This window comes from Myotis yumanensis, unplaced genomic scaffold, assembly GCF_028538775.1.
Source record: "Myotis yumanensis isolate MYYU_CA2020_CCGP unplaced genomic scaffold, mMyoYum1.0.hap1 SCAF_10, whole genome shotgun sequence".
Taxonomy (NCBI): Eukaryota; Metazoa; Chordata; class Mammalia; order Chiroptera; family Vespertilionidae; genus Myotis; species Myotis yumanensis.
In genome coordinates, this window is record NW_027223761.1 from 15378878 (window position 1) to 15663549 (window position 284672).

Genomic DNA, 284672 nt, shown 5'->3' on the forward strand with positions numbered 1-284672 from the left:
AAAATACTCAAACACTTGGAAGCTGAATAGCATGTTATTAAATATTGATTGGGTTACCGATGACATCAAAGAAGAAATTAAAAACATCCTGGACACTAATGACAATGAAAACACAACAATCCAAAACCTCTGGGACACAATGAAAGCAGTCCTGAGAGGAAAGTTTATAGCTCTACAGGCCTATCTCAAAAAACAAGAAAAAATGGTAGTCAATCATCTAACTCTACAACTCAAAGAATTAGAAAGAGAGCAACAAGAAAACCCCAGAGTGAGCAGAAGGAAGGAGATAATAAAGATTAGAGCAGAAATCAATGAAATAGAGACCAAAAAAACAATACAGAAAATCAATGAAACCAAGAGCTGGTTCTTTGAAAGGATAAACAAGATTGACAAACCCCTAGCCAGGCTCACCAAGAAGCAAAGAGAGAGGTCCCAAATAAACCAAATCAGAAATGATAGAGGCGAAATAACAACAGACCCCACAGAAATACAAATGATTTTACTACGAGCAACTCTACTCCAACAAACTGGACAACCTGGAGGAAATGGACAAATTCCTAGAAAAATACAACATTCCAAAACTCAATCAGGAAGAATCTAAAAACCTCAATAGGCCAATAACTATGGAAGAAATTGAAGCAGTCATCAGAAAGCTTCCAGCAAACAAAAGCCCAGGGCCAGACGGCTTCACAGGGGAGTTCTACCAAACATTCAAGGAAGAACTAAAACCTACCCTCCTCAGACTACTACAAAAAATTCAAGAGGAAGGAACGCTTCCAAGCTCATTCTATGAAGCCAGCATCACCCTAATACCAAAACCAGGTAAAGACATCACAATGAAAGAGAATTACAGGCCAATATCCCTCATGAACATAGATGCCAAAATCCTCAACAAAATCTTAGCAAATCGGATCCAGCAGTACATCAGAAGGATCATACACCATGACCAAGTAGGATTCATCCCAGAGATGCAAGGATGGTACAACATCCGTAAATCAATAAATGTGATACATCACATAAACAAATTGAAAGAAAAAAACCACATGGTCATATCAATTGATGCAGAAAAAGCATTCGACAAAATCCAACACCCATTTTTGATAAAAACTCTCAGAAAGGTGGGAACAGAAGGATCATACCTCAACATAATAAAAGCCATATATGACAGGCCCACAGCCAACATCATACTCAATGGACAAAAACTAACACCATTTCCCCTAAGAACAGGAACAAGACAGGGATGCCCACTCTCACCACTCCTGTTCAACATAGTACTGGAAGTATTAGCCATTGCAATTCGGCAAGAAGAAGGAATAAAAGGCATCCAAATTGGAAAAGAGGAAGTAAAACTGTCCTTATTTGCAGATGACATGATATTATACATACAAAACCCTAGAGACTCCATCAAAAAGCTACTAGACTTAATACATGAATTTGGCAATGTAGCAGGATACAAAATTAACCCCAAGAAATCTGAGGCATTTCTATACACCAATAGTGAACTTTCAGAAAGGGAGATCAGAAAAACAATCCCATTTACCATCGCACCAAAAAAATTAAGATACCTAGGAATAAACTTAACTAAAGAGGTTAAAAACCTCTACTCAGAAAACTACAGGACGTTGAAAAAAGAGATAGAGGAAGACATAAACAGATGGAAGAACATACCATGTTCTTGGATTGGTAGAATCAACATCATTAAAATGTCCATACTACCCAAAGCAATCTATACATTCAACGCACTTCCCATTAAAATACCAATGGCCTTCTTCACAGATCTAGAACGAACTCTCCAAAAATTCATCTGGTATAAAAAAAGACCCAGAATAGCTGCAACGATCCTGAGAAAGAACAAAGTAGGTGGGATCTCAATGCCAGATATCAAGCTGTATTACAAAGCCACTGTTCTCAAAACTGCCTGGTACTGGCACAAGAACAGGCATATAGATCAGTGGAATAGAATAGAGAGTCCAGAAATTAGCCCGAACCAATATGCTCAATTAATTTTTGACAAAGGAGGCATGAACATACAATGGAGCCAAGATAGTCTCTTCAATAAATGGTGTTGGGAAAATTGGACAGACATATGCAAGAAAATGAAACTAGACCACCAACTTACACCATACACAAGAATAAACTCAAAATGGATAAAGGACAGGAAACCATAAAAATTCTAGAAGAATACAAAGGCAGCAAAATCTCAGACATATGCCAAAACAATTTCTTCACTGATACAGCTCCTAGGGCAGTTGAAACTAAAGAGAAACTGAACAAATGGGACTACATCAAAATAAAAAGCTTCTGCACAGCAAAAGAAACCATCAACAAAACAACAAGAAAACCCACCTCGTGGGAAAACATATTTGCCAACGTCATATCTGATAAGGGCTTAATCTCCAAAATTTATAGGGAACTCATACAACTTAACAAAAAGAAGATAAACAATCCAATCAAAAAATGGGCAAAGGATCTAAATAGACACCTTTCAAAAGAGGACATTCAGAAAGCCAAGAGACATATGAAAACATGCTCAAAGTCACTAATCATCCGAGAGATGCAAATCAAAACAACAATGAGGTACCATCTCACACCTGTCAGAATGGCCATCATCAACAAATCAACAAACGACAAGTGCTGGAGAGGATGTGGAGAAAAAGGAACACTTGTGCACTGCTGGTGGGAATGCAGACTGGTGCAGCCACTATGGAAGGCAGTATGGAGGTTCCTCAAAAAATTGGAAATGGAACTCCCATTTGACCCTGTGATCCCACTCCTAGGAATATATCCCAAGAAACCAGAAACACCAATCAGAAAGGATATATGCACCCAGATGTTCATAGCAGCACAATTCACCATAGCTAAGATCTGGAAACAGCCTAAGTGCCCATCAGTAGATGAATGGATTAGAAAGCTGTGGTACATCTACACGATGGAATACTATGCTGCTGTTAAAAAGAAGGAACTCCTACCATTTGCAACATCATGGATGGAACTGGAGAGCATTATGCTAAGTGAAACAAGCCAGTCAATGAAGGAAAAATACCACATGATCTCACTCATTCATGGATAATAAAGACCATTACAAACTTTTGAACAATAATAGATACAGAGGCAGAGCTGCCTCAAACTGATTGTCAAACTGCAGTGGGAAGGCCAGAGAGAGTTGGGGGACAGGAGGGAGGGGAGTAAGAGATCAACCGAAGGACTTGTATGCATGCATATAAGCATAACTAATGGACATAAGACACTGGGGGGTAAGGGAGGGTAGGGGTTTGTCAAGGGGGGGGGGGGAAAGGATACTTATGTAATACCCTTTGTAATACTTTAAGAGAAAAATTAAAAAAAAAAAAAAAATTCTAAAACTGAAAAAAAAAAAAAAGAAAGGGAGGCCACTGTGGACAATGGCTAGAGGTAGGAATGTGTGTGGGGGGAGAGAGAGGGGCTGGTATTGGCTGCAGCCAACACCTGTGGTCCCTCTCCTCCTCCCATGCTCTTTCTTGTGCTTGCCTCTGAGCTCAGCAGGGTCCTCCATTCGATCCCCTGCTCCAGGCAGCCCCAGTGGCTCCCGCAGAGCTGGTGGCCCTCTGGCCCCTGAGGTTTAGAGAGGAAATCTCTGCGTGGTGTTTACTGCAGGGCCCCAGGGTGGCCGAGAGCCAGGCCTGAGTGCTGAGCAGGGACTTTGGAAGGAAAAGGGAAGGGGGCCTGGATGTTTGAACAGCTGGGCTGGATCAGCAGCTGCCATCCCTGCTCACCTCTTCCCTCCCCTGCTTCCGGGCTCAGCTTCACGCCCCTTTCTACCTGGGGGTCTGCCTGTGGAACCCTCGTTGCTGGACTTCTGTGGCTGGAGGGCGTTTTCTGCCCTCAGATTGTTGAGGGAAGTGTTTTGTGTGTTCCCCCGAGTGGGTCTGTGGGTAGAAGGTACAGGCACACAGGTAGAATTGTGCCATGGGGGTCCATGGAGGACTCAGCTGGAGACCCAGCCCTCACCAAACACAATGATACGGAGTCATCAGATGTTACAGCTAACTTGGGTTTGCACGAAGGACAGCTTCTGAGCAGACACAGGACATGCTGTGTTTCCTCGAGGAGACAGGCCAGCGAGGGAGGTGCTTGAGCCTGGAGCTTGTGGGGAGCCCCCAGCCCCAAACTCCAATCAGATCTCCCAGAACCGCCAGCCTCAATCCCTTGCACAGCTGAACAGCCTTTGACCGGCCGGGTCTCCTCAATCCAGCCTCCGCGTCCTGGCACATTTCTCCCAGCAGTGCCAGCACCCTCTCGCTTGTCCTTCACAGAGTGTGTCCTGAGGACCAGACAGCCCATGGGTGGCCCCTCTGCAGCCACCTGCCAGTGAGCATGCGCCCCGAGTTCCCTCCCGTGTGACCAGGCCCAGGAGGCACTGACCCCAGGGCATTTTGTCCAGGCCGTCAGCATTGCCCACACAAACCTCACTGGGAGGCTCTCCTGCAGGGGCCAGAGTGGCTTTCAGTGACCAACCTCACATGACATGATGGGTGACTCTCCAGGAGCTTTTGGAGATGGTCCAGCAGATGATTCACCCAGACCCTTCTGGGCCGGGAACAAGCAGCAGGGTCCCTTAAGGGGTTCATGATAGAGAGTAATTTACACCCTCCCATCTAGGTGGGCAGGTTCTGAAGGAACACACTCAGACCCCAAGCATCCCACTCCCTAGCTGTGTATTCTGAGCCTCAGTTTTCCCATCTGTAAAAGGGAGGCAGTGCTTCCTGCCCACAGGGTTATCCTGAAGATCCACGAGACAGAAAGGGCTGATCACATAAGAGGTTTGCTGAATGTAACTTCCCTTCTGCGCCCCCATCCTGGCTTCCAGCTCGGTGGCGGGTGAGGGGCGGTTTTGGAAATCCCCATGGTGGGCTCTGGCCTGAGGGCTGGGCTTCCCTGCCCTGCAGCGGATGGCAACCCTCACACTATTTTTCCAGGGCTTTCCAGCTCCTTAGCTGTGTGCAGCCCCTGGGATGTGTGTGTGTGTGTAGGGGGGGGGGGGGGGGCGGGGGGGGCGGGGAGGAGTGGGGGGGGGGCACGGGCTGCTGCAGGGCTGGGGGGGGCGGGCTGGGGGAGGGAGGATTCTGCTGACCTCGCCTTTCTCCTCCCCTGGACCAAAGTGAGAAGAGCCCCATAGGAAGGAAGCCAGCCTCCTCTCCAGCTGGCCCTGCTTTGTCTTTGCACCAGAGACTGAAGATCCATGGGGTGGAAAACTGCTTGGAGTCTGTGAAATAAGAGAAGCAGGATGGCATTTCCTGTTCAGGTCAAGTTCCTGGGTCCCCAGAAGAGACATAAAGCCGGGTGTCTTCATCCTTCTCCTCCTCCCACCCTCACTCATGCAGACAGCCTGGGGTGGCAATACTCCCCGGTGCCCACACTGGGCAGGTCCTGGGCACAGGAAGTTGGTTAAGCTTGGGGTTCCTGACTCCACACTGCCCTCTCTGGGAAGGAGGCCACAAAAGCCTGTCACTCTCCTCAAGGAACTCGGAGCTAAAGCCTGTGAGAGGATGCCTCCTGCTGGGCACTGGGGGGGGGGGGGGGGGGAGTGCCTCGCTGCACCTTGCCTGGGGGCCTGTGAGGCGGGGAGCCGCTGTCCTCTCCCTCCTCTGGACTCTCATTTCTCCTGCTTCCTTGGAGCTTCCTTGGAGTGCCCTCCTGGCCAGTGCCCTGGTGCTCAGACCTCGCCCTGTGACTGCCAACCTGTGCTTGTGTGGTGCTGGGCACAGCCATCCACACATCAACACCAGACAGCAAGGGGCCAGGGCGAGGCCACACCATGGGAGCTGGGCCTCAGCTGGGCCACGGTCCAGCTCTACAACTTGGGACAAGTTAGTTAGCGTCTCTGAACCTCAGTTGTCTCATTGGCCAAATAGCCATGAAAATCCTCAGCTTGTGAACTGGGAGCTACGGGATGGAGTGAGCCTGACCCAGCACAGCACTGAGGAAGCAGGCCCCACGGTCCTTGTCCCAGCGCTCATCCTGGGTGCCCAGGGCCCTCAAGTGCCTGAGAAGTGACGCATTGCTATTGCAAGTGTCCTGAGTGTGCTGTGGTCCAGGAGACACCAAGCAGACGGCTGTTCACGTGGCCCATCTTCCAGCCAGAGAGGGACCTGGCAGGTTCCCTCTCACTTGGCCCAGGTGCCTGCCCTGTTGGGTCAGCCCGGTGGAAGAGGAGACCTCAGAAGCCCACCCACTCTCCCACCCTATCCATGCCCAGCCTGGTTGCCCAGGTGCAGTGCAGGGGACAGAGGGACAAGGGGACTGTTGTTACTGCATGCCTCCTAAGGACCAGACCAGCACCTTACCACATGCCCTCCCATTAAGCCTGTGATGCAAATATTATCAGATATTTTACAGATAAAAACTGGGGCTCAGGGAGTTAAGTAATGCCTCCTGGTTTCACAGATTGTCTTGCCATGTTGGTGCAAAGCTGGGCTCTCAGCAGAGCTGGCACAGAAGGCCCTGCAGGCACACGGGGGCCTCTTTTCCAAATGGTGCATGCAGGTTCAGCTCCCACCAGTAGGAACAAGCTGGTGCATGAGCATGTAGCCTCAGCTCCAACCTTTCTCCTGTCCTGAAAGGGCCCCACCTATTGCCTATGTGCAGGTTCCCTCTTGGCCCCTCCAAAGGCAGGGCACAAGCGTGGGCTGTCTTGACAGCTCTAGGTCCTGGGGGTCTCGCTGCTTGAATTCCAACCCTGGCCATAAGCCTATTCTACTCGCTGGGAAGTTTTGGGAAATTGTCTTATCCTCCTGAGCCTCATTTTTCTGCCTGAAAAATAGAGATAACAGTGGTGCTCACCCCTGAGGGTGGCTTGGATTAAATGAAATGGTGCATGTCAATCTCAGCCCCTAGAGCAGGTGTAGCACTTGTTACTCATTTGCTCTTATTAATTAACTAGAGGCCTAGTGCACGGATTCATGCACTGGTGGGTCCCTCGGCCTGGCCTGCGGGGATCAGGCTGAAACTGGCAGTCCGACATCCCCCAAGGGGTCCCGGATTGCGAGAGAGCACAGGCCAGGCCAAGGGACCCCACCAGTACACAAATCTGTGCACCAGGCCTCTACTATGCATATGAGATCTTTGGTTAATCTCTTCCTGTCCTCTCCTCTCCTCCCTTCCCTCTGAGATTCATCAGTCTGTTCCATGTTTCCATGCCTGTGCTTTCCGCTCCTGCGTGGAGCGTCTGCTCCCTGATGGTCAGTGCGCATCATAGCTACCTGCTGGTCGGTCAGCTGGTCGGCTGCTTAGGCTTTTATATATATAGATTGAGTCCCAGGTTCTCCTCCTCCTTCCCAGACTCCTCTGAGGCCTGGTTGGAGCTAGTCTAGGACAGGGAAGGCAAGGGAAGGAGGTGTTGGGTGTGGTCTAATCAAACCTGGGCTCCTCAAGTTCAGTCAGTACCTACCTCACACCAACCTCCCCAGAGACTAGACACCTTTTAGTTTCTTTCCCAGGTGGAGGGAGAGAGGGGGTCAGGAGGGGCTGGGCAAATAGTTGAAGCTCTTTGGAAATTATAGAAATTATATCCTATTGGTCCTCAACTTTCCAACAGTAGATGTCCATGCTCTGCTGATTGACAAATATTTTTTATTTCACCTGACTTATAAAGCTGGTTGAACTACATTTATTGCTTGTCCACTGTGCATGTGCTGGTGTTTGTGTGTGTGTGTGTGTTGTGGTGGGGAGGGGTGGGGGGGCAAGATGGCTCAGATAGCAGGTCCCTAACCTACTTAAGGAGCTCAGAGGGGGGAGGCAGACACACAACTCTTTCACTCAGCATATCTTCAGACAAGGCAGAGAATGTGATATGTGTAAAGAGGGTGTAATAATAGGTTTATGGAAACAAGGGAAATGATTAACTTGTGGAAGTTCGTAGAGGCTGGCAGACTCCTGAGGGAGGCATATTGGAGATGAGTATTGGCGAGTGGGTAGGATTTCTTCTGGTGGAGAAGGTTGGGGGATTCTTGGCTGGGGGCAGAAGTGGGAGCAAACAAATCAGCCTTGAAGTGTGGCCTGAGATTGGTGGCGTATAGGACTGGCTGGAGGAAGGATATACAGTGAAGCCAGAAAAGGCATGACACATTTGATCCCCCAAGTGGAGCTGATGGTCGGCTGCGGTGCACTCAGATTTCCCTCCTGGGCCAGGGCCTCTGGGCCCAGCTCCTCAGTCATGAGATGGGGATAAATCCCATCTTCTCAGAGGAAAGAAGAGAGAGGCTCCTGGCTCCCTGTCAGTGCTCATGAAAGTGGGGTCCTGCTAATGCTTCTTTTCTGTTCACCTGCTTCCCAAGTACAGACTCAGTTTCAACTGCAGACTCAGCAGAATTGGAGTTTGTGGGGGGCGTAGCACTCACAGTAGTGTAAGCTCTGGAATTTGGGTGCCATTAGGTCCATTCAACCAACATTTATTGAGCCCTAACCGGTTTGGCTCAGTGGATAGAGCGTCAGCCTGTGGACTGAAGGGTCCCAGGTTCGATTCTGGTCAAGGGCATGTGCCTTGATTGCGGGCACATCCCGAGTAGCGGGTGTGCAGGAGGCAGCTGATCGATGTTTCTCTCTCATTGATGTTTCTAACTCTCTACCCCTCTCCCTTCCTTTCTGTAAAAAATCAATAAAATATATTTTAAAAATCAATGGAAAGATATCCTCGGGTGAGGATTTACAACAACAACAAAAAAACCCCAAAACAACAACAAAAAAACGAAAACATTTATTGAGATATCACAGTGTGCAGCATACTGCCCCCTTGAGGAGACACACTGGTAGTGCCTGGTTCATTGAGAGCTCTCAATAAGTGGATGGAGGGATGGAGAGATGGATGGATGGATGGAAGGAGGGATGGAGGGGGATGGAGAGAGATGGAGGGAGCGATGTAGAGAGGACTGGTTGACTAGATGAAGGGTGAAGCGGTGGAGGGATGGGAGGAAGGATAAAGAAAGGATGGAAGGATGGAGGAAGAGATAAAGAGATGGGCAGAGAAATGGAGAGATAAATGGATGGATGAAGTGGATGGAAAAATGAAAAGATTGAAGGAAGAATAGAGACAGGTATGGATGAATGGATGCATAATGAGGTGGATGGATGATGGGATGGAGGGAGAGAGGAAAAGGTGAGTGAGTGGCTGGATGAAGGGGTAAAGGAGTGGAGGTTTGGGTGAAGAGAAGAAGGGAAGGATGAGGGAACGAAGAAATGGATGGATGAACATATGGAAGGGTAGAGAGGGGATGGAGGAATGAGGAGATGGAGAGTGAGGGAGGGATAGAGAGGTAGAACGATGAATGGAGGGAAGGGTAGAGGGAGGGAGGGAAGGGAGAGGGAGAAATGGAAAGGTGGATGTATGGGTGAATAATGGGCGGAGACATGGATGAAAAGAGGTAGGTCTGGTGATCCTCTGAGGAGCTCACCATTACCTGTCCCTGCAGATTCGGGCATGGCATATGCGTCTGATTTCTGTTCGATTTCAGGGTATGTGTATTTGTTTAATTGAAACCAATGCATGTGGACATTCTTTGGAAAGTTCAGGGGCCCAGCAAATGCTAAAACATCCCATTTTAATTCCTCCTTGGTCAGGAGTGGGAGGTCCTTTGAGGAAGACAAAGAGAAGAGAGGCAGGGGGACCTGCTGGGGGAAGAGGAGGAGGAGCGGCCGGTTCAGCTGTTGGGTATAAACTCCTCATCCTGGTGGCATATGGGGAACATGTGGCCCCCTCGCTCCTGGCACCAGAGAATCCTAATGCCAGGAATGCTGGCAGCCAAGGGCACGGAGCGTTCCCAGAGGGAGCTGCTGGTGATTGGGCAGGAGGCCTGGAGCCTGGCTCTGGGGCGGGCCCCCAGGGACTGTGGAACGCTGAGAGCAGGTGGGTGCTGTGCTCCTGTCCCCCAGGGCTCAGGGAACAGTCACTCCCCCAAGTCCCCAGCAGGAACCCAAAGGACCAGGCTCCCAACTGTCCAGGCCCTCAGAGCACATCTAGCTCCGAGGAGTCAGCGTTGTGGAAGGAGCCCTGGACTCAGAGATCCTTCTGTCACTTATTTACCAAGGGACCTCAAACACATGACTCCATTCTGGGCCTCAGTTTCCACATTGTTCCAAAAACCATCCTGCCCACTAGAGCTAGTTAGGTGAGGAGATGATATCACCAAGTAAGAAAAACAAGCATTACCCCCTATCCCCTACCCCCTATACCCCCCCCCCCCCCCCCACACACACACACACATCCGGTGCTAATTGTCCTGGTCTTGAAACTTTCAAAAGAAACATCACGGTCAGCCCCAGCCCCAGGGAGACCCGCCAGCCAGCTCAGCAGTTCCTCCCAGCCCCATTCCCCAGCTCCGAGGTCTCTCCCTCCCAGCAGACAGACTGCAGGCAGCTTGGGAGACAGGGGGAACTGCAGACAGGCAGGGCCCAGCCGGCCTCTCTGGTTTCCTGGATCTGAGAGTTTGCGCTCATTTATTATTTAGCAAATATGTCTTAATCACTGACTAAGGAATGTGTAAAGCACCCCAGAGGGTGGGGTGCGAGCATGTGTGTCTGTCCGTCTGTGTGAGTGGGGAGGGGGTTCTGAGATGAATCCAGCAGGGCCTCTGTGCTCCAAGGCCCTGGCTCCAGCAGGTGTGTCTGTGGGGGAGGCAGGTGCATTCGCGTCGCTGGAGGGAACGTGGAGGGTGCTGGTAGAAGCTCCTGCTAAGCGTCAGGCTGAGATGTGGCCCTGGCCTTGTTTTTCTCCATAGCACTTGTCAGTATCCGGCGCTCTGTAATTTTTCTTATTTCTATGATCTTCATCCATTAGATGTTCCAGGAGGACAGGGATTTTTAATTGTTTGGGTTCATGGCAAGTCCCCAGCACCCAGGATGGTGCCTGGCACAGGGGCGATGCTCCATGAAGGTTCGTTGAATGAATGGATAAAGAATGAATGAAAAAATGAATGAGCAAATAAATGAAAATTTCAGCTTTGAACTTGACTACCCCATAGAATCTCTGCCAAGAGCTATGTCCTGAATGGGGGTGTGAGTGGGAGGGATGGAAGCCAGCCTTGCCCTGGAGAAGGTCAGGGTATGTCTGGTCATGAGGAAGGCCTTCGGCTCCATCAGGGATGGCAGGGACCCACCTGGGCAGAGAAGCTGGGGGAGAGGCTCCCAGACACTCAGGATGTGGCTGCTCTCCAGGCCACTGCCTGGGGGTGGGGATGCCCCGGGGTACCTCCTGCCCAGAAGGCTGGGAAGGTTCTGCCCTGTGTCCATGGGCCTCCTCGTGCTCCCACAGCCCCTGTGAACCTGGCTGCTCAGTGCTTGCCCCAATGCATTACCACAGACTGCCTAGCTGTGGGTCTTCCCATGTTTTGAGGGCAGGGGCCGGGGCTGATTGGTCTTCACTTGCCCAGCCCCTAGCATGCAGTCCTGTCACAGGGAGCGGTGGTGGAGGTGTGAGTGAAGGAGACTGCAACCTCCAGCATCTTGGCTACTTACTCACTCAATGGGCAGCCCCCAGGAAGCTCACAAAGTGCGAGCACAGACCCTGCATCTTCTCCCCCTCCCCTTTGCCTCCCCTCCCCAGAATAGCTTCCCTCCCCTCTCCCTTTACCTCCCATTAAAATTAACATGCATTTACAGGGATTTCCTCAGGTTGCCTCCCGCTCCCAGGGCAGCCTCAACCCTGGCTTCCTGCCTCTGGGTTTCCTTTTAATTGTCCTTTTCCTTTTCCTTACTGGGGCGGGTGGGGGGTGGGGTGGGGGTGGGGTGGAATACAGCTGGGCTAGTCCAGCTGTTTCCCCAGCAGCCTGGAGCTGCTTCAGAAAGGAGGTGACAGCCAGCTCCCCCCAGCTCCCCCCAGCTGGGTGAGGATTAAGTTAACAGGCTGCCAAATGTGCCAGGGCAGCCACCCCTGGCCCTGGGCCAGCTTGCTCCCTGCAGCCCGTGGAGCGGGGAGGATGGAAGAAGAGGGCAGCCTGCCCCTGTCAGTGAGGGGCTGACACATTGCAGAGCTGAGATCTTTGGGTTTCCTTTCAGCTGCCCCTCCCCTGTGCCCCCCCCCCCCCCCCACTCTTCCCAGCCCTTGATCTTGTTTCTGCTGCAGCTTCGGTCATTAGCACTGTTCTGCTGTGTGACCTGGGCAGAACTTCTAACCTCTCTGGTCTCCCGTTTTACCTTCTGGAAGTGGTGAGAAATAAGGAGGCTGAGAGGTGTTGGACTTCCACCACTGGCAAGGTCCCTTTGGACTCTGGGACCCATCCATCAGTCCCTGCTTCCAAATTGGTTCATTTAGCAAATATTTTCTGGGCCACAGAATGTGCCAGGCCAGGTGCTGAGAACACAGGGATGAGCAAAGCACAGGAAGGCACACAGGGAAGATACAAAGCGAATTCAGTGTGATGGGGCTCCTGACAGAGGGAGGCACAGAGAAGGGAATCTGCTCCTGGTGCTGGGAGGTCAGGGAAGACTGGAATTTGAAAGACAGCCTGCAGTAGCCAGTAGGAGAAAGTCCTTATCAGACCTAAAACTGCCCTACCCCGTGGGCAGAGCTGCTCAGGTGGCTTCTCCCCGGAGGCCGGGCTTTCTCATCCTCATCTTGCCTGATGCTCACCCGTGATAGCCACCCACCAGCTTCTCTGGTCCCTTGTAGTAGTCAGGGTTCTCCAGAGAAATAGAACCAATAGGAGATATCTCTGTAAACATAATATCTATGCTTATTATAAAAATTAATTACAGAATATGGACCTGTATAATGTTAAAAACATCACCTCAAGTCCCATTACCCAGAAGCAACTGTTATTACCATTTGAGTAATGCAATTACAGGTGTCAGTTTATGTATACATAGAGATAGAAAGATGGATAGACAGTTAGAAAAAAATAGAGACGTACTGTAATAATATGGATAATAGGATAACAAGTACCCTATTTTAAAATAAAAAGTACTGCATTTAATTTTACCTGACTTTAACAGTAAAAAAAAAAAAAAATTCAGTGGGGAAAAAGGAGCTGACCGAAGTGACTTTAAGAAACAGTTTTTGACTGGATACCTGAAACTAATGAGGAAACACCGCACACAGACACTGTGGTCTCGTTCGTTTGTTTCTCAGGGGCTCCAGGTTAGTCACCCTGAAAGCACTTCGTGTACCCAAAGCAGAACAAATAAAGATATATATTCTAGACTATGAGAGCCAGGTTTTTCACTATTTGAGAAAGAAGTTACAAAGATATAAGGGAGGAGACTAGAATGAATGCTGTGATGCTGAATTAGAGTCACGAGGCCAGTATGAACTCATATTTATTAGAATACTAGAGGCCCGGTGCACAAAATTTGTGCACGGGGTCGGGGGTGGGGCTCAGCTCGGCCTGCACCCTCTCGCAATCTGGGACCCTTCGGGGGATGTCCAACTGTCGGTTTAGGCCCGATCCCTGAGGAATCAGCTCTAAACTGACAGTCGGACATCCCTCTCACAATTCAGGACTGCTGGCTCCTAACTGCTTGCCTGCCTAATCACCCCTAACCACTCACCTGCCTGCCTGATCGCCCCTAACTGCTAGCCTGCCTGCCTGATTGCCCCTAACCGCCTCTGCCTCGGCCACTGCCACCGTGGCTTCATCCGGAAGGACATCTGGAAGGTTGTTTGGCTGTCCAGTCTAATTAGCATATTATGCTTTTATTATTATAGATGTACACAGGCAGATACAGAGATATATAGAGTTCTGTGTGTATGCATGTATTTTTTAGTTCTGTCCGCTGAGAAGACCTGGAAACAGTGACACCCCAGTAATAACAAGCATACCCAGCACCCAGGTTTTGATCTCTAAATACCATTCTCCAATAAAAAAGAAACAGGACTCCTGGAGAAATGGCTGATTCAAGGGCTGAAACAGAGAAAATGTGAGTCTGGAGCATCTTGTCCCAGAAAGTAAGAAAGTGCTGACAGAAAAAAAGGATGTGGAAGGAAACAGAGGATATACCACAGCATAAGCCATTAGGGAACTGGAATTAAAACAATGAGCTATCACTACACACCTATTAAAATGGCTAAAATCCGCCCTGACCAGTTTGGCTCAGTGGCTAGAGCGTTGGCCCGTGGACTGAAGGGTCCCAGGTTTGATTCCAGTCAAGGGCATGTACCTTGGTTGCGAGCACATCCCCAGTAGGGGGTGTGCAGGAGGCAGCTGATGGATGTTTCTCTCTCATGGATGTTTCTAACTCTCTATCCCTCTCCCTTCCTCTCTGTAAAAAAATCAATAAAATATATTTTTAAAAAATGGCTAAAATCTAAAGCACTTACAACACCAAAAGGGGAGGATGTGGAGCAGCAGGAGCTCCCATTCATTGCTGGTGGGAATGTGAAGCATCATAACCACTTTGGAAGACAATTTGGCAGTTTCTTAACAAGTTAAACAGTTTTACAAAACGATCCAGCAGTTATGCTCTTAGGCATTTACCCAATTTATTTGAAAACTACGTCCACACAGAAAACTGCACACAAGTGTTTAGAGCAGCTTTATCTGTAATTGCCAAAATGTGGAAACAACCAAGGTGTTCCAATAGGCGAAGAGGTCAGAGAGTGGATAAACAAACAGTGGCACATCCTTGCGAAGGAATACTATTCAGCAATAAGAAGAAAAGAACTATCAAGCCTGAAGGGGACATTCAGAAGCTCTAAATGCATATGGCTTGGTCAAAGAAGCCGATCTGAAAAGGCTACATGCGATATGATTCCAATGATATGAGCTCCTGGGAAGGGGAGACAATGTGGACAGGAAAAGCTTCAGTGGTTGCCAGGGCTTAGGGGGAGAAAGGGATGCATAAGTGGAACAAAGGGGACTTTTAGGGCAGTGAAACTATTCTGTATGAAACGTATATGGACACATGTCATTATACATTTGTCAAAGCCCATGAAATATACAACACAAAGAATGAACCCTAATGTAAGCCGTTGCCTTTAGTTCATAATACTGCGTCAATATTGACTCATCAGTTGAGACAAATGTACCACACTAATGCAAGATATTAATAATAGAAGACACTGTGTGAGGGGGTGGGAGGGGTGACAGAGTATATGGGAACCCTCTGGACTCAATTTTTCTGTAAACCTGAAACTGCTTTAAAACATGAAGTTTATTAAGTTAAAAAGAGAGAGAGAGATAGAGATGATAAAGCTGCTCCCAATGGCCAAGGCTAGAATAATTTGAGCGATAAAGTAGATAATGATAGTGTTGATTGTGACCCAAAAAATAAAATACATATTCATGAGTCCACACTGAAATAAACAAATAATTGACTAAACAAATAAATGGAGGAGGAGGGCCAGATCTTCCTTCTAGAGAATTCCAAATAAGAGATGTAGAAGGAATGAGGCCGATACAAAATCACCATGAGAACGCAAGAGTAATAATTGCTGCGGCAAGATCCACTGACGAATGTCCCCAGAGTATCTCTCCTAAAATATTTATTAATTAATTACTGCGGTAGGTTTAATATATGTGCACAAATTCTTTCATACTCCTCCTTCTAGGAGGGGGGATGCGTTCCTCTCCCCTTGAGTAGGGGCTGGACTTAGAGACTTGGTTCTGTCAAATAGATAGAAGATGGAAGGGGGAAATGGTTTCTTTTCACAGAGAAACCTGGCCGACCTCACCTCCACCAAGTGATCAAGGTTAATATCTCCAGTAATCAGTCATGTTGCTCTCATATACGTCCTGATATATGAGAATGGCGTTTTTACTCTTTTGGTATTTTTCTCCCAAATCTATATGTAGTCTCAGTCTAGTCACAAGAATACATCAGACAAACCCAGATGGAGGGGCATTCTACAAAACACCTGACCAGGACTCTTTGAAAGTGTCAAGGTCACAAAAGATGAGGAAAGACTGAGAAAGTGTCACCCATCGGAGTGGACTGAGGGCACACGACAACTACATGCCATGTGCTGTCCAGGATCGTTCCTGGAACAGAAAGAGGAGATCCGTGGGAAAATGTGAAATCCTAATCAAGTTAACAGTATTGTGCCAATGTCAGTGTCCTAGTTTAGATCAACGTGGCATGGTTATGTAAGACGTTAACCTTAAGAGACATGAGGGAAAGGGTTTATGGGGAACATTTTGCAACTTTTTTGTAAATCTAAAATTATTTCAACATAAAAAGCCTAAAAAAATAAACTGGTAACTTGAAACAGAAGAAATCGCTAAATTTTAGATGAAACGTTTTATTTTTACCACATACTTGTCCCTTAAAGCTAAGAAACATAATTTTGTAAAGTATTAATTGTGAGATTGGAATAATTATTTTTAAAGAGACTTTTTTTCCAAATGTACCCAAATATCTATTAATATTTTCTGTGAAAAAAATGAGAAAATTAATACATTTACACTTCTTGCCACCTTCTTGACTCCATCTCCCAATTCTTATTAGTCTTATTAATATCATTACCTTATTGTTGATGTTTACAACATTTACACTGTGGCCTATGCTTCAAATTTGCAGAGATGTCTAGAGAGGTGTCTGCCGCCAGCCTGGTTTCCCCATTCATGTGACTGGAGACTTTTGTCTCGATGCACATGTGGTTCTGTCTTTTTCTTTTTTTAAAACTTAAATTCTTTATTGTTCAAAGTATTACATATGTTTCCTTTTTCCCCCATTGACCTCTACCAGGCTGCTCCAGTGCATGCCCTCAGACCCCTACTGTCTGTGATTCTGTCTTTATCCTTAAAGTTTCGCCACTTTATTAGAAGGCCACACTTGATGCTGATGGTCCTGAATCTATTTTGTATCTCCACATTCAAGTTTTCATTTTGGGAAAGCCTTGTCCCATTATGTCTAAATGCTTTTCATCATTGTTCCATTTGTTTTATTTGTCTTTTCAGGAACACTAAATGTGAAGCTGTTGTATCTCTTTGGTCTGTCCGCCATGTCATTTAGTCTTCCCTATAATTATTTGTTATGGGCTGAGTTGTGACTCCCAGAAAGATATAAAGGTCCATACCTCAGAATGTGACCTTATTGGGAAATAGAGTTGTTGCAGATGTAATCAGTTAAGATGAGGTCATATGGGTTAGAATGGGCCCTTTATCCTTATAAGAAGAGGAGAGACACCAAACACAGAGAGAAGAATGGCATGTGAGGCTGAAGACAAAGATTGGAGTGTCACAGCTGCAGGCAAGGGCTGCCCATTATCATCAGAAGCCAGGAGTGAGCCTGGGGCAAATTCTCCCGGGGAGCCCTCAGAAGGAGCCTGTACTGCTAACACCTGGATTTCAGACTTCTAGTCTCCAGAACTGAAAGAGAATAAAATTCTGCTGTGTTATACCACCTGTTCATGGTACTTGTTACAGCAGCAACAAATACACCATTGTTTATATGTTTGTTTTACGAAAAGAAGGGAAATTTCAACTAAAATTGGAGTTGGTAAGGCCTGTAGAAGGCGCTCTCATGCTCTACCACTGCATGTCAATTACACACACAGGTAGACATTAACACTGACCGCAAAAGGAAGAGGCTCAATAAAAGACCCCAAAAGGAAGAAATGTACATGGCCTTGTACTCCCAAACGGGAAGTGTAGCTATTTACTACTCTAGTCAAGCGAAGAAAGATTTTTCTCTCGCCCAGCAATAAGCCCAGCCAATGGAAACTCCGTAGCTCAGCCAATGAGAAGCCATGATCATCTGAACACTTACTTTCCTCCAATGAACGAACGCATTTTTCTCTTGCCGATTACTTCCTTGTCCCGCGTTTCTTTCTATAAAAGCTTTCCATCTTGTATAACTCCTGAGTAGCTCTCTGCTTGCTGGATGGGGTGCTGCCCAATCTGTGAGTGGTCTAACAAAGCCAATCAGATCTTCAAATTCACTCAGTTAAATTTTATTAAGTTTGTTTCTTTCCATTTATTTTTGTGTGCTTTTCTCCGGGTGTTTGCTATGTACCTTTCTCTGTTTTGTGCCGCGTTTATCCTGAGTTTTTCTTCTTTTCCGTGTGTCTTTCTAATTTCTAAATGTATTTGTTGCTTTCACTTCTTTCCTGAGTGCCGCCAATTCTCTTTCTGTCTGTCCCTTCACAGTCTCTTTAAGGAACCCTTGACATCTCTTAGCTTATTCAGAGAGGTCAGATCCCTGCAGTCTCTGAGTCCATGGAGAGCCATGTGCTTGAACTCTCCCTCCGTTTTTGTTTTTTAGTAATTCCTCTTGTGATGTAAGCTCTTTTGGCTTTTGCTTATGTTTCTTAGCTTCATTTCCTCCCCCCTCCAGCCCCCCCCCACCCCCCCGCCCAGTTCCATGATGTTCCTTTGTGATTCATTCATCTTGGAAAAGGCCAGCCATTTCTTGAAAGCTGATGTTGAAAGGAGCAGGTAATGGGGGTGTGGGGGTGTGTGTGAATAGGTTTGTGCTCACTAAAACAATCTTACTAAATCCTTCATTTTCTTTCCCTGGAGCTCATTGCCTCTGACTCCACACCCCCACCCCACCCCCACCTCCCAACCCTCACAGTTTCAGCCCTAAGGCTTTTGAAACTCTCAGCAAAGACCTCTAGGCTGCCAGTCTCCAGAGTTGCATTTTGCAACTTCTTCATCTAGCAGTCTCCCCGCCCTGGGAGGTGCTGGGTGCCCGGCAGGGAGACACAGCAAGTCAGCAAGCTCCCTCCCTCCCCCACACCGCCTTGTGACATTAAACTGGGTCTGGATAGGGAAGTGCCCGATGCCTCCGTGGCCTAAACTCAGCCCAGACTCCGTCATCCACCAGGCAGGCCTCTCAGCTGTGCCTTCTGCAGGGATACCCTCTTCCTCCTCAGGTCTCGTGTCTCATTTGAGGTCAGATTTTAGAGCATTTAGTAGGTATACTTTCTAGTTTAATAAAAGATGGAGGTCTTGCTCTTTTTTTTTTTTTCTCTCTTCCAAATTCATTGTTCTTTTTGGTGGGCTTTGAGTAAATAGGACTTTAATTTGCCATTTTAAACTTCTGCTTTCTTGGCCCCAGCCGGTTTGGCTCAGTGGATAGTGTCGGCCTGCGGACCAAAGGGTCCCGGGTTTGATTCAGGTCACAGGCACATACATTGGTTGCAGGCTTCTCCCCAGCCCAGGCCCTAGTCAGGGCTCGTGCAGGAGGCAACCAATCAATGTGGTTCTCTCACATCTGTTTCTGTCTGTCCCTCTCTCTTCCCCTCTCCCTAAAAATCAGTGGAAAAATACCCTTGGGTGAGGATTAACAACAATAAAAAATAATAAACAATAAATAAATAAATTCCTGCTTTCTTGGAAAACCTGAAATAATGCCTTCTTTTCCTCTTTTCTTACAGGCGACCCTCTATCAGGCCATACCATGCAGACAGAATGGAGGTGACTGCCGAAGGCCACACAGACAGTAAGGAGAGGAGCCAGGGTTCCAACCCCAGGCACTGTGGCTCCACCCCTAAGAATGGGAGCTTTGGGGGCGCAAGTTAATTTCCACTGGGCACTGCCTCCCCTACAGCTCCCAAGGAACCACTAGGCCAGTGGTCGGCAAACTCAGTCAACAGAGCCAAATATCAACAGTACAACGATTGAAATTTCTTTTGAGAGCCAAATTTTTTAAACTTAAACTATACAGGTAGGTACATTGTTATTAACTTAATTAGGGTACTCCTAAGGCTTAGGAAGAGCCACACTCAAGGGGCCAAAGAGCCGCATGTGGCTTGCGAGCCGCAGTTTGCCGACCACGGCACTAGGCCATCCTTGCTCACTTCTCAGGTCAGAGTCCCAGGAATAATCACCAAGGGCTGCGTGTGGAGAGGGGCTTGTCCCACTTCCTTCCATCAGCTTCCAGGCTTCGGGGAGGAGGGGTCCGTCAGCTCCCAGGAATCCTGGATTATTACAGGAGTTGCTGTGAAAGAAATACTGTTTCCCAATGTAAACAAGCCCTTGGCACACTGTCCCAGCCAGGACCCCACGTAGGGGCATCAGGGGGTCCTGACCTTCCTACCTGGTGTCAGTAGGAAGCCAAGGAATAGGAAACGGGCCTGCGGCTATGAGGGTGGGGACAAACCCCAGAGCCTCGGGCATTTCAGCCCAACTCTGCCAGTGATGGCCCGTGGGGCGCCTTGGGAACCACTGCCCTTTCTCACCTCTCAGCCTGCATTTGTCCAGGGGGTGGGGTGGCCTGAATCAGACCCCTAAGCCTGTGGGGTCATTAGAATGACATGGTGTCGGAAACAGGTGCCCCAGTGCTGCCTGGCTGGCATGCTATATTTAGGTGGGGAAATACCAGGTTGTGAAGGCTTATTCATTATTATCCTATTTTATGCTATTAAGTGCATATATGTTTGTAGAAAAAATACTGGAGATCTATTCTAGAATCTTAGCAATGGAGATTTCTGGGTGTGGAATTTGGGGTGGTTTTTATTTTCCTTTCTGTACTTTCTTTATGATGAGCATGGTGAGGGGACCTGGGCTGGGAGTCAGCACACCTGGGTTCTGGTCTCCTTTTGGCCCCTGGCTTGCTAGGAGACCTTGGGCCAGTCCCTTCCACCTGTGGCTCTCTGTTCCTCATACGTAGAATGAGAATTGGCCCCCTGCACTCCAGGATCCCATCTGGACTGGCTGCTCGCAGACTGGGGACGAGAAGTGTGTTCTTGGGGCTCTTTGCATCCTATGAAAATTTTCAAAAAATATCTGCATGCTTTCGTTTTGATGATAAGCTCTCAGAAATGAGCTTATACACGTAAAACACTAAGAATTACGTCTGGTACACGGTAAACCCCTCCTTCTATGTGAGCTGTTTTTATTAAGAAAAAAATGCTGTTGCCTTTTTTCAAGACAATGCCTCTCTCGCTGTGATCATTTATAATGAAAAGACATTTTCCTAGACCAACACTGTGGTTCTTGGGCCAGTGTTTCTCAAATCAGGGCCCGATTGCAGACCTCAGAGTTCCCCAGGACACACTTTCTCTCGTAAAAGGGGGTTACATACAAATCAAGTTAGAATAAGAAACGTGGGTTTGGGGCCCCTGAAGAGCAGGAAATGTGGGCTCTGGATACCCCTAGTCTGCTTTTATGGCTTCCCTTCGGCCGGGGTGACTTGCTTTTTCCCGAGGTTGGCAGAGCCTTTGGAAACACACGTACCTTTCCCAGGAAAATGAGTCCCCGGGGAGGCCTCCGGCCCCAGGCTCACTCCAGCACCTGTGTTCTGTAACGTAGCCCTAATTGAAATCACATTAACATTATGATTCCATTACGGGGAACAAGAGGCTGGCTGCAGGAACGCGCCCCGGGAGGCCTAATCAGCTGGACTGGATCATTTATAAAGGGCTGTGCATCTGCTTGGAGCTCAGTGTTAAGTAAGGCAGACAGGGGCCTATTCATTATTAACAAGGCTTTATGCGTTCGGCCAGGCAGGAGTACAACGCTGGCCGAAAGGGGAGTCTGACAGAGGAGACCCATGAAGGCAAAACTGCAAACCCCCACCTGCCTCATCCTCTGGTGGACCTTGCGATTCCTTCACCAAAGTCTTGCCTGTGGCAGCCCCTCCTACTGATGGGAGAGTAACTTGCCTGAGGTCCCATAACTAATATGTGGTAGAGTCAGAATTTGAACCCAGGCAAGTTGGGTCCAGAGCCTCCATGTTTTAGCCAAACTGCTATCCACAGTCCACCCCTTGGCACTTCCCACCTCTGCTGGGTTGGGCCCTTGACCACTCACGGTTCCAGCAACTTCAGATCCTTAAGGTTGTGATGTAAAGGAAACGGCTCTGGAAATCAGAAAACGAACAGAAAATGTGGTTGGAGGTTCAGGTTTTTCCATTCATTTATTTTATTCACTGCTCTAAGTACCAGTCCTGTGCCAGGCACTGTGCTAGGTGCCACATCTGCAAAGGTAAATGAGACCCGGTCCTCGCTCCAGAGGAGCTCAGAACTACTTGGGCATTTCCTGTTCTCTGTAGGGACCTTGTGCACTCAGCAGGGTGCAGACGTGATCTTATCGACTCCTCACCTACAACAAATGAATCCTTAATTATAATGGAACTAGAGGCCTGGTGCATGAGATTCGTGCACTGCATGGGGGAGGTCCCTCAGCCTGGCCTGTGCCCTCTCGCAGTCGGAGAGCCCTTGGGGGATGTCCAGCTGATGGCTTAGGCCCGCTCCTGCCACTGCCACTGCACTCGCCAACCATGAGCCCAGCTTCTGGCTGAGCAGCGCACTGACCACTAGGGGGTAGTTCCTCCATTGAGCATCCGCCCCCTAGTGGTCAGTGAGTGTCATAGCAATCAGTCATTCTGCTGTTAGGTCATTTTGCATATTAGCCTTTTATTATATTGGACTAGAGGCCCGGTGCACAAAAATTTGTGCACTCGGGGGGGTGGGGCGGGGGGTCCCCCAGCCCGGCCTGTGCCCTCTCGCAGTCTGGGACCCCTCGGGAGATAATGACCTGCTGGCTTAGGCCTGCTCCCAGGTGGCAGAGGGCACGCCCAATCCCTAGGTGCAGCCCCTGGTCAGGCTCAGAGCAGGGCTGATCAGGGGGTTGGGGCGCTGCCCCCTGTCACTCACATAGCAGGGCCGATCAGGGGGTTGGGGCGCTGCCCCCTGTCACTCACAGAGCAGGGCCCATCAGGGGGGTTGGGGCTCCGTACCTTGTCACACACAGAGCAGGGCCGATCAGGGGGTTGAGGAGCTCCCTCCTGTCACTCACAGAGTAGGGCCGATAGGGGAGTTGGGGCACCGCCCCCTGTCACACACAGAGCAGGGAGGATCAGGGGGTTGGGGTGCTGCACCCTGTCACACTCAGGGCAGGGCCAATGGGGAGGTTATGGCTCTACCCTGTCACACACAGAGCAAGGCCGTGGAGGGGGGTTGGGGTGCCACCCTCTATCACCCACAGAGCAGGGCCGATCAGGGGGTTGGGGCACCGCCACTGTCACACTCAGGGCAGGGCCGATGGAGAGGTTATGGCTCTACCCTGTCACACACAGAGCAGGACCCATGGGTGGGGGGGGGGGGGTTGGGGTGCCGCACCCTGTCACACACAGAGCAGGGCCGATCAGGGGGTTGGGGTGCCGCCACTGTCACACACAGAGCAGGGCCGATCAGGGGGTTGGGGAGCTCCCCTCTATCAGGCACAGAGCAGGGCGGATAGGGAGGTTGTGGCCCCGCCCCCTGTCACTCACAGAGCCACAGGGCAATCAGGGGGTTTGGGCGCTGCCCCCTGTCACGCTGATCCCGGTGCCGGGAGCCTCGCTGCTCCGCTGATCCCAGTGCCGGGAGGCATATTACCCTTTTACTATATAGAATAGAGGCCTGGTGCATGGGTGGGGGCCAGCTGGTTTGCCCTGAAGGGTGTCCTGGATCAGGGTGGGGGTCCCCACTGGGGTGCCTGGCCAGTCTGGGTGAGGGGCTGAGGGCCGTTTTCAGGCTGGCAGGTGACTGAAGCTCCCAACTGCTCCTTTTTTTCTTTTTTTCTTTTTCTATTCTGGGCCAGCTTTAGCTCTGAGGCCTCGGCTGCTGAAAGCTGGTTTCTGGCCTTTGTTTACGTTCTGTATTTGATACAATGTTGCGGTCAGGCTGGCTGAAGCCCGGCTGACTGAAAGCCGGTTTCTGGGGTTTTGTTTAGCTTCTATATTTGCAACATAGTTGCTTAGAGTTGCAGCTGAGAGGCCGGCAAGTTAGGCGGGGAACGTTGGAGTCCGCAGTCACTGGAGCAAGCAAGCCTCCCTGTTCGCTTCAGTGCATGGCTGCCGGCCGCCATCTTGGCTGACAGTTAATTTGCATAAGGATATGCTGATTAGCCAATGGGAAGGGTAGCGGTCGTACGCTAATTACCATGTTTCTCTTTTATTAGTGTAGATGTGTAAGAACCATAAATGGGAGATTAATAAACTATAAGTATTCCACTATATGGTATAAATATAAAGACTACTAAATTAATGAAATATGATTGGAGGCAATATTATATACTATTTAAGAATGCAGGCTCTGGAATCTGACAAACCTCATTCTAATCCCGGATTTGCTGCTTAACTGTTATGTTGACCCCTATCGTGTAATTTCCTCTCTCTGCGTCCACCCCTGCCTATTCCTTCTGCTTTGCCCTGTCCTGGGAATGGGGGGTGAGGTGAAAGGACAAGCAATATGGACATCTTGTATGAGTGGGTGTTGTGGAGTTGGCAAACATGGCTTGGAGTTGGAAAGAAAGTGCTGGTCAGTAGAGGGTAGTGGTTGAGAGAATGAGCTCTGAAGGTTTAGAAAGGATCTGAAGAATAGCTCTGGTTCCAAGTCACGGTTCTGTTCCAATGACTGTGTAACCCTGGGCCAGTAACTCTATATCAGGACCCTCAGTTTCTACAGCTGTAAAATGGGGACACTGGTAGCACTTCCCTTACAACGCTGTTATGAGGATTAAATGAGATGATGGATGTAAAGCACACAGCACATGATCTGAGACACGATAAGGGTTAAAAGCAAAATAAAACACTTCAGCAGCCATTTTAGAGACTATCCAAGGGTGATGGGAGCATACTTAGATCTCTGGCAGCTGTGTGACCTTAGGCCGGTCTTCCGGTCCATCTAAGCTGATAAAATGGAGGTAGTAAAGCCAATCTTATAGAATTGAGAGGTCATAACACATGTGGCTATGTTTTGTAAATGGTGCCACCACACACAATTGTGCAATTCTCCTTACTGAGCACTGATTGTATACCAGTCCAGAACTCAGATATGGGATGGGGGAGGGAGGCGTGGTCTCCGTTCTCCAGGGGTACCCAGTTAGCTGGGGGAGGCATTGTAGCTACTCAGACTGCCCCGCTTGTGTGTGGTATCAACTAGGAAATGCAGGCCTTGGAGGGGAGACAGGGAGCCGACTCCTCCTGCCCACGGCATTTTGGGACAATGTATTCACTGGGCATGAGCACGACCTCTCATGTGTCTTTTTTTCATCCCACATTTTACTGTGTGTGTGTGAACATTTAAGTTCTACTCTCAGCAAATTTCAATTATACAATACAGTTTTATCAATTATAGTCATCATGTTTTACATGAGATCCTCTCGCCTTATTCATCTTATAACTGAAAGTTAATAGCCTTTTACCAATCTCTCTATCCTTCTCTCCAACTCCTGGCAACCACCTTTCTACTCTGTTTCTATGAGTTTTCGATTCTAAATGTAAGTGACACCATGCAGCATTTATTTTTGTCTGGCCCATTTCACTTAGCATAATACCCTCCAGATTTATCCATATTGTCACAAATGACAGGATTTCCTTCCCTTTTAAGGCCGAATAATATACCATTGTGTATGTAACGTTTTCTTGCTCCATTCATCCATCAGTGGGCCACTTGGATTGTTTCTGTATCTTGGCTGTTGTGAATAACGCTGCAATGAACACGAGAGTCAGGTATCTCTTTGAGATAATGGTTTCATTTCCTTTGCTTGTATACCCTGAAGGGGAATTGCTAGATCTAGTCTTAGCTGTTTGAGAGACCTCCGTACTGTTTTCCATAGTGGCTGCACCAATTTACAGCCCCACCAACAGTGCACAAGTGTTCCCTTTTCTTCACATTCTCGCCAGTATCTGTTATGTCTTGTCTTTTGCAGAAAGGGCATCCTAACAGCTGTGAGGTGATAGCTCGTTATGGGTTTGATTTGCATTTCCCTGATGATTAGTGATGTTGAACACGTTTCTTCTCTCCACGTTCAAGTAGGGCAATTTGTTCCCCTTTCCTCTAAGATACTGCGGACTCTGATCTTGTCCAAGGAATATTTTTCTAAAAACCACCCTTTATTATGAGCCTGTTCTAATGTAGGGCCTGGAATCCTAACATGCAACCATAACTGCTATGCTGGGAGGAACCTTAGAGGTGGAAAAACTGAGGCTCAGAGAGGTGAAAGGACTCATTCCATGGTCCGTAGGTGGAGGCTTGGTCCATAGGTGGAGGCTTGGTCCGTAGGTGGAGGCTGCCTAATGTTGAGGCTCCAGCTCTCATTCACCAGGTTGAACTGACCAGCACCCCCTCCCTATCCCGAGGAAACATTTCATGACCATAAGAGGCATCTCCCCCCCGGCATTTCTTACTCCGATAATCAGAGATGAAGGACTGGGATGGGTAGGGATACAACCTACCACCTCCGTCCCTGGCTCAGACCTCACCCTGTAGTAGTGACTTTGGGTTATTTAATCTTTCTTCCCAATCTTTTCATGAAACAACAACAACACAACTACCCTCTATCTAGTGCAGTGGTTCTCAACCTTGGCTGCACATTAGAATCGCCTGGGAATCTTTTTAAAATCCTGATTTCTGGGCCTCATCCTCCGGAAATTCTGTTTCTTTGTGACTAATGTTGTGGCCCAACCCCATAACAAAGAAACAGAATTTCCGGAGGATGAGGCCCAGAAATCAGGATTTTAAAAAGATTCCCAGGTGATTCTAATGTGCAGCCAAGGTTGAGAACCACTGATCTAGTGCTTACTGTCAGTCTGACACCAGGCGTGTGACATCTCTCCTTATCTTCATGTTAACCGCCTCGGTGGTGGACACAGTCAGTGCGCACATCTTACAGGTCAGGAGACGAGCTTGGAGAGGCTGAGGAGAGCTAGGCTGTGAATCCAGGCAGCCTTCCCCTAGAACAGCGGTTCTCAACCTGTGGGTCGCGCCCCCTTTGGGTGTCGAACGACCCTTTCACAGGGGTCGCCTAAGACCATCGGAAAACACATATATAATTACATATAGTATTTGTGATTAATCACTATGCTTTAATTATGTTCAATTTGTAACAATGGAATTGGGGGTCACCACAACATGAGGGACTGTATTAAAGGGTCGCGGCGTTAGGAAGGTTGAGAACCACTGCCCTAGAATGTCAGCTCAGCTTCCCTTAACGTTCGCCGAGCACTTCCTCAGCAGGGACTGTGTGTGCTAAGCACTGCACATACACGGGCCCAGCGAATCCTCCAAATGTCCCTGCAAGGGAGGTACTACCGATGAGATTCTGTGAGAGTAAGTGATCTGCCCAGAAATGCATCCTTGAAGCGGCAGAGCCGGAGCTTGCACAGACCCTTTCTGAGGTCCAAGCCATGCTGTCCACCTCTCCTGCGTGCCTAGGCGGGGCTCCCAGCGACCTTTCTCATGCTGGGGCTGGAGAGGATGAGCAAAAGCCGCTCCATGGGGAAGACAGAGGCAGAACCTCCTTTCAAAGCAACCCAAAGAGCCAGCGGTCCCCCACCGAACTGCCCCTGATTAAAAATAGAGCCGGTGAGCCTGCCTGGCTGCCCAGCAGCTGATCTGAGATCAGAAACCATTTCCAGCAAGCCTGGGTCTTTTGAGTTATTTATCCATCTGCATTTTTCATCATTTGCCATTGATTTGCAAAGGCCCTTCCTGAGAGCCCCCCCTGGTGCCCGCCTGGCAGGGTAGCTGGCTCTCTGCCTCCCTCACCCCTGGGGTTCTCCCCTTTTCCTGTAAGGCAGCTCTGCACCAGCTGCCCGCTCAGCGGCTTCCAAACCTGCAGCCTCCGTTACCAGAACTGCCTGGGCCCAGGGGCCTTTGTCCCCTTGCTTTCTGAGGTAGTGAATCAAGGTGGGGCTAGGGATCTGCATGTACCAGCACCTCAGAATCACTGAAGTTGGAGACCTTCGTAGCCATTGAGATTAAGGGGTGGGTTATGGATCCCTTCAGACCTGGTTTAGATGCTGTGTGACCTTGGGCAGATGGTTTGACCTCTCTGATGCCATCTGAGACACAATGGGGACAACAGAGTGTCTCCCTCAGAGGGTCACTGTGAAGCATGAGACCAAGCAGGGAGAGCTGGTGGCCTGGTGAGCGTTGGCACATTTCCTTATTTATTCTCTTTGTTGTTATTAGTAGTATCACAGCTAAACCCCGCCTGCACTAGGACACTGGGTCGCTTAAGTGAGGTGGGCAGGAGTACCCAGGGCACCTGTACCAACTTCTAGTCCCACATTTTGTCCCCTCCCAGGGCCCCAGATGAGAACTCAGCCCTGTCAGCCTTAGGGCCTGTTAATGTCATTAGCTCTCCGGCCACAACCCCCTCCTGCCACACTCAACACCTCCCCTCCCCAGAGCCCCATTAGGCAGCCTGTCTGCTTCTCCCATCAGTGCTGCCCCACACGCTGCCCCCTTTGGGGTGGGGAGTGGTCAGGTCCACTTGGGGTGATGAGTGGAGAGCTGCCCCAGGCCCCAGGCTCCAGGCTGGGGAGGGAGCCAGGGGAGGGGGCAGGGAGTACATGAGTGAGTGGGGGCTCCTGCTTTTGGTGTTGGACCAGCCACTGAGTCCTAGACCTTCATGTGGGTTGGAGGTTGGGAGGAGCTTGCCTGAGTGGCGAACAAGGTGGGGGGCTATGACAAGTCCCCCATAAGCCTCCTTCCTCCTTCCCTGAGGGTGTGGGGTCCCCAATCTAGAAAGCACATGTCTTGGAGGCTCCACAGCGCATGCTGAGCCTGCAGAGAGTCACCGCTGTTCTCCCACCTCTGATAGGATTTCCATGGGGAGAAGGATGGCTGAGTTAGTGGTGGCCCGCGGGCCTGCTGCTGGGGCCTGTTCAGCCCCCTTGGCCTCGGCTTCCTCATCTGTAAAATGGGGCCACTCAGCCCCCTTGGCAAATTCCTGTGAAGATGAGTTACAACCCTGGACACTGGCACACAATAGGCGCTCCATCGTGTGGCACCTCCTCTTCATACCTGCACCGTGCAAGCCATGTTAGCGGAAAACAAACCCAAATGCGCTCGCAGCCCCACTAATGCCCTCCTCTTCCCTGACCCTCCAGTCCTTGTCCCCACTCCGATGTGATGCTTACAGACTTGCCATTCAGTTGAGAGCTAGTGTTGCAGTCTGGCTGTTTTTCCCTACTTAACCCCATAACATAAAATGCGTTCTATCCAACCACCGTATTTAATGTATTTCATTCAATTCCGTGAAAACTGAATGCCCCTCGTGCATGAGGCCCTGGCTTAGCATCTTCAAGGATTGTCACTTGTTAAACTTGATAACTTCTTAGGAGGTGAGCACCTTTATTATTCCCATTGTAAGATGAGAAAACCGAGGAGCAAAGGGATTAAAGGGATTGCCCAAGACTCCCATGGTGGACAGTGGAGGCGGGACTCGAACCCAGATCCCGGGACTGGCTGAAGCCAAAGCCTTGCTCTCAGCTTCCCATTCTGCCTTCCTCAGAGCAGGCGTGGTCCCCTCCCTTACCCTTTAAAGCTTCCTGAGAGCTTTAAAGAGCTCTAAGACTTGGATTTTTAAAAGCAACGTGAATGTTTTCCAGATAGTTTTGACTTCACTGTGGCTCTAAGGTAGGTCATAGCTGGTTGATTTTTTTTGCTACCATTATGATTTTAATGATTCTGAACTGCCCCCATGGTCTGGATCTCTTCTCTATTTGGGACAGGCCCTTGGGTTCAGAGTTTCCCCGGCAGGTGAAAGATCAGAGTGAGATGTCATCTTTGCTCTCACCCTGCCTCAGTCCTATCCCACAAGCCCTCTCCTGGTACAGCAGCAAGGAGGGGAGTCAGAACTCTCATGAGTCCACAAGCCACTGTTCCTGCCATGTTGTGAGGAGGAAGACGAGGCAGAGGGCAGGGATGCTGCTTGGCCCATCTGAGTCTCAGACTCCCAGCCTCCTACGGCGCAGGGGCAAAAACCTGGGCAGAGCCAGACAGTCTGCCTTCAAATCCCAGCTTGGCCACGTGTTAGCTGTGCGATCTTAGGCAAGTCATTTAGCCTGGCCGTGCCTTAGTCTCCCCATCTGTAGAATAAAGATAATAGCAGGACTTCCCTCATAAAATTATGGTGAGGGTTGAGGTCATGGCCAGGGAGCCATAGTGCCGTGTGTTTGCCATGATTCATGGCCTGGTCCAGGGACACGGCCAGCTTCTCTCTTCCTCGGACAGAGGCTCGGCCGGTGCAACCGAGAAGAGCAGGTGCGTGTCCCTGTGCTTCGCCTTCTGGAGACCCCGAGCCATCTGGAGGCTGCTCCGGCTTCAGCGACATCTCACCACCAACACGGTTTCTGATTCTGAATCAGACCTTGACCAAAGCCCATGGAGTCCGGCCTCCCACTCTCCCTCCTCAGGGCTCCGGTTTAGTTTCCTGTCATCACCAGCACAGTGTAAAAAGACGCCTGATTTGGACGCAAGTTGTGGCCTCAGAGCAGACTTCCTGTTGGTTCCTTTTCCTCTCCATGGGCTGAGTCTATGCATCCACGACAAAGCTTCTCCCAGTCCTGACCCCGTCGGCCTCACTCTCACCCAGTCACAGCCCTCCTCCCACTGCCCTCTCTAGAAAGACCAGACTTCCGTATCTTGCTGTTTCCTGCCTCCATACCTCTCCTCATTCTTGAACTTCCTTCCATTTTTGTGCATTTGAGCAGTGCCTACTTATCCTACCAGACTTGCTTAGCTTAGGCATCACCTCTTCCTGCAAACCTTTCCTCAACCGCACTGAGAAGAGATATGCTCAGGATTCTGTTGGTGGCCAGTAACAGAAAAATGCAAACCAAACTGGATGAAGCAATAAAGAGAATCTTTGCTCATGAAAACGTCAGCATGTAGGAAGTGTCAACATGTAGGGCTTCAGGCACGGTTGGATCCAGGGGTCATAATAATGTTCTTTGCACTCAGATCTGGCCGTCTCTCAGTTCTGTTTTCCTCTGGGTTGGGGATTCTCACCCCGAAGCCAGAACACAAATCAGTGTAACTGGTTCAGAACACAGACCTGACACCATTGGGGTTCCAGTCCCCTCTCTGCCAGGTACTAGCTGAGTCATCCTGGGAAAACTCCTCAGCTTTCTCTGCCTCAGTTTCCTCACCTGTAAAATGGGCGTAATGTCAGTTGCTACTTCCTAGGGTTGTTGTGAGGATTAAACAAGTTAACTTCCCTGGGAAGTGCTTTGAACAATACCAGGATATGGTTAAGGGTTTCATAAGTGTTAGCTGTGACCAAAACTGCTGGATATTAACTTTCGCTTTTTACAATCAATTCTAGTTACACTTCTAGTACTGAAATAGAATATAAGTGCCAATGAACCTTGGCAACATAAAAATAAAATCACCCAGACTGCAAACCTTAGGGAAGGGTCCCTCATTGCCTCACTTTCCATGGAGGGTCACCGGCAGATGTTGCCTAAAACAGACACATAAAGAAACTGGAGTGTATTTTTTAAAAGTTTAGTCCAGTGCCCTAACCGGTTTGGCTCAGTGGATAGAGTGTCGGCTGAGGGGTCCCGGGTTCGATTCCAGTCAAGGGCATGTACCTTGGTTGCGGGTACATTTCCAGTAGGGTGTGTGCAGGAGGCAGCTGATAGATGTTTCTCATCGATGTTTCTAACTCTCTATCCCTCTCCCTTCCTCTCTGTAAAAAAAATCGATAAAATATATATATATATTTTTAAAAAGTTTAGTCCAGAAAAACAAAAAGCAAACTTGGAAACTTTGGGGAAATAGAGGATTATTTTTCTTTTAAAATCATTGTCAACCATATGAATGTATTTCTTTCATGAGAAAAAAAAAAGTTTAACAACAAAATCTAAGGCCAAATAAATAAACATAGAGCTACAAAAATGACTTGCAGTTGCTCTGTAGGCGCTGCCCTGGAAAGGGGCTCTCGACACATGACTTAGTATAAAACAAATTGCAGAATAATAGGTCCAGTGTGATCTGGGTTTGTAAAGAACAAAGAGTGTGTTAGGTATGCACATGTGGAGAAGGGCACATGCTAAGTTATTGACGGTGCCAGCCCACCTCTGGTTAGTGAGAAAGAATAGACAAAGCAGAGAATCCACACTCCTGTACCAGTTGGAGCTCTTTTGACAGCGAGCATATATTTCCTGTAAAGAGAAAATGTGTAAGTAAATAAAGGAACAAATGTGAGGCTAACGCGATGATATTTATTCCCAGCAGGAAGGAGCGTGACACCCAGAACCACGGTCCCCACCTTTTCCCTCCCTTCTGCCCAGGTCTGGGTGGGAATTCCCTCTCTCACCCTGGGACTGGGGCAAAGGCCCCAGAGGGTGGGACAGTGGCCCCGATCCAGCTCCAGCTGGGCCTTCAAATCCAGGTGGCCTCTGCCCAGGGGCTCCAAAAGCCAGGTTACTAGTAAAGTTATCCTGAGCAATTTCCTGGAGCAGCAATGAGCTGGCTGCCGGGATCAAGGAAGCCTTGTGCTTAGCTGGCCCCACAGAAGGTTCTGGAACCGGAAGCAGACAGGGCCAGGCTGGCCCAAACAAGGGGTCTCCTGTGTGTGGTAATGTGAAGGGCATACGAGGGTGGTAGTATGAGGGTAACATGAGAGCCTCCTTCCGCAATGGGCCTCCAGTCATTCATTCGTTCACCCGTCAAATGTGTACTGCGCCCCTAAAAATAATGCCTGAATTCCTACAACTCCATCAGTGCTCTGCAGCCGCGGTCCCCCGCCCTCTCACACCTTTTATATTAAACACATGTAATACCCTCTTTAGTGCTCTGGAATGAACCCCATGAATGCTGTAACTTGCCCACACACATAACTTTAAAAAATATCCATATAGAATGCTCCAACTGTAATATAAAGGAGGAATAAAAAGAACCTCGTGTAAAATAAAATCTGTTTGAACCTGTAAGTGCTCAGGCCCAGCTGCTCCCAAAGACACAGTGGAGTCGTCAGGAGCCGTGGCCCCCACAGAGCCACCGTGAAGGTGGCAGCCACAGACGTGCAGAGACGTGGGGCGGAGATCAACAGGGTCACTGTCCCAAACTGTGAGCAGCTCTTGGCATGTTCTGAATAAACTAAATATGGGCTTCTCTCCCTTTTGTCTTCAGCGCCACCCCTGGAAAATTCAGTGTATATTCAAACTGTGCAAAAACGCTTTATATTTATGTGCAAAGCAGAGCGAAGGTGTTGACCCCTGTAATGATAAACATCTGGGGTTTTTTTCAAATATATTTTATTGATTTTCTACAGAGAGGAGGGGAGAGGGATAGAGAGTTAGAAACATTGATGAGAGAGAAACATCGATCAGCTGCCTCTTGCACGCCCCCCACTGGGGATGTGCCCGCAACCAAGGTACATGCCCTTGACCAGAATCGAACCTGGGACCCTTGAGTCCGCAGGCCGATGCTCTATTCGCTGAGCCAAACTGGTTAGGGCTGATAAACATCTCTTCTTCCCTATGTGATGTCCAGCAGGACACAGGAGAGTCACATGGGTCATGGGACAGTTCTCACTGGTCAGGACTGTCCCACCCTCTGCTCATCACCTGCCTTCCCCATCCCACTGTCTCCTACATATAGTGGCACTCCCCACCTGCCTCCAGCTTTGTGACAATCCAAAAGGCCCCCATCCATTTCCAGGACATCCCTGGGGGCAGAGCCACCCAATTAGATGCATCATCTAATCATCAACAAGTTGTTGTAACAGGTACTCATATTATCCCCATTTTACAGATGAAACTGAAGCGCCCAGGTAGGAGTGGCTGAGCCAGGACCCTCACCTGAGGTTAAGTCCATCCAGTTGGCTGCATTGCCTTCCTCCTGTCCGTCAGTCTTGAGCTGGTACTGAGGACCCAAATATGAAAAAGGCATCCCTCCTGGGGACAGCAACACCTGGACCCCTCCCTACCCAGCATGGTGAGGAAGTGGACAGAGGAATGTGTGGAGTGCAGTGGACATGCAGCAGAGGACTGCTCACAGACGAAGAGCTCCACGGGTAAGGAGGTGGAGGAACCATGAGGAACGGCATTCTGGGCAGGGGGTGGGGCTGGGGAACGGCATGGGTAAAGGCTCAGAGGACAGGGGAGCGTAAATGCTCCTTGCGAGAGGCTTAGGGTGGTGACGGGGACATAGGCCTGGGCCAGTGGCCTGTGATGTCTTTGGGAAGCATCTGGGAGGCTCAGGGAAACAGTGTGGTTGTAATTGAGTAGGCAATGGGGAGCCACGGGAGGCTTTAGAGCAGCGCAGCTACATGACAGGGCTGGTTTCAGAACACTCCCAGGGAGCAGGGAAGAGGTTGATCTAGAGAGTGGGACCAGTGAGGAGGTGTCTCAACAGCCCAGACCAGGGTTGGAGGTGGGAACGTGATGACAGAACCATTTCAGAGGCGGGATTCTCAGCTCCATGACCGATGGTCTGTGGGGCCTAGTGAGGAGGAGCCTCAAGTGCCCTGGGGAAGCAGGTGATGAATGGCTGGAGGAGAAACAAGTTCGAGCCCAACTGCGGTCTGAATGGGGACAGTTTGATTTTGAACTCGTTCTCCCGCGTGCCTCTCCACCTGCTGCTCCCTCACCTGGCATGGTCTCTGGGATTTCACCGTGGCCTCGGCTGTTAAATGTCTCCTCCTGAGAGGGGCCGCCCGGCCACCGTGTCAGGAGCAGCCTCCCTCTGCTTCCTGTCCTCGCGCTCTGCTGGTTCCCCTGTAACACGCGTCCCCGCTGGTGATTGGTACTGCTATTGACCTGCTTGTCCTCCGTTCCCCATAGATCAGGGGTTCTCAACCTGTGGGTCGCGACCCCTTTGGTGGTCGAACAACCCTTTCACAGGGGTCGCCTAAGACCATCGGAAAACACATATATAATTACATATTGTTTTTGTGATTAATCACTATGCTTTAACTATGTTCAATTTGTAACAATGAAATTGGGGGTCACCACAACATGAGGAACTGTATTAAAGGGCCGCGGCATTGGGAAGGTTGAGAACCACTGCCATAGAGAGCCAGGATCCTCCCTATCTGGGGTCACTTCTGTGTCTCCGGGGCCTAGCAATGCGCCTGGCACATAACAGGGCCTTGAAAATGTTTGTTGAATGAATACATGAGAGACCAGACCAGAGGGGCATCATGGGAGAAATGCCCAGGAACACTCATGCAGGAAAGCCACCATTTGGGCTCTTTGCTTTGATCTCAGCCCTGCCCCCTCCTCACCTCAAGATCCTCTTTAAACTCACAGAGGGGGAGGGGATATTGGCCCTTAGCTCTGAGCCACCAGCTAGGAAGGACTGTGTCAGGCTCTTACGGAAGCCTGGGTAGGGGTCTCTGTGGACCTTTCCCCATTTGCTGCAAGAGGGCAGTGGGAGGAGCTCCCTCCATCCCTGCTCTGTGTTTGTATGTGTGTGAGAGGGGGAAGCTGGAGTCAGGAGCCGGGTCTTTCCTGGAAGCCAGAGGCAGGATGCCAGAGGCAGGCTTTGTTTCCCAAGCAATTCCCAGGCCCAGGGGAGTGAGCCTCAGACCTGAGCTCAGTAGGTCTGAGATGCACCTGCTGTCCAGCCCTGTGCTGCTCACGGTCCTGCTGGCCCAACCCGAATCCCCCTTTCCCTCCCCACAGAGCTCATGAAGGGGTTGTCTGCCTCGATAATAAAATTCATGCCGTGCCTTCCTTTGTGCCCCTTAATTCTCACGCTGATGGGCACCGCCACCAGCTCTATTCCACAGATGGGGAAACTGTGACGTGCATGGGAGGCTGTGACTCCCCCAAGGATGAGAGTAGGCAGAGGTAACTCACGTGCTCTTAGTCATTAGCAGCATGCCTCGCCATCACCATCCCAGCCCCACGTTTGGGCATCCCCTGCCTAGGCGCGCCATCACTCTGCCAGAGGGAGCTGGCCCGGTGGGGGCCCTTTGTCCCTGAACGGTGCACCCTACCCTGGAGCCCCTGAGAGCCTTGCTCCCATATTACAAGCACTCACAGGAGGGTCTGCCTCTTTCTCCCTATCTCCTTGGGCAGGAAACTCAGCCAGGAGAAAGATAAGGAGAAAAGAAAGGAGGGGGAGGCCTTTGTGGAGCCAGGCCTACTACCTCCCACACATAAGGCAGAAGAATAGAAGGAAATGGCCAGAGAGAGGCAAGTGTAGGTGGTGGAGGGGGCAGGGGGTTATCGGCTATAAATAACCCATCTCCAGTATCCCAGGAGAGGGACAGAAGGGCTTGAGGCCAGAGGTCTGGTCTCTGTGGCTGGGGGTGGGGGCAGTTGTCATTAGGGTTGGCCTGGGTTTCAGATCAAAGGGCCAACAGAGGGTAATGGCATGACCCAGGACCCTCCCCCTGGCCTCCTGCTCAAGGTAGCTGCTCGGGCCTTATAGTTGACCAAGCAGGTTGTGCGTTCTTGCATCTTCCATGCATTCTTGAAGCCATCCATGTACCCACCCATTCAGTCAGACATCCCTCTAACCGTTCGTTCACTCCCTCCCATTTATCCAGCCTGCCTTCCCCTGCCTCTGAGCCTTTCCATTTGCTGTTCCTTCTCTCCACAATGCTCTTCCTTTCCAATTCTCCTTGCTAACTAGTCCTTTAGGAGCTGATAGCCTCTCTGATTCTCTGGATATTTTCCTTATGGTGGCAAGATAGCCGTCATACTTCCAACCTTACATTGTTGAAAGCAGAAAGGAAGGTGGGGGTTGGGCTTGATTTGGGGAGCCAATCAACAGTGTCTGCCACAGGAGATTAGAAAACTCTGGAATGTCTTCTATTTTTACCCGCCCCCCCCCCCCCCCCTCTTTTAAATCATCTACAAGCCACCAAGTCCTGTTCATTTTAATTCCATAAAATCCTTTCAGTTGTTCCTTGCTTGTCATCCCTTTTGTGTGGCCTTTGTCAGGACTAAGCCACGAAATAGCCTCCTAAATGGTCTGTCAGGTGCCTGTCAACCCCCCTTCATCCAGCGAAATCCGCCGAATCCCTGTGCTGTGGCAGGCACTGATCTAGGCACTTGGGATATTTGATGAACAAAACAACAAGTCTTGCTCTCATGGAGCTTATATTCTCACAGGAGGAGAGCAGTGGTAAACAATAACCATAACAAATAAGGACGTTTCTAGATGTGGGTGGTGATTATACTATAGATCAGGATCGGGGAGATCAGAGGGGATGGTATGATTTTAAATTTGGTGGCTGTTATGGGTTGAATGGTGTCACCCCCAAAATTTCATTCATTGGAGTCAATATGCCCACCCCCATACCTGAGGATGTAGCCTCATTGTAGTTCCTTTAGTTAAAATGAGGTCATACTGAGTAGGGTGGGCCCATACTGGGTCATTATGAATAAAAGGACAATTTGGACATATGTATAGGGAGAATGTCATGTGAAGAAGATGGCAGGAATCTATCAAAGATGCCAGCAAAGCACCAAAAGCTAGCAGGGAGCATAGAACAGATCTTCCTCCCCACAGCCCTCAGAAGGAACCAGCCCTGGCCTCTGGCCTCTAGAACTGAGACCATCATGTTTTGTTGGGTAAGCCATCCAGTTTGCATCACTTTCTTATGGCAGCCTAGGAAACTGGTACAAGAATCAGGTCGGCCTTATCGAGAAGATGGCTCTGAAAGAAGGTGTGAAGTGAGGGTATCTGGGGGAAGAGCACACCAGGCAGAGGGAACGCCAGTGCAAAGGCCTTGAGGCAAGCTCTTGCCTGAAGTGTTTGAATTAGAGCCAGGAGGCCAGAGTGTAGTAAGTGTAGGGCACAGAGTTCTAGGAGAGGAAATGAGAGAGGTGATTGGCTGACGGGTAGATCAGGTAGGGACTCAGGCCATTGAAAATAGACTTTGTGGTGGGGTTTTTTTTTTTTTGTAAATCAGATATGTTCATTTATTTTTATTTTCATTTTGAGAGAGAGAGAGAGACATCAACGTGATAGAGAAACATCGATCTGTTGCCTCCCATATGTGCCTTGACCAGGGATCCAACCCAAAACCTAGGTATGTGCCCTAACCAGGAATTGAACCCACAGTCTTTTGGTGCATGGGACTCTACTCCCACCAACTGAGCCACCCGGCCAAGACAAATAGACTTGGGCTTTTACTCAGCATGAGGTGGAGCCATCAGAGAGTTTTGAGCTGGAAAGTGGAATGATCTGGCTTATGGTTGCTGCACAAGAGACTTGGGGTGGGGGAGGTAATGGGAGAGGAAGCAGAAAGTTAGGGGCTATTACAACAGCCCAGGCAAAAGATGACAATGTCTTGGATGAGGGTGGTGGTGATGGCGGTGGGGAGAAGCAGTTGGATTCCAGGCACATTTTGAAAGTTCAGCTAACAGGATTTCCTGACAGATCAGAGTTAGGGGGTGAAAGAGATGAGTCAAGCATGACGTCAGGGTTTTTGGCCTGAGCAACTGGAAGGATGGAGTTGCCATCAACTGGAGAGAGGAGGCCATGGCTCTTCCTGCTTCTTGCTGGTTTTGGGGAAGGTGGGGAAGATCAGGAGTTCAGTTCTGGATCTTTACAATAGGGGTGGAGAACGTAAGCCCCCAGGCCATGTAAGTCCCACAAAATCATTTGGTTTGGCCCTGCCAAGGCATTAGGGGTAAGTTAATTAAATGTTGGTTCAAATATAGCAGGCTAATTTTTAAGTTGATAATTTTGTATGGCCCTTGAATAATGTTATGAATATCCAAATGGCCCTTGGCAGAAAAAAGGTTCCCCACCCCTGCTTTACAAGTTCCAACTCCTGTTCATCTTCAAAACAGCTGCCAGAGTGATGATTCTTTAAAAAGCAAACAAACAAATGAATGAAAAAAATAAACAAACAAAAGCCCTAGTTGGCTAAGGCATGAAGCCCCAACTCTTCAGCAGGGGTGGAGGCGTCTTTAATAAAACTGGCCCAAACACATCTCCCCAACACTTTCCCCTCAACCCCCTCCATTCTTCTTATGCCTCCAGCCTCCAGTGAGCCCCTTGCAATTCATTTGCTCACTCATTCAATCAATCAGCATTTGTTTAGCATTTACTCTGCCAGACACTGAGTTAGACATCAAGGCTACAGCTCTCATGGAGCTCACTATTACCTACACTCTCACATTCTCCCATACCCCAGTACCTTTGCACAAGCTGTCATTTGCCTCAAATCACAGTCACTCTCTTTCTCCTGCCCCTATTCACCTTCTAAGTCCCAGGCCTCTCCTCTGGGGTACCTTTCTGATGCCCCAGACTCAGGGAGGTTGGCGTTTCAAGCTCCATTACAAATGGACTTTGGCTTTTACTCAGCATGAAATGGAGCCATCATCTGTGGGAGCTTCTCAAAGGCAGGAATCTGTCTTTATTCAGCCCTCTTTCTCCAAATGTTTGAATGAATGAATACTTGAATGAGTGGATGGATGTGTAAGGATTCAGCAGCTTTGGTCTAAGTCTGACTCATACTTGGCTAATGGTGTCCTTGTCACGAACCCAGCTGAGATGAGCTGGCCATGGTTCCACTTCTCTTTTCAAAGGAACTACCAGCAATGCCATTTTGATAACTATATGGCCTCTTAGAGAATTGTGGTGGGTTCTCCAGGCTGAAGTCCCCTGGAGAGGAGCACAGAGAACTGTTGAGGAGGAGCACAGGAGCCACAGAGGTGTTCTGGTCCCAGTTAGTCCAAGCCACCAGCGCCAGCCATCCCCTGTGGCCGCTGAGGAGAGTAAGGAAACCATGGCAACCAGGCACTAGAGCCAGGAGTGGAATGGAGGCAGGCCCACCGAGAGGCCTGCAGGCCAGGCTGGGCTCCAGGGCCACTCTGAGTGTGTGTCAGGGTAGGGGAAAGGGGGAGGTGAGGGGTAGCCCAGAGACCAGAGGGTGACCTGGCTGTGGGAAACGGCATCTGTAAGGTCCCGAGCTGGTGAGCTGTCCTTGTGCTTCATACAGCAGAGGGTTCTCTGGGCGGGAGCCCCTTCTCGGAGAATCAGGAAAGAAAGACAGAGTAAGAGTAAGGAGAAACACACTGATAAAAGAGAGGAGGGATGGGGATCGGGGGGAGTCAGATATCTCTATAAAGTACTGACAGAAAGAAAAACAGTGGTGGATGGAGAGACAAAGGGAAAGAGCTAATAAGAGATGTAGAATGAAAGAAAAAAGAGACAGTAAAAGTGATAGAGGGGGAAATAGATACAAGAAGCAGGGAGTGGAGATAAACAGGGGCAGAGATCAGAATCAATGAGAGGGGAGGGAACACAGAGAATATAGGTGAGAGACAAGAGAAGAGAAGAGAAGAGAAGAGAAGAGAAGAGAAGAGAAGAGAAGAGAAGAGAAACAAGAATGGCCAAAAAAAAAAAAAAAAAGATAAAGATAAAGGAGAAAATGTCAGAAATAGAGATTGGCAAGGAAGTGGGAAGGAGGAAATGATCAGATTGGCGGAGAGGCAGGCTAAGACACAGTGGCGAACCCCAGTCCTGCCTCACGAAGGGCTTTAGACCCCTGCCATGTGATGGACCCGGAGACAGCCCTGGTCTGCTCCAGGGAAGGTCACCAGGACTCAGTCCCTTTCCTTCCCAGGAGAGCAGCCAGGCAGGGTGTCCCAGGCCCAGCTGTCTCAGCGGCTGCAGCGGCTGCAGTAGCAGCAGCAGGTTGGCTGCTGGAAGGTTTCCTGGTGGCGGCTGCACCCCCAGGGTCCTCCATATGTTAGCAACCTGCCTCCAAACTCAGCTCTGTGTTTATACCCAGAGCGGATGGCATCTATTGTTGGGGAAAGGAAGCTGGCAATGTTTTACATTTCAAGGTGGTGTGGCCATATTTGCAGGTTGGAATTCCCAGGCACCCTGCAGTTCCGGCTCAGTGGAAAAATAAAAGCTACTGTTTTGCCTCCCAGAGATAAATTCTTCACAGGCAGAAATAATGTACTTTATTTCTCCTGAAGACAAATGAGGACCATAGAACCCAATATCTCTTTTTGCTTTGACTGCTGGGAAACTCAGAGCTGAATTGCAATGATTATTGCATTTATAACCAGCTTCTAAATGGGGTTACTTAACTTGAAGTCCACGGATTTCATAGGCTTTCTAAAGCCCCTGAAATGGTATGCAAAACTATTGTCTTAGTCAGCTCAAGCTGCTATAACACGATACCACAGGCATTATTCCTCACAGTTCCAAGGGCTGGAAAGTCCCAGGTCAAGGTGCCAGCAGATTCAGTGTCTGGTGAGGGTCCTCTTTCTGGTTTGTAAAAGGCTGCTTTCTTGCTATAGCCTCACATGATGAAGAGAAGATCTGGTGTCTCTTTCTCTTCTTATAAGGGCACTAATCCCATCATGGGGGCTCCACCCTCATGACCTCATCTAAACCTAATTACTCCCCAAAGGCCCCATCTCCTAATCCCATCACCCTGGAAGTTAGGGCTTTACATATGAATTTTGGGGGAATAAAAACATTCAATCCACAACAATTACGTGTATATTTTTCTGGGGAGGTGTGTCTTCAGCTTCCTGAAGGTTCTCAAAGATGTTTGTTACATTTATTTATTTATTTGTTTGTTTGTTTATTTATTTGTTTATTTTAAATATATGTTTATTGATTTCAGAGAGGAAGGGAGAGGGAGAGAGAGATAGAAACATTAATGATGAGAATCATTGATTAGCTGCCTCCTGCACACCCCATACTGGGGATCCAGCCCACAACCCCTTGACTGGAATTGAACCCAGGACCCTTTGGTCTGCAGGCCGATGCTCAAACTATTGATAAAAACTGGCTAGGGCAGTTACCTTTGAAAGGTTAAAAAAACGGGGGGCAGTCTGGATTAAGCTACAATATTCTGTCTGTTGGGTCAGGCCACATTCAGTAACCCCCTTTTGCAGAGGCCGTTTGTAGTCCCTCCTCCTCTATAGTAACACAGCTGTAGGCTCGCACACGGCTGCCCAGGTGGACAGTATTTCCCATCCTTCTCTGCACCTAGACATGGCCACTGAGCAAGTGCTGACCAAAAGGCAATGAGTGCAAGGTATGAGGCTAATCCCAGGCCTTGCCTTAAGACCCTGGGTGGACCTGGAGTTGGCACCATCTGCTGCACATGACTCAGCCAGTGGCTCCCTAGGAACCTTTCTCTTAAGAGTGAGAGCACATTACTAAGAATTACACAGGACAATCCAGGCATAAGCAGGTTCCTAAGTGGGGGTGGGGGTGGAATACAGGCCGAGGGGCAGAGAAGACAGAGAAGAGAGAGAAGTACTAGAAGGGCTGAGCTAAGGGGGGACACATGGCTCATGTCATCCAACCCAGAGCACTCAGAAAGGGCAGAGCCAGGCCATCAGCACGTCACCAGCAAAGTTGAAACAAACATTTTGATCTACTGCTGTCCAGTGTCTCTGAGCTCCGTGGAGTCCTCTTAAGAATTGTTGTTAGTTTGTTTTGGGGGGCAGTGGTTCCAGGGACCAGGCTATGGAAAGTGGGGTACAGATTGTTCAGTGGATTTTTATCTCAATAAACTTGCCCTCCTTGGCTGGGCCCCTTAGGAGTGGTGAGGCGGATCCCACTATTCCTGTAGGTGGGCCCTGAGGCTCTTGCCCTATTTTGGAACGTTGAAGAGGGACAGGGTCACCTTTGCATCCACAGGGCTGCCTTCCCCATGACCTGTAAGTGCCACGAAAGCAGGGGCCGAATCTGCTGGAGTCACTATTCTTTGCCCAGCGCTCACCTAGCAGAGCCGCTGGCGCACAGGCGCTGCTCTAAAACACTGGCTAGATGAGCGGAACCTCTGGTTTGAGGGATTATGTCCCAGAATGCACACTGTTTCGCTGATAACAGGTGCTCCATGGTGTGGATAATCAGAATAAGATCTTTTTGGCCGGAGAAGATATGCTATTCGATATTTTTCCCTTTAGAGGATTTACTCTCCTAATTCTGTTTTTGCTAAAAGTAATATTTTATTGATCATTCAGTTCATTTCTTCATTCACTAGATATTTATTGAGCCCCTACCAGTTGCTAGGTGCTGTGAATTCAACACTGGACAAGGCCATCCCGCAGTGCCTGGCTCATGTGCACTCAGTCGTGGGCTTCGGTGACCTTTTATGTTGCAATCCTCTGGCGGACCCAAGGTCTTGTAGCAAAGGTCAGCTTCTTAAAAAATGGAGCCACTAAGCACACATTCCGGGGAGCTTTGTGGAGCTAAGCTGTTTATGCTGGGGAAGCATTTCTAGAAAGTGCACATGGGGCCTTCCGTCCACCTCAGAATCAGCTCTGGCTCCTGTGAAACAGGGGAATAAATCAGGCAGAAGCCTGCCTCTAGGTTTATTAGAGGTTTTCGTATTTGGAATACAAAGCCCGGAATCAGGCAGGCAGTCGTAGCGAAGAAAAGCCCGGGAAAAAGAATCACTGGAAGGAGGGAAGCAGACAGCTGGACGAATGGGCCTTGGCCCGGGTTCCGCTGCGGATCAGCGGGTGAACTTGGCCGCCTCTTCCCCACTGTGATCTGTAGGTTCTGCACCTGCGAGGAAAGTCGGCTGGGAAAAGCGCTTTTGATAAGTGAACTGCGGCTCTCTCCCTCTCTCCTGGGAGGCCTTATTCCCCGTCGTCCTTCGCACATCCTCTTTTGTCAGCATGCCAGACACGGAGGTCAGCAGGCATCTCCGTGAAAAACAAGAACCAGTCGCGGGAAAGCTGATCGCTGCCCAAGGCTTGTTAACGCAGGACGAGACACAGTCCATAGTTTTTTGGTGGAAGGGTCTTGAGGGTCAGTTCACATATTGGCACACGAACTGGCTGTTCCCATTAAATGAGTCAGTCGAAATGTGAACATTAATTTGATTAAATTGAATCAGCCTCACTCTGAAAAATAAAAAGATGCCATTAGTCAGTATGGATGTGTTACCCTCCCTCCCCAAAACACACAGAGATACACACACACACACACACACACACACACATAGGCATGTATGCACACAAGTATAGACACACATATATACACATAAGCACAAACACATACATACAAGCACTGACATGTACCCTTACACACACACACACACACACACACAGGCATGTATGCACACAAGTATAGACACACATATATACACATAAGCACAAACACATACATACAAGCACTGACATGTACCCTTACACACACACACACACACACACACACACAAGCATGGACGTGTACACACACAAGCACAGACACATACACACTCAAGAAGAGGGTTAGCCAATCACCACAGCTCCTTCCGTCTCCAAGGCTTGTGAGCTCCACGATGGGAGCTAGGATCCCAGTGCACGTAACAGGGTGTGCGATTGTTAGCTGTTCCCATTTAACAGGTGAGGAAGCGGACACAATGGGATCGAGCTATGAGAGGCAGCAAGATAAAGTGGTTAAGAGCTCAGGTCCAGGAGTCGATTGCTCGAGTTTGAATCCCAGCTCTGCCACTTAGCTGTGCATTTGTCAAATTACCCAGCCATTCTGTGCCTCAATTTTCCCATCTGTGAAATGGGGATAATGATAGTAGTAAATATTCAGAAAGTTCTTAGCAAAGCACCTGGGACATAGTGAATGCTCTGTAATGTTAATGAAGCAGGAACCCCTTTTCTAAGGAGCAGGAGAGCCTCTGGAGTCTACTGTCTTGTGCACCTGTCCCAGGGACAGCAGGCACAGAGCACACTTGTTGGTGGGAACTTGAGGCAAGTCCTTTCTTTTGAGCCTGGTCACCTTGATGTGCATGTTTGGATGTGGAGGCCAAGTCAGGGAGCAAAGAGAAGGGGTCCTAGGGTACTAGAGCTGCCATAATAAAGTACCACAGACCAGACGGCTTAAAAGAACAGAACGCGCAGGTCTCATTTCTGATGCTGGCCGTCTGAAGTTAAGGAAATGGCAGGGCCACGCTCCTTCTGGGATTCTGGATAGCACCTCCCCTTGCCTCTTGCTAGCTTCTGATGGTGGCCAGCAACCCTCGGCATTCTTGGCTTTGCAGCCGCCCGAGTCCAACCTCTGCCTCCATCATCACATGACTTTCTCTTTGTGTGTCTCCACACTGTCTTCCCTCGGTCTGTCTGCGTACAGGCTTCCTTTTTTTTTTTTTTAGTAAGGACACCAGTTGTATTGGATTAGAGCCCACCCTAATGATCTCATCTTAACTATATCATCTACAGAGACACTATTTCCAAATAAGGTCCCATTCACATTTACTGGGGGTTAGGACTTCAGCAGCCTTTGAGGGAACACAATTCAATCCATAACAGAGGGAGAGGGAAGGACGGTGGCAGGAGGGAGGAAGAAGAGGTTGAAGAGAGCCAGGGAGTAGAAGCCAGCCTGTGCTGCCTGGGTGACAGGAGCAGGGCCTGTTGACTCCTGGCCCTGTCATGTCACAGCAGGTGCAGGTCTGCCCTGGAGCCCGGAGACGGCCCAGTGTGGATCCAGGTTCTTTAGTCCCACTCTCTGCAGCTGACTGGCACCATAAGACAGACATCAAACTTAATGATCAGGAGGAGGACAAGTCTCCTTGTAACCACGCCCCTAGAATCCCGGTGGCCTGAGAGCCCTGCTTCCCCCCTGAGGGTCACTTAGTAGGCAGACCTTCCTGGCTGGAGGGAACCCCAAAGGCCAGTCACCTTTCCTTTGTCTCAAAAGTCATGGCACTGAAGTCAAAACATCTGGAGTTCTTTCTAGCTCCGACCCTGAGTCACTCCACCTCTCTGAACCTCGCTTTACTCACCCGTAAAATGAGGACAATGGTAAAAACCGGGGGGCTATTGGGAAGAATTCACCAAGCAGCATGAGTCAAAATAGAGAACCTGGGCTGGAACACAACTGCCTGGGTTTCAATTTCAGCTCTGCCACTCACCAGCCAAGTGATCAAGGACAGGTAACAGTCTGACCCTCAGTTTTCCTTTCTGTAAAATGGGTACAATAATAGAATCTTCCTACTAGCATTCTTGGGAGGAATAGATAGAGGTACAGTATTTAGTGAAATGCTGGAATTTAGTAAGAGCTCAATAAAGTTCTTGGCTATGGCCTATTTGGCTTCGCCTCCCTCTAAGCACATAGTAGGCTGTCAATGTTTCGTCTATCAATGAGACTTGGTCTGCAAGGGAAGTAGATACCACTGTCTTGAAGGCTTACTGTGTGCCCTCTGTTAGGCGCTTTGCATGTGTTGTTTCAATTCACCATCTCAAACCCCAAGAGGTAGTTACTACCTCCATTTTGCAGAGGAGGAAACTGGGCTCCAGGGAGGTCAAGTGACTTGCTCAGGGTCCCAATGGGCTGAGGTTTCAGCCCACGTCTAATCTGCCTCAGACAAAAGCAACATCCTGCTGTTGCCTGGAAATGGATCTTCATCACCCTTACTCCCATAGCAACTCAGATGAGAGGTGTCCTCTGCTCCTGGGCAGAAGAGCCCTTGGCCATGACCCCACCCCTGGGGCTTTCTGGAGCAACTCCTGGATGTTGCCCGAGGCCCCTGCTTGACCAATAATGTGTATTTGCCTTCCCATTTCTTTCTCTTTGGGAGGTGTTTGCAGCAGAGCACAGAGGACATAAGAGGCTCTGGGAGCAGAGGTGTGGGGACTAATAGTTAGCAGAGGAGAGACGTTATCCGGGAGCAACTGAGGGTCACAGAGCAGAAAATAAGGCAGAAGGATTGATCAAAAGAACACTGATGTGGGACGCAGGACCCAATCTCCCCTAAACTCTGAAGGCAACTTGCTGGCGGATCTTCATTAAGTTACCCCTGCCCACTTCCAGCTTAACCTCACTGTTTTCATCTGTAAAATGGGAGAGCTGTGGTACAAGATGAGTCTTAAATTTAAAATCAACTGATGATGTTGATGTTCCCCATCAGTCATTCAAATAAAGGCCAGGACCCATGTACATTTTTTTTGTTCTTACTCAGGTGTGGGTGTCCAGGTAAGAAGCCGGTTCCTGGCCCACAATGGTGGCTTCATAAATATTTGTGGCATGACTGAGTTGCACGGGGAACCCCTGGGTTCCAAACTTGTAGCTCTACATGGGTGATAAAGGCTATTTAAACAAAGACTTACATCTGTTACACCCTTTCTGGTTTTCAAAGCCCCTTTGCAGACTTCATCTCTCTCAAAGTTTACAACGGCCCGTGGGGTAGGTGTTAGCATCTCCTTTTACAACAGAGGAGGGAGGCTCAGAGAAGTTAGGCCACTCCGCCAAGGTCACACAGCCAGAATGTTCAATGCCAGGATGGCCCCAGGACTCCTGACCTCTTCCCTGCTCACCCTTCTCTCCCTTTCTCATGAACATATTGTCCTGGTAGAAGTGACAATAGAAATGTTTGAATCTCAGTTCTTTATCTGCTGGGTGACGTTAGGCAGGTCTCTCTGAGTTTCTCTCTCTGTGAATAATAGAGTTGTTTGGAGGTTTAAGTGAGCTGTTGCTCTAAAGACAGTATGACAGTGCCTGGCATACATTATCCCTTTCTCACCTTAAGATTAGGAGTCAAAAGCCCAGAGAGGCAAAGTAACTTGCCCAAAGCTACGCAGCTGGTGAACAAAGATGCTAGGCATCTCCTCCCTGGGTTCTGCTTTCTGGAAAGTTAGGCTACAAATACCAGCAGAAGCTGGACACTGGGCCCCTCCCAGCACAGCCACCCAGAACCTATCTCTGTTCCTGCAGAGGGTTGGGAGGAAGCGAGCACCATCCTTTTTTTTCCAGCAGCCAGCCAGCAGCATTCCTGGGGGTGGAGGAGGACCTTGGCAGGCGCGCCCTTGGACCTTGTACTGAAAACACTCAGAGAGGCTGGCCATGGCCTGTGGGTATCTTGTTGGAGGGAGAAAAAGAGTGAAGGGGAGAGGGGATGCCTGAAACTAGTCCAGGCCTTGGAGGGTCAAGACCGCATGCTTCAACCCCCCAAGGACGGTCTTAGGATTTGCAAATTTATTTCTATGAAAATCACTGTGAAGATAAATAAATTCAATCACTCTCAGTTGTACTTTTAATGAACTGTCATGTTGGGGAAATGATTGCAAATTGCATATAAAAAGAGATTATTCAGAAAAAAAAAAAACAGGGAGGCAATGATTAAACATTGAAAATGCAGACTGCTTTGGAAAAGCTGGGTTATAAGGTCAAGATGCCTCCTGGAGAAAAGGTTGGCCCATTTAGTATCATCCAGCCATCCATTCGTGCATCAGGTTCACCTTGATGGAGCATCTGCTAGGTGCCAGGACTGTGCTGAAAGCTCTCTGTGAGACTCTCCCAGCCACCCAGTGCCAGAGGTGTGGTTACCATCCCCACTTTAGAAATGCATCAGCTGAGGCTAGAGTGTTTAAGTGGCTGGATTGAGGTAGCACATTTAGGAAGTGGCCTCCAACTTCCCCTTAAGCCCTGATTTTGTGCCAAGCTCTGGAGACTCAGAGATGAATAAGGCAGGGCCCCACCCTTGAGAAGTTCGAAGTCTAATCAGCCATGTATACAAATAAAAGGGTAATGTGCTAATTAGACCAGATAGACCTGATGTCTTCCGGACGTCCTTCCAGACGTCGTTCCGGACAAAGGCACGGTGGTGGGGGCCGAGGCAGAGGCGGTTAGGGGTAATCAGGCAGGCAGGCAGAGGCAGTTAGGGGTGATCAGGCAGGCAGGCAGAGGGGTTAGGGGTGATCAGGCCGGCAGGCAGAGTGGTTAAAGGCTATCAGGCAGGCAGGCAGGTGAGGGGTTAGGAGCCAACAGTCCCGGATTGTGAGAGGGATGTCCCCTATTAGAGAGGGTGTAGGCCAGGCTGAGGGACCCCCCCCCCCCCTTGTGCACAAATTTTGTGCACTGGGCCTCTAGTCTATAATAATAAAAGGGTAATATGGTAATTAGACCAGACGTCCTTCCGGACGTCATTCCGGATGTCCTTCCTAACAAAGCCGGGTCCAGAGGGAAGCCAGCCCAGGTCCTGGGTGCCTGCCAGTGGCTGGAGGAGGGAAGCAGCCTGGGTCCTGGGTGCTGGAGGGAAGCCAGTGCTGGCAGCTGGGGGAAGGAAGGCCTACTCTTGCATGAATTTTTGTGCATCAGGCCTCTAGTGAATTCATAAATTAGGAGCAAGAGATCATCCCTTCTAGTGATTTTACATTCTTTTTTAAGCCAAGGACACTTTCTCCTTAAAATCACAAGTGAGGCACCATCATACAAAACAGATAAAAAGGTAACCTGCGTCTGGCTAAAGTTGGAAGAGGGATTTCCCTCCTCTCCTGTGGCTGCCAGTGGATACCCTGGAGTAGGAACTGCCAGCCCAACTTGAAACCAACTGTCTCATTTACAGATGGGACCACAGAGGTCTAGAGAGGAAAGGGAATTGTCAAGATCACCAGGACTGGAATTCTGGCCTGTGGACTCCTGGTTTGGGGTTCTTTGCTCTGCATTAGTGCCCCTAGGATGTCAGTGTGTGGGTGCTCACTCCAATGACTGGACATAGCTCCTTGGCTGCCCAGCCCTGGCCACACCCTGGTGAATTTGGGGCTTTCAGGCCAATTCTTCCAGGTGCCAGAGAAAACAAAGTCTAAGAGCCCCTTGGAGGAAAGGTGAGAATTTTCCAAAGAACCATTTCTATTAGACCCCCAAACACCAGGGGTGCGAGCAGAAAGGGCCATGGCCTGGGAGTCACCAGACCTCAGTCGGATGCCCAGCTCTCTGACCAGGACTAGGATCTAGTCTGTGTTCCTTCCTCAGTTTCCCCATCTCTAAAATGAGGTGGTTGGATTACAATGAACTGTCCAGAATGGGCAAATGGGGAGTCTAGAACATTCTGAGCCATGCCACTTCTGGGTCTGTGACAACCTAGACTCCAATCAGTCAACAGTGGCTGTAACACCACCCCTGTCCCTCCTGAGACTTGCTGACCCTGTTCGTGCCCCCCTCCTGTCTTCTCCCGTTCCCAGTCCCTCCCCTCCTCATCCCCTCTTCTCTCAGTTTCCTTTCTTGCTTTTATGAATGAATAGCAAAAGGGATCATAGAGGCCATTTGTCCAAGCTCCTCGTTGTACAGGTGGAGACACAGGCCAGAGAAGGAAGTGACTTCCCCAAGGTCACCTGTGAAAGAGAGGCCTGCTCTCTGCAGCAGGGATCACTTCTCCCGCCCAGGACTGAACTCTTGTGGCTGGTAACTTCTGACAAATAGGACTTTTGCCTAATACACTTAGAATCGTGTTTCCCAATTGTGGGATAGAAGAGTTCTTCAAGGAGATTTAGGGCCATGCAGCCAGAGAGCTTCAGAACCCCACTGACCTCCCCAGGAGTCGGAGGTGGGGAGCCCCTTGCCAGTTCTCTTTCCATCCTTTTGATCACAATGTGGGAGTCCTGGTTTGTTGCTAATATATCTCTAACACCCTTCTAGCCCTCGCTAATCTCCCTTTTCAATAGAGTGGGCTCCAGCTCAGCACCTTCCTTAAGCAGTATTATCTTGCGGGAATATATATTTTTTTAAATTGTGGTTAAATATACATTGTTAGAATTTAATAACACTTTTATTTTCATTGTATTTATTTTATGGTTGCCTTCTATTTATAGTAATGCGATTCTGGTTTTCCATTTATGGTAATGATATAGCATTTCTTTGCAAAAACAAGCACATTGAAGTAAAACAATAACAAAGCAAGAGGTGATTTAAAGAAAGCTATTAAGCAAACAGTTCTAGCTGGTGAGCAGATATGGCCAGAATCTCCATGGTGGCAGGGGAATGGCTGGGGTCTGGGGGATTTGGACTTGAAACTGGAGCTAAATCTTCCCAGCTGGATGTCTGAGTGGTCTGGTTGGCCCGCTGGGTCCTCATCTCCTGCACCCTCTCCCCCCACCTTCCTCCTGCCTGCTTTTGACCAATCCCCCAGACCCTCAGAAACTCACTTCCTCCCTCCTTCCCTCCCTCCCTCCGACTTTATCTGGGCTCCACCTCCCAGGTCCCAGCACCCTCACTGTAGGCTCACGCTTTTTTCCTCTTTAAATTTATGTGCGCCTTGAGTCCAGAGAGGCCCACACAGATAGCCTCTTCCAACAGCATTCCATAAACGCAGGGCCTGTGGGGTTTCTCAGCTCAACGGGTCAGCCTCTCTCTCAACCCTGTTTTGGCAGCTGAAAGCATGAGTGTGGAGCCTGAGGCCCTTTAGTGTTTTCCCTGTCCTTGTGTTACAGGACTTGAACTATTAGAGATTCCCGCCCCCGCTTGGGGAAGCGTAGCTCATTCTGGGTCCCTTTAAAAATTGCGGATCCCATGTGTTCCCCCCCCCCCCCTTTTTCTCCCAGCCACATCTCTACTCTATTAGCCCCTCCTCAGTTTACCCAGTGACTCCGTGAAATGACTGAAAGGACCAGACATCCTCGAAGTCCTTAGAGCAGTGGTTTTCAACCTTCTGGCCCTTTAAATACAGTTCCTCAAGTTGTGGCCCAACCATAAAATTATTTTCGTTGCTACTTCTAACTGTAATGTTGCTACTGTTATGAATCGTAATGTAAATATCTGATATGCAGGATGGTCTTAGGCGACCCCTGTAAAAGGGTCGTTTGACCGCCAAAGGGGTCTCGACCCACAGGTTGAGAACTGCTGCCTTATGAGGGATGTATCCTTTTCCTGGAACGTGGGCAAGCAAAGGCAGCAACTTCCTGCCCCTTGAAACTCTGCCCTGTGGCCTGATAGCACCAACATTCATATCCAAGACTGGAGTAGGTTCGACTCCTATCAGTCACTCACTCCTTAGTGCGAATCAGTTGACCACGGGGCCTCCTACAGAGCTTGTGTGCTTGAATGTGCAGGGCCAGCAAATATGGGCATGGGTGCTTCAGGGAGGGGATTAAAAAAAACAAAAAAAGCTGCCCAGGGAAGAGGAGTAGAGGAGTGGACAACCTGAGCCCTTCTCCTCTGGGGTTCAGCACACACTTTCACTTGTGCTGTCAGCTTTGATCTGCTTGCTTACCCATTTTGTCTGGGGCAAGTGGATGAGTAGCTGCTTTACAGAGGAGGTTCAGAGGTTCCATGTCTCCGTGAAGTCATGTGTCAGGGCCTGAGGAGGGGGCGTGAGGCTGTGGCAGCAGTACGGAGATGAAAAGACAAGTCCTGAGATTGGAGACACAGATCTGGCCTCTTACAGTCAAGTCTTTGCATCTAGTCTAGGGTCAGCCCCTCCCTGCTGCAACCCCTCTAGGGGCCTCTATTATCTGCCACAGCCTAATAGCAGCCCAGGATGGGGACCCCCTGGCTTTCAGCAGGTACTCCCAGGGCATCAGAAGCCTAGGAGCAGGTCCAGATGGAGGGGTCACTCCCCCCAACCCTGCAGTTGGATCAAGGTGGGGCAACGTCAAGTTCTCTGGAATAAATACTCCAGGTCTAGCGTGCCACTCTGCCCACTTCCACAACGGAAGTGGGTCCATAAGCAGAGAGGAGAGGCGCTCAGGGGGCGAAGGAAGAGGAGAAGGGCAGAAGTTGGCCCCAGGGCCCCCAGAGCAAGGCCTGGATGCTGGACTGAAGGCGGAGACCAAGGGAGGGAGGTGGCGAGGGGCAGCCTGCTGGAGGAGATGTGTGTTCGCTGCGGCCGCGCAAGCAGCAGTGGTGGCGACTGGAGACTGAAAGGGAGGAGGTTTGGGGAGGGGAGGGAGCGCGGGAGAGAGGGAGGGACGGAGCGGTGGTTGGGAGGTGGGGCCGGCGGGCGGGCGCGCGCGAGTGCCTGCAGCTGCCGCCGGCATCTCGGGGGCTCCAGGCTGCGGGGCGGACGCAGCGTGGGGCGATCCGCAGCGGAGCCGCGGGAGGCCGCCCGAGTCCGGCCTCAAGCCCCGCTCCCCCAGCGCCGAGCCCCGAGTCCTGAGCCCCGAGTGAGCGAGCGCAGCCGCCGCGGTCATCGCCGCCTCGCGCCAGCGGGTCCCGGGACTCGCCGCCGCCTGGAAGGCAGCCCGCGCGCCCAGCAAGTTGAGAGCGCGCCTATCTGCCCCGGGAAAGTTTCCCCCGCGGCCGCCGGCGGGAGTTGGCGCGGGGTCCGGCCGCTGCAGCTGGAAGGTAGGCGGCTCCACACCTTCTTATACTCAGTGCGCCCTGCCGCTGCGCCCTAGGACTTGGAGACTCCCCGCGCGCTTCCCGCGGGAGACTGTTGGGCATGGTGGGTGGGGTAGGGGTGCCATCAGGGGTATCCCAGGACCGTCCGGAGCTCTGGAACCAAGTTTTACTTAAACCAGCATGCGGAGGAGGAAGGGGAGACGTGTTCGCCTCTAATTCCTGCTCGGAATCCGCCGAGGGCTGGGGCTTCCCCGCGGACAGGTGCAGCGCCAGTCGGCTCCGGGTGCTCTGGGTGGGTGAATGGGGTCGCCGGGAGAATGGCGGAGGGTGGCAGGTGTGGTTACAAGGTTGGGGTCTCGGAGAGGGCTGCACCCCGAGGGAGGGCGCGCGCGCCACCCGACTCTGTAGCAGGGCAGGATTAGGTCTAGGGATGAGAAGCGAAGATCCGGGCTAGGAGATCACTGGGCCCAGCAGGGGCACTGAGAGCCTGCCGCCTTGGGGTCCCTGGCGGCGGGGCGAGGCCGGGGCGCCATCCTTTCCTTTGGGGGGCCCTGGATCCCCTACGCGGTGTGTGCGGTTTGGGGAAGCAGAGATTCTGTGTGGCTCTCGGTGGGTCCGAAGCCCAGGTGTGTGCAGATTTAGGGGGTGTAGGGAGTCCGCTTGGAGGGTTGGCGGGCTCTGGTGGGTTCACGCCGGCTTTGGGACCCGGCTGGATGGAGGTGAGTTGGCTCCCGCCAGGGGGCGCACTTCCCCGGCCCTTTCACCCATAGAAAGGCCAGTGCTGGTTCCTTCCAGACAAATGTACTGAAATCCAGGACAGACAACCACAGACCCTCCAACACACCCGGGGCCCCGCCTGGAGGAGCACCCCTCCACACAGCCAGACTGGGGGACAGGGTCGAGTGTGAGGCTGGGGCGCTTCATTTGTAAGTGCAACGTGTGCTGGGAAGCTGGGCTGTCAGGGTGTATTGGTGAATAAAAAAGTCACCGCCAGGAAAACAAAAACACGAGAGAAACTGTACAGTAACAGCAAATCCGTGTGGAGAAAATGACTGGGAGAATTAACTTTTTGAGGTTTCTCTGGAGTCTGACCCCCCCAATCGCCGAATGCACCCCCCTTTCTGTGAAAATTGTACCTTTGTTCCCTGGATCTGGCCAGGTCCCTACCTGCTGTGCCTGGGTGAGGTCTCCTGCCATGTCACATCCCCTCCTATCCACACTCTCTCTGGGCACAAATAAGCTGGGAGGCAAGGGTGGGGGTGATGGGGGACCCTTGTCATTTTCTCAGCAGTCAACAAGAGCCCCGCCCCTCCCATCTGTGGTCCACGGGCCACAGTCATCTGGTCATTTCACACTTATTGGTGGAGACCTGCTCTGTGTGCCCTGTCTGACCTCCGAGACCGTGTGTGTTGAGTCCCTGTGTCCCTGCGGACGCCTTGGGAAGCAAGGCGGCTGCTGGCATCGGTGAAGAGTGTCTACTCTGTCATGTGTGGGGCTGTTCCACATTGAAGGGACACTGAAGGGACTGTCGCCTCATCGTTCTCTCTAATTCCCTCTCTCCCCCCTCCTCCCTGCACCCCAAGTGAGTACAAACGAGCACATCAAAGACCGTGCGGTGGCCTCACAGCGGCCAGTGGAAGTTTTCATCTTTCTCTTGGCTAGAAACTGTGCACACTGGGCGGCCCCCCTCCTGGGTGTCCCCCGGGTCTCCTGCAGAGATGATGGAAGCGGGGAGGGTCCAGAAAGAGAGTTGAGGCTCTTGCTTGCCACGCAGCCCACCCATTGTTTATTGCTGGATGCTACCAACCTGCTCTAGGACAGAGCTGCCACAAGGAAAGATCAGCATGATTTTTATTGTGATTAGAGGAGGAGGAGCAGAGACAGAGGAAAGGGTGGAGGAGCCGCTGTCCCTGGATGCGGCTTCAAGACATTCCGTGGGGCCAGAAAACAAAAGCGTTGTTTGGTTTTGTTTTTAGTGACTTGTTTTTCTGAAGAGGGAAGCCTGCCCCATACAGCCAGCCCTGTCCTGTTCCACCCATTCTCCCCGCACTGCCCCCCAACCCCCACGTGCCCTGAAGAGAAGAGGGAACTGAGACCCCGGGCTGCTGACTCGGAGATCTCTGATTCCGCCACTTTTCACGTCTTGGTCAGTCTGTGTCCTTGTCACCCCGTCCCCAAATACATTCAAATGCCTGACCCTTGGCGGTATCTTTATGCAACCCGTGGCTGAAATGTCAGCGCACCCGTGAAAGTTCCAGGGCACCTTCTAGAGCAGTGGTTCTCAACCTTCTGGCCCTTTAAATACAGTTCCTCATGTTGTGACCCAACCATAAAATTATTTTCGTTGCTACTTCATAACTGTAATGTTGCTACTGTTATGAATCGTAATGTAAATATCTGATATGCAGGATGGTCTTAGGCGACCCCTGTGAAAGGGCCGTTTGACCGCCAAAGGGGTCGCGACCCACAGGTTGAGAACCGCTGTTCTAGAAGCAGAAGTTCATCTGGAGTTGGAGTTAGGGCACCTTGGATTGGTCCAAAAAGTGCCCCCTCCCCAATAAAATAATTTCACGTGAGCTTGGAAATAGCTCCTTCAGTTGCCCAATAAGGTTTTGATGGTGTTGAGGGGTGGGCTGGAGGACAGGGTGCTGGGCAGGGACAGGTGTGCCCGGCAGTATCAAAGCAAGAGTTTGTGGCAGGGATTTGTGGGAGGGGGTCAGGAACGGAGCCCAGTCTTCTGGGCCATCAGTGTGGCTTTGGGTGAGTCACTTCCCCTCTTGGACATGCTTTCTCAGCCTGTCTTATCTTGCCGTGCTCCCCGCACCCCCCCCCCCCCCCGGCCCCCCACACACACAGCAAAGTGAGCCAGGCTCCTGGCCTCCACCAGTTTTCAGTACGGGGGTAATGTCAGTACCTGCTGGGAGCCCATATCTGTCCGCAGGCTGCTTTTCTCCTGAGGCCTGTCCAGCATTCACTCTCTCCCCTTCCCTGGGAGGAGCAAATGGTGGTGGCTGGGCCGCCCCTTGTAGGGACCCCTCTTTCCAGAGAGCTGCTCACTGGCCTATTTCATCAGCCGTTGAAAAGAAAATCAGGAACATTTGTTCAGACTCAGCTGGGACACTGCAAAGGGAGGGGCCTTGGAAACCAGCACTTTGCCAATCCCCTCCCCACCCCCTGCTCCCCGGGAGCAGATGATGGGTTGAGCGGGTAGTTCTGCAACCTGATGCCATTGAGCAAACCTGCCAGCTTGGGCTCCTCCTGCCACACAGGCTGGCACCTTGGACCCGCATCAGCGCTCCGATCGAGGGAGGGGGAGCAGATAATGAAACGCTTATTAAAATAGAGAGAGTGAGATGATGAGTCCCGGTGTTCGCAACGGGCCAAGCAGGCCTTTCATCTGGGCACTTCTCATAAGGTGCAACCCTTAGCCCTTGTCTGCACCCCTGACTGCTGCTGTAATTAGTGACTTAAACAACTTGGAGATGAGCAGAAGCGCGTTCACTGCTGTGTGCCTGTGTGTACCAGTAAGGACTAAGAGGCACCAGGAGGGAGTGGAATGGTCACTGGACCAGGAGTTCAGGAGATTTGTGTCCTTACCCTGATTCTGTTACAGATGGAGCTGTGTGACCTGGAGTGAGTCACCGCCCCTCTCTGTGCTCGTTTCTCTGCTTCTTTACAGGTAGCATTGCGTGGTGGTTAGGCTGCCTGGGTTGTTTGAATGCTGGCTCTCTCCTAGTTATTAGCTCTGCAACCCTAGGCTGTTCAATCTCTGATGCCTCAGCTTTATTATGTGTAAAATGGGACTAATAATACCTTATCAGATTGTTGTGAACAGCCAATGAGATGAAACATATAAAACACTTAGCACAGTGGCCGGAAGTGGCACATGCTCAGTAGATATTATCATTTTGTCATTGTTATCTTTATACAGTTACTGTGAAGTAGGAAGATCAACTTTGGTCCTTTCCAGCTCTGATCTTCTGGGGCACAGTGTGTGTGTGTGTGTGTGTGTGTGTGTGAGAGAGAGAGAGAGAGAGAGCGAGCGCGAGCGTGTTTTGGGGATAGAAGACAAAGGTACATAAAATAAGCTGCCTTTTTTGTTTTCTTTCTTTCCCTGCTTCATTGAGGACTCCTAAGTTAAAGTCTTGTGAGTATTCTCACGATAGCCCTATCCCCATGGCAGGAAGCCCAATGTGACGTCACTGAAAATATCCCGGTTTCTGGCACTTGAGGGATGATATTTCATCAGCTCCTATTGGCCCATCCTTTCTCTTCCACCCTTTGTTTCCCACTCTGAACCGGAGTACGAAGACCATGTGTGCAGATAATGAGTTTAAGCTGAGACACAGCCCCCAGATTCACCCAAATAAAAGGCCGTCCTCTGGAAGACACTTTCCACTTTAAAGTAAATAATCTGGCTCCTCTGCTGTGCTGCATTATGTCTGGCTGGCCCTGCTTCTCTCTGTGTCCTGCCCCTGGGTCTGTTGCAGGGATGGGGGCCGGGCCAGGTTTACAGGCTGAGATTCTGGGCTCTATCAGCCCTGCTGGCTGGGCCGGTCTCCCCGGGCTGTCCCTCTGCTTGGTCCCCTCCAGTAAGGCTGGTGCTCTGAGCCTCCCAGGGATGATCTTATGGTGGCCGACACTTGGAGAGTGCTCACCATCAGCCAGGAGCGAGAGCATGCTTTCTCTCACCTCAACGTTGGTTCAGATGTTGTTCCCATTTTACAGAGTAGAAAGTAAGGCTCAGAAAGATCAAGAGAGTAAGCAGTGGGACTGGGATGTGCTCCTAGGTTGATCTGATGCCCCATTCTGTGCTCTAAGCCACTATGTGATCTTTCCTCTTATACTAAAACCTCCTGTGAGCCCTTAAGCCCCAGGAAAGATATCCCTGAGATTCATCTAGGGCTCTAGGCTCTCTCTTCCTGCTTTTGATCATCTTTCGGGCTCAGAATGCCTTACAAGAGTCCCTCTTTTCATCCTGCATCCATTGCTCAGCCATTCTGGGGACAATAAGGGGTTGGAGGCGTTTTTTGTTTTTTTTTTGTTTCTTTTTGCAAGTCTGTTTCAGAGGGGAATGATCTTATTAAGCAACAAAAGGTTGTCATTTAAAGAGGATGTGTATTGGAGTCACAGATCTGCATTTGAATCTGGTTTCTGCCACTTAGTGGCTATATGGCTCTGGTTTCCTTATCTGTGAAAATCAGAATAATAGCAGCAATGATACTGTTAAGCCAAGAAACACTAGCTGCCACAGCACATGACCCAAAACTATCAGTGGCTTACACTGCAGGCTTGATTCTCCCTCCCATTGTCTGTCTAACATGGATCTCTGCTCCACATGGTTACTCAGGGACCCAGGCTGACGGCCATCTTTGTAATTGCACCTTCTAGATTCCGTGGCACCCACAGTTACTGCAGAAGGGGATGAGAGACATGGAAAAGGCATATTTAACACTCAACTGCTTAGCCAGGAGGCGACACACATCACTTCAGCCCCAGTACATTGGTTAGAACTGTCACCTGGCCCCCAACCAGCTGCAAGGGAGGCTGAGGATGGAAGGATAGTGGCTATTTGCTGAGCACGAACTCCCTGCATTTACATTTCCTGAATAGAGGATTAATTGAGATGACATGACACACTGAAAGCTCCTAGCATACACAGTCCTTAAAACATGGAAGGTTTGCCTGAGGCCAATGTGGCTCAGTTAAACACCAACCTGTGAACCAGGAGGTCATGATCAGGGCACATGCCTGGATTGTGGGCTCAGTCCTCATTGGGGGGCATGCAGGATGCAGCATTGATGATTCTCATCGTTGATGTTTCTATCTTTCTCCCCCTCTCCCTTCCTCTTTTAATATAGATACATTAAAAACAAAAAAAAATGGAAGCTTCCTTTCCCTAATAATCTCTGATGTATATTGCTCTTTATAGATTACAGACTGTGGCATGTAAATGATCTTTATGTAAATGGGCAGATTATATAGTATTATGATACACTAGAGGGAGGGGCTGCTCAGAGAGAGCAAGAGATGGCAAGTGAATGAATACACAGCAAGGGTCCTTGACCTTCAGCCCATTGTTACCATGGCTTCCTTTGGCTTCCTGAAACTTACTGCTCAGAGGACTTCTTCCAGAATCCTCCAGAACCTTCTTTTGCTCCCATCTTCACCGCCCCTACCCTGATGGTGTGGAGAAAGGGCCGGGGAGGGAAGGCTGCAGGAACTGTCTGGAAGATGGGATAGAAGTGTATGTCATGAGGTGAGAGAATCATAGGTTTAATATGCATAGTGAGAGCCACAGGAATTCGGGCCTCCATATACTGCTTTGGGAACTGTTGTGCTTTCAAGCTTTGGGGGGTCCCCTCAAATGACACACAAGGTCACCTGTGTTACCCGTCCATCCATGCAGCCCCATGGGACTGGGCAGGGAAGAGAGGGGTCCGGATAAGGCTCTCCAGCCCTGTTTTTCTGTGGACAGTAAGATGGCCAGACCTAGGTTTGAATCTTGACTCTTCTACTTAGCACTTGTTCATCCCTCTGAGCCTCAGTGTTCTCCTCTGCAAAATGGGAAGAATATGGGAAAGCTGTAAAGCTAAAGTGCCTGGCACATAGTAGGTGACAACATGTTTGCTTATTTCTCCTCTCCCTCCTGAGTAAGAAGGAAGACACACTTTGGCAAGGGACCAGTGCTGAGGGGAGGCCAGAAGTGGCCCAGCACACCCACCCCATGTCGTTGGACGAAGAGGCTCTGGGCTCCCACCCCCGTGGCCTCGGGCTGAGCTCTCATGTTGAACTAATAAGGCTCCTATTTGAAATGGGAGAAGAATTTGGAGCTCTGGCCCTTGGATTTAGGCCCATCTTTTCATGTCTAATTACCACTGTGGGCAAGGGGCTTGGGGGGGCTGCTGGGAGGCCCCCTCCCGTACTGCAGCTTCGCTGGCTGGGACCGATTGCAGTGTGCTCGCTGGCCAAGTGCGCCTCAGCCTCCTGGGGGTGCAGCTCCTGCCACCTGGTGCCTGACAGCTAGGGCTCCCTCCAGCAGGGTAGGCCCCGGGCGCTTATCTGCTGTGGGGTCTTAGCCCCCACGAGCACGAGGTGCATGGAGAGGTCTTTGGGAAGTGATGGTTCGAAGGTGACCCATTGCCCCCTGGGTATGGTGGACACTTGTCCCTGGAGGCACTGCAGAGGGTGACCTTCCACTGCAGCTGCCAAGACGCTGGGGAGGCACTGCTGACCCCGGCTGCTCTAAGAATCCCTGGCAGGCACGCAGGCCAGCAGGCTTGTGAGTCGGCCACCACGGGGCCCCTGAAACCTCAGCGTCTGCAGTCCTCCCACCTGGAACTCCTGGGGCAGAGCTTAGAACAGTGATGGCGAACCTTTTGAGCTCGGCGTGTCAGCATTTTGAAAAACCCTAACTTAACTCTGGTGCCGTGTCACATATAGAAATTTTTTGATATTTGCAACCATAGTAAAACAAAGATTTATATTTTTGATATTTTTTAATGTATTTAAATGCCATTTAACAAAGAAAAATCAACCAAAAAAATGAGTTCGCGTGTCACCTCTGACACGCGTGTCATAGGTTCGCCATCACTGACTTAGAACAAGCCAGTAGCCCTTTGGACGAGGCGGTGTATTGGTTTCGTAGAGCTGCTGTAACGAAGTGCCACACGCGGGGGGCTTCGCACAGCAGGCATTTATTCTCTCACAGTCTGGATGCTGGAAGTCCAAAACGAGGTATTGGCAGGGCTCCAGGGGAGGGTCCTTCCTACTCCTTCCCAGCTCCGGTGGCTGCTGGCAGTCCTTGGTGTTCCTTGGCTTGTGGGCACACCAGTCTGTTCCTCTGGCATCACATGGCGTTCCCATGTCTGTCTTCCCTCTTACGGGGACACCGGTTGTATTGGATTAGGGCCTAATGACCTCATCTTAACTTGAGTCCATCTGCAAAGACCCTGTTTCAAATAAGGTCACGCTCACAGGTACCGGGGGTTAGGACTTCAACATATCTTTTTGGGGTTCACAATCCAACTCATTACAGGTGGGTGCTATTATTGCCCCATCTTACCACCACGAAAGCCACCTCAAAGAGGTGAAGTAATTTGCCCAAGTTAACCTGATGATGGGTATATTAATCTCTGTTCATTTCCGCTTTCTTATCCATAACGTAGGGATTTGTACCCACCTCGTGGCTTAGTTATCAGCATCAAAGGCGGTAAGTGTCTGCATCCACGTGCCTTGCCCACAGCTGAGCATTTATCAGATGCTGCTGTCTGTCCCCTGCCCCCCTCTCGGCCTGGAAAGGTGCTGGGTGTTCAATGTGGGCTCAGGAAACAGCAACGGATCTGAATTGCAACCAGTTGCAGGCAGAATGTTTTCTAGAAATAATGATTTGTAACGACTGCATGACAGGCACCATTTACATTCTTCCCACGTGTCTTTCTGAGTCGCCTGCCTTCGCCATCTCCTCTCAAGTTGAGAATTTCTGATTGAGACGAATCGCTCTCGCTTGCTATTTATCCTGGTTCACCTTTAGCACTGAAATCACCGGGACATTTGCAAGTTGGGCTTCTCTCTCCAGGGGCGGCATTTGGGCAACTCTGCCTAAGGCGGGGCTGAGGAGGGAAACAGACAGCTCCCAGCTCCAGAGCCCAGCCCCAGGGGGCCCAGGAGGGCTGGGGGGCTCAGAGGTGAGGCTGAGGGTTTAGACATGCAGCCTCGGCCCCACACGGTGACAGTAGAGGAGACACCGTGCCATTGAGGAGGAGGAGGAGTGTGGCTTCTGAACATAACAGCCTGGGTTCAAATCTCGGGTCAGCGCCGTATCTTGAACTCTGACAGGGTACTTCTCTGTGCCACCATTTGACCTCATAGGGTTTTATGAAGGTAAAATAAGCATAAAATGCATAAATGTTTCTCTTAGGATTGAACGTGGCACTTCAAAACTCGTCAATGGATGTTAGAATTATTCTAATTGTTTTATTTATTCTCTGTCTCCCTTCATGGGAGGAGGGCAGAGGCCTGTCTGTTTTGTTTCCATGGAACCTGCAGGATGTAGCTCCGTGCTGGGGTGGAACAGATGCTCAGTTCGTGCGTGCTGAATGAATGAGTGAATGAATGATTGAATTTTTAGTAATAGCTTCTCTGGGATCACATCCTTCCTTGCAGTTCGACTCACACACTGTGTCAGGGAAAACATCTGTTGTGTAACGTCTCTTCCTCTTGTCTGGCGATACCACCGGAACCAACCCATTGGGGAGTCCCAGGGCACCGTAAACACTCAGGGAAAGCATTAGGTCTGGGGGTGGGGGCAGCGCAGGTCTCCCCATGGAGTGAAGTACAAGTTGAAGCTTAGAGGATGAGGAGAAGCTGGGGAAGGGGAGCCTGGAAGGTTGTCACCACAGGAAGCAGGCTATGGGACGCCCAGTGGGAAGAGCCACATTCACAGTGTGGGGCTTTCCCACGACTTATGGGGGAACAGGAGGACACGGCCAGCAGAAACAGTGCTCCCCACTCTGGCACATGGAAGGGAGGCCGGTCCTTCCCCTGGGTTACTACCTAACAGGTGGATCTCGCTCGAGGCAGCCGGAGCTATAAAATGCCAGCTGGATCAGAGGGTCCTCATTCACTTTGCAGATGGATGAACTCTCAGATTTCCACTGACCCCCACCGCCTTAAAAATAAAATTCGATTTACCAGAGTCCGACTCACACGCTGTCAGGGAAAACATCTGTTGTGCAATGTGAGCATGTTAGCCTCCTGGCTGGAAACCCTTCCGTGGATTCTCACTTGCGTTCCAAAGGCTTTCCCGAGGCCTCTGCCCACTCCCCATCCAAGCCTGCCTCCCTCGACTCCAGCCCACTTTGCTTCCTTCTCTTGCCCTCACCCGCCCAGGGCCACTCTGTGCTCTCCCCAACATTCCTCCCATCCATAAAATGGGACCAAAAATAATATCTAATTTATTGAGTTGTGAGGATTAAATAACTTAATTCATGTCAAGTTTATTTTCTCACAGCGCTGGAGGCTGGAAGTGTATGATCAAGGTGCTAGCAGGTGTGGTTTCTTCTGAGGTCTCTTTCCTTGGCTTGCAGAGTGCCGCCTTCTCGTGGTGTCCTCGCATGGTCTTTGTTCTGTTCATGTTCACCCCTGATGCCTCCTGGGTGTCTAGGTCATCTCTTCTTATAAGGACACTGGTCAGATTCAATCAGGGCCCTTCCTAACGCCTTATTTTAACTGAATTACTTCTTCAAAGGCCCTACCTCTAAATAGTTCTATTTCGGAGGCACTGGGATGAGGGCTTTAATGTATGAATTTTGGGGGAAACACAATTCATCCTGTAATTCCCTCTAATTTGTTACTATGACTATCCCCGTTTTATGGTTGAGGAAACTGAGGCACAGAGAGGTTAAGTCACTTGCCTAAGGCCACACAGCTGGTTACCAGAGTTGTAGCAACGCAAACCCAGGTGGTCCGAACCCCAGAGCCCAGTGTCAAGCCCAGTCTGCTCCTTGGCTTGTGCCCGTGGGACACCAGGTTCTTCCCATTGGGGCCAGTTTGTGTCTTAACAGCGCGAGTGGCGAGGAAGTCAGCATCCAGAGGTCTCAGAGGCCTCTCACTGGACCCTTTTCTCCCTTCCAGCCCTGAATCCCTTGTTCATCGGCAGCTACCAAGCCTTTGAGGGAATGGGGACCTGCCTTCCTGCTCCGGGGCTGAGAGGGAGGCCTCGATGGGGAGGGAAGGAAGTGAGAGGGTCCCAGGGAGTGAGGGAGATGACTGGCTTCAGGGTTTTCTCCCTCTGCAGCGGTCATTTATTTTATTTTCCAGGTCTCAAGAGCTCTTGGGAAAGAATCGTGCTTTAGTGGTGAAAGGCTTAGGGAGAAAATAATCAGAAGACATGGACATAGAACAGAAGCATATACAATGGAAACTAACTCTCAGTCTTAACGCAGTCTCCTCGCCCAGAGACAGCCAGCTTCCTGTCTCTCGAATTGTCCTCTGGGTCACCGGGCACATCTGTGTGTGCAGCACCTTCCTCTTACAGCTGCTGATGCTCCACCCTCTGCTCTGCCTCCCGCACGTTTTCTCTTGTTCTGCGTTAGCGCATCCACGTCTGCCTTGTTTTCGTTGGTTATCTCCAAGAGCAGACTGTGAGCAAGGATTTGGCGCAAATAGCCTAGATATGAGGTTGGTCCCAGAGAGCTGAGTGGGCAGGGAGGGGAGGAAAGCCAATCAACGGTGCGCCAATGAGCTGCCTACCTCTGTGGGCAACTGGGGTTCCTTCCCTCCCACGGGGGACCCTCCCAGTGATTGTGTGGCGCTCACCTGAGAGCCATCCCGGTGGGTGGTCACCAGCTTCCATCTCCCATGAGCGGAGGGCTGCTCCTGGGACATCGGCACCGGATACTTCCAGCCTGCCTTCAGGCCAGTAGACGGAAGGGGGCTTGAATGCAGCTCCCAGAGTGAATGCATGTTTCCTGAGACTGTGGGGGGCCCCCAGGGTGGATGGACCGTGGGGTGTGGGAGAGACACAGCTCACGTATCTTGAATGCAGCGCATCCTTTTGTGAGGGGTGCCTGGTGTTCCTGCGTGCAGAACTATGATGCTTTGCCGGATTCCCTAGTGATGGACCAGAAGGCCTTTCTTGCACACACCTCCTTCCTGATGCTCCACAATCTGGGAGACCACTTGTGTGGACTGGCTTCCTGGGTCAATGGCCATCTCCTCTCTCCCAGTTGCTTGGCCCTGTCCAGCCTCTTTCTGCTCCTGTTCATCCCTGCTTGGTGCTCACAGATGTCGTTTTGACCCTTTCATCTCGTGGGACCCAGGTGCCTGGGCCAGGTGGGGTGTGCGAAAGGACCCTGGGACCCTTTGTGGAGAACTTGGGGGCAGGAGGCCATGGGTCACAACAGAGGGTGATTCCCACCTTCCTCCTGGCCGTCTGTTGGCAGATCAAAGGGCTTTCTGTTGTTGTTTTATTTTCCTTTGCAGTGGCTTCTTGCTGAGGAAGCAGGCTGCGGAGCCAAGGCAAACAGAGACCTCTGAGGCTGCTGCCTGCTTGTTGTGCAAGGCTGAGCGAGCTGGAGGACCGGGCCATGGTGCTGGAGGGGCTAGAGCTGGGGCCACAGGTGGGAGCTTCCCTCCTCTGAGCCCAGAGACCCGATGGGGACCCTGGGGGCCAACCTCAGAGCCTGGTTCCATGAGGCCTGGGAATGTGGTAAAACCATGAAATTGGGAGGCTGGGGCTGGGGGGTGCCAAGACAGTTGGATCACAGCCTAGATCCATCATCCCATGAATTGCTGTCCCCATTGTTCCTCCACTGGTGAAATTGGGAGAGCACTGGACTGGGAGTCCAGAAAGTCAGAGTTTAGAGCCTAGTTCAGTGATGGCAAACCTATGACACGCGTGTCAGAGGTGACACGTGAACTCATTTTTTTGGTTGATTTTTCTTTGTTAAATGGCATTTAAATATATAAAAGAAATATCAAAAATATAAATCTTTGTTTTACTATGGTTGCAAATATCAAAAAATTTCTATATGTGACACGGCACCAGAGTTAAGTTAGCGTTTTTCAAAATGCTGACACGCCGAGCTCAAAAGGTTCGCCATCACTGGCCTAGTTCTTCTTTGGCTCGAACTAGCTCTTGTTTCTGCTGTGGACTTTTGACACCTTGTCTGCACACTGGGGAGTGGAGGCTGCTTGCTCTCTGGGTCTCCTTCTGCCTCTAGAGTTGCCCATAGGAATCCTGACCAGGGACTGACCTGAAAACTTTGAATTCCCCGGAGAAGAGTGTTTAGGATGCTTAGGAAGCCCAGGCAGGGCCCTTGAGGGAAGTGGGGGTGTTGTTTAAATAAATGAAGAGCCAAGGAGGAAAATCCATCAGCATTATTTTCAATAGCTGGGATGATATGCATAACATTTCCTCCCTTTCATTTGATAATGTTTCCTTCTCCAAGTAGTTTGAAGAAAGAAAGTGTCTGAGGATTTGCCACACAATGAGCTTAAATAAAAATATCCTCTTTAAAAAGTGGTTGCTATGTAATTGAATTTAAATAATGGGCAATTTTTGTTTCTAAGTAGCCCAACCAGTATTCAAGCACGATTCTAACTATTGAGAGGTTCGTGTTTGTTGTGTGAGAGTGTAAAGAATAAACGGTCTCACTGATAGTCTTTTTGGCAAAACAATGATAATAGTGTATTGAGTAAAGTTCATGTGTGTCTGCTGGTGAGAAATGTCTGGGATTGACATGAAATGCTCTTCTAGAAGAAAGCCATTTCACGGCATTTGTGGAGTCCGTGGCATTTGAACTGAATGTGAGAATCCTGGTTTCTGAGTCCCACAGATCTGAGTTCAGATTCTGATTCTGCCCCTTACTAGCTGCGTGACATTTGGCAGTTTTTAAAATCCTAACTGAGCCTCAGTTTCCCCATCTGGAAAAAAGGGACAGCAAAGGCTGGCTCAGCTATTTAGCCTGGTGCTGGGTGTGGAGTGACCTGCCTCGTTGGCTCTCTTCCCTTCCCTTTCTTTCCAGAAGCACAGAGAGTTTTTTCATGGTTGTGCTAGACTAGACCCATAGACACTACCTCATCTGAGGCCCAACAATCCGACTGGGGTGAGATTTTTTAAAACAAATTTATATTGTTATTATTTTTATTGATTTTAGAGAGAGGGAGAGGAGAGAGAGAGAAAGAGAGAGAGAGAGATATGGAGAGATGTGAGAGAAACATTGATCGGTTGCCTCCCACACGTGCTCCAACCAGGAACTGAACCCGGAACCTGGGTATGTGCCTTGACTGGAATCAAGCCTACTACCTTCTAGCGTATGGGATGATACTCCAGCCAACCGAGCCACCCAGCCAGGGTTGGGGTGAGATTTTTGATCCCCATTCTATGGAGGCAAGAGCTTTGCAGATGAGTGATGGGTGAATTAGAAGGAGCAAAGGTCTCCTGGTCATGCTGGGCTTCAGCCCCGACTCTGCCTAAATTTACTAACGTGGTGACTTTGGATGAGCTATTCAGTCTCTCTGAGCCTCAGTTTACCCATCTGTAAGATGAGAAGAGTAGCACCCACCTCAAAGGACTGTGTTGGGGTTAGGACAGGACTGTTAGAAAGTGCACAGCATGCCTGGTGCTGTCCCCGCCTGCCCATTGGGAGGGGAGACTCGATGGTTACTGAGATGTGGCTCCCTTTGCTGATGTTGGGGTGGGAGAGGGGAGCTCTCTGGGGCCCCGGCATTCCTCTGGCCAGTCGAGGCCAGGCGCCAGGTGGGGTGGTGACTCCCCCACAGGTGGGCATCTGCCTTGCCTTGTGGGGCAGCTGACAAGGAACCAGCAGCGAACATGCTGTCTTCACTCCCCACTCCCAGGTCCCTTCCTTCTCCCTTCTGCTCACAGTCAGGTCAGCCCTGTCCCCAGGGCTGGTTTCAGGCATGTGGTGCTTCCACGGAAGCTTGCAGGCTGGACCTTTGCTGCCTACCAGGCTTCCTTATCCAAGAAACCACGTGGGTGTGGGGACCAAGCAACTTCCCCTCTGCAGCCTCAGTAGCTTCTCTGGAATGTGGGCACTAATCACACCTGGCCCATCACTGCTGCTCAAGAATCCTAAATATGACTGTGAATATTCCTGTGGCTCTTGTCATTGGTTCTGAGAAAGCATCTAGGGGGCCGTTTGGGGTTGACTTTGGTGTAAAGGATGTGGTTTGAAATGGCCTCTTTGTCTTTAGAACAAGCTGTTTTGATTTATTCAACTGTGGGAATTTGAAAATGGCCCAAATGTTTTTCCTCCTCTCGTTTTCTCTCTCTTTAGCCTATGGATTCCCTCTCACCCGCTCCCACTCCCATCCCTCTTGCTCACTCGTCCACCCTCACACTTGTTCACACCCATCTTCTCACTCAGATAAGTGCAGGTGGAGCATCAAATGACTCAAATTTTTCTCTTCACCCTCAGAGGTGCATAATCTCATACGTACACGCTCTCAGACGTGCTTGCAAACTCACACTCAAACTCTCCTCCCTCTTTCCACCCGCCCCCCACCCTATCCCACCCCCACCCCAGCAGAGCCTGAGGTCAGGAGACCTGGTTCTCACTCTGTCTCTTTCACTGACCATGGCTGTGTGACACGGGCCAAATCACTCAACCTCTCTGGGCCTCAGTTTCCTCCCTCCCAACAGAGGCGAAGCTATCAGTTTACATTTAGAGAGATGATGACTTTCTTCCGCAGGATCTCAGGTGCTCAAGCTCAGGTCCCTCCTGCATCTTAAATTCCCTGACTCTGCAAATGGGTGGGTTTAACCTCATTAGGCAGACGGTGTGCCGACCTGAAATTACTTTTCTAGCCTTTTCCTGGTATGAAGAGACATCGTTTTATTTTGAGCTAGAAATTAACATGAGGTCAGGAGAAAACAGAAAGTTCAAGAGGACGATTCGCTCTTGACTTGAGGACGTCAGTGTCAGTTGGTCTCATTCGTCTGTCCTTCCCACCGAGGTCCGGGCGGAGGCGGCTAGGGAAACAGGGGTGGTGGTCCATTTGCCGCGGCCAGGTGGGGGAGGGGGGCGGTTCCACCAGCAGGATCCGTTTCATTTTGTGTCCCTCTCACGCTGCCCCAGGTCAGAGAGGGTAGATGTTAGTGAGAACACACCTGGGGACACTACAGGTAAGTGCAGCTGCCCTTCCCATTTTAGGGCTGGTGAACTGGAACACCATGGGGCCGAGTGTGTCACACAGCGTATCGGTGGCAGAGCTGGGGCCGCTGCTGGGTGGTGGCCTGCACATGAGCTCAGCTTCTGACCACCAACTCATGCTGCCCGTCCTGAGGGGCATGTCCTGAGGGGCCCATTGATGTCGAGGTGGAGTGGAAAGAAACAGATTTCAAGATGGGATCTGAGTTTTAACCCTGCTCTGCAACAAACTCATGATGAACCTTGGGCGCATCTATTACCCTCTCTGGGCCTCAGTCACCCACTGTAAGATGGAGGTGAGGGACTAGCCATCCCCAAGTCCCCTTCCAGCGTGGTCTTCTGGGGTCTTCTGGGGTGTTCGATTTTAGACAGCGATTGAATCAGGCTGCCGGGGTTAAATCCTGGCTGAGGAGCCGCGTGGCCTTGGGCAGGTTACCCCAGTTCTGTGGTGCTGAGGTTCTCCATCTGCAAAGTGAAGGTAAGACGGACACCTATTGCCCAGAGGACTGAGAGGTAAAAAGCCCGGGACAATGTACGTGCTCCCGGGCCTGCCAGCTCTTACTGTGGCTTGGTGATCTGTCTGGGAAGACCCTTTCGCTAGGGAGGGGCGCTCGCGACCTGGCATGGAACGCCCTGCCCCAGAGTGAGTGACCTTGTACATGAGTCACCATGAGGCCTTTGGATAAAAACCATTCGACCGCCAGAATGCCTTGGGTTTCTTAACCAAGGTACCACCTAGGGCATTTCTAAGACTAACGTGAAAAGGACTTTGGATGATTTAGTTCAGTGGCATTCAACTTACTTGCAGCCATAGAAGTCAAAGAAAGTAAGAAAGTTCAACCTGGAGCAGCCAATAGGAAACACAATGGAGCTGCTGTGTTGAAGCAGGATGGGGGCTGCTCCTCCCACCTCCCCTCCACTTTGGTATCTCACAGGGAACCCACAGGGAACCCATTTTGAGCATCCCACAAGGTGCTAGTTATGAAACAGTTTCCTAAAGGGACAGTAACTCACCCAGGAATCAGAAGCAGGCCCGTTTGCTAGAATCATTGTCACTAGAAGGATCATTTTCCGTTTTTATAAGAGGGCCCTCCTGTGCTGCTTTTGGCCATTGGTCTTAATTAATCACCTAGAGACGTGGCTCTCAATATTGACACTCAGCGGCTGACATTTCTGAGTTTTCTCTCCTGCCTCCTCACAGCCATAAACAAAGGCTTGCTGGGTATTTATTGTTCAATCAAGAAAAATGGGGCTTTTTATTTGGAAGCTTTTGAAACACAACATTTACCCAAGTAATCCTACCTGAGTCTGAAGGTGTTTGGAGACCTAGGAAAATGTATTTGACCAAAAGAAATCAATAAATTTGTGCCCAGGATGAACCCACCGATGGGGTGGTTTGTAGGGGCTCTCAAGAGCCCGATGTAAATGAAGCCTCTCTCCCCACTCCCCACACTCCCCCTCTTGCAGCCCCCCCCCCCCCGATTTGGTTTTCTAGATGACACGGTATTCCTCCCTCAAAACCCAATTTCCGCACAGATTTAGCCCGCAGTGACCTGCCACATGAAGAGCTTTAGTGAGAATCAATAGGCGTGGGTCCCTGGTGAGGGCTCCACGCCTGGTGCATATAAAATACACTCGCTGCATGTAAAAAGCGAGACTGATGCTGGCAAAACATCTGGGCATCCTAGCACCGTGGGTCCTCCTGCCCACTTTAAAGGCACGGTGCCCTGTCCCAGAGAGACTTGCTGACTTGCCCAAGGTCATATAGTGATTTAGAGGCAGAGCCCTTGGCCTCTAGGGTTCCTAGGCTGCGGCCCTTTCCAACATACAGAACCCGTCTTTGCTGAAGCCAGTCTTCCCTTTGCTTTCTGATCGAGGTGTGAACCAGCTCCGTCTGTAGTGCCTGGGAGGGCAAAGGGAGAGATGGAGGGAGCTATGGAGTCGAAGCTGGCTTTAGAGTGCATGAAGGTTTAGCTACCAGAGCAGGTGGAGATGTGTCCTGAGACATGTGCGCAGCACCTATTGTGCCTCCATCCCAGTGTGATGGGAGCTTTAAGAATGGAGAAGACCTGGTCCCCACCTGCACGTGTGGGAGACACACATGCGAATTCAATTCAAGGCCGGCTAGGCCTGTGCCTGGCTTCCCAGCACGCTGTGTGCTCCGGGAGCGTGTGGGAGCACAGCCTTCTCCAAGCCTGACCCTGGCAGCCCCGCAGATGTGTTTACTTCTTCCTTTTCCACGTGGGAGGCCGGTGTCTGGCCGTGTGGTTAAGCGGGCAGCCTCTGGTCCGTGCTGCCTGGGCTTCAGATCCCTTCTGACCGCTCAGACCTATGATCTGAGGCCAACTCTTTGTGCTTCTGTTTCTGCATCTGGAGAATGGGGAGAGTGATAGCACCTTTCACATGGGGTGGTGGCAAGACTTTAAATGGGATCATCCACACAAAGTGCTTAGCTCCCCGTCCACAGATGGGATTTGCAAGCAGTTTGCATTAGCCATTAATTTGGGGAATTTTAGATGGGGGTGTTTCTCTATTTAAAAAATAATATTTATCACTTTTTTCCCTGATTATAAAAGTCACATGTGTATATATGCCGACTACCTAAAGATAACATTTTGCTGTATTTCTTTCCCCCTGTGCATTGTGTGTGTGTGGGGGGGGGGGGGGGGGGGAGGGGGGCGGTGATTGGGCATGTGTTGGCAAAGTATAATTTTCAAAAAATTGTAAATCCTATAAAATCTAATATAAATGTAAAATGAACAAGGGTCGGAGATTGATTGAGCTCATTAATGTGGGAGCCAGCAGGATGGTAAAGCTGGTTCTCCGGAGAATTAGAGACGCTGGTTATATAGGCACTGGAGAAAGAATGCTGGAATAGGTGGCCGGACGGGATACAAAGCTGGTTACTGCCCTACAGGGCAATGCAATCTTAACCTTTGGGGTTAGCTTTTCTACGAGACCTACAAATTCACATGTAACTTCACCAGAGTTAAAGTTTACATTCCTCCAGAATCCCCTGGATAATTCAGTAGTCCCTGGGGGGCCTGCTACTCAGTGTTCCAACATGATGTCGCAAAGACAGTCCTCTCCTGGCCTTATTTCCAGGTTTGGATCATTTTCCTCAACACCATCTATATGCTCTCGCTGAGCATACGCTACGAAGCACTGCGCGCCTCCCCTTCAACACTTAATATTGCATCACATAAATTTTTCAAAAGCAAGTTTTGAAGCAGGACCAGAATTCCCCAAAGGGTGTAAACCTAGCTTGATTGAGGTCCCCCTCTTCCCTGGGGGTCCCCGGGCAGCCACACTTGCTTCTGTCACCACCATGTTTTTTTTTTTTGTAATCGTCAGTTTCCCGGTCTCTCTGTCTATACTGAATTTCTTGAAATGAGGGATTTGTTGGGCTGAACTGTCCTCGGATCCTTCTCTCCCAAGCACCTACTACCAGCCCAGAGCAATTCATTTTGGAGATGCTTGCTGAGCGAGTGACCATGGGTGTTAGGAAAAATGGCCTTTGTCAGTTACTATAGGTGAACCTTGGTGATAGGAGCCAGCAGGCTCCTCTCTGGACCCAACAGAAGGCTGTGTCCCTCTGTTGAGTTAAAGACACTCCCAACCCCCACACAGTGTCACAACCTTTTCATGCCCCTGTCTCTGGTTCTGCCTTTTAATTGTGTTTGGAGGACTCTACATGTACGCTCAACATAGGAGACCCATCTGTCTCTTCTCTGTAGGACTCTTAAGACTGAGCTCTCGGAGTTCCTGACTTTCTTTCTTAATCAAGGTCTTAAAGGGGTAAAAACTTCTTGGCCTTCAAGCTGGGAAGGGAGAAGTGTAGCTGGGAGGATTAATCTCTTCACTATGAATTTTAAAGCTCTCTTGTTCCACGTGTTGGGAAAACCCATCAAAATGCTAATTCTGCTGCGGTCCAACCTCCTGCAGACCCCTTTGTGCATTAGAATGTATTTAAGGGAGCCAGGAGGAATTACTAAGAATTGGGGTGTGGTTTTCTCCACCCACCACCTTCCTGTGGGTTGTAAAGTCTGAGTTAACAGCCCCAGGTTGAGGAGGAGGAAGGCTGTGGTAGGCCATGGGGTTGGCCGCTTCCCTCAGCTCAGGTTATGAGTTCTCAGCTTTCGGCTTCCTTGCTAGCTGCAGGGTGGCCAGTTTGGAAACATCTCTATTACTGTCATGTGGCTTTTTCATACAGTCGTGTGTCACTTAACGACAGGGATATGTTCTGAGAAACGCGTTGGTAGGCGATTTGGTCATTGTGTGAACATCATAAAGCGCACTTACACACACCTCGGTGGCCTAGCCTGCTTCACACCCAGGCTACCAGCCTGTTCAGCATGGTCCGGTACTGAATATTGTAGCCACTTATAACACAGTGGTAAGTATTTGTGTATCTAAACATAGACAAGGGACAGTCAAAATACAATATAAAAGGTAGATGCTGCACCTGTATAGGACACTTTGAATGAAGCTTGCGGGACTGAATTGCTCTGGGTGAGTGAGTGGTGAGTGAATGTGAAGGCCAGGACATTCCTGTTCACGGCTGTAGACATTACCAGCACAGTACCCTGAGGCAACAGTACATTTATAAAATGACACAAGATTAAATCAAGCACAAGAGAAAACGATGCAACCAAGAGATGTGGTAAATAAACACAGGAGGAACGAGGCTGCTGCCAGTGTGACAAGGCATCGTTTTTACAGCAAACTCTTTGTTCTTAATAAGCAGGAAGTGGACACTCTAAAATGACAATACAAAGGATAGCAAACACGGAACCAGTAACATAGTTGTCGGTTACCATTATCAAGTGTTACGTCCTGTACATAAGCGTGTGCGCGATACTTGCGTACGACTGGCAGCGCAGTAGGTTAGTTACACCAGCAGCGCCACGAACACGTGAGGAATGAGTTATGCTGCGACTTTAGGACAACATACAGCACCTGGGACGTGACTAGTGGACGGTATGATGGCTGCTCCGACCTCACTGGGCGATAGGAGTTTTTCGGCTTCATTATAATCTTATGGGACCAACACTGTATATATAAGGCCCGTTGTTGACCGATACCGTTAGGCGGCGCGTAACCATACTGCTGCTCTCAGAGGTGGAGGTCCCTGTACATGTAAGACGGCACAGTGGATCCACGTTGAGCTCAAGAGCTGGAGGCAGAATTAGGACCAAAGCCAAGTTCAGCACTAAGACTGTCTGCCTTTCCTGAACCAAGCACTACAAGCACCGGTTATTCTTGTGCCTTTGAACCCCCGGGTATCTTTGTGCAGACAGCCCAGTGGCCTGAGAACCTCTCAGATGCGTCCTCGGGAGGAGGGACCTAAGGGTTGGCCTCGTGCAGGCTGGACACAGGTGAGGTGGCTCTGGGGACTTCGGCTGAAAACAAAGTTGCGGGTTCTGGTCCTCAGCCTGATTCAGCTCTGTGATGGCACACGCGCTGCTTGGCCTCTTTGAGCCTCTGGTCCCTCCTTCGCTGGAGAGGACACAGGCCACGTGGTAGAAGGGTTATGTTTTCGTGTTTTTCGTGTGTTTTCTCAGTCAGATGACACTGTGGAGTAGGGGCGGGCAGGCCAGGTTCCACCTTCAGGGACAGGTCCCTTAACATCAGGCTTCCAGGTCTGCCGGGCACCCCCTCTTTGCGAGAGCGAGGGAGCCTTACTTGGCAGACATGGTGGATAGAATCATTTGTGTTTTCTGTTTTCCCTTTTCCACCAATAGGGCACCCATGTTTAATTACATAAAAATGCTGCTGCTCGCTTTCCTCATCTGCAGAATGGGAAGAGCGATGATACCCCCTGGCAGATGAATCTTATCTACAAGTGTGGGAGGCAGAAGATAAGTGTAAAATGAACCCCAGCAGTTGGATGCAATGGGTAGCCATTGTTCTCACCTCCTGCTAACAGGAAAGCACTTCCAGACAGGACAGGATAAGAGCAAGTGCAGGGCAGTGCCTTCAGGGGACAGGGGGTCCCAGGCTCCCAGAGGCTACACATTGCCCTTCCTGTTCCGCTGAGCATCCTGGCAGTGTCTGCTCACACCGGCACTACTGGGGAGAGCAGGAGAGACCCTGGCGGGCATGTGCTGCTTGCAGCGAAGCCCAGACCTGATGGGAGGTGGGGTAGAGGGGAGATGATTATTAATGACAGTTGCATTAAGAATAAACAGCTTCACTTGTTAACTTACACTGGTACTTCCCCCCTCCCTAGGCCAAGAGCTAATGGACTCAGGTTGGGAGTTCCTTGCCCACTGGGACCCTTGCTAGCAGTGCCAACGCCCACTGTGCGCTGCCCAATTAAATGTAGGAAGTGGCTCTCCCTTTATGGAGCAAAAATAAATCCCAATGTTTCTGAGAATGTCATGGCTCCCCCTCAGCCCCACAGTGACCCAGGGGCACAATTAGCAGGCCAATTCAGGGACTCATTATGGGAACAGGGTGAGCGGGGCTGAGTGAGTGGGCGGGGCAGACACTCTCCCAGGGAGACAAGTGCAGGTGGAGAGAAGATGCAGAGGCAGGATGCGGCTTCATTAGGGGCTGCCCGGGGAATAGCTGAGATGCAGGACCCAGCAGGAACTCCTCCTGAACTTGCTTTGGCTCCTTTCCCTCTCCCCCAATCCCACACCAACCCCCTGCGTTGCTAATTTAAAACAAAGCAATATAGAGCCTCAGCCTCAGCTTCGCTTCGAGCCTTAAACTGCAGAGATTTTATCTGTCAATAAGCCCTGCATCAGCTGGCCGTGGCTCAGCCTGGATCCTGGGGCTTGGCGCTGGTGTGGGGACAAAGGATCCAGAGCTGAGCCACCTCCAGGGTCTCGCTGAGGACACTACCTCTTGTTCCTTGGTGGATCACAGGAACAAGAGTCCTTGTGGTCACAGGGCTCAGAAGGATAGCAGCTCCACCTAGGAGCCAGGAAGAGATATAGAGTGGCTGAAGGAGAGAGAGAGAGAGAGAGAGAGAGAGAGAGAGAGAGAGAGAGAGAGAGAAGGAGAGAAAGAGAGAGAAAGACTGTATAGAAGCTAGCTGGGAAAATCCTCATCACTGGGCTCATCACCTCCCTTCATCCTTTCCTTGCTGCCTCTTCCAGGAAGCCTTCCCAGTTCTCCTCTGAAATCCTACTGACTTGGAATCTAGGATATCAGAAGATTATAAAATAGTGGTTTCCAATGTTATCTGGAAACTTAATAAATGAAATATCAGAAAGTCCAGTTGCTGTGAATTAAGTGTTAGCATATGTCTGGGGTGTAGACCCCATCTGTTTTTTGTGTCGACTCCTGAGGGATGGAGGGGGGAGGGAAGGATCTGAGAAATATAGCTTGGAACCACTGGTCATGGCTACTACCTTTTTTACAGTAAGTAGCAAGCAGATTCTATTTTACACAATCCCTGCTTCCTCTGTTTATGGACTGCTTATTTTTGTGCCAGGTACCTAGGGAACCACTTACAATCTGTTAGCTCATCTAATCCCCAGCTCAGGCCCGCCAGGTGGGACTGTGATTGTCCACATTCTGCAGAGAAGTTCGGTTTGACTATGGGGTCTGTGTGTATTGTGAGGCCCTGAAGGTGGGCCTGGAAAGATGGGAAACCAGGGGTAAGATGATAAAAGTCCCCGTGTGCAGGCAACGGGAGACCAGGGGACCCACGGAAGCAGGAGGGAGATGCGGTGCTCCACATTGATGGGCCCAGTCCTACAGCAAAAGAGAAGGGAGCCTGTTTGCAGCAAGCAGACAGGCAGTGGTGAGGCTGATCCAGACAGAAGGGGCAGGGGTGGTGGGGATGGAGAGTCATGGATGATCTCAGAGACATGGATGGAAGAGGAGCAAATATTGGGGAAAATTGAGAAGAGTCTTCAACGTGGGTGTCAATTATGCAGGGGCCTCTGTTTTTGAAAATTCACAGAGTTTGCACTGCTGGGTATGTGTTCTATTTTAATTTAAAAATAGAGTAGGAACCATCAGAGTGAAAGTAGAGTAGGAAACATCATTAAAGTCTCTCCTCTGGGCGTCATCCAGGACACCAAAGTGGCTCTCAGAATTTGCCTTATAACCTGAGAGCTGCTTTTCCTCACACAGTGCACGTTTGCTTTGTTTGGAAGCAGAGGAGGAAAAAGATCTGAGCTTTGAGTGGAACTTTGCAAAATGGGGGGACTTGGCCACTAGTCCTGACATTTACTGCCATTGATTAAGTTCTTGCAATATTTCATGGAGTCTAAGGCACCCTTTGTTTTTTTAATATTTTAATGTCTCTGAAACCAGGATGCATCATATAAAAACTGACATGTCATAATTAATTAGCTGACCGTGTTTTCTTTCTTAGAAACTCATAGAATTTAATCCAGAGTCTTGTATTCAAGGAATAGGATAGTGTATGGCAGGCCCTCTGCTGAGTCTTGTGTACACATTCCTCATGCAATCCTCACAACATCTTACAAGTTATCAGCTGTTGTGAGCCCTTTTTCCCAGATGAGGAGTGGAGGTGTGGCGTCAGAAAGTCCTTGCTCGAGGTCACAGAACTGGTTAGGGCTGGACTGGGCATTTCAGCCTGTGCCACCTCACATCTGTGGGATCTTAGTACAAAGCAAGACCGAGTCTGTGACCTGGAGGGTGGTGGCCCTTCCTTCCCACAGCCCAGGACAGCCAGGCCGACAGCCAACACCGTCACCCGGCTCACCGTCATGCGATGCTGCCTCTTGTCACCCGGCACCGGTCTCCCCTCTTGGCCTTAAATCCTGGGATTCTTTTCTCCCTCCCAGGAGGGCTCCGGGTCCAACATCTGCAGTGACCTCCCTCCTCCATGGAGAGGAGGGGGCTGAAATGAGATCTCAGGGAAAAGGGGGAAGACATTCCGAGCCCAGCTGGTTTCCTTCACACAATGAAGATCTGCTTAAATGGGAATTAGGATTAGTGCTGGGATTTGCCTCTCCGGGCAGAATGGTAATAAACTAATCTCCTCTCCGGCTGCAAGAAAGCAGAATTCCTGTGAAGACGGGAGACAGCTTCAGGCTCGGGAGCGAAAGCTGGGAAGTAATGCGGTTATTGACAGGCCTGCGCGCGCCGCCGACACGCAGCCCCCGGCTCCTTCCCCGTGTGGCTGCGGCCTGTAATTTCCTTAATGTGTGACATGCACCCAGGCTGCGTGGCTGACAGGCATGCTTGACATTAATACGTGTTCCTCGTGGTCCCCAGAGATCATAAAAGCTCATTATCAGTTCTGAGCCAGTAAATGTAGTTCCCGGCTCAGGTGGGCCTGAGTCTTCTGAAATGCCCCCCGGGCGGTGAAGCAGCGGCCATCTGCGTGAGCCAAGAAATCTCCTCCTCCCTTTGTCCAGGGGACTGAGTCCCAGGCCACTGGGAGGTGACAGGAACAGCCCTTCTGCCCGCAGAACCCTGGCTTCCGATTTGCACCCGAGAAAAAGGGCTCCTCTGCCCTGCGATGTGAGGGGAGTCCTCCCAGCATTTTGGGAAGGAGGTTTGTGTGCATCTAGTCAGAGCCTCTGCCCAGCCAACCCGCTTCTAGGCTTTGGAACGGCACGGACATTTCCACACAGAGATGTGGGGGTCACTGCAAGGTTGCAATGGCCGGGAACAGAAATACCCCACATATCCATTTGGAGGAGGAAACTGTACTGTGGAGCACAGGCACTCTGGGGCACTGCGCAGCTGTGCAAACGACTCCGAAGGTCTGTGTAGTGTCACAGTCATGGGTAGACATGATATCCCTGATAAGCGGCCTTGTATGTAGAACATCTGTGGCAGGATCCCATTTGTATAAAGTCACACTGTCTGCATGTGGGCTCACATAGAGTGAGGTTTAGAAGGGCACTCAGTACAGAGTCTTTGCAGAGATTCTATCTGTTAATTAGGATGCATGGGGAAGGAGAACTTTCAGTGTGTAGTTAGAAAATATATGTCCATGCATGTGTATATATATCATGAATTCCTCTGATTATAGCCTTAGTCTGGCCCCAGTGCATGAGGTCCCCAGGCTGACAGTGTCTGGATGAATGAGGTAGAGGTAGAGGTGGAGGTAATATCCTCCGGCCAAGCCCTGTTCCCCATCAGTTAGCAGGGAGCCCCGAGAATGCCCTCTGTGAGGATGGTGCATTGCAGAGCAGACCTTGCACTCACGGCTCTCCTGCTTGCACCTCTCACTGTGGAGGTGGCACTTGCACCAGGCTTGACTTCCCAGGGACCCGAGTTCTAGTCCTAGTTCTGCCCCCGTTCAGAGCTATGACCCTGGGCAAGTTATTTAATGCCTCGGAATCCCTGGTCCTCATCCCTGAAGCGGTAATACTTTCTCATAGAATTGGAGAGGGTGTTGGGATGATTGTCATAATCGTTTGAGGTAGCCTGAAACTCGATCAGGGCTTCCACTGTGCAGCCTGGCCATTGAGGGCAGCCGGAGCGGGGAGGGGGTTAGGGGAGGTCGGGGAACTTGGCTCTGCCCTGTCTGCTATAAGTTTTGCTTTTGTTCCTCAGCTGTGCACATGAATAACCTGGTCCCCTGGGACTGGCCTAAGCCCTGGCAGGCAGGTGTGTGGCCTGGGCACAGTGAATTTGATCCTTCTCCTGTGACCTGGGACTCAGTCATACGGACAGAGGAAGTGGGAGGGGCGGGACTTTGGCCCCTGCACTCTGGGGCTGAGCTGTTTTTTCACCACCAACAGCCCCTCCTCTTATGACTTATCTCTTCATGGATTCCAGACCTTGAAAGGTTTGTTCTGCCCCAAAAGCCTGCTTTCATTAGGCAATGATTAATTCCCTTTCACATTTCCAAAATTACTCAGAGCGCCGTTTTTCCGCCTAAGGAAAATGGAGTTCCCACACCAAGTTGATAATATTCTAGCTAGAAGCAAAGAAACATGATGTGATGTTGTAATTAGCATCTCTCAAAGTCATCACATGGACGTTGCACAGGCTCTGGGGCTGATATTAGAAGACGGAAAATATGCCCCAATCCATAGGCCCTGGGGACGCCATCCTGGAAACCTGTGTGGGGCTGGGTGCTGAGTTCTTTCTTTCTGGCCATGGGGACCCTGTCTGGCTGCTGCACCTGCAGAGGTGCAAGGAGGGAGCATGCACTCAGAGAGCGGGTGCGTATCTGGACTGAGCTGGCCCCCAGAAGCCCCATGCCCTGCTAACCCACACCTTCTTAAAGCTCACTTCTCTCTCTTCTCCCTCCAGAGTGTCTTCTGAAGCCACCATCAGAGAGAGACCTCAAGAGAATCCTGCCACCCCTGAAAGAAAAGACCAGTTGAAAGAGGTATGATTTTGGCATCATGGTGGAGCGGCATCTCATCTCAGTCACATAAGAGGGTGTAATCTCCTCTCCTCTCCCTGCCCTCCAAGCCCGCCCGCCCTCCCTGAGTGAGAGAGCTCTCGACTCCTGCTGGGGAATGCAGGGCAGGTGAAGGGTCGCTTTACTCTTGTCGCCACCCCAAATGTTTGTTCAGGAATGGGGAGCAAGTGTGATGTGTGAGGAGAGAGGCTGATGCTCAAGTGGGGTCTCATGAGGCTGGTTGCCCTGTTGAGGGGGCTGCAGGTCAGGGTTGCTTCTGAGTCCACCCAGGAAGTGAGTGCCGAGGGATTGGAGGGAGGGAGCCCTTGGAGGGGGGCTGCACCAGCCGCCTGATGGCATTTGCAGTTTTGGTTGCCTCTGGTGCCCGTGGGGAAGCACTGGGTTATTGTCCTCTTCACTGATCTGAGAGTCCTCTGCTCTCCCAGTTCATCCTCCACTTTGGGACTGCTAGCTGGCCAGGATTTTCCCAGCTGCAATCCAAGGCAGGTTGGCCAGCTCCCCGAGGCAGGTAAAGCGGGGCCAGGCTGAGGCCCGAGTGGACAGCCTCAGAGAAGTGGTGAGGCCTGGCACCGGTGTGGGCTCTCTCTCCCCCTCAATAGCGCCTGTGCCCTGCAGCGCCCCAGCCTGGCCAGCTGTCAGGCCACAATCTTAATTGTAAGCCTCCTGCAGCAGATGCCCTATCCTCACAGGAAGCTATTGCCTTATCACAGCGCCTGGATCTTGCATGGCTTTCTTACTCAGGAGAAGGCTCTGAAGTGAGTCGGAAAAGGCTTAATTTCCCCAGGACCTTTCTGCTACGGATGTTTCTCTAATCAGAGGAAGCTGAGGGCCTGGGTGAACGAAGGGAAAGAATCTCCTTTTTTAAAGTATACTTTTACTGATTTCAGAAAGGAAGGGAGAGCGAGAAAGAGATAGAATCATCAATGACGCCCCACACTGAGTATGGAGTCCGAAACCCAGGCATGTACCCTGACAGGAAATCGAACCGTGACCTCCTGGTTCATAGGTCGACGCTCAACCACTGAGCCATGCTAGCCAAGAATTTCTTTAAGTACATGAAAAAGAAGTAAGCGTGTTATTGTTCCTGGGTTATCTTCAGGGAAGCTGTGCAGGGAGCGGAGTGATTTAGCCTTACCCCTGTTGTTAGCCAGGAAATAGATCAATGTTAGAGTCACAGGAAAAAGACAAAGATGACCATATGGCCACAGGCAGACAGGCATGTGCTGTTGTGGGAAATGTTTGCTGGGGTTTGGGAGTCAGACTGGTGGAGGCCGAGTCCCAGCCCCACCTTCTCAGTAGCTGTTTGACTTCAGGCGAGTGATTTGATCTCCCAGAGCCTCAGTTTTTGGCAAACCACTGGGTGGTTGTGAGGGCGAGGAAAGTGCCAGCAAGACATACCTGTTTGCTTTGAGCGATGGCAGTCCCCTGGAGTAATGTGGCCTCCCAAGGTGACCTCTTTGAAGAGGCGCAGGCTCTTGAGACGTGAGAGCTGGGTGTTATGACCAAACAGTGGGGTTACCCTGGAGACACATACCTCTTTCCATGCCTGGTCTAAAAAAGGTCTGAGTATGGGACCTGGGTTGTGTCAGCTCTCCGTTCTGAGAGCTGGGGGCCACCTCGGGTATGAACTGTTCTTCCTGAGCTTTTATTCCATGGTTTACACTTGGCCCTGATGATCTTCCCTGGACCCTTTCTGTAGATAATAGCTGATCCTCCCCACAACCCAACAAGCAGGTATTAATACAATTTTTATAGGTGAGGACAACTGGGGTCCCTAGAAGTAAATTACTCTAGGTTTCACCTCTAAAAAGCAGCAAGTTTATTAGGACCCAAACACAGAGCTCTTGCCCCAAGGGTAGCGTGCTTGCTATATCACCCCACAGCACCCCCAGTGGCCATGTGGCACCCCTGCGCCCCTATGGAGCACCCTGTGTGTGCCCATAGCTGCACCCCACAGCACCGCAGTGGCTTCCCATGGTGGCAATGGCAGCACCTGCACTGTGGCTCCCCACAGGGCCCCTCAATATAACATAGAGGCCAGGGAGCACCCACAGGACTCAGCATCACCCCATAGCACTCATGGTAGTGCCCCTGTGTCCATAGAGCATTCTGCATGCCCACAGTGACACCCCAGGGTGCCCATGGTAGCACTCTTCCCATGTTCTCTACTTGGCTATGCATGGACTTTGCAAAAAGGGGAGTCCCTGGTGTCTGTATCTCCCAGCCAGACCTCTGTAGCGGGCCGAGCTAGCAAGCCAAGGCAGTTTCTAGGAGGCATCGGGACCTTCCTCCTGCTGAGATCTGAGAGCAGGATCTTATATTTAGGTCCCTGATTCATTTCGAGTTAATTTTTGTTGTATATGGTGTGAGATAGGGGTCCAACTTCATTCTTTTGCATGTGGTTATCTAGTTGTCCCAGCACCATGTATGGAAGAGGCTATTCTTTCCTCCATTGAATAGTCTTGGCCCCCTCATTGAAAATCAGTTGGCCATAGGTGTGTAGGTGTGTTTGTGGACTCGCAATTCCATTCCATTGGTCTATGTGTAGATCCTCATGCCAGCATCATGCTGTGCTGAGTACTATTGCTTCATGTGTAACTTTGGAGGAGTGTTAGTATATTTTAAAGCTCCCCGGGTGATTCCACAGTTGAGCACTACCGGTTTTCAGAGGAGGATGGGGCACTGTTACGGTGCCCAGTCGGGAGGCTGCTGGGATGACCCAGGGCAGTGCAGGGGAAGAGGATGCAGCCCTGAAGCCAAGCCACAATCATGGCAGTGAAGAGGCCACTATCGAGTTGAGAGGGCAGAATGAGGGAGACATCCTGATCCTCCCTGATTCTGGGGCGGCCTCATATGGGGCGGCCTCATAGATGACAAAGGTGAGAACAGAGGCCAGTGTTTCAGGTGAGCTTGATTAAACTCCGACCCACACCTAATATGGTTTGGAGGAAGACCTAGGTCCCAGTCACAGCTCTGCTTCACTGTGTGACCTTGGGCTAGTTGCTCCACCTCTCTGAGCATCCTCATTGTCTTTGTAGGACCAATATTCTCTGCTATTCATGCAAAGGGTTGGGGGAGGGTCAAATGGGTTACTCTATGAAGGCTAAAGGGCTTAAAAACAACTGAATGCTAGGTAGAATCTCCGCCCCAAAGTTCTCGCCAGGTGGTTATCAATATCAGCCTCACCGCCTCCAGGGTTTGGGCTGATGGCCTCCATTGCGGGCCTGTGCTGCCTGGGGCTGTCTTGGGCTGTCTCTGATGGTCAGAGTGTCTCCTTGTGCTGAGCTGACATCTATTTACTTATACCCTCTGTCTACTTACCCCAAATCTGCCTTGTGGGGCTGCATCACCCCTTTCCCTCCAGGCTGTTCTCCAGCATCTCTACCTCCCCCTTCTCATCTGCTGGCTGGAAGGTCCTAGTCACCTCTGCCTCCCTCTGAGGATGCCAGAGGGCGAGCATAGCTTTGGCATTAGATGAAGCTCAGGACTATTTTTTTAGCTAGTTATTAGGTTGGGCAAATGAACTCAGTTTATTCTCCTGTTAGACGAAGAGAGTCATGACAATTGCGGACTCATGGTCAAGATTAAATGAGATGACGGTTGTCAAACATGTCCACCGCCTAGGAAGGAATCCACATTCCAGAAAACGGTGGCTATCATTGCCATTGTCATCTGAACACCACCCCTCAGTTTTCTCTAATTCTGACTGGTGGGGTACAAGCCCTGAGTTTAAGCACAGGAAGGGCCGCAGCCCCCAGGCCTCATCTGCCTTCCTGGCTTCCCCCTCGCTCTCTGTCTGGGACACGTATGCGAGGGGACAGGATGACAGGTTCTCACCACCCATTTCCTGCTCACTCAGCCCACCGTCTGCCAGAGCTTCTGGCCTCAGGCCAGCCTCACGTCCACATGGGACGCGCGGCAGCTCCCTGGTCCTTTTCTCCCTTCTTGGCCCTTTTCCATCCCAAACCTTTTCCTTCTTTTCTTTTTCAAGTTGTTTTACATTTACTCAGGAAGGTTCATCCCAGGGCTACATACCTGTTGGTCCTTCTAGGAGGCCATGTCGGTGGAGTGTCCCCTTGGGGATGCCCCGTCTCCCTGGCATGGGTGGCTGGGAGAGCAAGGCCAGGCAGACCCATCACCGTGTGGGGTGACCTCCTTGACATCATGGAGAGATAAGAAGTCTTCCTTTCCGCCATCTAGAGAGTGAGCAAATGATTGCTTTTCTGTTTATGTAGCAAAACTTAGCAGAAAACCCACCTAAGAGGCTTTTCTTGTTGTTTTAAAATAATGACATATATCCACATCGTGAATCACAGCTGAATTTTCAGACACCCACCAGGTAGGGCAAAGAGGGAGGGAGGAAGACCCCAGGTGCAGATGCCATGTCAGCATTGGAGGGGGCCACACAGCTGTGAATGGCAGAGGTGGGCCTAGTCTGCCAGTCTTCCCAACAGGTGGTCACTTGGCCCCTCCCAGCTGCTTCTCTGATTAGTTAAAAGTGTGAAATAATACTTTGATTAATAGTCCTGGAATTCAGGAGCGAGTCCAGATCTGCTGGCAGTGTTGTTAGCCGTGGTAGTTTGTTACCTGCCCAGAGCTGCTGATGGGAGAAGAATGACCCATGCCATTCCCTGGGCTTGGGGACTTGCCGAGGTGCCTCCCTTTCTGGGGCATTCACAATAGCTAAACTGTGAAGCAAGTGTCCGTTGATGATGAATGGATAAGCATCTACCAGTTTTCAGAGGAGGATCGGGTACTGTTATGGTGCCCAGTCGGGAGGCTGCTGGGCAGGGCCGTGTTAGAAAAGGAAGGCACTGTGGGATCGAGGAAGGAGACTGGGCTCTGGACTCAGGCCTTTTTTAAAAAAATCAACTTATGCCCTAACCGGTTTGGCTCAGTGGATAGAGCATCAGCCTGCGGACTGAAAGGTCCCAGGTTCGATCCCAGTCAAGGGCATGTACCTTGGTTGCAGGCACATCCCCAGTAGGAGGTATGCAGGAGGCAGCTGATCGATGTTTCTCTCTCATTGATGTTTCTAACTCTATCCCTCTTCCTTCCTCTCTGTAAAAAATCAATAAAATATATATTTTTTAAAAATCAACTTATTTTCAAGAGCAGTTTTAGGTTCACAGCAACACTGAGGGGAAAGTGCAGAGTCACCATCGTCTCCCCCACATACACACACCTAGGGCCTCCCCACTCCTGACATCGCACCACAGTGGGACATATATTGCAATCAGTGAACCTACGGTGACACATCATTATCACCCAAAGCCCATCCCAGGTTCACTGTTGGTGTTGTGCCTTCAATGGGCTTTGACAAATGTATAATGACATGTATCATACAGAATAGAGTATCATACAGAATAGTTTCACGGCCCTAAAACTCCTCTGTGCTCCGCCAATTCTTTCTTCCCTCCCTCCTAAGCTCTGGCAATCACTGATCTTTTTACTGTCTTCATAATTTTGCCTTTTCCAGAATGTCATAGAGTTGGAATAATATAATATGCTGCCTTTTACCATCGGCTTCTTTCACTTAGTAATGTATATTTGTTTCCTCCACATCTTTTCATGACTTGATAGCTCTTTTCTTTTTCCATTTTTCTTTATTGTGGTGAAATATATATCACATAAAATTTACTGTCTTAGCCACTTTTAAGAGTACAATTCATTAGTATTAAGTGCATTCACATTGTTGTACAACTATCACCGCTAGTCATCTCTAGAACTCTTTTTATCTTGCAAAACTAACTCTACACCCATTAAATAATAACTCCCTGTCCCCCTCATTCCCCAGCTCCTGGTAACCACCAGTATACTTTCTGTGCCCATGATTTTTGTTACTCTGAGTACCTTATATAGGTGGAACCATATAGTATTTGTTTTGTGTGTGACTGGTTTATTTCACTTAGCATAATGTCCTCAAGTTCATCCATGTTGTAGCATAGGTCAGAATTTCCTTCCTTTTTTTTGTATGTGCTTAACTACATTTTGCTTATCCATTCATCATCAGTGGACACTTTTGCTTCACGGTTTAGCTATTGTGAATCCTGCCGCTAAGCTCATTTCTTTTTAAAGCTGAATAATATTCCATTGTCTGGGTGTGCTATGGTTTATTTATCAATTCATCTCCTGAAGGACATCTGGGCTGCTTCCAAGTTTTGGCAATTATGAATAAAGCTACTATAAATATCTGTGCACAGGTTTTTTGTGGACATACGTTTTCAACTCATTTGGGTAAATACCAAGAAGCGCGATTGCTGGGTCATATGGTAAAAGTATGTTTAATTTTGAGGGAAACTGCCAATCTATCTTCCCAAGTGGCTGTACCATTTGCATTCCCACCAGCAGTGTATGAGAGTTCCTGCTGCTCCACATCCTCCCAGCATTTAGCGTTGTCAGTGTTTTGGATTTTGGCCATCCTAATCGCTTGTAGTGGTATCGAGTTATTGTTTTAATTTGCAATTTCCTAATGACATATGATGTTGAGCATCTTCTTTCTTACATGCTTGTTTTCCATCTATATATCTTTGGTGACTTGCCTGTTCAGGTCTTTTGTCATTTCTTAATCTGTTGTTCATTTACTTATTGCTCAGTTTGAAGAGTTCTTTGCTATTTTGGATAACAGTCCTTTACCTATATATCTTTTGCGAATATTTTCTCCAACTCTTTGTCTCCTCTTAACAGTGTCTTTCAAAGAGCATCATTTAAAAAATTTTAATGAAGTTCAGCATATCATTTTTTTAAATAGGTAATACCTTTGGTGTTGTATCTTAAAAAAGTTATTGCCATACAAAAAGTCATCTAAATTTTTCTTCTGTGTTGTCTTTTAGGAATTTTAGAGTTTTGAGTTTTACATTTAGGTTTTGATCCATTTTGAGTGCATTTTTGCAAGGGTTGTAAGATCGGTGTCTAAATTCACTCTTTTGTATATGGAGGTCTGGTTGTTCCAGCACCATTTGTTGAAAAGACTACCTCTTCTCCTTTTCATTACCTTTGTTCCTTTGTCAAAGATCAGGTGACTATATTTATGTGGGTCTATTTCTGGGCTCTCTGTTCTGGTTCACTGATTTATTTACTATTTCACTACTACCACACTGTCTTGATTAATGTCGCTTTATAGCAAGTCTTGAAGTCAGGTAGTGTCAATCCTCCAGCTTTGTTCTTCTTCAATATTGTGTTGATTATTCTGGGTCTTCTGCCTCTCCACATAAATTTTAGAATCAGTTTGTCAATATTTACAAAACAACTGGCTGAGATTTTGATTGAGCTTGCATTGAATTTGTAGATCACATTGGAAGAAACTGACATATTGACAATATTGAGTCTTCCTATCCATGACTATGGAATGTCTATCCAATTATTATTATTATTATTATTTAAAAATAAATTTTATTGATTTTTTACAGAGAGGAAGGGAGAGAGAGATAGAGAGTTAGAAACATCGATGAGAGAGAAACATCGACCAGCTGCCTCCTGCACATCTCCTACTGGGGATGTGCCCGCAACCCAGGTACATGCCCTTGACCGGAATCGAACCTGGGACCTTTCAGTCCGCAGGCCGATGCTCTATCCACTGAGCCAAACCGGTTTCGGCTCTATCCAATTATTTACTTCTCCTTCAATGTCTTTCATCATAGTTTTGTAGCTTTTCTCATATAGATCTTGTGAATATTTTGTTACATTTATACCTAAATATTTTATTTCATTTGGTGCTAATGGAAATGGTATTGTGTTTTAAATTCAGATTCTACTTGCTCATTGCTGGTATATAGGAAGCAATTGATTTTTTTTATATTAACCTTGTATTCTGCAACCTTGCTTTGCTATAAATGCTTATTAGTTCCATGAGTTTATTATCACATTTTAAAAAGATTTTCTACACAATCAGGGCATCTGTGAACAAAGACAGTTTTATTTCTTCCTTTCCAATTTGTAAAAAAAAAAAAAAAGCTTCCTTCTCAATAATCAAAAGAAAACTTTGTCATATTGTATTAGCCAGGGCTCCCAGTACAATGTTGAAAAGCAGTGGTGAGAGGGGACATCCTTGCCTTGTTCCTGCTCTTAGTGGGAGACCTCTTGGTTTCTCACCACAAATATGGTGTTATCGGTATGTTCTTTGCAGATGTTCTTTATCAAAGTTCTTTATCAAGTGGAGGAAATCCCCCTCTATTCTTGGATTGCCAAGTTTTTAAAAAATCATGAATGGATGTTGGATTTTGTCAAATGCTTCTTCTGCATCTACTAGTGTAATCATGTGATCTTTTCTTCTTTGGCCTGTTGATGTGATGGGCTACTTTAATTGACTTTTGAATGCTAAACCAGCCTTGGATACCTGGGATAAATTCCCTGGCTCTGGTCTATAATTCTCTTTATATATTGCTGGGTTTGATTTGCTATTACTTTCTTGAGGATTTTTGTATCCATGTTAATGAGAGATATTGGCCTATAGTTTTCTTTGTCTGGTTTTGGTATTAGGGTAATGCTGGCCTCCTAGAATGAGTTATTAAATACTCTTTCTGTTCATATCTTCTAGAAGAGATTGTGGCGAGTTAGTATAATTTCTTACCTAGGTTTTTGGTAGAATTCACCAGTGAACCTAAATGGGCCTGATGCTTTCTGTTTTAAAAGGTTATTAATCATTGATTCAATTTATTTAATAGACACAGGCCTGTTCAGATTGCCTATTTTGTCTTGTGTGAGTTTTGGCAGATTGTGTCTTTCAAGGAATTAATCTATTTTATCTAGGTTAGTAATTTATGGGCATAGAATTAGTCGTAGTATCCTTTTATTATCCTTTTTTATAATTTAAATTCTTTATTGTTTAAAGTATTACATAAGTCTCCTTTTTCCCCCATTGACCGCTCCCCGGCCACTCCCACCCCTCAGCATATACCCTTACCCTCTACTGCTTGTATCCATTGGTTATGCTCATATGTATGCATACAAGTCCTTTGGTTGATCTCTTACCCCCTCCTCCCTCACCTTCCCTCATAGGTTGGACAGTCTGTTTGATGCTTCTATGTCTCTGGTTCTATTTTTGTTCATCAGTTTATGTTGTTCATTTTATTTCACAAATGAGTGAGATCATGTGATATTTATCTTTCTCTGACTGGCTTATTTTGCTTAGCATGATGCTCTCCAGTTCCATCCATGCTGTTGCAAATGGTACGAATTCCTTCTTTTTTACAGCAACGTAGTATTCCATTGTGTAGATGTACCACAGCTTTCTAATCCACTCATCTGCTGATGGGCACTTTGGCTGTTTGCAAATCTTAGCTATGGTAAATTGTGCAAGGACAGTAATCCAGTTTCCGTTTCCTGTCCTCACAACCACTGTGTATCATGGCTTAGTGCAGATCTACTGTGTAAGTGGGGGAATATCAAGTGGCATCGGGGCTGGAGATGGGAACTGGCTACAGAGAACTCCAGGGATCCTGTATCCTTATTCTCCACACGGAGATGAGCGTGTGTAGCAGAATCAGCTCGTATTGGGTCTGGTTGGATAAGTGGAGGTTCTCTGAACTAACTGCCCTGTAAGCACCATGTTTATTAAAGATTAAGGTATAGCAGTGCATTCATTTGAAGCTTACATACATATTAAAACTCATCAGCGGCTATAGCAATTGTTAAGAACTTAGAGCGACAAAAGATTTTTTTTAAGGCAGAGTGTTTTATCACTGACATTGTTTAGAATTGTCAGCTTTTCATGTTTTGTTTTGTTTTGTTTGCTTTTTAATTATCTACAGACGATTCATCCCCTATGGCCTACAGATTGCTCCCATTGCCCCACCCTTGGCACGCCAATACGGAGGTGTTTACAAGTGGGTTGTTGCTGGGGATGGGGAAGGGGCAGAAGGTACACAGAAGATCCTGAAGAGGAGACCTGTGGCTGGTCCTGCAGTGTGACCTGGTAGCTTCCAGGTGGGATAGGTGTAGAAGGGCTTTGTAGGGGTCTAGTCTAGGCTGAGGCGGCGGCAACACAGAGCGTGGTGTCCAGGGGACCCTCAGTTGGTAGGTATTTGGCTCCGGTTCCTGATGGCTCCAGTTATGAATGCCGTCTGAGTACAGTGCCTAGCGTTACAGAGAGCCAGGCACTGAAAGCTTCATCCTCAGGGTGACAGTGTGCCCTGGTGGATGTGAGGCTGCACCCCTCCTGGGGACACGTCCAGCCTTGCTCAGTGGGATGCCTGCCTCGCCTTCTCTCTCCTTCTCTTTCCCTTTCGGCCACGCAGTCCTTGGAGGCAGCCATTCTATAAAAAGCCTCATAAATACCAGGAGGTAAGGATCCAGGGCTTTTGGTTTTTATTTCTGCCCCGACTCCCTGCAGAGCCTTTTTGGTAGGAAATGTCCCTTTGGAGCTGAGATCTGCTCCCAGACCTCAAAGACAAGGCTTCTTAGGAACAGACATCTGTTTAAACTGAACTTGCACCAAGAGGCAGTCATGTCCCCAGGAGCGGGCCAGGCGGAGCAGGAGGTGCAGAATCTGCTCTCTGGCTCGGGAGCTCCCAGGCCTGTCCCGCATCCTGCAGTGTGTCCCCTAGCTGGGTGGTGGCTCTCTGCAGAGGACTGGGGAGCAGGGGACCTCAGGACAGAGGCTGGGCTTTGAGCTGCCTGCTGTCCACATACCTCTCCGGCCCATGACCGCAGGGGCCGCCCCAGCCAGGAGCAGCGAGGAGACTCAGGGTGACAGCGGTTCCTCCAGCCGGGACGGCCCGTGACCCTCAGAAGTCACTTTCCAGCTGGGATTTCCCAACTCTTGGCATTTGTACCGACTGGTCCTTCTTTACTCTCTTTCTCATTCCCTGAGCATCCTTTGGGATACCAAGATTAAAAAATCCCAGTCCCCGGCTTCCGCGAGCTCAAAATCTGATAGGAAACCTGATTCACTCAAAAATAAGAAAAGTTGGCGGTGCCCTAACCGGTTTGGCTCAGTGGATAGAGCGTCGGCCTGCGGACTGAAGGGTCCCAGGTTCGGTTCTGGTCAAGGGCATGTACCTTGGTTGCGGGCATATCCCCAGTAGGGGGTGTGCAGGAGGCGGCTGATCGATGTTTCTCTATCATCGATGTTTCTAACTCTCTATCCCTCTCCCTTCCTCTCTGTGGAAAGTCAATAAAATATATATTAAAAAAAAAGTTGGCGGTTTTGTGTGCGTGTGTATGCTGTGACTATGAAGACAATAGAACAACGTTACAGACAGCTTGGAACTAGAGGAAGAAGAAGTCATTCAGTCCCCCTCTCCGGACAGGAGGCCCACTCGTTTCCTGCTTTTGTTCCCGCTCAGGCTCACGTTCAGCAGAGCTGCCTCCAGAAGGTCCGTGCAGTTTGGCTTCCTGCTTTTCTCTGCTCACCGTCCTGCATCGCAGCTGTGCGGGACCTTCCTGGGCAGCGCGGGCCAGGGGACGTGCAGCTTGTCTCCCCTGCTAGATGCGTGCCTCTGGGAGGAGGAGCCGGTCTAGTCAATTAAACCACAGACACCCCGGTGAAACTTGAACTTCGTGTAGACTATGAGTAATTTTTTAGTGGAAGTCCCATGCAATGGGAGTCCCACCCTCGGCACGCCAATACAAATAAAAAAGTATCTGTTGTTTATCTGAACTTTAAACTTCACTGAGCATCCTGTACGGTATTTCATCCAACCATGTCCGGAGAGTGTCTCTTTGCAGGTGTGTATCAATGCTGCTTTGTTTAAGGACGAGAACGCTATCCGGTTGATGTGTCTTCTTTCTCATTTTGTGGGGAGCACCCACCCTCACTTGAATCTCTCCCTTCTCTTGATTGTGCCTCTCTGACCACTCTGATCTCCCCTGCTCTGTGGCAGGTCATGGGGTCTAGCCCCGATGGTCCCCCTAAGCACATCCCTTCTCCAGCCTCTTTCTGCGAGCTTCCAATGACTACAGATGTTGGGCTTGCTCCCTGTGGGAGGTGAATTAGCACTCCCTCTTGGGCCCCTCTCGCTGCTTTCTCCAAAGCCACTTTGGCAGTGATGGATCTAAGCAGATTGTCCTTGGAGTAGAGGGAGCAAAGGTTCGAGGGTGTTGGTCCAGGGGCTGCAAACCCACAGAGGCTTCCCCCCCGCCCCACATCTTTATCTCCATCAATGAACTTATTTTTCATTCTAAGGCAGCTTCAGGGTGATAAAAACATGAATCTAACTGGAAGACAGTAAGAAAAAAAAAAGCGATTGACTGGAGACGAGGAAGACAGTGTTGCCTTGTGGTTAAATAGATTTTTTGCTTAACTGAGGGTTAAGGAGCAGACTCGTTTTGATCCAACCTCTGTTGCTGCAAATCTTTCTAAAATGTATTAGCCTGCTCCCTGGTTTTCCTGAGTGCACCATAATGACCATAATTGAATCTCCTTGCTGGCGAGGCATCCTGTGGGGCGTCGGGCGCACGGTTGGAAATGTCAGTCCTCTGGGTACGGCCGGTTCTCACGCTTTAGAGCCTGAGGCGTAGGCTGTGTGCTTTGCCATGGTCCTTATTCACTGCCACCTCCTGTCTTCCCAGTTACCCTGGGGTGGGGCTCAGGAAGGGACCACGTTACAGATGTGGAAACTGAGGTCCAGCTAGTGAAGGACCTGCCCCAAGTCACTCTCTGACTGGTGGAGGAGCTCGACCTGAAGCCAGCAGAGGTGGCCCACGGTGGTGAGTTGGCCCAGACTCCAATCCTGGCTCTCACTTGCGAGCTGGAAGAAGACCATTAAGCTATGTGAGCCTCCGTTTCTCCACCCGTGGATTGGGCATAATAACCTTTCCTTGACAAGCTTTGCTGAGATTAAGTGAAGTGATGATGTGAGTGGGCTGTATATCAGGGCCTTCGTATATTGAAAAGAAAAATGGCACACACATACTCTCCCCTGACAAAATCAAATGTGCCGTGGTCTGGGGCCCTGCATCCATCTTCTTCCCACGTTCCTGCCTCCCCTCCTCCATACACTAGTGGTTTTGCATACAGACCCAGAGCCAGAATGTCTGGGTTTAATCCTGACTCTGTTCCGTGCTCCCTGTGCAACTACATTCCTGGATCTCAGTTTCCCCATCTATATGATGGGGATGATAATAGTAACATGCCTCCTAGGGATGCCATGATGATTCAAAGCAAGAGAGCTTGTCTTGGGGCAAGTGTTTTCCACTTTTACACTTTTATTTGCCGTTGTCATCCTAGGACAGTGATGGCGAACCTATGACATGCGTGCCAGAGTTGACACGCGAACTCATTTTTTTGGTTGATTTTTCTTTGTTAAATGGCATTTAAATATATAAAATAAATATCAAAAATATACATCTTTGTTTTACTGTGGTTGCAAATATCAAAAAATTTCTATATGTGACACGGCACCAGAGTTAAGTTAGGGTTGTTCAAAATGCTGACACGCCGAGCTCAAAAGGTTCGCCATCACTGTCCTAGGACTTGGTTGAGTCCAGGTTAACAAGCTTTCCTGGATGTGTTCATATCCCCAGCATGTTAGCGGGATTGGGCTCAGGGCCTGAGCTCCCTGTTGGTGCCCCCAGAGTTTGCACGGTCAGTCTGGGGAGGGAGATAGAGACTCCCCGCCCCTCTCTTGAGTCTGCTTCCTGCCCCTGTCTGACTGATGTTTACCCTTCCTGGGGTGCTCAGGGAAAGACACCAAGAGGACCCTGGGTAACTTCTCAGGGGCCCTGGTCACTGAGTGGAAGACTTCTGCCCTGACAGAGACCCTGCCCAGGGGATGCTGGCTTCAAATAGCCCCTCTGTACGTCATGCGTTTCTAGCGTTTAAGAAGGCATTTGTTTTTCTCCTTATCAAGGGCTCCACTTGGAGCACAGAGGCCTATCTGTGTGTGACCTCTGGACCCTCCAACGGGAAGTCGTGCTGGGGGCGGGGGGGACAGTTTGCCAAGCCAAACCCTGGCCAGCGAGGCCACCTGTTCTGGCCTCTGGGATGCTGGGTCAGCTACTCCTGGGGCCTTGCAGGCAAAGCTACTTCAGCTCCTGCGTGACCGGCACTGGCTTCTGCCAAGCCACCCCCTGGCTCTGTAGGTGAGCCACTTCCGGACACCTTCTGGGACTCTTTGGGGGTAGAGGGGTGGTTACAGCTAAATAAATGTAGTCACCCTGGTATTTTAGGACAGAAACAGCGGTCTGTGTGCAGAGCCCCTGGGTAGGCTGGTTTATTTATGCGTTTCTTTTTAATGGGAAGGCTGAGAGAACTTACGTGGTTTGTGAATATTTACAGGCAAATTACTTCAGGGAGGAAATGAATTCATTCTCTCTCCTCTCCCACTGTTAACAGATCACACTGTGGTTCCTGCCGCCTGCCTCTCACATCCCTCTTCTTTCTTGCAACTCCTTCAAGTCTACGCCTGCTGCAGAAGGAGCGGCTGGGTGGATGTGTCGGTGTAGGGATCCGTGCATTTATTGAGCACCTGCGGTATCCGAGGCCTGGCTCAGGTGCCGGGGATACTGAGGTGAACACCGAGTCTGCTCTCGCGGGTCTCCCGTTGAGGGGTGTGTGCACGAAGAAGAGCATTGCTCTGTTGGAGGAACCAGTTGCTCTGTCTGAGGCCCCAGGTCCTGCCGAGCCGAGGGAGGAACTGGCCGGCCGCCGTGGGCCTTGTGAGGGCGGCGGGCAGGGGGGTCTGTCCTGGGAACCTGCCCCAGCATTGACCCTGAGCCCTGCTCAGTGGGAGAAGCTCCCATTGTGCTCTCTTTCCTTCTAGCTTTGTGTGTTCCTCCTCTGTTCTCTCCCCTCCCCCAGGGTCCCTGTGGGCTGTGTCCTCAGTTTAAACCCAGGTCATGTGAAGGGAGACCAGCCCTCTGCCCTCGGGATTCTGAAACGGGGCCAGGGAGAGAGTAGACATTTCAAACTGTCTAGAGCCTCCCCAGGCCTGGCTGCCCTCAGATGCTAATACAAAGCACTGGGCCCTTTCTGTATTCAGTGAGGGCCCCTCTTTGACTTGCTACAGGAAGGAAGGAGTGAGGCAGGCCAGCTGGGCAGATCCTGGGGAGGTTTAATGGGGGAGGGGGAACCTTCCTAGGCTGGGAACCTTTGGGGTCAGGGCTACGACGGACATTTGTCCCCCTGGGAGCAAATGGAGCATGTCACCGTGCCCTTTTTTATATGAGACTGCCTTCAATTGCTCCTAATGGGCACACACACGCTTGTTGCATACCAAGCCTTCACGTTCTCCCTGCACATGCCTACCCATATGCCTAAGCATACCTGTGCACATGCCTGCACATACCTACTCACACTCAACCTGCACCCACTCACCACCCACACATCATTCCCTTTGCAGATTCCCTTTCTCCAAACACACGTTCTGCCTATTCCTCTCCACCCTTCATGTGCTCTCTCCCTCTCTCTCTTTCTCTCTCTCTCTCCCCTCTCTCTCATGCTGCAACCCAACTTTTGGATGATCTTGCTTGTTCTGCAGCTCATGGTCTACAGAACTCTGGATTACCTAGGACCCTGTACCCAGATGCTGAGCCCATCAGGGGCTCTGGGGAGAATGGGGAGATTGAGTCAGGGAGTAATCCTGGACCCATTGCAATACTGTCTGAGGCTGGGTGCATGTCCTGACCCCTTTTGTTTCACACATCTATTCATCCATTCGCTCATTCGTTCCAGCTCATAGTGGTAGCAATGACCCAGCAAAAGCATGGCCTGTGCCTTTATGGGGCTTACCTTCTTGCTTCAGTCTTCATGGTTTGTGGTTTGTTAAGGAGAAAATGGCATCGGACCTTATCCTTGTTTTTGGAATCAGAAGCTCTGGAATCCAGTTTCTGCCACTATGTGACCTTGCACATGCCATATCATGCCATGAGCCTCAGTTTCCTCATCTGTAAAATGGGGATCCGGGTGCCTCTCCTCCAGGAAGAGCTCTGGGCCCTGTGGACAGCAGCAATGAGCGCCAGTTTGGGGACTTCCATCTATCAACCAAACCCTTCTTAAAGGGGGGATGGGCTGCAATAAACTGCCTGCAACTGCCAGCTTTCTGGGGCTGGAGTGAGAGGTGGGGACGTTGGCGAATGATGTGTTTCTGAGTACTGCTGGGTCTTTGAGCCTGTCTGTGGAATACGTGATTTCTTTTTTCTGTTCCTTTAAGAGAAAGCAATTGAGAAAGGACTAGCTTATCACACACATTAAGGAAATATGATGCTCTAGAGGTTTCTGCAAAGGGCAAGAGGAGTAGCCAGAGACGGTGGCTTAGTCATCAAGTGGCTGCACTGGAGGGCACCCGGCCAGTCCTGTCGTCTGCAGAGTAGAGATAGTGAAGCCTGTTGAAGGCTTGGAAAACCTCCCTGGCGTCTGCATGCTGGGCTCTGCTGGAGGGCGTCCCGCAGTCTCCACATTCCACTGAGAGGCCCCTCTGCTTCTCACCTGGTCCCCAACCCCCGGGGTGGGGAGTGCTGCTTGGGGCAGATCCAGATGTTGGGGCTGCCAAGGGCCTGGGGACCAAGAGGTGGTTGAGTGGTTGTTGTTTTTTTAAATATTATAACAACTTTCATTGGTATTGGAAAATGTGATGGCTAACTTCTAGAGATGTCACACACACACACACACACACACACACACGCACACACACACACACGCACGACGAGACGACTGTTAAGCTCCTTGATGGATGGGACACTATCTTATTGCTCTAGCAGCGGTTCTCAACCTGTGAGTCGTGAACAATGAAAATACATCCTGCATATCAGATATTTACATTACGATTCATAACAGTAGCAAAATTACAGTTATGAAGTAGCAATGAAAAGAATTTTATGGTTGGGGGTCACCACAACATGAGGAACTGTATTAAAGGGTCATGGCATTAGGAAGGTTGAGAACCACTAGGCTGTAATAGCACACAGTAGGGTCAACAGATATTTGCTGGATGATGAATGAATGGAACCTTCCAACAGTCTGTTTGTGCCTTTGTCCTGCCACAACTCTGGGCATGTTTGGTACATAGGACTGTAGCACCTTTAAAAATATTGAGGTACAAAATACGTACAGAGCTCAAGCACATTTTGACTTGTATACACCCATGTAATCCACACTCCAGCAAGATAGAGAACTTTCCACCAGCCCAGAAAGTTCCCCTGTACCCCTCCCAGTCAGTCCTTCCTCACTCCCCAGGGGTAGCCCCTCATCTGCTTTCTATCACTGTGGGTTAGCTCTGCCTCTTCTAGACCTGCCTGGAGATGGAACCCTACAGTTGCACTCTTTACTCAGTTTCATGTTTCTGGGATTCAACCATGTTGTTGCCTGTATGGGTAGCTCATTATTTTTCTTTGCTGCATAGTATTCCACCCTTTGATCGCCATTTGGCTGTTTCTAATTTGGGGCTACTATGTAGTCAAGCTACTGTGAACATTTGAGTACAGGTATTTGGGTGGACACACACTATCTCTTCTCTTGGGAAAATACCTAAGGGTAGAATGGATGCCTCAGAGATTAGGTGTATGTTTACTTTATAAGAAACTGCCAAACTGTTTTCTAAGATGGTCGTACCACTTCACACCTCCACCAGCTGTGCATGAGGGTTCCAGTTCTTCCACGACCTGGTTAACACTTGGTGTGGTCAGCTTTTTAATTGTACACATTCGATCATTGTGTAATGTTAACTCGTTGTGGTTTTAATTTGCACTTGGCTAGTGAAGCGGAGCATGTTTTCTTGGGCTTATTGTCATTTTGAATATCGTCACTTGTGAAATATCCACTCAAGTCTTTTGCCCCCCTCCCCCTTTTTTTTAATTGGATTGATTGTCCTTTTAGTATCGAGTTAAAGGATTTCTTAATTTCTGGAAGAAAACCTAGGAGCATATCGTCACAACCGTGTGGTAGGCAAATGTTCTTAGATGGGACATTAAAAATAATAACCATAAAAGGAAAATGTGGAGAATTGGACTTCATCAAAATGTAAAACTTCTGTTCATCAAAGACACTGTTACGAAAATGAGTAGGAAGCCACAGACTGGAATAAGATGATCACAACACATGTATCCAGACTATTCCACAACTATTTCTGAAGACTTGCCCGACCCTATGAGGCCCTACAGCCAGCAGGCTCTTTACGCAACACCATCTGACACGCTGGCCCCATTCCGCTTCAGCTCCAGGGTAAACCCTCTTCCACGTGGCTCGGCTCCGACCCCTTGCTGTCCGCCAGCGTGTGGAGCTGCCTTCACCATCCCTCAAGGCTCTGAACTCATTCCCCTGGAGCTTCCTTCACACAGGCTGTGCCTCTAGAACTTTCTTCTTGGCTGTCACCCACGATCTCTCCTGGCCCTTCAGTGTTCCGCATGAGGCCCAGGCACGAGGGAAACTTCTTTGCATTCCAGAAGCTTCCTCGAATCCCAGAGGCTCTATGGTGGGAGCTGTGGTGGGAGGAAGAGGCCAGGGCACAGCCTGCACTGTTGGCTTAGGGCAGTGGTTCTCAACCTTCTGGCCCTTTAAATACAGTTCCTCATGTTGTGACCCAACCATAAAATTATTTTCGTTGCTACTTCACAACTGTAATGTTGCTACTGTTATGAATCGTAATGTAAATATCTGATATGCAGGATGGTCTTAGGCGACCCCTGTGAAAAGGTCATTCGACTGCCAAAGGGGTCGCGACCCACAGAGAACCGCTGGCTTAGGAGGAGAGATTGAAGTGCCATTTAGAACCCCACTTTGCTCAAGGGTAAAGTGCAAACTATTGAGGAACACGTCGGTGCTGGTGCTGACCAGCCGGAGTGGACAGTGGTCAGAGTGCTGGATCCCAGAGGCCCCTCCTGGGCTAGATGTCCCCCCTTTAGCTCCTGGGTGTGAGGAGGGCTGGGAGGTGTTGGAAGACTCTGGAGCCCAGAACAACAGCTAATTACCAACCAGTGCCAACCAGCTTCGGGCAGGATCCGTTCTGGTGCGTGTGGTGGGCTCTTGGCCGTATGTCAGCCTTCTGCTCCTGGCTCACGGTCCTGCTTTTACCCCATTTTCTCTAAAGCCTCTTTATTCTTGTCTTTACGACAGTCATGTCAGCCCATTACCTTTCCAACAAGACCACAGATGATGAGAATGAATCCAGGCATTAATGGCCCAGCTCTGCCCTCAGACCTGTTGAACCCTTGCCATTAGCTCTCTGGGGACCCTGTGCCATCACTTCTCATATGTATCTCCATGTAATGAGGTACTCTTCTATTCTCTGTCCACAATCTGTCTCCGTCCCTGGTCAGCAGACGCTGTGAAGGCCGCTACCACTCCTGCCGTGTCTACTGTCGTGTCCCTGGCACCCAGGGCTGTGCCTGGCCCCCCAGGACTTGCTCAATGAAGACTTGACCAATTAGTGAGGGTTAACCAACAGCCACCCGGCAAGACAGACAGCCCAAGCACATGCTTCCATTTTCCCAGTTGGGAGACCGAGGCCTCCTGAACATCAATGGCTTTGTTTAGGGTCTCATGGCTGAAAAGGGGCAGAGTCGGGAATGAATAGATCTTCTGGTTTCCAGCATGTTCTGCTCTGGGACGGCTGCCCTCCTTACTCCTAAGTTTAAACCCAGTAATGTGAGTGGTGAACGCTCTAAAAATGAGGAGTGCTATATAAATAAATGGTACCATTAAAAATATCTATGGGGATTTTAATCATCCCTAACCATGGTAATAAGACAAAGCATTATTCTTAACACGGGCAAGGCTAGTGCTAAAATCCAGATGTTTCCTAAGGGCTTGATGAATTTCACGTGTGAATGCTTCTGTTATACATGGATGAGATGCAAAATATCTTTATAAAATAAATGTAGGGAGTGAATGATAACAATACATTGAGCACATGCGTACCCACCACCGAAACCCAGAAATACCAAAAGTCCCGTGTGCCCTGCCTTAGCCTGTCTCTTCCCATCCTAGGTTTTCCATGTATCCTCTTCCTGCGTCTTTTTTTATGGTTTTTCCACATCCGTTACTTTAATATTTCCTCCTCACATAGATTCATTCAGCAAATGCTTATAGAGCTTTACTGCCACGGGTAGAGTTTCAGAGCTCCCAGCCCAGCCCTGTGCCCTTCCCTCGTTCTAAGGGAAGGAAGACCGGTGAGTTGGCTTTCCTCCGCCAAAAACGTTCTCCTGGTAGTACGTGCGCCCCGCCCCCCGCCGGCCCCCGAAGCCAATGTCCCTCCTCATATGCCTCGTTGGCGTTTTGGCCCCCGCTGCAGCCCACTGTGAGTTTTCTCCACAGAATATTTGTGGCTTTGGCAGCGTGGCCGATGCCATTAATAGAGTTCCCTTTGTCTGGAGCTTTCCTCCCCTCTGTGTTTTGCTCCGTGTGCATCGTGGCGTTGAGACCTGGCCAAGCGGAACTTTGCTCCAGGGGCCTCTTCCTCTTGCCGCCTGCTGAGCAGTGGTGCCCGGGCAGCTGCGGCCCTTGGATGGCTGTGGTCACAGGGCAGGGGTGGCAGTCGAGGACATGTGGCGGAGGGTGATGAACACTGACTCTTTATTTATTTTAAATATATTTTTATTGATTTCAGAGAGGAAGGGAGAGGGAGAGAGCGAGAGATAGAAATATCAATGATGAGAGAGAATCATCGATCGGCTGCCTCAGCACACCCACCACTGGGGATCGAGCCTGCAACCCGGGCATGTGCCCTTGACTGGAATCAAACCTGGAACCCTTCAGTCCTTAGGCCAATGCTTTTACCCATTGAGCCAAGTAATGGGTAAGTCACTGTGAACTCCTCACATTCCCTGTCTGCAAGGCGGGTTCAACAACAGTGCCCACCAGTGGCTGCCTGGAGGGTTAGGAGGGAAAGCCCGGGAGGTCCTCAGCACGGTGGGGGGCCCTGTCTCATTAACTGCTTTGATCAGGTGAGACCAGAGCACTCATGGATGCCACCCACAGGCCTTCACAGTGAGTGCCAGTTTGGGGTCTGCAGACCTTTGCATACCCACCATCCTTACGTGTTATGTCCCCAGATGACGGATGAGCAGACTGAGGCTCAGGGAGGATGGGATTTGTTTGTGGTCCCCCACTGGTGAATGGCAGAGTGGATTGGAGCCTCCTTTCTGCTCCATGGGATGTTCACCCCAGCCCTCTTCACAGGGAGGGGCTTGGTGAGTTCCAGGGGCTGGGGCGGTGGGATATGCTGGCAGGGAAAGAGGTTCATGGTTCTGTGCCTTGAGACCTGGCATTGGGTGGGTTCAGGGTGAATTTCAATGACATCCTCTAGTCTCTTCCTGCCAGTTCTGTGCCATCTGTTACACCTGGGGACAATGGTTCGGGGTCTCCTCCCCCAGGCCCCCTGAGAGTGGAAGATGTATAGGAATCTGGGATGGTGTCAGGGCTGTGGTCACCTCCCCATTACCTGCACATGGTTTGTCCACTTATATTTTTAACTCGTGCCCTGTTTCCCTCCATCACTGTTCAGGGCAGTCTTAGGAATGCAAACCAGTTTTGCTATTAGCCAGAGTTGGACCTATTTAGGAAGGAGTATCTGCTGCTTATGAGGGTGGGTTAAGATGGGGAGTACAACAAAGATAGAATGGATTCTAAAGCTAAACAAATTGGGGCAAAATTTTCAACTCTTGAAAAGTAATGACATAAGCAACCATTTTTTTAGTGCTTTCTATGTCTTAAGCTAATATTATCTGCACTGACTCACTTAATTCTCATATCAGCCTTATGATGTATGTACTTTTAGGATTCCCATTTTACAGATAAGGAAACTGAGGCTCAGAAAGTGGAATTAGCTCTCAGGCAGTTGGTGAGGAACACAGTTGGGATTCAAAGCCAGCCCTGTTGGATTCTAGAACCTGGAATTATATTTCCTTTCCTACCTGCAGTTTGGATCTTTCCACAGCCATGGTTGGTGCAGAGCTGAAAAAAATGTACCCAGTGGGACCCCTGTGACAATTCTATGTGTCGTTTGCTGGCCACTGGAGGTTGATTCTCATCTTCTTAGCACGGGAAGGCAGCACGAGGGAGGCAGTGGCTTAGCAGGTAGAAGCCAGACTGTCTGGCTTTCTTTGCTTCCCTGTGCCTCAGTTTCCTCATCTGTAAAATGGAAGTAATAAGCTGACTTCTTATGAGAGTTAGAGGATGTAAAACATTTAGCACCTGGCCAGGTCCTAAGCAAGCATTGACTGGCAGGTGTGAATATCACTCTGTACAGACAAAGCCCAGAGCTCAGGCTGACCCACCCTCCAGCTGGTTTGGGATGCTTTTGAGCTGATCACTCATTGCCTATTCTTTGCTTGAGGCTACTCTCTGGAGCTCGCAGAAGTCTCCCAGATTCACCTGACTCATGGTTACCACTCTGTGTCTGCCCTAAAGCCCCTAATTGTAGCACAAGGCAGGCAGTCACACCGAGTGTGGACCTACTAGGAGCCTGGCCAAGGCCAGCGTCCGTTTCACCTACCCTCTCTGGCTGAGAAGTTCTCTTTAATTATCCTCATTTTGCAGATGAAGAAAAGGGTGAGAAGCCAGTGTGTAAACAGGAGCTGGCTGGGTATACCTTTTCACACCTCTTCTCCTCTGTACACAGCCGGCAGGTAGACACTCTCAGAGAGCTGGGAGCCGGGGAGCAGCCGCACCCCAGGACCCCTGCTCCCCAGACAGCTGTGGTTGTCAGCATGTCTGCGCAAGCTCAGCAGCTCCTGTACCCATGCCGACCCGGGGAACTTTCTGTGAGGACCCGGATGTATGCGCTGTCCAGAATGAGAACTACTTGCCACACTGAACACCTGAAGCATGACTAGTGCGACCGAGGGACTGCCATGTAGTTTTATTTACTCTATTAATTTCAGTAGCCACATGTGACTAATGGCTGCCCTATTAGAAAGTGTAGGTTGAAGGATGTGTTTTACAAGAGCTGGTGGCACCTTGCTGGTGGGTTTGTTTCTCTTGTACCCAGAGAAGCTGGACAGGATTCAGGAGGTCATGTGTCTGAGTTGACTTGACACTGATTCCCTGCCCATCACTCTTAGGAGAGGAGAGAGCGAGGGAAAGGAGAAATCCACGCATCTGGCTACCATTGCCTTTCCGCAAACAAGGCTGTGAGGGTGCCTGGGCATGCGTGGGGGGCAAACCACGAGGAGCTCCGCAGTCACGCCTGGTGGAGGGTTTTCCTGTTAAAGCCACGCATGGCCTCCAGAGAGGGAAGAAAGCAAAGGGAGAGACGTGCCGATTTTCCCTGTGCGACAACCTTGCAAACCACCCTCATGCCAGTCGGTGGATTTCATTCACCAGGGGAGGAGAGCGTTGCATGACTTCATTAGTGAAGTCTTTTCACAGTTTACGAATGTTTACACAAGTCAGAGCTGGGATCACAGAGAAGCTGAGGTTCTCACTTCTCCGCAGAAATGAGTCACGGGCAGGGACTTAACCAACCAACCAACCAATGCCAAGCCCTGGAGGGTTCTTCCCGCCTTTAGCCAAGAGCAGGATTACTGGTAAATTGCCCAATTTGGAGCCTTTGGGAGGAAAGTTGCTCTTGTGGCTTTTATTGCTGCTAAGAGAAAAGCTTTCCATGATTTGTCGGTTCCTTTGTGAACTGCTATATGGCCCAAGACAAGTTACTTACCCTCTCTGAGCCTCAGCTCCTCATCTGACAACGGTGGGGGTGGGCAATGATGCCTTGTGGGGGCAAAGGGGGGGGGCTTGTAGGAATTTGGTGAGACAAAATGTGGGACTGGCCTTGGCAAACAGCGAAGCTCCCCTGCCCTTGAGAGTGGCTGTGATATGGCCGAGGGAGGCATGTCCCCAAGAGGCTTCAAGTTCATGATGCTGATCCAGGAGCAAGCCAGGGGTGGACTGAGTGCCCCAAACCCAGAATTACGGTATTTGTGGGACGGAAAGGAAAGAATACCCCAGACCAGTAGGAAATGAGTCTTTATTTTCATAGTCTGTCAGCAAGACACTGCAAGCATTGGAAAAGGAAAAATAATAATGGTTCACGTTCAAGAATGTAGTCCCGCCCACCTTCTCCCAACCCTTGTCTGTATGGGACTGTGCTGGGTGCATGGAGCTGAAAGACCCTTCCAGAACCCTTGGCCCACCCCAGCCTCTTGACGAGTGCTTTGGAGACTTGGTGGGGGGGCGGTGGGGGTGCTGGCTAGTAGGCTGGTACACTGGGGAGCAGCATCTCTCGGTGTTTCCTGGGCTGTCAGGAGGACACCCATCATGTGGGTGTCCTCATTCTGTCGCTAAATCCAAGATTTCAGACATCATGGACTCGTGCGTATCCCTTGGTTGGTGATGCAGCAGCATCTTTACTGCTGGGCTCTCTGGGGCCAGGAAGGAGTCCGGCTGCTGCGTGTGCATATGTTCACGTGCACGTTTGCTCTGAGCTGTAGAATAAAAAGGGTGATGGGATGGCGGATGTCTGAGGAAACCTAGAACCTGGTCAAGTGGAGCTCAGTACCCCAGGAGGGGACATCATGAGGTTTAGAATCCTGTATCCACCTCTGAGCCTCTACTTCCTCATCTGTACAATGGGACTGCTAATCGCTGACTCACAGGGTGGAGACCAGGCTAGTGAAGACCCAGGCGCACAGTGGATGCCAAAAAAATGGCAGTCAGGACAGGATGACCCCAGGATGGTCCTGAAGTCAGCTTCCGATTGTGGCCCCTTTAGGAAATGGTGTTTTTGTGTCTGAGGCAGGAGATTTCATTCTGTCTGAGTCCCCACATTGTTGGGGGGTGTCTAGGCAAGGTCTGTCTCTCCTGAGGCCCTGCTCCAGGCCCTCAGAAAATAAGGCTACCCTGGTTTCCATCGAGAGTCCTCCCGCCCTCTGTAGTCCCACGCCTGGTGTGAGTGGCTCCCCACTCACCGCTGAACCGTTCAGAAAGGATGGCAGTCAGGGCCAGCGGAGAAGGACCCCTGGGCTTGCCACTCTGCCATGGGTCTGGGTGTGAGCAGTGGGACCCATCGCGTTTGGCCCCTGCTCCTCCCACCTTTGTGGGGATAAAGGAAGTCTGCCTGAAATCCATCTGTAATAATTTCTATTCAAACCTCTGAGCTAATTGGCTTCTATGTTTAATTAACAGTGGACACGTTGGGTCCCCTGAAGAGGTTGGAGTGCTGCCATCTGAACCCCCAGTGTGGGGAGGCTGGAAGCCTTGGCAGTAATGAAGGAGCTGGTAGGGGCATCTTTCTGGTCTGAAAAATTACTGCCCGTGCTGCCACCAGCCCCTCCTCCTCATGGGCACTGAGAGGTGCTCAGAGGCAGCCCTGTCCCCTCTTCTGTGGACCATCCCCCCTCCTGGTCCCTACTGCATCCCCGGGCACAGGAGAGCCAGTCACCAAGGTCCGGGTGTCTGCTCTGGAAAGAGGGGACAGGCTCTGGGAGCAAAGTGCAGGGCGTGGTGCTGCTGGATAGGTTCATTGTCATGGCCATCCCTCAGTCCCCGTGGCACAGGCACCCCTGGTTCTCAGCTGTGCAGCCCTAGGCAAGCCATTGAACCCAGTGAGCTTCACTCCGTCTGTAACGGCACCTAGATCAGTGACAGCAAACCTTTTGAGCTCGGCGTGTCAGCATTTTGAAAAACCCTAACTTAACTCTGGTGCCGTGTCACATATAGAAATTTTTTGATATTTGCAACCATAGTAAAACAAAGATTTATATTTTTGATATTTCTTTTATATATTTAAATGCCACTTAACAAAAAAAAAATCAACCAAAAAAATGAGTTCACGTGTCACCTCTGACACGTGTGTTATAGGTTCACCATCACTGACCTAGATCAATGGACTGTTTCCCAGCTGTCAATGAGGGGCAGGCATTTTAGTCACTCAAACATATTTATTGAGCACCTACAATGTGCTGCAGACACTGCTCTGGGTACTGGGGTCATGGTAGTGGACAAAGGATTTCCCCCTGTGGACCTTACACTCAGGGACCAAGGGTTTCCTGGGGTGTGGGACTTTGAGGACTAAACCCAGGGTGACAGGTCGCCTGGAGCACCCACGGTGTTCACCACAAGGACCCTACCTTCCTGGGCCTTCGTTCCCTCTTCTGTAAAATGGGGGTAGAAATAGTGCCTGACTATGTGGGGACATAGGTGGGTTCATCACAAATAACCCAGGCAGAGCCCTTGCCTGACCTTGAAGCCACTCGAAGAGTGTTTGTTCTCTAAGCTTCCCCATCACTTGCTGGGCACAAAGGATGAGAGCTGACATTTCTAAAACCAGGGTCTCCCCAGCTCTTCCTCTCCCACCACATTTCCCTTCCATCCCCTCCCCAGCCATTTGACAACGGGCCGTGGACTGAGGCCCCGAAGAGGAGGAAGCTGTGTCTTTAAGTGTTCCGAACGGCCCTGAAATGTTATGACAGTGCATCTCACAAGGGATGCAGTTTCCACGGCAACCCCACACTCAGATAAGCAAGCCGCCTGTATTTTTTTCTGAAAGGTTCAGGAAGAGGGGCGGGAATTAGGCGACCTGTCAGCGGGTGGGACTTGAAAGCAAGAGCCACGTCCATTAATCCTGGGGCTCTGATTGTGTTACCCGGGAATGAACGTGCACCATGAGGGGAGGGAGAAGCAGGGCCTCTTCCCCCTGCAACCCATCTTCTGGACTCATGGCAAGAGGAAGAAAGAGAAAGCGCCATGGTCAAGTTTTGTGTGAGAAATTACAGCCCTCTGGACTCTACCAGTTCCACCTGCATCGAGTATTTCCTAGTGCCTGGGGAGTTAAAGCCCAAGCAGCCGGGATGCATGCGTGTGTGTGCGTGTGTGTGTGTGCGTGTGTGTGTGTGTGTGTGTGTGTGTGTGTGTGTGTGTGTGTAGAGCTCAGGACTTGTATTTTGGACTCAGGCTTTGCAGTCAGACAGACACGGGTTCAAATCTGGCTCTTCAAATGGCGGGGATATTGGACAAGCTGTTGACCTGTTGGAGCCCCAGTTTCTTCATCTGTAAAATGGGCATAATGGTAGTTCTGCCTCTATTCATTCATCCAAAATGCCAAGCAGTAGGGTACTGGCACAGCAGGGGACTGGGTAGAGGCCACTGCAGTAATCCCCGTGGGCAACGGTGGTGGGCTGTTGTGGCACACAGGTGTGAAGGTCAGACATGTACTGAACTTCCAGTAGGTCTACACTGAGTAACGGCCACCCCTCACTCTGCCAGTTTTGGTTGCCTAGGTTCCCGCAGCCCTGAGACCCCATTTTCTGCTACAGGAGCAGGGAGAGGGGAGAATTTCTCTCACGCCTGGAGGAATCAGGCGTTACCTCTTGGGATCTGATTAGTTCCCAGGCGGTGTGGGGCCTTAGGGTGCATCGCTGTGGGATGCACCCATGTTTTTAGTGGAGCCCCATGGGGCCAACTCCATGCCCTGAGCCCACAGCAGACTGGCTCCAGGGCCGGCCTTCTGTGACTCTGGTGGGACATGGCACCTGCCAGAGGCCCTGCTCTCAGGCCTGCTGAGCGTAGAGTCGTCATCCGCAGACACGGCCTGTCCCCTGCATTACCCACCCCAGACCACAGGCTGTGCCACGGCTGCACATGCACCAGATGTCCTTTGTGTGCCCCCTCACCCCCTCAGGCACCCCTCTTGCCTTTTCCGCATCACATCTGCATCTCACTCACCCCTTTGTCTCAGCATCCAGGAGCCCCTTTGCCCACGATCATCAGCTTTTACAGAGCAGTGACTGAGAACTCCCAGGATGTCGAGGAGGAGCAGAAAATGGAGGCTCCTGGTTCCTTGCTAATTTATTTTAACAACTGTAATATCATTTTAATTATTTATGCTCATAATTCAGAAGTCACTGGCAAAGGACCCGAGGTGTGATTTTCGTGCCGTGGAGGCCTGGAGTAAGAGAGTTGTTTTCAGCTTTTACGGTTGTTTTGCTGATTCCTGGGAAATGGACGTCAGGGTCCTCTGCCCCCACCCCCACCCCCGCCCCTGGGTTCCTCCACCAACACCGCAGAAGTGTCCTATTTTCACACACCACTGCGACAGAAAGCAAAGACCCAGCTCAGGGTCATGTGGGCGGACCAAGCCACCGTCCCTGTCTCAGGCTGGGCCGCTCCTCTCTGAATTTTATGGCCAGCCCCTCTGGTGTGTGTTCTGCTTACAGTGCCCACAGAGGAATCCGGAATGCCAGGGAAGGCAGAATGCTGGCGATCACTCGCCCCCTCCCTACCTGTGAGCACAAGCGAAATCATGACCAGAGAAGGACAGGGATAGCCTCTCACACAGCAACAAGCAAACCCCAGGCCTGCTGACCCAGGCCCCTGAGCGCCCACCCACCCTCCTCTGTCTGCCCGCTGAGCTCTTGCCCTGGCTGGCAGAGCAAAGCAACAGCTGGGCATTTGTTAACATGCACATTTCTGGGTCTGTAAGGGCTTTCTCAAGCCAACAGACACTCTTGAGACACTGGCTTGGAGGGTGTGGTCAGGACTGGGCAGGGCTATGGCTGGTGGGCTTCTTACATTATTGGCTTTGAGCGTATTAAGAACATCCCCCGCCCCCAAGTAGCGTCCTCATCTCATTGCAGGTGTCACTGGACCTGACATTCTACCACTGCAGGGTCTTTCTTTAGGAATGAGCATTGGCCTCCGCCGTCTTTGCAAGCGGGTGTTCCTGGGAGGAGTTGCTCATTCAGGCCACGAGGAAGTGCCTAATAATGACTCCTCATGTCTGTTGAGCACGCTGTGCTGTCCACTCATCTGATTTCTCACAACCACCCAGGAAAGCAGACAGAGCAAGGCTCACTCGGCCCATTTCACAGATAAAAGCTAGAGGCTCCAAGAAGTTGACTCTTGTGAAGGCACATGGCCAGTAAGTTCATAAATCAGACTCTGGAATTTGAGCCTGCGCTATACCCTGAGGAAGGTGGAGGGTGAGGAATAGGAGAGGGAGGGCATGAGGGGCCAGGTGAGGGGTGAGAGAGGAAAGGCTCTGGGGGGCCCCAATGGTCACCATTGTTTCCCTCCCCATTTTGGCAGCTTAGAAGACCCATTCATTCATTCATTTATTCATTCCTCACAGCCTACACTGGCGGACTGGTTTTGGAGGAAAAGACTTTGTGATCTGCTGTGTTATGGACTGTGTGACCTGAGCTAAAATTAGGGGGATGAAACCAACCTCTCAGAGTTGACATGAGGGTTTTAAAGTGCCTCCTGTGTGGGAAAGTGCCTGGCACAGCACTTGGCACAACACATGGTCTCAGCTACAACTTTCAGAATGTGGCAGACTCCTGGCTGTTTGCTCAGCCCCTGGGGCCTGGGTTCTTGTCATTGGGCCCAGGAGTGGTGATGGACAGGAGTATTTTCCCAGTTGGACCAGGACCAGGGGCCATCCTCGGTGGTGTTACAACCCAGTAACTGTCCTCACCACTCTCTACTGAGCATCCTCCTTCACTCATCTGCCCAGCAGATACTCCTGGAATACCTAGTATGGATAGACATTATCCTAGGTACTGAGACTAGAACAATGCATAAGAAACCCCCTGCCCTCATGGAGCTTCTTACCTACTGGCAAGGGCAGAGGAAAGAAACGAGGAAACAATCGAAGCATAAAACATTCAAATGGATGTAGTGCTGTGAAGGAGGTAGGCAGGGAAATGTTGTGGGAACTGATTGGGGATGGGAGGAGCGACTTTGAATGGGGTGGTCAGGGAAGGCCTCGCTGAAGAGGTGGAAGATCGGGCAGTTCCTGATATCTGTGTGAAGCTCCCGGGGAAGAGCATTGCAGGCAGAGGGACCAGCAAGTGCAAAGGCCCAGGGGTGAGATCTGCAAGGAATCCAGTGTAGCTGGAGGATAGCGCGTGGTGAACTGTGGTGCCAGCGGTGGGTGAGGTAGGATTGAGGCGAGAGGGGGCTTTACAAGACAGAGCAAAGGGTTTGTTTTTTATTTGATGTGAGAAGAAGCAGTTAGTTTTAAGCAAAGGATGGGAATGATCTAATTGTATTTAACTCTGTAGAGAAAACTGGTGGGGCAGGAGTGGAAGCAGGAGATCAGTGAGGAAGGAACCGCAGCATCGAGGCCAGAGATGATGGAGACTGGACCAGTGCAGTAGTAGTTAGAAACGATGAACAGTAATTGGATTTGGGACATATTTTAGGGATAATGGACAGGAGGGATAAAGAGTGACTAACAGATTTTGGGCCTGAATATCTGGGAGAAAAGTCCTCCCATTAACAGAAATGGGGGAGGGGTAGACACACCTGCAAAGTCTCCCTGATGAGACTAGAGATTGGTGAGGACTGTTTCTGTGCCAGATTCATCATTTTATCTCCCTGTGCTTCGTGCAGGGCCTGAGAGGATGAGGTTCTCGGGAATGGTTTGTGGCGTGGGGAAGCTCATTAGGGGAAAGGGCTCAGGAAGAGATGAAAAGTGTGAATAAATGAAAGGAGGAATTAATAGCACTCCCATGCTTAAGGTGGAATAGCATCCAGCCTTTCCCTAAGTGGGTGACGCACAACACCAACCCTTGGCTCTAAATGACTGTACAGCAGAGAGTTTGGGAACCAAGGTGTATTCTTGCCTCCCTTTCTGGAGACTCAAGATGCACATTGGGTCCCAAAAAGGCTCTCACAAAAGATCCCATTTAGCCCTGGACAGTGTCGCTCAGTGGGTTGGAGCGTCGGCCCATGCACCAAAAGGTTGTGGGCTCAGTTCTCAGTCAGGGCACACACATAGGTTGAAGGTTTGATCCCTGGTTGGGTTATATACGGAGGCAAACGATCTCTCTGTCTCTCTCTTCCTCTCTCTCTCTGTCTCTCATCAGTTAAAACATATCCTTGGGTGAGGGTTTTTGTTTTTTTGTAAGATTCTACTTAACTTGGGTTAAGCCAGGATTTCTCAGGCTTCACTGGTCACAGAGCCTTTTTTTTTTTTTTTCTGGTGCTCTTACTAACGTCTGAACACACTTCAAGAAAGGCTCTTCAGGCCGGCCCTGCTCATATCTGCTCAGTTGCTGGCTGCCTCTGCAGAGGGTCAGAGGGCCAGAGTGCCCTCCCACCCCAGCTCCTGGGAACTCTCCCTCTGTGGCTGAGGATTATGCTGAAGACAGTGCCATAATTAGCATCATAATAATGGCTATCCCTGACTCAGGCCTCTCCCTGGGCCGGCGCGGTTGTGAGCAGTTTCCACGCAGCGTTCATTGAAAGCTCATCGCTGCCCTGCGACATGGGCACTGTCATCGCCATCCTCATTGTACAGACAAGGGAAGCAAGCCTTGGAAGGATTAGGTGGCTTGCCAGCTGGGAAGTAGCAGAACCAGGATGTAGTCACATGAAGGTTACAGAGAACCCCCCTTCCCCACCAGCCTAACCACTACCCTATCCTGCTAGGGGCTGGGGACCCTCCCCCATCTATCCGGGACCCTGGTCCAGCCCCACTGGGGCCCCTAATTTGGTGTCTGCATCGCTAGCTTGAGTGTGGCCTCCCCTGGCACTCCCTCCCCCTGCCCCCAGCCATCCTGGAGCCAGTGCTGAGCATCTCAGAAGCCCCTGGAGTTGGGAAGTTTTAAACAGGAAACTGGTATAATTTTGGTCAGAAGCTCAGGCAAGAGGGGGAAGCTCTGCCAGGCACAGTCACATCCAAAAGAAACAGAGAGGGAGGGTTTAGGGTTTCAAGTTTGTGCATTTAAGGGGTATTAAGGCAAATAAAGGACTTTTATTCGGCCCTGTCCAGGCCCAGCCAGGTCCTGCTTTTCTAGTCTACCATGACCACCCCCCCTTATTGAATTGAATGGAACTGGGGTCGAGCAGGGGAGCCCAGCACAGGGCAGCCCCACCCCCCACCCTCGCCTTTATGACTTGGCGTACGAGCCCCCTCCACCCCCTCTCCCAGGCTCTGTCCCAGCCAGTGTGTCCCCCTTCTCAGCCTTCCCCTCCCTCGTTTTTTGTTCTCGTTGGGAGCTCCCCAGAGATCGGGCCACTGTCGGGGCAGCCGGTGCAGAGAAGACACAATGGAACCCTTGTGAGGCTGTAGGCGCCCCCTGCCCCCTCCCCAGAGGCCCCGTGGAACACTCCTCATCCTTGCCCAAGACCTCCCTGAACCTTGTCCCCTGGAAAACCAGACTAAACTGGTCTGGTAGGGAGAGGGATTTTTCTGGATCCCTGGAGCCTGTCCCCACCCCCACCCTACTGCTCCTGCACCCCAACACCCATGGTCCATCCAAACCACAGTGCCAGCCCCGGATTTAGCGGTTTTATTAGATACCAGTTCATTCTTCCCTCAGGTTTCCCCAACCCGTATTCAATTGCATTTTAATTCCACAAACATCTATTAGCCTTCAAGGGTGAGGGGATAAATAAGCAGTGGATTCTCGGGGGGAGGGGCACTGTGGCCGGGGAAGCAGAGAGTGGCCACCTTGCCAGGCACATCATCAGGAGTAGCATTTATTGAGCGTTGACTATGTGCTGGCTCTGATCTATGTGGTCACAACAACCCCATGTGGTAGCTGCTGCTATTCTTGCAGGAGAGGAAACTGAGGCAGGAGAAGTGATGCTCCTTGTCGACGGTTAGAGTCTGCAAGTGGCAGAGTCGGGATTCAAACCCAGGCCGGCTGCTTTTCAGGTCTGCTTCTAGCCATCCACTGCATCGATCAGAATGCTTCATTACCAAGTGTCCGTGAGCCAGGCCCTGTCTTCACCACCACAACAGCCTCTCACCAGGACACATGCTTTAAGATGCATGATGCATGTTTCGATCATGGTTCAGGATGACCACGCAGGTACTGGAAAAACGGAAAGGAATTGCAGGAGGCCCAGAGCTCCTGGGTCCTGCAGAGCTGAGATTGGACCCTCTTCTGGCTCAGTTGAATTTCACGTAAGCCCACAGCTCAGCATCGACAAAATGGTGCTGTGAATGAAGGCCAGTTACTGCAGGAGACCAGGATCCAGGGCCAGACAAGCCGCTCTGTCTCTGAGAGCTGGCCACGTGGTCCAGGGATTTTCCTGAGGGACCGATGGCTTTGTGTTTGTGCAGCATTGGGAAGCTTTGCTGGGAGTGCATTTGGGACTGAGCTGCTCGGGATGCCTCTTCCTGGGCTGTCCCGCAGGACGCTGCATGACACCTGTCTGCAGAAGTTTCTGGTCTCCCCACCTGGGCCAGACATATCCAGGCCCCTTGTGACCCCCTCTCTGAGAGGCAGGCTGCCCAGGGTTGGGTGGAGGTGGGCAGGGACTTCTCGGGCAGTTTGTCAGATCATAAATCAGGGCTAATTGCAGAGCTTCCCCCCATGGATGCGCGGTGTCTGCCCGGAAGGCTGTCTCCTGGGAAGGAGACTTCGGGAAGGCCACCGTGGCTGTCTGCCATGCGGGGACCCCTCCCTGGCTGCGGGCTGCAGGGGCCTGACCTCCAGGCTCAGGCCACACAGCCAGTCTAGGGCGGCGCCAGGACCAAACCTCAGATGTCCTGACCCCCAGTCTGCCGCTTTTTAAACTCCATGTGCTTATTTACTAGTATGTATTTTTAAACAGCATCAGAGTAAGAATGGCAGGATTGCCTAGGCTCAGGGATGGGTACCCGAGGCTTCACTGTGGAACCCTTACTGTTTGTGCGCATGTTTGAAAATTTCTGAAATCAGCAGTGAAAGCCATACACTAAATGCTACCTTCCCTGAATGAAAAGATTGCGTTCATTCTTCCCTACAGCCCCCTTTGCTTCCTCCACAGGACGGAGGCTAACGCACAATCGTTTCATGATTCTTCTGTTTCTGTCTGTCTCAGTGGAGCGAGCTCTTGCACTGGTGCTGTTGGCTTAGCTTTGTTGCCTGGTGTACCTGTGTCTGCCAGCACAGAGCCAAGCATATATAAGTACCTGCGGAAGGAATAACATAGTGCGCATGTGGCTTCTGGAGAAAACTCATCAGCTTTGGGGAGTTGCGGGGCATAGTGGGAGAAAATGAAAAATATCTATAGGAGTCAGGGCACCTCGGGGCGTGGTTAAGTGTGGAAGACAGTTTGAAGCCCTGCATTCCCCTCATCACTTCACCTGTAGAACGGTGACCACAGTGGTTCTGGCGTCAGAGCCCACGTCACCCACGCAGGTGCGCCTGGCACATGCCGACTGCTGTTTCCATGCAGGTGGGTGGTCTTGTTGCTTCATCCAGGTCCCCCAGCTACCCACCCAGCGGCATGGTAGCATCAGTTAACCTCCCTGGACCTTCTCGGCTGCCTCCACGAAGCAGGGCTATTGGTGCCGTATTTATCTGAAGGAAGGCGCTGGCTACCTCCTTGGGTCCTGGGCTTTGGAAAAGCACTGCTTACTTCTGCACAGAAGGTAATTTTTAAAAAAAATATGTTTTTATTGATTTTAGAGAGAGGAAGGGAGAGGGAGAGAGAAACATTGATGTGAAAGAGAAACATCAACTGGCTGCCTCCTGCACACTCCATACTGGGGGTTGAGCCTGCAACCCAGGCATGTGCCCTGACCGGGAATTGAACTGGCAACCTTCTGGTGCAATGGAACAAAACTCAACAAGCTGAGCCACACCAGCCAGGGCCGCACAGAAGGTTTTTATCTCTGGCTTGGATCTGGCTGCAAAGGGCTCCACTCTGTTTCCCAAAGCCCTGGGTTCCTACCCCCACCCCCCTCCATCCCTGTCTGCAGGAATAAAGGAGACACTCAGCTGAAGTAGTCCCTGGCCAGGACAGGAAAGAGGTCTGCAGGATGCTGCGTGAGCCTGGGTTCTGAGCAGGGAATGCCTCTCGAAGATGCACTCCAGGGACCACCAGTGCTGGGGACATCTGCTTGTCCACCTCCCCAGGCACTGGTGTCCAGACTGGGGGCTGGCGAGGTGTCCTACTGCCACGTGACTTGGGGCCACCCCTGTACACCCTGGGAGCTGCTTGTCCCTCTGCAGACCTCATGCGATGTTTCATGGGTGAGAGGACCAGCTCTGTGCTGAGGAAAGGGGTCTGGGGGTGCCTTTGGACCCCTGCTCTTTCTAAGCTAGAGGGCATGGCCGCTGCAGGCCTGGTCTGGGGACCTTCTCCAGTGGCAGCAGGACTTGCTGAGTGTGCACAGGCCCTTCCTGGGCAGCGTCTCCTTTATGAGGTCATCCTAATGCTCATCAGAGATGAGCTCCCATCTCCATTCCTATTTCATACATGAGAAAACTGAGGCAGGAAGATGGAGTGCCTGCCCAGGCTACATAGCTATGAAGCGGTGAAACGCGTTCGGACTCAGGCCAGGTGGCCGGCTCTAGACTTGAGAAGCTTAATGACGATTCATTCTTAGCGCCCAGTCAAGTGGACGAAGGCAGATCCCCACCCTCCCTTTTCTACTTCAACTCCCTCAGCGGGTGCCAGAGGCAGTGGAGGGGTGTTTGGGAGCACTGGTGTTGGGGAGATCCCCGGGGTCTTTCCGGGAGAGGGAACAGCAAACACAAAGTCTCAGGTGTGTTCAGGGACCCAGAGAAGCAAAGCTGGCTGTGGCTGGTGGGTAGGGAGAGCCCCGGGGGACAGTAAGAGGGGGGGCCTGCAGGCTTTGAAGAGGTTGGATTTTGTTCTGAGAGCAATGAGAAGCCTTCCAAGGGTTTTAAGCAGAGGAGCTCCGGGTTCTAATTTACATTTTAAGTAAACCTCCAGCTGCTGCATGGAGAATGGATTACAGGAGCCAAAGTAGGAGCCCAGAGAGACCAGAGGGTAGAAATGGAAGTTAGGACTGCCCCCCAGGAAGGGCCTGTGGGGGTTAGGACTGCCCCCCAGAAAGGCCTGTGGGGTTTGGGCATATCACACACACACACACACACACACACACACACACACACACACCTGTCAGAGCTCAAGAACCCAGGGGGGAGAGGTGGCTGGTGTCTGCAGGTGGGGGCTACAGATGCTGGGGTTCCAGCATGTAGCTGAGCGGTAGGGAACTTCAGTTCATCCAGACTGTCCCCAAAATAGTGGGAGAGAAGAGGAAATGGTGAAAGAAAATGATACCGAGGGCTTTGCTAGAGAAGCCCTCTGAGTCTGCTCAAACTCAGTGATTTTATTATTGTTCATATTATTTTTAATGTTATTATTTAAACATTAATCAAGAATAAGTAAACATTAGTTTAAATGTTATTGCTTTAACATTGAGCTGCTATGGTAAACGGTACACCTGCCCCTTGATGGAAGGGGACAGTGGTGGAGACGGGGTGTGGGGAGAGGAATGTGGAGCTAATTCTATTGACCGCCCATCAGTGGGATACTTGATGTGTTCCAGGCCCCACCAGGTCTAAGAAAATAAAGGGCGTAAACACAGACTGTAACATGAAGTAGGGCACAAATGGTGCCAGAAGCAAAATCCACAAGGATAGTGAGGGCTTTTTAGAGGACAAACGCGAGAGACTGGTGGAGAAAGCCTTTACCGAGGGGGCCTTAAAGGACTGGGGTTAGGAGGAAGGCATTCCATGTGGTGGGGCAGCCTTTGCCAATGCTTGACATGGGAAAACATGGGGCATATATTTTCATCAAAGAAAGAATGACAGCCTTTGGTGGTAATTCTGGGAACATGTGGAGGAGTAGTGAAATATTAAATTTGAAGGTAGGTTGGAGCCAGATCCTAGAAGTCCTTGAATGCGGAATTTGAGCTTAATTATTCAGCCTTGGAGAGTCTTTTAAGGTTTTGAGTCAGGCCAGTGGTCTGGGGTCTTGCTCTGACACATGCGTAGAGGATGGGCTGAAGCAGTGAGAGACTGGAACAGTTTGCCTACTGCAGAGGTCTGAGCCATAGAATATACAGGCCTGATGTGAGCAGGGACATGGGTGGAGATGGGGGGCAGAGGCGAGAGGCAATGGGAAGACTCTCTAGGACTTTGGGACGCATGGATGAGGCAAGAGCAGAAATGATGATGTCTGAGTTTTTGAGCTGAGGTGCCTAAGAGATTGTTGGGGCTGCTAAGAAAAAGGATGGGAATTCAGAGGATTTGGAAAGAGCCCGAGGAGGCGCCAGGGTGATGAACCCGGCGTTGGGCGAAGAGGTTATGATTCTTTCTCCCTCGCCCTTTTGTTCATCAGAGTCCCGTTCCAGCAGCGTGGCCTCAGCACTGAGGGAGGTCTGACTCGCGGTTATTAAATCTTGAAAATAAGAATAGAATGTTGCCAGCCCAGAGCCTGTCCGCCTGCTCTCTATCAGATTACATTGTTACCCATCTTTACTCTGCTTCCTTGACCCTTTCTGCTTTTAGTTGAATTCACTTAGGGCCACAGGCAGGGGCCATATCAGTTCGTTTTTTTTTTGCTTCTGTGGACCCCAAGTACATTGCAGTGCCTGGCAATAGAAGAGTTCAATAAGTTTTGTGTATAGAAGGGAGGAAGCAAGGGAGTGAAGGAGGGAGGGAGCGAGGGAGGCAGCGGAGGCCTTATTCGTCTCAGCTCAGCGCTGAGCCTAGCCCTCGGAAGTCCCTTGACTAATATCTGTGGGCCAGTGTGCGGTGGATGAGTGATTCTTTGCAGGCTGAGGTTTCAAAGCTCCCCTCTGGTAACTGCCATGCTTGCAGTGGTATGTTTATCTTTAAGGTTTGGATCTGAATGTTTCTTTCAAGTCCAAAGGCATGTACTCACCCCAGCCTAAAATAACAAGTAGATGGCATTTCTAAGGGGGACTGGCGGGCCAGGGAGAAGATAGAGGAGAAGGCAAGCGAACCTTTCCACTCTCCCCCCCCCGCCGCCCCCATGATTTCTGGGATGGAGGTGAGAGCTCCTAAAATAGCGTGGGGTGTGTAAGTGGGGTGAGCCACGAGCCCAGCTCCAGGGGCGCCTGGGGAAGACTCAGGGGGAGAAATCAGCTTATGGAGAAAGAATAGACCTTCTCCTGGTCAGCTGTGTTTACTAGTAGCAGTGAAACCACGGCCATCCTGGGGGGTGTGGGGAGTACTCGTCTGATGTCTTGGAAGTGGGAGCGGGTCCTGCTGATGGCAGGCTGAAGCAGCCCGGAGATGCCCACCCGGAAGGAACCATGCTGGTTGCCACTTTTCATAAAGGTTGGTCTTACCGACGCCCGGCTGGGGGCCACGGACGGGTGCCTCTGCCCAGAAAGCCAGTGAGAACACAGAGACCTCGCCAATGACAGGTGGCATTTCTGGCCACTTTCACAGCTCTCTGTGAGCAAACGTGGGGGGGGAAACTGCTTCCACGGAGGCAAACATCACCGCAGGGCTGTTCCTCAGTGTCCAGGTGAAATTAGAGAGGGATGGGGGTAGGGTCTGGCTGCCCACCTGGTGTTCTGGCTGCTGGTTTCTAGGAAGTGACTGTTTCTCAGGGTGAGATCAAGACCCAGGCTGGGAGGCCCGAGTTCTAGTCCTGGTTCTGAGAGTCACTGGTGGCGGGACCTCACCTTCATTGCCTGGTCTCTCTGAGCCTCCGGTACCTGTCTTCTGTATTAGATTCCGAGAGCCGCTGTGACAACTGACCATACACCGAGGTCCTCAAAACACAAGCAATGTAATCGCTCACATTTCTGGAAGTTGGAAGTATGAAATCAAGGTGCAGCCAGGGCCGGGCTCACTCTAGGTTTCCAGGCAAGCACCCTACCTCCTGCCTCCTCCAGCTTCCCGGGGTGCTGGCAGGCCTGGCACCCCCTGCTTCACAGCGGTGTCACCGCCATCTCCGCCTCCGTCCTCACACAGCTGCTTCCTTCTGCGTGTCTGTCTTTTCATGTGTTCCTTCCTTCTGTGTGTATTTCTTATTTTGTTTTATTTTGTTAATCCTCACCTGAGGATATTGTTTCCATTGCTTTTCAGGGAGAGTGGAAGGGAGGGGGGGAGGGGGAAAGAGCGAGACACATCAATGTGAGAGAGACACATCGACTGGCAGCTCCCGCATGCACTCCAATTGGGGTGGGGAACGAACCTGCAACCCGGGTTCGTGCCCTGGACTGGGAATTGAACCTGTGACCCTTCGGTCAACAGGCTGATGCTCTAACCACTGAGCAAAGCCAGCTAGGGCCTGTGTGTCTAGCTTTCTGTGTGTCCTCTCCTTTTATAAAGAAACAATCATTGCTTTTAGTGTCTTCTCTAAACCAGTATGACTTCATCCTAACTATATCTGCAAATACCCTTTTTCCAAATAAGGCCACATTCTGAAGTTCCGATGAGCATGAACTGGGGGCGCGAAGGGGCGCTATGCAATCCATTACACCTTTCTCCTTCCAAGTGAGGTTGTACTTTATGAAGTTCACCATCTGTAGTTCCTAGACAACGATTAAGTGCCTGTTGGGTGCAGCATGTTGGGGAAGGGGGCCCCAAAAGTCAGTAAGACAGGTTTGGATTTTCCAGCCTCACTCATCACAAGCCCCCATCAGCTGCACGGGTGCTAGGCCTGTTCCGGGTGGGGGTCCCGGAAGCCAGGGTTTTCCCCAAGAAATGGAGCTGCCTGAGCACGGCTCCTGCAGTGTCAGCACTGACTGCGTGAACGTCTAAAGGCCATTGTCAGAGGCATCCCCTTTATGTCACTTGCTCCACTATAAAGTCTGTCTGACTCATCGGGGCTGGGAGACCACTCTGATTCCACAAACGCTCCGTCCAACAATGTTTGGAACACTGGCTGAATAATCTAAGAAGTCTTTGGCAGATCTAAATCAAACGTGACTTTGGGAAGCTGGTTCCTTTGACACTTCCCGAGCGGGGAGGAAGCGCACCCGAGGTCAGCGGTCAGCGGTCAGCGGTCAGCGGCATTCGGCTGTCAGATGACTTTTGGCGGAGTTCACGGGAACCAGAACACTTCTCGTTTTAATGGTTATATAGTTATCTGAGTGAATATTTGATAAAAGGTATTTAGCAATCAAACACATGGCTTCCTAGATAGTATAACCTAATTCAAGGTTAAGTTTAAAAATTGAGTTGGTTGGAAGCTGTTCGAGAGAACAAGATTCAGTGAAGACCAGTACAGGGGGAGATGGGTCAGGTAATGAGTGGCTGTGGATATTGCAAACAGGGTGAGGGGTTATGGTTTGGGACACTGATGGAGTGGATGAGAGACTTTGGCTTTTATATCTGGGTTTGAATCTCAGCCGCATTGCCTACTGGCCTGGGAACCGCAGTCAAGTCGGTCAGTGCCTTGGAGCATCAGTTTCCCCATCTGGGAACTGGGTGGGGGACCCCCTGGGGCACAGAGCGGACCATTCCTGTGGGGTGTGGAGCACTTGGCACGGGGGGGGGGGGGGGGGGAAGAGTCATATAGGCTGAATGTGGCTGTCAGATTAGAGGCGCCTCCCATGGGGTCTGGAAGACAGACTCAGACTCCAGTTGCCCCAGAGAGGGGGCCATGGGGGTTGGCTGGGTTTCAGGGCTCTGAGCTGGGAGTGTCCTGGGAAGCAGCCTTCTGCAAATTTGAGGCTGGAACGGGGCCTAGGAGGAGATACTATTTTAGTCATTGAGGAGGCTTTGGTGTGTTTGTTTGTTTGTTTGTTTTTAGCTCTTACTATGTGCCAGGTGCTTCACTTGAGTTTTTCTTGCTCCTGCAGCAACCCCATGAGAAAAGTGATATCATTCCCATTTTACAGATGGGTGCACTAAGGCTCAGAGAAGTAAAGTAACTTGACCAAGGTCTTATAGCTAGAAGAGGTGGATGGAGGACTGGAAGCTCCATCCAGCACCTTGCTGCTACCTAGGGACTGGTGTCTCTGAACCTGGATCCAGAGAACAGCTGTAATGATAGACAGACCCGATGCAGGAGAGGAGACAGGAAATTGACCAGAAAATCCTGCATCTCTTTATACACAAGGAAGGATCCCCTAGGTAAAGGCATCCCACAGGCTTTTGCTCTTCATTCCACCGGACTTCCTAGAAAGGAGTCACCAGGGCTTATCTCCTGATCTCTGACTTTTACGTTTCTCTGCAGCGTAGGAGCCAGTAATATTGTCCAAAGGCATCGTCCAGAGACCACAGGGGTGGGGGATGGGGGATGCAATCTCATGGGATTAAAAAGCAATTTGAACATGAAATGACTCCCTGGGGCCTGGCAGCTACACAGGGAGAGGGATGTATTTGACATTTCTTGGAAATTGGTATTCACTTTTCCCGGTGGACCTGGGTTGTGGACAGTCTTCTGGTTGTGTTTTCCTCACCATGGTAGTGCCGACTGCTGGCACTACCATATTCATACAGGGCTGGCATTTCCATTTCCACTCGGACTTTCACTTGACAACAGGCCTGAGTTAGTTTAGCATTTGAATCTATTGTGGTTCCCTGTGTGTCTTTCTTGAACTTTGTGCCTTAACTTGTTCCCATGCCTGCACACTACACAGACAGAGACCATGCTCCTTATAAGAGCTAGTGGTAATCATATAGTGATGACCATGTGTCAGGCCGTGTTCTCAGCCCTTCGCATGTCCTCAAGTATTTAATCCTCAGCAAGCCCTTTGAGGCAGGTATAGTTAACCTCGTTTTACAAATGAGGAACAGAGAGGTTAGGTGACTTGCCCAAGGTCACACAGCTCAGCTAGGACAGAACAGGATTAGAACCAGAGTCTGCCTTCTTAACAAGCACCATGCCACACTGAGTTGCCTGGGAATTCCTCTGACACACAACCCAGCATACCCTGAACAGACGTCTATTGCTGAGTTTATAATAGTTGAGAGTGCTCACTTATTTTCCTATTTATCTCCCCTGCGAGTTCTTTGAAGCTGGGGTGTGGGCTTATTTTGTTCTGCTTCCCCAGGACCCAGCATGGCACTTGGCACATGGGGAGTGTTTGATAATGTTGTTTTTGTAACAAAATGATTTGAAGTTCACTTTCAGGGAAATTTACATCAGTGGGTGCCAGGAAATCAGAAAGAAGCCATTTGAGAAGCAAAGAGCAGCTGGTCGGTGAGATGTGGGGCAGAATGACCAGCTCCTTGCTCGATGCTGAAGTAATGCAGAGGCGGGTTCGTGAATCCGGATGGGGTTGGTGCTTGGTGTTGATCTAGAGATGTGCTGAGCACAGCTGAGCCCGCTCTCCCGGACCATGGTAACCCGTGTTGCCTTCCGGTCAGAGCAGCCTGGGCTTGAAACCGGGCTCTGCCTCTGATTTTCTTTAAACCACAGCTTCCTCTCCTGTAAAGTGGGTTCGTTATGAGGATTAAATGAGATAGACAGTGAAAAGTGCTCAGTGCAGAAACTCGACTCGTAAGCCCTCCATAAATGTTAGCTTAATTCAGCTCACATTTTCAGAATCACTTTCCCAAATAGCAGCTGCTGGGCCCCCACAGCTTGGCGAGGCCCCATTCCGTAGAGGAGGAACCCGAAGCAGGGAGAGCACAAGAGTGATTGTGCAGGTCCCGGAGTGAGAAAGAGAGAGAGTGAGAGTAGGGCCAGGGTGACTCCGACATCAGTGCTTTATCTGCGTCACCCCACTGCCCTGTGCCATTGGAAAAGCTGGGGCTTTCCACCCTTTGGGCCTTGTGAACGGTGCTGTTATGAGCATGGGTGCACATTTACTTGTTGGAGGACCTATTTTCCAATTTTGGGGATATGCACCACTTTCCTTATTTTTTAAAAAAATATTTTTATTGAGAGAGAGGAAGGGAAAGGGATAGGAGAGATAGAGACATGAGAGGAACAATGGCTCCTGCACGCCCCCTCCTGCACTCGATCTCTTGGTTCCTGGGTCGGTGCTCAACCCCTGAGCCACACCGGCCAGGCACTTTTCTAAAAATGTAAAGGAATAGGCAGATGCGTCATTTCTTAATATTACTAAGCCAGCAGGTATTTATAATTAAAGAATTTGGTTACTATCTGTCTCATCCCCCAAAATAACAGACTTCTGGTTCTACAAATGTAGTTTAAATATCTCCATTTCCCTGGTCAGTAATTGGAGATGTAAGTGCACACACACCCACACACTCACTCACACTCACTCTGGCTTGCACACACGTCTGTGCCTTCTCACACTGTAGCCACTGCTTTCCCACTGGTTGCTGTCCAACTAGGAGATTGTGTCTCTGTTTATGTTTATTGACATAATCTGATGTTCCGGCTTTATAACTGCCTCCATTAGGCACTCAGCGCCATTCAAGGGATGTGAGAAAAGAGAGAGAGAGAGAGAGAGAGAGAGAGAGAGAGAGAGAGAGAAAGGCACACTCTACAATTAGCCTTGGAAATAGAATCAGAAATACAAGCACTATTAGTCTTCCAGTGATAAACTCCTAGATGACATGTGCCAAGTTTTATGCCTTTTACTAAACATTTTCTTTAGCTCCAAGTGTAAAATGTGGGGCTCTGCAAATATTTGTCCACTGAGTTCATCATAGCCCCCCTTTTTTAAAAAAAAAATATCTTTATTGATTTCAGAGAGGGAGGGAGAAGGGAGAGAGAGCTAGAAACATCAATGATGAGAGAGAATCATTGATTGGCTGCCTCGTGCATGTCCCCTACTGGGGATCAAGCCCGAAACCTGGGCATGTGCCCTTGACTGGAATCGAACCTGAGACCCTTCAGTCCGCAGGCTGATGCTCTACCCACTGAGCCAAACCAGCTAGGGCCATAGCCCTTTTTTGATGTGCTGACAGCCCCTTACTGAACACGGCTGTGGGTGAAATAAGGAACCCCCAGAAGGAGAATAGAAGGGTTAACTCACTTCCCAGGATCACAACTGTCACAGTGAACCCCATGAATGAGCAGGGCTAGCAACACCATGTCTTGCCACTGGCCTGTTTCTTCGTGCTGCATCTGGTGGAAATCCACTCTCAGTGATTAAGCAAAACAAGCTTTCTGATCTTTGCCAGGTGGGCCTTTGGGCTGTGTCATCTTCTGTCATCCCACGGCGGGGCAGGCAGGCCTACCCAGGGCAAAGAGCATATACTGTGCAGATCCACAGGCCTCGCTTCAAGTTCCAACCTGGCCACTTCCTGGCTGTGTGACCTCGGACAAATGATGTAACCTCTCTGGGCTTCAGTTCCTTCATGAGCTTTCAGTAATCATGAAATGAGCTGGAGCTTATAACGAGTTTAGCGCGGTGCCTGGCATGCATTAGGGGCTCAGTTCTGTGATTGTTGTTACTGTGTCCTTCCTGTCTTTCTTCCTTCCATCCATCCATTCCCCAGAAGACAGATACTTTCTGTTTCTGATGTAGGATAGAGTGGTGTCTAAACTACAGGGCTTTCATGGAGGGCAGTCCAAGGGGGAGATGATAAACATGAAAATAATCAGAATCCCAGAGGGCGTGCAGACACAGACTGGGAGCACAGTCTGCTGGGGGTGTGGACCCGTCTGCACAGAGTGACTTCCTAATCGGCTTCCTAAAGGATGAAGAGTCATTTGCCTGGCGGAGAAGGTGGGGCTGGCATTCCCAGGGAGGGTCCAGCGTGGGCAAAGGCAGGGAGGCGTTTCGGACAAAGTGGGCAGTGTAGCCTGAGGTTAGGCCGCTCGAGGTCTCCAGGGGTGTGTGGGTGTGTGCACACAGTTAAGGTGAAACCTGATAAGGCCTTATTACATACTAGAGGCTCTGGAGTCCCTCAGCCTGGCATGCACCCTCTCGCAATCCGGAACCCCTTGGGGGATGTCAGACTGCCGGTTTCGGCCCGATCCCTGCAGGCTAGGGCACAAAGCGGCAGGGCACTACACAGCTCCAGCTCATCTTGGCCCCACTGCGCCTGCCTCAGCGTGCGCATGGGGGGAGTGCCTGCGGGGAGACTAGAGAGAGACTCATGCCCTCCCAGCTGTGCTAGCCAATTGTCAGGAGCACACTGACCACCAGGGGGCAGCTCCTGCATTGAGTGTCTGCCCCCTGGTGGTCAGTACGCATCATAGCTACTGTCCGGTCATCTGGTCGCCTAGGCTTTTATATATATAGAAAGCCTAAGGTGAGTTATGGGTTAAGGGAGTAGCGGTTAGTTTGACTCTTGTACCCTGTAGAACCAGCCAATTTCAGCTCAAAGAGGGAACTCAAGGAAGGGAGCCTGCTAGAAATGGGCAGCTCAGTGGATGATAGGATGGCTCCTCTAGCTGCCTACCCATCAACCCCATACCCAAAGGAGGTTGGGCATCGTTATCAAGGCACATGCCAGGTTCATGCAATAGCTTCATTGGCTAGAGGAGGGGCTGGTGGGTTCTCAGCCTGAGGGGTATCTGAGGGAGGGAGAGGGGATGCCAAGGGCAGCCCCCAGTCCAGGGTTGCTGCTGCTGTTGTCACCAGAGGGCCCCTGGGGTTCCTGGGAATGCCAGGACCTGACAGTGCTTCCTTGTGTCTGGTGCGTCCTTCTTCTGCAAGACAGGAGCTCAGCAGAGCTGATTTTAGAGAGATGACCCCAAGCAGAGAAAGGCCAGCTGAACGGCTGTGGGCCGGGATTTGGGGCCATGACTTGGGGACTGACACAAAGGAAGAAGGTGCACTTAGAGCAGATACAACCTTGATCTCGGTTTGGCCACTTATGACTCCTGTGGGATCGTGGGCAACTCACAGAACGTCTCTGAGCCTCAGTTTCCACAGGGGGAAGTGGGGATCATAGCACAAGCGTGCTTTTGTGGGTTGAGATAATGGATTAAAGTGCCTGGCACAGCCCCAGTGCTCAACACCCGGCGTTAGTGGGCACAGTGTGAGTAAGTTGGAGACAGGCTGAGCTTCTCAGGTTTGGGACAGGTTGCCAAAAGGCTCTTGAAATGTCCACTTAGCTGCTGGGAGAAAGGCTTCTAAGAACTGGCTTTGCACCTCCCTTTTCGCAAAGAAGAGACACAGAATAAGACACTGGGTCTCTCTGAACGAGGCTGAAATGGGGGTGATACAGCCACTCACACTGGCAGGGTCTCAGTTGCATGCATGGCAAACACACGTCAAGGGCTATTTTGCTATTTGTGTGTGTGCACAAAACCTGGCTCTGAGAGGCCTGGGAAGGAGGGTGTTTGGTCAGAGGACCGTGGTTACTGGCAGACCATCATGCAGGGTTGGACTGGGTTGGGCAGAGCCCTCCTGGGTCCTCCAGATCCATCAGCCCAGCTCTGAACACCTTGGGGGAAAGCACACCTGGACCTGGAGAAAAGTCTGAGCAGCTTGCTGGAGATGGGAAAAGAGACCCTGGGAACGGGCCCTTGGAGATGGAGTCTTCAGAGATCTCAAACTTTATAAAGCTACAAAACCACATTTTCAAAGGAAGCCCCAAATAGGAAACAGACAAAAGCAAAGAAGGAGTCCTCAGGGCATTTTAATTCTTCATTGTGTGGTGGAAAATGCCTCATTGTTTGTGGCATGTCAGCAGAGCTCCAGGGTGGAGGGTCCCAGACTTCATTTCCTTTTCCAATAAAATTAAAAAAAAAAAAGTTAGGACTGACATCTGCTTCTGGTTGTCAACCTCTTCCTGTTGCAGAATAAGGATGTTAAAAAAAAAAAAAAAGACAGCTACCATCTCCCAGCACCATTATTACCACGAAGAAAGATTTGTCCCCACCTCACCCAAATAGAAAGGACAGACCTTTACCAGGAGGAGGCTCGACTTCATGAAAACTTGTGTTTGCTCATTTGCTTATTTAAAACCTGCAGCAACAAAGCAGCGGTGGGAACCCCCTCCAGGGGGTTTCCGGGCACAATTTGAAGAGTGTTGACTTACTCCAGTGCCTCATTTTACAGATGTGGAAACTGAGAGCCTGAAAAGCAGAAGCCCATTCATTGAACAGACACTTCAAAAGTATCTGTTCCAGGGCCATGCACCACGCCCATGTTAGTACTGGGGCTTCAGAGAGAAATGCCATTCGGGAGGACTGGATCCCACAGGGAGTCAGCAGTAGAATCATTCATTCATTCATTCATTCATTCATTCATCAATAGCTTACTGGGCCACTATAGTAGACCAGCTAGATCGAAACACAAACTATGAACAGGGCCTACAAGATATAGCCTAATGGGGTTCAAATTCTGGTGGGGCAGACAGATAAAAGGAAAACTGAAGAAAGCAAGTAGATAAAATAATTTAGGGAGTAGAAGTGATACAAAGATATGAACCAGGAGGATAACATGAGAGACGATGTCTCTCTGAAGAAGTGATATTTGTGTGAAGATCTGAACCCTCGGAAGAATCTGGCCATGCAAAGAACTAGCAGCAAAACATTCCAGCCAGAGCAAATGGCCAGAGCCAAGGTCTTGAGGTGGAAATGGGGGTAGTGGGGGAGCTGCAGCAGGAAGGTTCCGGAGGGATGGGGCCGAGGGGTGAGCCACTTCAGATCGAGTGATCAGGGAAGACTTCCTTCGAAGAGGGGCAGTTGAGAGTCGGGCTTGAGAGCCCATCAGCCCTGGGACATTAGGAGGCAAAGGGGCTAGCAACGGCACCAAGGTGGGGACAAGACTGCATGTTTCAGGGACATAAAGAAGGCTGGGTGGCTGGAGCAGAGAAGGCTGGGGAGCGGGAAGTGCAGCAGAAGACGGAGGGTCTTACTGAACTGCATGAGTCAGAGACTAAGGAGACAGGGAAGACCAGCAGTCTCTTCCTTTCCCCAAGTGTATCCAGAAAACAAAATCCACATCAGTGTGAGAAAAGCTGATGAGGTAAAGAAAGCACCAGAATCTAGGGACCTGAGTGACCGCCGGGCCTTCCTGTGTGCGAGTCTACTGCCCGCTCCGGGCCTCTCTGTAAAACAAGACTGTTAGTCTAGACAGGGAGATAAAGAGGCTTTCCCGTCAGTGCCGCTTCAGACCTGTGATAGTGGCTGCCAGTGCCCTGGGCTGGCAGGACGCCAAGGCCCCTTCTGGGTTGATCAGCAAAGAGTGCTGAGACCGGTTAGTGATGTCTGCCACAGTTGCACGTAGGCCACCCATTTGCCAGTCTTGGATCACTTATGACTAAAATCGGTAGGAGACCACATTGGATAGGCGTGTGCTTTACCTAACTTCAGCATCTGTGCATTTTCCTCAGAAATGAGTGCGGCGTGTGCCTCTGGCACTGACTAACATAACAGAAGTGAACATGTTACACTGCCTTAGAGTTTATACCAGGCCTTGGTGCTCATAACCCATGAAGTCCTCATGGCCACCATAGGGGTGGGTGTTTAAGTCTTTTCTCCGTACACCAGGTATTGAGGCCCAAAGATCTTCTTTCTGGCCATGCAGCCAGTGAGAGGCAGAGCCAGAATTGGAACCCATCTCTGCGAACACCACACTCTCTGCTCTAACAGCTGCTTCTCAGAGGAGGCGAGGACACTGTCCCTGACAGAGAATCACTTGGGGAATGAGTCAGTGAGAATCGATGCTGACTGCCTGCTTCTCCTGTCCCTTCCTGCTCCCGGGAGCCTGCTGTCTCCAGTGCGTGCCGCCTGCGAATCCAAGTGCATGTAGGTTTACTGGAATCATCTGGATCCCAAGCCGCCCACTGTCTGGTGCAGGAGGCAGGCTGGCCCAGCAGGAGCCTGGCAGCCCTGCCTTCCGACTGCTATTTGCTTATCCTCTTCCCGCGTTTCACCTCCGTCTGTCCCTACAAGGAAGCGTGAAGCGATAAAGCAGGGTGCCCAGGCCCAGGTGAGGGAGACCTTCAGGGCAGGGGATCCTGTGGCCAGCTGGGCTCTGCTGCCAGCGCTGTGGTGTGGCCCGGGCAGTCTGATGGGGCTACCCTAGTGAAGGCCCCATCTCGGGCAAGTGTGGACCTGAGGCAGATGTTGGCCTGTTTAGCTCCTGGTGAGCATCGCCCACATCGGCGTGCGTGAGAGGGGGCTGAGGGCATGCTCAAGGGGGCTGTCTTGGGTTCCAGCCCTGACTTTGCTGCCTGCCAGCATCATGAGCTTGAGCAGGTCACTTAGCCTCTCTTCCTCATAGTAAATTGGTATTGTCACCAAAATAATGCCACGTAACAAAAGACCCCAAACCTCTGTGGCTTAAAGCAACATTATCTTTATGTTCAAGGGTGTGGGGTGGACTACAACTTGGCTGGTCTGCCCTGGACTCCAGGCTGTGGGCTCCAGGCTCCAGCTGCAGGTCGGGGTCGAGTCTGCTCCCTGGGTCTCTCCTCCTTCTTGAACCAGCAGCTGCTGGGGCCTGTGGTCAGCTCTCTGCATTTATTCTGGGACAGTGGCTATTCTGATTTTCTCTCAGCAGTTGACCAGAGCATGAGGGGGCCCTCATAAGGACATGCAGGGACATCCATGCCTCTGCTCTGATGTCCCATTGGTTAAAGCCAGCCTCATGGTCAGGCCCAAGGTCAAGGGGTGGGCAGTCACTGCCCACATGAGGTTGAGGCAAGGGTATGGATGAGCAGTTCTATTATGGGGAGGGAAGACTTGGGATCTAACTCAAGTTACCACTGAGATGCAAAAGGACTCATATACCAACCACTGCTCATACTCACGGAGCAATTGCCATGTGCCAGCTGCAATGCAAAGTGCCTCAGGTGTAACACCTGTGAGGTGGCCATTCCCCACCTCATCTACTTCTCCAATGGGGAAGTGAGGCCCTGGAAGCTGAAGTGTTACCAGGCCGGCCTGGGTCTGAACCCTTAGCCACTGTGGTCCAGGCACTTCCCCCAGTGTTTAGCTTACGTACAGCCTGAGTGTTCCCCAGAGGTACCTGCACTTATTCCTACTTTGTAGATGGGATGTTTGAGGCCAGAGCGGAGAGTACTGTAGCTGAGCTCACCATTCAGGAAGCTGGCCAGTCTGTCCACAGACCTCTGATCCCTTCCATGCTGAGTACTAAGATCTGTTCCTTTGGCCTTAAGCGTTTATTAGGCTAGGAGGCCAGGGGGCATCAGCCTGGAAGTCAGGATGTCCACATTTTGCCTCTGTTAGGTGTGTGATGTGGGCAAGTCTTCGTTGTTTAACTTGGCCCCTGCAGAACTGACGGTGAATGACAGGAAGGCCCATTTCCTCCGCGAGCCCTGCCAGTGCGGCCCTGCCCTTGCAGGGGACGCTATTTCTATACATCCTCCCTCCTGGGCCCTGACCCTCACCTTCCTCTGCCTCCAGTTCTGAGGCTAGGGAGAGCCTGGGGCTCTGAGGCCAGAGGATTTCCTGGCTCAGCCAACACACGCTGGCCAGAGAGCATGCAGCAGGGCCCACCCTCCACTCCTCGCCTGGGTTCTCTGTTTCCAGCGGATCAAGGTGGGCAGGGAGGGTGGCACAGGCTTTGTTGAAGAGTGGCTGGCCCAATGTCCCGTGTTTGTCTACCTGCTCTCTCCCCAAAAACAAGAGTAGAGGCCAGGGCCCGCTTCACTCCTGGCCCAGCTAGAGCACCCCCATCCCTTTTGCCCTCCCCACTGCCTCATCCCTGCCTCCCACCAGTCCCCTAGGGCTCCAAACATAGCAGCCAATGCCTGCCTTTTATCCTTGCAGGGGAGGGGAGAAGGAAGTGAATTGGTATTTATTGACCTTCTTTCATGTGCCAGACACTATTTGGCAATAATTAATATATTGACATTATATGTATGCAAAATCAAATATATAAGTAAAATCATATATATATATAATATCATATATATTTTATAATATGTCCAAGAATGGCCAATAATATCAATTTCTAGCTCCCTGTCTGGGGCTCAGAGGCCTCAGCCTGAGTCTTGGCCCTGTTACTAAAAGCACATGGCTTGGCTTCCCTGAGCCTCAGTTTCCCCTTTTGCTAAGTGATCTCTTACACCACTCCCAAGCCCGATATTCCAGAGTCCGGCCTCAGAAACCCCTCTTGAGCAAACACTGTGGGCCTTTGCCTGTCTGAACAGGGAAAATCATCGTAGAGGTTTTATGGATTGTTTAGAATATTCACTGGTATCTAAGCCATTGATGTTTCTGGTTTCTAGATATGAATCTGGTTCTGAGGACGGAGTCAACTTGTTCTGAACCTCCTTCCTCCCACATCCCCCAAAGACAGGCTCTTGAGTGGTTTGGGCTGGTCTTGCCAGTGGCAGGGTCTGGACAAGATAACCCTCTGCTTCCTTCAGGCTCCTGTTTTGAGCTTTTGCTCAGGAATTTGCACCCGGCAAGCTTCTCAGTGCTAATTAGAGACCTGAGAGGAGCAGGTAATTATAAGGATGGGGTTGGGATATCTTGACTTCTGGGGGTTGGTGGTGGTGGGGACTGCAGAAACTTGCATTTCATGCCGATCACAGGGACCCCAGGGAACCTGACCTTGTGTGTGTGGATGTGTCTTTAAAATTGCTAATTGCCAGGGTGAAAATATTTTCACACACTTGCTCTCCAGGAGAACGTTATTACTGAGCCCACTGGCAGCCTCCTTGAAGTCAACCGGCCACAGTCAACATGGAAATCCTAATTAATAGACGTTCATGCTGCTCTTGGGCACAACAGCGGAAGTAATTATCATGATTTAATTGACTTTTCTCCCCTCTGTTATGCACTCTGCCTTTTCCATTTTCTTGATCTGGGAAGTGGTTTGGGTTTTTTTTTATTAACCTCTTTTCTCTCTTTTTTTCCTGTTTATACAAACTGTCTCTCACACCAATGCTCTACTTATCAAATCCTATTACGGTAAATATTGTGACAGCACAGAGCTCTATATTACAGAAACACCCAGAGCCTGAGCCAATGGCTTACTTATTGGGAGCATATTGGTTTGTAAAGGTGCAGTCAGACCCAGTGAAGTGTCTGGCAAGGAGGCAGGGAATCGATTTGCTTAGAGGTTCTGGTTTCAGCAAGCTCCTTGGGGCTACAGGGGACAGAGGGCCACCTGGCCTAGTGCCACTAAAGGGATGGTGCTGTCAAGATACACTTGGGGCTCAAGGAAATCCAAGGCACAAAAATGGGGGGAATCTCTGAACCTCTGGAGCCAGAAAGCCATTGGAAGAAATCTCTCTCTCTGGTCAGGCTCTCTCAGGATGGCTTATTGCTCTCTCTCTTTCTGTTGACTAGCATGGTGTGCTCATTTATCTTGACCTTGACCATCTGGTGAGTGGACACTGAGCCCTCATAGGTTTCAGTTCAATTCCCCACAGCCAACCGGCCATGCCCTCTGAGCCTCCCTGTGCAAGCCTGAATGCCTTTTACACTCTAAAGGTCAAGGGGTTGGCTACCCTGGACATAGATGTCCTCCCTGGGCCAGTCAGTTGTGTCAAGTATGTGGGGTCATATGGTCCACTGCCCACTCCTCAGGAGCTATGGGCAAAGCCTTTTGCAAAATAGATGAGACTGTGGGAGGTACCAACATAGCAGTACGTGGGTTCAAATCCTGGTTCTACCTACTTGGTTATGCATCCTTGGGCAAATGACTGAAACTTCTGCCTCTTGGTATTCTTATCTATAAAATGATAGCACCTACTTCATAAGGCTGTTATGAAAGATAAATGACTTCAATCTTGTGACATACCAGATAAGCACTCAACAGAATGTTAACTTATTAGTAGGGTTAGGTGGACATTCGAGGCCATCTCTGATGTCTGATTAGCAAGTGAGAATATCCTAGAGTTACAAATGTTGAGAACTGCAAGGAGCCCAAGTAGGCATCTAGCTTAACCCTCTCATTGTACACAGTTGAAAGTGAAGCACAGAGAGGGGATGTAACCTTTTTTAAGCTCAAACAGTTTTGACTAAAATGATACTGGACCACTGGGCATGCAGCTAAAGTTAAGACCAAGGCTTTCCTTAGGTCTCATTGGGGATTATTGAGAGCTATTGGCTTTGAATTAGAGCATCACAGATAATAAAACAAGGTAGAAGAGAAGATGAACACAGGATTCTTCTCTTTCTTTCTTTCTCTCTTTCTTTCTCTCTCTTTCTTTCTCTCTTTCTTCCTTCCTTCCTTCCTTCCTCCCTTCCTTCCTTCCTTCCTTCCTTCCTTCCTTCCTTCCTTCCTTCCTTCCTTCCTTCCTTTTTCTTTTAAAGTACATTGGTTATCTTTTTCAGATGGCTCCTGTGTGTTGGGTCAGTGGACAAGATGTCACCAATCAGCTGTTTCCTTCTCAAGGGCAGGGATTATTTCTTCTTTGCCTCCTCTTCCTCTTCTGGAACGTTGTCTAGCACACTGTAGATGTCCACAGAAATTTCTAGAAATGAGCTGAATGATTCCCTTGAGGTAAAAGTGAGGGTCAGAAGGAGTCAGTTGTGTAGATAGTCTGTGTGGTTGGCTCCGCTTCTGAAAGGTGAGGCCATTAGATACAGGAACTGAGGTTCCAAGAATTTAAGATACTCCAAACTGTGACTGGAATGGAGAAAGGATAACCTTTGCTGGGTCTGTTTCTTAGGATGTTGGGGATGGAGGCCAGGCTGGAGAGGTTGAGAAGTGAGTGGAAGCTGTAGAAATAGCAACGAGAGGTGTAGACAGCTCCTTTGAGAAGTCTGGATGAGGAAGGCAGGAAAGCGAGAGGGTCACCGCTGTGCTTGTGGGTGGCAGTGAAGGGCTGAAGACAGCAGAGAACTTTTCCATGTTGCTGAGATGGGCCAGGGAGAGGAGGTACGCAGTAAATGTTTTATGGATTAAACGAATTTCTCTCTGAGTTCTCAGGGTTGCCAGGTTCTTTCCTCTCATTCTCAGGAATAGTTGTGGATGAGGTAGTTAGGAATCATTGAGAGCCCAAGACTAGTGTATTGGTTAAGGCAGTGCCTGGTGCCATAAGAGGTAAATTCTGGAGCTCAGTGGCTAAACATTTATTTCTCAGCAGCAGTTCAATGAAAGTGAGGAGCAGCTTTTCATACCCCTAGTTCCTTCCCTCTTCTATATGTGGCTTCTAAGGTTACCATGGAAGGAGAAAGAAATGGTAGAGAGGGCTCATCTGCTTCCTCCTCATATTGGCCTGGAAAAACTCACATCACTCCCATTCCCATTGGTGAAAACATATCACATGGCCACAAATGTGCAAAGGAGGCTGGGAAATGTAGTTCCTATCTGGACAGCCCCTTCCCAGCCACAACTCTTCACTCTGAAGGGGGGAGGAAGCATGAGTGCCTGGGGGCAGCCAACATTCTCTGCCCTGGAATGACAGCCCCTTTCAGTTACCTGAGGAGCACTTCCCAGTAGAGACACAGTCTAACTCTGAAAACACATCAGGCCCCAATTGAAGATGAAGACCATGCTCCTGGGGACAAAGGAAGAGAAGTCACTCACCCTGGCCTCAGTTTCCCCAATTGTATAATATTCAGTATTGCCAGACGAAGTTTGGGAGATTAAAAGAACAGGGTTGGCACAAGCAGGTGGAGCTGAGTCTGAGGACCTGCTCTGTCACCCACTAGCTGTATGGCTTCGGCAGCGTTGTGATCTTTCTGAGTCTTAGTAAAACCCTCCCTGAGTTGCTATGAGGATTAGCAGGACGCTCTGGGCATACAGTTGACGCTGAGTAAAAAAAGCAAGCTGTTGCTAGTAGCATCCAGGGCGCCTCTCCCTTCATTACATCATCAGAAATGAAAGGTCTTGACTTAGGTTTCACACCAAGATGAATAGAATTGATATTGCTGGGAGATATTTTTGTCTTCAGCATTTTACATCACTCTCTGAAACAATTAGACAAGCTCATTTGAGTCAAGTAGCTGGAGGAGGGCGAGGAAGAAGAGAGGGAGAGAGAAGCCCGTCCACTTGGAGTTGGGTTTCTCTGTGGCCTTAAATCACTTAAAACGCATGGCTTGGTATTGGTCACCCATCCCGACCTCCTGCTTTCTAGGGTCGGCCCTCATTGTTAAGACCTGCCTCACATCACAATTGGGGGTCTGGAGTTAAGGCCTTTGAGTTTGAGTTCAGCTGAGTTCTAAGAAATTGCTTTTGCAGTCTATCCTTGGTATTTCCTCTCCGCTAGGTCGGGGTGGATCAGCACCTCTCAATCCAGGCTCCTCCTAACTGTCATTATTCAGCTTCTAAGTTACTGGTCCTGGTTACTTATTCGGTGTGGTGATTGTTGCCTTCCCCCACCTTAGCTAATCTGTTGGCCTTTTGGGGGGCCTCTGATCACCAGTCAGCTGGGTTGGGGGCAGGGACAGAGGATGCGGTGGCCTCAAGTCTCTAAGGAAACCAAGCTGTGAGGGGGAGGGTACCTGGGAAAGATCTGGAAACCTTCCTTTCAGACAATTAGACAAGCTCATTTGAGTCAAGTAGCTGGAGGAGGGCGAGGAAGAAGAGAGGGAGAGAGAAGCCCGTCCACTTGGAGTTGGGTTTCTCTGTGGCCTTAAATCACTTAAAACGCATGGCTTGGTATTGGTCACCCAGGAGGGGCATGGCCATTCTGCCCTACTTCACATCTCGGGGGCATTCAGGGCTACCCTGTGACCTGCAAACAAAGCTGGACCCTTGGCCTGCGGTTGTGGGAAGCCAGGCAGGACAATGGGAGGAAGGAGAAAGCATGGAGATAAAACCCAGGGCCCAAGCGTCTGGGCCCAGGATTCCTGAGGCCGGCTCCTCAAACCCCAGCAAGAGGAGGCTTCATGTAAACATGGGCTGGGTTTCCTGCGCGCACAGGGCCTGTGCCGGGGTTTTTATTGTGCTGTTAGTGTTGAGATAATTATTCCATTTCAGGAGAAGCCTGAGCAAGGACAGGCATGCCTGATGCTTCCACAGGGACACTGCTATCACTCATTCATTCACGCCACAGACATTTATTGGCTTGGCTTTGCTTGGTGCTGGGAATATAAAAAAACATCTGCCCAGCCCTCTTCTCAATCAACTCTTCTCTGGGCCTGGATACAGACACCAAACAGAGTCTCACAATTCAGTGCGGCCAGAAACACAGTAGCAGGAGTGTTCCCAAGGTTTAGAAGTGGAGATGAGGGTGGAGACATTGACTACCTTTTGGCAGATGGGCATCAGTCAGGGCCCAGCGCTGGGAGGCCAGGCATGTTCTAGATGCCCCTGATTATTAAAGGTGGGCAAAGAGTTCCCTGTGGTGTTTTATTTTTATTTTTAAATCTCTACTGACTCTAAAGCAAAGGACTCTTAGATGCCATCAGGTAGGGGGGCTGACATTTATCCAGCACTTTCATGTGCTAGAAGCTGTTGTGGGAGCTTTTACAAATGACCCCGTGATCCTTTAATCCACAGGACACTCTGTGAGGTAGGGCTGACTTTGTCCCCATTTTACAGATGAGGAGGGTGAGGCCCATCCCGGTTAAGTCACTGGTCCAGGTCACATCACTAGGAAGTGGGCAGCTGGGAGGGAGCCCACCCGGGGGAGATTCCTGAATTTCTAGAAAACTCCAGGCCCACATCCCCAGTGTCTGGATTTCCCACAGGCTCCTTACTGACTTCACAGCTTCCCTCCCGCCTCCACCCAGTTTCCCCTTCTGCAGTCTGACTAGTGAATGGAGCCTCAGTTCACTCGCTATTCAAAGCCATTACCAGGGAGTCCTCCTTGACTTTCTCCTTCTCCCCCCAAGAGCCAGCCCATCACCAGGTCCTGTTCATCCTACCTCCTAAATAACTCTTGAATCCACCTCCTTCTCTGCATCACTGCCTCCATGGAAGCCACCCTGATCTCCCACCTGGACAACTGGTCTCCCCATCTCTCAGGCCACTCCCACTAATCCAGTCTCTCTCTGACAGCCCTGTCATTTTTTTTAAAGGTCTGTTTATGTTTTAATTTATAAACTTTACTTTTTTTGGAGCAGTTTTATGTTTACAATACATTTGATCAGAAAGCACAGAGTTCCCAATTACTCCACACCCGCCCCCCAATACACACAGTATCCCCTATTACTTACATCTTGTATTATTTGGATATTTGTTATAATTGATGAGCCAATATTGATACATTATTGCTAATTAAAGCCCATAGTTTACATTAGGGTTCACTCTTTGTGTCATACATTCTGTGAGTTTTGACAAATGTATACTGACTATGTCCATTAATGCTATTTAATACAGAATAGTTCCACTGGCCTAAAATCCCCTGTACTCTGCTTATTCGCGCTTCCCTCACCCTTGAATCCCTGGTAACCATTGCCCTTTTTACGTCTCCATCATTTTGCCTTTTCCAGAATGTTGTATAGTTGGAGTCATACAGTATGTAGCCTTTTCTGACTGGCTTCTTTGACTAAGCAATATGCGCTTAGCTTGAGAATTCATTTCGTGTTTTTGCTGAGTAATATTCCCTTATATGAATGGAATATTCATTTGTTTATTCTGTTTGTCCTGTTGAAGGGCATCTTGGTTGATTCCAGTTTTGGGCAATAATGACCATGAATAAACCGCTGTAAGCATTCATGTGCAGGTTTTTGTGAAGACACAAGTTTCTGACTCATTCAGGTTAACACCAAGGAGCATGACTGCTGGATCCTACAGTCAGAGTGTGTTTACTTTTGTGAGAACTGACCAACTATTTTCCAAAGCGATTGTACCAGTTTGCACTTCAACCAGCAACGAATGAGAGCCGCCATTGCTCCATATTCTTGCCAGCATTGGGTGTTCCCAGTTTTGGGGGTTTTGAGATGTTTGGATTTTAATAGGTTTGCAGCAGTATCTTGTTGTTTTATAGCACAGACTTTTTGAAAAAGGCAGTTTGGATCAACCATAGCTTTCCCAGCATTCTGTGCTCCCACTGCTCTTAGAAAAAAGTGACCCCTCCTCTGATGGTCCGCCTCTGCCCCCCCTCACCAGGTCACATCACCCCCTTCCCCTTGCCCACCCACACCATCCACACCATTCAGTTCCTAGAACAGTGTGAGCCCTTTCTTGCCTTGGAGCCACACATAGGCTGTTCCCTCTGGTTAGAGTGCTTGTCCAGCCCTCTCTGCACCTGGCAGGTCCCTCTCATTCTTCAATGTTCAGCTCAGATACATCTCCTTGGGGAGCCCTTGCTCTACGCTCTCATTGTACTCTATTGCCTTCATGGCACATATTTCAAACGGGATTTATAGATTTATTTGCTGGATTATTTATTTAATAAGGGGGCAGGGACCATGTTGGTTTGCTCACCATCTCATCCCAGTGTATTGCACTGCCCTTGGCATTGAGGTGTTACTCAATATTTATTTGCCAATTGGAGAATGAATGGTTGTGTTAGTTTAGCCGGACAGGAAAGGGAAGGGGAAATATTTACTGTCCATCAATTGGGTACCAGCCACAGTCTGGCCACATTCATGTTCATTATCTTCTTCAATGTTAGGAGGGAAGATCATCTGTGCAGGTGAGAAAACCAAGGCAGAGGGGCTTAGGCCAGAGATCCCTGGCCCTGCAGTGTCTGCAGCCTGTCTCCTTGTTCAGCTGACAGCTCCCACCAGCTGCAGAGACACACTTAGTACAGAAAACCTCCATGGCTTCCCTGTCAGTCTTCACTGCCATTTCTGTGCCTTCTACAGAGAGGGGTGTGAACATCCTAAATATTCTTGGGACTTCATTTTCTGACAGTGCCTCTTCGATATCTACCAAATGAGGCTGCTCACCGACACCACTCTGCACCCCCTCTCTGTGCCTTTGCCCATACAGTCACCTCCACCTCCTCCCGGAGGCCTGCCTTCACTGCTCCAACAAAAATACCCTCTCCCAACTTCGAGCGCCATAGCAGCTTGTCTGCTTCTTACTATTCACTTGTGCCTGACTGTCCATGACTCAGGGTCAGGGCAGGGTCCTGGCTGGACATGTGGACCTGGGTTCAAATCCCAGCTTTCTTTCCTATTGGCTCAGTGAACTTGGGCAAGTAGTTTAAGCTCTCTGAGCCTCCGTCTTTCACTCCGTCTTTCATCTATAATGCAGAATAACAAGAAGACCTTGCTCGATTTGTTTGATGTTTAGAAACTAAATACAACCGCCAGCTCCATGCTGGCCCAAGGCAAATGGTGACTGTTAGATAATTACTCTCATTTGACAGTAGATGTCTCAATGCCACGGGTGTTACCTTCTACCTCCTCCAGGAAGCCCTCCCTGACCTTCAGCCTTAGTCCTTCCTTCCTGTTATCACCCACAGCACCTCATTGGTGACCACTTTTCATGCCTTCCAACAGTTATTTGAATGATTTTTTCTTCTATGCTGGACTAGGCTGAGCTCACCTGCAGTGGCTAAATTCACTGCAGATTATTGTAAACGCAGAAGGGTGGCCAGCCGGGAAGCAGAATCGGGGGCAGATAGGCCAACCTGTGGAGCAGAGAAGGTGCTGGCCCTTCCAGCCTAAGTGCAGACACTGAGTTAAATACACACCTCAGCTGAGCCTTGACTTTTTCCTTTTGAAATTACTGTCTGGTCTCAGGGACCTGGGGACTTGCATGGGAATAGTTTTACACCGCCCCCCACCCCGCATTCCTGATCATCCTCAATTAAGTGCTCACTCCCATGTAGCAGAGGAGGCCGCTTTGCCCCTAACCACCCAGAGAGAGCCTCCTGGGCAAGTAAATAGCAGGTGTGGCTTCCCTTTGCAAAGGAATTTCTGACAGCAGCCAGATCATTAATCACTGCTGCCCACCTCTGCCCAGCCACGCTGGCCCGGGGATCTGCTCTGTCCCCAAGGCTTACACCCAGGCAGTACCTCTGAGATTGCCAGGAGCAAAGGGGGGACTTTTCACCATTCTTTTTCTCTCTTTCCCAAGGACACACGGGGAGACAGGGTAACTGGGACACCATCATTTGCTCTTCTCCAGCTCATGCCCCGGGTTCCGCTCCTTGGGTTTCTTCTCCGGGAAAGGAAGCAGCAGCCCCAGGGAGCCGCCCCACTGTTGGGTTTCAGATCACACTGTGTGTGTCTGAATTGGCAAATGATGAGTCTGTGTTTTGTGTTTTGTTTTGCTTTGATGAAACCCAAGGCCCCACAAGGAGTTTTCACCCACCGTCCTTGACTAAATGCATCTCCCCAGCACGCCTCCCTCCATGTTCTCATGTCTCCAAGGGGTTGGGGAGTCACACAGAGAGGGCTCGGGCTTGCAGGCTTGGTGTCAGGCTGACAAGGGTTCAAATCCCACTCAGTTGCTTACTCATCCTATAACTCGGGCATACTGCTAAACTTCCGGCCTCCGTTTCCTCATCTGAAAAATGGGGATAGTCACAGCACTCACCTCCATCTCTTTCCCTCTCCTGTGTGGCCTGGCGTCTCTCTCTGTCCCCCTGCACATCTGCTCTCTACTCCAAGCCCCTCTGCTCTTCCCCTCTCATCTAGCCTGCTTCCCTCTCTCCACCCACCTCTCAGTCCCAAGGATCTCTGTTTTTCAGGTGTCAAACCTTCATCACCGCCACCACCCACCTTCTCTCTGCCCCCTTCATCTTGTCTAATTGCTTCCTGGAGCAAGACTGGCACCACCAGAACTAAGCATGAGGCATGGGGGGTGACAGAGTGATGGGAGAGGGCAGATGCTCAGGGCCATTTAGGGCTCGGGAGCACTTCGGCCAGCGGGGAGCAGCCGGAGGGCAGAGGGAGCCAGTGGCTGTCTATCTAGCCTAGATGAGCCGCTTTGTTGATTTGGGGGGCTGTCTAGGCAGCATGGTTCCCTGGGGCCTGGAGCTGCGGCCTGTACTCCAAGGACACTCCCTGTTCTGTGTGCACACTCCCAGGGGCCAACTCAGAGTGGACGGCCATCCTCAGTGCCTGCAGAGCAGTGACCGGAGCCCACGGCCAGGACTTCTCCGGAGAGCACAGCTGCCTCAGGTCCACCTGGGCTTTGCGCTACAGGAAACAGAGGTGCTACCTTGTCCAAGTCCTCCACAGGGAGAAAACTTCACCCCCATAGCCAGGGAACCTGGAGCAAGGTTACTTGAGGCTCAGTTTGCCCATCTATAAAATGGGGCTGATGATGATGCAGAAGTCACTGCTGAGAGCTTGAGGAGACTGCGTGGAGAGGGCTCCCTAAAGGCTCCAGGTTTGTCACCTGGAAGTGAGGGTGGGGGAGGCAGACTTGCCCGGTTCATGGGGGAGGTGTCTCCCGCTTTAGGGAAAGTTGGTATTGTAATAGCTGGATGTCATAAGACATCAAAAGATGAAACAACATTTGCACAGTGCTTGGAGGGAATTAATCCCTTTTTGTAGGTGATCTGGCTCAATGCTCCTATCAGCCCTGGGGGTGAGGGAATTGTTCTTCTCATTTTGCAGAGAAGAAAATTGAAGTTCAAAGGAGTGAAACAACTCACACACCTGAGGGCACCCAGCTCTGAGCTGGGATGGAGCAGGATTCCGTCCAGGGCAGGCTGGCTCCAGAGCGCTCTTTCCACTCCTTGGCTGCTTCCCAGAGGGGCAGGCAGTCTCTGCTGGGCAGAGCGACCTCAGGCTCTGTTTCTGTTTCAACATCATGCCTCTCGGTGGTGTGCAGAGGCACCGCGTTAATTACCCGCTGGATCAGGACACAGCTTGCAGTTTGGGCAGGGACCTCCGCCCCAATTCACACATGAGAGCCGCAGAGCCAGAGCGGGGAGTCCAGGCTGCAGGAGCCTCTTTTCACAGATGGGGTGATGAGACCAGGAGTGGCGGATAGATCGACACCAAATCGGAGAGGGGAGTGAGCCGGAGCAGGGGCCTCTCTAGACAAGCCAGATGCCGTGAGAGCGAAGAGCACGGCTAAACTGAGCGGAGTCCCCGAATTCCAGCACTAGAGCCTGAGAATCACTCTCCAGGCTCCGAGAATCATAAGATGGTAGGGCTGCGAGACCTTGGAGATGGTCTGATCGAATCCTGCTCTACTCTAGTAATTTTTTACAAATCCTATTTAGGAATAATATATGTGTGTGTGTTGTGTGTGTGGGTATTTCAGGGCATCCATCTCCAGTGTACAGCTCAGTGATTTTTTTTAGATACTGAGTAGCCACCATCCAGATCAAAATCTAGACCATTCCCATCCAAGAGCCCAGTCAGTACTCTCCTTTCCCACCCCCTCCAGCCAGCTACTGTTCTGGCTTCTGTCAGCATCAAGCCATTGTTCTTGTAGCTTGAGCTCTGTGTAAATGGAATCATGCAGCATGAATTCCTCTAGGTCTGGCTTCTTTAGCTCAACATGATTTTATGAGCCATGCATATTGTTGCATACAGAAGTAGTTTGTTCTTTTTTATTGCTGTGTAATATTCCACTGTATGAATATATATATATATATATACACACACACACACACACACACTAGAGGCCCGTTGCACGAAGAGATTCATGCAATAGGCCTTCCCTTCCCCTGGCTGCCGGCTGGTTTTCCTCTGACACCCAGGACCCAGGCCTTCACTCTGGCCAGAGCCTTCAGTCTTCACTCTGCTGCTTCGCACCTACGTATGCAAATTAACTGCCATCTTTGTTGGGTTAATTTGCATACTCTCCTGATTGGCTGGTGAACACAGTGGAGGGATGGTCAATTTACATGTTTGTCTATTATTAGGTTTTAATATACATATATACATATATATATATATATATATATATATATATATATATATATATATACACACACATATATATGAGTTTATCCACTCTTCCCTGGCTGGGCATTGAGTTGTTTCCACTTTGGGTGCTTATGAATAAGGCTGCAGCACACATTCTGGGCCATGTCTTTCTGGGGGCATGTGCAGGCATTTCTCTTGGGACTGTAACTGTGAGTGGAAATGCAGAATCGTCACAGGGGAGGCAAAGGGTTAGCTTTAACACACGCTGCCCAACAGCATGGTGTGCCATTGGTCAGTCCTGACAGCCTGTATGAAAGTTCTAGTTGCTCCCAGTCTGTAGTTTACTTTTTCAGTCTTAATTGTGTCCAAGGATAGTTTGTGAGGAAAGAGAATAAAGGTTTATTGAGAGCTTCCTCATGCCAGGCCTGGTGCTTCTCACATCCGACTACCTCATTGCCTAATGCTCACCACCACTCAGTGAGGGGGCACCATCCCCTCCACCTCTCCACACCCTCTCCCACCTGACAATAGACTCACCCAAAATCTCAAAGTTGGCAAGTGGCTGGACTGGATTTCTCTGGTCCCAAAGCTCCCTCTTTCTGCGTTGGGTGTCAGTGGGAGAGGAGGTTCCAGTTCCCTACCTCCTGCCCCTTATCATGTCTCACCATCAATAGCCAAACTGAGGCCGATCAGGGAAGTCCCTGTCTCTCCGCCTTCCCTGGAGGGAGGTTCCCTAATTACCCGCCTTCTTTTATTTGAAGTGGATTTCTTGGCATCATCAGCTACATTCCACTGCAGATGCAAAAGCTCTTCCAAAAGTCTATGGAAAAGGTTGGCAGTATCTGGTGTTTGGGATTATTCTTAATGCCAATACCTTACATGTATATAATTCCTTTGATTTATAAAGTGCTTCCCTGATGGTTATCTTATTGCATATTCATTAGCTTAAGGCAGTGAAGTAAGCAGGGCAACAGTTATTAGAGAGATCATGTCCTGTCGATTTTTACCGAGGACGGACCCAGTCCTGGGCAGGGGCTGCTGTTGAATGCGTCCTGTGCTTGGGCATTCCAAGTCCAGTGAGTAAGATGTATGCCTCTGGTCAATGTCCAATGCAAGAGTGCAGTAATAGAGGCATTCATCATTCAGGGAGTTTTTACTACATGGCAGGCGTGATGCTTGGTGGACATTGCAAAGAACAAACCAGAAAACCAGACACAGTCCTCATGGAACTTGCAGAGATGAAGAAATTGCGATGGGAGCATAGCAGAATAGTGGCCGCCTTTCCCTGGCAGAGGGGAAGCTTCACAAAGGAGGCAACATGGGAACTGGGTCTTGAAGGGTGAGTAGGAGTTCATTCGATGGGGAGAGAAAGGTATGGTGTTCCAAACCAAGAGAACCGCACGGGCAGCAGCCCAGATCTGTGACTCACCCAAGGTCACCTGGCCAGGAAGCGGGGGAGTCTTCTACTTCTCAGCCCTCTGGCCTCCCACCCTCCATGCTGTCTCCTTGACACTCCCCAGGGCACGCAGTCCACACATTTCCAAACCCAGTGGCTAACATGCCAGACCCAGGGGTATTTGTCAGGCAGCACTGGCTGTGTCTTGTCTAAAACCTGGACTTGCCGAGAGGAGTACATTATCAGCTTGGGGATCCTGGCTCTCTCCTAGTGGCCTTCCTAGGCCTGTTATTGCATCTGTAAAATAAGAATAACAACAACTATAATAGCTGCATGGCTGGAACCTTTACTTTATGCCAGCCACCGTGCTGAACGCTTTACACACACCATCTCCTTTAAGCTCCACAATGGCCCTGTGGTGTATGGGTGCTCTTATTATCCCATTTTCCAGATGAAGAAACTGAGGCTCAGAGGAGTTACATGACGTGTCCAGCATTTCACAGAAAGTGGCAGAATCCTAATCACTCTGAGTGACTCCAGCTCGAAGCGAATAGGCCTTTTGGTTCACACCTCTGCCCCCACCCCCAACATACAGCTCAGGTGTTTAATGGTATGTTTCCTGAATGGCAGCTGGGATTTGGGGTAGGTCTGTGGTTTGATGGGGGGAAGCACTTGGCAGGGGCCCATCTCCGAAGAGGCCAGCACTCCTGATTCTTCCTGACCTGGGGAATCTGGCAGTGGAGGTGCCTCAGACAGTAAAACACCAAGACTCAGTCGGGGCTTGGCTGGTCCACGGAGCCCCAGACACTTCACAGACACGGCCGGCTCTGGGGGGGAGGGGGTGCCGGGAGGAAATGGAGCTGCATTTATTATAAACTGTGAACCAAGACAGGCTTCCTGCCCTGCAGGAAAACAGGTAGGAGAGTGCCCTTTGTCGGGGGAGGTGACCTCCCTTCCATGCCACAGCAGGAGGAGCTCTGCCGGGCGCAGGGCCTGTGCAGGCAGCTTAGTCCAGGTCTCCGGTTCTTTGGGGTCTATGCCTAGGAGTGGAATTGCAGGCTCATGGGGCGATGTTATGTAGAACTTGCTGAGGACACATCACTTCTTTGAACTTCAGTTTGTACATCTGTAGAACGGAGGAGGGGGAGGTGGGAGGGAGAGGAGGGGGAGGTCGGAGGGGGAGGTAGGAGGGGGAGGGGAGAGGGGGGACAGCAATAGCTACCTCATGCGGGGTGGATGGGAAAAGATTTGAAGATTAGGTGAATAACAGTTCCCCGTGTAGCCAGGGCTCACAGTACTTCAGGGAGAGGCCAGGTTAAAGAGGCTGATGGTTGTGGGAAGGAAGGCTGAGGGGACAAGGGTCCCCTGTACTGGCTGGCTGGGCTCTGCACCTAAGCAGTGGGCTCTTTCTGTGAGAGATGGGGCAGTGTGAGCCGGTGGCTGGTGCCCTGAGAACCAGGCCTCCTTCCTGCTTTTGGCTCCAGGGAGACTGACTCCCCAGCCCCACTGGGCAGCCCTCACCCTCAGGGAAGCCTGCAGCGGCTGCTGATGTAGTTGTCCCCATTTGCTGCTTGCCCCCCTCTCTCCCCTCCTTCCGCAGCCTGCTGGGGGAGCTGTTCAGGCTTGGCAAGCAGCAGGGGTTCAGAAATCAAATTAATAGATAAAAATTCCCATTCTCTGCCTGTTACTCACCTGGCTGAGCTGCGAAGTCTGTGACATAACAGGAATCTGGAGTGGGAGAGGGGAGAGAGGAGCCAGCATCCAGGAGCATCATTTGAGAGGGAGAGAGTCTCAGGCTTTTGATGTGGGGAGAGGCCAGATGGCACCAGGGGAGAAGGTGCAAGTGGAGCCTTTAGCAGCCAGCACTGCTGAGGATGAGGGAGGGGGTGCAGCCCCAGAGTGCCCCCAACCCCTTACTTTAGAGTCAGGAAGAAAACACCGGCTGTGGTACCTCTGTGCCACTTCCTGGAACCATTGCCCTCCCAGGCTCCCTGTTTAGCAATCCCTCCCGAGTAGGGTCCGTGCGAAGATGCATCAGATGCCACGTGGACAGCAGCTCTGTGGGACCGGGCACACAGTAGGCCCTCAGCACCTGTTGGGTGGGTGGAGTCAGGCTTCCTGCTCTCACCGTCCACATCTGCATGGAGACATCCCAGGATGAGGTCTCTCTGGCCTGGCCTGGCCCGGCTGAACTCCTTCCCTCCCACAGGCGGGAGATGGGCCGCGTGATCTCTAATAGTCCCTGTCCCAGGGCCAGGAGAGAGGAATGAGGAGCACAGCTGGAGCCGTTAGCATTGGGGTCGGCCAAGGCCCTGGATTTCCCCACAGTGTCTGTCCCCAAGAGATTGATTGACTTACTCCGTTGTTATTTAGTAAGGATACATGGATACACGCTGCTTACAAAAAATGACACATTTCGGGTGAGATTATAACCCCTGATGCCAGGTTCCTTTCTCTACTGTTTGTTCAGAGGACTGATGTTAAAAAAAACAAAATTTGCCCTGGCTGGTGTTGCTCAGTGGTTAGAGGGTGGGCCCAGCACACCCAAGGGTCTTTGGTCCGATCCCCGGTCAGGGCACGTACCTGGGTTGCAGGTTTGATCCCTGGCCCTGGAAGCAACCAATCCATGTGTCTCTCTCACATCCATGTTTCTCTCTCTCTCTCTCCTCCCCTCTCCCGTCATTCTCCCCCTCCCTCTCTCCTTTTCCACTATCTCTGGAAAGCAAAGGAAAAAATATCTTCAGGTGGTTAACAACAACCAAAAAAAAATTAACTGAGTAAATTTAAAGATCTTCTTCATGAATTTGGGCAGCATCCATCTAGCAGTTAGAAAGGAACGCCCGGGAGTTATCCAAAATGGAAGGCTTTTATAGGCAGAAGAGGAAATTTCTAGCAAAGAGTGGGTAGCTCCAGGCTTAGGTCACCCTCCTCTGTGGGATGGAAGGGGTCTTCGGGGATTATCTCATTAGAGCTGACCAGGAAATTCCGGACTGACCAGTTAAGGTTACATTCCGGGGGAGGCTGAAACGAATTAGGTTAGGTATTAAGTCTGGTTTGCTGATGTGGCTTAGCACCAGTGACTCCATTTTGGTCCCGTCGTCTCTTTTTTTTAACAATGTCAACACTTCAGAGCCGTGTCTGAGTGTGGCTGGGTATGGTCAGGAAAGTCCCCCTTCAGGGCTGGGGCTGCCAAGGGTCGGGCAAGGACCAGGATGAAGGCAAACCACTTCCCAGGGTCCCTGCCCACCTGAGGTTAGCACTGAGGGGTGAGTGAGCTGCTGGCTGGGGTTTCCCCGGGGCTGTAAACGGAGCTATCATTGCAATGCTAATAATGCTAATAATAGCTTCCATTTACTGAGGTTTACTAGGGGCAGACCATGCTGGGCAGCTCCCCTGTCTTCTCATTTAACTCAGAATGAGAAGTGGCATTGTCCTCATTTTGCAGGTGAGGAAACTGAGGCCCAGAGAGGATCGCAGAGGTGCCCAAAGTCACATAACGGTGGGCACTTAAATTCAGCCTCACCCACCGATGAGGCCAGGTGCAGCAGACCCTGATTCTCGCCCCAGCTGCATCCAGCTGGTTTTCTCCAGGCACGGGTCATTTCATCCCTGGGACTCCTCGCCTCACCTGTGCCCATCTGTGGGGACTGAGCCCCTCCTTTCACTCGAGGCTTGAAGATTATTGAATACCTGTCTCATTTTCAAGAGGAGAAGGTAGAAGCCCCCAGAGGGCACCTGGCCTGCCCAGGGCACACAGCGGAGCTGTGAACAAAGGTGTCCTGCCTCTTGGTCAGCGTTCCCAACCTATTGACCTTATTGTTTTAATCCAGCACCAGGCTTTGCCGTATGTGCATGCACACGTGCCTGTGTGTTAAGGTGGGAGGGAATGTGTGCATGTGTGTGAGGGGATCAGGGTTAGGTGCAGGTGGAGCCTTTAGCAGCCAGCACTGCTGAGGTTGAGGGAGGAGGGGGTGCAGGGCCCAGAAAAGGGGTCAGGATGCAGCTCCAGTGGACCCCCTAATCCCTTACTTTAGAATCAGGAAGAAAACACCACTGTGGCACCTTATAGCCTAGGTGTGTGAAGCCCCTTTGTGCCACTCACTGGAACCATGGACCTCCCAGGGTCTCCATTTAGTGACCCTTGCCCCATGATGCCTCTCCGTGACAGGCCTGCAGGAGGTGGGCTTTATTTCTGGGAAGGACATGCTTTTCCATGCTGGAGAGCTGAGAGGAAAGGGCAGGACGAGTTAGGGTTCACAATAAAACCGACCTGAGTACAGAAGCAGCGCCTTGCGGAGGAGGCGGCAGCCTGCCTGGGCTCCCCATTCTGGGTGGTGGGCATACCAGCCCAGAAGATTAATGAGAGGGGAGGGGAGCGAGAAAAGGAAGGAAGAAAAATTGCTGCCCATTATACCTGTCCTTTGGCAAGGCCGGGTAATTAGCAAACCCTCAGCAGTAAAATATTTCGTTTTGGTGTAATTGCAAAGTAATTATGTGGTATGGGTTGTGTATCAATCGTGTTGATTAATAACACTCAGGTAGTAATTAAACATCTGCTTCATAATCGTGTGCAGGCTGAAGCTCAACATACATGCACTCATGCACGCGTGCAAAGCTCCTTGGTCACCATGGAGAGAGAGAGAGAGAGAGAGAGAGAGAGAGAGAGAGAGCGCCTGGGTGAGTTAAGACCCCTCCCTTCCCTATCAGACCTTGAGGTCTTTCTGTCCCCATCCTCCCCTGGGACACAGGGAGGAACTGAGCTGGCCCCGGGGCTGTGCCACCCTGAAGCCCCTCTCAGAACAGAACCTTCCCTTCCTCCCGTGTATCTCTTTCCCAGCTGAGCTGCCTGGCCCAGTGGTTGGCATAGGGTTCGAGGGCGCCATACAGGACCGCGTGCTGCAGTGTCTTAGAACTCACTGTGTAATAATCCGTGTTAGACCATCTGCTTCTAGGCCCCTTTCCTGGGCAGGTTACTTTTCCCAGCAGCCAGCTGCTCTGAGGCTCACCTAATACCCCCGCATATCCTTTAGGCCTGGTTTGAAGGGTCTGATCCCAGAGGCTCCAGGGACCAGAGCGGGACTCGGGGAGGGAGCGGGAGCCCTGTTCTGGCTTGGATCCCACCCACTGGCTCACGTTGGTCAAGTTGCTCTCCTCTTTCCCTCAGGTTCCAGGTCCATCCAACAAAGAAAACCGAGCTTAGCGGCCTCCAAGGGGCTTTCCAGATCTGCTATATGCAGATCCTACTTTGGTTTGCACTAATTAGGAATCGGAGACAATTTAAATTCAATACATCCGGTCCTTAGTGAGTAAACAATCAGAAATAATTCCTTCCTTTATGACTTCTCAAAGACTCACTCATGAGCAATGAGAACCCAAGCTAAAATCAATAGCTTTTATTTCTCAGACAGAGAAACGGCAGAATCCCTGAGCTGCTGGGCATTGCAATTCATTCTTGTATTTTAAATTTTTATGTTTATGTTTATGGACTGCCATTAGGTAATACCGATCTATCCCGAAGGTTGACTTTTTTCATTAACTTAACTCATTTTACTTATTAGTTCACATTTATAGCTTGGGTTTAATAAGCGCATAGTGCAAAAGTCATAAAACAGCCCTTTTTAAAAGCAATATTTTAAAATTGAGTCTCTTCTCTGAGTCATCCCAGTTTTATTTGCTCATAACTTGTTTCTCCTGTGATTTGAGGCCCAGCGGTGCCAATCCCAGCCAGGCATTTGCCTTGAGCTGCAGCACCTCATCTGCAATAGGGAAGGGCACCGCTGATTAATAAAAGCAATAAATGCTTACATTTTAGAAAGTAAGCATCCAACAATCACTCACTGTGTTTCAAGTGTTTCTCATATATCATACTAGAGGCCCAGTGCACAAAATTCGTGCATGGGAGGGGGGTCCCCTCAGCCCAGCCTGCACCCTCTCACAATCCAGGATGGCTGGCTCCTAACCGCTTGCCTGCCTGCCTGCCTGATCACCCCTAACCACTCTGTCTGCCTGCCTGATTGCCCCTAACTGCCTCTGCCTCAGCCCCCACACCTGGGACCCAGGCTTTCGTCCTCCAGCCAGCCACAGGCAACCAGGACCCAGGCTTCCCTCCCTCTGGCCGCAGGCACCCGGGACCCTGGGTGGCTTCACCTGGGCCCCAGCTTTATCAGGAAGGACATCCGGAATGACGTCCAGAAGACATCTGGTCTATCTGTCTAATTAGCATATTACCCTTTTATTAGTATAGATTGTCTGGTTGAGTCCTACCTCCCTAGGAAGTGGCTTTATTATTTTTTTTTCACTTTATAGAGAAGGAAACTGAGGCCCAGAGAGGTTCAGTGACCTGCCTGAGGCCACACAGTTGATGACAGTGGTAGAGCTGGGATGCAAACCCAACATGTCTAAGTCCAGTCATCATCTTTCCCCCGATATCTGTCTCCCTCTCCCACCCACCCTTTCATCATCTCTTTACTCTCCACCTCTACCACCAGGCCCTTCCCATCCTCCTTTCATTCTCTCATCTGTTTCCACTTGCTTGGGCTCCCTCCTACTTTTTATCTACCTGGAGAATACCTCTGCTCTATGACCTTCAGTGGCTCCCTATTGCCTATGGATGAAGTTTCTCATCCTTAGCCTAGCATCATTCAAGGACCTTACCCCTCCAGCCCTGCCTTCCCTCCCTGTCTCATTTCCTAGGCAGTCTTGGCTCGTGGTTTTGGATACCCACCCCATACGTGGGTACCTCCATGCTTTTGCTCACCATGGTCCCTTTGCCCATAATGTCTTCCTCTCCTCTCCGTATGTTCAAATCTGCCCCCTCTTTCAGAAAGCCTTCCCGGGGCTCAAAAAAGAAGGGGCTCCTCGCTTCTCTGAACTCAGAACCAAGTGAAGAGGCCTCCTCAGCTTCCTTGAACTATGAAAACCAGGGCACTTAACCTTCCCTTCTCCATAACAGTGAGCTCCTTTGGAGGTGTAATTTGTGCCTCACTCATCCCTGGCACCTTCTGCGTACTGGATATACAGCAGGTGTTTAATTAATGCTCACCAACATGAGTGAATGCTCATGTTGCTTGTGATCTTCAGGAAAATGCCTATGTCTTCTCTGTGGCATTCAGGGCCAGCCCAGGGCAAGGGAGCACTGTCCACATTTTACCAACGTTCAGTGTAAAGCGCTGATCACAGGACTTTTCCACCTCATTTCCTACTCTGCCCGAGGCCCCAGTCTGGGTATCTCGGTGCCTTTGCTCACCCTGGCCCCAGCACCCTCTCTCCTCTCCAGATACACACGTCTGCCCTCTACTCCAGGAAGCCCTAATGTGCCTGCTGGGGTCATCAGGACATTGGGGGAGGAGGGGCCTTATTTTGGTGTCTCTGCCTGTGAGTTATTAGAGCCCTGGCTTTAGACCTGGCCCCGAGAGACCGCAGGGACCGGTGGCGGGTCCAACACCCCCTCTCACAGGGAGAAGCCAGGGCCCCACGGAGGAGAAGGTGTGCCTGAGTGCTCACATCCTGGGATGGCACCCCAGGACTGCTGCCTGCAGGTCCATGGGGCCTCCTGCTGTCACCTCCTGGGAATGAAGGCCCCGACCCCCCAGCCATGGGTCTGTTAATGGGGTGGGTGGTCTGCTTCTCCTGATAGGTGTGAGGGAGCATGGACTGGGGTGTAAACGAAAGATGGAGGCTGGGGGTCACCCCCGATGAGCCACTTCATCAAGGGTATTAGGAGGAGGCCCAGAGAGGCTGACACACACACGCCATCCGGATGGGGCTGGAGCAGGGACCACGGGCGGCCGCAGTTAGGCCTCACTTAGCATGCTGCTAAGACAGTCTCCGCTGTCACCTCTTTCCTGCAGCCATTCCTTTCTTTCTCTATCAGACCCTCTTGGAAAAAGCGGAGAATGCCACCTCTCCTGGGGATTTGTCCCACCCCACCCGCCCCTCTCCAGTTCTCACGCGCTGGCTGCCGTCTGGTGTGACATTAGCGTTCACCAGCTTGCAGAGCGCTAATGACATTTGCATTTTGCTGGCTGGTGAAATGTGGGCCGGGGCTTGGGGTCCTGTGGGGAGTTTGCAGCCCAGAGGGAGAAGCAGATAGGCTGGGTGCGGGCCCACACTGGTCCCTGAGAGGCAGGGAAGAGGGGTCCCGGTGGATCAGAGGGAACAAATAACTGGTGGAATGAGAGGGTTTTGTCTAAAGATGTGCCAAGGACAAAAAGCAACTCCCAGTCCAGTGCCCCACCTCCCCCGCAGGCACTCACTGCATTCTCTCCTGTGTTGCCTCCCTAACATTTATTGAGCGCTTGTTGTATGCCAAATGCTCTACTGAAGGCTTTACAGACTCATGGAAGCCATTTTTACTCCCTGCAGTTCTTGAAGATAATGCTGTCATTCTCCCTGTTTTACAGATCTGGAGATTAACGCCCTGAGCTACCCGGGGCCCCACTTCTGGAGAGAGGTTGCCCCAGCATGGGGCGAGATCCACCTGCCTCTGAAGCTTATGCTACTGTGGGCATTGCCTCCCACACCTTGTCCCGGCTTAAGCACAGCCAGGAAACCCTCCTCGGCCCTGGCCTTTCCCAGCATGCACCTGACAGGCAGGCAGCACACCCTGGCTGTGCGCCCTGGGCTGCTCCAGGGGCTGCAAGGCTGACAACTGCAAAGAAGGGAGCATCCCTGGAGAGAGCACCCAGCCACGAAACCGGAGAGACCCCAGGTTTAGGCCTCACTCTGCCACCAACTTGCTGTGTGACTTTGGACAAGTCACTGCCCCTCTCTGGGTGTCATTCTCCTTGTTGGTAAAACGATGCCGTTGGGCTGGCTCAATGGAGCATTCCAGGAATGCATTTGCACATGAGCAAGGATCTTTCCTCCAATGCACTTGAACTCTCCCGTAGTTCCCACCCCCTCGCTTGGACGTATAAAATTATGTTTTACATTCAAGCAAGCCATGAACATTTGTCGAGCATCCCCACTCTGCAAAGTGCACTGTGCTAGACGCAGCGAGATGCTTACGTATTTTTTTTCGGGCGTACACACAGGCATATGCATATCTTTGCGTCTTAGAATTGTCTGGCTTCCCAGTCCTGATGAGTAACCTCAGACTCCTGCAGTCTTTGCCTCATCACACGGCCTCCTCGGGGCCCAGAGAGCATTTCAAACAAAAACAAGAGACCTCAGGCAGCGTGAGCCAGTAAGCTCTCCCCCAACGAGGCAGTCACGGCTGGCTCTGTTTGTCTCTGACAGGTGGGCATCTCCTGGACAGCACGGAGCTTGCAGTGGCAAGAGCTTCTGGCACTGTCGTCAAAGCGACGTGAACCCTTTGAATTTGGCTTCTAGAAACGTGGACACAACCCTTTTCCAGACGCCAGCCACTGAGGTAAGGGAGTTCAGGCTTGTTCCGCACGGGGCGTTATGCTGTTTTCGTTGTTGTTGTTGCTAGTGGTAACTGTCAGCAGGGCACCCTCTCATTCTTTGTCATAGGGCCCTGATTTAGTCCCTTCTTTAGCAGGAGTGGCTAAGGCTCTAAAGTCCAGCAGACCAGGGTTCAAATCCTGGAATCACCAGTGTTTAGCTGTGTGGCCTTGAGACCTTTCTGTGTCTCAACCCCCTCCTCAGTCAACCAAGGAAGCAATAGCACCCACTTTCTGGGTTTGTGGTGAAGATAAAATAAGGTAACACATGAAAAAGACTGAGAACAGGATGGGCACCCAGTAAGCTCAGGACCCAGGACCCAGTTACTGTACTAGTCGTGAGCCTGCCCTGTCAGCTTGTCACTAGTTGATTCTCGCATGGATGGAGTGGAGTCCACATTCGCAATGGAATGTAGACTCAGTGAGGGCAGGGGCTTGTCTGTCGTAGGTGAATCCCCAGATCCCAGCAGAGCAAATTGGCCGTTGTTTGTTGACTGCATGGATGTGTGAAGATGCTTTATCTAGATTGTGTACAATCCTCGAAGGTCTTTGCATTAGTTGGGATATGGGTTTTGTTGTGTGTGACAAAATCCCAAAGTCACGGCTTCTTAAACAAAAGAGAGGATGCTTTTTCCTAAGTACCACTGAGCTAAGGGGTTTCTTCTCCACAAAAGCGTGAGAGGCCAAGTTTCCTTCTGTCCTGTGACTCCTCCATCACTTGTCTACGTGATCCGCGATGGCCCACGGTGGTGTCTGTCTCCATTCTGCTCAGCAAGAGGGGCAATCAGAAAAGGAGAGGGCACCCCATCCTTTAAGGGGGTGCACATGTCACTTGCATTCGTGTCCCACTGGCCAGAATGTAGATATATGACACACCTGGCCGCAGGGGAGACTGGAAGTTAGAGTCTTTATTCTGGGTGGCCATCTGCCCAAGTACAATCTTCAGAAAAAGGAGGAAGGAATGTGGGCAGACAAAACAGCGGATGCTCCCTAGTGGGCGGGGGGCAGGGATAGGGAGCAGGCAGGAGGGCTGATTTGTCCCAAGCAGGTCCTGCCTGTGGCCTCTCACAGGTAGACCTCGGTTTCGTGGATCTGGTATCTGGAAGCTTGATTTACACACACGCACACACACACACACACATTCACATACACAGAATCACACACATACACATACGCAGAATCACACACATTTACATACACACAAACACACACATTTATATACACACACATACACAAAAACACATGCCCACACATATACACAAACACACATGAACCCCACCATCTCAGCCACCCCGTATCAGGTTGCCTTGGGTTCCCCTCCACTTGCTCGAAGGATCTTTTCCTTCTTCCCTTCGCCCCATTCCCACCCCACCCCCACCCCCTGGCTGGGTAAAGTTTCTTGAGCTATTTTAGCATTTATTTGCTCTCAGTGGCCCCCAGAAGAGCAGCTATAGCCCGCCCCCCCCCCCCCCCCCCTCAGCCACCACTTCCTGGGGCCTCTGAGAGGGAGGGGAAGAGGGAAGGCACTGAGCGGGAGCCCATCTTCCAGGGCCCCAGGGGCCTGTGTGGGGTTCCAGGGCACAGGCAAGCGGGCCAGCCTCTCAGCCACAGCTGACGTCCACCGTGGCAGCCTCTATGATGCATTTAGGGTGCGGTGTATGATTTCATTTGAAAAAAGATTGCTCTGCAGAAAAAAATAGATGGCAAACCACAGCATATGCTTCTGCCTCCTAGGCAACTGGCCGAGTGCTTTTTAAGATCTGTCCTTTGCTTGATTTGGGTCAACCACAAACCTTCTTGGCCTTCATCTCCCTCTCTCTCTCTCTCTCTCTCTCTCTCGCTCTCGCTCTCTTTCTCTCTCCCCCCCACCCCCTATGGATTCTGCAGCTCTGACTCATCAGGCAGACAGCTCAGTGTTCAGCATCACCCTGCCTTATATGGTGTGCTCAGTGCTCCCCGGGCAATGAGTATTCATTCATTCCTTTCTTCAGCCAGTGACTGTTGAGTTCTTATTATGTGCCAGGCACTGTTTCATTTGCTGGGGGTTGAGGGGGAGCAAAGCTGAAAGGCCCCACTCTCAGGGAGTCTGCTGAGGGCAGGACCCCTCCTCTGCGTGTCTTGCCCCCAGTCCCTTGTCCAGTGTCTCAGTCAACGCTGAATTACAGTTGGACTTGGTGGATGTGTGTCAGTTACTTTTCACACTATTATAATCCTCACCCAAGGATATATTTTTTCCATTGAATTTTTTAGAGAGAGTGAAAGGGAGGGGAGGAAGGAGGAGGGAGGGAGGGAGGGAGGGAGAGAGAGAGAGAGATCCATGTGAGAGAGACACATCAATTGATTGTCTTCCGCATGCGCCCAACCAGGGCCAGGTATCGAATCTGCAACCCAGGTATATGCCCTGGACCAGGAATCGAACTCATGACCCTTTAGTACATGGGCTCCTGAAGCTTTGCATAAGCCCTCCCTTTCCGTGCTGGGGCTGAGGTTACAGGGAAATGCTGGAGAATCCACCCCAGTGAATGGCCTGGCCCTGTACCTAGGTGGTTTGATGGGATGGATTGAATTTCCTGGCTCAGCATTACACAAACTACAGTATTTTGGAGAAGATTGGCTCACCACTGGGCATGGATTATAGGGTTATGCTTCATTCTCACCTCCTTTAATGCCTCTGGATCCCAAATCGCAAGGAGTTTGGATATTTCTGAAGGATGCAAAGCCTACAGATTGGAAGGTGCACGGGGTCCAATCCGCCTTGTGCTCACCTGGTCCTTTGCTGGTGTCTGTGAGCCTCTCACCCTCTGTAGTCGCCAGCATCCAGCGCAGAGCCGGGCACGCGGGGGGCTTCCATCAGTGGTTGGTGAAGGGTGGACAGATGGCCGGATTACAGTGGATTCACTGTAATACTTGCTCTCCTAGCCTCAGTCCAAGTGTCCAAGGTGGTTGAAGGCACCGGTAACAGTTTGATTTTGGCTCCTGTGCAACATTAGTAGTTTCCAAGTCATGGAGGGGATGTAAAACAAATGGCTTTTGAGCTTGTCAGTTTCTCATTTCAGTCGTGGGAGGCGGCGTGGCGTGTGCCCTGATGTAAGGATGAGAGCTTGCTCAGACCCCAGCTCCGAGGCGGGGTGGCCTCGGGCATGTTATTTTGTCTCTCTTGAATTCTATTTTCTCATCTAGAAAATGATGGCACTAATAGCAGCCAGCTCCCAGGGCTCTGATGAGCATTAGATTAAATAATGGGTGTTAAGACGAGGAGCAGAGCTCTGAGCACGTGGGGAACGCTCAAGAGAGGATGCTGCTGGCCTATTTAATGACCCCCTTAAGCTAGTTGTTGCATATACTGCTTTCTTCCAGACATATTTTTGCAGACTGCTTTGCACTTTTAAGACACAAATTATTTTTTTGAAGTTGTTATTTCAGAAGTAAAACATGCTCCTTAAAAATTCAAACGATCCAGAGAGACTTAAATTAAAAAGCAAATGCAGCCCCCGACACCCAACCCCTTCCCTCATGGCCAGCTCTCTCATTCCCTTTCCCAGCAATGTTCCAAAATCGGAGCTTTTCTCCTTTTTTTCTTCGTAAGGACAGCGGACAGGTACGCAGTTAGGAGGGGACAGTGGCCACTCCAGGCCAGAAGTCCCGAGGCTAGTGCCTCGGTGGTTTGTTGGACCCGGGCACAGCCTGTCCTCTGGGCAGCCTGGCATCTCTGACTCCTGTTTGCTCTGACCTGGAGGATCCCCAGTGTCCTGAGGCCAGGGGAATGGTGTGAGGCGTGCCACATAGGGCCAGGCCTGGAGGGACAGGTGCACCGACACTGTGTCTGGCCACATGCCCGGGACCCTTCTTCTGTCAGAGCCCCAGGGCTCAGTCCAGCTTCAGATGCCTTGTTCCTGGCAGGGTGATCACTCACTTCCACACCTGTGCCCTCGGCTGCCACTCTCCTTCCCACATCAGGAAGGGGCCAGGGCCTACCCAGCACGCGGCCCAGAGCACCATGGACTGGGGCAGGTTTGAGTTTTACCAACACGAGGGTGCAAACTGCCCCCTGCCTTTATTTCTCTAGATCTGACTGTCGCTGAGCCCCCCTTGCCCATTTGAAGGACATTCGATCGCAGTCACATTGAGGAGGGAGGAGACTGGCCCCCTAGGATTGTGTAGGAAACTTGGGGGCCTTTGTGTGACCCGGAATATTGGGGGGAGGCTGCCTGGCTTCAGTGCACTCAGGACCCCACAGAGAGGCTCACTTGCCAAGTCTCAGGGCCCAGTGAGGGCAAGTGGGCGGCAGCCATTTCCATGCCAACCTAGGCGTGTGGCCTTTGGTTGCACCTGCAGGCCAGGAGCTTGGGTGTTTAGAATCCCAGCCTCTCTCAGGCACCTCAAGGCCCTGTCACCTCTTGGGAAGGCTGTTCCGGGATCAGGGCGCTTGAGCCTGTAGCTCTTGGATCCCACCAAATCCACTTCTCCTTGTTGACTCCCGCAATGCCCCCCAACCCTTTCCCCAGCCTTTGCCTCTGACCCTCCCTCACAGGCTCCACCCTTGTGTTCCACTTCCTGGGGCTCCAGCCTGTCTTCCTAGGCCCAGCGATCTCTTTGCTGGTCTTGGAAACAGCAGTCCCCAGGCGTAGGACCCAGTGATTAACCACCATCTTGGAAAGGGAGGGACACTGCCCACAGCAGAGAGAACAAATCAGAAAGATGGTCTCTGCACATTCTCCTGCCACCACATTGGCTACAACAGGTGAAACAGCACCTTCCACCCATTTGTTTATTGAGCACCAACTATGCCAGACTCTTTCAGAGACTGAAGGTGAAATGTCACCCAAGGTGGACCTCAAAGAGATTAGGGTTTAACCAGCGGTTCTCAGATATGGTCCCCACACCAGCAGCCTCAGCACTGCCTGGGAACTTGTTGGAAACGGAAATGCAGATTTTCGGACTCCTCCTCCCCCACACCTAATGAATCGGAGGCTGGGGTTGAGGTCCGGCAATCTGGGCTTTGCTAAGCCGTCCAGGGGACTGGGATGCAAGCTCAAGTTGGAATCACTGAGAGCAACAGGCAGGTGGCAGGAGGTTAATATACTGCGAGGCGGTGGCACAAAGAAGGGGTGTTGGGGCCCGTGCTGGGGAGAGGGAGGTGCTGGGGAAGGTGCTTGGATTATGAATGACTGAGGTGACAAATAAAACTGTGTGTGACTTAGGAGAGGGGAGGGAATTCTTAGCAGTGGGATTAGCACATGCAAAGTCCCTGGGGCATGACAGAGCAGCAGCATTTCAGGAGCTACACAGGTGCTGCTGGGGTGGAGTGACAAGAGGGCAGGGGGAAGGCGGGGGTGGTCAATAGGCCTCTTGTGCTCTGAGTTTGGTGGGTCCCCAGAAGTGCTGGGGAGCCTTGAAAGGGTTTATGCAGAGGAGGTGGGAAGATCTGAGCCCTGGGAAGATGGTGGGGAGGGTAGAGGCTGAGGCTGCCTCTGGAGGGCAGAGCTGAGCCTGCAATGGATGGGGAGGAGACACGGTGGGGCTGAATACCCTGGGTCTTGGAGAAGCCCTGCCCTGTTGCTAGAACATTCCCTCTGGGGAGCTGAGCCAATTGAGTGCTGGAGCCCAGAGAGCCACTTCTGTCCCTCTGTCTCAGTACCTTAGAGGCATCTGGAACTGTCCTGCCCTGTAATTAGTGTCTGCAAACCCCTTCCACCCCAAGTCTCCATGTTCTCTCTCTTGGCGGGGAGGAGACCTAGGTACCATCTGCAGGTCTGGGTTCTTGACCTGGAGCCGACTCACAAGAACTGCAAGAGCAACTCTGGACCCCTCTGAGGACGGAGCTAGGTGGGAGAGAGCGGGGGACCCAGGTGGACGATGGGAGGTGTGGATCAGGGAGACCCTGTCATTCACCTGGGTCCCTCCTCAAAGCTGGCTTAGGAGCCCCATGAGAGGAGGTGACTAGGGAGCCCCTAGCCCAGACCAGCCCACCCTCCTCCTCAGAGGCCCCGCCTCCTCACTGCCTTCTCAGGGCCAAGCAGGCACATGAAAGACAGTGGGGCCTCTCCCAGGCCTGGGGCTCTCACTTGGGAAGGGGCCTCCTATGAGCTCATCCTGTGGTGAGTCCAGGGCTGAGAGGAGGGAGCTTGCAAACCGCAGCCAGGATGCTGAGACCTCGGGAAGCCCAGCACCGAGGAAAGGGAGGGCGGGGGCAGGGATGAAACAGGCGCTGCTGCAGGGCCAGGCTGGGCCCCATTGGATTGGCAGCTCCTGCTTCTTGGGCACCCACTCCTGGGGCTGGATTTAGGCTAAATTGGAGTTGCTTGGAGCCCTGTGATGACGCCCGGGCTGGGCCTGTGTGTATTCAGGTATCACTTGAGCCCCAAGCAGCAATCAGAGCTGATTTGTGGTGAGCATTCAGAGCAGCTGTGGTTGCCGCTGAAGAGGTGCCAGTTGGGCCCTGCCCACGAGTCCCCTCCCTCAGGAGGGCTCAGGCCTTCCTGCTTCACTCAGAGTATAGACCAGCTGTGGGCAAACTACGGCCCGCGGGCCGGATCCGGCCCGTTTGAAATGAATAAAACTAAAAAAAAAAAAAAGACCGTACCCTTTTATGTAATGATGTTTACTTTGAATTTATATTAGTTCACACAAACACTCCATCCATGCTTTTGTTCCGGCCCTCCGGTCCAGTTTAAGAACCCATTGTGGCCCTCGAGTCAAAAAAGTTTGCCCACCCCTGGTATAGACTTAACTCTCAAGGGAAATAGGCAGCAAGGACTTGTGGCCTCACACACTAACTGGACTGGGAGGGGTTTCATAGTCATCTGTTTTCACACCTTGAGAGGTCATTGAGCTTCTGCTTGCATACCTCGAGTGATGGGGCTCTCACTACCAACTAAGAGCAATGTCCAGATTGCTTTGAAAGTTATTCTTCTGCTTTGCACAGGTCCTGGGTTCAAGTCCTACCCCTGCCACCTGTTATGTGGCCTCAGGCAAGTGACTGACCTTCCAGAGCTCTGGTTTCCTTTCGTCTACAATGGGTTTGATAGATACCCGCCTTTCACTTGTGGAGAAGTTTAAACCAGGCATCTTTACCACCATGAGCAGTTTAAATCTCTCCCCAGGTCTTCTCTGCTGACCTCTAGGTCTCACAGCCAGTCACAGCACCAAGATAAATGTCAGTCCCTCCCTGGCACAGAGTAGCTGCTCAGTTCTAGGTTGGTTTCATTGGTTTACCTCTCAAGCAGACCCACCAATGCCTTCGCGATAAGGCTAGACCAGGCCCATGGCTTTTACCCTCGCTCAGGGACCCCAATCCACAGGTGGCCTGAGCCGTCACCCAGCCCTGCTCTCCAAGGGCTTCTGGGAGACCAGTTTCCTGCAGGCTCCTCCCTCCTGCTGCACCATCCCTGGCCCCTAACCCTTCTGCTGAACCCCACCTCCTCACAGCGCCTGGACTTTGCTTCCGATATTTAAAAAGGTCTGCTGGTGGGCCTGTTTCCTTTCCTCGCGTTTTAAATGACAAGAAAGTGCCCACGTGAAACCCCAGAGAAGAAGTCGTGGAGACCGGCGGAGACCTCGGGTCAGCTTGCCACTGCCACCACAGGATGCGGCCATCGCCCTCCGCCATGGCCTTGGCCCCTCCGGCCTCTGCTTTGTTGGTGATTGTGCTGTTTTGCTGTTGTTGTTTTTAACAGCTTTATGGAGGTAGAATTTACACACCATAAAATGTGCTCATTTGCAGGATATGAGTCAGGGACTCATAGTAAATTTATAGTTGTGCAACCATCCCTACGATCTAATTTTAGAATATTTCCATCACCCCCAAAAGAAATCTGCTATGCATTGGTCATCGGTTCCCGTCCCCACCCCCAGCCCCAGGCAACCACCAATCTACTCTCTGTATAGATTTTGCCTTTTCTGGACATTTTATATGGATGGATCACACACCATGTGTGTGTATGGGGGGGGGGGGGGCGGGTAACTGTGTGTACTCAGTGATATACCCATCTTCCCACGGCCAGCCTAGGCCAAGGCGTGTGTTTCTTTAGAGTTGGAAAAACTCAGAGACACTGAGTGCAATCTTTACTTCAGTGCAAGAAGTAAAGTGTGAGATTGTACCCCGTCCCACACTAGGACCTGCCGACATGTGTTTAATACATCCAGGGTCAGGCAGCTCACTGCCCCCAGAGATGGAAGGAAATGCGCATGTCCTGATCTCAGCTAAGTGCCAGGATTGCTGATGTCATTTGGCCTCTGGGCCCATCCTCTGGGATGGCATCATTTGACAGCTGAGGAACTGCAGCTCCGAGAGGTTGAGGCACTCAGCCTGAATCACACAGTCAGGGTGTGGGGGAAGCCCGGATTTCTCCCGGGGTCTCTCTGATTCCTATGCATCTTTTAACACCTGAACCACATTTCCAGTCCTCCCCCGGGTGGGGGTACTCATCTTTGTATGGAGGTGAACTCTGCCTTCCTGTAATTCCCACCCATTGTGTCTAGTTTGGTTGACAAGACCCACATTGACATCCAACCTGGACAAGGGAGGTGGGGAGAGATTGGAGAAAAGGAGACAGCGTGGAAGAGGACTGGACCCGGAGGTGCATTTGCAAGGCTTACATGGTAGGACAGTTCAGGGAAATGTGGCTGGAAGCCCCTCCCTCCTGGGTCTGGGGAGCCAAGGAGTCTGGGCTCCTTAAGATTTATTTCCTTCTGGAAAGCAGAAAATTAGCCACTTGAGGGAGGTCTGCGGGAGCGCTGTCCTGACTTGCAGGCCTGTGACCTGAAGAGGACTGAGCTGCGCCCGTTGCCTGGATACGAAGCACCATTCCTGAGCCCTCTGAGCAGGTGCCTCCCGCAGAGCTGGGGGTTGCTGGTGTCCACGAGGGAGCTGATAGGCCTCACTCACAGGCCTCAGCACCAGCCCCTCCAGGGGCTCACAGGAGCTGGGCCTTCCCCGGGGCAGAGCTGGTCCATGCCAGCCCCACTGCTCCAGGCCAGCAGGCGACCTTGGGTCCTACACCTGCAGAATGGGATGGCACTCCCACATCCAATGGGATACTTCACAGGGGGTTGAGGGGCTCAGTGGGGTGGGGGAGAGCCCTGTATGAAAGCATGAGAACACGTTCTCACTCTACATGGGAGCTGTGCGTTCCTGGGCAAACTCTGTACCAGGAGCCTCTGTCTCCTCATCTGTGAAAAGGGGATGGGCCTAGCACAGTGGACGACATACAGTGGCGTTCCACCCCCAACTCCCACATCCTTAACCAAGATAGCAGCCTGGTACCATGGGCATGGTCCTTAAGAGAAGGGGCCCATCTAGCCCTCTAAAGGTCAATGATCTTTGTGCCTTTAGCTCTGAATGAAACCTCCCTTTCGACCCTGGGAAGAACCAGCATGATAGCCGTCTTGGTCAGGCACCGTGCTAAGAGTTTTACATGTATGATCTCAGTCCGTCGTCCCTACACACCGAGAGAGTACAGTGGCAGTCCCATTTTACAGGTAAGCATACTGAGGCACAGAGAAGGCAACTAAGGTGACCCAGGTCACAGGCCTAGAACAGAGCAAGGATTCATACCCACGTCTGTCTTGATTCCAAAGACTGGACACTAATCACCTTCACAAGTATCCTTCTGGAAATTTCCAGAGGCAAAAAAGGAAAATGGTGAGATGGGAACTAGTGGGAGAACTAGTTGGACACTTGGCACCTGGGTACGGGTACATCAGTTGTTCTTCGAGTCTGTGTCTGGCCTGACTGGCACTCCCCAGTTGGCAGCTGGGTGGGGAGGATATGAGAAGGAGAGGGTAAGCAGGGGGTGGGTTCAGCCCAGACTGGCCCCCTTGGGCCATTTGAGGATGCTCAATCCTCAACAGTGTGGAACCTGCTGGGACTGGACCCCTCCTCTCTGGTGGCCCTTTTTTTATAGAAACAGGGGTGGGAAGCAGAGAGTGTTGGGGCCACTGGTTGGTACAAGAACCATTCTGCCCACACTTCAAAGGAAGAGGCAGGAGGGAGACAGCCTGGTAACTGGAAAGGAAGAGGGTCCGGCAGCCACTGACCCATTTCGTGCAGCAGGAGGGTGGCATGCATTGCACCCCCTCATCCCCCCGTAGCTAGATTTGCCCTGGGGCAGGGAGAGCAGGCCCTGGGCAGAACGGGGACCCCTGGAACCAGCCCCTGGGCCCAGCCCTCCTTCACCCTTGTGGGGCTGCCAGCCCAGCCCAGATCCAGCCTCTCGATGCTGCTGCCAAATACCAGACAACTTCTCAGGCTTTTCCAGAGCTGATGTCCCACACAGCTCCCAGCCTGCAATTCGGCAAGTGGCAAACGGCTGACTGACCTCTCTCTGGCTGCAGGCTTTTTGGTGGGAAAGATGATCTTGGTCTGGATTAAGCTGGAGGGTAAAATAAGATTTACTCTCAAACAATACTCCCTGGCTAGAAGCAAGTCTGGGCCCTGGGGCTTCCGGGCAAGAGCTGCCAGGGGCCTGCCAACTCCTGCCTGGTCCTCACCCAGGAAGCCTCGCCTCCCCACTGACCCTCAGCCAGGCTGACTCCACAGTTCAGTTCGCCGCAGCGCTTATTCTCATGAAATGTGAATGAGAAGCCTTAAGGTTCAGTGTGTTATTGTCCGTGGAGCACTTGGCTGGGCCATGAGCTCATCCGATCTGTATAGCTGTCTTGGGAGACGGGCTGATGACCCCAAATGGGTTCAGACTCAAGTTCCAGCTCAGTCGCTTCTGGCTCTGGACCTTGGCGAAGTGGTTTCATGTCCTGGGAGCCTCAGTTTTTTCACCTGTGCAATGTGAGTGAGGATAGCTACCTCAGGTGTGTCATGAAGATGAGCCATAAAAAAAAAGAAAAAAAGATGAGCCATGCGCACATACAACACCCAACCAGCACCCGGGCTGCTAGCAATGCATCGTAATGGTAGCTTCTTTTAGGAAAGATAAGCTCAGATCTATGAAACAACAGCTGTTCAAAGTTGAGATTCAGTCCCAGAGCATTGTGGCCCTGAATGAGCCAGGCCTCCAACTAACCAGCCAGGGAGGGGTCCAGGACACGAGCTGGGTGGGCAGGGAGGCCTGCCTGGCCCTCATGGGGATGGCCATTCAGACACAGCCTTGAGCTCCAGGGAGGGAGGGAAGGCCCTTGTGCCCCTGTCCCCACTCCTCTTTGTGGAAAAACAACAAGGCCATTCTCTGCTGCTTAACTCATACCACAGCGATTTGTGCCCCTGGTGGCTGGGAGAAGAGTACCCTGGGGAAAACAAAGACAGAGGTCAGGCCAGGCTCTGGCTATGGGGAAGAAAGGAGGAGTTGAGAGTCAAGTAGAGTATGTACCACATCACCACCCCAGGCCCCCTCCATGCTGTAAAGGAAGCCTTCTGGGTTCTAGTGCAGACTTCATCACCCGTGACCGTGCCGTGAGGCCTGGGGTGGCCCTGCCCCTCCCTGGGCCTTGTCTTCTCATCTCCAAAATAAGGGCATTGGAACTAATGAGAAGGGACCACTGCCTAGGCTGGAGAAACCAGGGAAGGCTTCATGGCGGAGGAGACGTCAGGCTGGACTGTGAAGGGTGAAAAGAAGTTCTCCGGCCAGACAGAGGGAGACAAGGTATTGCAGGCCCAGGATGAAGCATCTGAGAAGACCTGGCAGCTTCAGAGTGTGGGGCTTACGTGGACCTTTCAGTTTGTTTTAATTAAATTAATGATACATGTTCTTTGTAAGAACAAAAGAACTCATAAAGAAAAAAAGAAAGTGTAAAGAATAAAAGAAAATCACCCACAGTCAGATAGTTAGTATTTGGTACCATATTAGCCCTTTTTAATCTGATTAAGGAAGTGGCCTTTAAGCTGCCTAATATACGGAGGGATCTCAGCTTCTGGGCAGACAGGGAGGAACAAAGAACTGTCTTCTGGCAGCGGAGCCAGGCCCCACGCCCTAGACAGACGGACAGCATTTCCTGGGGGTGGGGGCAGATGCACAGCAGACACTGGGGGAAGGGGACTCATTGGCATGTTGGGGCTGCAGAGCTGGGGAGGGAAGCCTGAAGGGAGGGTCTGTGTGCTTGAATGAGCTTCTGGGAAGGCCTGCGCCTGTCATCTGGCAGAAGTGGCCGTCCTGCCACCACGCAGCTGAGGGGTCCCTGTAATGGCTTCACTGTGGTTCCCTAAGACGTCTGGCTGCAGGGTACGGCAGGCTGGGGAAGGGGCCTAATGACGGTGAAGTCACTGCTGTGATCTTGGCAGCTCTTTGGCACCGCCTTTGAAATATGGTTCATCTTAATGGACAGGGCCTAAGAGGGAGGGCGGGCAGGGGCAGGGTGGGCAGCCCAGGTCACGTGGCTTGAGCTGGCTGCAGTGGGTCAACGTCAGTACAGGGGACTGTCCACTCCTCCAAGGCCCACTTAGGGGTCTTTTTCTGAGGTCGGTCCACATCCTCCTTTGGCTCCTGCCTCCCTTCTCCCAGCCCCTAACACCAGCAGGTTTTCCCCAGAGGCCCCGCCCCAGCCTCCTCACCTTAAGGAGGCAGTGAAAGCAGCCCATGAGGGAGTCTCAGGACCCACCTCTGCCCGCCTCATTAGACTGCCATCCTGGTCACCTGGGATCCCGAAGGCGGAGGGTGGGGGAATGCCAGTGTCTTGGAGGGTTGGAGGAGTGGGAAGGTCACAGTGACCACCTGAGCCATCATCACCTTGGCCATGAAAACAGGATGGGGTGTTCCATTTCCTTCCTGGCCCCTGCGAAGTCTGTTAGCCGTAATTACGAAGTTATGGGGAATTCCCAGTCTTCCTAATTAGTGTTAATAGGGGCTGGGTGAGTTAGTCAGGGGGAAAATAGATGCCTTTGTTTGCTTCCTCCAAATTAGACCACTGTGTGCTGCCTTTAGATGTGATAAAGCAGTGTTCTCATCTCGCCCGCCCCCGGTGGGCCTATAGCCCTGCACTGTGCACATGCCCACTGACCCTGCTGGTCCCGCACTCGAACACACACACACACACACACACACACACACACACAGCAGCACACAGATTTCAAGTCTTTGCAAAGCAAGCACCAAAACCAAACAGCATTTCAGCCACAGTCCCAGTTCCCTTTGGCTGTATTATTAGCGGCCCTCCTCCCCCCACGCCACCCCCCCACCCCAGAGGCCCCGTGCACCCGCCTTCCCAAATGAGATCGTATTAACAACCATTACCTGTTCCAGTTAGCGTGGTGAGTGAAACTGGGTGGGTGAGCAGGGCAATACCGCCCTCCTCTTCCTGCGAACAGGCTGAGGCATCCCCCCAGGAGGGAGGGAGCCAAGCCCGCTCCCCCCCACCCCCTCTCTGGTGGAATAATGAGATCTGGCGTCTCCACAGACACAGCCTTGAGCTGTGGAGGCTCCCGCCATCTGGGTCTGGGGCCATCCTGGAGGAGGTTTCCTTCGAAGCCAGCAGGAGGGAGGGAGGGAGGGAAGGAGACGCACATGTATTGTGCAGTATTGGCTCTTGGGCCTGTGCTCTGATCTTTTGCCTAGGATGGTGCTTTTTCAACTGAATCCTGGGTACCCTCAGTGCCTGGGGGCTCCTGCCTGAACCATGGTGTACACAGAGTCTCAGGATGTGTTCTAATAGATCATCAGTTCTTAAGGACTTGGAAGGCATTACCCTGTTTTTATATTAAAACAGCTGCAGACTATTTTGAAGTGAAATACAAGGAAAAAATATATAGATGCAGGAGATTCACAGGCAGGTTTGCTCTTCCACTGTCTTCTCTGGGCTGGGTCCCCAGATGTGCAGCGGGTAATAGGATTCCTTCCGTAGCCATGCAGGAACTGAGGAGGGAGAGTTTGTGAGGTTCTAAGTCATAGCATAATGCTGTGTGATGTTGGACAAGCCACTATACCTCTCTGATTCTCGGATCCCTGAATGGCACAATGGTAATGGTGTTAACACCTCATAGAGCCAGCTTCACAGCTATGCAACTGGGCTGTCACACAGAGCCCTGAGCTTAGAAGCCCCCCCCCCCCCCCCCCGACTTGGTTTAATTCTCGGCTGTTGCTGGCTTGAAATTCTTAATAACTTTTGAGTAAGAGCTTCCCTCATTTTTACTGGGCCCTACAAATTAAGGAGATGGTCCTGTATCTCCCAGTGAAGTTTTAGCAAGTTTTAAATCAAATATGTATGAAAGAGGCCCACTCAGATACTCAGCCCTGAGACCCCCATCTCCTCATCTGTAAATGGGGATATTATTAGTGATGCTGTGAGGATTAAATGAGGGCACAGAAGCACCTAGAACATCTCCCAAATATTCACTTCCTGAGGCCTCTTGGGTGCAGGGGCCCAGCCTGGGTGTCCCTGAGCCACAGGACTGGCCACAGAGCACCTGAGAAGGGAGCTGCAGAGAGAGGGAAACAGAATCTTAGGATTGACCCAGCCCATGGTGCTGATGACCTCAGCACATTCGGGGTGACTGGGGGCGGGTCCTGGGACCCATCATCTATGTAATGAAGGGGACGGACTCGAGGACCTCAGGCCTTGACATCCTCCAACATGGAAAAGCGATGAATTCCTCCATGAGAGCCCACCCAGCAGGACAGCACCTTCCACTCTGGGTGGGGGCAGCACACTGTGGGCCCATCTTCACAGTGGGGCTCTAGAGAGCTGCCCAGAAAAGGGACTAGCTTGCAGGCCTGGGGCTCCTGCTGTCACAGATGGTTGAGGGGCAGTGCTGGACAATTGTGAGGAGCCCAGACTGCCTGGGTTCAAATCCCAGCCCTGCCACCGCCTAGCTGAGTGACCTTGGGCAAGTGACTTGACTTCTCTGAGCCTCAGTTTTCACAATTAAAACGAGGTAATTACAGCATCCAGCACACAGAGTTGTGGGCGTCAGTGAGGGCTGAGTCTGGCACACGCAGCTCTGTAGACGTGCACCACATTCTTGTTGTTGATTCTCTCCTGGTGAGCTGCCTCCCCAGCTCCCTCCCAGGCCCTGACTCCCCCACACCCCCACCCACCCTCTGAACCTCTGCCCCGAAGGCCAGTCTGCCCAGTGCTCTCCGGGGGCAGCTGGGCAGCTGTAACCTGGTGATAAGAACAAGGCATTCTGGGAAGAAAGGATTTCTTTGAGCATCATTGATGAAGCTGAGCAAAGGGTCCTTACATCCATATTTCAGAGGGAAACGTGACCTTCAGCTGGGGCGGGGGGAGGCAACTGGAAGTGGCTGAGAGCCAGGGGAAAGCTGGGGCTTCAGAATTTCCACAGGTCAGCTCACTCCTGGCTCCACTGATCTCAAGTCCTTCCGGGCCTCACTCCTCGTCTCCTCATCTGCGAACCAAGGATGTTAGTACCTCTCGAGGCTGCAGGAAAGCTTCAATGAGATATGTGTAAAATGTGTGTCCCACCACCAGAGCCCGGCAATACAAGCAGATGTTCACTGAGCCTGCGCTATTCTAAGCCACCGTTTTCCATTTAGCCCTACTGAGCAGGGAGCATTGCCTGCCCCAGAGCACACAGCCAGGAGGGGCTGACCCCGCCCCTGATACCTCCGGTCACTTAGGTAGTGGATCCAGGTTCTCGTTCAGGTTCATCTCTTACTGGAAAGTCCAATTTGATGCCACTCTAGCTGACTCATTTCCTATAGAATCTCATCTCAACAGTATTTGCTATTCAGAATCACACCCTGGAAGAGGCAGTCCATGAGAGAATGGTCTCAGGCAAAACCCAGAATCATCTTCCCAGCATTCACTTAGCCCTGCGGCTCAGGTGTGCCTGGACGTGACACAGATCTGCCCACGTGCTCAGGGCCCTGGTGGCTCTGAAGTCATCTTACAGGGGCTCAGCGGTGCATGCTCAAGGTCACACAGCACCTAGGGATGGGGTCTGGCTGGAGCCAGGACCGCCATGGTCTAAAGCCTGCTCCATACACCCCCTCCCCACCCCAGGTTCCTGGAAATCCCAACCTTGACCCATGAATTTGCTGAGTCTTTCTCTTGCTTAATTAATGACAGGGCAGCCAGAGGGAAATGAAACACCTGCCCAGCTCTTCCTTTCCCAGCAAGGAGGCGCCCCAGGACCCCTGTTCTCAGCAGGCCCCGGCCGTCCTGACGTTGCTCTGGACCAGCCAGCTTTGTGCAGTGGCTCAGACATGCAGAGCCTCTAAATTAAATGTGGCCACCGCCTGCTGGGGGTCACAGTCCCAGGGCCGGGATTTATGTCCAGGCCTCCGAATGAGGTGTGCTTTAAAGAAGTGTTCCAGCTGACGTAAGCAGGTAGCCTTCCATCTCTCCAGGAAGAGTGCGCGCGCTCGCGTGTGTGTGTGTGTGTGTGTGTGTGTGTACGTACACATGCACATGTGGGCGTTCAGAGAGGGGGAAGAGAGCAGATAGAGGCAGAGAGATGAGACTTTGGAGAGGCAGAGGGACAGTCTGGCACACACAGTTGGTTAGTAGCAGAGCAAGGACTAGACCTCGAGTCCCCCAATTCCCACTGAGAGATGGGAACCTGGCTCAACTCCAGAGCTAGCTGGCTGACTGTAACCCAGTGATGGCGAACCTATGACACGCGTGTCAGAGGTGACACACGAACTCATTTTTTGGTTGACTTTTCTTTGTTAAATGGCATTTAAATATATAAAATAAACATAAAAAATACAAGTCTTTGTTTTACTATGGTTGCAAATATCAAAAAATTTCTACATGTGACACGGCACCAGAGTTAAGTTAGGGTTTTTCAAAATGCTGACATGCCGAGCTCAAAAGGTTCGTCATCACTGGTGTAACCTAAACTTGAACCCAGATTCCCAGACCCAAGGGCAGTACCTCCTATCTTTACTTCCCCGGGAAAGGAGGAAAGGTACCAGTTTGCCTGATTAGAGCCTGGCCGGAAACCCCCTTTCACAGCCCTCTTCCCAATGCCCCCAACTGGCCAAAAGGGACACACAAGTGACTGTGCTCTGCGGGGCAGCTTGAGTGTTTGGGAGTGGGTGCGAGGCCTCCACTACTGAGCTCAGACACAGCCCACACACCCTGCGATCCGTGTGCATAGTGGCTACCTTCCCTCCACTCCCAGAGTTCCCAGAGTGTCAGCAGGGCCTCCTTACCCTCACCCCTTTATTTCACTGACATTTCTTAGCTCTGAGTGCTACAGACTGGGCAGTATTTACATTTTTATTTTTTATTTTATTTTTAAAAAATATTTTATTGATTTTTTACAGAGAGAAAGGGAGAGGGATAGAGAGTTAGAAACATCGATGAGAGAGAAACATCGATCAGCTGCCTCCTGCACACCTCCTACTGGGGATGTGCTCGCAACCAAGGTACATGCCCTTGACCGGAATCGAACCTGGGACCTTTCAGTCTGCAGGCCGACGCTCTAGCCACTGAGCCAAACCGGTTAGGGCTGCGTTTACATTTTTAAATGGTGAGGTCTGCTTATCGAATATTCAGACCACCATGTCCATTTCTGAAAGGACAATAGCAGAATTCTTTCCACGCACGAATGGAGCCGGTGACACCCAGGTGCTTGCTCAGCACTGGCCTGGGGAGCCACGGAGCTGTGGACCATGGCTCAGGGACTAGGGTGGACCAGAGGTGTGGCTTCTAAATGAAGGAGGATTACAGCTTCTAGAGCGCTTTCCCTCGTCTCAGGCGCTGTGGGCTCATGGCATGTTCACATGACTATGAGATCAGAAGGCCAAGGCCGCACAGGTAGCCAGTGGGGAAGGCGATCCCACCTGGATACGCTGATGCCTCTGTTTGCTCTACTTGCTGCCTTGCCAGAGAAGCCCAGGGAGGGCAAGGAACTTGCCTGGCACTACCTGGCTGGCTAGTGGCAGAGCAAGGACTAGACCCTGAGCCCCTGATTCCCACTGCAACACTTTCCTAGTGGTTTCCCCAATTCTGGAGAGATCTGTGGTAGGTCAAACCAGCTCTGAGACATCCTCAAAGCCCTCTGAGTCCAGATGCTGGGACTAACTTACTAGGTTCAGATGCAGCCTCATAGCTGTGTGACTGGGCACGTTACCTCACTTCCCTGTGCCTGGTTTTCCTTGTCTGTAAAATGGGCACAATGATTGTACTCACTTCATAGACTGTTGTGGAAACTAAGTGAATGAATAGTCGCACAGTGTTTAGAACTGTGCATGGCACGTAGTAAGCATCCTGTTAACTCTTATCATTGCCACCGTCACCATTCTCCTCCCCTCCCAGAACTTGCCACGTGGTCACAGCCTCCCTGCCCCTTGTAATTGCTACTGGACCTCAGCAGAACAGAGAAGATGCCTTCCCATGCACCACGGGCTAATCAAAGGGCACATCTTTGGCTTGTAATTTGCTCTGCATCAGTCATCTGTCATCTGTGAGGGCCTCAGAGAGGGGACCAAGCCTGCAGCAGGCAGGCCAAGAAGTGCTGCCCAGACACGTTGCCGTGCGCCAGACTGGGCAGTGGCCATGGCCGAAGGGTCAGGCTTCTCTGGCCCCCCAGCAACCCTTGTGCAGTACAGCCCTCCTCCCAAGAGTTCTCGGCAAAGGATACAATCCAGGAGGGTTCTCCTTGGGTTCCTACAGGGCAGTGGGGTCAGGCCCTGGCCCCAGAGGGTGACAGCTCCAGTTCCTCTGGTTCATTCAGCCCCTTCTGATGGACAGCTCCCCTCCCCATGCTGTTCAGACCTGTGCGTGCTCCACTTGGAGCTCTTAGGCCTCACCAGCTCTCCTGCTTCCTACGGTCTGAGTTAGTCTTTCGCCCAGTATTTTCTGATTGCGGAGGGTGCTGCCCATCATCCACAAGGGCCTCCTTTGACCCTCATGACATCCCTCTTCCGTCTTTATCCCTGTGTCCACAGTGAAGCTGGTGAGGCTCAGAGAGGTGCTGGGACTTGGCTAAGCTGCACAGCCTGAACACGGGGCTGGAACCAGCCTCCACATACCCAGTTCTGTAGCCTCTCTCATTATTCACCACACACACAACTAGGGGAAACACATCCACTTCTAATCCTCTACTTTAGCCCAAGGCGAGTCCCTAAATATTCCTTAGGGTCAGGGATCCACAAACTACTATCTGTGAGCTAAGCCTTTCCCATACTTTTTGTAAATAAAGTTGTATTGGCTCACAGCCCTGTCCATTCATTTATATGCAGTCTGTGGCTGCTTTCTCGAACAAAGCAGGGTTGAGTCATTGTGACAGAAATAATATAGCTGCAAAGCCTGAAATATTTACTGTCTAGCCCTTTATGGCAAAAGAAAATTCCCAACCCTGGAGTAGATGGGTGCTTGGCACATCCTCTCGTGTCCCCTGCAAGTTCATGTCTTTCCCTTGGCTCCTCCCCACCTACCCACCACCCAATGGAACACGTGCAGGGGTGGGGGATTTCTGTCCCATTCTACAGATGGAGAAACCAAGACCTGGAGAAGTTTTATTTCTTCATATTATTATTTATTATTATCTACTATTATTTTGTCAAAAGGAAGTGGAAATCGTCTGGAGCTTAGTGAGACCAACACTTGCTCATCCCCGAGGCTCCTGGCAGGATTGCCAGCATCCTTCCTGGCTGCAAAAATGCTGTCTGGTGGAATTGGTGCACCAGCTCCATGGAGAGATGCAGCAGCTCCTTGTTCCCCATTGCCTGAGACCCAGACCTGTCTCCATCCAAGCCCTGACCTGCTTCTTCAGGGCTCCCAAGAGCAGCTGGGATGATGCTTTTTTTTTATTTATTAAATTGATTGGGGTGACATTAGTCAACATGAACATACAGGTTTCAGGTGTGGGTTTTTATGTTACAAGATCTGTATATTGCCCACCACCCGAAGTCAGATCTTCTCCTGTCACCTTATATTAGCACCCCCCGCCCCGGGATGATGTTTTATGGGGAGGAAAGAAAACGGCTCTCTGACTCCTGCCTGCCTGTGGTCTCAAGCCCCGGCCCCAGCTTTTCCCTTTGATTCATTTTCTCCAGGCTTTTCTCAAGCCACGTGGAGCACTCGGTCACGGTCTCTCTGTTTTCGGTGGTTTGCTCGTCACGACGTGAGCTTTAAATACCTGTAGTCATTCCTCCCTAATTCAGACCAGGTGACTAGAATCCATTGCAGTTGCCCTGGGAAGACCCCGCGTCTCTAATATTTATTGCCCAGCAAATGTAACCATGGACTCAGGCTGCGGGGGTGGGGGTACCTGCTCCGTGAGAGTTGCTGGGCCCTGGGATTCGGGGGGAAGCCTTGCCAGTCTGCCCTCAGAGAGGAAACCTACTCAGGTGGGGAAGCTTCAGGACAGCCGGGATCCCCCAGCTCTGAGAGTCCGCCCTCCACGCCGCACACAGGCAGGAGGGAGGTGAGCCAGGACCAGGGAAGTCCCCTCACTAAACACTGACAGGCTGAGGTCCAAGGAAGTTCCTTGCAGAGGAGCAAAGTGAAATTGACAGCAACCTGGTGTCACTGAGGAAGCCTTGAAATCTGCTCAAAAACCAGGCACAATAGCTGGTGAGAGCCCACCTCAGACAGAGGCCGTTTCAACTCAGGCAAGCCCCTTCACTTCCCCGGGCCCCACTCCCACAACTATAGTCATCTCTGCCCTGCTTGCCTCAGTGGATGGCTTTGCGGATCGAGCAAGAGCATAAAAATAGAAGGGCTTTGGGAGCTGTAACAGGGTATTGATGGAAAGAGTTGCGTTGTGAGGAATGTAACATAGGAGGGAATTTGGTTAGATGCCAGGAGGAACTTCCCTACTTAAGGAGTACACATCAGAATGAGGTTGTACCTGTGTGCATGGCTCTCTCTGTCTGTGTGTGTATGTATATATCTGTCCTTTGTCTATGTGCATGCATCTCTTTGTCTGTCTGTGTGTCTGTGTGTTTGTGTCTATGTCTGTGTCTGTGTCTGTGTCTGTGTCTGTCTCTGTCTCTGTGTCTGTGTCTGTGTGTCTGTGTGGCTCTGTCTGTATTGCATGAGTTTGTGTGAATGTGTCTTGCGCGTAGAGCAAGTCACTGAAGCCAGACCTTGAGTTGACTCATCTTTATTGCTAAGTGCTGGGAGAATTTCCTCTTGCTGTCCTATCCAACTTGGGAGGACGTGGACATAGCACCAGGGTGAAAGGGGATTTTAAATTAGATTGATTGATTGATTGATTGGTTTGTCATTGTTGGTAACACCTTTCTAAAAGAAGAGTTAGATGAAGTGCGGACTGCTGAGGCCTGAATCCCAGCGCCCCTGCTTACCTGTGATCTCGGTCTGTTGCTTCCTCTCTCTGGGCCTCAGTTTTCACATCTGTAACATGGGGGTAACAGAGCCTGCCTCACAAGGTGATTGTGAGGGTTCAGTGGGTTCGCCCTCAGCACCGTGCCCGGCCTGTAGAAAGGAATTCATGCATGCTAGCCATTACTGTTATCAGCTATCAGCAGTGTTTCTGGCCCTGACCCCTGAGAGATGGAACAGAAAGAACACTGACTTTGGAGCCACAACCCCTCAGGTTTAAGTTTGCCAGTCAGTGGCTGTGTGACCTTGGGCAAGTCATTTCATGTCTCTGATCCTAGTTATCTCAGCTGTAAATTGGAAATAGTAATAGGCCTGCCTCAGGATTATAGAGGTTCTAAGGAATTCATATGAGAACTGCACACAGCAGGCACTTAAGAAGAAAGTAGGTTTTCTTTGTCTACCTGCAAAAGAGAAATTCCCCTGGGACACACCTCCCATTACCCCCAACAGTGGAATTCTGTATCTCACCCACTCCCTGGGCTCCAGTCAGGATCTGTTTCCCCTGTGTGATCTGATCTGACAGGGTAAGTACAGCAACAGGCCAGGAGCCTTGGCCCCCTTCTCTGCAGGATGGGCATGGGGGGAGGGGGCTGCCCGGGCCCTCTCATCCCTGCTCAGACCTGTGCCCTTTCTCACCTAGTTCCCAGGCCCCCTTCATGCCCGTGAAGCCATTAAATGTTTAAATCCAGGATGTGTAGCAGCCAGGTTGCTCTAGCAACAGCCCTGTATATTTTGGGCTGGATTACCAAGTTTGTCACAGGGTCTCTTGCCGCTCCAGGCCCTGAGGGGGGATGCAGCGTGGGCTGGGAGACCATGCTTGCTTGCTAGGAGGGGAGGCTGAGGTTCATGCTCCTCATTCGAGGCATAGAGATGCGGTTGTCCATGGGACACAGCCACAGGACTCGAAGGTCAGAGAGAGGGCAGGCTTCGTCCAGTTTTCAGAATCTGGACTCGAACCCAGGACTTGTGTCAGCCAGTCCCCTCTTTTTGCCACTTGTTTTTGATGTGAGCATGTCTGTTAGCCCATCCACCAGCAGGGTTCCTAGCACTTAGCAGCAGTGTGCCGTCTGGGGTCTGACTCCCAGTCCTGCCCCTTCCCAGCTGGGCCAGCATGGGGCGCTCACTCGCGTCCTCTGAGCCTCAGTAACTCGAGGATAACTCACCCTGTGTAGATGATACTGGAACCCTGCTTAGCATGGTTCCTGCCACACGTGAAGCAGGAGCAGCTATTATATTGCTAATGTTCTGTCCAGTACCCCCTTGTGTCCTGAGGGGACTCAGGAAGTGGGAGCACTGTGCCGGCCACGGAAGGCTTCTGTCTGGTGGGGAAGGTCTGACAGCAATGACACATTCAGAGGGCACACTCCTGCCCCTTCCGTCCTGGGAGTCTGAGCTGGCCTCCTTTCCCATTTCCTCGATGCCCATGCCATCACCCAGAACCCAAGTGTGCCCGCACAGCCCAGCGGGACTGCCCAGGTGTGCCCGACTGCACCTGTCCTCCCTGGGCCCTGGGAATGTCTGCTTGTGTCTTCTTACACCTGCCTTTCCCCAGATCACCAGGTTGGCAGTCGGGGAAACTTCCCTGGAGGGCTCAGCAGGGGCGAAGGACAGGGCAGGATCTGCCTCAGGAGGCGGGGGTCCTCCCTCCTCCCTCCGCCCTCCTTTGCCCCTCCCAGCCCGGCAACTCAGTCCCTCATGCTGCCTCAGCTACATTTCGCTGGTGGGCACCACCCTGAACTTGGACTCATGTTCTGAGGCCAAATCCTGCTCCCGACACACAGAGTGCCCTCCACCGCTCTTGCTCATGACCAAGTTCAGATTGCACAGGTTGCCTTGCCTTCAGCGCCTGGACCGTGGCAAGTAAAAGTCTCTGCAAGAGGAAGCAGAACCTTCGTTCCCAGAGGCCTTTGCAATAGGGCCGTCTCCGTTCAAAGGCAGGAGCACAGACTCACTGCCTGGGTCTGGGATGAGCACTCCCTGTGGCTTGAGTCCAGCCCAGGTCCCTGTGGGTGGGTGGGAGCCCTGGACCGTGGTCACTCTGGGGCTCAGCAGGCCCAAGTCCCGGAGGCCACACCTTTGGAGGGCAGCCAGGGAAGGATGAGGAATCCTGCTTTGTCCCAGCAATTTCTCCGGCCTCCTGTGATACTCTGGGCCAGTGATTTCGCACCTCTGAGCCTCAGTTTCCTCACTTGTAAAGCAGGCGTGCCCATCTCCTGGGGTAGTTGGGGCAATTCAGTGAGGAAATATAGGAAAAGTGCTCTGGAAGTCACGATAAAGTAAGATGTCAGTCTTAGGTGGCTGGCTGCGTGGGGGGAAAGCAGCAGGCTTAAAGTCAGCAGCTCCCGGTTCCAGCCCTGCTGTGTGACTTTAGGCAAGACCCTGCCACTCTCTGGGCCTCGGCATCCCCAGTGTGAAAAGCCGGCTTTCCAGTTACCCCTCACTAAGGCGCTTTCTTCTTTGGAGATTCTCTGATGGAAACAGCTTGTGCGAGTTCTGGGTGGGACAGAGGAAAGGGATTGTGGCAAGGGCTGAGCGCCCAAGTACTGCCTCAACTCCTAGACCAGAGACATGTCCTTCCCAGATGCCATGGACATTCAAAATTCAGTGGGTCTGGGGAGCTATCATTTAGGATCCCATTGCATCCAAGGCAGGTTGCCTGGTACCGTTAACCCTCAAGGCACCACTCCCAGGAGCCTAATTAGATTTTATCCCCCACTCAGCTGTGTCCATGTCCCCGTGTCCGTGCCATTGCCAGGCACTCCAGGATTTAGGGCCAATTGCTTGTTTATCAGACCGTCTGTCTCCGGGATGAGGCCCAGCAGGCGCAGCCAGAGCGCAAATAAGTCCTCCCCCCTCAGCTTTGAACCTGACGGCTAGCATCATTGTTATTCTGACCAGCCTCCTCCATCCGGATGAAGGAAAGCGTGGCTCTGAAAACCTGGTGTCACTGCTGGCTCTGAGACTTTTCTGGCCTGTTGGAGAGTTTCTTCCCTTTTCTGTGAAAGGGAATGATGATAATATCTATTTTGCAGTTTTTTTCAAGTAAGATAGTGTTGGTAATGGCCCCTGGCACAGTATACTCTCATTGAGCCCAATGAATGTTGGTCCTCCCTGTCCTCCCCACACACGGGCCTCCCCAGCTTCTAGGATCCCCTCCAGCCCTTTCTCTCTCCTGCTGGGCATGCCCAGAGCACTAGGTTGATGGCTCTAAACACTCCTCCCCGAGTACCGGGTTGTTGCTTCTCACTAGACTTGAGCAAGTCCTTGGTCTCCGTGCCTTGGATCCAGCCCAGGGCTGGCATTAGTAGGTGTCTGCCGCACACAGGGAGGAAGGAACTGGATGTGCAGCCGCTAAAGTGCTTTCACCGACATCATCTCCTTCACTTCTCTCAAGGACCCTGGGAGTTAGATTGAGAAACCCCATGGCACAGGTGAGGAAACAGGCTCAAGGTGTTGAGGAGGGTGGCCCAGGTCTCAGCTTGTCAGGGCAGAGACCCTGCTGGTTGGAACCCAGGGTTTGTGGGTGAGGCCGCTCCTGCACCACAACACCCTCACCTGGCAGGGGCGCGTACAGGACGTTTCTCACTCTCCAGCAGCCCAGACTTACATTTGCTTCCTCTGGTGGGGGCTTCTCCATCGCTGATGTCCACTTGTCTTCTTTTCTCTCTCTCCGGAGAGCATGCCTGGGGGCTGGGGGCAGTGAAAGTAAAAGGAGTGATTTATGAACTGAGCTGTCCTTCTTAATCAGAGAACCCCGCTCTGTGCAGATGGGACTGAGGCGCCATCTGGGGCAGTGGGAGGGGCAACATTAATAAAGCTGTCTGGCCTTGGCAGGGGCCTGCAGAGGAGACCCCTGAGGCGCTGCATGACCTCGCCCCGTCTCTGCCCCTCTCTGGGCCTCAGGGCCCCCATCTGTCAAGGGATGGCAGTTTCGGGTTACCCCCCAGAGGCCTCTAGCTGGCACAGGAGGGATGCTAGCTGGTCCCTGGGATTCTGCCTTGTTGCCTGATTCAGGGCAGAGCAGCACTGGTTGGAGACCTGGGGACCGAGGCATAGTGCTTGCTCTTCCTGGTGTCCTCTCTCTGGTACCAGGTCCATGGACTGGTGTTTTGTCTGGAGCTCTGGTTTGGAGTCCAGCAAACTTGGGCCTGAATCATGGCCATGTCTTACTAACCACGTGAATAAAATCAGGCCAGTTAATTACATTCTCTGAGCCTCAGTTTCCTCATCTGTAAATGACATAATGCACCCACTTCCTCGGTGAGAATGAAACAAGAGAAGAAGGAGAAATGCTTAGCGTAGTCTGGTACATGGTAACTGCTCAATACTGTTAGTTATTACTAACTTCAGTTATCACAACACTGTAAACATTAATTTGAATTTGGGGCCTTAGGGGAAAGGTGTTTTTACCCATCCTGAGTCAGCCATATGTCCATGGTCCTCTCCCACACTCACCTCCATGGGTAACTGGTGGATGTGGTTCGAGCATCCACTTATTTCCCATCTGTGACGATGCTGCCCCTGGCAACTGTGCTTTCCTGGTTTCCAAGTGTTTTCATATTACATCGGTTCATTTTATGTCTCATACCATGAATTCCTACAACCACCTTTGGCTTCAAAATGGAGAATCTCCGTGTTCAGAGGAGAATTTAACAACTCCGGGAGGGAAGTGACTTTGTAACGGTCTCAGGGAGCCGGCCCAGGCAGGTGTGCCCAGCGAGGTGTGCCAGGCTGTGCAGAAGAAGTGGCGGTGGAGTGAGCATGGACCGGCCTGAATGGGAAGAAGGAATCTGAACGGGCACCTGAGACCCAGAAATCCTCCCTGTCTCCCTTGTCCTCCCTGTGGGGAGGCACGGCAGCCCAAGCTCCCGGGCCTCAGATCTCCCCTGAAACTTGTCCTCTAGCCCAGTGTCTGAGCAGGACCCGGCTGTGGAATTCCCCACGAGTCTGGTAGAACTGGCCTTTCCACCTGGGCACATTTGACTGCTGAAACCAGACCTTCATTTCCACTGCCGGGAGCTGACTCTCTGTAGGACCCTTCCGGCAAGTCCTTACTCGAAGCTATGGAACCCTTTCCAACACCAGATTTCTCTCTCGGGGGAGATGGGGAACCTGGGGCGGGGCTTTGATGAACAGGGCCCCGCTAGCACTCTCTACTGAGGTATCATTGCAGATGCCCAGGTAGCAGCCAGGTGGCAGCCAGGTACATGGGCCACCCATGCCCATTGTCTCCTCCCAGCTCATCAGCCACATGCAGTGTGGCAGCGTAGCTGAAGCCAGGCCAGAGATTGCAAGTCTTTTGAAGATGTTCCCCACGCAGCCCCAGCAGGGGCACCTAGAGCTGCCATCTGGGCAGAAGGCGGGCATCCCTGCCGGCCTCTGCAGCTGGAGGGGCCCAGGTGCTGAGGGCTTTTCATTAGCCCTAATGGGCCTAGATGAGCGAGGCACTTGCCTGAGTATGTGTCCGGAGGGCGGGTTTTCATAAACGGCTTCTTGAACATGGCTGTGCCTTAATGACTTCCTATAGTAATGGAATATTTTCTCTTATAGGACAAGCCGGGCCAATAACAGAATTATACAGCAGCCCCTTTGACCAGGAGACTCTGTCCTGCTGACGCCAAAAGAACTGCCCAGGTGACAAGTCAGCAGCTGCCTCCTCCTCACTCAGTGCCCCTCCCCCCACCCCCTCAATTCTTTCTGTCTGTCTGTCTCTTCCTGCATCACTTCTTGCTCTCTCGCTCTTTCTCCGTCTTTCTCCATCTTTCTTTCTGACTCGTCTTTATCTATTTCTCTGATTTGCTGATCATTGTCTTCTATCTGTTTTCTCTTCCCGCCATTCATTCATTCAGACATATTAATTGGGGACCTGCCATGGGCCAGGCGCGGCTCAAAGCACTAGGAAGGTGGCGGTAAACAGGTCCATGCCTTAAGGAAGTGTACATTCTAACAGTGGGAGATGTGTGCTACCAGAATCAATGAGTAAAACTTCGATAAGTAGTGTATCCGTGGGCACTGGTCTGGGCTTCAGTTTCAGATCCTCCACTAGTTGGTTTGGGACCTTGGCCAAACCCCCTTTCCCTTTCTCAGCCTCAGTTTGCTCATTTCCAACGTGAGGGTATTGGGACAGATCGGCGCCGCCCTGACTTTTTATGACCAAGAACTTCTTTCACCGAAATGCTGGTGACACAAGTTATATGAGGGCTAAGCTCGAACCAGCACTTACACAAACAGCGGTGTCAAAGGAAAGCTCCCCTTAAATCCCCTCAAAGCTCTTAAACACCTGGTTTTGTTATACAAGAAACAATTGGCTGCATCCGGGGGAAAGAACACCCATCTGTAAGCCCGGGACCCTCACTCGGCCAGGTGCGGGGCCACGGTGGCAGGCACAGGTGCCTTGAGACCACGAGACCCAAGGCAGCAGGCCCAGGGCTCTCCCCGGTGCTCCCCGGGGGCAGATGCCCCAGAACTCAGCACCTAAGCTGCTCTCCTGCTCGCTTTCCCAGTGCACGTGGGACATTGAATTCACACGAAGTCAAGTTCGCCTGTGATGCTGACTCCCACATTTCATCCCTCTGAGCCCCAAGACTTCAAGGATTTTATCTACCAAACAGGGTTGCCGTCACTAGGTCATTGGTTACGTACATGTTAAAGTTCCACCTTCGTGTTTGGACTGCAGAGCCCTACATATCTAGTGGCCAGAGCTTCTGAATAACCCAAGAAACAGGGTCCCCCATCCTGGGGTGGTTTACTTGCTCTAAAACCCAAGACACGTGCCTGGCCAGTGGTGAGGGGTTGATTTCTGAGATGTTATTGGATGTCCTGGAAATAGCTGTAGGATATGGTTAGTGGCAGGGAACCCAGTTTGAAAACCACTGCACACACTCATCTCCCCGCTCAGAAATTCTCCACATCAGAGTCCTTACCTCTCCTGACAGGGAGCAACCGCTAATGCAGCCGGTTGGGGTCTGGAAGGGCAGGTAGAGGAGCCGTCTGGTGGCTGGGCAGCGGGAGGAAGGAAGGGAAAGGGCCACCAGGGGGAGACCTGAGGAGCCTTGCTGTTTTGCAGGTGGAGCCATGGAAGGTGACTGTCTGAGTTGCATGAAGTACCTGATGTTTGTTTTCAATTTCTTCATATTTGTAAGTATTCCTGGAGCGTGCCTGGGGTCGCCCTAGGTCTCAGCTGAGTGGGCAGAACTGACTGCTGCTGGAAATAGTCACAATGGGCTGAGTCCCAGGGCGGGCACAGGGGCCAGGGTTTCCTGGATGGGAGGCCCTGGCGGTGCCCACCCCACTCCAAACAGCCCGCCATTCTAGGAGGGACATTTTTCCTGGGCCCGGGATGGTCCAGCTCCTCCGACAAAGAGTGAGGGCCTCATTCCTGGCCACTGTCTTGGGATCTGACCCTGGGAGGGTTTGGGGAAAGGAGGAGATGGGGTGATCAGAGCACAGCAGAGGGAGCCCCACCTAGCCCCGACCCCCAGAGCCTTACAGATGCCAGCTGGAGGGGAACCTGATGGATTTAGAAACTTCTCTAGTAGATTCAAAGCCAAGCCTAGCATCTTATCAGCTATGCGATTTGAAACACACTTCACCTCTCTGAACCTCAGTATCTTCATCCCTTCATTACCTACCTCAACAGGTCTTCTAAAAAAATTAAGCAAGATGAGGAAGTGCCTGCCTTGCGTCAGCACTCAGTAGCTGAGCCCCATCCCCTCCCACCTATGATGGACAGAGCCCAGAGTGCTCAGGGGGCCAGCAGCACTGCCCACCTGCTGGGAGCCACCAAGGCTCTGCTCTGGCCCGTGGCCTTGCCCAGGAGAGAGCCATGCTCCTGGCGTCCTGAGCCCCTACAGGCTTTCCTGACCCACCTGAACCTTTGATCTTAGTGCAGCCAAGACCTGGATGATTAAACGTCCACCAGTGTCCTCCAGGGGAAGGCCACTATGAAAAAGAGGCCCCTTTCTGGTAAGGCTGACTGTGTCTGTCTCTCCATCCATTTTTTATTCATCTCAGCAACTGTCCTGGATTCCCTCCCCTGCCCCATAATTCTGAAGAGCAGGAAGCCCGACAGACTTGAATTCTAGACCCAGTTTCTAAGCTGGGTGACCCCCGGGCAGCCCCAGTGTCTCCAGCTGAAGTGGGCGGAGTCGCCTGGGCAGCTCAGTCTGCTCAAGCCCTCCTTGCAGCGGACCTCAGCACACAGGTGGCAGACCCCAACCCTCCACCAGCCACGAGGAGGGACGCAGGTCACACTGGAGGCTGGTCAGGACCAATGACAGAGGCAAAATTGTCGGTTTTCCCTTCTTCTCTCTTCCCGCTGCCGGTGCCTCCAGCCCCTCCACCCCACCCCTGTCCTAACTGTGCCTAAAATATCATCTCTTGCCCCAAACTGTGCAGCGCTTCCCCGCAGCTTGCAGACCCCGCTCAGCCAAGCCAGAGCTCCGCAGTTTGCTCCTCCCACCATCTGTCATTCATTCTTCAGGCCCCCGCACCACACAGGGATTTCAGACACTTCACAGCCTTTAAAATCCAACAATGCCAAACTGGCTCTCCTGCAACTGATCTGTTTCCAATATTCTGTACCCAGGACAAATGGAATGGATATTTATTGAAACCTGCTAAGTACATTCACATCCACTCTGTCCTTTCTTCCTTGGGAGATGGGAATGACTATCTTTTTTTTTTAAACCATGAGGAAGCTGAAGTTCAGAGAGGTTAAGCCACTTACCCAAGGTCACACAGCTAAGAAGTACCACAGCTCTTTCTCTGATCTATGCTGCCTCTCTCCAAAGATGAGTAAGGCATGGAGAGAGGGGCCATGCAGATGAAGACATAGACCAAAGGCTTTCCAGGTGCAGATTTGAGAGTGGGGAGCCCAAACTGAGAGTGGGGAGCCCAGCCTGAGCTCCTGTTGGAGACAGAAGGGATGGCTTCTGTCTGTGTTTTCCTGTCCCTGGCAGGGTGCAGGCACAGTGTAGGTGTCAGTGCATGTTCTGGGAGTTTGGTGAGTATCCTTGGGGCTGGAGTCAGGGAGGCCAGGGTCCTGCCTTGAAATTGTGTGTGACCTTCAGCAAGTCATTGGCCCCCTCTGGGGTTCAGTGTGGAATCTGAGGGTTGGACTAGGTGACCTCCTCACCCTACAGCTCTGACATTTAAGGGGAGTTTAAAAGTAGCAAATAAACTCCACATACATGGTTCTCAGCAGGCCGAGGGGGGGCTGGGACAGAGGTTGGGTTGAGACCAGGTCAGAGTAAGTAGGAAGACTCGGAGCAGTGACCAGCGGTGCTGGGACTCTGGCTCCTGCAACAAATGGAGTTCCTGCCTGGCTCACCAGGGCCCACCGCCTCCTCAGGGCCTCGCTTGGGAAGGTGTGTGTGGGGGAGTATCTAATACCTAACTCCGTTCTTCTGTTTCTTCCCCTCCCTCCTGACTGACCCGCGAGCAGCTGGGTGGGGCCTGTCTGCTGGGCATTGGCATCTGGGTCATGGTGGACCCCACTGGCTTCCGAGAGATCGTGGCTGCCAACCCCTTGCTCATCACGGGCGTCTACATCCTCCTGGCCATGGGGGGCCTGCTTTTCCTGCTCGGCTTCCTGGGCTGCTGCGGGGCCATCCGGGAGAATAAGTGTCTGCTGCTGTTTGTGAGTACTGCCATCCCCGCCCCCCATGGGGGCCCGGTGCCTACCCTGCAGGGACTCACACCGAGGTCTGGGCCAAGCAGGCCATCCTCCTGGAGTTGGGGGGGTGGGGGGGGGGGGGCGCCAGCCTTTGCCATGGGGACTTGCAGCCCCAGCTTCCAGAGCTTGCTCTGTGCTGGGCCAGGCGGGCCGTGTGGGCAAGCTGCCCCCACGTGGAGAGTGGCCTCAGCCTCCAGGTCCAAACAGCCAGCCTCCTCCATGGCATTGTCAACGGAGAATGTTGGCCACGATGCTTATCTACTTGCTTACTTTTAAGAACTTCAATAGATAATTCCTTCCTTGGTACAAGGGCTAAGACAGCCATTGGATAAGTCGCCGTTTGCATTTCCAGTTCCAAAATAGAAATCATAGGACCTCTGAAGGTACTTTTCTTATTAAATAAATAGTCCTTGGACGGCTCCTATGGGCCACATAGTTCACTAGGTGCTGACGATGCATCGGGGCCAAGAGTGGCTGTCCCTCCCTCATGGACAGGGGGCGGTGTGGATCCCATAAGGATGGGCTGGGCAGCAGGCAGACCTCGCTGGAGTGTGCGCCCTGCTCTGTCCCCTAACTAATGATGTGACTCTCGTCTAGTTTCTTAACCTCTCTGAGTCTCAGTGACTTTGCTTGTTAAGTAAGCAAGGAGCCGACCAGCTCACGAGAGAAGGAGGAAGGTGTTGTTTGTCTGTGGGAGTCCCGTGAGCTGTGGTTCTTTGGGCTTCTGCTCACCTTCCTGGCCTTGACAGGTGGGTCCTCTCCCCCTGTGGGATCCTGTGAGCCCCCAGGGTTAGGAGAACTTGTGGGTGGAGCCCAGCCCTGCTATGGGTTCAGTTCAAAGCAGCCCTGCGTAGAGAAGTGTGTGTGTGGATGGCGAGTGGGTGGTGGGAGTGAAGCCATAGGAAGGTCTGGGCTGGTCATCTGGAGGACGTCCTTGCAAGGCTCTGGCTGCTCCTGCCGGCGCTCTGAGAGGCAGAGACCTGGCCCAGTGCCTCCTCCACAGATGAGGACACACTCCACGGCCCCCACTGTCCCAGTGAGATGCCCCACGTCTCAGAGACCAAGTGAAATATGCTGTGAAATGCGTGACACTGAAGCCTTGGGTCCCTTTGGCCTTCAGTCACATACACACTGCAAACTTTTCACTGGGAGAGAAACAAAGAAGCCCGTGGGCGCCCCCTGGTGGGAAACTCTCTGCAGTGTCAGATGGTGCACGGGAAATCTGGGCTTGGAGAGCCCCTGGGACTTTAAAGGGAGCTGGGTATGGGTGCCGGGACACACTGAACCGCCCCTCCGGTCCCCCTACACCTCGGCCCCCAGGGCACATCATTGTTAATGGGCTCATCTCTGAAGCCAAGCCAGGAAGGGGCTGGGGAGGCAGCGAGCTAAGTGGCTCCCTCTGAGCCTGCCGTATGGACTGGCCCTCTCCTCAGTGCTTAGGAGACCAAGGCCCAGGATGAGGTTTGCTCTGAGAGAGAATGAAGTCCTGGCGTGTCTGGGTCCAGCCCACCGACCCTCACAGTAGCCCCTTCCCACTCCTTTCTTTATTGCCTTTATTCCTCCCTTTTGTCTCTCTTCAGTCTCATCTCTGCTGCTCCCTTTCTTTGCTCGCTCTTTCTCCACACCCCCCCCCCCCCCCCCCCGCCTCTGCCTTTCTCTTCATCTCTTGGTTTCTATTCCTGCTGCCTTTCCTACCCCTCTCCTGAGTGCTCCTTGCCTCTGTCCTGTCTCCCTCCCCCTTCCTCTTTCCTTCCCTCCTCTCTCCCCCTCCCATTCCCTCTTCTCCTTGCCCCCTTCTGATGCCCAGCACACACAAGCTGGAGGTCACTGTGCAGGTCAAAGGAGGGGACCCTTGGGCCCAGGTCTCCTTCCCTCAGACCAGGGCTGAGGGGCTGGCATGGACTCAAGTGGTTAAAAACTCACCTGCAATTATATGTAAAATATTATGTCAGGGCCTGCGTGTGTGTACCTGTGCATGTGTGCTGTGTATGTGTGTGTGTGTGTGGTGTGCACATGCATGTTCTGGGGCGAAACACCACAGCTTCTAGAAGGTTTTCAAAAAGACTCAGGATCTAAAAACTAAGAAGGACCACTTCCTCTTTTAACCTGGACCTGTCCATGTGGGGGTCCACCCCTTAGGGAAGCCTGAGACGCCTCCCTCAGGCTGCTGGGAGGGAGGGAAGACTTGTCTTGGGAGGGGCCAAGAAGGAGCCTCGAGGCTCCTCCAGAACCCAGGCTCAAAGGCCTGCAGGAAAAGGGACTGGGGGGTGCAGCTTAGCTAAGCATCCACCCCGGCTCTGAGGCTGGAACACAGGGTCCCAGGGACCCTGAGCCCAGGGCCAAGGCACCCAGTGACCACATCACCTAATGGTGAGTTTTTCTAAAAGTACATTTTTCAGACACTCCTGCTGATCAGTCTTACAGCATTTTCACATACAGCAGGCCAGTTTCAGCCTATTCTTGTGGCATCCGTTTTTCCTGGTTGCTTACCTCTGAATAGTTTCAAGGAATTTTTTTGGCCCATTTATTTGATGCAGACTTTTTTTTAAAAAAACAACCTTTTATAACAAAGTCATGCAAATGGGAAAAGAGAACAGCAAAAAGAGATGCGTGTGTTTAAAAGAGATAAATGAGCTGAATGGCACATGAAGTACATAAATTTGGTAAATATTTATTAGAAGTGAGAACGGAAAGCAGATGAGCCTGTAGGCAGATGGGCTAGAAGAGTCTGGAAATGCTCCCCAGGAGGCAAAATAGCAGCTCCCACCCCTTTGTTAGTTTTCCCATCCTGGGCAAAGTGTTGTGAATCTGATGCTGGGAATTACTGGCAAATGTGTCCGTGGGCAGGTGGATTGAGGTTAGGTGAACCCGCGGCGAACAAACCCTGGAAAGGCCCCGATTAGGGGAAGCCCCAGGAAGCATCAGGATAAGCCCTGCGGCTGGGCCAAGGGGGATCCCCTCCAAGCGACCAGTGGTGACCCTGTCACGCAGGAGGAAAGGGCCTCAGGCTGGAGGAGGCGAGCGGCAGAGTGGCCTTGTTATGATGTTGGCACCGCCGGGCACTTTCCTTCAGGTGACCCGCACTCCCACACACTCAAGGCACCCCGTGGTCCCCATGCTCGGGGAACCCTGCTCCAGGCGGGAGCAATGGCAGGCAGGCCTGCAGACCCCCTTCCCTGGGGAGGCCCACTTTCCCTGTCAGTGACTTATCAGGTTCATTCTTTCATTTCGTCTCATGAACTTCATTTCTTGAATGAGGAAACTCGGCTCAATGTAAACTCCATCAGGATGAGGACTGTATCTGCCTTGTATGTGTTCGTTTGCCAGCACCTAGCACAGCGCCTGGCCCAGCATAAACAGCCCTGGAATGAAGGAGCAGAGAGCAGGCTGTGCCAGGGATGTGCTAACAGCCTGGCTCCGATCCCTGCCCTGCCACTTCCTGTTTGGGGGACCTGAGCTGGTTACCAAACCTCTCTGAACCTCGGATTTCTTCTACATGAAATGAAGATAGGAACACCTCCTCCCCATCCCTTGCTTTGCTCTGTTCCTGGCACATGTAAACACGTGATAAATGGGAAGCTAAGGGACTGGTGTTGATCCACAAGGGACCCTGCAGGCCGTGGGAAAGTCTTAAGCCCTGTAGGCTCTCCTGGGTTCCCGGATGACTTGGTGTTAAGAGGCCGTGTTCTGGAATCAGAAACCCACGTTTACCCCAGGTGTGCGGCCCACCTGCTGGGCCTGCTGCCCTCTCGGGGTCCCAGTTTCCCCATCAGTACAATGGGCTGTTGATGATAACAGCAGCGACCTCTCCAGGCTGCCAAGAGGGTTCAGTGAAATGACCGCATGCGATCCCCAGGGCCTAGGGAGTAAGCGCTTGGCAGACGGTAGCTGGCGTTGCCTTTCCGGAGATCACCGTGCCGGCACCCGCCTTCAGGCAGGCCACGCTTCCTCTCGGTGCAGAGCCACCAGCTGAGCAGCTCTCACATCGCATCCGCCTTGTGCACGGGCTTCGCCGGCCTCGTCTCGCTGCAACTGTGCAAAGTCATCCTGGTCAGCACACGCTCCCAGAGCCATGCGCTCGCGGAGTGCGAGGCTGGAGCTCGGTCTCATTCATAGTTTATAGCTGTCTAAGCCGCGACGATCGATCAATAGCGAGAGCCAGCTGAGTCACCGAGGATGGAGGCCACTCTGAGGCCACACTTTGCCAGCCTGCGGACTGCCAGCAACTCCACCGAGAGGGCACGGGCAGGGAGGGGCTCCCCTGGAGGCCGCGGGAAACCACCGGATGACCATCCATCACCAGCGAAATGGAAGTGCCAGGAGCCCTGCCAGCGGCCTCCGTCACTGTCGGGGGAAGAGAGGCCACAGAAGTGGAGAACACATCACTTCCCTCAGCCCGAGGGCCAGCCAGTGCGTGGGGGCGGGGCCGGGGGTGCTGGAATGGACTGCAGGTGCTGTGACCAGGGGCACAGGAGGCCCTCTGTCACAGGCCCCCAACTCAGCCCAGGGTCACCCGCAGAGCTGACCCCAGCAAGGCTGACCCGTGGGAAGCAGACCCCCCAGGGCTCAGCAGCGAGGCGAGTTAGCGTGACACTGGAAACGAGCCGGGTTAAGACGAGGGATTTGCTCCGAAATGTTTGAGCTGCTCACCTCGGGAGCAGTCATTCCCTTCCCTGGCTTGTTTTCTCCACTGGGGAAGTCCGGGGGCTAACCAGGAAAGAGAAGGGATAGAGCCCGGGCTGGAGGCAGCTTAAAACTGGCGAGACTCCTGCCGCCAAAGACAGCAGTGTGGGTGGAGCTTTGTGCTGCTGGTCTGTTTGAGCCAGGGCTGCTTCTGGAGTGTGGACATTTAAGAGACCGAACCAAACTGTCTGACGGGTCAAGGGGATGTGTTCATGGCCACGTCCTCAGTAAGTCATTTTGAAATCCATCCCAGTGGCTCCCCAGAGGTGGTATGAACCCCAAGCAATTTAGAGGAGCCTCAGGACCTTCATGGGGCAGCCTGTCCAAGCTGAAAAGCCAGGGAGGGGACGTGACGGGTCTTCCCGGGATGAGGACACGGTGGCAGAAAGCTGCTTCTGTCCAAAGGAACACAATCCAGGAGAAAGACACTGAAGGCATCCCAGTGGCCCATGCAAGTGTTGGAGGAAAGAAGTGCTGAGCGTCCCCGGAGCTGGGCGTCCCTGGAGCTGGGTGCCCCTGGAGCTGGGCGTCCCTGGAGCTGGGTGCCCCTGGAGCTGGGTGCCCCTGGAGCTGGGCGCCCCTGGAGCTGGGCGTCCCCGGAGCTGGGCGCCCCCGGAGCTGGGCGTCCCCGGAGCTGGGCGCCCCTGGAGCTGGGCGTCCCCGGAGCTGGGCGTCCCCGGAGCTGGGCGCCCCCGGAGCTGGGCGTCCCCGGAGCTGGGCGCCCCTGGAGCTGGGCGTCCCCGGAGCTGGGCGCCCCCGGAGCTGGGCGTCCCCGGAGCTGGGCGCCCCTGGAGCTGGGCGTCCCTGGAGCTGGGCGCCCCTGGAGCTGGGTGTCCCTGGAGCTGGGCGCCCCTGGAGCTGGGTGTCCCTGGAGCTGGGCGCCCCTGGAGCTGGGCGCCCCTGGAGCTGGGTGCCCCTGGAGCTGGGCGTCCCCGGAGCTGGGCGCCCCCGGAGCTGGGTGCCCCGGGAGCTGGGCGCTGGGGCTGGTGGAGCAGCTTCCCTCCGCTCCTGTGAGAGCCTGGACGACAAGCTTGGCTCCGCCTCTCTTATGACAGAACAACACTTCACATCCATCACTTCGTTGTTCCCAGGTGAGCCCCAAAGTGGGTGTCACACCCTCATTGCACTGACAAGGAAGCTGAGGCTGGAAGATGGTTTGAGTGATTGTCCCAAGTCACACAAAGCACGGCAGGGCGGGCAGAGGCGTCCGGACACTAAGCCCAGGACCCTTTGCGTCCTTCCAGCCTGGGCACATCCAGTGTAGCCTGGTGGTTCGGGGACCCTGACCCACGGGAGCAGGTCTCGGGGCAGCTGGCTGTGCACTGGGGACTCAGTCCTCTGCTGGTGGCCGCAGGTGGGGTGACAACTCTGGGATGGTCACAGACCACGTATGCCAACGGCACCAGTGCTAGGTGATGAAGGCCCACCGTGTCCTTTCTTCTGCTAACAGCTCTCAGCCCAAAACACTGCCCAGGATGGCCAGGGCCTGAGAGGTGGTGGACAGTGAGGTCATGATGGCGAGCCGGTCATTCCTGGCTTCATTCCTTCATCTGATAGCCATGAACCAGTGTCTGTGCTGTCCGGGCCTGGGGAGAGCGTGCTGAACAACAGCCTCTGCGCTTAATTGGGGGCCCAGTGGGGACACAGCGGCTGCCATGGGGACATCTCTGTGGGGCACTGTGTTGGGGGTGGGGTGGGGGGCAGGAGCCGCAGGAGAGCACCTAGGCTGCACCTGGGCTGGAAAACGAGGAGCTGGTGACTGAGGGAGGACGAGCCTTCCTGGCAGAGGGGACCCCGAGACAGAGGCCTCCTGGTTGACTTGGAGAGCATCAGGGAATACAGTGAGTGGAGTGGGTTCTGTTAGTTTTCAAACTCCTGGCTCGTGGGAATGAGGCTGGGGCTGGGGGTGGGGACGCCAGGGTTCCCTGAGCCTGGGACTCAGCTTCCGCTTCCTGCCAGGGCTGCCAGGCAGGTTGTCCAGACTGACCCCTGGGCAGGGGCCTCAGCTCGGGGGGCCGTGTGCATGGAAGGCTTGTCTGTCTGTTTACTTTTTCCATTATTTGCATTACAGCCTTGTTGACTCCAAAGGGCGGTGTGTTTATTATGAAAAATGTCTGCTTAATGGCAGCGAAGTTCCTTGTTTTAGGGAATCGGTGCATTGTGCCAGCTGTGGAGCGGGTGGAAGGGGGCTTCGGTGGGCGGGGTCCCCGGGCCGCCCGCCCTCAGGGTTCACGAGCCTCCCCTTCTCGTTGCAGTTCTTCTTGTTCATCCTGATCATCTTCCTGGCGGAGCTCTCGGCGGCCATCCTGGCCTTTATCTTCAGGGAAAATGTACGTACCGGGCCCCACGCCCTGGCCCCCTGCCACCAGCCAGGGGTCGGAGGCCATCACGGCCAGCCCGTCCCGTCCTGAGGGACACACAGAGACATCAGCCTCTCACCCAGCACTTTCAGCACAAATGGTGACCCCACCAGCCTCTTCCTTACGAAGCCTTTTCCAGAAGGTTAGCGTCAGGGGCCCTTAAGGGTCTTGCTCTTCCGAAAACATCTAGTGCAATCACACACCTGATTCTGGAATCTTCCATCCACACCTTGCCAGGTGATGGCACAGCAGTAGTCATGTGACAGTCAGGGAGGCTGCCCCCTGAGCCTTGGAATGTGTGATGCACAGGAGAAGGGGCCGAGCACCATCAGTTGAGGCCCTGGCCGGTCCCCAGTTTGGGCCACCTGTCCCACAGGCCATCTTATTCCAGGGGCTCCAGCACCCGGGCACCAGCTCCCTCCTGAGTCTACAAGAGCCAGGCCCCAACCACAGGTGGCCTGGAAGCGAAGAGAAGAGGGGAGGAGAGGAGGGGTAGGGGCAGGAGACCCGAGCTGGCCCTGGGTGGTGAGCAGGTGAGCTGTCCCCAGAGGGGAGGAGGCAGCAGCCTGTCCCCAGAACAGTGCCCAGTGGGCCTCCCTCTCGGTTAGACCTCTGGAGAGTATTCTGAGGGAAGGAGCGGCTGCCGAGGACATCTCTGGAAACTAGATGTGCAAAGGCTCCCTGCTCCACACTGTGGTTTCTTCAGGGCCTGGGCCCAGGGCATCCGCTTAGCTCTGAGGAACAGCTCAGGGTGGAGGGTGGGTGAGGCAAGCCCCCTCTGAGACGAGCTGCCGGGCAGAGTGAGGTCCCCGGGTGCCCTGGCCTCGGGGTCGCCGAGGGATGCGTGTAGACTTTTCATGTGAGTGATCCCATGATGGCTGGAGGCCACGGGCCTTGAGGTGGGGGTTAAGGAACTCGTCCCAAGCTTAGGAGAATGCCAGGAGCCTGGCACCAGGGCCCTGGCTTCCCTCCCTTCCCCCAAAGCTGACAAATGGAGAGACCAGGAGGGGTGGGGCAGCACCAAGCTGCCAGGTGGGGTCTCAGCCCACCCTCTCCCTCTGCCTCCAGCTCACCCGGGAATTCTTCACCAAGGAGCTCACCAAGCATTATCAGGGCAACAACGACACAGACGTCTTCTCTGCCACCTGGAACTCGGTCATGATCACAGTGAGTGACCCCCCTACACACCCAGGGGCGCTATGAGCTTTCAGAGCCACAGGGCCCAGTGTTGCAAATGTCTGGCCACCAGAGATCCCATTGCTCATGCCAATGATCAGCCAGGGCACGGCCTCGCCAACCCCGCCAAGGCCCACCTCGGAGTTGGTCCACACGGCATTCCCAGCAACCACTCCCTCGATCACAGTCCACACTCTGAGTGAGACCTGTTTGCCATCCCTGACTGGAATCCCCAAGCAGCTGTCATTGTCATCAACGACAGTCATCACAGCGACTGTTTATTGAGCGCTGACTAGGCGCCTGGTGAGGTGGGGGTTGTTACCATCCCCCCCCATTTACAGATGGGGACACTGGAGGCTCAGAGAGGCTGAGGGACGTTCCCAGGTCCCCCAGGCGGAGCAGGTGGAGCCAGCCGCTTCCTCACTGGCCTTTGGAGAGGCTCTCTGTCCCCCTCGGCCCCGCAGGCCCGCTCCCGCCCACAGACCCTTCCTGTGCTCTCCTCCTAGTTTGGTTGCTGCGGGGTCAACGGGCCTGAAGACTTCAAGTTGGCATCCATTTTCCGACTCCTGACTTTGGACAGCGATGAGGTACCTGAGGCCTGCTGCCGGAGAGAACCGCAGACTCGGGACGGGGTCCTGCTGAGCAGGGAGGACTGCCTCCTGGGAAGGGACTTGTTCCTGAACAAGCAGGTACAGGCCCTGCTCCCCAGGCAGGGGGCGTGGGTGGCCAGAGCTGGTGGGTGGCGGTCGTCCCAGAGGCTCTGAAGGCACTCCAGGATCCCATGGACTGTTGACGAGATTTGGGACTGAATGGAGGCTAAGGAAGCTCCATCCAGGCTCCTGGCATCCAAGCAAAGGGTAAAGGATGAAGGCGGCCAATGGCTCAGTGAGCATTTTGGCTAGGGTTGAAGGGTGAGTAGGAGTGTTCCAGGGTTCCAGGCAGAACACTCCTTGAGCTTCTTATAATGTAGGTTGGGAGCCAGAGCTAGAATCACACAGTGAGGGCCCCTCCTTGGTCATGTACTCTGTTTTGGGGGAAGCACACATTGGCCACATGGGGGTACCTCCTGGCTCCAAGGGAGCAAGATCAGGGAAGCTCCTAGACTTCTTGCAACCCTAGAACTTCATCTCAGTTTCAGAAGAATCCCTTCCCCTTCCTGTGACACAATGTTCCCCAATGACCAGCCCCTGACCCCTCACTGTGTATGTGAGACCAGAGAGACAGGACAGAATGAGGGTGGACTCATGCCTCTTATTGGATTAGCCCTTTAATGCGAATTTCATGGGAGAGTTCCAGATGCACGGGACCCCTAGGGGACGGGAGACAGGCCCCTGCTCCTGTGGGGCTCATGGCTTAGTTAGAGGATGCAGATGATAAACAAGAAGCAAATAAACCAAAAGTGGTCATTTCACGAGGCAACAATGACTAAAAGGGAAGTAAAACCAGATGATGGGCTAGAAGGGACCGGGGAGAGGGCTCAAGGCAGGCCTCTTAGAGTCCCAGGGGAGGGGACAGTTGAGCTGAGGCCTGACTCTGGCCATCTGGTGAGTCTCTTTCCAGCTTCAGCCTCATCTCACCAGCTCAGCACCATCATCCCCTGCGCCTGCCCATGTCATGTCAAAGGGTACACAAGGCCCCAAAAGCAAGTTCCTCTGCCCCCCACAGTCCTGCCCTCCTGCACTGAGGGAGAGAGACAGCAAGAAATTGACGAGGGCCCTGGGATCAGGTTGCTGCTGAACTGGGGAGGGTGGGCCACCCAGGGGTTGGGTCTCTGCAGTGAGGACAGACTGCAGGACATGGGGGCAGTTTCAGGCTGTGCTGTCAGCTGGCCCGGGCTGTTGGTCCCTATGTTGCCTTGACCAGGACACACTCTCTGGACCTCAGGTCCCCTATACAGTGGCAGAGATAGCTAGCTGCCCCCACATTCCATTCACCCCTTCCTCTTTGGAAAGAGGGGCTTTATAAGACCCCATGACCACCAGGTAAAGGCTGCCCTTCCCAGCCTCCCTTGCAGCTAGGCCATGTGACCAACTTCTAGCCAAAGGGAGGTAAGCAGATGCGATTTGGGAACTGGGTAACATCCTTAAGGAAAAGCACTGTGCCTGCCTCCCCCCGCATCCCCCTCCCATGCCCCCTGGCTGGAATGCAGCTGTGGTGACAGACATCTCTGACTTGATGTCTGGATGTCAGAGTATTAAGGGAGAAGGAGCCTGGGCTGCTGACAACTCCATAGAAAGCCGCCACCACTCAGGATTTAATAAGAAAGACAAACAAACGTCTAAGTCAGGAATGTCTGGTGCGCGTGGCCAAACCTCTAATCTGAGGCCACTTGTGAGCTGTTCTGGGAGGCCTGTCATGGGCCCTGGTCCTTGAGGGCTTCATCCTGACATGCTTCCCATTTCTGATTCACACTTTGATGATGCCTCCGTCCCTCTCCTGGGCATGGCTTTGATGTCAGAGGCTCAACAGAGGGCCCCGAGCAGCTATCTTAGTTCTTCAGGACGGCTCTTCCTCTGGCCCTGAGTGACTGGGATTGGCTCCTGGGCCTCCTTCTCCGGGACACTCAGTCCCTCCTGAGCCTCCTCCCCTTTGAAAAGCCTCTGCCAAGGGACTGTCTGCTTGTTTTTCCTCCAGAACCCACGTCCCTAAGGCCCAGGGTGCATTTCTGACTTGGCCTGATGCCCCATCGTAGGCAGCAGCAGCATGTTCTATTGCAAGTAATGAAATCCCAACTGAAGGGGCTAAGCAAATCCCTTTGTGTTTCACACGTGGAAACAATTCTAGGAGACGGCGGCTTCTCACGTTGTACCAGTGGCTCTGCCATGTCAGCCAAGGCCTGGTCTCTGGTTTCTGTGGCCTTTTCTTGTGTTCACCACTTCATGAGGGCAAAGTGGCTGCCGTGGCTCCAGACATCCACCCACGTTCAAGGCGGGAGAAGGGGAAAGGGTGGCGCCAGCTTCCTTCCCGGAAACCTCCAGGCGACTTCTGCTTAGGACTTGGTCACATGGCCACCCGGAGCCAGGGCAGAGGGCACGTGCCTATGGGTGTTGAGTTAGTCCACCAGCCCTGTTCACCGTTGAATTCCAATGAAGAGAAATCAGAAAATCTCAAAAAAGGTAACCCAGGTTGAATACTTGGACCCCCCATGGATATAATTTGAACCCATCTGACAGCTTCTCCAGCTCATTCCTCAGCCGTCCCTGGGTCAAGACAGTCACCCAAGAGTCAGGAGTGAGTTCTGCTGGAAACAACTCAGAGGGTCTCCCAATAGATGGTGACCTTGCTAGACCTTGACTCCAGGCCAGTGTGGTGACCACCGAAAGGAAACCATCCATATTCCCCATTTGTCCAGGTGACCGTAGGTCTTCTCTCCCCTCAGCATCGCTGTTTCCCTGCCTTATCCCCACTGTCCCCATCTGCTTTGTGGTGGGTTGTGAGTGTGGGTGCTCTGTGACCTTGAAACAAAGTGCTACCCCTTATCCTTCTGGAAAGGGAAAAGCAATGCAGCCAGAGAGCAAGAGCAGCAGCACGTGCAAAGGCCCTGGGGTGGCAGGGAGCATGGTGTGTTCCTGGACCCAAGAGAAGGCCTGTAGGCCTGGAGCACGGTGAATAGGGCAAGACTAGCTCAAGGTGAGGGCCTCAGGAGGGCCACACGATGCAGGGCCAGCAGGTTCATGCTGAGGATGCTGGAAGAGCAATGGAAACCCACACCCAGTTCTCCCTGGGGAATGGGGGCCATGAGGGTGTTCCGGCTGCTCAGTATCGGGGGCCTCTATTGGTCGGCCCAGTTGGTTCAGTCCAGGGACCCAAAGGGCCTTGGTGCTGAGCCAGATGGAGGGGAGATGAGCAGTGAAGGCCCCAGGTGCACTGCCCACAGCAGAGGGGGACAGGATGTCTTCTCTCTGCTGGACAAGGTCCCCCTGGGTGAGCCGTGTCAAAGTCAGCTTCATGCACAGAAAGGACTTACTGCTTCTGTCCCCTCGGGGGGCAGCGGGGGGGGGGGGACGGGGATGGAGAGCCGGGGGGGGGGGGGGATTGTCTTGCAATGACACCCAGAGATGCAGAGGGTAACCCCCCCCAACTCTGCGCTCAGACCCTTTCCACCAGCCGGGATGTGCTTAGAGGGGCGCAGAGGGAGGGAGGGCAGCCTTCAGGGATGGAAGCCTTGCTCCATGCCAACAGCACTGCCTGAGCTTTGGGGCCACATGCCAGTTTCCCGGCTTCACAGCCCTGACCCCTGACCCCTGACCCCCGACCCCTGACTATCCCTCGGGGTGTGGATTCACCTCTGGTCCTTTCCCCCAGGGCTGTTACACAGTGATCCTCAACGCCTTCGAAACCTACGTCTACCTGGCCGGAGCCCTCGCCATAGGGGTGCTGGCCATCGAGGTAAGTGAAGGCCCACTTCCGTGGCTCCTCCCCAGAAGCAAGGCACACTCGGGGTTTGGGGCAGACCCCCCATGGGTTAGCCCATTCCCCTCAGGCTGGGCAGCCCCATGGGAGGCTGGGGGCCCGGCCTAACTAGCCAACTCCTACTTTCTGTGCAGCTTTTCGCCATGATCTTCGCCATGTGCCTCTTCCGGGGCATCCAGTAGAGGGTGTGGCCTGAAGCCTGAGGAGTCACCCTGCCCACCACTGCCCAGTACCCAATGCCCTCCTCCCCCCAGCACCTCTGCTCCTGGGTCCAGGGATAGGAGGTGAGGCCATCATGAGTGTCCAGGAGAAGGGCCAGGGGAAAATAGCTATTTTTTTAACAAAACAAAATGATGAAAATATGGACTGATATGCCCCGCCTGGATTCCTGGGTGGGGCTGTGGGCTCTGCACCCAGGCTGCCGTCTGCACTAGAGACCAAAGGAACACCCGTGCCCGGCCCCCTCGGCCCCACCGGACTCCCGCAGCCCTGGGCCTGGGCCCTCTCCTCACAGCCCCGGGACCTGGTGCCAAGAAAGTGAGCCAACAAGGAGGCAGAAGCAAATCTGGGGGAGAGGTGGGCAGAGCCCAGGGGCCCACGGACACTGGGTCACCACGTCCTTGAGAACTTGGCACCTCCTCGCAGCCCCTCGTCCGGTCGATGGAGTTGTCCCTGCTCCTGCTCCGGCCAACAGTGGGCTGCGGACACTGGACCCGAGAATGGCCCAGCTGGCGGGGTCCGCGCTCTCCCCAGCTGTTGGACCGAATGTCTGGGAGGCCCGGAGTATCACCCGCAGTCACACCGCACAGGCATGACATTCTGAACAAGAGCTGGGTGGTCTCCGGGGCTGTCGGTCCAGCAGAGCTGCTCACGCCCTCCCGGGCCTCGGCATCATGATTTCCCCAGAAGAGACAGGGCAGCTGGCCAGGAACTGCCTCTTCCCAGTTCCACTGCTAAGATGATTCTAGACTCTCCCTGCCCCCTCCCACCTCCCCACCCCCACCGTTTGCCTTCCTAACTCCCCACCTTCTAAGCCCCCAGGAACACACACACATACACACACCAGAGTCCCTTTTCCACGCTGCCTGTCTCTGCTCACAAGCCCATCACTTCCCTGTTCTCCCCCAACTCCCTGGCTCCCAGCGCTGGAAGGAGCCCCCAAGATCACCCGGTTCTTCTCTCCCCACCCAGAACTGTAGCTTGGATATCTTCTGCAAGATCCCTGCCAAGACATCTCCACCCTCTTCTTGCACACCTCCAGGGACGGGGACCTCACTACCTCCCAGGACAGCATTCTGCCTTTCGACTGCTGACTTCAAACTTCCCTTTTTCTGTGGTTCTGCCCAAGGCTCGCTCTCCTTCCCTGAGTGTTAAGGCCACACACTGTCTCCCCCTGCGCCCCGTTATCACCAGGCTAATGAATTCCGAGGCACCTCATCATTTCTGTTGTGACATCGTTTCCTGCCCCCTCACCGTCCGCAGCACATTTCTGAGTGCTCCCTCCAGGCTCAGGCAAGAAGAGGTCTTCCCACAGACTCACTGACACTCACAGCTCCCACAGATCAGCCCCTCGGAACACAGACCTCAGGTTCTAGACCAGTGCTGGCAACTGGATTACAAAATGCCTCAGCCCTGCTGAGTCAGGAGTGGCTGGTGGAGGCTGTGCAGAGGATCTGAGGTTTGGCCTGGGCTTGGTGGGAGAGGGCAGTATAATCCCGATTATGTAATCCTGATTGGTGATGTCGGCCCCAGGCATGGGAATGGGAAGGGTAGCATGATGCCTGCCTTCCCCTCCTCTCCACTGTCCCTTCAGGGTCTGGGACAAGCCCTGTCTGTCTCCCAGGCCCTGAGCCAGCTCCCAGCCTCCCCTGCTTCCCAGCGACTAGGGGAGAGAGCTGCGGTCAGGTGCCCAGTGCTCCCCTGCCCCCTTCTGAGCTACACCAGAGCTCTGTGCCTGCTGTAGCGATTTGGTTAGACCTTCCTCCCAACTCTCCCTTCCCCCTCCCACCGGTCCTCTCCGCCTGGGTCTTTCCCTCCTGTACCAGCCTGCCTTGGCAATCCCATGATGCCACGAGCTCCCTAGCAACTGGGCATCCCAGGATCCAGCTGGTACCCCAGCCCAGCCTGACAAGGGCCTGGGGCCTGCCCCTCCAGATCCACCTACTGCTCATACACAGCTTCCTGGAAAAGGCACCTGTCCGGTCTGAGGTTGACAAAAAAAAAAAAAAGAAGAGAAACTCCAGGCTGGCTAGGCAGGACTGGAGGTCAAATCGGGCAGCTGTGGCTCCAGTGCAGGGCGGCCCAGGGGAATCTGGGGCCTTGAAGGTAAGAAGTGCCCATACGCGTGTGAGAGGCAGGTCATGGAGGACCATTGGCTGAGGCAGCGGGGGTGAGACTCCCGCCAAGGAACCCGAATCTGACCCTGCTGACCTCCCAGGCACCGGCCACCCAGGCTGGAAGGGAACCCGGGATCTGCTCGGGCTGGTAGCTCTTTGCAAGGCTGCCTGTGGCCGTTAGAGGGCAGGGGCTTGGGGCTTGGAAGACAGCAAGCTCTGCCCCAATATGAGGAGCCTCCTGGGCTCCAGCTGTGGCGGTTACAGTATAGCCCATATGTAACAGGTGCTGGTGGCAGCTGCCAGCTGTGGGGCGGGGGGGGGGGGGGGCGGGGGGGGGCGCGCAGGGGTACAGCAGGTAGGAGTGCCTCTGCAGGTCAGGGAAGACCTTACACGGGAGCCCAGCACCCTCCCTGCTCCCAAACTACTGCCTGGGGAGAAGGGACACAGCTTGTGGGCTGGGGCCCAACCTCAGCCTCCCTTGCCCCCCCCCCCCGTCTCCTGTCCATGCCTGAGGGGCCCAACAGGACACCCCCAAGTGAGCTGAGGCCCCAGCACCCAAGTCTGCAGAAGTCCCCCTCCCCTCCCTCGTGGGCCCCGTCGAAAGTCTATTTTGAAAATGGTAAATGTTCCTCGCAGTAGATAGCAGAGCTAATTTATCATGTTTATTCCCAGGACCCCCCTTTTATATTATATATCAAGAGTTTTGTAATATAAAACAACACCCACACTGATGGTTTTGCACTGGTTTTTGTGACCGTTTCTTACAAAAAGAAAAAGGAACGAAGAATAAATAGTGACCGTGAAGAAAGGTGGTCTTGATTTGGGGGTGGGGTGGGGTGGGGCAAAGGGGACCTGGGGGAACTGGGCAGGGGCATTCTGGGTCTCCCCAAATCTTTAGGATGGGAGCTGGGCCTTCCTCACTAGACTTTTGGGTCCCCTTGTCCCTCTCCCCTTTGTCACCGTCTCCTCCCCAAGGACTCCCCCTCACTCTCGCCCTGCGCTGCCCCGCCCCCCCAGGCCCTGTCTGCCTGCCAGAGCCCCTCCCTCCAGGCCTCACTGGAATGTTCAAGCAGCAGGAAGTGCATGGACACTGCCCTCTGGTGGGCCCTCACCACACCCCGTGCCCTGCATCCTGCACCCCAGCTGAGTGAAGTAGGTTGGCCAGCTCAGCCCTAGCAGATGCGGAACACAGAGCCCGACTCCGGAGCCCATGCCTCCACTTCCCTGCCTGCCTCCAGAGGGGTCTACCTGCCGGGCCCAGCGGTTATTCGGACAAACCACCACCTGCCGGAGAACTAGCCAGGCCTTCAAAGGCGTGGCCCAGATGGAGGGCATGGCCTTGGTCTGGGGCACACCCACCAGTCACCAACAGCACCTCCCAAAGTGGGCAGTGGGCAGCCTGCCTAGGGCTCTCCCTGGGGACAGGCACGCACGTCAGTGGCAGGAGACGGAAGCCAGGAAAGAGCTGGCCCTTCCTTAGGTCTGCCGTCCCTTGGGCTCGGCCGTGGTCACCAGCAGCGTAGCCTTAGGCTCCTGACCCACCAGGCCTCTCTCCTCAGCTGTGCTGGACACTAGGTATGTGGCTGCAGGGACAGCTGGGCACAGCGACAGGAGTGTGCGGCCCAGTGTGGGCAGGTTCCCAGACACGGGCCCACCCGGCAGTAGACAGAGCCGGGCTGCACTAAAGACCACCCATCTCGCCCCCAAACACTTTCTGTTCCAAGACAGAAAGCGAGACTGGGCTTGGGCTACTGCTCTCCACACCCGTCCCCAGAACACAGGGCTGGGGAGGACAGTGCTGGGAGGGAGGAGGGAGTACTGGGGGACACACAGGCCGGGGGACGGGGGTTCTGCAGGGCTGTTCATCTCTGAGGGAGCCAGGTGTCCGCCTTCTCCATCTGCTGGGCACGGGGGCTGGGGGCGCGGAGGGACAGGAGAGGAGGTGTCCCGCTGAAATATTTCTATATTTTTCTCCAGCTGAGCTCGAAGGGCACCCAGTCCTATCCTGCTAGACCCTGGGGGCAGCCCAGGCTGGAGGTCCAGAGGGCAGCACCCTGGGGAGGGGGGGGAGGGGAGGGGAGGGGAGGGGAGGGACTAAGCCGGGTGAGCATCAGACCCTGGAGAACATGCCAAGTTCAAGGCTTTTCTTCTCATCTCCAAGCCCCATCACTTACAGGGGGATCTGTGTGTCCAGGTGGGTGAGGCCTCTGGCAGCCTCTGCACCCAGGCAGGTTGGGCGAGGGGGGCTCCTAGGAGCCTCCAGGAGCTGGGGTGGAGGCAGAGCAGCTTGGATCGAGGCCCCGGAGAGCCTGTGGTGGCCGGGACAGGGCTCTGCTGCTGTGGCCTTCCTGTGAGGTGGGCAAATGCCAGCTCACAGACAGCCACCCCCACCTGTCGGCCTGCAGTTGGGCTGTGGAGAGATTAGGTGCTTGTGTTTAGGGGTGGAGAGGGGCCCCCACATGTGGGAGGGCCCACAAGGAGTAGGGGCACAAGGTCAAGTTCTTGGGTTTTCCAGCTGCCTGGGCACTCAATTGGCTGGGGGTGAAGCGGGAGGACAAGGAGGCAGCCCACAGCCTCTCTCAAAAGAAAGAAGGGCATCCGACAGAAGGCGCAGGGCCTCTCCTCAGCCCGATACCCCGTGATGCAGGCTCTTCAGTCCGTGTCTGTCCAGGGGATCCGAGACCAAGAGGCTCAAGAAAAGAGGCGTCATTGTGTGGGGCAAAGAACAGGGGTGCAGAGGCCCTGTCCCTCCTCAAACCTGAAAGCCCTGATCACAGCATTCGGGGAGAGCCCGGGAGGAAGGAAGGGGGCCGCTCCTGTCTGCCTGGGGCAGGGCAGGGTCCTTCCTGCCTTCCATGAGCCAAAGGGAAACTGAGGCCCAGGGCTTCCTTGGCAGAGAAGGGCCCCAGCCCAGTGGTCAGCTAGACTTTCTTGGGTTTTCGGCCGACTTGGTAATAGTAGTAAACGCTGATGGCGACAAAAAGGAGGCGGCTGGCCAGGAGCAGCAGAATCCCCAGGGACATGAGGCCGGTCTCCGCTAGCGTGGCAGTGACCACTGTGGGAGAAAGGCCGGGAAGGAACAGAGGTCAGAGGGCTGTGCCCTCACCCCACCACAGGACGGCAGGCTGATCCCTGAGCTGGAGGTCCTGCCAGCTGTCTGACCCCACAGATACGTCTGTTCTGATGTCCCCACACGGCAGCGGCAGGAACTGAGGTGTGCATGCGGGCAAAGCCAGTGTGTGCTGTCACCCCAGTGCCGGGGTGCGGGAGGCTGTGGAGACGCCCGAGTGTGTATTCAGAAGACACAGGTAGGTGTCCGTTGCGTGAGCACAGGTGTGCAGGCACACAGGTAAACACAGCTGCAGGGGGGCCTCCTTCTTAGCCAGGTTTCCATCACTTCCTAGAAACCTAAGTGGCAAGAGCTGGGAGGTGGGGCAAAGCTGCCCTGCCCACCCTGCCGTCAGCCAGCCTCCCCTCTCTGCCCACCTCAGGACTCACCCAAGAACTGGACCCCGAAGTAGCAGGCTTCGGTGAGCAGAGTCCAGCGAATGATAACCTTCTCGGCCGTGTAGAGAGCGTTCCACATGATCAGAGAGATACCTGGGCAGGGGTAAAGAGGGGTTGGGGGCAGGACAGCCTGACCCACCCACCCATTTGGGGCAGGGGCAAGGGGCCTGTTCCTGTCCCTTTGGCCCTACATGGCAAGGGAGCCCGGATCCTGTACATCCACCTGTCCTGCCCTCACGCATTTCCTCAAATTAAAACTCATCACACCATGGGACACGGGGCAAGTCACATCTCCTCGCTGGGACTCAGTCTTTTCATCTGTAAAATGGGGGACCTGAGCTCTAGGTACCCTGCCCCTATCAGGTTCTGTTATGATTCTGGGTTGATGGGCTGCCTGGTCCTACAGTCACATTTTCTTTTCAAATGGACTGCTGAAGACAGAAAACCTGAGCCCATGAAGGTCTCTCTCTAAGGAATTCCCAGGGCTGGGGGTGGGGGTGGGGGTAGGCAGACCATATTCCCAGGAAGAACCACCTACTCAGCCTCTACCAGGCCAAGCTTACAGTGTTTATTTTGCCTGCTTCCCTAGGCTGTGAGGCCCTGGAGGGCAGGGCCCTGGCCTCATTCATCTCTGCACCCCAGTGCCCAGGTGGTGCACTACCAGCAAGCGCCCAGCAAGAATTTGTCCGGAAGATGGCAGAGCCCCAATCCACTGGGTGCGTTTTCTATCAGTGGCCACAAGATGGCAGCATACACCCAGCAGAGACAGACAGCAGCTGAAGGGGGGATCTGGGAAGGGAAGCCTCTGCACAGAGGAAGACTCCCCACGTTTCCCTCCATCCAAGTTGGGACCCCAGCCTCCCATCACCTCCCCCAGAGTCCTCCCCAGCAATACTCACTGAGGAGCGCACCCCCATAGAGGCGGATGGGGGTCTTGCTGGTCACCTGAGCTCCATCAAAGACAGCGTCATAGAGCTGGTCAGGGAAGGCCAGGGCCTGGGGACAGCAGTTGGGAGGCTCAGGGGAAGGGGGACATTGTGAAAACTCCCTGGACATCTTCCCCCAGGAAGTGGGCCAGGGTCCCTGGGACAGTCTGGGGCCAGGACCTTAACTGCCCCCCCCCACCCCTTCATGCCAGGACAGAAGGCCCTGGGGTTGCCAGGGGCAAGGGGTTGCCAGGAACAAGGTGTTGGGACCATGGCCACGGATCCAGGATGCTGCGGGGCAGACAGGCACAGGTGAGATGTGTCAGGAGCCAGGACATGGAGGCAGCCAGCGAGCTTTGACAGATGGGGCCTCACGAAGGCCATGGGGTGAGGAGAAGCAGCAGGGGCCCCAGGGCAGGGAGGAGCCCCTCGCAGAGGCCCAGGTTTCCAGGGTGGGGCGGGGGCTCACCATGACGGCAATGCCAGAGAAGAGCACAGCAGAAACAAACTGCCAGACCCTGGGGAGGCACCAATAGGAAGGTCACAGCCAAGCCCCTGGCCGCCACCCCAGGCCCCAAGGGATACCCCTCTCCAGCCAAGGTGCCCAGGGATGGCTGGTTTGGGGGCAGGGAATGAGCTGGGATGAAATCCAGAGGGGCAAGGCTGATGAGACAGGGTCTTACACAGCTCCTCCCTATAACACACATGAATGCTCACCTCAGTCCCAAAGGCTCCCGAACAGCAAACTTGATTTCATTGCCCAAGACCTGGCTGATCTGTGAACACAGAGGGGAGGGGTCAGAGGCAACCAGGGGGAAGGCATGCCCAGGCTACTTAACCCCCCAGGCCCCCTCCCTCCAGCCTGCTCAGGGGCCCACCTGGTACCTATGCTTAGCAAATGGCCACCCAGGCTGGAAGGTCCCACTGAGGCCACCCCCTCACTGCCTCCCTGACACCAGAGATTAAGGGAAGCTGAAAAGACAGTGGCTGAGAATGAACGCTCGGGCGTCTGCCAGACGCGTGGGCCTGAAGCCCGGCTCCTCTGCCACTTCCTGGTGCGGCCTTGGACAAATCACTAACCTCTCTGAGCCTCAGTTTCCTCATCTATACAATGGGTTGATGTCTGTATCTGCATCTTCCAGGACTAGCAAGATGAAATAATGCTTCTAAAACAGCGGTATACTAACAGGCATATAATACGCACTCAAACCTAATTATCAGTTTTGTTATTATTCCCCTGACATCTCCATTAAATCTCTAGAAAAACGAGCTAAGTCTCAGGGCTCCTGCAGCTCTGTGGGTCTCAGCTAGTCTTCTTGCAAAGTGGTGGCCAGACCTGCCCCACCAAGTCCTCAGAGGCAGACCCCACCTTGGAGCGGTGCACCTCCCCGTCGTCATCCTCGCCGCCCACACCGAGGATCTTGCGGGTCTTCAGGCGGCTCACGAGGTCCGTCTGGCTGTGCTTCTTCATGAGAGGCGGGGGCTGCTTGGCTGCCATCTTGTCCTGGAGCCCGGCCTCTGCGGAAGGGCTGCAGGGGGACACGGGCCTCAGGCCCTGGGTCCCAGCTGCCAGACCTCAGGGGGCAGCCCGACCCAGCCCAGGGCCTGCGGAGGTTGGGGCCCAGGCTCCCCAGTGAACTCCTGCCCAGACAATTCCTGCTGCCCAGCAAGCCCTCCCCGCCGCATACCCGCTGGACTGAAGGCAGGGGAAGGAGCTGGCACAGGACCCGGCTGAGCCAGAGGAAGGACGGCCAGGGGCCCGGGCAGGGCTTCAGACAGTCCAGGTCTCTCCCCTCCCTGCCATCAGCACCCACCACCATCCTCTCAGACCAGACCCCCTGAGTCTGCCCATGACTTCCCCCAGGCCCCAGTCCCCGGCCAGCTCCTAGCTCCACCTTGGGCCAGGTCTTAAGCACCTACTGTGTGCCAGGCACCGTGCAGGGCAAGGGAGACGCAGAGATGAGTTGAGTGCCCGTTCTTGCCTTCTGTCAGCACAACACCTACGCAGAAGAGACAGGAATGAAAACCACAATGAAGCAAAGGCTTCCAGAAGCTGGCCCTGGGGTGGCACGAGCCTCCTCTAATCGCAGCCACTCCGCCCTGCACGATGGGTGCTGTTGACACCCCTTTCTCAGATGAGAAAACCCAAGTTCAATGAAGTTCAACCAAGTTCAATGAGGTTCAACAGAGACCAGCAGTGGGTGCTGCCCGTATTCTAACATCTCATTCCCACCCACGGCCACCCTCTGGGAAGGCAGGAACATCACCCCGTTCACAGACAAGGCTCAGCCGGGAACCTGGGCTGGACTGACCGGCCTCCCCGACCGGGCCTCCGACCCAGGTCTCAGTGCTGGGTGGCCCCAGGCGAGCCTCGCTGTCCGGGGCCGCCAAAGGCAGAGCACAGAGATGTCCCTAGGTCCCCTCCAGTTTCCCAGCCCCCCCGACCCCCCCCCCCCCCCAAGTCTTAAAGCAAAATGAAGCACCCAGCAAATAAACATCAGATCAGAGAATCAGACTGTGGGGCGTTCGGATAATGAGGCTGTAGGCTTAGATACACTGGGCAGGATGCACCAGCTAGAGTTTGGAAAGAAGGGCAAAATCCGGCTGGGAGGTCTCCAGTGAGTGCGATGTCCGTGGCGACGGCCCGCCTAAGCGCCCCAGCCCCGACCCTCATCTGTCAACTGGGGGCAGCTATGCCTTCCCCTCCCCCTCACACACCTGGGGGCACCGGAAGGCAGCCCAGCGCCCCTGCCTGTAGGCGGGAGGCGGCCAGTCCCACTGGGGGAGCCAGGGCTTAATCACACTGCTCCTCGGGGACCCAGGAGCTGTCATAACACCTCAGCCACTTGCCACCACCTCCCTGTGAATCCAGATAGAAGCTGTAATCAGCTTGGCATCCCTCCCGCTGCCAGGCGGGCCTGAGAGCCACTGCACAGTAGTATTTATTCCAGGGGACCGATGTACCAGTGTCATTATCGTCACTCACCAAGGAACAACTGGGTTGATTCCAGAGTCTGATGACTGTGAACAAAGCTGCTATAAACATCCACATACAGGCCTAGTGCAACCATAAGTTTTCATTTCTCTAAGGTAAATACTGAGTTATACGGTACCTCTCCATTTTGCTCTAGGAGAACGCGCCAAACTGCGTCCGCAGCGGCGGCCCATTTGCATCCCCCACAATGCATGGGCATTCCGGTTTCTCTCCCCATCCTGCCAGCACCAGGCATGGTCAGTCTTCCAACCGGTCCCCCTGTCTCTTAACCCTCTTTCCCAGGCTGGCCATGCTGCCTGACTCAGTCTTTACTGGTTGTGTGACTTGGGCAAGTCTCCTCACTTCTCTGAGCCTCGGTTTTCCCCATCTGTGAAATGGAGCTATACTACTTCCCACCTCCTAGAGATTTAGTGGCAAAAAGGGAAGCTTGGTCAGAGCACACAGCGCACCCCTGCACATTTAAATGAAGAAACTGCAGTTAGTGAGGATGTGCTGTGAGGCAGGTATAGGATGGTGGCCCAGGGCCCCTGCCTGGGTCGGGGGGGGGGGGGGGGGGGGGGGGGGCGGGGGCTGATCTGTCAGCCATCAGTCAGAGCAAGTTACTTCTCTGAGCCCCGATGTTCTCATCTGTGAAATGGAAACCCTTACCTTCCCCTAGGGCTGGGCTAAGGAGGAACAGCATGATGGACAGGAAGCGCTTCATGAAGGGCCAGCTTGCTGCAGAAGGCCTAACGGTTCAGAGCTTAACTGCTGAAGTCGTACCTGAGTTCAAATCCTGTCCAGCACTTCTTAGCCGTGTGCCGGTGGGCAAGTCACTTAATCTCTCTGTGCCTCAGTGCGCCCCCGCCCCCCACCTGTACTTGGGGAAATAAAGGGTCCAACCTTCAAGGGATGTTGTGAGAACACAGGCTATGGTTGTGAAGTACGGAGGGCAGCGTGTCTGGCCCCTGGAAAGTGCTCGATGGAGACGGGCACTTGGACCCTCCGGCCCCACCCTGGTTCCCCATGCAGCAGTGGCTCTGGGACGGAGGCCAGGGAGAATCAGGAGAAGGGCCTCACTAGCATTTGCTAACATCTCCCTCCGTTGGGCAAAGCCCCCAGACCTCAGTCCCATGACATGAGGCTGACTCTCGAGCCCCAGCCCCCAGGCCTGGGCTGTGTCAGTGACTCCAGTTCCTCTGCCCAGTGTCCTCTCCCCAGCAACACACAAAGCTCCCGTCTGCCACACAGGCCGGAGCCATAAATCAAAGACGGTAAGGTGTGGCAGTGCCAGCCTGCCGGGGCTGGGTGTAAAGGGGCTCCGTCTGACACTGGCATCACTCATAGGTGGGACCAGCTTTATCCACAGACTCTGCCATCAGGGACCTGGGCTGGTGGGACCCACTGCAGCCACCCACCCCAGAGCCCAGCCCCAGCACTGAGCTCACCACCAACAAAGAAAGGGCCCTGGCGCCTCCCAGGGAGAGTGGCCCCTGCACCTGCCTCTAGTTAACTTCTCGAGCACCGAGTTCTATCCCATCTTCACCTGCAGGACTGGGCGCTGCCTGGGGAGGTAGGTGAGCAGCTGCACCACTCCTGTATACCCATCAGCCTTAGGCATGCCCACCCCCAAGGCAACCCTTGAACTTCCCTCACCATTAAAGGTCATTCTATGGGTTCATTTTAGGCCTGGCCCCACTTTAACCTAAGAGAGGACAGAGGGCACCTCCTTCCGATCCTCTTCCTCCACTCGGGCTGGACACTGGCTTGGGGCAGCCAGACCTGGGTTTGAATCCCGGTTCTGCTCTCCTACAGGTGCAGAGCTTTGGGCAAGTCGTGCAGCCTATGTCAGCCCTGAGCAACGGGGGTAAAGGGAAGGCCCACCCAGCAGAAGTGCTGGCGGACACAGAGGGCGTGCCGTGCGGGCAGTGCCTGCAGCAAGGCACCCTGCCCGCGACAGACAGGCCCACGCTCCTGACTTCCCTCTTCCTTCACTCGGCCGCGCACAATGGAAAAAGCCTGCCTGGCAGGGCTGTCACGCTTCCTTTCCCAGATCCAGTCTGAAGGGCCCCAGGGCTCCCCCGGATGCCAGGCTTCCCCAGCACAAGGGGAACGGTGGGAGGAGGGCTGTCCCTCCATCTACATGCTCACTTGGGGGGACCTGCTCAGCAAGAAGGGAGACTGTGGCTTGCAGCCCCCAGCCCTGAGTTCATGACCCTCTGCATTCTGCCCCTGGCCAGCTGCTTTGACCTCAATTCCCAATAAAGCTGGGAAGTCGCTCCTTTTAATAGCTGTTTCCACTTCTGAACCACTGCTCAGCCAGGAGGCCCCTTCCTGCCCTCCAACCCCCCTCCCACCCCATCTTCCTTGTTCCTCCTCCCAGGGCCCTGCCCTTCCTCCTCTGGGCTCATGGGTCCATACTCCCAGTCATGTCACGGGCAGTTGGCCTCCTGAGATTTAATGAGCTGAAGGCAGGGCTGGTATTGTGCCCATCTGAGTGTGTCCCTGCTGCGCCTTGGCACACAGTAGGCACTTTGTCAGCACAGACAAACGAGACAGGCTAAGAGAAGCAGGTCTCACTGCCCACCCAGGACACTCAGGATCACACAGGGCCCAAGGGGAGCTCAGCTCCAACACACAGGGCAGAAAGCTGAGGCTGAGGGGACGGGACCCGCCCCAGGCCACACATGAGCCGGTGGCAGAGGAGGGCAGGAAGGGGGCTTTGCAGTCAGGCAGGGCTGGGCTTCAATTTGCACCTGCTACTGGGCAGGTGGCCTTGGGCAAGGGCTCCCTAGGGTGCTGAGGACTCCAGGAGGACCTGGCAGATGGGTGCCAGGAGGTGGTGGGGTCAGAGGACTGGGTGAGAATTCGGGTGAAACCTCGCCCTACTGCCTCAGAAAGCTGCAGCCGGCACTGGGAGGGGATTGCCAAGGGGCGGGGTGTCAACGGGGCCTGGGACAGTTCCGGGCACATGGGCTCAGCGTCTATTTGTGGTAAGTTAGTGAGTTGGGAGCGGGGTTGAGAGGCCCCTGCTGGCCAAGGTCTGACTCGTAGCAGCCCATCCCCACCCCCCTGCCTCGTGTGCTTGACATCTGAGGCCAGGGAAGAACATCCCCAAAGAGGTCCCCGTGGCAGCAAGACAGAGGGGCCAGGACTGGGCAGAGGCCAAGCAAAGCCCCCAGAGGCGGAACCAGCAGGAAGGGAGGGCGCAGCGGTGGTAAAGGCATCAGAGGCGGTGACAGAGTGGGGTGGGGAGGGGCATCTACTTCACGACTGGTAAACTTGGGCTCAAACCTCAATGCTTTATCTCAATTAGGCGGTAACCTCAGGAAAGTTTCTTAACCTCTCTGAGCCTCTATTTCCTCCTCGAGAAACCACACTGCTCCTTCTCAGCTCGCAGGGCTGTGACGAGGCACACTGAGCAGGCAGTGGAGGGCCCGGCACGGGCTATGTGCCAAGTGAAGGACAGCAATCAGTAAGGCTACCGGGCGGCTGCCCAGGCCCTGCTCCTGCCGCAGAGCAGATGGGCCGGGGCATCATTCTGCCAGTCCTAGAGGACCTCTCCCAACCCCCGTCCCCGGAAGCTGGGTTTCCATAGAAACGGCTGGACTACAGAGCTGTCCCCAATCGTGGAACCTGACTGGCACGGGGAGGGGAAGGAGAGGAAGGGGCCTGGGCCTCAGAACACTCACCACCTGTGATTCAAAGGGGAGTCGATGCTGCCGTGTCTGCCAAGAACCACTTCCTTGCAAACAAGAGCCCCTGCTGGCGGCGGGACCTGTCCTCCCATCTGGTAAGGAGAACGGCCCCCTGGGCATCCACCCTGGGGCCGGAGGGGGCGAAAGTACTTCCGGACTAGGAACTCGCTGTAACCCCCACCACGCCCTCTGAGACTGGGGTACTATCACCCCCATTTCACAGGAATGAAGGCCAAAGTGTCTCCTGGGGTAAGTGGCAGTGTTGAAATTCAAACCAAATTAACTGGCCATCCTGAGAGGAGTTGGGGAGCCTGTCTGTGGGAGTGGGAGTGGGAGCCTGACCCCCAAAAAGCACTAAGCTCTAAGCTATCTTCCCATCTCCCCCTGAAAGTCCCTGGCTGGTCGCCAGCATCTGCACGCCTCCCTGGGGTCCAGCCTCCCTGGGGTGAAGCCCTGGGACTCCAGCAGGACCTGGGAAGGGCTTCTGGGAGACCCATTGTTCTGTTATCACATTCGTGCAAAATAGCTGGAAATGGGGTCTGGGACTGGCAGCATCAGGCAGTGGGAGGCGGTGAGAGATGCAGGCCCTGGCCAGAGAGAAAGGGAGGCACAGAGCCCAAGCCAGGGGCCAGAGCTACACCATCCACCCTGGGTCCCTGTCTGGGGCAGCCCATCACTCCTTTGGGCAAGATGGGGTTTAAAGGCCCCCAAGCCCAGAACCCATGACCTGGGCCCTCAGGCAGTGAATCTTGAGGGGGAGAGGGAGTGGGGGGGGGGGGGGGCAAAGGGACCTGTGTTCACATCTTGGCTGGGCATTTGAACCTCTCCATTCCTTAATTCTAAATGGGGGTGACAATGCCCGACTTACTAGGTCGTAGGTGGGTTAGAGCTAAACTAGGAAGTTGCAGGACATAAGGGAGGCCGGATGGACACAGCTGCATAACCGACATCATCACAGTGGTCTCTGTGCAGGTTGCAGGGGGAGGGGGGTGTCTCAGGGCCCACTGGCTAAGGGAGGAAGCCGAGGCCAGGCTGCCATGTGGCAGGGCTCCCTTGCTGCATGTCCCCCGGAAAGCGTAATTATTCTAAATTCTAGAATCTAAAGGCTGGGCCAGCCTTAGTCAGCCTGGTCTCTCAAGGAGCCGGTGAGCCAGGCTGTATCATCCATCTCTGTCACCGTCACCGTCACCGCGGGCTCAGCTCAGGGTCCACGCTGCTGCAAAGGGCGAGGATGACAGAGTAGAACTGGCAGGGGGAGGAGGGAGCATGATGCGAATCCTGCTGTGGCAACAAGCCCGGTTCCCACGACAAAGCTCCGTAGTCAAGAGAGGGATCCCACGCTCCATTTCCACGAGCCTCCAGGAGCGCGAGCTGGCAGCAGAGGGCTCCCACTGAAGCTGGAAGGCTGGTGGGGGAGCCCGAGCCACTGGGCTGAGACAAGTCAGCTGAGGCCACCGGCCGATTCTGCCACAGGGCCAGACTCTGGGACTCAGTTTCCTCATCTGAAAATATAGGAGTGTGGTCCCTAGGGCCCCTCCTGGCTGTGACATTCAGGATCTGGCTTCCAAACCCTGCCATCCACTAGCCACACGCCAGCTGCCGGGCCTCCAGGTCCCGCCAGAAAGGCAGAGGAAAGCCCAAACTCCCATCACAAACAAATATCTGCAAAGTTTCAGGGACAGAAAGTAAACATCGCCTGCTGAGCTGCAGAGGGGGGAGGGCGGGCAGGACAGAGGGCCCAGATGGTGCATCCCTGGGGGCCTTGACCTGGGGTCTGAAGCTGCTGCTGTGTGCAGGGGGGCGGGGTCTCGCTGTCTGTCACCACTCAGAAGTCACTGAGAGGGTTTTTCCCTGGCCCTGCTGTCACTCACAAAGGGCAGACAGGGCACATGGAGAGTTACTGTCCTTTCCAGGGACCATGTCAGGACCCTCAGAGGCAGCTGGTGCTTCAGGATCCCACGAGACCGAGGTCATTGGGAGAGCCTGGTTCCCGGATTCCCTGCAGCCAGAGCTCCTCTGAGAAGGCGGCGGCGGACATATCCTTCTCGCCTCCCACCCCTCCCACCTCCTCCTGCCCCCCTAGCTACTCAGGAACTCAGAGAGGGAGGAGGGGAGGAGGGAAGTTTCCTTGAAGGGAGGCTGCACCATTTTGAGTCAACTTTTTCAGAAGCAAATGCCTTCTGGTGAGTTGGAGGAGGCAGGGAGAAGGGTCCCTATACTTTTCCCTGGACTCAGATGGGCCAGAGCCACGGTCCAGGACTGACATCTCCCTCGGGGTTTGGGGCTCTGGCTTAGTAATTAAAAGAGGAGGTCACAACTAAAAAGGTCTGTGCTTTTCACTTACTAGAGGCCCAGTGCATGAATTCGTGCATGGGTGGGGTCCGGCCAGCCCACCCCAATGGAGGCCATCAGGGGGAGGGGCTGCAGGAGGTTGGCCGGTCACCCCTGCCCCTGATCAGGCCGGTTGGCCAGCCGCAGTGTGCGTCATAGCGATTGTCATTCCCGTCATTCCAGTTGTTCAGGTCGCTTGGCTTTTATATATATAGATTAGCTGCATGGCCCTGGGCCAGTGACACCACCTCTCTGAGCCTCAGTTTCTCATCTGTTAAGCAGGTGTAATAATGACACCTGTGAAAAAATACACGTGAAACACCTAGAAAAGCACAGTACCTGTTTCGTAGTGAACGCTCAATAGTAACGTTGCTTTTGTTATTCTCAGACTAGGAGACTCAGTCCCTTGCTTCAGATTCCCCCTTGACCTTACCCGCTTCAGGACAGGCACCTCCCAGGGACTCACTCCATCATCACTAACTACGGAGTGGGGCACTTACAAGGGGGTGGCCATGGGAAGGAAATGGGAAGAGAGAACCCTGGGTCAGCAGGAAGATGCTGCCCTGAGTGCACTGACAACAGGTGGACAGGGAACTGACAACAGGTTGCAGAGATATGGAGCCCCTTGGGTACTGAGCCTGGGTGGCTCCCCTCCAGGTCCCTGGCACATGGCCAGCTCTGGCCCTGGGAGGGGCACAACCAGTGCTACGGGTGAATGGTTGAGGTGCAGAGTGAAGGGAAAGTATTGTGGCCCAGAGTCAGAATATCAGGCACCCCCCCCCCCCCCGCCCCCCCGCAGCTGCCGCTCCATGCTGTTTCAGGGCATCACTTCCCTCCTCTGTGAAATGGGCAGGCTCCATGCCTTCTCAGCCAGCTTTGCCTCCTGTCTCGTCCCCACTGGCTCCTCAAATACAGCAGGCACATTCCAGCCTCAGAACCTCGGCACAGGCTGCTCTCTGCAGGATCTTTCCTTCCCAAAGATATCCCCACAGCTCACTCCCTCAAAGCCTGACCTCAAAAGTCACCTCCTCAGGGGGGCCTCCCTGACCACCCTACTTAAATGAACAATCTCATCCCTGGCCCAACACTCAACTTTTCCCCTTCACCTCCCAATACACTATTAATTTTGTTAGTTATTTGCCCCTTAAGTGTCAGTTCCAAGAAGGCAAGAATCTTTATTTTGTTCCCAGCTATCTCCCAGTGCGGCGCTTTGTTCATTAAACCATTGTTGGTGTACAGCTCACGTTTTCTTCAATGAGTGAAAGCACAGATCGGTCCAAGGACGTGTGGGATATGATTGCACTGGGAGGATGTGGGGATTGCTATCATGAGATCTTGGGGGAGAGGAAGCAGCTGAGCGTGGGCTGGGAGAAGCTGCAGGGGGCCTGAGAGCAGGGGGCGGGGGGCGGGGGGCTCCTGTAGAGAACAGACTTGAGCAGTGGGCCCCAGCTGGTGTTGACATCCAGATCCGGGTGAAGGGCTTTGGGCTTCAGCCCTTCACTCTGAATTTGGGAGGACTGATTAAGCTGACAGCATGTGGTCTGAAAAGGAGAAGCGAGGGCAGCTGGCTTCCAGGATATTGGGGGCAGAGGGTACCTCGAGGACCCATTTCTCAGACGGGATCACAGAGGCCTGGAGAAGACCCAGTCCCTTATCTCCTAACAACCCCACAAGAAAAACCTTTCCTCCTCCTGGTCTGTGTGCGGAGCTTCGGCTAAGGTATGGCTAGTGCTTCCTTCTGTCTCTCCAACAACCACCCACCCCACCCGCAGTGTCCCTGGGATTTGAAGGCTGCAGGATGAGAGGGTCGTGGACGCCCCTCCTCCACAGGCCTCCAGGGGCGAAGGTCCAAGAGGCCACAGAGTTGGGGTGAGCATTCCTGCAGCCCCGGGCCTTCATCCCGCTAGACAGCCCCATCAGGAAAAGTTTGTCTAAAGGAAATCAACCAGGAAGTGCGCAGCGGTGGGGCTGGGGCGGTGGAGCCAGGAGGCAGCCTTGGCTCCCGAGGAACCACGGACTTAACGGCCTCCGCCACGCTCCTGCCCCGCCCCCAGCGCTCCGATCCAACCGAGAAATACGCTCCCCTAGGGAGGCAAGGAGGCAGGCGTGGAACCCGGCACTGGTTGGGGCGTGGAGAGAGGAGCGAGGGGACCCAAAGCGAAAGCCAGGCTCCGCTAGGCGCGCTAGGGATGGGCGCGGCGTCCCAGGGGGTTCCTCCACAGACGCGCAGCATAGGTGCGAGTTTTTTGCCGACATACAGCCGGGGACCCATCCACCCAGCGCCAAGCCCAAGGCCCCACACTGCCCCCTTCCAGCTGAGCTCGCGACTCGGAAGGGGGTGGGGGAGGCGCGCTGGTCTCCACCTGTGCCTGCTCTACCCCGCCCCCAATAACTGGGGCTGAGGCAGGGGTTCTGTTTCTTCCAGCTTCGCCCACCCACGGCCCCCCAACCCCAGTCTGGACACTGGGATCCTTTACAGCCTTGCTCCTCGCCCCCTCCCAGGTGTCCTTTATCTCTCAGCTCCAGCCAGTCACCCACTTTGCAAGACTCCAGGCGGGGAGCTCCGGGCTGTGGGCGCCTCCGGGTCCTCTGGCCCAGGATCCCCGCTCCCACGGCCCCTGAACCAGAAGGTAGAGCCCGACTTGTGGGCTGCGGGAACTCTGCCATCTCCTTCCGGGGCCCTGCCGAGGCGAAGAAGGGAGGAGGGGGATTCGCAAGTTTTTGCCGCGCGCTGCCCGGACCCGGGAACAATGGCAGGTTGGGGATGGGGGCAGAGATGGAGGGGGAGGGGACAGACCTGCGCGCGAGGGCAGAGTCTGACTCCAGCGAGAGGAAAACTGCTTTTCGCTCCGTTCCTCTCTGGCTCCGAAGCCAGAGCGAGAGCCCGGGACGGGAGGCTGAGGGCGAAATAAACAGTCCAGGAGAGAAAAGAGCGGAGGGACAAAGCTGAGGAGAGGGAAACCGATCAGAGGGAAGGGCAGCGAGCCGAGAGCGCAGAGGAAAGGAGCAGAAGGGCTGCGGGGTGGCGCCTGGGAGAGCCAGGGAGAGGAGCCCCGGGGTCCCGGCCGAATCCGCCGGTGCCTAGAGGTCCCGGGGCGCCCCGCTCACTGCCCCCAGCGGTCCCCGCGGCCGCAGGAGCACCGCTGAGCTGCGCAGGCACCGGCCGGCGGGCGGCGAGAGGGGCAAAGTGCGAGGCTCCGGAGCGGAGGTGGGGAGCAGAACTTACGTTCCCAGCGCGTGCCGGGGCCGGCTTCGCGAAACGGGCGTGCAGGGGGCCCTCGGGCGCTCACATCACGCCGGGCAGGGCAGGGCAGGGCAGGGCAGGGCCGGGCTGGACTGCGAGCGGCACCCGCGCGGCTGGGGTTTGCCGGAGTCTGGAGGCCCGCGCTGGTCCCTCCTCTCAGTGCCGCGCTGAAGCCAATGGCGCGCCGTCCCCTCCCACGCACCGGGCTGCCGCGCCCCCAGGGTGGCCGCCGGGGCGGGCGGGAGGACGACGTTGGGGGGACTGGGTTCCGGGCTCCCCAGCGGAGGCTTTCCTGGAAAACGCCGCCCGGGGGCGCGCTCACGCCCGGGGAGAAGACGCTTGGGAATCAAAACCCAGGCCCCGCGCCGCCTGGCCGGGATGACTTTCTTGGCAAGTTAGGAAGACTGCGCCCTTTTGGGGAGACCATCAACAACCCCATAGGTCGGCAAATCACACTGTCTTAGATAACCTTGGGGTGCTCCCTGGAGCCTAGGCCGGTGTCTACAATGGAAAGGACTGCTTGGCTGGTAGATACCGAGTGTGTAGTAAGTAGCACAGTTATAATGGTCAGTGTCTGCCAGCCCATCAGCGCCACGCACTGAGCTCAAGGTGTTATGGGCATTAATTCATTTGATTCTCACAGCCACCTATGAGGTCCGGGCGTTCAGTCCCATTTTACAGATGGCTGTCATTAGTGTTTGATTTCATTTAGCCTTTTGGCTTCCAGCCTAGGCCCAGTCTTCTCCCTGCCCCCCACCCCCCTCCCGCTTGGTGTGACTTTATCAAATAACATGATAACACACACACACTGTCATGACTAAGATCTTATCTGGGGCTCCCAGACATGTGGGGGTAGGGATGCTCAGTTGTCAGACTACAGGGGGGTGAAATGGGGCTTGGGGGCCCTGGAGGCTCTTTGGGAGCCTTCCAGCCTGAAGAACCAGGCTCCTATAAGCAAGACCCTTCCCGCAGATTCTGGACTCATTTCAACCCTTGGTGACCAGTCGTGTGCTCACCCCAACTCCCAACACCCTGCCTGCACCCTCCTTAGAAAACAGCCCGCCTCTCTTCATCTTGTCTGATGGTCACAAATGTGAGGGAAGGGAGTGGAGGGGGGTGGAGGAGGGAGGGCAGAGGAAGGCAAGGTTGATGACATGCTCCATTTCACAAGACAAGTCAATGGGGCAGAGAGAGGTGAGCGGTGGTGCCCCAGGCATCTAGCTAGCTGGGCATTTTGACTGCAGGTCTGAGTTCTTTCTGCACTAGTTCCTTAAAGGTTAATCACGTGCGCTCTGGAACCAGACTGCCAGGTTCAAATCTAGGCCCAGCCTCTTGGTGACTGTGGCCTTAGGCACAGAGAGACAGCAGTAAATGACACAGCTCACAATTACAGGCAAAGTGTAATTGGAGGGCCGGAGTAGAAGGAAGAGACTATTCATTACCACCACCCCCGGCCCCCACCCCCATCCCCAGCATCCACTTTCCGTAAAGCTCCCATAGAAGCTCTGTTCTCTTCCTTCCCACACCTGTCCAAAGTGATGTGCACCTAGTTTGGGAACATTCCTTAGACTGCCATTCTGCCCTTCACTTTCCCGAGTTACCGCATCTTTACCTTGAGCATTAAAAAGTTCACCTCCCTGGGCTATTGTGTGGATTAAAACTGGCATTCATAAAGCGCAGCCAAATCTAAGCAAGAATAGGTTCTCAGTGCCTGGTAACAATGAGCTGTCATTATGATGCACGGAGAAGGAGCTGAGGGTGTGAGAAGGGAGTTAGGGCCCTGGCTCTGTTCCTAACTGGCGATGGGGCCCTCTGCTGCACTTGCAACATGGAAATATAGAAACACCTGCCTCCCAGAGCTTGGGAGAGTCAAGTGAGGCAATTAGATGAAAAGAGTTTGTAAGCTGGGGAGGCTGATTCCTGTGATTATCATTATTATTGTGATTCTCATTATTATGAAATCTTTCCCTCAAAAGAGAGATAAAAGAGGGATGGAGCCAGGAAGGCCAGCTGAGGGAGGGTCACTTTCCTCCACGGGGAAGCAGCTGGGCTTCTCTCTGCCCTGCACCTTGGTGCCTGGGTGTGAGTGAGCGAGCCTGTGTGTCTGTGTGGGCCTGTGCAGGTGGGTGCTGGCGATGGCATGGGCACAAGGAATGTCATTGTCCGCACCAGAAATCACTTGTGGACTGTGAATTGCCCCAGGAAGAATACACATGCAGTTGGATTTTAAAGATGCTGGTTTGCCCAGCTGGTCAGCTCAGTGGTTAGGCATCGACCAGGAGGTCATGGTTGGATTCTGGTCAGAGCACATGCCCAGGTTGCGGGCTTGATCCCCAGTGTGGGGCATGCAGGAGGTAGCCAAACACTGATTCTCTCTCATCATTGATGTTTCTATCTCTCTCCCTCTCCCTTCCTCTCTGAAATCAATAAAAATATATTAAAAAAAAAAAAAAGAGATGCAGGCTTTGGGCCTAGTTTCAGAACCTGGGCGGTGGAGGAGAGAGGCGAGGGGGAGGGGTTGGGCCTGGTCTTAGGGATAGAGCCTGGAGAGAGGTCTCAGCAGAGACCCCCTCCATGGGGATGTAGGGGTGGGGGGTGGGGGGGGTGGGGGAAGGATGAGCACATACTGGAAGAGGATGTTGGCAGAGGTCCTTGTGATTGAGCCCAGAGGTTTTGGAGCTGATGGACCTGGGTTCAAATCCTAGTTATGGGACCATGGGCCAGTGCTTTCATTTCTCTGAGCCTCAGTTTCCTGCTCTGTGAAATGGAGATATCAGTAGTGCCTACCTCCTGGGCTTATTGGGAGTTTAACATTGTGGATGCATGTAAAGCAAGGAGCGGGCACGTAGTAAATGATTGTTGCTGGTCTTATTAACGGGCAGCCAGAGGAGGAGGGAGGGAAAGGGCCGCAGGGGTGCTGGTGCTTTGTAAACTGTGAAAGGTGGCTCTGGGGTTGTCAGGCCAGGGTGGGTGAAGCTGCCACAAGCATTACCATTTTGGCCCAGGACGAAAAGGCCACTGTCCCAAGGAATGGGGCAGAGGGGCTGGGCACTCATCCTTCCCACCGGTTTCTCTCCCTGGTTCCCCTCACTTCCTCTAGAGCTTCCTTCCCTGGTAAGACCTCTGGGGCTTTCCTCTCCACCCCGGTGGTCCCAGGCTGAGCAAAGCCTTGGGGCCTGGGAGAAGCAGCTGGGAGCTCAGGAACTCTGAGACAGGCCTCCCCTCCACCCTCTTCCGCCAGGCCACTCCCCCTCCTGGGAATCCTTCTCCTGCTGCTGCTGCTGCTGCTGCTGCTGCTGCTGCTGCTGCTATGGAATGCCAAGCAGCTCCTCACCTGCGGGGACAGACAGCAGGATGGGGTCCAGCCTTTCCCAAAGGAAGGATGTGACAGCTCTGGAGCCAGAGGGCCACCGTGAGCCCTTTTCTGCATCCAGCAGAGTGAAACTTAAGGGGACAGGTGAGAGCAGGACTTGGGAGTTAGACCTTCTGGGGTTTAGGGCCAAGGGCCGAGTCCTCCCTAACTTCCTCTCTGGCCTCAGGCAAGTTTCTCGGCCTCTCTGAGCCTGTTTCTTCATCTGTCAAATGGAAAGAGGGAAACTGTGATGACTCACAGGGTACTTGGAGGATTAAGTGAAACTCTACATGTAAGTCCTGAGCTTAGGGCCTGGCTCACCAGAAAGGCTCAGTAATTGTTCATTGACTCAGTGAATGAACGTGGAGTGGGGTGGAGGGGAGTGCACGTGGCTTCCTGCAGGAACACCATCCTCCACCAGCTGCGGGTGGGGGACATGTCTGAGGACCTTGAACCCTAGGCCCAGGACACCTGTGGCTCTGTGCTATGAAGGGGGAAGCTTCCAGGACTCAGGCAGGATGGAGTATGGATTATTCCTTGTGGGCACGTTGACACTTCTGCCAAACCAACAGGAGCCTCGGGCTGGGTCCAGCTTCAAAGTGCTGAGTGTCCCCTGTGCCAACAGATTCTAATTCATAAAATCGCCTTGGAGCAGTGGTTCTCACCGTGTGCTCACAGGGCCTGTGTCAGAAACGCAACGTCTCAGTCCTGCTTCACACCACGGAATGGGAACCCACAGGGACAGGGAGGGGCTGGGCAGCAGCCTGCATTTCTCCAGCCCCCGGAGATTCCCAAAGGAGCTGAGGTTTGAGAACCATATAGAGTTCCTGAAGCAGATTCCTAGTTGTGAAAGGACACTGGACACTTTGTTTAGCCCATTCGCCCGGTGAGGGTAATGAGTGTCCCTGGGGAATGTGCCCTGACTGGTGTAGGGATGACGCTCCGACCAACCGAGCTGCAAGGGCAGGAGTATTTTTGTTTGCGATCTCAAGATCAGACTGCGGACTGGGTGGGGAGGAGAGGGGCTCAGTGCTGAGGGGCTGGCTCCCTTCCTCCCTCCCGGGAGAGGAGGCCGGCCAGGAGAGGAGGCCTGTGTGTCTGTTTATGATTCCCTCAGAGGTACCCCAGTCCAAATCTACATAAATAAAGCCTAGCCTGGCACTGTGAGTGATCATTGGTTTATTAATACTCGAGGGCTGCCGCTGCCGAGGCTGATTGTAATAACAAAGGCGGCTCCGCAGCGCACCCAGGCTTCATTATGTAATTGCTCAGAGGAGCAGCGGAGGGCCTGGGCTCCAGAGGCCCTGAGGGCACTTGGCCTGGAGCTAAGGGCGGGCTGGGAACTCCTCCTGGGCGCTGGGGCTCCGGGCATGGGGCTGCACCTGCCCAGGACTCCTCACTCCCTTCACCCCGAGCTCTCTGCCCACGCCCGAGAAGCACAGAGGCAGCTGGCCCTGGGGGCTCCAGAGGCAGAGCCAGAGTCCCCCTCCTCCACTCATCACCTCCCCTGCTTGCTGGACCCTCACTTTGATTTGGGGGAGAGTGAAAGAAAAACACAACACGTTGGGCAACTTCTGGCTGCAGGATGGGCGGCTTGTGCATCCAACTCCTGGCAGCCTCAGTGAGGTGGCCCGCTTTACAGGCAGGGACCTGAAGCCCAGAAAGGGCTGGGTCCACACGCTAAGCATTCCAGTCCCTGAAATTGTTGGGTTCAAAGCCCATGCTTTTTACCTCATACCCCCCAGAGGGTTTTATAGCCACCATGGATCAGTTGCTGCCTCCATGTCCCCATTGGGGCTCAGAGTGACAGGATGGAAAGTACTGTGTGCATCTCTGCACTAGGGGCCTGGGGGAGGGGTCTGGCACAGAGGGCTCTACAGCCGGGACACTGGTGTTCACTGAGCAGATGGTGTCAAAAAACAGCCATGGCTGTTGGTGTTGGGGATGGGGAGTGTGTGTGGGGGGGTCAGCACACCAGGCCCTGCCCCACACTCCCCACCATGCCCAGGCTCTGAGAACCAGCCCCTGCATACCCCAAACACTCCAGTACACCAGCCGTCCGGGCCTTGGCCCAGGAATGCCCTGTGCCGGGAATGCCCTTCTCCCATTCACAGGCTGTCTCATCTCTGGGATGTCTTTCTAGCATCACCCCCCCCACACACACCCCACTTCCCTCGCTCCCCCCCCCCCCCCCCCCCCCCCCGCCACACACACACACACACCAGAAAGCCTTCAAATCTGTCTCCTCCAGCCCTGGGAGGCCTGGTGACAGCACCTGACACACTGCATTAGGGGAGCTAGTGTTATGTCTGCCTCCATTAGGTGGCTCTGGGTCTGACTCATCTTCACGGAGCTGCCCCACCGCTTAGCAGAGGGCCTGGCACACAGTAGGCCTCTTCTAGCACTGGGTGGAACCCTCAGATAGATTTATGCTTGGTGACAAGCGTCAGACCCTGGCTTCTGAACTCCACAGAGCTGCCAATGGCTCTGCCAACTCCTAGCTGTGTGGCCTTGTTAATTTTTTAAAAATATAGATGTATATATTTTTTTATTTCAGAGAGGAAGGGAAAGGGAGAGATAGAAGCATCGATGATGAGAGTGACTCATTAATTGGCTGCCTCCTACAGGCCACACACTGGGGATCGAGCCTGCAACCCGGGCATGTGCCCTGACCAGGAAACAAACCGTGATCTCCTGGTTCATAGGTCAACACTCATCCACTGAGCCACGCCGGCCGGGCCAGGATTATTTTGACAATCAGATGAGAAGCCGTTAAGGATACATGGAAGGCTCCCAGGACAGCTCTCTTTTTGCCTTCAGCCTCCCCAGACCCCACAGACCCCGGGGCATTCTGGGAGCCCTTCTGTGGAGGTGGGGCTGAAGGAAGGGGTTGCAGGAAGTGTTCTGGTTGCCGAGTATACATCAATTATTATTTCATATCCTTATATCAAAGGAAGGGCACAGCGTGCACTTGCCAATCCAAGCACGTGGAGCTGCAGCCCCCCTGCATTTTTCTGATTGCGAAAATTTCCAGTAAACGAAGCGCCCTCTGCCTGGCTGCTCCCACGGGGTCCTGGAGCCAGGCCTACGGGAAAGAGCGGGTGTTGGCGGGGATGCTGCGGCAGGGAGGGAGCGCCTGTGAGTCTCCTCCGGCTCTGCGGACCTCAGCGGACTCTTCACCTCTCTCAGCCTCAGTGTACACAGCTGAAAATGGGCCCATAGCCAGTGTCCTGTCCATTTCACAAAGGGGGGAAAGTGGCTGTAAAGGCGCGTGGTCCTCATGAGCATTATTACTGTTATGAATATGGAGCAGGAAGAGGGCCCAGTCCCATCTTGCCCTTCCGTGCCTCTTCACCTCAGCTGCCACCGTCTACCCTCCCACGCTCCCTAATGCTCAGCCAAGCCACCGTCCTCTCTCATGGACCTGCTGTCTTCCCTCCTAAATGGTCCCCTAGCTCATAACTTTGCCTCCTCCAGGTCACTCTCCTGGAGTCCAAGAGAGCTTTGAAAAGGCTGATCAGAGATTATGAAATACGCCTTTCCCTGCTACTTAGAATAAAATCTAGAATAAAAAGTCACCCTTGCCCGGCTGGCGTAGCTCAGTGGTTGAGCCTCAACCTATGAACCAGGAGGTCACGTTTTGATTCCCGGCCAGGGCACACGCCAGAGTGGTGAGCTGGATAGCCAGTGGGGGAGGGGAGGTGCGTGCAGGAGGCAGCCAATCGATGATTCTCTCTCATTATCGATGTTTCTCTCTCTTCCTCTCCCTTCCCCTCTGAAATCAATTTAACATATATATATTTTTTAAAGTTACTGTAGCCAGCACAGCCCTGCATTCTCTGGCCCCTGCCTCTCAGTCCTTTCTTTCCAGCCACACCACATCCGCCTTCCTAGTTCTGGCCACCGAACTTGTGTTCACCTTGGGCCCTTGGCACACGCTGTTTCCTCTGCCTGGAATGCTCTCCCTCAGGCCTTCTCTGCCTCTCTCTAGCTGCTGATGTCAACTGAAAGGTCACCCCGGAACGCCTTCCCAGACCACACGTCACAGGAGACCCCTGTCACTCCCCTGCCTCACTGCCCTTACATAGCTGGTGTCACCATCTAAGATTTCCTTTGCGAGGACATGTGTAAATTTTCCTGTCTATTGTATCTGCCTCTTCTGGAATATACCCTTCTTGAAGGTACAAACCTCATTTATCTCACTCACCGTTGTATCCCCAGCAACTTACTCTACACGTATCACAGGGGGAGAGGGCGATAATTACTACTCATGGATGACAGGGTAGGGCAGAGGCCCGGACTTACTGTGGGAGGATGGGCACAGGATGTGGCCTGTGCGGCAGCAACCACAGCCCCAGGGTAAAGGCCGTCACAGCTCTTGCACTTCATTCGTCAAGATTGTTATGTCGTTCCAGCTCAGATGAATGAAGGAATGAAAGCCTGCCTGCGCACGTGTGTGTACGCGTAGGAAACGAGTGACGGCTGGAACCCACTGTTGCATCAGAGGAGCTGACGGAGACACACATCTAGCAGGTGCGACTCCCAGGTGCCCTCCGGAGCATCCCTCCACCCTGTGCCTGGGCCATCCTGGGTGCTGTTCCCTCCGCTGGGGCCCTGCCGCGGCCTTCAGCTGCCAGCACGGGCTCATGCTCCTCTGATCTCAGCTCACTCGAGCTGGACACCTTTCCCGACCCCCACCTGCACCCCTCATACCCTAGCCCCATGGTCAGCAAACTGCGGCTCGCGAGCCACATGCAGCTCTTTGGCCCCTTGAGTGTGGATCTTCCTAAGCCTTAGGAGTACCCTAATTAAGTTCATAACAATGTACCTACCTATGTAGTTTCAGTTTAAAAAATTTGGCTCTCAAAAGAAATTTCAATCGTTGTACTGTTGATATTTGGCTCTGTTGACTAATGAGTTTGCCGACCACTGCCCTAGGCCAAGAGTGGGTGCCACAGACCCCCAAGCGATCCCAGCAGCTCAGTCGTGGATTTGACAGCTCGGTTCTGAGTCTGCTCCCTGCTGTACCTTGTGCCTAGCACAGTGCGGGCACCTGGTAGGTGTCTGAAAAGTGTGGGGATGCGGGGAGACTGTGAGAGCTGCCCCCTCCTACACACACAGCTCCCGGCCCAAGCATTCGAAGCCTAATCAGAGCCTCCCACGGGTGCATCTACCCTCGGGATTACCCCCACTCACCTTCTGTCACCTCTGCCCCCACTCCAACTCCCCCCCCCCCCCCCCGCCCCCAGCCTCCAGCCCCCACCAAGGTCCAGAGCAGCCCCAGAGACGGTGAGAAACCCCAGGCAGCTTGGCCCCTCTCCTTTGCCCAGCCCTCCCACCCTTCTCCTCTTCTTCCTTCTCCTTCGGCTTTGTTTCACACTCAGTCCCTTCCCCCAGCCCGGTGACTGCAAACTGAAAAGCAAAGGGAGAAAAAAGAGGCCCACACAGCGGAGTCAACAGTGAAAAATAACCAATTTAAGGAGTAATCACGGCCGTACTGATTGTCGACGCGCTGAGTCACTGCAGAAATCAGGCTGGGCCCTGGCACTCCCAGGCTCCCCGAGTTGTGTCGCAGGGGGTGTTTCATGCCCCGGCCCTCGGTGTCTTTGTCTGTACAATGGAGGGAATAATACCAGCCCAAGGGAGCTGACAAAGTGTCACCTTAAGCCCCTGGTTCTCCCCGGGGCTGCCATCGGAGGTTAAGGAAGCGCACACAGCGCACAGCCTGGGACATGTTTTTCCTGTGGGGGCCAGTGGGGGGAATGGGGTAGGGGGCGGTGGGGGTTGCCCAGAGCGGCTCACAGCTTAGGAATCTTGGGAAAGGTTTCCTAGAAATGGTGACATTTAACTGCGCGGGGGAGGGTGAATGGTAGCTATGGGACGTGAGGGAGGGAGGGAGGGAAAGGCAGCCTTGGAAGGAGCTAAAGAAGTCACCTGGTCCCACACTCCTGTTTTACAGATGGGGAAACCGAGGCCAAAGAGGGTCGGGGGAATTGCTCAAAACCACCCACCATCAGTGGCAGAGCCCAGTGAGAACGCAGGTGCCCTGACTTCCGTTCCAGGGCTCTTTCTTCTGATGTCAAACTAGTTCATGGTGACAGTAAGGACAGTGTCTCTATGCTAAACGCGCTGTGTGTGTGTGTGTGTGTGTGTGTGTGTGTGTGTGCGCGCGCACTGCTGTTTCCTTTCAACTGTGGATAATGCTGTTAGGCCAGATTAGAATATTGGCCCTGTTTTACCTTGGTGAGGTTCAGAGAGGTTAAATGACTTATTCAAGGGCACACAGCACAGCTTTCTTAGCCCTGAAGTCCCTCCCAGCTTCTCCATTCTCCAGCACCATCTCGCACCAGTGGGCCACCTGGAGAGAGCAGCTCTGGGCTGCGTCCTGGGGGGCTTCCCTTCTCTGGGGTCTCTTTCCTCTCTAAAGAGGTTAGTGGGGGGACACTTCCTCCAAGGCATGTGGGGGGGGGGGGGGGCGGGGGAAGCCTGGCCTTGCTCACGGCCCCCGCAGGAAGGGGAGCAGATGGTCAGGCAGACAGAGGCATGCGTTTCAAGTGCCCATCAACCAGCGTCTGCCTGCCAGGGCCCTCTGAGACGCCAGGCACCCCTGGCGGGGGCATCCCAGCTGCTAGGGAAGAAAACTGGGTGGAAATGAGGGAGTTGGGGAGGGACCAGGTCAGGGATGAGAGGGCAGCTCTCCTTGGGCAGCCAGTCCCTCACCCAGACCCCACACTGGCTGGGGCCCCTGAGACAGTGAGCTTGAGGAAGTGGGGGTATTGCTCAGGCACCACATAGCAGCGGCCCCCCCCCCCCCAAAAAAAGAAAGGAGGTGGTCATAAGGAATTTAATGTAAAAAACCTCATCAAAGTGCTATTGCCATCCTGGGGTTTCCTTACACTCATTTTAGAGTTTAGTGCTGATTGTTTAGGAGTGCACTGGGGTGAGTGGAGACCCCATCTTCTTTGCAGGCCTTGGGGCCTCGGAGTGTTTTAACCAGGAGGGGGAAGGGGGAAGAGGGAGGGGGGAAGGGGAAGCGCGGTGGGAGTGTGTATGGGCCACCCCTGATCTCCCCCAGGACCTGGCAGAGGACTGTTGCCCAAAAGCCATTAACTAGGAAGCCAGAAGCGTCCAGGCCCGGCTTGGCAGGACTTGGCTGTGTGAAATCTGCGTTGTGAAACTGTGCCTTTTGGGGCTTCAATATCTTCACTCTTGAAATGGGGATAATGGCTCCGGTCCCGCCCCTGTCACAGGTGTTCCCCTGCCGTTGGGGCTGGAAAGAAACAGACCACAGGCAGGGCGGCAGGGCCTATGGGGCCTGGAAATCACCTGCGAGTTTATCGAGAACGCAGATTAACAGGGCCCCTTGCAGACCTCAGGCCTCCTGGGTCAGACTCTGTGGGGCCGGGACCCAGGGAGTGGCATTCCTACCCTCCCACCCCCAGTGACCCTGATGCTCCTGCGGTCTGTGAGGCACTGAACTCTTGGAGACTCTGTCCCAGGCTGGCTGATCCTCTGAGGAGCTGAATGGCCTTAGGCAGACGGCTGGTGCCTCCTGTGTGGACCCAGGGGGCAGGCCTGGTGGTATCTGAGGTTGAGGCCAGCAGGGGTGGGGCTGGCTGGGCTGCAGGGAGGTAGGGAGGGCCCCAGGCCTGGCAACAGAGGCCCAGTGAGGCAGGGGCCCAGGGCCTGGAATCGGGGGCTGAGCACTTCTGCCAGAGAAGGGCAGACCTCACCGCCCCCAAGTGCAGCTGGGCCTCAGGGCTCCTGAGCTCTGGGGGGGCGGGAGTGGGGGGTGGCGGGTGGGCCATCTGCTCAGGCCTGGGCCTGGAAGGGGGGCACACACAGGCACAGCGCTGAATGGCCTCTCTGTTGGGACCCAGCTTGAAGAACAGATGGCCTGGGGGCCGCTGGCGGGTGATGGGGGCAGGCAGAGGCCAGGCCTGCCTCCTTCCCCTGCCAAGTTACAAAGTCCTCTCTTCCTGGGAGAGGAGGCCCCATGAGCCATGCATGGCAACAGTAGTCAGGCAGCAGCGGGGTGAAGGGGGATTAGCAGGCCCAGCAGCAAGCTGCCAGTGGCCTGAGAATCCGAGTGGCACCTCTGTCCTCCGAGAGAGCAAGGAGGTGGCCCAGTGGGGCAGGGCGGGCTCTCCCACACATCAGGCCCCAGGGAGCTCAGAGGTTATTGGTCTAACACTCTCCTACCAGTTTCACTGATGGGGAAACTGAGGCCTGGGAAGGGGCCACATCATGCAACAAGTCAGCGGCACAGCTGGGACTGGAACCCAGGTGTCCTGCTTCATGGTTTGAGGCTCTATCTACCACACCGGCTTCCCTCCAACAGCCTCCTTCCTCCTCCCTCCTCCCTCCCCTGCAGTCAGGCCCCAGGCTACCCCCACCTTCTGGGAACCTTCCAGCCCATCCTGGGAGCCTACCATCCGTCCACTCGTCCACCGTTCGTTCGCTTTCGGTTGTCAAGGCCAATCCTTTCATTATAGCCAAGACTCAAAGAGGGAAGGACGTTTAGAAATGGTCCCCAGCACTTCCTACCCCAGCCATTCCCCTGTGCTTCTGTTTTCTTTTAAAAAGCTATTAAAAGAGCTTCGTTTCAAAGAAAAAGAAAAAAAAAAAGAGGTTCATTTCACTGAGGCTGTCAAGGAATCTGGTAGAACAAGGGTCCCTTTGGGTCCCTCTCTTGAAAGGAGATATTTTCTCCTGCTTTCTCTCCAGGGTTTCCCAGAGGATCAGCTTGCATTTCCTTCCAGAGGCAGGCAGGCATTGAGCAAAAGGCCTGTTGGTGGCTGGTGCCGGGGAGCAGCCACACCTGTTGACACCAGCGTGAGGCTGGTGACTGTCCCTCCCCTGGGTGTCAGCTTATCACGGGGTGATCAAGGTCTGCAAAGTGCCTCACAACTGTTGCTGGGCCTGACCGGAAAGGGGGTGGGGAGCAGTTTCCCATATCCAGTAGCTTCCAGCTGTGGCCAAGAGACAAGCCCAATCCAGGAAAACATTTGTAGATGCTCTAAAACCTGACTCATTCATTTCATTATTCATTTATTTATTGGGAACCTGTATATCCCAAAAACATCTGGATCCTGGCATACCACAGTGAAAGAAAGGCGTGCCTGCTTCCCGGTGGTCCCCAAGCTTATCATCTGATGGAGGAGACAGCAGAGTCCATAGATTTATACTGGGACTGGAACCCAGGTGTCCTGCTTCATGGTTTGAGGCTCTATCTACCACACCGGCTTCCCTCCAACAGCCTCCTTAAACCACATGTGATTCTTGCCTTAAAGGTCATAAAGGAGCCGTGAGAGAAAGAGAATGGGGAGGAGGGTAGTAATATTCTATAGATAAGAGGCTGACCCTGGCCTCTCTAAGGCATGACATTAGAGCTGGAACCTGAAGGATGAGAGGGAGCTGGCCACAGGTCGTACTGGGTGGAGGTATGAGACTGGGCCAAGAAGCCCCAAGAGGCCCTCACGGCGGATATAGTGTGGGGCAGGAAGAGGGAGGGTTCAGGCACAGAGGAAGTTTGAGAAGCAGCAAGACCTGGGAAGAAGTTTTACTTTTTCCCCAAGATCCATGGGTGCAAGGGAGGGGCAGTGACTTGATCAAATCTACATTTTTTTTCCCACTAGCTCCTGCTGTTACTGTTTGCAATAGAGATAGGTCAGGAGGTGATGGGGAAGGTGATGTGCTTGATACGGGTCTCCTAAGTGGGGATATTTCTCTGCCCCTGTGTCCCCTCTAAAAAGAAGAAGAAGTAAATGTTACTAGTATTTACAGACGGACACCGAGGTCCCCATTTGGTCTTTATGTGGGTTGTCACTCGGGGAAGGGTGGACATGGGCCACACAGAGAAGCTGGCAGCAGGCTCTCTTCCTTGCTGTTGGCATTTTGAAGAATTTTTCTTTTCGTGTGAAATTGGTCCAGCAGATTTATAGATAATAACACCCTTCAACTGATTTTTCACCCGATGGACAAAGGATATAAAAAGACAGGAGGAAAACAAGTAAAAGACAACGAACGTAACACAAGCCCTCGAATCCAGAGCTGGGCTCTGTGTGGGCCTTCCCCCCTGCTCAGCCCCAGCGAGGAAAAGGTAATAACAACATAATTGGCTCTAAGAAGAAAGTGGTCCCCAAATTTCAAAAGGACATGAGAAGACAATTTGCAATGAGTTTATATCCACTATTAATACTAATGAGCCCAAACGTCAGTATAGATTTTTGCTTTGAGATGTTAGCTAACGATGCCAAAAAGCCATTCACCATTATTAAAACCTTTGAAAAGGCGGTTTTATTGTAATCTAATTTAATTTTCCATTAATTTCTGTGCATGTTCCATAACATTCATAATGTGTTAGCGCAGTGGCACACCATTTCTGTTCATAAATGAATGCAAGTGTTGAATATGTGCGATCCACCTTCCTGCTGGGTTAAGGGCATGAGCACACTTGGAGGAGCACCCCAGGCTGTGCTGTGAGGAGCCCAGGATTGTGCCGCCGGGGCTGTGCTGGCTTCCTGCAGGAGGTGGCTGTCCAGGTGGTGCCAAGGCCCCGGCGCCCGGCCTACTGGGGATGAGGGGCCCCTCTCCTGGGAATCCTCAGGTTCCTGCCAGCACCACGCCATCCGTCCAGCTCATTCCATGACAACGACTAGGAGAAACACTTCTCCCAGCCCAGGCTCTTGTCTGGGAGGCTTTTTTTTAACTCCCCAAGTTCATGCCCTTAAAGGGTAAACGGCAGATCCTGGCAAGGCTTTCCGATTATTTATTCACCGGCCAGTAATAGAAGAGAACACACATCCTCACTGGAGAGGCTCATTTCTGTGCCTGTGCACGGAGCCTGGAGGCCTGGCGGCCTGAGCCTGCCTCCGCCAGGTTTCTACAGAGGCCCGCTCTTCTGGCCTGTCCTTATTGGGCACATCCTTCCTGGGCATTTCTCTCTACAGCATCCTGGACAGGGGCTGCAATGCTAGCTGTGCACAGGGAGGTCCGCTGTGTGCCAGGCTTGGGCCCTGCGTTTCCCTCCCGCACAGCCCAGCACCTGGCCCAGATGCCGCCCTGCCTTCCTCCTTTCTTTGGGGTTAAGAACCTCAGCAGGTGCTGTACTGCTTCCAGCGACCTCCCCTGCTCCATGCCGTGCACGCAGGGTCCAGCCGCCCCTGGGGGAAGATGTGTCTGTGGGACTGCCTGCTGCTGAGCCGAGCGAGGCCTCCAGCCCAAGCTGCTCAAAGTCCTCTGGCTGAAGGGTCCGGGCACCAGGCTTTTCCCATCCGGTTCCTCCCAACTCTCCTTTTCCCAAAAAGGTCTCCACAGACCCAGAGGTCCTTGGATGCCCCAGGATGCCCTAAATTGGACCATCCGGCTGCCCGCCTCCCTCCCGCCATAGAGCCCGTTGCTACGATCCAGCCAGAGAACTCCCCAGAGCATGTCCGTACTCCTGTTCCCAGGCAGCAGTTTCCATGAGTTGGCATCACTGCGCATTTATTAATAAAATGAGCAAAGTAACCAAATGCTTCGGCAGCTCCTGACGTTTGCCAGAGGCTCCCTGTGTGCCCAGTGGCACCGGAGGGCCCTGGAGAGGAAGTCTGTGGGAGCCAATGGGGAATGTGTCCCTGACATTGGTGAGACCACCCAGAATCCACAAGGGCCGATGGGTCCCATGCCCCCGGCCGTCTTGGCTCAGGGTGGCTTTGAGGAAAGGAAGCCAGCAGGGCCCCCAGCACTCTGCATGGACAGAGGGCCAGGCCAGAACCCCCCAGGCCGAGAGCGCAGTAGAGAGGGGGTCAGTGACCACCCACCGGGGAAGTGCTCTTTGTGTTATTAATGCTGGTTTAGGTTCCTACCTCAACATTCAAACCCTGCCTCTGCCCCTTACTGGCTGAGAGGCCTTTGCAAATCACCTGCATCAGCTCCCCACTTCACCCAGGCTGCTGCACCCTCTACAAACGCACCAGCGGGCCCATCCTAGAAGAGGACAATTGTTCCTACCTTTCAGGGTCATTGTGAAGGTCAAATTGACGAATACATATAAATAATGCTGAAATCTGGCCAGCATTCACTAAGATTGCTACTGTGTTAACTCATTTAATCCTCATTTAACCCTATGAGCCAGGCACATTATTAAACCCATTTCACCGATGAGGAGACAAGCTCGAGGGTTAACTAATTTTCCCAAGGCTGTGCAAGTGGTCGTGGCTGGGATCCATGTAACCTGCTTGGCACAATGCCTGGAACATAACTACTCATTCCTTGGTGGTTTGTTTAAAAGAAAAAAAAAAAAAAGTGTGGGTGGGGCTCAGGTCTGTTGCTCAGTCTTTGGAAGAGGAATGCTGTCCCTGCCCTGCCACCCAGAACATTCTGGCCTATTCTTGGTCAACCAGACCAAAGGGTCTCCTTGGCAAAGTGCTCCACGGCCCAGCTCTATAGCCAGAGCTGGCTGCCTCTGCCCCGTTACCTGCACCCCAGGGTGGAGAATCTCAGAAGCTGAATCCAGCATGATCCCCTGCAAGAACCCCCACCCAGCCCTGGACCGGTTTACTCTGAAGCCTTGGTGCTCGCTCTGGCGGGAGAGGGAAAACACTTTACGCTTTCTCAGCTCACGCCTGTGCATTCAAGTTCACAAGTGGTGCTTTTCTTAGACCAGTGCGTCATTTGTGTCAGAAGCGAAAATTTGACACAAGGGAGAATTGCAAAGGGGTGGGATGGGGGGAAGGAATGTGTGTCTTAAGCCAGGCACTAGGATGGGACTTGGGCGTGCTGTCTTGTTTAGTCTTTCCAAATAGCCTGTTCAGGATTCCTCCTTCTCCTGTGACCCCTTCCAGCCATGCCCGAGTCCTGGCCCTGAGTTTCTTGTTTGTGGGGAGGCTTCGCTCTCAACCGGAAGCCCCAGAGCTCCATGTCCCGCAGCCTCCAGCCCAGAGTTACACACACACACACACACACACACACACACAGCCCTTTCACAGGGGTCGCCTAAATACATCCTGCATATCAGATATTTACATTACAATTCATAACAGTAGCAAAATTACAGTTATGAAGTAGCAACGAAAATAATTTTATGGTTGGGGGTCACCACAACTTGAAGGGTCATGGCATTAGGAAGGTTGAGAACCACTGCTGTAAAGGAAGGATGATAATGGCATCTGCTTCATAGTGTTGTGAACATCAAATGAAAAAAAAAATGTGTAAAGGGCTATGCCCAGTGCGTAGAATATAGGAAGCCCTCAGTAAGGGCTCGATAATGGTAACGATAAGGATGCAAATATCATTAACTCCATTGACGGGACAAAGCTTTAGCTGATGACTTACAGATTGCTTGAGGCCTAGAACCAGTGGCACATTTTAAAAATGTTCTCTGTGGGCAATTGGCCAGAGTGGGGTGAGGAGAGGAGAAGGTAGGAGGTGGATGCAGAGGTAGGTCCCTGCCTACGGCCACTTTCAGGGAGGTCTGCACAGCCTATGTGCCAAAGACCCTTCTATCTGCAGCAACCTCCCCCCACACCTCCACTTGAGGGGGAGTGCGGGATTGTACCGCATACTCCACCCTAGCTGTGGGTGATTAGACTCAGGCTGGACACGTGACCCAATCTGGGCCAATCAGTTCTCTCTCCCAAACAGCTGGATTTGGGAAAGAAAGGAGAGGAAAGGACAGCCCAGTTGGACCGTCCGCGTGGCTGGGCTGAAGCCAGAAGAGTGGCCACAGTTACGCAGGGTAGCCATGGCCTCCGAGGAATGGAAGGCTCTGCTTGGCAAGGAGAGAGAGGAAGGAAGCCAGCTGGCAGAGGGGAGCCTAGATGAGGAGCGAGAGATGGCCCTGACGGCTCCCAGCTCAGCCCAGTCTCTCCAGGCCTGGCCCTTCCTGCCCGTTCAGGGTGAACATCTGGAAGACACCATTGGCCTCATGAAGAAGTCCTCCCTCTCTGCTGAACCCAGCTTGAGTGGGTGTCTAGGACTCAAAACCCGGGGCCCAAGCACTACAGCCTTACTTCCATCCAGGCCAGAACCTCCCAGCCCCCCTCCCCGCCCCCGTGTGGGGGACCCCTACCCTATAGGGCTCATACATCAAAGAGGAGGGGCTGAGCCCTAACCGGTTTGGCGCAGTGGATAGAGTATCGGCCTGCAGACTGAAGGGTCCCAGGTTCGATTCCGGTCAAGGGCATGTACCTTGGTTGCGGGCACATACCCAGTAGGGGGTGCAGGAGGCAGCTGACCAATGTTTCTCTCATTGATGTTTCTGACTCTCTATCCCTCTCCCTTCCTCTCTGTAAAAAATCAATAAAATATATTTTTTTTAAAAAGAGGAGGGGCTGAGACTGGAGTAGTTGGTCCCCATGCTCTGTAACCCGGGGGCTGCGGACATGAGGACTACTCTGACTGAGTGTGGGGCGGAGGCCAGAGCGCATGCTTACTCTGAGCTGTGCTGTCTTGAGCCATTTCTGAAAACCTGCTTCCAAGACCGAGTCCTCATTATAGCTGCTATGATGAGCTCACCATCCTCCACGTTGGTTCCGCTCTTTTGGTTGACTGGTCAGCACCCCGGGGAGCTTACCTGGGTCTTCCCACCAGGCCAAACTGGTGTCCTCTGAACCTTGGACATCCTTCTGCTGAGCCTGTCACAGTCTCAACACAAGCAGGTGCAGGGGGCGGGGATGCGGGTGCCGTCCCAGCCCTACCACCTGTTTCCACTTGTGATCTTGTGATCCTGCGCGTCTGCAGAGCTCAGAACAAGCCTGGCACTTAGCGAGACATCGAAGCGTGGCTTTGTCACTGATCGTTTGGATTAGAACCAGGTCTAGCTGAGCCCAAGCCTGAGCCGAGTCCCCACTTCACCAAGTTGTGTTTCCGCTCGGGACTCGATTCATCCCATGCTCATTTGACCCGAGACGAGCTGCAGGGCCTGGGGTTCTGCTCGAGGACACACACGAACCCCTCAGTGGCTGGGGTTTCTCAGCCAGGCCCCCCGAACCTGAGCAAGGGACAGGTGGAGTGGTGAGCAATGATGTGGTGGCCTTTCCTGGAGGCAGCCCAGCCTTAGTCCCTGCCCGCCCTGGACAGTGAGTGCTTTGCTGAGTTATAGGAGCTCAATGCTCAAAGTTTCAGTGGAGTCTGAGTCTCCCAGATTCTCAGAATCATCTATCAAAGTGTCCCCATCTCAGGGTCCCATTCTGTCCCCAGCAGGGCTCTGACTTTGCCCAGGAGAGCTGTGCATTCAGGCTCCTCCGCAGCCCTGCCTCCCTCCAGTTCCATCCTGCACCTGGATCCCAGCACGCGATACCGTTTGGCTGTGGGAGGAGAGTTCTTTCTTTGTGTAAAGCTTCTGAATCAATGAACGGAAGCCAGGCAACCCCATGATCCTTACAATGATCATGGCCCCAAATCCTTCAGATGCTAGAGGTTCCACATAACCCCAAGTTTCCCCTTTGACCCACGTGTCATCCCAGCACACCACAGGTGACAGGCAATAACTGTGAGGCTCAGCAGGCCAGAGGCTGCATCTCGCCAAGTGGCCCAGCTCCGTCTGCCACCCTGTAATGTTGCTCTCAGGGCTAGTCTAGTGCCAACCATCTTAGCCCAGGGTCCCCTCAAAGCAGAACCATTGCAAGAACATGTGTGCAGGGAGATCATTTTGGGGGTGATCCTAGGGAGCAAAAATGAGGGACCAATACGAGCGTGGCGGGGTGTTGGGGGGGAGAGCAAAAAAGCCAACAGTGCATCGTCAGGCCACTGCTGTGTGTGTCGGGTCACTCCTGAGCTGTGTATAGAAGGACCCTCGGGCCGTGACTGGTTTGGCTCAATGGATAGAGCATCGGCCTGCAGACTGAAGGGTCCCGGGTTCGATTCGGTCAAGGGCATGTACCTTGGTTGCGGGCACATCCCCAGTCGGGGGCATGCAGGAGGCAGCTGATCGATGTTTCTCTCTCATTGATGTTTCTAACTCTCTATCCCTCTCTCTTCCTCTCTGTAAAAAATCAATAAAATATATTTTATAAAAAAGAAGGACCCTCGGGCTTGGCAGCCAGATGGCAGACTGGCAGGAACATTCCCCAATCGGTTCCCATGCCCCACTGGCGGAGGTTGGCCCAACTTCGCTCCACATGTTCTCACACAGAGCATGCTCCAGCCAGCAGCCCGTGCTGGGCACCACACAAGCCCGAGGCAGGGAGGGAAAACGCCCCGTGCTCACAAGAGGCGAGATGCTGTCAGTGCATCGTGAGAGGAAGTCGGTGGGGAACTGCTTGTCACAGCGTGGCTGGAAATAGAGGTGCCGCGGAGCGCCTGCGAGGCTGTGAACACAGCCTCCCGAGCCAGGCAGTCTGGGTTCAGATCCTTTGTGATGCCTCATTTTGCTCCGCTAATAAAAGGGAGAGTAGTGCGAGGAAATACTTGGTTGGGTTGCTACGAGGTAAATGAGAAATCCACATGCCTGGCTCACGCAGCCTTTCATAAGAGCGACTTCTATTACCCCCATTTTACGGTTGAGGACATCGAGATGTAGTTTCTAAGGGATGGAGGGCGAGGGGAGGAAGACACAGGGAGAGACTTCATTTAGAATCAGCTCAACCCTCCAGAGAAGCGTCGGTTTGCAACTCACATGAAGACCTGGCATTTCCAAGCAGAGTCCCTCGCCCCCTCCAAGTTTCTACGCCCACTTTCCCTACCACACGGGGCCTCCAGAGGGGAAGCAGATGCCTTTCTTCCCCTAAAAGTGCTTTCTTGCTCCTGCTGAAGGGTCTGGAGCTTCCTCGTGATGTCACAGCTGGTTGCCATGGAGACCAGGTTGCTGTGAATGTCAGTCTGGGTCCATGAGGAGCACAGTGATTAGCATCGCAGCTGGGTCCAGGGAGGGGGGAAATGAGGCACCCCGGGAGGTCTCATAAACACCTCTCCCCAGGCCCCAAACACACACACACACACACACGTGCACACACACACACACACACACACGCACACCCCACACCCATCCCCTCCCATCCCCTGACCCACCCTGCTGGGCTGAGATCTGACAACATATGTTGGGGACAAACAACCCAGCCAGCCAGGAGCCCGGTGACTGTCAACATCAGCCACGCTCCCCTTCCACTCCCTCTGGGGTAAAGGTGCTGCTGACAGGTGGCGGTGGCAGGCTGAGCGTCTCCATGGCAACACTGAGGTCAGGCCTCACCCAGGTGACCTCACTCTGGAGCCACTGGACTTAGACTGGGCTGTCATCACCCTCAAAAGGGATGGAAAAGCTGTGAGGAATCTCTCCAGAGAAAACAGATCTGCCCTCTTAGGGCAAGGGCTCTGGGGACATCCATCCCAGGCTTCCTCTGGCTTTAAGGAAGGAGAAGGCTGTGGTCCGGGGCTTGGTTTTTCACTTGGTTTTTCAGTTGGAGCCACAGGAAGTGGCTTTCTGGCCTCTGAAGACAGCAGACGGCCTGTCTGGAAAGGGCTCTGTCACCGGCTGGGCGTAAATCCTGGGCAGGTTGCTCTGACCCCGGGACTGGGGCATGTCTTCTGGAGAGATGGGCAGAGGCAGGGTGTCCTTCTTGGAGCCCAGAGGGGATCCTCCCTTGAGTCCTGGCTGGGCCCAGCCCCCTCCCAGGACGGAGCCCGACTCAAGGCTGCATCTGGCTGCCCCAGCTGCTGGTTCACCCATCTGCCTGCCTGGCCCGTGCTAGGCCAGGCCCCTCTTCCCACAGCTCAGGGGCTGGCTGGAAACCTGCCTATTGGGATGACTCTTCTGGAGGGACTCTGACCTTTCTCTGCTAGACCCTCTCAGGAAATAGTTACTCTTGACCTTGACCCCATAGCTGGGGCCCTTCATTGGGCTGATGGGCCATCTGGGAAGGGGGTAGAGAAATCACAAGTTGTCATGGATGCAAAGCCCATCACCCGCCTTTCTAGAAGTGTGGGCTTGTCACATCCCCTCTCTGAGACTCTTGTTTTCTCGGGGTGGATTAAATGGCCCCATAATTGTTCACACCTTTCTTCCCCCTGCCTGGACCCCCAGATGCCACCTCCTGCCTCAGAGGCCCTGTACCTATGCTCGACACACCTGTTGTGTCACCTGTTGCTTCACCTGGTCCCCAAATGCCGGCAGATTTTCTACACCTTACTCCTGTTGGCTCAGTAAATGTGTCTGTCAGTCCGACGCCTTCCACCCGTCCCTTCCTGCGAGGAAACCCACCAAAAGCCTGTGGCCTGCTCTGCGTTAGGATCTGTGGTGGCCACTTCACACCCATTATTTATGGAATTTGTACCTCACACCTGTCAGAGAAGCATCACTAGTCCCATTTCGGGGCGGGGGGGGGCGGGGGGGAGACTTACAGAAGTAAAATGATGTAGCCAATGTCACACAGTAACCACAACTGCCATTTATTAAGCATTTCCCTTTGTTGAATTTTATACCAAAATGCTTTCCACACATTATCTCAGTATAGAGTAGATGTTAAAGCATGAAAGCTAGGGCCAGCCTTCCTAGGTTTGCTTCCTGCCTCTGCCCCTTAAAAGCTGTGTGTAATATAATGTTCTCTGTTAATTTTATTTCAATTTTCCAAAAGCTGTCTGACTTTGGGCAAGTTACTGAACCTCTCTGTGCCTCAGAGTCCGCATCTGGAAAATAAAATAGTTGTAGTGCCTCCCTCATTGGGTTGTTATGAGGCTTAAATTAGGAATAAAAGAGTTTAAAACAGTGCCGGGAACAGTAAGTATTACATAAATAATGTTCACTGAAAATTTAAAAAGGGGGGTGGGCTGGGTTTGGGGGTGAAGAAAACCTCACATCATTTTTGAGTCGAGTACTACTGTTGGTTGCACCTTAGGAGGCAAACAAGCTCAGAGAGGTGAGTGAATGCACCTGAGGTTGTGCGTGGCAGGGGTTGTGCGTGGCAGGGCTGGGATTTAAACCCAGGTTCCTGGCACCCGAGGCAGGGGGAGCACCCTGGTTCCCCCCTGCCAGTCCCGCTGCTGGAGAGAACAGCAGAAGTCCTACCAAATTTTAGACCAAAATGCCTTCCACACATTATCTCAGGATAGAGTAGAAAGTTAAAGCATGAACTGGAGGCTCGAAAAAGTAAGGTCCATGGGGACTCAGAAGTGACCCAGAACCTGGCTGAGGCGGGAGGACTCAGGGGTTGATGGAGGGTAAGGGAGCCCGGCAGAGGCTTACCAGGACCCCAGCACCCCAAATGCCTGCTCCCACTGAGTCCAAGAGAAAGAACTATTACGAGTCGATGGCTGCCAGCAGAGCTGGGCTCTGAGCCACCTACCAAAGCCAGCACTTCCTGCCCAGATTAAGCTTGAGCCCTTGCAAATCCTGCATTAACTGTCGTTATCGGGACAAAGCTCTGAGAAAGTTAAGAGCTGCTCATTTCCTCCTCAGAACAGCCTGGGAGAAGTGAGGGATGCAGCTGCTCTCAGCACCTCCTGACCACAGGCCCCACGCTGCCTCCAATCAGCTGGTGACCTTGGACAAATCACTTCCTCTCTCTGAGCTTCAGTTTCCTCATCTGTGAAATGGGGTCACAATAGCACCTAATGCTTTACTGCTGTTTCAGGAGGCTCCAGTGCTGTCACATATATAATGTGGAGTAACTTCCACCTGACAGAGAACGTCAATGGAGCTACTATTTCCAACTCTGTGACCTTAGATGAGGAACTTGACATATCTGGGCCTGTGCCACTGGGGGGGGGGGGGGGCATTGTTAGTAGATGGAAGTCCCCTTCTCCCTGCTCAATGGCCAGGACCACAGTTGACCCTTAGTCAGTAGAGAGTGTGCAGAAGAGCGCTCGTGTGCCCAGGATCGGCAGGTGTCTTTGTGATTGATTATCTCAGGATGGAGAATCAGAGGCTGAAATGTCTTTGCTGCTTCCTCGGAGTCTCTTGAAACCAGAAACCAGGCCTTCAGCGATAATGATGGGGCATATAGCCAGCACAAATATGATCGGGTTTTCACCTTGTTCTTCCTGCAAAATCATCCTGGAAAATCATCCTGGAAAATGACAGCCAGTCTCCACACAGTGGGGGAGAACTAAAGGAAAGGGGCTCAGGCCAAGCCAGAAGGGACTGTGCTGACCACAGTGACCTCCTGAGGCCAGCATGGTGGTGGCGGCAAGACAGAGCAGCTAAGTGTGACCCCAAGGGAGAGAAGAGACTCAGCAGGAGGTTGTGGGAGCATTCTTATAACATGCCTCCCTAGTCTCACCCGTCAGTCATATGCTTGCACGTGCACACGTACCCCTTCACACGCACGCCTGAAGATTGTCGCATGACTGTTCCCGGGGCCCCCTCACACACACTGCAAGGCTTCTCGGTCTTCCTCTCCAAGGTGCCTGACAACCAAGGAGAGCAAAGATCTCCCCAGGGTGGTCTAAACCAGCCTCCATCAGCACAGTTTCCCTGAATGCGAAACATGGGCCAGGCTTCACCCACTTGGTCTCATTTAATCTCATGGGCAGGAAATGCCTTTGCAGCCTTGAGTTTGAACTTCAAAATTCACCAACATTTTAGCCCTTGATAAAGCTGAGCTTCTTTTAATTTGAAACAAGATTGAGATATTTTCAGTCATTGGAGTTCCCTTCAGGGACCGCACTTAGAGGGGTCTCTTGGTTGGGGGGAGGAGGGGGATGGTGGTGGTGGTGACAGGAGGTGATCCAGGAGGCATGTGGTGTGTGTGAGGAATGGGGAACCAGGGAGGCCTAGGAGAGAGCAGATTGAAGCAAGTGAGGCTGGGGGCAGCTTCCAGGAGGAGGAGGGGAGGGGGAGAGAGAAGGAGCCAGCAAAAGCAGCAGCGTCAGAGGGGTTGGTGGAGGGAAAAGAGACACGTACACTGTGATGTGTTCCTCCCTGCAGGAGCCTTGGAAATCTGCAGAGAAATTCACTGTGTCTGCGCACCTGGGCATTGGGTCCCCTTGGCACAACACCTTGAGCCTCCATGGACTGTAATGGGAGGGAATGTGGGCCTTCATCCCTGAGCCCAGCCACAGCCCAGAGCCAGAACCCGTCAGCATTGTCAACATGGCTGGCACTCCAACAACAACCTGTACTTGGCTGAGCTCTATGTGGGTGGATTTGGAGGTTGTTACTCTTTGTTTTCTAGGCTGGTTTTATTTAACAAAGGAGGTGGTTCAGGTTCAAACCCAAGCCTCACCTGTTGGGTGAAAATGACCCCAGCCATTTCCAACTTGGGTTGGCCAGTGCCACTGAGGCTCTGGGAGCACAGGAGGTGATGGGGGCTTCTGGCCTGGCCCTGAATGGCCTGCCAGGACGGAGGCCAGGCTTACTGTTGAGCAGGCCGAGGGCCACGGGGGGCCCCCTTCTCTTGGCAGTCTGACCAACTCTGGGATGCCCTGTGTGTCCCAGGCATTTGGGCTCAGAAAGGAAGGAAAATGGAGGTAACATCTCTAGAGGTAACATCTAGGCCTCAGTTGTTTTTCAGCTTCAGGCCCAGAAAAGCAGCAAAACCAGACAAGCGACATCAAGGCTGCCCTCCAGATCAGCTGCCCTGGCACCCATCAATCAATCAGTGGAGACCTAGACCCTGAAAGGACACGCCTGAAAACCTGCTGAATATTCTATTAAGATCTTCCCCGGGACCGCCCCTAAAATCTCCACCCTTAAAACCCTTAGGACAGAGGACCCAATGCGCTCTCCCTCCTGGGAGCACACCTCCCCTCACTCCCCAGGCTCATTACATTAGCTTCCTCACTCTTCCTTTACCACTATAACTTGATTCCACAGCCCGTTTCTCCCACAGATTACTTCTGCTACCTCCGTGATTTTATAAATAAGTGTTCTCTGACAGTTTGAGTCTTGGCTCTGAATTCTTTCCTAGCCAGAACTCACGCACTGAGGTTGCTGAGCCCAGGTGCGGTCTGACCCCATGGGTCTAACACCTGGAGCCTTTCCTGCCGCCTACAACATTTCTGGTACCGGAGGAGCCAGACTGAGCTTCTGGAAGCTGCTTTTCCCCATTGGGGCAGGGCTGCACTGAAGCAAACACGCAGAGTCGTGGGCACAGGAGAGGTGTTTGCGGGACAACACGGGGAGCCTCCTCCCACCTGAACGGGCTGCCACATTAGACTGTTCTTTGGAGAGAAGAGGCAAGTAGCAACCCCGAGGGTCCCAGAGGTTGGCGAACTTTCAGAAATAGCAGACAATGTGCCCTCAGGAGCTGTGGGCAGGTAAATGCCTCCGGGAAGTATGGCAGAGTCCACGGCAGCATTGGCCCAGCTCTATGGTGAGTCACCGGATTAGCTAATGGCAGGGAATAGGAGGGGGGGTGGCGGGAAGGCTGGGCCCTTGGGTAGGGAGAGAAATAAATGAAAAGGCTTGTTTGGGGTGAGAGCTGGAGGCATGAAAAGTCCCCTAGAACAGCGGTCGCCAACCTCTCCGACCTCATGGACCACCAGTGGTCTGAGGACCAACGGTTGGCGACAGCTGCCCTAGAAGGTGGAGAGGGTATGCAGGGTTCCTGCTCCTCATAAATTCAACTTTCTATCCAACTGGCCTGAGCCCAATAAGCAACCCGGTGGGGCTCTGGGAGGTTGGGGTGGAAGCCATAGGGCTGTGGAGATGTGTGGAGTTGACCTTCCTCACTGTAAGGGCCAGGAAACTCCAATAATAAAGCAGCTGTTGTTTGCAGAGCACTAACAAGGCACCAGCTGCTGGCCAAGCCCTTAGCGTACGAGATAACAACAGCACTGACTATGTGCTGGGCACTCTTCCGAGCAACTCACTCGCGTGCACTCTTGCAGTCCTCACAACCAGGGGAGGACACTGAGGCACAGAGAGGTTAACTGACTAATGCAAAGTCACCCAGGATTGGGACTCCAGAAGCTATACCCCTGCCCCCCAGTGCAGCCCCTCGGGATGCTGAGTCATTCCTCATGATCACTGTGTGGCAGACACAGCAGCCCCCTTACCTGGGGGAATACATTCTTCCTAGGCCCCTGTGGCTGCCTGAAACAGAGGGTAGTATGGAACCCTATATATACTCTGTTTTTTCCTATGCACACATACCTATGATAAAGTTTAAATTATACATGGGGCAATTTCACAGGTAGATTTGTTCTTGCTGCAGATCTTAGCAGCCTCAGCACAGTTTTCCCCCCCTTTCCTTATTAAGTTGAGAATGTCTACCTTTTCACTTTAAGGAAGCACTTTACAGCTTCTCTTTGGCATTTTGTCAGCATCGCTACTCTTGCACTTTCAGGCTATAATTAAGTAAAATAACAGTTACCTGACCCCAAGCACAGCTACACCTGGACGGTTGCTCTGAGGAATGAGATGGCTACTCAGTGACTAATGAGCAGGGAGCGAAAGCAGCGTGAAGACACTGGACAAAGGGATGATTCACAACCGGCAGGACGGAGTGGGATGGTGAGAGATTTAATCACGCTTCTCAGGACGGGGCATGCAATTGAAAACTTATGAATTATTTCTGGAATTTTCCATTTAATAATTTCAGACCGCGATTGACTGCAGGTAACTGATACCGCAGAAAGCAAAACCACGGGTAAGTGGGGACTATTGTTTGATTTCCTCCCGTTTACAGAGGAAACTGTGGCTCAGAGAGATTGAGCACAGAACAAGACTCCATCAGGCCAGGCTCCATCCTGGCCACGTTCCCACCTGTAACTCCTCTGTCCTTCCCGCCCACGGCCAGGTGAGATGGATGATGTTATCCTCCCCTCACAGAGGAGAGGACGAGGTGGGAGAGAGGTAAATCATTAGCCAGGATTGGACCTGAGTCAATACAAAGCCTGTGCAGTTTTCAATAGTTTTCCTGGCCCCAGGGAGCCACGACTTCAGCAACCACATTTCAGGGCCAACAGGTTCTTCAGACCTCCCTCCACCCCGGTCCATTCTGGGGACCCAGGCGGGGGCCAGAAGGGGAGATGGGCAGCCCCTCTCCTGCACCAGCTCATTGCACGCAAGCGCTCCCTGCCCGCAGGAAAAGAGATGATTATTCTGGTTCCCAAGGGCTGGGGGAGCCCCAGGAAGAGGACTCTGAGAGCTGCTGAAGCCCACGGATTAAAAGCACCATCTCCTGCCCGGCCAGCATGGCTCAGTGGTTGAGCGTTGACCTATGAACCAAGGGGTCATGGTTTGATTCCCAGTCAGGGTACATGCCCGGGTTGTGAGCTCAATCCCTGGTAGAGGGTGTGCAGGAGGCAACCAATCAATGATTCTCTCTCATCACTGATATTTCTATCACCCTCCCCCTTCCTCTCTGAAATCAATAAAAATATATGTAAGAAATAAATAAAATAATAAAAGCACGGTCTCTGGTGTCTGGTTGTAGACACCAGCTTAACCCCTGGTGGCCCTGCGCTGGGCCGAGTCTGTGACATGAGAACCATCCTTCCTTCCTGCCCCGGGGTGTGACTGTAAGGACAGGATAGAGCCGCTCCTAGCACAGTGCTCCTTGGGTCGGCTCCGGAAGCAGAGCCTGAGACAAGGACTCCTGTGCATGCACTGGGTCATTAAGGACATGTTCCCAAGGGAACTGGGGGGCCTGGGGAGGGGAGGATCGAGCCAGGGTGTCACTCCCAGCTGCTCTCCGTGTAGGTTTCACCCAGGAGTTGGTCAGACTTGAGGTGAGGCGCCCAGTCACTGGCAGAGGGTCACCCTGGCTTCTAACTCTCTCCAGCTGAGGCCAAAGAGGCTCCGGGCCTGACGGCTGTTAGAAGCACAGAAGCTGAGGGTGAGGTGGGACACTCAGGATTGGTAAGAGGCGTCCGGGGGACCAGGGGTCCCTGTGTGACACAGGGAAGGTGCTCAGTAAGCAGGAGCAGCGATTGCTCACGCCACAGATTGGGACCTGGGCCCTTGAGCCTGGGCATGTCATGTGGCCACTGAGCCTTGGCAGCTGTATGAGTTTCTTACTGCTGCTCTAACAAATAACCCCTCACCTAGCGGCTTGAAACTACACAAATGTATTCTCGTTCGGTTCTAGAGGCCAGGCGTCAAAAACCAAGGTGTCAGCAGCGCTGAGTTCCCTCTGGAGGCTTTGGGAAAGATCGCTTTCCTGGCCTTGGCAGCATCAGAGAGCCACACGGCACTCCTTGGCTCGTGGCCCCTTCCTTGCACCACTCCAGCCTCTTGCCCCCATCGCCACCTCTCCTGCTACTGACTCCCACCCTCCTGCTTTCCCTTACAAGGACCCTGTGACCACACCAGCCTTCTCAGCCAACCCAGACCAACCTCTCTGTCTCAAAACCCTTAACACAAAGTCCTTTTTACCGGGAAGGTAACATCCAGCAGGTTCAGGGGATGAGGAGGTGGGCATCTTTGGGGACCAGTATTCACATGCCCACAGCAGGGGAGGGATGGGGACATGTACCTCCCCCAGGACAGGTACAAAAGTCGTGCCTTTGTCTCAGGGTAACAGCTCCATGGTGCGGTCCACACTCCAAAGCTCCCTGCCCAGACCAGACTTCAGCTGAACCCAGTGCTTTGCCTGGTTCTTCCAGAGCCTCGCCTATTTCCTTTCCTCCCCTGCAGGTTCCTCCCAATGAGTCACTTGCACGAGAATCCTTGTCTCAGGCTCTGCTTCCAGAAAGTCTGACCCAAGTCAATGGTCCCCATTATGCCCATTTTACAGATGAGGAAACTGGGGCACCGAGAGGATGACTGTAATGTGCTCACGGTCACATAGTGAGTCGAGGGCAGAGCTGGACTGCACCCCGGCCTCTCAATTCCCAGTTCTGGGTCACCACCCTCACTGCTGGAGGGATTTAAGGGCCTTTGAGGGGGTTCTGTGGAAGATCAGAGAGCCCGGGGGCTCTAATTGCCTCTTCATACAGCTCACCTTTCTCTAGGGTCTGTCATATCAGCTGAGGAGCCGCTCCCCTGCTGGCCAGCGCCTATTTGTCCTACCTCCTCTCAGTCCTTTGTTGGAGACGGGCTTTGAAGAGCCTGCTGGCTGTTTTGCTTTGAACTTCCCCGGCAGCTCTTTTGCCCCAATTTCTGACAGCATGGCTTGGGGAGTTTGCAGGGATGGTGTGGGAGGGTTCTGCTTTTCCTGGACCCTGGACAGGGAGGCCCGACAGAGGCAGGCAGCATCAGGCCCTGGGCTCCCTTCAGAAGACCAGGCCTCAAACTCAGTGACAGCTGAGCCGGGCACACTGGAGCCCTGTGCTGCTTATTTATCGAATTTACTTCAATACAACTGGTGCCAAACTGTGACTGCCTCTTGAACCCCAGGCCAGATAAGTGTGATGGCTGAGTGTGCGTCTGTGCACATGTGGGTGTGTGTGCACGTGCAATGGGAAATGCCTACTCACCCATCGGCTGGATGGAAGGTGGAGATGGCGGACAGTAGGAGATGAGAAAATTTTCACTCGTGTTTCGTCCTGGCTCAGCCTTGTCTATGGTGGACTTCCTGCAGGCCTGCCCTTCCTGTTTGCTTCCTCCAGTCCCATCTCTTTATGCTAACTCCCCGCCTCCCCACTTAGCTGCCTTTTCTGCCACTTCCTTCCACCCTCAACATCTCGCCTTCGCTTTACCCACTGCCCATTTAGTGACTCTGAGCCTTTGCCTATTGACGTTGTGCCTTCCACCTCACATGCCTCCATCAAGTCCACAGTAGTCCCTCTCTCCCCTCCCCCCAGTGCCCTCCTCTTCCCTGGGAAGAATTAATTACTGGGCTGGGGGGCCGCTGTTTCATGTCTATGTCCCCACTCCCTCCTCCAATACAGGAAGGGATGGTGTCTAATCTGTCCCCATATCCAGAACAGACTCCTGACAGTGTGACCTCACCTGCTCACTTAACCTTTCTGAGACTCAGTTTCCTCATCGGAACCCTCCGGGTGGAAATGGTTCTGCTAGTCCCATTGTCATGCCAGTAGTTCAGAGTCATCAAAGGCATATAGACCCTACTCTCTGCTCCTGGCTGGCTTCTTTATCGCCAAGATGTGAGGACAGGCCTCTTCCTTGAAGCAACTTCAGGGAAAGCGCCACAGAAGGGAAGTAAAGACCACTTCCTACTCTCGACCCTAGCTGCCCCCTGCAGCCCTAGCCAGGACGGGAAGTGTTGGGCACATGTGCGGCCATCTGGTCCCCAAGCCCTTGGCCACCATTGTTACTCAAAAACCACACTCAGATGCAGACTCAGAATCCATCTCAATGCAGCTCTCTGAGCCGCTATGCCAGTCCATGGGAACTGGCATGTAAGATGGCACCCTTTGCCATCCCTGCTGCTTCCAATGAGGCAGCCCTGCAGATGAGAGTTGTTCTAAGCCCATCTACCCACATGCAACATTTCCATTCCAACCAAATTAAAGGCCCCTCTTAACCCTCAAGCCAACTCAGCAATTGAGCCCTGCTCTGTGTCCAACCACTCCCCTGCGGGAGCCCCTACCCAGCCAGTCCATCTCAATCATTGCACCCCTTTCCCAAATGCCGTGCTGCCCTCCAATCTCCAAGATTATGTTCAGCCTTTCCCCAAAGCCTGGAATGCCCTCCCTGGCCTTGTCTGTGTATCTAAATCTTCTCAATTCTCCGAGGGCTTCTCAATCGCCACCTGCCCCAGGAACCCTTCCCCAGCTGCTCCTGACACTGAGGAAACCCTCCTCTCAGCCCTGGATGGACATTGGGATCACGCGGGCACTTCAAAAGCTGCTGTTGCCGGGGTGCACCCTCAGATACCCTGGTTATTTCATCGGTTTGGGGGACACACTGGGCCCCTGGATGAGTCTCAGGTGCGGCCGAAGTTGAGCTACCACCGGGTGAGCTTTCCACACATCCCTTCCGTTAATGCCGAGGCCGACCCTCCCGCAAAGTGCATGGATGGAGTTGTTTATTTGGTGTCCACACTTGCCAGGAGCTGAAAGGCTAAGTCAGAGCCTTTACCAGGGGCCAGGCACCATGCTGAGAGTGTTACTCACTTCGTCTCATTAAATCTTCATGGCACTCCTGAGAAGCAGGTACTCGTTTTATAATCCTGATTTCCAGGGAATCAAGGCTCAAAGTGTGAAGGGCTTATCATGTTTGCACAGCTGGTCAGCGATACCCTCAGGATGGGAATCCCAGCCTGCCCCCAGAGCCTGCTTTCCACCTTCTCTTCCCTCCTCTGCTCTGCTAAAGCCCCATGGATATCACAGCTCTGCCTCAGAGCACTTGGCACCACTGCCATTTCCATTCATTTGTGTCATGTTTGTGTCATTATTCAATGAGTACCTGTCTGTTTATGCAACCCCTCACCCCCAGCCATAAGCTCCATGGGGGCCAGTTTGTGTCTGCTTTTACTGCATTTCTTGGGCTTACTTAGCACAGTGTCTGGCACATTTTTATCAGACGGATAGATGGATGGATGGAAGAAGCCAGATTCAAAATGCAGATGCCAGCTTCCCAGCTAGTCAGCCACATCTGTAGAGACAAGAGACCTGCTTTCTACTTCTCTGAGGGACAGTGGCCAGCCACAGTGCCAACTTCTACTTCCTGGCTGTGTGACCTCGGGCAAATGCTCCACCTCTCTGGGCCCCATCTATACAATGGAGGTGCCAATACTAATTCACAAGATGACAATGAAGATTAAATGAGACCATTAGCAGGCAAGTCCTGTAAACAGCAAAGAACTGGTTGACAAGGATGGACTCAGTCAGCAGTGGCCAGCTCTCCCTGCCCTGCCCACCCCTCCCGCTGTGTGACATTGGCCTTGGTAGTGGGGGCAAGGCATCTCTGCAAACCCAGGGAGATGAACTCTGGGAGTGGGCTCAGGAGTGGACTTGCCCCTGGAGTCCATTTTACTGAAACGTGCTGAAAGGCTGCTGAGACTATGATGAGAAGACAGTAGAGGAAGCAGCGTGACACATGGGTGTGAGCACCAGTGGTCACACTGGGAGGTGCAGAGAGGGGACGGTCAAAGGCAAAGGGCCTCAGGAAAGTTTTGTCTCCATCCAAAGCCGCGGCGTCACCCAGCCGTCAGCCACCAGGCCCTGCTCCTGAGCCCCAGCCTCCTGTAAAGAGCTCTCCACTAGTGTCCATGGATTTGAATGGGGGGAAAATGCATCTTTATTCCTTGAAAGATAGCATTTCCTTCAAGTGTGTGTAGGCAACAAACCACAGTGATTAGCACACCTGTGACTTTGTCACCAAGAGCTCTCCCAGCTATTTTCACGTCGCATTCTAGTTGCGGCATCTTGAAATGCCATTTGTGCTCTTGGGGACTTTGAAATCACGTTCGTTCGTTATTAAGCCTCCCTCTGGATCTTGCTCTTCAGTGAATCAGTAACAAGCCCATATGTTACTATATTGCAATGTTTGTTTTACTTTGATAATCATATTTTAACATAATTGGCTTCTATGCATTTTATTTTATGATTAAACAATTCTGTGAGAAAGGGTCTGTAGGCTTCACCAAGCAGCCAGCGGGGTCCATGGCATAGACAAGGTCATGACCTCCTGTTGGAACCTGCTTCTCTTCCCAGTGGACATGTCACTTACTCTTCCTGGCCCTCAGCCGGTCACAGGGGCCAGGCAGTGTCCCTGTGCTAAGTTAAAAGGCAGCTTTGGGACCCTGAGTTCGTTTGGGGGGCCACCTCAGCCTGTAGTGATAAATGGGTGAAGGATGGTGACCCCACGCAGGGGTCCTGGACCTTCCTCTGAGTCAGAATCATCCCTCCTGCCTTGCCATCATCCAGGGACAGGTAGCTTTATTGTGGGTCCTCCCAGCAGCTTTCCTGAGCTCTGGTTTCCTTGGCTGTTAAACAGGGATAATAAGGTCCAGCTTGCAGGCTGACACTCGCTCCAATGAGGCTGCTTGGAAAGAGCGTGTGTGATGAACAGTGAACTGCCATCCATCTGGGCTGGTGACAGAGCCACCTCACATCCTCCCCGGTACTCTGGCCACCCACGAGCCAGCATCTGTGAAGCAGCAAGACTGGGCGCTTTGCTATTATGCTGGTCATCAGGGCCCTTCGATTCCTGTGCTGCCAACACCTCAGCAAACACTGAGAAGCCAGCTGCTGTTTAAAGCAGGTGCTGCTGGGCGATTAGGTCAACCCTATCATCTCGCTGGAGCGTGGGAGTCATTGCAAACAGTGACCCTCATCAGCCAGGAGACAGCCGGCCCAGAAGGTCACACCTGACCCGGCACAACCTTCCGTTCTGACTCCGTCATCTGCTGGGGACAGCTTCTGACTGACGCCTAACCACTCATCGGACAAATCACCGGATGGAGACAGACAGACAGTCTATAGGAAGGGACGCTCATCACACCCATTACAGGGCTGGCACAACAGGCGCAGGAAAGGGAAGTCATTCAGGATCTGAGCCAAGCAGCCGTGGCTCGGGGCTGGTCCCCTGACGCTGCTCTAAGCCAGGGCACTGCACACCTGAGTGTGCATCAGAATCACCCGTTTAAACACCTGCTGCTGGACCCCCCCCCCCCCCCAGAGCTTTCGAGTCCACGGGGCTGAGAAACACAGCACTGGGTGGGACCCAGCTGCTCAACGCATGGGGATCAGCCACGTCAGCATGGCCCCCACTGGTTAGAAGTGCAGACTCTCAGCAAGGTTGCCCGGTGACTCATGAGCACACAGCAGTGTACAGAGCTCTGCTCTGAGCCACCCGGGCACAAGGACTTCGCTCCAGAGCTTAGACACCAGTGGGAGGGAGACAGAAACAAACAATCAAATAAAAATAAATACAATGAGACCATCTCAGACAGCAACGTGTTCCCTGAAGGAAATAAAACAGGGGAATGAGAAGTGAGCCATTTGGGAAGGGTGGCCAGGGAGGGCCTCTCTGCGCAGGTGGCATTGGAGTTGAGACCTGAAGGAGGAGGAGGAGCCAGCCCTTTCCCAATCAGGGGAGGGGCACTTGCAGCAGGGGCCTCTGGTTTGCAGGCCCAGCTCGTGCGCCCCAGCAAGGTCCTCCCTGGCAAACTGGCAAGATGTGCGTGCTTAAGGAAGGCACAAAGGCTCACTGAGGGTGGGAGGGTGTGGGGGCCCTGGGTCAATGGAGCTCAGACACGGGGAGAGCTAGGCCTGCCCTCCAGGAGCTCAAAGACAGATGGGAGATGGCCATGAGCAGCAGAATGGTGAAATGAAGTAGAAAAGGCCAAGCAAACAGTGGCTGAGATAAAGGGCTGTGGAAAGGAAGCGCTCCCTGAACGCGGTGCCTGGTCCTATGCCGTGAGCTTGGTCGCACACACACAGGCACTCACAGGCACACACACATACACACGCTACCATGCGGTGACCAAGAGCAGGGAGCTGCTCCTTCGCTTCCCTGTGCCTTGGTTCTGTCTTCATGGGCCGGGAACAATAAGGGCACATTTGTAAAGCACGTCAGACGGGGCTTGGCACCCAGCCAGTGCTGCTGAGTGGCAGCGGCTGTCATGATTTTACCTCTGAGCCTATGATTCTCTGAGGTAGTGGGGCTGGCATCCCACTTTTCAGACAGCAACACTGAGGCTCAGGGAGGTCCACAACACAGCCCATCAGAATCCCTCTGTCTGACATGGAGTTCAGGGGAAGCACGGTCACTCCTAGCCGGGTGGGCAGATAGGCTTGATGGAGAAGACAGCTGAACTGGGGTACATGGGATGGGGAGAATGTGGTCATGTAGGAAAAGGATGCGGGTCCGAGTGAGAGGGAGATAGAGTTCATGGTGGGAGGAATGGAGTGAGCAAAGTCACAGAGGGAGTGAGTTTTGGATGCAAATGCAAAACAGGGAATAACACCATTTGGCCTTGACCATGAAGACTGCTCAGGGCGAAATGTGGCTGGACCGAATGGAGGAGGGCAGAGGCTGGGAGCTTCAGGACTGGTTTTATACGTTGAGCCCCAACCACCATATTCTGAGCATATTCTGGGCGTCTGTAAACAAATGTGACCTCTTTTCAACAGCCGCACTGATTCCCTCTTTAGAAGGCCTGGCTCTGGCGTAGGTCCTCCGCTGGGCCTGAAGCCACGTACCCTGGAACCGGGTTACATCTGGTAGCCAGACCTCACTTTTCAGGGCAGAGCCTTCAGGAAGGGAAGCAGGGCTCAGCCTCAGGGCAAACCCGAGGGCCTGGCAGTGCCAGCTGGGTGGCAACAGCTGTGGGGCTCAAGATCCTCAGCCTGGCTGCCTCGGGCTCCGCAGAAGCCCTGCCAAGGGCAGCGTTTTGCTCCCTGGCTGGCCATCGAGGAAAGCCAGAGAGAGCTCTCCTCCGCCCCCCGCCAGCTGGAATGGGCCCTGCCAAGGAAGCCGCCCGGCCTGGAGGACAGCTGGCCCTCTGGGCCCAGAAGAACCACGTGTACAGGCGAGAGAAAGTCAGGAGGTTGCCCCCAGGCTCCAGGTGCAAAAAAAGGGCTACCTTGACCTTGTGCAAGTCACTTCCCCAAACTGGGTCTTAATTTCTCCTCTCTACACTGGAGGTGATGGTCCTTCACACATTTTCTGATCTTTTATTTACTTGTAAATGTTTAATTAATTTCTGCATTGTTTACTTCCTGGGTTCACACTGGGCTGCGCTGTGTGAAGACAAGAAATATGTCTCCTGCCACCTGGCACATGGTTGTTGACTGACTGCCACTGGGAAATCAGATGAGACAGCGCATGTAAAGTGCTTGCAAAGTACAAAATGCAAGCGCCATGTACAGCAGTATTGGCTTTTACCTCGCCTGCCACGGCCCCAGTCTCGGCACGTGACAGAATTGCGCCAGGTGGCCGAATGGACAAGGAAACACAATGGGAACCGTAACACTGAAAATGAAGGCAAACATGATAATAATTTGCTGATGATTTGATTTTCTACCTTGAAAAATCCCAACAAATGTGCCCGGGGACGAAAGTTCGGTAAAAGAACTAGATAGAAGAATTAGGTAAAAATTACTTGTTTCCCCATCTAGTCACTATACTGAATTCCGGAGTGTTATTCGAGAAAGGATCTTGCTCATCATGGCAACAAAAAGCTGAAAACCCTCTTAGCAATTTGCTCAAGAAGCATTGCAAGGGCTCTAGGAGGAAATCTATTAACACTTTACTGCATGGGGACAAAAGAATATCTGACTAAACGGAGACACATCGGAGTTTTAGGGAGGAAATCCCTAATGCAACGACATCAATTGCCTTTTATATAATTAATAAACATAATGAAATTCCAGGGAAAAGAGCAGTGGGAATGTGAAGTTCATTTGGAACAGTAATAGCTTGAGATTAGCCAAGAAAATTTTGGACAGAATAGTAATAAAATAATGATGAGGAGATGTTACTTTATTAAGAACTATAAAGTGACAAAAATTGCAACAGTGTGGGTTTTGCAGGGGCAACCCTGGTTCCATTCTTCCCCCTCCCCGCTCCTAGCTGGAGGACCTCGGCTCACCTGCTTATCTCCTCTAAGTTCATTTCAGTAAGATGGGGATAATCATGTTCCCAGGGTTCATGAGGGGATTAAATGAGCTGAGGCATAAGTGGTACTTAGCACGGTGCCTGGAGTAAACTCTCAATGGATGATATTATTTTAGTCACTAAAAACAATATTGAGTAAGTATATTGTTAATTGGCTTATGAGCCAAGGGGGAAAAAAAGCCAGGTGTGGTTTTGCATTAGTGGTTGCTGGGGTCTTGGTGCGCTTTCCCAGTTTGTGCCCGTGCTGGGCAAGCTCCGAGCAGATGGGAGGTGGAACCATCTGCCCTCGGCTCACCTTCCCAGTGTTCTCTGGTGTTGCTGTGCTTGTTTTTCCTGAGGGTGGCTCACAAGGCCAACCCCCCACCACCTTCTCAGGTCAGATGGGCTCAGGCAGCCAGGAACTGCCCACACTTCATCCTGTGGGGGCAGGGCCCCTGCCCTTGGCCTTTCTGTGTTCAGGATGTACCCTCCCCTCCCTCCCCCACCCCTGCTACACCCCACACGGTAGGGCTGAGTTCAGTACAGAGTGGAAACCCCTTCCTCACCCCTCCCCATCCACCCGGCCTTCAGCACCTGCTGGCTCCCAGCTGGGAGAGAACAATATTTTCCCAAATATAATCTGTATGTGATCTGGGTTGAAGCTCCGGGGGGTGCCCTCGTGACCGTTTGCAAGGAATGAAGCCGAGAGAGCGAGAGCGTGGTGAAACCCTCGGGATCCTATGTGCATTGTTAGTATCACACAGGACCCCAGGGGCTGTCATCACAGCTGTCTCCTCTGGTGGGGAGAGGGGGCACCTGGGGAATGGGCTGTCCTGGGCGGAGAGAGGACTGTCCTGAAGGGGATATGGAAGGAGTAGGAAGAGCACTGGATAGGGAGTCACAAGGCCCGTATTTGAGCCATTCAGCCTCTTCTAAGGGGAGGTTACTGCCTGTGTGGGCCTTTCCCAGCTGTCCCTCCTGAAGGGTAAGACCAGGGTCCTATTTGTCTGTGGTCCCAGGGCCTGCAGAGGGCCTGTTTCCCCAGAAGTCTTAGAGGAGCCCCTTGCACTGGGAATGTGGGGGTCCACGTGGGCCTAAGCAGAGTCAAGCCCATGTGACAGCTGACCTTCCAGAGGGACAAAGGGCCATTGAATGGGCCTCCCAGCTCCCACCCCCTCTAGCTGACTCTCATCTGTGGGACCTTGGGCACTAAAGGCACAATCACAGACATCAGCAGAGACAGGATTTAGAGAGTGGCCAGGGTTAGGGTCATTCCAAGTGGGGTCAGTGCCCTCTGTGACCTAGCGAGGCAGTTTGTGGGCTTTCACTGCTTGAATTGGTTTGCTCCCTTCCAGGTAACCTGCTCCAACCCCCATTTTTCCCGTCTCTGTAAACGCACCACATCCCCCGTTCCCCAGACTACAAACGTAGAAGCCATCCTGGTTTCTCTCCTTTCCCTCACCACCCACATCAATCCATGAGCAAACCTTGTCAGCTCCATCACCAGTTAGGCTCTGAGTCACACTCTCTCTCTATCTCAGCACTGAGACTGGAGCCCAAGCCACCCTGGGGCGGGAGGGGCACAGAACTCCTGCCTAATTCCATGACACTCGTTTTCCCAGGGAGATAAGCTACATTTTCCATCATCCGCTTTATCGGTAATAATGATATTTGTTTTATCTTATTTCTCAATTGTTTCAGAACTCAGAGTGGGAAGAAGGGAAATATTTATCAATCCTCCTCAAAAATATCAACATGAACACCTCAAGGGCACTTTCTAGGTCAAAGGATATTCCTATTTATGACTTCCTGGATCCCTCATTTCTATACAACATAGGGATTATTCTTATTGTTCCTACTTTACTAATTAAAAAAATAAGACTCAAAAGTGTAAAGTGACTGCCTGGCCCGCACGGCTCAGTGATTGAGCATCGACCTATGAACAAGGAGGTCATGGTTTGATTCCCAGTCAGGGCACATGCCAGGGTTTTGGGCTAGATCCCCAGTGGGGGGCGTGCAGGAGGCAGTCGCGCAATGATTCTCTCTCATCACTGATGTTTCTCTCTCTCTCTCTCTCTCTCTCTCTTTCTCTCTCTTCCTCTCCAAAATCAATAAAAAAAAAATTTTTTAAATCATAAAGTGACTTGCCCAAGGTCATACAGAGAAGCCTAGAATCCAGGTTTTGCAAACTTTCATTATCAGAGCTTTTGGCTTAAGCTTTGAATTCTCACTCAAATGCAGTTCTTTTACTGTGTAGCTCTGATATACTTAGTGTACCAATTTTGTACTAGTAAGTCCTTGTGAATCTAAAGATAAAGGAAGAAAGGTGTTTGGTGGGGTTCATGGGACCCTCCCCACAGAAAGAGCAAAGGGAGCAGGTGACCTGGGGCTGGCGTGGAATGGAGCCAGCCTGTGGCTGCAGCAGGTTCCAGGCTGAAACCCAGGGGCAGTTGCCCCACCTGGGACTGTCAGGAGCAGAAGGAAATGGAGCAGAAGAAAAAGCAACCTTCTACCTGGGCAGGTGGCTCTTCAGCAGTAGAGTTTTCATAGAGCTGTCATAAGAATGTATACCCAGGAATTCTCCAGTCTACTGCCAGCTTCCAGAGAACCAAGAACCACTGAGGCATGAGAAAGCTTGAAGGCTTGCGTGGGGATTTGTCTGTCTTCCATCCATCCATCCATCCATCCATCCATCCATCCAATAATATATTGTGCCCACTATGTCCCAGGCATAACATAGGCTGGCCCCTCAGAAGTAAACAGAGGTAAAAACAGAATTTGACCTCAAGGTGCTTATGTTCTGTGTCTAGACACAAACAAGAACACAGTGCAATGTGACACAGGGGAGGCTTGGATGCTGGATGAACACAGGAGGAACACCTAATCCCCATACCTGGAGACTCAAGGCAGGCTTCCTAGAGGAGCAACATTTAACTTGACACCTGAAGGAGGAGCTGAAACTCGCCAGATGTGGTAGAGGTGGCTGTTGTCCTGCATAGTGTAGACTCGTCATTGAAGGGGCTACATCTTCCAGCCCGCCCTCTTCTTGCTGGTGTGGCCTTGTGATGAGTTCTCACCAGTAGAACATGAATGGACATTGTATGTGCCCTTCTCTGGCTAAGGCTTTTAAGAAGCAGGTGTGTCTTCCCCGGTATCTCCTTCCCCCATCTGGTCGTGGATGCTGGGGGAAGACAGAGTCACAGACAGAAAGGGGCTGGATCCCCAAGTCCATGTGGAGCAGAGCCACCTGCAGGGTGGGAACACCCACTTTGTACTGCCATGAGGACAACAAATAAACTTCTGTTACCTTAAGCCATGGATGTTTGGAGTTCATTTGGTACAGCACCTAGTGTTCTTTAAAAGGAAATAAGAGAAGGCACCCCGTGGAGAGAAAGGGAGGGAAGGAAGAAGAGTGCTCCCAAGGAAACCTTGAGTTTAAAACTCCTAGGGAGAGAGAGGACAGTGATGCCCGGTGAGACCGGGAGATAGACTGAGGCCAGGCCAATCATGCGAAGCAGTTGGGACCCTATCCTAAGTAAATAGGGTATAACCGGGCCAGACAGCTCCAAGCATTCTCCTCTCTGCCCGCAGGCTCAGAAAATATGGGTAACTTGCTGAAGGTCATCTGATCAGTCAAGGGCAGAGTTGGACTCCAGCCCAGGTCTTGCTGACTCCACGTACCTAAACATTCAGCTCATTCTTTCAGTAGAATGTTGTACAACAGAGAAACTAGGATAGTCATCTGCCAAGAACTCTATGGGAGTCCTGTCTATGTGGACTCCTTCAATTTTCTGGGACTGGACTCCATCTGAGAGTGCTGTCTCCCGCTGTCAGCACACAGAACGGTTGTCCCCACCCAGCTACAGTGGCTCCAAGCATTTCTCAACCTGTCTGGGCTCTGCATCCCCAGACAAATCAAATTAATGTCCTACCTGGTCTGGCTAGTCCCACCTTCTGGGGGAGCTCATAGGAGCCCATCATCCAGTGAGTGAGGATGGTCACGTGGACCAGCTCCCACTCTATGGTCTGATTCACAAATGGGACACAGCAGGTGGCAGAGGTTGCTCAGAGTTACTTGCTCCTCTCTGGGCCCCTGGGCTGAGTGAGCGACGTGGCAGCGTTGCAAGTAACACCCAACTCTCCCATTCGTGCATCCTCAGGAGAGCGAGAAGCAGACATCACTGGGCTCCCTTGGGCTACTCTTCATTAGGCAGGTCCTTGCTAACCCACTTGGTAGTAATATTTGATGTGGACAGGAAGGCTAGGGATTTGGCTAGGATGTCCCATTACTCTGCTATTCCTCCCCAATATGTCTGTTCTTGTTTCTGAAATCAGAATGTTCTGGATCACCTTTGTCCAAGGCCTTCTTTGGTTTTGTTAAGGTGTCTCTAGTGCTCCTACAGAAAGTGAGGGTGAGGTACAGGAGCAGAGCTTCTTGTAACTTGCCTACCTCTTTCCCCAACCCCATCCAGAGCAATTCTTTTATTATGCCCAACTTTCCCCATAGGTAGCACTTGAAGACAGAGTTTCAATATTAAAACAAAAGGGAAATACATTTTAAAACATTTGCATAAAAGTTATAGAAAAGGGTCTGCTTGCCTATTTGTGTCTGTCTGTCATTGTCCATCCATCCCTCCCTCCACCCATCCATCCATCCATCCCATCCATCCATCCCATCCCTCTATCCATCCATCCATCGATCCATCCCTCCATCCATCCATCCATCCATCCCTCCATCAGTCCATCATCCATGTAGCCAATAAGTAGGGAAGGCTTAGGATGTTCTGGTCTTCTCACCTTGCAGTCTGGGTAATCACTTCTAAGGCTCTTGGTCTTCTTAGTACCATGTAATAGTAAGAATCTGGATTCTGCATAGATTTAGGCTCAAGCTACTTTTCTGTCACTTTCCAGTGATAAGATTAATTTTAGTTTCCTCAACTGTAAAATGCAATCAGTAATTCCTACCCCCAGATTGCAAGGCAGTCCCCGATAGAATGCCTAGAGCTGAGTATGGCCTCAATTCCTGTGTGATGTCTGAAAGTTCTCCCAGTACTCTGTCCTTGGGGTGAGCAGGGCAGCCCTGGGCCTACTCCCATCCAGAAGTGCTCAGGGCTACCAGGGAAGGAAGTCTCTTTGCTCTCCTTGCAGAAAGCTCGGTTGTGACATAATTTTGGTCTGACTAGAACTGGTGTCTTCCTTTTCCCCTCATTGTCTTGGAGACCTTGAGTGACTTTGGCTAGGACTATTTCCGCAGGAATGACACATAATCCCTCAACCAGGCGCATTGTGTGGACACCCCCACCCAGTCTCACGCACTTTCTCACCTGCAACTTCTGAAGTGCCCCCAACCACTTGTCCCTGCAGCTCACTGCCTGGCTTCCCATGGGTCATCCCATCAATTGTCACCTCCCAGGAGAGGCCATCCCTGGCCCCCTTTCTGCTGCTTGTTCTCCCCTTAGCCTAACTTATTTTAAATCACATATTTATAATTTCCTTCATAGTTTGTCTCATCCCAATAGGACATAAGCTTTGTTATTTAGTTCATTGTTGCATCCTCAGTCCTGTCACATGACTGTCACCTGCAAAGATTTATTGAATGAGTGAATTAGTGAGAAACTGAGAAATCCTAAACCTTTGTACCCCAAATTCATCCTATTGGTTGACATCATCCACTCCCATGCCATGGAGTGTCTATGGCTATCTGGCTCAAGGTGGAGATGGGATGGGATCAAGTCCTGGGCAGAGCATTAGAACATCCCCCAAAGGGGCAGGATGAATGGTCAAACTCACCTGGCTATTTGCGAGATGCTGGGTATGGGTCAAACCTGACCCAAGAGAGGGCAGTGGAGTGACTGAACACAGGAAACTTGAGAAGTTAGGCTTGGAAGTCACACAGATTTGGGTTCAAATCCTGACTTTACCACTTTCTAGCAGCAGTCATCAAGGCTCACTGAGCCTCATTTTCTTTCATGCAGTGGGGCTAAGGATTCTTGTCTCACAGGGTTGTTAATAACAAAAGTGACCATTTAATGATATAGAACATGACCATGTATTGATGGATCTCCTGCTGCTGTTAGAGCCTATGCTCAGCTTTTAAGGCTCTGGTATAATTAAAAGAATGTTGTCTCAGACCCCCAGGTACATGTCCCAGCTTTCCCTACCTCCCACTTGTGCGATCTTGAGTAACACAACCTTCCCAAGCCTTGGCTTCCCATCTAAAACATGTCAAAAATGGAACTGGCCATGGAGTGACTGATTAAGCTAATGCATGGTCAAGTTTAGCACAGTGCTTGGCACATAATAAATAATAAACGTTAGCCATTCTTAGTAATATTAGCTATTTAGGCTATATATTACCAAGAAGCACAACCAGGATTGGAATCAGAGCCAATGTCTGCATGTGTTACCCATGGTACTAGTTTTCACCCAGAAAGCTGGTTAACAAGGCAGGTTCCAGACCCCATCTCCAAAATGCTGACTCGGAAGATCTCGGTTGGAGCCTGGGGCACTGCATGTTGACACTTTGAAGATCACTCTGAGGCTATTCTGACTCCCTGCTTGCAGCCAGACACTGTTCAAGCTTGAGGTCAAGAGTGGTCAGAACCCTCATAACATCTGGTCACATCTTCTCTCCATATTCTGCAGACAAGGAACAACTCTGCCCCAACTCCCAACACATTTGGGTGGTTCTTGGAGGCCCATGGGACCAAGTCCACAGCTGCCAGGGTGACACTTAACACAGCAGGTCTGAAGCCCTCAGGTCCAGCTGTGATCTCTATGTCAGGAAATGGCAGGTTGGGTCTGCTATCACCCTCATAGAGAAGGCTCTGAAGTTGGGTTACAGAATTGTCAAACTAGGTTGTTGACCTACCAGGCTCTGAAACTATATGAAGTGTTCAGCTCTGTTGGCAAACAGGTTTTATTCCATGGGACAACTCAGGTTGACTAGCTATGGGAGCGTTATGTTGACAAAGATGTTTGGGCCAATAGTTCTCAACCAAGGGCAATTTTGTCTCCCAGGAGACATGTGACAGAAATGTCCAGAGACAATTTTGGTTGTCATGACTGGGGTGGGGTCAGATAATGGCATCTAGTGGGTAGAGGCTGCTAACGTCCAAAAGTGCATTGGACCTCTCACCCACCCCCGCCCCTGTCTCCAACCAAGAATGATTCTGTCCAAATGGCAATAGTGCCAAGGGGAGAAATCCTTCTCTAGTTCAGTGGGAAGGAGTGTCGTGATTGATTAGCAATGTCTGGCACAGTGGGGCAGGGTAGTGACAGCTCATGTGGTCTGCTTTAGCAGACCGAAGGAACTGGAATGGAAAAAGACAGTATACTCAGAGAAAAGTCATAAAAATATATAATCATAATAAAGACAAAACCCTTTAAATCCAGAGAGAGAAAACAGAAGATAATGCATCCACGAAAAAGCACATGATGCCATAAAAAAGGGAACACAGAGAACAAGAAGGGCTCTTGGAAAAAATTTGAGAGCAAAAATATAAAACTCAGCCAGAGATTTGGGCGATGAAGTTAAGGACGTTTCTCAAGAATATACAGCAAAATAAACCACTGGAAAGAGGAGATAGGTCATAAGAAAATTAGAGGACTGTTACAGGAGCTCCAATACTCAAATCACAGGAGTTCTAGAAAGAGGAAAAAAACAGTGGGGAGGAAATACCAATAAAATAGTTGAAGAAAACTACCCCAAAGTGAAGGACATGCATCTCAAGGTCCAAAGTGATTAGCACAGCACACGAAGCCAGATTTCCATCTGGGAAGGTCGATGGGAAATCTCAGGACATTGGCAGCACAGAGGAGAGTCGACAAACTTCCAGAGAAGTAAATACAGAATCAGAAGGGCTTTCAACTTCTCAACAGAAACTCTGGAAGTGAGAAGACAAAGGAGCAACGCCTTTACAAGTCTGAAAGAATTTTGTGCCAATTTTATTCTACGTCAAGCCGAAAATGTGAAGATACCCTAACACATGCGAGGTCTTGAGAAATTCACCTCTCACCTACTCCTTCTCAGGAAACTACTGAAGGATGTGCTCCAATAAAGTGAAGGCGTGAACCAAGAAACAGGAAGCCTGGGGTCCAGGAAGCACGAACTCCAACTCAGAAGAGAGGTGAAGGGATCCTTCGGCTGATGGGGGAGGGAAATCCCAGAGTGCCAGCTGCAGAGGCCAGAAGGTTCCAGAAGAGACCTCTTTCAAACAATGAAATTGATAGAACGTTGGATGTGAAAGAAAGTCCCGAGAAAGTTTTGAACCGCTGGCAAAGAGTTTGAGTTATAAAAAAAAAAAATTAGGGATCAACGTACAGAAGATTAAGCAAATGAAAAGCTCAGTTGTAACACTGAGTAACCAATCTCCCCAAATTATGGCACGGCTATTTGAGGAGATTGCGAGGGAAGGAAGTGTGGGGTCAGGGCAGGGAAGGACAGGGACTGAAAACGGCATTTCCTGTAGCAGGGAAGCAGCGACGAGGCCTACCACCGAACAACATACAGAAGAACACGAGCATGTTCTGTAGGCATAGGGCTGAGTACAGATGTTCCGCCGAAGGAACTGAAAGTGGGGAGGGCGTGGTCAGGAGAGGGGAGCAGAGCTGGAAGCTGCAGCTTGTCTTAAAGAACCTCCTAACCCGCTGACTCTAAACAGGAGCTTGGGCAACAGCTGGAATTTGGAGATCAGAAATAACACAATTGGAGCGCGTGCAGAAACTGGTCGAGTCTGCATCCGAGCTAGTAACGCGTGCCTGCACCGGTTTCCTGACTTGGACAATGTCCTTTGGTCACTTTACATATCATCACTAGGGAGACCTGGGTGCAGGGTGAGAACTCCTAACTAGTTTTGCAACTTTTTGTGAGTCTGAAAAAACGATTCCAAGTCAAAAAGTTATGTAAACGAAAGCAATGGACAACAGGAGAATATGCTGTCCCCAAAGCCACCCCTTCTAGGGGGAGGACACTCCTGGTCACCTCCCCCCAGGTCGGGGAGGTAGGGCCAGGGGCTGAGGCTTCCCAGGTACATCCATGCACACGCTGGCAGCCCAACTCTGAGAGGAAGAGGGGTGGGTGTGGGGGGTGCAAGACAGGCTGACGGAAGGGGCAGCGGTCCTGAGCCCAGTGGGAGGCCAGCGTTGCCCCTTGGAGAGGAGGCGGCATGCAGATTGCAGTGTCTCCTTCAGTAGTTTTGTGGGGAGTTGTGGAGGAGAAAACACAAATTAAATCATAAATATGCCGCTGACATTGTCCTTTTTAAAAGGAAATAAATGCCTGCCAGTCGCAGCCTGGAAATGAGCCTTAATCAGGCAGCCAGACCACGTCTGGAAAGAGCGCCACCCCCGTTCAGTTGGCATTCTCCTCGAAGGCTGTGGTTCTGCAGCTGCGGGCAGTGGGCGAGTGGGGGGCACTCAGGCCAAGAAGCTGAGCAGCTCCCGCCTGCTGAACCCTCTCGTCCAACCCTCATGAGACAGATGCGGAACTAGGGGTCAGGAGGCAGGAAGAATTGGTGGGTTTGGAAGCAGACGAATCTGAATTTAAATATGAGAGCAGCCCGACCCCAGATCTGTGGGTGGCCTTGGGCAAGAGTCCGGCACCTCCTGATCCTCATTTTCTTCACCTGAATATGAATGCTCAGTGTGAGGCTTGGGAAGCAGTGTCTGCCCGGCCCTGGGCACAGTGCTCCAGCACGCTGCTGTTTTACATATGAAGAGCTGTAGCTCAGAGATGGCAAGCAGCTTGCCCAAGATCACACAGCAGGTAAGGGCCAAGCCAGAATGGGAACCCTGCTGATGTGAGTTTAAAGTGTGGCTCCACCAAAACCCAAATCCTCCCTAGTCTTTGACGCTACGCCATGGTTCCATTGGTTGTTCACAGACCTTTGCTGAGCACCTACTACGCTCCAGGCAGAGTTCTAGAAACTGAAGCTATAGCTGTGAATGAAATCAGCCTGTGCCTGCAAGAGGCTGGCATTCCGGTGGGGAAGGTGACGATAAACATAACCACGAGAGAGGTCCGATGTGAGGAAGGTCAGCTGACAGGGCACATTGAGCACGTGCTTCCACATGAAGGGACCCTCCAGCAAGCTTTTCTACGGGGAGGGATGCAAGACGGGCTGACGGAAGAGATCTCCAGGTGGGGAGGTAGGGAGGACGGGAGCGGGGCCGCAGTGGGGCTTGGATTCCAATATCCTGGCTCCTGGAATGACTGAGAGGGAAAAGGTCAGCCTTGGGATGAGCTCAGAGTGGGTCTTTGGCTGAGTAAGCTTGAGGCTGGTGCTATAGATTGAATGTTCCTATTCCCCTGAAATTTGTGATGGTGAAAACCTAAGGGGAGGGTATTAGAAGGTGGGGTGTATGCGAGGTGCTTAAGTCCTGAGGGTCCATAACTGCTTTATGCTCACAACGCTCTGCTCTGTCGTGATCAGGAAACAGGAAGAGTAAGACAAGTCTGGCCAAGGATTCAGACAGACAGACAGACAGACAGACAGGTGGATCAGTTATCGCCTGCTGTGAAACAAACCACCCCTATACTCAGTAGCTTCAAACCACTAACATTGATTGTTCACGATTTAGGCTTCAGTAATGGGGAAGGTTCGGCTGGGATGGCTCCTCCCTGCTCCGTGTGGTGTTGGCTGGATTAGATTTAGGCAAAAGGGAAGGTCAGATGGCAGGTTGGCTGGGGGCTGGCTGGCCCCAGAGGGCCTCCCCGCAGGGCTGGCAGCCTGTTTGCCTCTACCTGGGCCTCTCCAGTGGGTTTGCTTGAGCTGCTTCATGTGGCAGTAGGTTCCCAGACAGCAAGAGTAGAAGCTTCAAGTCCTCTTAAGAGGTCATCTTCGTTAAGTGCAAATTCCTAAATTACTCAGGTGAGAAAACCGAGGCTCAGAGAGGGGCAGACACCCACCCTATGTCACACAGCAAGTGAGAATGGGGGTCTACAATCCTAGCCCAGTGCCCCTCCCTGGGCCAGAAATCAGTGAGTGGAAGGAGGGACCTCGTGGGGCAGCTATCCATGGGCACCCCAGGAACTGTCTCCAGGGCCCTGCCATCCCCTTGTGGGTCTAGAAAGAAGGAGTTAGTTCCTTGCACTCTATAGCTCTCTTAGTCAGTTCTGGCAACTGTGACAAAATACCATAGACTGGGTGGCTTACAAACAACAGAAATTCCTATCTCAGAGTCTGGAGGCCGGCCGGCCAAATCAGGGTGCCAGCGTGGTTGGGTTACCATGTGAGCCCTCTTCTGGAGTGTGGGCTGCCGATTCCTTGCTGCATCCTCATATGGTGAACGGGCCAGGCAGCTCTGGGGTGGGGGTGGGGGGGGTCTCTTTTACAAGAGCACTAATCCCATTCACAGGGCTCCAGGGAAGGCCTCTCTGGGGAGGTGACCGCTAAGTTGAGACCTAGATGACAAGAAGGAGCCAGGCGCTGGGAGATCAGGAGAAAGGAGGCTCTAGCCACAGGAAACAGCACATACAAAGGCCCTGAGGAGGGACCGGGGTGGGCGGGTGAGGCTCAGGAACCCAGGGGCTCTGCAAGGAGGCCTGGGGGTCTGCAAGGTGGTGGGAGGAGCCTGTGAAGAAGTCTGTGCTGGTGGTGTGAACAGATGGGGCTGCTTCGTTATTACAGTCTCCGTAATTGCTATCAGACCAGGTTCAAAGCCCGACCCAGAGAAAAGGCTCAGTTCATGCTGGACAAGTGGCTAATGAGTGAGGGTTCAGGCATAAGCTGTGAAATGTTTCCATGGAAACCCATCACCTCCCTGTTGATGACTAGAGAGGCTCCCCAAGGTCTCGTATCCTTGGGTCCTGGCTGGCCCTGGGCTGACGTTTCCTGAGCCCCGTGAAGGGGAGTCACTTCCTCTTCCTCTGCACCTCTCCCTGCACCCCAGCTGTTAGGGAAGCCGCCCAGGCTCTTCCTGTGGGGCACACACGCACATGCATACGCACAGACAATACACAGGGGCTCAGGCAGCCCCAGGCCAGGCCTCATGGCCCAGCGCACGTCAGAGCCCAAGCCAGGATGCAGCTGGGCCCCGTCTGGCCCTACGGTACACGGCACGCACGTGGATGTGGCATGGGGAGTGGCCAGGCCACGGCCCTGGACAAAGGAGCTGGACTGAGACGTATTCTCAGGAGACTCAACACAGCAATGTGTGCTTGTGTGGCCCCAGGGCCAAGACCGGTGGCCCGACTCAGCAGCTAAGGACATGGGCACAGAGGTGGGACTAGCCTGCTCTGAAGGCTGCAGGTTTGAGAGCCAGGCCGCACCTTCATTTAGGCAGATATGTGTATATGCATGTGCACACACACAGACCCACAGCAACCACACATGTGATATTGGATTCAGACACAAGGTGCTCTGATGTGAGTGAGACAGAAACACAAAGACACTGCAACACATGGACTCACAGACAGACTTGAGAAGGACACACAGACATACCACCCAGCAGGACACTCTCCTACGAGGGTGACACACAAACATGCCGTTCTGCACAAGACAGACACCCGTGCACACCCACACAGATACTCCTTACACTAGTGCACACACAGCAGCAGACACATCTGCTGTGGCCCCTGCCTCACTGTCCACGTAATTGTGCCAGAAAATAGACACACCTGCTCCCCACCAAGCCATTACCCGGCAGCGAGTGGCAGGAGCAGATTAATGAAGCCTTCACAGGAGACTGGCATTTTCCTGGCAGTCCTGCTGCCCCTCGCTGCCAGAGGGCCACCAGCCCAAGTGGCCTTTGTGATGGGCCCCAGGGGCATACTCAGCCAGCCTCTTCCCCCTCCTCCCTCTCTGGACCCTGGAATGACTCCCCACCTTGCTGTCAAAAAGGCTCCTTCTTGGGCCGATGGAGGGGAGGAAGCTGTCCTGGGAGTCTGAGGCCTGAATCAACAGAGATTCCCAGCTGTGGACATGAGCGGCGATGCCCCCTGCTGCTCTCTGCCTAGTCCAAGGGCTAAACTTATCCCTCCATCTGGAGGGGACTCAGTTTCTCCTACTTGACATCTGGGCTTGGGTCCTCAGCTCACACGGACCTGTCTGCCACGCTGGCCTTCCTGCTCTTCTTCCAGCACACCAGGCGCATGCCTGCTCAGGACCTTTGCACCTGCTCTGTTCTCTGAAACATCCCCCACCCAGGTCTTTGTCTGGCTCCCTCCTTGTCACCATTCAGATCTCAGCCCACATGTCACCTCCTCAGAGAGGTCTGTCCTCATCTACTTAGTTAGAATGTCCCCTCCAAGTAGCCCCCCCAGTTATTTTCTAACTCAGCGGTTCTCAGTCCTAGGTGCTTGTTAGAATTGTCTGGGGAGCTTTCAAATAAATCATTCAGTGCCAGGCGCTGTGTAGACCAATAAAGTAAGACTCTCCGGGTGTGGGTCCCCCGGAGATCCCCCACCTTGCTCTCATGAGCAGTCTGGCCTGAGAATTCTTGGCCCGGAGGCTTTAAGTTAGTAAGAGGAGAGGCTGAATTGTGTAGCCTCCTCAGCGCTGATGTTTATTGAGCACCTACTACGTGCCAGGCCTCTGGTGGTTGTGGGCATGACGACCTCAGCACACACTTGTGTAGCTTCTACTATGCACCAAGTACTATTCAAAGGGCTCTGAGTGGGACAGTTCATTTCATCCCCCTCATGACGTGGGAGCCACCATCACTCCCGTTTTACACATGAGGAAACCGAGGCACAGAGAAAGAAAGTGACTTATCCAAAGCATGCAGCTGGAACATGGCATAACTGTGAATTTAACCCAAGCAGTGTGGTTCCGGAGCCTGGGTGAACTAAGCTGTCATCATGTTCCTAGTCCTCAAAGCACTCGTGACACATTTTAAAGATGAGGAAACTATGGCTCAGAGAGTCAGGAGACTTGACCAAGGTCACACCGCCAGGATGCAGACCCACCGCAGCCTGACTCTGAAGTACAGAGTGCAGGTACCTTTGTGATCCCTCGCGTCCTTACTCCCCTACCACCCAGAAACCAGCCTTAGGGGCAGTCTGAAGGCCGTCTGTCCAAATCAGGGTGCCAGCGTGGTTGGGTCACCATGAGAGCCCTCTTCTGGAGTGCGGGCTATTGACTGAATGTTCTAGGAGCCTGGAGCCAGCAAGGGTCAGCCACTTGCAGCCCATGAATTAATTTAATAATAGCAATAGAACTGCCACAAACATGGCAGCCGCTGTTCTACGTGCTTGACATACTTCAGCTCACATGATCCTCAAAGAAACCCTCATTTTACAGAGGAGGGGACCGGTGTACAGAGAGTGAAGTAACTTGCCCTGGCTCACACAGCCGGTCAGAACAGAGCTGAGACTTGAGCTCAGACAGGCTGATGCCAGAGTCTGCACGCTCAGCCCATACACCAGAGTCCCCTCAGCAGCCTTGCTTACCTAAGCTGCTTGAAACTCACTTTTCTCCTCTATACAGTAGGCCCATTGGTGCCTACCTCGTTTCAGGACAATGTGCGGAAAGGCTCTAGCACAGGGACCTCGTAAGTAGGCATTTTAAAAATATGTTTTTATTGATTTTAGAGAGGAACGGAGAGGGAGGGAGAGATAGAAATCTCAATGATGAGAAAGAACCATTGATTGGCTGCCTCCTGTATGCCCCCTACTGGTGATGGAGCCCGCAACCTGGGCATATGCCCTGACCGGGAATTGAACCGTGACCTCCTGGTTCATAGGTCGATGCTCAACCTTGGAGCCATGCTGGGCGGGCATTAGTAGGCATTTGATAGGCGAGGTCATTGGCCAGAGGAGACAGAGCCACAACCTTGCCCTGCAGTAACGAGCCTTACACACAGTAGGGACTGAATCAACATGGGACATGGATGCCGGTGGTGGCAATTGGAGGCGTCCAACCTGCAGTTTCCCCAGAGAGGGATGGGCCCCCCCCCCCCCCCCCGTAGCCAACTGGGACCCGAGCTCAGCATGGGCACCTTCAAATGCCAGAGACCTGCTGGGTGAGTCACTGCTGACCCTCCATTAATGCGTAATTGGAATTGCAGGCCAGTGACTAACTGTGTTCTCTGGGGTAAGATTTACAGCAGAGCAGAAAACAGCCAGGCAACAGGCGAGATGAGGCGGGAAAGGAGAAGGGGCTGAGGGACCAGGGGCAGAGAAGGCCTCCTTGGAGGAAAGCTGTGCCCTTGAGTGAACTTGCCACCTGGGTTTTCGGGTTCGTACATCGCTTTAGAGTCTGCCCTGCTGCTCCCCGCAAGCACGCCCTGGGAATGCTCACGTGTGCGCCTGCAAGCCCCATCTGCCCCGAGGATGTGAAAAGACGCACAAGGAAGGGACAGTGTAGGGATTAAAGGCGTTTATAATGAGGCTCTGTACTCTTCTGCGCGCGTGATATCACTGATGCGTGAGGACCATCAAAGCCGTCCTGTCTGGAGGGTGTTACGGCAGCCTTGTAGTTTCAAGGCTCTCGCTGTCTCTCCAGCTCAGACCCTCTCAACACCTTCCTGGGTGAGTTACTCATCACCCCAGCCCTTCAAAGCGATCTTCAAATGTGCCAACAACAGGCTGCCGAGCGCCCCGTTCGTTCCACGGTGCCCTCTACAAATGTCAGCAGAGTTAGGAAAAATGGGCGCTGTGTCTCGATGTGCCATGTTATCTCCCGAGTTCTTGCCTCTGCACTAGCTGTTCCCTTCGCTGTGGGTGCTTCTGGTCTAGCTAGCCTTGCAAATTGCTCCCGGGCTGTCAATACTCAGCTCAAGTGTTACTTCCTTTGTGAAACCTTCCACAAAGGCGCTGCTGCCCCGCTCAGAGTTATCGCCCCAAGAAGCTCCTCTTGTAAGTCTATTTCCCAAGATCAGCTTTGGCTCCATCCCTGCAGCAGAGACATGTTGTCCCTAAAGCAGCAGCTCAGCTCTGGCCGCCCCTGGGACCCAGCGCCAGCCCAGCCCCACCAAACCAGAAACTCAGCCATCTCTCAGCAAGCCCTCTAGGTGATGGGCGCACGCTCAAGTTTGAGAACCACTGGGAGATGAGATGAGTTTACAAATGCTTAACCCAGAACAAACAATACAAATAACCACAGCAAACACTACCTAGAGGTCTGTGAGCCAGATGTGTGCCAAGCACTTCACCTGCATCAATTCTCCACAGCAACATGTACGGAAGACTCATGTACCCATTACATGGATGAGGAAACTGAGGCTCAGAGAGTCACTCCCTTCCCTGGGAAACAGCTCCTAAGTAGTGGATACAATTGCAAACCAACCACAGTTACTTTGATTACAAAACCTATGTGTTACCCTCAGAGAATACCGTCCACATGACTTAGGGGTGTAAGAGAGGGCGAGTCAACATCCAGGTCACAGTTTTTCTAAATTTTATATTTTCAAAGTATAGCTTTACAGATTAAATAGTACTTTTTTTTAAAGCAACACTTGCTTCCTTCTATCTAGCTCTCATATCAGTTTTCAGAAGCAACTACTGCACTTTCAACTTCTGGGGTTGCATTCTGGGGGTATTTACTTCCATACTTTAAAATACTCGCACCTTGCATTATCTCCTGATTCATCATTCAAGCCCTTGAATTATGCTGGATAAGAACTTTTGCTTTTTCACAAGTGAAAAAAAACCTAGGGGCAAATTCAGGGCAGGCACAGAAGATCCATGACTGTCCAAGTCCCAGCTCTTTCTAGCTTGTCGCTTCATCACACTTAAAAAGGTCTCCTAACTCATGGACCAAGATGGCTGCTTGAGCTCCCACCATCATGCATGCATTCCAGCTCTCAGAAAGAAAGGTTCTTCCATTCCATATAAAGACACTTCCTGAAAATTGCACACTCTAGTTTTGTTTATACTCTGATGTTTATAGCTTAGTCACATGGCTACACCGAGCTGGAAGGGAGGTTGGGAAATGTAATCTTGAATCTGACTGGCTACATGCTCAGCAGAAAAACTGGAGTTCTGAGATCAGGTAAGTAAGGAAGAACTGAGATTAGGGGCAACTAGCAGTCTTGGCCACATTCACTTCACTTAAATTCGTTGGAAGTGGCATGCCAGCCCTCGTATCCTCACTCCCTTGTTGGGAACGCATGGCTGCCTCTTCCTGCATCGCCAGCACCTTCTCTCCCCTCTTTGTGCTCTGGGCACCCTGCACTCTTCCTTGCCCTGGGCCGTCCCACACACTGTGCCTTTGCTGGCAGGTGTCTTGCTGAGGGCTCAGCCCATCTCTGATATGATAGCACCTACTGATCCTCCAGCTCTCAGATGAAATGACAGCTCCTCGGAGACCCCCTCCCTGATCCCAACTGGATCAGGGCCTGCTGGATGTCTCCTGGTCTTCCTTACAGCATCCTTTGCGATTGCAATTAGATATTGGCCTGTGTGATATGCTCACTCATTGTCTCTCTTCTAGACTGTAAGCTCCTGGAGGCAGGGCTATCTCTGTCATGCTCATCAACCCAGCACAATAAACATTTGTGGAATAAAAGGTACCTATTTCTGAAAGCCTTCCCTGCCTAACTTCCCTATCCTTCCAGAACCACCTAATATGCCCCCTCCTCCAGGAAGTCTCCCTGTGCTCCCGCTCTGAGACAGGTAGCCCTCCCTCCTTGGTGCCCACAGCCCTCTTAGTCATGATCGCTCTCTACCACATGGCATTGACTTTGAGGACCATGTCTCAGCTCCTCTGTCAGCCTGTGAGTCCCAGGAGGACAGGACCCATATCTGATGCTTCTGTGTCCCTTATACACACACACACACACACACACACACACACACACACAAGAACAACCTAGGTGATCCTCTGGTCCAGCCGTAGAATCACTGGCCAGGAAGCAGAAGTCCTGGTGTGGCCCCTGGCTCACTCTGTAACATCCAGCAATGGCCTCCCTTTCCCCACCTGGTGTCTCGGGCATGTCTGGATCTGACATTCTCCAGTTGCCACCCAAAGCCTTGGCTCAGCCCAGGGGCTGCTGAACTTGGCCCAGCAGGCCTCTCTCCACAGGCCATAAACCCAGGCCCCTTGGGTTCTATTTTCCAGTTAGAGATCAAAGACACAGAAATGCTGGGCACCACACTTACAGGCAAAACAAAACAAAACAAACCTGTGAGAGTGGAAGAACTTTTATTAACAGCTCACACCAGAGCTCGTTACAGGAGGAAATATAACATTGTTTGGAAAAAAATATTTTGACAAGTGCTGGGAGGAAGGTAAGAACTGTGGGCCACGTGCCAAAGCCTCAGAGTGAGGGAGGCGCTGCCCTGTGAGGGAGGTTGCAGCTCCCAGGGCATCCACAACAGTGGGAGTGCAGAATGATGCAGAATAATAGAACAATGTTTACCGATACCTCAGTCCCCACTAAGGAATGTGCACACTTTATGCTTAGCATATTGCAGCAATCAGCTGCCTGATTACGAAAGAAGGAAAAAAGGAAGAAAGAAAGAAAGAAAGAAAGAAAGAAAGAAAGAAAGAAAGAAAGAAAGAAAGAAAGAAAGAAAGGAAGGAAGGAAGGAAGGAAGGAAGGAAGGAAGGAAGGAAGGAAGGAAGGAAGGAAGGAAGAAAGAAAGAAAGAAAGAAAGAAAAGGAAAGGAAAGAAAAAGAACAGAACAGAAAAAGAACAGAACAGAAAAGGACAAGACAAAGGAACCCCCTCTGGCCAGCTGTAGCAGCTGAGACAATCATGAGATGTATGAGGTATATATAAGGCCTGCGGCTACTAGAAAAGGAAGACCAGAAATAGCAATGCTTAAATAAGGTGGCAATGACTTTCTTTCTTAGTAAGTAGCTGAAATGTTACGGTGGTTCTGCTCTATGAATTTTTCAGGCCCTCAGCATGTGGTCCAGGAAGGCTCAATGGCCTCTGTACATTTCAGCCGGCAGGAAGGAGAATGAGGCAGGGGAGAGGCTGTCGCTGCCCTTCATGGGGCCCCCTGGAAGGTGCACACATCTATCTGCTCACACGCCTAGTACAGAGCCTGCTCAACGACCACTCCTGGTGGAGGGAGGCTGGACAATGTAGTTGTACTCTGAGCAGCCCCTGGGCCAGCAAAATATTCTATTACTGCAGGAGGAGAGACGCTTCCGGGGAGCAGAGGTCTCTGCCACAGTTGGAGACTGGGGAGCTCACAGCACTGCTGGGAAGCTGGGGTACCAGGCTCAGAAACTGGTCAGGAACCCTGGTGGCCATGGGGCAGGACCCATAGCTATGGTCACGCTAATGGCAGCAGGCACAACCAAAAGCCAGAAAACAAATGTCCACAACACAGGTGATGCCTTGCCATGCTCACAACCACCCTTTGAGGTAAGTTCTGTCATCAGTCCCCGTTTTCAAGTGAAAGGGATGAGATTTACCAGTCGCTGCTACAACACTTTGTCCGAAGTGAGTACAATCAGTCCTCACTTAACATTCTCAAAACAACACATAATGAAACCAATTCACCACAGGCCAATTGATATAAACAGAACCAAGTTCCTATGGCACCTCATCAACCTTATAATGAAAGGATGTTATGAGAGGACTGGCTGTACTTTAAAACCATTAACTCTTTTAATTTGTTCTCGCCTCAGAACAGCCATCAGGACAGGTAACATTGGTATCCCCATGTTATAGAGGCAACCAGAGGTAGGGGAAGGGGCCCAAGCTGAGGAACTAGTATCAGCAGAGCTGGTATTTGAACCCAGGGGGTCTGGCTCCAGATCTGTGCTCCTGACCGCTGCTACGGGGCAAAGGCAAGGAAGCAGCAGGGAAGGGCATGAGGCAGCGCATCCTGAGAGGAGGCCCATCCCCAGGTTTTCCAAACCAATTTCCAGTAGCAGATACTGACTCGAAGGTACTTTATGTAAATGTTGGTTGTTGCTGCTCTGGAAATCAGGCAGATTTCATGTCAGGGTCACTGAGGTGCAGCTCAGAGGCAGCACCTCCAGCAGAGGTGAGCACCAACGCTTCCGCCGCCCCCAGCTCCTGCTGGGAATTAGCAACGGTATAGGAGAAGGCTTTGAACTTCACTGGGTGTTGGAACAAAGGCCTTAAAGACCATCTCCTTTAGATCTCAGAGGCAGGATGGCCGACAGCTGTCATCTGAGTCACCCGATTTCCAAAGCCAGCAAGTAAGGGCCAGCCTCCACCCCCATGTGCACACTGATGCCTGGATCTTCAGTCTTGGCTGCTGTCTGGGAACTGAGTCACAAATTTGCATTTTTCCTGACCCATGTTCCAATAGGGGTGCTCCAAGCAGGTGGAGGCCACCAAGCAGAAAGCTGAGAAAAGAGAAGTATTTGCAGAATCCATGGATGGGTATCTGTCCCCAGAGTTCACCCAGGGCCTCCTAGGATCTATCTGGGTTGGCCTGGGGCCTCACAGGGACCTAGCCGACCTCAGAAATAGGTGGAAAGGCTATGGGGATCCCTGCTCTAAAGACATGGCTCTAACCTGCTGCAGGAACCCCACCCCAGGCCATGGCTGATTTAGAGCTGGACTGTTGGGAGCTGTAGGTCCTCAGAGGTCTACTGCACACCCACCACCACCACCACCACCACCACCACCACCACCACCATCACCACCACCACCCATCAAGAAGATCCAAGGTGTCACTTGACTGAGTCACACCACACCCTGATACCACTCTTGTATCCCCAAGGCTGAGGGGTCCTAGTCATCTGCAAGCAGTAGGGGATCCAGTCCCTCAAAACACACAGGCTAAAGGAGCTTAGTTATTAATGATATACGCTACCAATTGTTATCATTATTGTTAGTCAGCCACCATTTTTTCAGGATTTCCAGTACCATCAGCTATATAAGGCATTGACATTCCCTACCTTTGCCCCTCCCCGAACCCCTCCTGCCGAGGGAGAACCGGATGGAGTGATGGTCCTGCCTTCATAAAAGTCAGGACTAGCTCAAGAGCCCTTTTTCCGTGCCAGACCCAGAGCACCTCGCCATTGCGAACAGGGAACTGCTCACCCTCTAGGAGAAAAACAGCAATTCCTGAGGAGACCTGGAAGGAAAGGCCCTGGTGGGGAGGGTTGGTGGGTTGACTAGCAAGACCATCTCCTGGTGTCCCCTTACCTTGGTCTCCAGGAGGCACACTGGAGAGGTCTCTCTGGATCCCGACATCCCAGGGTAAGTCCTGATTGAATTCGGGAGCCTGCTGCCCTGAGAGTCCAGGCCCACCGCCCAGCTGCGGGAGTGCAGCTGGGAAGCCATTGCTATGTCATGTCTTCCTGGATATTGGGGGCTGAGGGATGGACAGATAATCCAGGGAGCCAGCCCACTGCAAAGTCAGGAGCCATTTTTCTTCAATAAAATCATGAACTAAGAGACATGAAGTCTCTGGGTAATGACTGGTGGCCTCTGGGTCTGTAGGGACTGAGGAACGGGGGCCAGTTTGGACACCACAGCAAGTCAAATTGGCAAGGTTCTCTTTTGAGCCCTCTCTGCCCCCTAGACCAACAGACTCTCACTTGAGTATCTTGGACCAAAATTACAGGGGAGGAGAGAAGCCACAAGGATGCCGAGTAAGTAGGAAAAAAAAAATGATGAGAGAGAGAGAGGCACAGAAGACAGACCACATAGAAAGAGAGAGAGGAAGTAAATGGGAGTAAGTTGCTTTCTTGGTCCCTCAAAGCTCCAGATTCCATGAGGCCCGACACCATTCCATGTGCATGACGCCTGTACCCTCCCCGACCTTATTTGAGCTGGTCTAAGTCCTTTCTGTTCCTTGCAGCTCAGCAATCCCTGATTAACAAAAAACAGGGACCAAGAATGGACTTGGAATAGTAAGTTATTAGAGGAAACATGAAGCCATTTGTGGATCAAAGCAAATGTAGGCCAGGAAGATGCTGTGGTGAGCTGTTTAATGGCCATCCATTCCTCCCATCCTAGGACGTTGGGTCTCGGCAACGTGACCACGCTGAAGGTGGAGGCGGAGCCTGTTGCTCCATCCCCATTGTGGACGTAAACGGGGCCACATACTAAACCTGACCAGCTCAGGGGAGGCCAGCATAGCAGGCCCTACAAACTCAGAGACAGAAAGTAACCACATAGGATGGGCTGGACATAAAATTCCTAACTAGAAGCAGGTCATGGGGGGTAGTCACATCCCAAGCGTGTAGCTTCCTTGACAAAGGTCAATCTTTTCCTGAAGTGAGCCTGTCTGGTGTCTTTTTTGCATCTAAATTAACATATCTCTGGAATGTCAGAGCAATCTTCTTTTCCAGACCCCTCAGCGCACACCCGCCTCACAGATCATGGGACATTGTTACCTTGGTCACCGACGACCACCTCTGTGTGATGTAAATGTTGATTATTAACTATCCCGTCCACCCATGTAAAAGAAGTATGTGTCTCTCCATGGACTTTATCCAATCCCTGAGATTACCCGGCGTTGTTCGCTCCCATCCCCTTCATCTACCAACAATGAATTTGCCCTCTTTATGCCTCTTCCTTAAGGCATAAAAAAGCTGCAAAACTGCCCATTCTCTGGAGCATTTTCTCAATCCATTGAGATGTTGCTTCCCAGCAAGTGTCAGTTTGACCTAAATAAATAAAAAATTCTCTACAGGTTTGGATGTTCTTACAGCGACACCTTGAATCTGAGCTGCCTGTGACTCCCTCCACCGGTAGAAGCTGGCGGAAGTGAGGTTGTGTGAGTTTTGGAGCCTAGGTCTCTAGAGGCTTTTCAGCGTCTGCCTTTGCACCCCAGAAACTCTGTGTTGAGACCACCTTCTGTGAAGAAGTCTGGGGGGAAGGACCACGTGGAGAGAGAAGAACCCAGCATCACAGCCATCCCTTCTGGGCCCAGCTGACCTCCCAGCTGAATACAGACAAGACAGGCAGAACAACTGCCCAGTCAACGGCAGCGTCAGAGAAAGAAGAAATTGTGATTCTAAGCTACCAAGTTTGACCTGGTTTGTTACGCAGCAAAGTCTAACTAAAACGGCTGTCTCGACGTACTAGCAGCCCACCAAGGACAAGATTGTGGCCCTACTGAGAAGAGAAGCTCTGGGAATTGTGGCTGCCGACAGTAAGGATACTGGAGCATGCAGACTCTCCTTCTAGTCTCAGGTGAAAGGGAGAGAGGCAAACACTGATTCTGAGTTTCCCCGCTGGAACCAGAAATATTTAAAAATGGGACAATCGTGCAGCTTTGTGCCCGTCTATATCTAGCCCACCAAGATGGCTGAGACCAAGTCCAAAATATAATCATCCACCTTGCCAAATCGCAGCAGCTGAATTTTCTGCCATTCTGGGTTTCTAGGATGAAAATGAATGCATTTAACAAGGAAGACTGGCAGGGAAGGGGGAAATTGGGCCTTCTGGGCAGAGAAACTGCTTTGAGTAAAAGCTCAGAGGGGTGGTTTCAATGAGACGTGCACTCAGATGCAACTAAACAAGCACCAAATTGCCCAGGCACTTAAACCAGTGCTTCCTGAACTTCAATGCACCTCAGAATCACTCAGAGTTTTTGGTTTTGCAGGTCTGGGTGGTGGGGGAAGGGTAAGAATTTGCTTTTCTAACAGGTTCCTATATGATCCTGATGCTGCTATTCACGCAGGTACCACGCTTTGAGAACCATTGGCCTGAATTTAGCCCTTAAACCAATGGGGAGGGGATAACTGGAGTGGTAGTTCAGGCCTCAACAATGCCATCAAGAACCCAGAATTCCAACTGGTCTTGGAGTCCTTTCTGTTTGAGGTCTCATGGTCACAGGATGGCTGCTGCAGCTCCAGGGTGTCTAGCGTAGAATCTCTCACCTCCACCCCAGAGGCATGCCGGGAAAAGCGGGTGGGAGATAAAGCTATAGTGTTTACCCCAGATGTGAAGGTGACCAAAAGTCTGGAGGCCAGTCCTTGCTGGAACCTAGTGGGGGACATGATCGGCACCCAATAAATGGACATTAATGAATGAAAGCCAGGAGTAGATGCAGAAAGAGCAATGGGACTAGACCTCTTCTGTTGACTGGTTGGACCTTGAACAAGTCACTTTACCTCTCTGAATCTGTTTCTTTTTCTGTGGATAAAAATCAAATCAACCTCATTCAGTTGTTGTGAGCATTAAATGAGATATCAGATGTGAAAGGGTCCGAGTGGGGCCTTTGACCCTTAAAGGTGGGATGGAATCAGGAGTGTACAACTGTTACAACAGCCCCAGTGACTGAGGGCTTGCGGTGGGCTGAGCTCTGTGCTAAACACTTTATGCCTTTTCCCCATTTCCTCCCCACCATAGCATGCCCTTTCTTCAGATGGGAAAACTGAGGATCGGATGAGGCTTTTAAAGTCACAGGCTGGTCATCAGAGAGTAAAGATTCAAACCAGGTCTGTTGGGCTCCAGCTGTGCACCCGTAACCACTGCTCCAGTTTGCTTTCACAGACGACCAAGCCAATGCAGAGCCTCCCACACCACGAGCTCGGCCGACACCCTTCCCGTCCTGCTCTCCTTGGGTTAGTAACTCAGCCCAAGCCACAATCGCCTTTGCTGTCCCTGTCTCTCGGCTAAAGTGGCCTGCAAGAGCCAGGCGGGCCAGCCTCCCATCCAGACTGCTTCCCCCAGCAGGAGTGGAGTCCTGCCAGGTTGGCGCAGTGACTTCCAATTAGACGCCATCTCCTGCTCGGGCAGGAGGCAGAAGGCAGGTGGCAGAAAGCTGGCGGGGCCCAGCGGGTGGCAGCAGTTAGAGGGTAATTAGCTGTGGATGTGGAAAAGCTCCCTTAATAAGGAGGCCGTTCTGGGCAAGGGACACTTAAGAGGAACATCACTGCAGGTACCTTCCCCCTCCCAGCATCATGTCCTGGGTGCCACGATGAAGGAAGAAACAACTAACATCCTTTGTGGCCCAGGCCCTCGGCTGACCTCGGGCTCCTTCACCCTCATAACACGCAGCCTGCAGGTGAGATGCTGAGAAGCAGGTGGAGAGGGTCACCTCTGAAGGGCACACAGCTGGGAAATGGCAGAGAAAGTGGTCGAGTCCCGGGTCTCTTTCTCCCCATGGGCCCAGGGCTCTTCATCTGCCCATAGGCGGATGCTAAAGCATCTGATGGGTGCTCATAGTTGATACCAAGGATGATAGTGAAATTGTTTGTTATCCGGGTGGCAGGGCTGTGACCAGTTGGAATAGACCCAGGCCTGCTGGAGGCTGTGCCAAGCATAACCCCTTGGGTGCTGGGAAGGGCCAGGAGGATCCCAGGCGAGGGGCTAGGGTGGCTGGGTCAGCATAGGGGTGAGGGAACTCAGGTGCCCAGAGAAGCAACCTTTAATTAACCAACTGGTGTGGAAGACTTCCAGTTTTAATTACCGAGATGGCTGTAATAGACTGCATTGTGGCAGAACCTGAGCCACTATCGGGTCTGCCCTGGGAGGTGGCGTTCACTTTCTAGGCCCAGAACCATGGCCAAGGAGGCTGCTTGTGCCTTCCCACTGAGCCCCTCCTTCCCCGCACCCCAGAGCTGGCACCCAAAGCTCAAGATGGGTGACTCATGGCTTCTTCCAAGAGCAGGAAACAGACTTCCCAGGCAGGAGGGAAGCCCCCATCTGTCTGAGGCAATCTGTCCGTCTGGGAGCGGGTGGGAGTGTTCCAAACACTACAGCAGCTACTCAAAGTGAGGTCTGCACACCCAACAGACTGTCCTCAGGAAGGGTTCCCTGGGGAAATCTGTTTGGGAAACATGCATGCTTCGCTCCCCCTTGAGGAGTCACAATCATAACGACATGTTAAAGTTTCTCAGAAGTCCCAGGACAAAAAAAAAAAACACAAAACCTTTTCACTCAACTTAACCTGACATTTTCCAGGCATGTGTAATCACAGAGCTGTTCTTTGTTTAACCCCACTAGGACTCCAAGGGCACACATTTTCCCTGAGATGCAGCTTTGAAAACACTGTCATAGAAAAACTCCTTCCCTGATTTCAGCAGCCTGGATGTCACCACTTGGCCACAGCTAATGCTGGGGGAAACGGTGGCTGGATTCAGGAGAAAGGGGAGCAAGGTTTGGGGGGATGGAGGCTGGTCTGGACCCCAAGGGCCCATAAAAGTCCCTGGATGGTCTCCGTCCATCACAGAAACAAAGCTCATCCACAGGTGGGGGCTCAAGCAGCACCCAGGCCTCCCTTCGAGGTGGAAGAAAGGTTTAACAATGCCACTCAGTGCCCTAGACCAGGAAACCGACCCTCAGTGCTCAGGGTTCTGGACCGGACTGGTTTACGTACCAGCTCTGTGACCTTGAGCAAGTCACTGAACCTCCCTGAGCCTCAGTTCCCACCTGAATACCCGGATGGTAGTGCTTAGATCCCAGGGTTACGGTGAGATTAACAACTTAATTAGAACAGCTGCACCTAAACCGCACTAACTGTGAACACTCATGTCTCTACACACTGTATGTATATTAACATCACAAATCCACGAGACAAGTATCGCTGTCCTCATTTTACAAATACGGACACAGGGGCACAGACTGGCTGTGACTTGCCCAAATTTGTGCGGGTGACAGGTGGCAAAGCCAGGACTCCAACCCAGGGAGTCTGGTTCCCAAATCCACACCGTCACCCATTACACACAGAGCCCGGCCACAGTAAACACTCAGCTCATGGTCACAGCAATTTGTGTCATTCTGCAGAAGTTCTAGAGACTCAGAGATTGCAGGGGGTTAGAGAGGAGCCCATCTAATGCAGGAAGAGAGATCGAGTCTAAGAAAAGAAGGACATGCAGGGGATGTCTCCACTGCCAGGGAGCATGGCGCTCCTTCCCTCTGGAGTCGGATGTCACATCACAGTGACACCTCTAAGGAAGGAGGGAGGCCTCCTGGAGGGGCTTCACCTTCCCCACTGCGATGACGCACTGGTTATTAGGGCCTGGAGGAGGGCAGTGTGTCTTGCTCAGTGTATAACTTCTGTTCTAGATTCTAGCCGTGCATGAATCAAAAATTCTTCAGCTGGACGGGAATAGGTCATGGGCATGCCTGAGTCCAGGGGCCTACAGAAAGCAGAGCCTACAACAGAGACTTGAGTGTGAGCACTGAGTTGGAGAGTGTGATCCAGGACTGGAAGCGTGTGTTGGGGGTGGGTCCCAGGTTGCTGCTCCCCTGGGCCTGCCAGGAGGACAGCTCCAGAAGAGGGGGGAGCATTCGTACACAGGCTCCATCTCCCACTGGCCAAGGTGGCCCCGTGGGGCAGCAGCTTCTGCACTTCTGGGCTATGCACATGTTCATGCTGGAGACAGCACAGGCCCTGGGGGAAGCTGGTCAAAATCTGCATGGAAAGCCAACAAGCAAACTTGCATGGAGCTGTGCGTCACAGCTGCGGCTGAAATGAGAGGCACGGCCACGGAAATTGGAATGGTGCCCAAAGCTGTCTGATTCCGGGAGCTACTAAGGGTTTTGGGCAGCCAAGTGTCATGATCGTGTCTGTATTTAGAATGACTCAGTTAAATGCAATAAAGATTGAGGACTGCATGACCTGAAGGAACTGAATTGAGGAGGCCAGCCCCGAGCCCGTGGTTCTCAAACTTTGGAGGCCCCAGAATCATGTGGAGAGCTTGGGAATGCTCAGGTCGCTGGGCTCCAGGCCCAGGGATTGCTTTTCTGCCCCAATGCTGCTGGCCAGGAGGAGCACACTCGGAACCATCACTGTCCGTTCTGAGACAGGGGGAAGAAGAGAAAGGCTTCTAGACCATGCGATCTCATGAGACAGAGGCAGGGACCCGTATTCCAGTCCAGACTCACCTCTGTCCTCAGGCTTCTATCTGTGAGTGAGTGAGAGCATTGCTCACATGATCTCAGAGCCTTTTCTGCTCGGAGGTCCCGTGAGGAGGGGTGAATGTGGACAGCTGTCAGCAGCCCTGACACTGAGAGGAAGAAAGATGTCTGCCCTTCCCTGGGAAGGCGTGTCTCTGGGCAGGAGGGGAGACCTGGGCATTCTGTGCGCCCCGGGCTTATTTCAGAGGAGCTGACAGCAGCTCCCAGGCCTCTCTTCCCTGCTCCTCGTCAGGCCGCAGCTCTGTCTGGCAGACCCCTAGGTGATGGGATGTCAACAGGGCTGCAAGTTCGTGAGGATGAGGTCTTAAGAGGAAGCTGAGCGAGGTGGCCTCAGCCCCTTGCTGAGGCTTTGACATTATTGCCTCTGCATGGAGTCGTGCTCCGTGGCTGGCACCCGAGGTCCTCCCCAGCCAGGTCAAAACTAACTGGCCAGCCTGTTCTAGTCAGAGCACACCCACAGCTCTCCTAGGGCCACTGAGGGAGTGAGGGCGTTGGAACCAGACGGGCTTGGATCACATCCTGTGTGACCTTGGACAAGGGCCTGTGTTTCCTCAGCTGTAAATTGGAGGTAATCTCAGAGTTGTTTTAGGGATTGAATAAAATAAAGTAGATAATAGTATGCCTGATGTGAAGTAGGACTCAAGGACAGCAATTGTCACTAAGCCTAAAGTGCTATGTGACACCATCCTGGTCATTAAATACCATCTATCAACTGATAACACCCACATTTACTTCTCCAGCCCTGGTGTCAAGACTCCAATAGACGACAGTACATGCAACACCTCCACATGGGACAGTGATTTCCATAGTGGGCGGGGCATGTCTACAGCCTCAATCTCTCCCAAGACAATATAATTGCTAAGAGGGAGGAGGCTTGTCCCTTTTGTTTAAAAATATATCCCAGGGCCCAAACCTTTTCTAGCATGGGTAGCAGGTGCTCAAAAACACCTCACGAACAAATGCCTTCATTATTATAGAATCAGGTTCTCTCTCTCCGGTTTATATGAAAGAGGGAATTGAAGCTCAGAGCAGGTCATCGTTCAGCAAGTCACACACAGCAAGTCCCTGCCCACTGGCTCAGACTCCCTCCCCTGCCCATCCCCACTCTGCTGCTCGGTAGCTTGTTGGCAGCAGGGAACTGATTAAGACCAATCGCCCTGATTAGCCCGAGAGTCTGGGATGCAGAGCTCTGGGCAGAGGTTGGCACAGGTGGAGGCCGCCAGCGAGCAAGGCAGAGGCCCCGTGCTGCTGCTCCGGGCTCGAGATGACAACAGACGAGAGGAAGACCAAGGCCCAGGAGACGGCCAACTTATTATTTTTTTAATCAAGAACTCTTTATGGATTTCTGCTAGACCAGCCTCAGGGTTCAGAGGTCAAAGAAAAATCTAGTTGGGAATTTTAAAAGGAAACAGGAAACCTTGCTTCCTGCTGGTTTGAACAGGAAATGGGTTTATAATTGGAAAGAGAAAGGTGTGAAGGGGGAGTGACGGAGGGGGCTTCTGTGGCCTGAAAGTGCTGTTGGCAAGAATAGTCTGAGCCTAGCTGTGCCCTGGTTGCCTGGGAGTGAGGGAGCGTGCAGTCCCAAGTGAGGCCTGAGTTTGCATCCTTGCTGTCTAGCCTCTGTGAACCTGTTTTCTCATCTGTGCAACGAGATAGGAGCCCACAGGTGACGTGAGAATCACATGGGAAGCGTCTGGCACAGCAAATGGTGGCAGATGCTATTATTGTCACCAAAGTCTCCCGGAACTGGGAGAGATGGAAAGGTCAGAAAAAACTCTTCTGAGCTGGTGACAAACTGGGCTTCTGACAAGCAGGTGAGGCGAGGAAGGAGTGCCAGGCAGAGGGAACAGCCCGAGAGATGGCTCGGAGTGGAACTGTGGGGCCCTATTTGGACCCTACAACTGACAAGTCCTCATTCTCTCCCTGCTCCTGATGGCGATCAGGAGAGGCATTCTGGCCGGCTGCCTCCTCCCATGGCTCCCTCAGTGGGAATCCCCAGAGTGGGATGCAGGATGAAGGGGGCAGGGAAGGGAGGGGTGGAGCAGAGGACAAGGGTGGGAGCGGGCCGTGGTCTGGTCAATACGCCTGCGGTGACAGAGCAGCCCGAGGAGGAGCAGGAGTGTCTCCATCCCCCACCCAGGGCTGCTAGATTCAGCACAGAAACAAACCAAAATAAAACAGGATACAGTGCAATTTAAATTCCAGATAAACAGAAGATAATATTTAATCTAAATATGGAGAATCCAGGTCATACTTATGCAAAAAAATATTCCTTGCTTATCTGAAAGTCTAATGCCACTGGCTGTCATGAGTGCAGGCCTTGAGCAGGGTGGCAGAGCTGCCCAGGAGGGGCACCCACAGGCGGGACAGGAGACCAACCAGAGTCCCCCAAAGTGGCCATCTTTGCACCCAAATGAAGTTTAAGGGCCAAGGGCCAGACCACCCACCTTCCAGCTTCACCCAGCCCCTTGTTCCTCCAACCCCCACGCTCCAGCCTCCAGACCTTTGTCTCTCCCCCAGCCCCTCCCCCATCTCCTTCACTTAGTGCCAGCTGTCTGCTAGGACTTCCTTCAATGCTCACTCCCCTGACCCGCCCCCCTCCTCCCCGTCCCCCGCCACCTTCCCGGAGTTAATTTGCCCTGTTACTGCTTTTCACAGCCCTGAACCTTTCCTTCATTACAGACAGATATCCTTCAACATTCACTTGTGAATCCCTTTTGTTTCTGTCATGGATTTGGCTCACCATTGACCCCAGCAGCTGGCCCCCCAGCCTTAGCAGGTGCTCCTACCCTTTTCTGTTGTGAAATGAATGGGAATTGTCCCCTGAAGTGGGGAGGACACAGAAAAGGAAGGGCTGAAGCCCGAGGTGCTCTCACCTCTCTCTTGAGAAAAGACCATCTCCAAACCTGGACAGGACAGTAGCCCATGGTCATGGTCAAGGGGTCAGCTCTCGAGGGAGCTGAGGAACGGAAATCTGCTGGGCATGCCCAGTTACTCACTTTGGGCAACACTTCCAGGCCCGGTTACCCTAGATAGTGATTGACACCCTCCTGGCTCTGCTTCACTGGGAGGCTTGTCACCAAAGACCCCAAATCCTCCCGAGAGGGACTCGGCTTCCCCTCCCCTACTAGGCTGTCATCTGAGGGCCAGGGCCAGTCGGTGACAGTCCTGTCCCTGTCCCCAGCACCTCTCAGTGTCTGCACACGTAGAATGAGCACAACGATTATGTGTAGGGTGAATGAATGAGTACATGGCCCCTTTTCTTCACACCGCGTGAGATTTTCAGGGACCTGGGGAGGAGGGGAGAGAGGCGGCAGCAGCAGATGGCCATTGGGACCAGGAATAGGAGCTAAAAAGGGAAGACGATGCAGAGAGGAGGGCTGAAGCCACAGGCATGCTTCTCCACAGTGATGTTGTCTTGGACCAAACCCAGGGGGACTGGCTGGGCTATCACAAATAATGTCTCCCCAGGCTAGTGTTATCATCTTATTTTGAACAAATTACAGAATTACGGGGTGGGGTGGCTGGGCCTGTTCTATATCTGGTGCTGGCATGTCAGCAGAGCCTGGGAGGCCTTCTGGGATTGTACTAAAAAACCTGATTAAGGTTCGTTTGGGCCAAAATGTCTCATGCTCTCCCAGACGGTCAGGGATCTCACAGGCAGGGGGTGGGGGTCGCAGGAACAGGTCAGCCAGAGACACACACATCCCCGCCATCAGTTCCCAGAAATTTACATGGGTTGGGGGTGGCAGCTGGCAAGTGCTGTGTTGCCAGAAGGTGTTGCTGGCACCTCTGATGGGACCAGATGACACCCAGCATCCAGGGAGGTTGGGAACACGTGCAGAGAGGAACCAAGGAGGTGCAAATGAGTACATCTTGGAGTGGGGCGGGGGGGGGGGGGGTGGTGCTGGGAGGTGGAGAGTTGGGGGAGGGAGGCAGTGTGAATTAGGAGGGCTTCTCTTTGCAATCTTAGTTCTTGCTACCTTTAGAGGACATCGGTGTTTTTGTTTGCTTACCATTCATTTCCCTCCTTCTGGAAACATCATTCTGGTTTTCTTTTGAGGAACTGCCCAGCCTCCACTCCCAGCCCATGGCATACAGGCAGGATGACACTCCCCTGCCAATCCCAGATCCAGGAGTGGGCCCAAGCCCCAGTCCAAGCAATAGTTCTGAGCATGGCATCCTTCAGGGATGGCTTGACATGGAAACTGGGTCCATCGGTGTCAGCCTGGGACTTTAAAATGACTGGGAAGATCTGTTCTTTCCCACCTGGGGTTGAAGCAGGTGGGAGAAAAGCCTGGAGACATTCATTTACCTCCGAGTGAAACCAGTGCAAGAAAGGCAGAACCAGGAGATGGAAGAAAGACTGGAGCACCTTGATCCAGCCGCACCTGAAGCTCATGGCCCACATTCTTCTTGATAACTTGAGCGAAAAATTCCCTTTGAGCTGAGTTTCTGTAACTTGCATCCCAAAGAACTGATTAATTATTTTCAATCTTACACTCCAGCTACAAGAGCCTAGTTGCAAGTTCTCAGAACAGATCAGACACCCCCCGCACCCCGCCACACACACACACCTACCTTCTGATTTTTACTCAAGCTGTAACCTCTACCAAGAATGCCATCCCACCTCACAGCTTCCTGTTGAAACCCTACTCTACCCCTCATTCAAATAATACCTCCTTCAAGGAGCATCCTTGATGTTAACAGTCACATTATTTCCTGCATCACTCCCACAGCAGACTGCGCAAACTTTAGTGACGGGGCCCATGCTGTGGCACGGGCTACCCTCTTTTCATACGTATTTAACCCTCAGCACTGAGCTCAGCACCATGTTGAGAGCCTGATCGCATTTTATCCTCAGCCACCCCTTGAGATGGTATCCTTACACTCTCCCTTCCATAGGGAGGCACTGGTTCAGAGAGGCTGGGAGACACCCCCATCGACCTCCATCCCTGGCCTGTGCTGTGCGGGCCCTGGCTTGTTTGCTCAGGGTCTTTCTCCCCCTGTTCACCACAGGGGTCCATGGGAAAGGTTTCAGGGTAATGAGTATGAATTCTAGAGTCACCCTGCGTGGGTTCCAATTCAGGCTCCACTTCCTAGTAGCTATGTAACCTTGGGCAACAACTCCTCTGGGTTTTATTTATTTTGGTCAAATACACCTGTCCTAAAGTGCAGCGTTCGGTGGCAGTAAGCACATTCACGTTGTTGTGCAACCATTGCCACCATCCACCTCCAGCACCCTTTTCATCTTGCAAAATGTGAACTCAGTGGCCTTTAAACACGAGCTCCCTGTTCCCTCCTTCCCCCAGCCCCTGGCAGCCACCATTCGACTTTCCATCTCTATGAACTTGACTCCTCTAGGTCAGTGGTCGGCAAACTGTGGCTCGAGTGCCACATGTGGCTCTTTGGCCCCTTGA

The 284672-nt window shown here is 52.3% G+C and overlaps 2 protein-coding genes across 4 annotated transcripts; one reads left to right on the forward strand and one right to left on the reverse strand.

The window, feature by feature from the left end:
* The first annotated feature begins 52350 nt into the window (after positions 1-52350).
* Positions 52351-198534, forward strand: TSPAN18 (tetraspanin 18). 2 transcript variants are annotated; one of them, XM_070427840.1, is made up of 11 exons: positions 52351-52579; positions 79459-79537; positions 152191-152323; positions 179112-179195; positions 180628-180698; positions 183007-183201; positions 190176-190250; positions 191349-191447; positions 191963-192145; positions 195762-195845; positions 196004-198534. In XM_070427840.1, the coding sequence occupies exons 5-11, from the start codon at positions 180636-180638 to the stop codon at positions 196049-196051; spliced, it is 747 nt and encodes a 248-aa protein (XP_070283941.1). In that variant the 5' UTR covers positions 52351-52579; positions 79459-79537; positions 152191-152323; positions 179112-179195; positions 180628-180635; the 3' UTR covers positions 196052-198534. The 2 variants fall into 2 exon arrangements, with proteins under 2 accessions (XP_070283941.1, XP_070283942.1); XM_070427841.1 differs by having other exon boundaries at positions 191963-192043.
* A 318-nt stretch (positions 198535-198852) lies between these two features.
* Positions 198853-215039, reverse strand: TP53I11 (tumor protein p53 inducible protein 11). Of its 2 annotated transcripts, none has more exons than XM_070427842.1 (8): positions 214868-215039; positions 204559-204638; positions 204008-204167; positions 203356-203414; positions 203108-203156; positions 202612-202708; positions 201704-201805; positions 198853-201260 (listed from the first exon to the last, which is right to left on the reverse strand). In XM_070427842.1, exons 3-8 carry the CDS (start codon positions 204134-204136, stop codon positions 201127-201129), a joined length of 570 nt encoding a protein of 189 aa, XP_070283943.1. In that variant the 5' UTR covers positions 204137-204167; positions 204559-204638; positions 214868-215039; the 3' UTR covers positions 198853-201126. The 2 variants fall into 2 exon arrangements, with proteins under 2 accessions (XP_070283943.1, XP_070283944.1); XM_070427843.1 differs by having other exon boundaries at positions 204555-204638.
* Between the last annotated feature and the right edge of the window lie 69633 nt (positions 215040-284672).

Excerpts from the sequence above, each read along its gene's own strand:
- TSPAN18 (XM_070427840.1), top strand. The coding sequence starts at position 180,636 with ATGGAAGGTGACTGTCTGAGTTGCATGAAGTACCTGATGTTTGTTTTC. Across the intron at positions 180,699-183,006 it reads TTTTCAATTTCTTCATATTT|CTGGGTGGGGCCTGTCTGCT; the intron begins GTAAGTATTCCT and ends ACCCGCGAGCAG. Across the intron at positions 190,251-191,348 it reads CCTTTATCTTCAGGGAAAAT|CTCACCCGGGAATTCTTCAC; the intron begins GTACGTACCGGG and ends CTCTGCCTCCAG.
- TP53I11 (XM_070427842.1), bottom strand. The coding sequence starts at position 204,136 with ATGGCAGCCAAGCAGCCCCCGCCTCTCATGAAGAAGCACAGCCAGACG. Across the intron at positions 203,157-203,355 it reads CGGGAGCCTTTGGGACTGAG|GGTCTGGCAGTTTGTTTCTG; the intron begins GTGAGCATTCAT and ends GTGCCTCCCCAG. Across the intron at positions 201,806-202,611 it reads CTATGGGGGTGCGCTCCTCA|GTATCTCTCTGATCATGTGG; the intron begins GTGAGTATTGCT and ends ACCCCTGCCCAG.